This window comes from Dermacentor albipictus, chromosome 7 (assembly GCF_038994185.2).
Source record: "Dermacentor albipictus isolate Rhodes 1998 colony chromosome 7, USDA_Dalb.pri_finalv2, whole genome shotgun sequence".
NCBI lineage: Eukaryota > Metazoa > Arthropoda > Arachnida > Ixodida > Ixodidae > Dermacentor > Dermacentor albipictus.
The window spans coordinates 143,298,622-143,586,979 of NC_091827.1; the positions used below are offsets into that span (position 1 = coordinate 143,298,622).

At 46.8% G+C, this 288,358-nt stretch overlaps 1 protein-coding gene, 1 long non-coding RNA gene and 1 other non-coding gene across 3 annotated transcripts; all 3 read left to right on the forward strand.

The window, feature by feature from the left end:
- The first annotated feature begins 4,086 nt into the window (after positions 1-4,086).
- Positions 4,087-4,159, forward strand: TRNAS-CGA (transfer RNA serine (anticodon CGA)). Its single transcript has one exon. It is a non-coding gene; the product is annotated as a tRNA-Ser (tRNA).
- A 35,058-nt stretch (positions 4,160-39,217) lies between these two features.
- Positions 39,218-40,661, forward strand: LOC139047309 (uncharacterized). Its single transcript, XR_011507086.1, has 2 exons — positions 39,218-40,215; positions 40,280-40,661. It is a non-coding gene; the product is annotated as an uncharacterized lncRNA (long non-coding RNA).
- A 6,356-nt stretch (positions 40,662-47,017) lies between these two features.
- On the forward strand, positions 47,018-227,243 carry LOC139047310 (RNA pseudouridylate synthase domain-containing protein 1-like). The gene is made up of 3 exons (XM_070521139.1): positions 47,018-47,568; positions 155,743-155,988; positions 226,504-227,243. Exons 1-3 carry the CDS (start codon positions 47,239-47,241, stop codon positions 226,906-226,908), a joined length of 981 nt encoding a protein of 326 aa, XP_070377240.1. The 5' UTR covers positions 47,018-47,238; the 3' UTR covers positions 226,909-227,243.
- Positions 227,244-288,358: the final 61,115 nt, after the last annotated feature.

Genomic DNA, 288,358 nt, shown 5'->3' on the forward strand with positions numbered 1-288,358 from the left:
AACGGAAAGCGATGCACCTGTGTCAACCAAGGCTTCGATTCGGACACCTTCAACAAACACCAAAAGTACATTTGACGGGCACTCCGGAGGCGTTTCACGTTGTCCAAAAGATGCAGCTTTCCCTCCTGAAGCTGCACCATTTAGTTTTCCGGGCGGTGATAGGAGGACGAAGTAGCCGGTCGTAGAGGGGGAAGAAGAGCGCCGCATCGGTGATAGAGAGCGACGACGCGGGAAACGCGATGAACTGGCAGTGTTGAAGTCCTGTGGAGATGGGGAACGTGGTGGATAATAAACGTAGTCAGAACGCCGACGTCGTGGTACAGGGCCAGAAAACTGATCCCTTTCAAAGCCGTCATAGCCACGTCTTTCATCTTGCTGACGGCGTCGGCAAAACCTGGCAATGTGGCCACGGATGCCGCAGTAGTAACAAACCGGTCGAGGTGGGCTCCATGCGTTATAAGACGGAACAGGCGATGGTCTTGCAGTGATAGGATTCAGGGACATGTGCGGTGCAGGTGCCTGTTGTGGTGGCTGCTGGGGGGGTGGCGCTATAGAGGCAACCTGAGCGTACGTTGGCGTATGGATAGGGTGCGGGCTCGTGATTTGCGGACAGGTCACGGCAGCTAGCTCTTCCCTCACGATATGACGTAGGCCGCCACCAGGAGGCGTCAGATGGACCTCAGGAGGGTTTGACGAAGCTTGGGCGTGCAGTTCCTCACGGATGATGGAGCGAATCAAAGCACGTAGCTCGCTGTCGTTGGACGCCTTGAAATCAGATGTGTCAGGGTGTAAGCGGAGCATATGAAGGTCATCGAGACGCTGACACGTACTGATGATGTCGGCGACGGTAGTGGGATTCAGCACTACAAGAGCATTGAATGCCTCAGTCCCAATACCCTTGAGCAAGTGGCGTACACGGTCACTCTCTGCCATCGAGGTGTTCACGCGGCGGCAGAGGGCGAGGACGTCCTCTATGTACCAAGTGTAGGACTCGCCTGAGTGCTGTACACGCTCAGCAAGCTTCTTCTTAGCGATATTGGAGCGGACAGACGAGTTCGCGAAAATCTGGCGTAGCTGGTGTTTAAAGATGCTCCAGTTGACCAAATCGAGCTCATGATTGTAAAACCATGTTTTCGCAACTCCGGTTAGGTAGAAGGCGACGTGAGCAAGTTTTGCTGATTCGTTCCAGAGGTTAAAGTCACTCACGCGCTCGTATAGCTCCAACCAGTCTTCAACGTCGTCACCTGGAAGCCCAGCAAATACCGGTGGATCCTTCTGAGGGGTGGTGACTGTCCAAGAAGGGGTTCCCGCAGGAGTCGGCAAGGTGGATGTCGTGGTACTGGTCTGCTGGTATTGCGACATGGTCGAGTGCAGTTGGTAGAGGCGGCGACCCGAGTGGAGCTCCAGGGATGTAGCGTAGGTGAAGCTGGAGAGAGACCGGGAGCGAGAGGGCGAAGGGACCGGACAGCACACTCCACCACTTGTGAGACGAGGTTTAGGCAGCCAGTCTCTTCTTTATTCTCCCGAGACAGAGCCCCACCACCAGGCCCCAAAACGGTGATGATGAGTATGTACAGGTGAGAATATGAAGCGTATGAATAATGCTCACAATATATATATATGTATGTATAAACGAGAAGAAAGGCGGTTAACCGAAGGACCCGATAATTATTAGTCATATAATGAGAAGCCAACAAACACTAACACCAAGTACAACATAGGGGAAATTGCATGTGCTTAATAAATGAAATAAAGTAATGATAGTGGCTGAAAAAACAACTTGCCGCAGGTGGGAACCGAACCCACAACCTTCGCATGTCGCGTGCGATGCTCTACCAATTGAGCTACCGCGGCGGCGTTTCTCCATCCACTTTCTTGGGTATTTATGTGTACTAGTAGAACCCTGGGAGTGTTAGCCAGCGCCCCCACTCACAGACCTTGGCGGCGGACGTGGAACGTCTTTTTTGCCGCAGGCGTCACGAGAACGTGATCTTTTCGGGTGAAGGCAACTGGTCAATAAACCCACATATGCTACCTGAAGGCATCAATGTTGCCGGATTCGAGACCCTCGTTATGTAATAAACGAGAAGAAAGGCGGTTAACCGAGGGACCCGATAATTATTAGTCATATAATGAGAAGCCAACAAACACTGACACCAAGTACAACATAGGGGAAGTTGCATGTGCTTAATAAATGAAATAAAGTAATGATAAATTAATGGAAATTAAAGTGGATGAAAAAACAACTTGCCGCAGGTGGGAACCGAACCCACAACCTTCGCATGTCGCGTGCGATGCTCTACCAATTGAGCTACCGTGGCGGCGTTTCCCCATCCACTTTCTTGGGTATTTATGTGTACTAGTAGAACCCTGGGAGTGTTAGCCAGCGCCCCCACTCACAGACCTTGGCGGCGGACGTGGAACGTCTTTTTTGCCGCAGGCGTCACGAGAACGTGATCTTTTCGGGTGAAGGCAACTGGTCAATAAACCCACATATGCTACCTGAAGGCATCAATGTTGCCGGATTCGAGACCCTCGTTATGTAATAAACGAGAAGAAAGGCGGTTAACCGAGGGACCCGATAATTATTAGTCATATAATGAGAAGCCAACAAACACTGACACCAAGTACAACATAGGGGAAATTGCATGTGCTTAATAAATGAAATAAAGTAATGATAAATTAATGGAAATTAAAGTGGATGAAAAAACAACTTGCCGCAGGTGGGACTTGCCCGGTTCGGTTCCCACCTGCGGCAAGTTGTTTTTTCATCCACTTTAATTTCCATTAATTTATCATTACTTTATTTCATTTATTAAGCACATGCAATTTTCCCTATGTTGTACTTGGTGTCAGTGTTTGTTGGCTTCTCATTATATGACTAATAATTATCGGGTCCCTCGGTTAACCGCCTTTCTTCTCGTTTATTACATAACGAGGGTCTCGAATCCGGCAACATTGATGCCTTCAGGTAGCATATGTGGGTTTATTGACCAGTTACTTTCACCCGAAAAGATCACGTTCTCGTGACGCCTGCGGCAAAAAAGACGTTCCACGTCCGCCGCCAAGGTCTGTGAGTGGGGGCGCTGGCTAACACTCCCAGAGTTCTACTAGTACACGTAAATACCCAAGAAAGTGGATGGGGAAACGCCGCCGCCGTAGCTCAATTGGTAGAGCATCGCACGCGACATGCGAAGGTTGTGGGTTCGGTTCCCACCTGCGGCAAGTTGTTTTTTCATCCACTTTAATTTCCATTAATTTATCATTACTTTATTTCATTTATTAAGCACATGCAACTTCCCCTATGTTGTACTTGGTGTCAGTGTTTGTTGGCTTCTCATTATATGACTAATAATTATCGGGTCCCTCGGTTAACCGCCTTTCTTCTCGTTTATTACATAACGAGGGTCTCGAATCTGGCAACATTGATGCCTTCAGGTAGCATATGTGGGTTTATTGACCAGTTGCCTTCACCCGAAAAGATCACGTTCTCGTGACGCCTACGGCAAAAAAGACGTTCCACGTCCGCCGCCAAGGTCTGTGAGTGGGGGCGCTGGCTAACACTCCCAGGGTTCTACTAGTACACATAAATACCCAAGAAAGTGGATGGGGAAACGCCGCCGCGGTAGCTCAATTGGTAGAGCATCGCACGCGACATGCGAAGGTTGTGGGTTCGGTTCCCACCTGCGGCAAGTTGTTTTTTCATCCACTTTAATTTCCATTAATTTATCATTACTTTATTTCATTTATTAAGCACATGCAATTTCCCCTATGTTGTACTTGGTGTCAGTGTTTGTTGGCTTCTCATTATATGACTAATAATTATCGGGTCCCTCGGTTAACCGCCTTTCTTCTCGTTTATTACATAACGAGGGTCTCGAATCCGGCAACATTGATGCCTTCAGGTAGCATATGTGGGTTTATTGACCAGTTGCCTTCACCCGAAAAGATCACGTTCTTGTGACGCCTGCGGCAAAAAAGACGTTCCACGTCCGCCGCCAAGGTCTGTGAGTGGGGGCGCTGGCTAACACTCCCAGGGTTCTACTAGTACACATAAATACCCAAGAAAGTGGATGGGGAAACGCCGCCGCGGTAGCTCAATTGGTAGAGCATCGCACTCGACATGCGAAGGTTGTGGGTTCGGTTCCCACCTGCGGCAAGTTGTTTTTTCATCCACTTTAATTTCCATTAATTTATCATTACTTTATTTCATTTATTAAGCACATGCAATTTCCCCTATGTTGTACTTGGTGTCAGTGTTTGTTGGCTTCTCATCATATGACTAATAATTATCGGGTCCCTCGGTTAACCGCCTTTCTTCTCGTTTATTACATAACGAGGGTCTCGAATCCGGCAACATTGATGCCTTCAGGTAGCATATGTGGGTTTATTGACCAGTTGCCTTCACCCGAAAAGATCACGTTCTCGTGACGCCTGCGGCAAAAAAGACGTTCCACGTCCGCCGCCAAGGTCTGTGAGTGGGGGCGCTGGCTAACACTCCCAGGGTTCTACTAGTACACATAAATACCCAAGAAAGTGGATGGAGAAACGCCGCCGCGGTAGCTCAATTGGTAGAGCATCGCACGCGACATGCGAAGGTTGTGGGTTCGGTTCCCACCTGCGGCAAGTTGTTTTTTCAGCCACTATCATTACTTTATTTCATTTATTAAGCACATGCAATTTCCCCTATGTTGTACTTGGTGTCAGTGTTTGTTGGCTTCTCATTATATGACTATATGTATGTATATATATATATATATATATATATATATATATATACCAGAAAAAAAGCAGTTCTGGGTCCGGGTAAATATTCACAGTGAAGTAGACGCGCGTATGAAGCGGTTTATTGACGTTTCGACCGGGGTCCGGCCTTCATCAGAATACATTGCATGGTGTCACTACAGTTAATATACATGCGCTTATCAACCAAATGAAGATACGTTAACATCAAAAACGAATAAAATGGGCGAACAAAATACATCCGAATCGTTCAAAGGATAGCTGACACGTGTATAGACCGATGGCGATTGCAAACATATAATCTAAGATACAAAGTATAAAAACATACCGAAATGCATTGTAAGAACCAATCGCCACGTGACAACAAAACGTCGATATGCGCTCAATATGTGCTATGTTATCAAGCAAACACAGAAACAGAAAAAGGGGAATAGCGACGTACTAGTAGAAGAAGGGACAAGTGACGGGCTACAAAGACAGGCAACTCAATTTTCCTACGCATTCATTCATACCACACGCGACAGTATCAAACTTATAGATAAGGAAGGATTCGCGGGCTTCTCTGTCATAATTTGAGCGAAATCCAGATTCAAGCAACGTGACTTTCAGTTTATCAAATGAGTGGTCAGGAAGATGTACGTGTTTTGAGATGGGCAGGTTGGGCAACGTGTTAGCGTGGGATTTATGATTGTTAAAGCGGAATCTGAAAGGCCCTTCTGTTTGTCCGATGTACCGTTTTTTGCAGAGCGTACATTCAAGCATATATATTACGTTTTTTGTGTCACAATCGAAATCGCCTTTGATTTTTAAACAAAAGTTTGAAGACGTACTAGTAACCTGTTGCGATGTGGCCATGTAGGGACATACTTTACATCGCGGTTTTCGACAAGGATGGCATCCGATGGCATCAGGGCAGTCAGTCTTAGATGATGATGCTAGTATATCTCGAATATTTCTAGCTTTACGGTATACTGCTTTAGGCGGATCAGAGAATATGTTTTTGAGGCGTTCACTTTGCATTAGAATATTGTGGTGTTTCTTTAATACATGCGAAACATTTGAGACTGACGCAGTGTGGGTTAGGACAAGATTTGCCTGGGGTGAGGGAGTCGGTTTGTTCTTAATGCAAAGAAGCGTCCTTCGGTCATGCACGTCTGCGCGTTTTATTGCATCGTCAATTAATTGTGGTGGGTAATTTTGTTTGGCTAAAGCGTTTTTTAGGGTACCACAATTCTTTTGAAACTCTGATTGCTCAGAACAAATTCTTTTAAAACGTAAGGCTTGGCTATAAGGAATGCTGGTCTTGCAATGTTTAACGTGACTGCTATCGAAGTGTAAATATTGACATCTATCTGTCGGCTTTTTGTATAAGGCAGTAGATAGTTTATCATTTACCACTGAAACGCTGACGTCAAGGAAGTTAATATTAGATGCAGAATACGTGTGAGAAAATGATATAGATGGATGGGCATTGTTAAAGTCAGATATGAAAGAAAGCAGTTCCTGTTCCCCATGAGGCCAAATCAGAAAAATATCGTCAATGTAACGTTTGTAGTAAAAAGGTTTTAAGGTCCTGGTTAGCAAAAATTTATCTTCTAGCTGACCCATAAATATATTGGCGTAGTTCGGGCCAATTCGCGTACCCATAGACGTCCCACTAATTTGTACATAGTGTTGTCCTTCAAATTCGAAGTTATTTAGTTCCAAAATAAGGGCTAGCAAACTTGCCAATGTGTCGCTGTCGATGAGTTTCTCGGGTGATACACATTCGTAGCAATTGACGACTGCCATGATGCCATCAGAATGTGGAATGTTAGTATACAAAGATGCTACATCAAGTGTGACCAAAAGAGAACCTTGAGGAATAATGAGATCGATTATATCCGACAGGAAGTGGGTAGTGTCTCTTACATAAGAGGAAAACGTAGCTGGGATATTACTAATCAGGGAATCTACGTAGCTGGACAAATTTTCTGTGACTGTACCTATACCAGAAATGATGGGACGACCTGGGTTGTTTATCTTATGTATCTTAGGTAAAAGGTAGAAACGACCAGCAACAGGACTTAGTGGAATTAGAGAATGAACCGCATTGTCAGGCACCTTTTTCTTCTTGACGAGATCTAGCACTGTGCTTTTGATCAGAGATTTATATTGCTCAGTGGGGTCATGATCAAGGCGTTTATAGAACGTCGCGTCTGCTAGCTGTCTGTGGGCCTCTGCGGCGTAATCGGACTTGTTCATTATGACAACGGCACCACCTTTGTCAGCAGGCTTAATGACGATGTCTTTGCGAGAGGAAAGGGTATCTAGTGCTTTCATTTCGCTGGCGGACAAATTACGGCGGAAGGGTGCTTGTTTTTGATACAATTGCAGAACGTCTCGTTGTACTGCTTTGATATACATGTCCAAAAATCTATCGCGCTGTGTGGGAGGGACCCAGTGCTTGCCAGAGGGTAACGCCTGTTTCGAATCGCTTGAATTTGAGCGGTCATGGAAGTATTCGCGCAAGCGTAAGTTACGGGCGAAATTATCCAAATCTTTCAGTAGTTGAAATTCATTATGTCCACCTGTTGCTGGACAAAAATTAAGACCACGACGTAGAACACTGCACTCCTCAGTTGTTAGCTGAACGTCCGAAATATTAACAATATTATTTAGCTCCTGATGGGCAAACCTACTAACAGAGGATGACGAAGAAGTGCCGGAGTGTACTTCTAGAGGTTTGGTTTGAAAAGGGGCAGAGTTGAATACTTTGTTCTGGCTTCCAGAAGGGCACACAACACCGTCACGGGACAGTTTCTTGGCTTTCAATGCGTAGATTTCATTACGTTTTTTGGTTGCGAATGCCTCTAACGCGGCGGATTGGCTAGAGGACAAGTTCAAGCTCGCAGCAATTTGACTTTCTTGGTTCATGAATTTTTTACTGGAAGAACGATAGTGATCTAACACGACACGGGTGAGTTGTAGTGAAGCATTTGTTAGTATGTTATCCCATCTAGCTATATTGCGCTCAGACATGTCCGACAGAGCGGGTTTTACAACAATACGGAGACCCTTTGGTGCAATAGCCGCAGCTAGGTAGGTATTTAGCGTATCTACATGTAGAGCATTGCGAATTCTTTTTTCTGTAACCTTCCTTAGCCTTAGAAATTCATGCGAACAGAGGTACGAAATGTTGTTACCGGGAGACACAGCCTTTAGTCAATTTGCCGGTGCATCATCCACGGTTTGCGTGTGGGCTCTGCGGAACTCGTAGCGGGGACCTTTCGGGGAGGAACCTGTAGCGTCCTGTGCTGCAGGCGACTGTTCAGCTGACGGAGCTATGAAGGCTACTTCAAAGAATCGCCCAAAGAACGCCGCAGTGATAGCTCCGTCAGCTGAACAGTCGCCTGCAGCACAGGACGCTACAGGTTCCTCCCCGAAAGGTCCCCGCTACGAGTTCCGCAGAGCCCACACGCAAACCGTGGATGATGCACCGGCAAATTGACTAAAGGCTGTGTCTCCCGGTAACAACATTTCGTACCTCTGTTCGCATGAATTTCTAAGGCTAAGGAAGGTTACAGAAAAAAGAATTCGCAATGCTCTACATGTAGATACGCTAAATACCTACCTAGCTGCGGCTATTGCACCAAAGGGTCTCCGTATTGTTGTAAAACCCGCTCTGTCGGACATGTCTGAGCGCAATATAGCTAGATGGGATAACATACTAACAAATGCTTCACTACAACTCACCCGTGTCGTGTTAGATCACTATCGTTCTTCCAGTAAAAAATTCATGAACCAAGAAAGTCAAATTGCTGCGAGCTTGAACTTGTCCTCTAGCCAATCCGCCGCGTTAGAGGCATTCGCAACCAAAAAACGTAATGAAATCTACGCATTGAAAGCCAAGAAACTGTCCCGTGACGGTGTTGTGTGCCCTTCTGGAAGCCAGAACAAAGTATTCAACTCTGCCCCTTTTCAAACCAAACCTCTAGAAGTACACTCCGGCACTTCTTCGTCATCCTCTGTTAGTAGGTTTGCCCATCAGGAGCTAAATAATATTGTTAATATTTCGGACGTTCAGCTAACAACTGAGGAGTGCAGTGTTCTACGTCGTGGTCTTAATTTTTGTCCAGCAACAGGTGGACATAATGAATTTCAACTACTGAAAGATTTGGATAATTTCGCCCGTAACTTACGCTTGCGCGAATACTTCCATGACCGCTCAAATTCAAGCGATTCGAAACAGGCGTTACCCTCTGGCAAGCACTGGGTCCCTCCCACACAGCGCGATAGATTTTTGGACATGTATATCAAAGCAGTACAACGAGACGTTCTGCAATTGTATCAAAAACAAGCACCCTTCCGCCGTAATTTGTCCGCCAGCGAAATGAAAGCACTAGATACCCTTTCCTCTCGCAAAGACATCGTCATTAAGCCTGCTGACAAAGGTGGTGCCGTTGTCATAATGAACAAGTCCGATTACGCCGCAGAGGCCCACAGACAGCTAGCAGACGCGACGTTCTATAAACGCCTTGATCATGACCCCACTGAGCAATATAAATCTCTGATCAAAAGCACAGTGCTAGATCTCGTCAAGAAGAAAAAGGTGCCTGACAATGCGGTTCATTCTCTAATTCCACTAAGTCCTGTTGCTGGTCGTTTCTACCTTTTACCTAAGATACATAAGATAAACAACCCAGGTCGTCCCATCATTTCTGGTATAGGTACAGTCACAGAAAATTTGTCCAGCTACGTAGATTCCCTGATTAGTAATATCCCAGCTACGTTTTCCTCTTATGTAAGAGACACTACCCACTTCCTGTCGGATATAATCGATCTCATTATTCCTCAAGGTTCTCTTTTGGTCACACTTGATGTAGCATCTTTGTATACTAACATTCCACATTCTGATGGCATCATGGCAGTCGTCAATTGCTACGAATGTGTATCACCCGAGAAACTCATCGACAGCGACACATTGGCAAGTTTGCTAGCCCTTATTTTGGAACTAAATAACTTCGAATTTGAAGGACAACACTATGTACAAATTAGTGGGACGTCTATGGGTACGCGAATTGGCCCGAACTACGCCAATATATTTATGGGTCAGCTAGAAGATAAATTTTTGCTAACCAGGACCTTAAAACCTTTTTACTACAAACGTTACATTGACGATATTTTTCTGATTTGGCCTCATGGGGAACAGGAACTGCTTTCTTTCATATCTGACTTTAACAATGCCCATCCATCTATATCATTTTCTCACACGTATTCTGCATCTAATATTAACTTCCTTGACGTCAGCGTTTCAGTGGTAAATGATAAACTATCTACTGCCTTATACAAAAAGCCGACAGATAGATGTCAATATTTACACTTCGATAGCAGTCACGTTAAACATTGCAAGACCAGCATTCCTTATAGCCAAGCCTTACGTTTTAAAAGAATTTGTTCTGAGCAATCAGAGTTTCAAAAGAATTGTGGTACCCTAAAAAACGCTTTAGCCAAACAAAATTACCCACCACAATTAATTGACGATGCAATAAAACGCGCAGACGTGCATGACCGAAGGACGCTTCTTTGCATTAAGAACAAACCGACTCCCTCACCCCAGGCAAATCTTGTCCTAACCCACACTGCGTCAGTCTCAAATGTTTCGCATGTATTAAAGAAACACCACAATATTCTAATGCAAAGTGAACGCCTCAAAAACATATTCTCTGATCCGCCTAAAGCAGTATACCGTAAAGCTAGAAATATTCGAGATATACTAGCATCATCATCTAAGACTGACTGCCCTGATGCCATCGGATGCCATCCTTGTCGAAAACCGCGATGTAAAGTATGTCCCTACATGGCCACATCGCAACAGGTTACTAGTACGTCTTCAAACTTTTGTTTAAAAATCAAAGGCGATTTCGATTGTGACACAAAAAACGTAATATATATGCTTGAATGTACGCTCTGCAAAAAACGGTACATCGGACAAACAGAAGGGCCTTTCAGATTCCGCTTTAACAATCATAAATCCCACGCTAACACGTTGCCCAACCTGCCCATCTCAAAACACGTACATCTTCCTGACCACTCATTTGATAAACTGAAAGTCACGTTGCTTGAATCTGGATTTCGCTCAAATTATGACAGAGAAGCCCGCGAATCCTTCCTTATCTATAAGTTTGATACTGTCGCGTGTGGTATGAATGAATGCGTAGGAAAATTGAGTTGCCTGTCTTTGTAGCCCGTCACTTGTCCCTTCTTCTACTAGTACGTCGCTATTCCCCTTTTTCTGTTTCTGTGTTTGCTTGATAACATAGCACATATTGAGCGCATATCGACGTTTTGTTGTCACGTGGCGATTGGTTCTTACAATGCATTTCGGTATGTTTTTATACTTTGTATCTTAGATTATATGTTTGCAATCGCCATCGGTCTATACACGTGTCAGCTATCCTTTGAACGATTCGGATGTATTTTGTTCGCCCATTTTATTCGTTTTTGATGTTAACGTATCTTCATTTGGTTGATAAGCGCATGTATATTAACTGTAGTGACACCATGCAATGTATTCTGATGAAGGCCGGACCCCGGTCGAAACGTCAATAAACCGCTTCATACGCGCGTCTACTTCACTGTATATATATATATATATATATATATATATATATATATATGTGTGTGTGTGTGTATGTATGTATGGATCGTAAGGAACCGCTTTATTCCAGCCAAGCTTGGGCTACTACCTCGAGGATTAAACTGTGCTGCTGGTGATGATATATGCAGATGGAAAAGATGTGCAGATGATGAAGTTGAAAGTCAGGCATGTGTTTTGCCCATGCTAATTCTCTCTCGCTGTGGAAGCGGCCGCCTGGCAGCGCGTAAGTACTATAAAATGCGTCAAGTATTTGGTTTTAAGCAGGAGACATGCACTATCTCTGTGCCACAGCAACGGGAATTGGGTGGCGTTCTAACAAGCGAGACATGGTAATTGACCGGTGATGTATGCTCAATGACCGTGGAAAGTCGAATAAAACACGAGAAATTTTTTTGCATAAGCCAGGAACGCAGGCAGGAGTCCAAAGAACTTCGTCACCAGAAGAAAAAAGTCACAGCACAGTGGGTCGAGTCGTAACGAAACTTGCGAGCGTCCTGGGAGACGCCGGTGTTAAGCGGGGCGAGGCATCTGCACTGTGCGAGGCGAGACACAAGCTGTTCCAAGAAAGGAACTGATGGGGGTACAGGAGTCGAAAGGAATGATACATCAAGAATGAAACTTGGTGAACAGCCATAGATGAAGAAAAAATGTTAAAAGCCAGTAGTACGTTGCGTAGCCATGTTATAGGCGAATGTCATTAATGGCAGGATTGCATCCCCGTTCGTGTGGCCAGGGTGGATGCACAGTCGCTTGCAATATGACTTGCAACACTCTTGTTCGTGGTTGAAGGGGCTCCACGGCTGCGCAGCAGCTCTGACGTGTGAAATAGCAGTTTAATAGACACCACTAATTGAAGCTGTGTTTCGGTCTGGAACTTACCATGTGTCTGCACAGCCGTACAGCCTTGGAGCCCCTTCGACCACGGGCACCGGTGCTGCAATTCATATTGCACGTGACTGTGCATCGCAATCATGTCAGAGAGGGTATGATGAAAACACTCCGTAACCTGTTGGTCTGCGGATGGTAACTGGAAGTCGTCTTGCAAATTGTGTTAGAGGCGCACAGAACTTCGGTAAGGATAGAAGAGAGGAAGACTGCTGCGGTCACTGAGGAGAACGCGCGGAGCGCTGCGGAGTAAGATAACGTTGTGTAGACAGAAATCGGCGATTTCAGCAGCAGTCCCGGATGGTAGAGATGCTGTCTCCGCATAGCGTGTTGGATAGTCTATGGCCGTTGCAATCCAACAATTTCCATGTAAGGTCATGGGAAGAGGACCGTACAAGTCTATTCCAAGTACTTCAAAAGGCGAAGCGGGACAAGGCAGAGGTTGTAAAGAGCCAGAAGGAGCTGTTGGGTTTGCTTTGACAATGAACGCAGGGTGCAACATACTTCGCAACGGCTGAAGATGGGCCAGGCCAGGAGCAGCGACTTCATATTCCGTTGTAAGTCTTGTGGTAGCCTAGATGACCAGTCGTCGCATGATCGTGAAAGGCTTCAAGCACCTCACATTGCAGAGAACAGGGTATGACCGGGACCCTTTTGTTGCCATCGATCTGATAAATGTTGCGATGTAAAACCCCATTGTGCAGCTTGAATTGATTAAGTTGTCGACGAAGTCAGGCATTTGGAGGTGACGAAGAATCTTCCATGCGTTGGAGAATAGTTCAGCAGTATGGGTTCGATGCCTTAGTGGGACACAAGGACAGATGGGCTGTCGTGTCTTAGCCATTCGAGGGTTACAATGGGTAAAGCCGATGAAGAGGACTCAGGACGTACACAATCACGGAGAGGTTATGGTGAATCGTCATGATTCGGCAGAGGGTAGCAAGAGAGAGCATTGGTGTCTTGATGCTTCTTTGCAGCCCTGTAGGTGACATTGAAATCGTACTCCTGTAGGTGAAGCACACAGCAACCCAGGTGACCTGATAAATTCTTTAGTGATGAAAGCCAGCACAGCGTGTTATGGTCGGTAACGACTGTGAAATGGCGGCCATGAAGACATGGGTGAAATTTTTGCGCTGCCCAACAGCAAGGCACTCCTGCTTGGTTATGGTGTAGTAATTTTCTGCACTGGTTAGTGCACGACTACCATAAGTAATTACTCGTTCGCAGAATGTGTTGTCGCATTGCAGTAGAATGGCACCGAGACTGACTGCTAGCGTCAGTGTGAAACATGGTGGGCGCGGTCGGATCAAAGTGGCACAATACTGGGTCTGACGTCAGGGCATGTTGCAAAAGCAGGGAAGCATGTTCACATTCGTCGGACGAAACAAAGGGTGCATTACTGGCGAGGAGCTGACGGAGCGGGGGCGTAAGCGTAGCGAAGTTACATATGAAGTGCCGGAAGAAGCAAGTCCAAGAAAACTTTGCATGTCTTTTTGACGCAGTGGACACAAAATTCGAAGATGGCAGTAAGCTTCTCGGGGTCCGGTCGAATACCTTTTTTGCTGACTATGTGCCCAAGAACTTTGATGGCCTTGCTGGCCAAACTGCATTTGTGTGTGTGTGCGTGCGTGTGTGCGTGCACGCACGTGTGCGTGTGTTGAGCTGCAAACCAGCATTTGCAAGACAGGCAAGGACTTCATCAAGATGTTGCAAATGTTGTGAGAACATGGTTGAAAACATAATGTCGTCGAGATAGCACAGACAGGTTTTCCATTTCAAGCCACACAAGACTTATCGATCATGCGTACGAATGTGGCAGGCACATTGCAGAGTCCAAAAGGCATCGCACTGAACTTGTAGAGCCCATAAGGGGTAGCAAATGTCGTTTTTGCTTTCTCGGATTTGGACATCGGTATTTGCCAGTAGCCTGGTTTAAAGTCAAGGCTAGAAAAATATTCAGCACCGTGGAGTGAATCTAGTGCATCATTCATCCGTGACACGGGGTAAACATCTTTGCGCACGATTTTGTTCAGCGCACGGTAATAGACGCAAGAACACACTGAGCTGTCTTCGTGACAATTGCAACGACATGAGTGTCAACAGCTCAAGTGACAGTTGATCCACGAGGCAACAGTTGGGGTTTGATTTGGTTTATTGCAGTAAGCAATGCAGACCCCTCAGAGAAGCGAATAAGGCCAGGGGTAATCAGAATTGCTCGAGATAGGGTATGGTCATAGGGTAGAATGAATACGCCGCCATCTACAATGTTACAGGAGTTGACACCTATAATCTCTTCTCTAGGTGGCCAAAGAACGTAATCGGAAGAGGTGACGAGACGAATGCGTTCTTCGAGGTTAGGAAGAGAATTGCCAGTGGCATCCAGTTGTGTGAGGCGCTGACGACAAGAGATAGAAGCGAACGCCAAAGATAAGAAGTCCCACCCCAAGATGAGTTCATGGGTCTCTTACGAAATACCGCAAAAGCAATGTGGTGAAGAATTTAGTCTATGGACACACGAACAGTACACGGTGCGATTGGACGAATAATAACGTTGGCCGCTGCACAAAGAGAAAGGCCGGAGTAAGGCAATTCTTATGTTTTATAGAGTCCCGAACAGTCACATGGCAGTAATCGCCAAGCGTCGTGTAACATGGAGCCACCTCAGAATTGCACCAAACAAAGATGATGGATGCAGCCAGTCTTGCCAGATAACTACATTTTGACTATTCCGTATTGTTTTCATTTTTTTTTGCAAAAGGAATTCTCGCAGAGAGTTTTATCTTCAGTGGCCTTCGGCCTTCAGTTGACGTCATCTGCTACAACTAGCACATAAGTTAACTCCATAGCGCCACTAGGATGGAGACATTGTGTCGTGGGATGCTTCCTTAAAAGTGGACAAGAAGATTCTAAAGGAAAAGTGTGAGATGGTCACAGTAATAACCAAGGCATTTGGCATGGGAGTGACCCAGCTATGAAGGTATTATCAGATGTGGACAAGCATATAATACTAAATGGCGCCTTGCACGAGCCCCAAGTGTCAAATGTAATGAGTATTGTGCATTGAAAGGGCCAAAAATGTTTTGTACATGCAAGGGAACACTATGCGCATTTGATAGCAGTTGCTTAGATGTACTACATTAACAGGAACCAAACAAACTCCCTTAGACATAAGCATGCAGCAAATTCAAGGACTAGATGAAGCTTCAAAGAAGTAACTGCATTTCATGTAGGATAGGTGTGAATGACCTTTGTGCATGAGATCAGTGACAAAAACACTAAATGAATGCAGTACAGTCTCTGTATGATATCTTGTGCAGACCAAAGTAGCCTGGAGTTTCAGCGTTCCTTTTCAGTTCATTTAAATAGGCACTACATTGTTCAAAGTGCAATATTGTTCTACAAAACATAATATGCAAGATGTAGCATGCTAACCCTCGTGGCTCAACAACTACTGAACCGAAACCTCAATGAGCAGTGAAGCTTCCTTGTAATTTTCATCGTAACCATACTTTTGCTCTTGAAAGTGAACCTCTTTAGTGAATTTGCTTGTGTATTAATTTTTCTTTAGGCAAGTATTTTTTATACATGTTAATGTCTCAGTCCTGCTTTCTTTTTCCGGAGCTAAACAAAATGCCTCTTATTTCAATTTGATCTTTTGACCTAGGAAGCCATCATCTGGTGCTGTGTACAGCAAGCACATGCTTCGGGCAAGGAGGGAGCCAGCACCATATCTACATCAGCAAGAACCTCGGTGCTCAATATAAACATTTTCTGTGCAAACAACTGTCTTTTTATACTTCCAGCATGAATTAATAAGTTTCTTTTGCCTTCACATGCAGGAAGGTTTATAGGAATAAGTAGTGACTGTTGAATGCCCAGGAAAAGCCTTGAAGCCATTTTACTTGTACAGTGATAAAGTACATGTGTACTTGAACTTGATAGTACAGAAACGAAAGGCAAAGTAACAGGCAAATTGCTTGGGGCAGCAGTCGTATAAATGGTAGATGAACACAGCTAATTGGGCTGTCCAGTTTCATTCAGTTTGACCAAGTGTTGCAAGAATTGCCTTCAATATGAATCATTCAGTTTAGCCAGCTAAAGTCGAACTCGTACAAACTTTGGAATGTCTGCTGAGAATTTTACCATAAATGGTATCTGTGCATCCTTCAGCAGCACTACAAGCCCAATAAGGTTTTCGCGTTACTGTCGCCCCTCCCTTGGGGTTATTGCAGTGTCTACTTCAAGTGCTTGAGTGTATAATGGAGAATGACTCCAATTTGCTATAAATATGTGCAGTGTTGATGCAGAAATGAGGCTATATACATATGCAGGACAAGAGCTGGTAGGCCTGGTTATAAGCATGAATTAGAAATTTATAGACCAAAGGCAATATGAATACAATATGTTAAATTACATCCATATGTGGGAACTGCCCACATGAAAGGAAAGAAACTGCAATACTTGCAACCTACCAACAGAAACATCAGTCTAGGGAAGGATTCTGTTAGGATCCACTAAGTGGACTATTTATTTCAGCACACTGATTAGGTAGAGCTCTAAGCTGGTAGAGCAAGCGGCAATCGTCACCGTGGGCTCTTGTGCTCTATTCATTCAGCGTGTACTGGAATGGACAGTCCACTTAGTCAACACTTACAGACTATAGCCCCCTAGGGCTGTGGAAGCACGCAGTATATCCAGACTTCAGCACGCAGCTGAAGTCTGGAGTGCTACCTCCTACTTATGTGGCAAGTCCTCCTGTTTACCTGTTCCTTTCAACTGAGAGCTGAGCACCGCCTAGGTTAAGTCAGAAAAAGCAACCAGCGTCCATAGAATTCAAACTATTACCATTTGCCCTATAAAAGGGGACAGTGGAGCCTAAAATGACACTTGACTTGGGCCATATTGTCACAAGCTGTCATGAACCACGCCTGCCGCGCAAACAACCAGATGAAAGAAGGAAGAGAACGACGTGAGCCAAACTGCCGCGAGACCGCTCTTCGCATTAATTATTTCTCATTCAATAGCACCTTCCTGATTTTATTTTAGCCGGTTATTCAACCCTATTCAATGCTATTCCCATAGATAATAGAAAATTTATGCTATAAATTATGTTGGAATAATCCATACATTTCTTGGCCAATCCCCCATCGTGGGTAGGAGCCACACGTGCCACAGGCTACACCACCACCACCACCACCAACAACAACAACAACAACAACAACAACCGCGCCTATCAACCAGATTCATCTGGTTCTGCATTAAAACACCTCGTGTGTAACATTTGGTGGAGCTGTGCGGGGTAACTCCCACGACCTGCAACGGAGCCACCAGCACAAGAGCTACGCCGAAGCCGTCGCCTCGCCGGACTTTCGCCGTCGTGCTCAATCATGGCTACAGAGCAAAATACCCTCACCAGCAGTGCCTCGGCGAGCCCAGTCCCTATCCAGCACTACCGAGAGCCACGCACGTTCTCGGCGAAGGCAGAGGAAGATGTGGATGAGTGGCTAACCCATTACGAAAGGGTGAGCCAATACAATAACTGGAACGCTGCCAGTCAGCTTAGGAACGTTGTTTTCTTCTTGGACGGCACGGCGTTGGTATGGTACGACAACCACGCGGACATGCTAACTACTTGGACACGCTTCGTTGAGGAAATCAAAAAGTGTTTCGGTGACTCGGACGCAAAGAGGAAACGTGCGGAACTCACATTAGCCCAGAGAGCTCAGGCACCCGGCGAGACTTGCACTACCTACATCGAAGAAATTTTGAAGCTGTGCCGCACCGTCAACCCTCAAATGACAGAGAAAGATAAAGTGGGGCACGTGGTAAAAGGAATAGCGGAAGACGTGTACAGCTTCCTCATTGGTAAAGAGAACTTGCACACTGTATCAGAACTGATACGGCACTGCCGTACGTTCGAGGCGCTGAAGACTCGCCGAATTACACCAAAGTTTGGACGGCTGGCCAATGTAACGACTGTAGCAAGTGTTGACACACGAGTCCTCCGCTCCCATACCTTTCGTCCGCCATCCGCCAGATAGTCCGCGAGGAGCTCCAGCGACATGACGAACAGGCACGTTATGCGGCGCCACGTTGCAGCTCCTCCGTTTTCCGAGACACTCTTTGGGAACCCCGTTCGGCTACTTGGAACCGCTCGGTGAACGTCGCGGATCTTACCGGCTCCAGAGACGAACCGCATTACATTACGACCGAACCACCACGCAATGATTCGCCCCCTCAACGTTTTGATCCACGCCCACGCAACTTTCGTCCACGAAGACTCGCCGCTACCTACGACTTTCAAGGGGAAGAGTCTCGTTGCCCTCAACCGATGTCTTCGGCAGATTACTTCAATCCGCATTCTGAAGTTCGCCCTTCGCCAGTGTGTTACTGCTGCGGCATGCCTGGCCATATAGCTAGGTACTGTAGCCGACGCCGAGCATCAAACTACGGATCGTCAGCGCCGACTATGCGGTCTAGCGGTCGTACACTGCGCACTCAGTGGCCAGGAGACTCCACTTCAGGAAGCCACTTTCGAGAGGACCGATGCACCGCCCAGGAGACCTAATTTGGAGCAGAAAGCACCCGGAACCACTACCGCTCCCCTGCCTCCGACCGTACTCTGACGCCACCACCAGCCTTCCGAGCCTCCCGATCACCATCCCCTCGGCCGCGATTCACGTCACCATCGCCTCGGCGCCGTTTCGTGTCGCCCCAGCCGGGAAACTAGCCAGCGCGGCCGATGGAGGTGAGGTCGCTGGAAAATGTGTGCTGCCGACTCAACTGCCCCCAACTATTTTCATGTTAAAGAATAAGGTTCAGGTACTGATTGATGGGGTCTCCACAATGGCTTTAGTCGACACGGGAGCAACTGTCTCGGTCATGAGTGTGGGGGCCTTCTGGGACGCAAGGTTATGTTTCGTTGGGACCAGTGCACAAGTTTCCGTGGAGTCAGTGGTGAAGCATTATACCTGGTTGGTGTGTGTAACGTGGATGTGTCTTTGGGTGGGAAAGTTTTTAATGCAGAGTTTACTGTTCTTCCTCGCTCCTCGCATGACGTGATTCTGGGGATTGACTTTTTGCAGTTGTGTGGTGCGAATGTTGACTGCCGGACGGGAGAACTCAGTGTCGACACCAGTGTTTCACCTGTGCTCTTTGAAGGTGAAGCTTGCCCGGAGAGTGTGTTGTGCGTGTCTGAGGATACAGATGTGCCCGCCTTATCCGCGCCTATCAACCAGATTCATCAGGTTCTGCATTAAAACACCTCGTGTGTAACAATATTTTTCGCGATATGCCCGAGAATATTGGGATTTCCCATCAATTTTACCCATCCTACATCACATAGCGAATAACCTGAAAACTTAACACTGTTGCGCAGAGCGATGAAGGGTCAGGATTTGAGTGAGAAAACAACACACGACACCTGAGCGCAAACTATGAACTGGTTTATTTTTCAGCAAGTGAAGCGTACATAAAGCCTACACGCATGCACAGGAGTCCTCTTCCCAGTCTACCTACACCCTCTATTGTCAGCGATTATGCTAATCTCTGTATTGCCGAGTGAAATAGATGGCGGGCTGACACATGAGCCCTGTGGGTCCACCTTGAGGTTGTATGCTTCCACGACTTGTCTTTTCCTTTGGTTCCTACTTTTCAGCAGAATCATTGTCTTGTGATAATCACTAGTTGATAGTTTGTGCTCAGGTGTCTGTTGTTTTCTCGCTCAAGTCCTGTCCCTTCGTCACTCCGCACAACAGTGTTAAGTATGTTGAACCAACTAGCACACTGCACAATTTTCCTGATCTTGAAAACAATTGTAAACTAAAGTCCGTGAGAAACGAAGTGTTCTGTCATGACATTCAGATTTATGCATGATCACTTTGCTATATAAAAATACAATTTTAGCCAATGTTAACGAAGAGCTTCACTTTTGGCGTTCACTTAAATAATGTCTGTGATGAATTGTGACCGTACGAGGTTCTGGAGATGCTACTGTGGAGATATGTCAACATTGAGCCTATTCCTGTTTAATCTATGGATAGATGCCTTCACATAGAGTTGGAGAAACTGCACAATATAATGTTTTATATCACATGTAATAATTATGCTCTGATAAAGTGTACACGCTGAGCTTAATGTTTTAGAAAAGCTTAAGAAAAGGCTCCAGAATAGGTATGATGGATAGGCAACCTTTTATTTGGCTCTCTTCATAGTGAAGTCTAGACGCATCACCTCAACCATACTTGGTAAAATTTGTGGGCTCGTATTGCCCATGCCTTTACTGCACAAGTTGCCTTGGTGCTCCCAGTCTTGACAGGTAACACTTAAGCACCCTCTCATGCACATGTTTGTTCCAAAGCTACAGTTGCTAACTAAAGTAACTCCCACATGCGATTCTGTAACTCTAGACCTAACTGCAAAAACGCATGCAGTACTACGAGTTTGGCATGGAGTACACATGACATGTGCACAACTTCAAATTTCGTATAGGCAACAGATAACTGGTAACCTGTTAGAGTAACAAAATGGATGCCAAGGAAAATTCACCCAAAGCCTTAGGCAGGAAAATGAGGTGTTGTGATGAGATAAATAGCAATCACATTTGATCGACGGACTAAAAGCTGGCAGGGGTATTGCATTTGACATGATTGAAATGAGCTGCAGCATGGCATGGTAACTGTGGCAGCCTTTACAATGCTGCGCTCTCTGAATTACACTTGTGTGCACCCATATGCTGCAGCGACCAACTGTTTTTATTCAAGAAAGCCAGGTTTGTGGTTCAGCACACATCATACGCTGGCAAACTCACTGATGAGTCAACTCCCTCAGATCATCCCATGAGTCTGAGTGGGCCCAGCTGAGCAGTATTTTGGCGAGTTTGAGGCCGAGTGAGCTCGGCTGAGTAGTATATTCTTATGAGTTCAAGTGAGCAGCTAAGTATAATTCTGGCGAGTCTAAATAGTCAGTTCCGATTATTTTGCCAACATATATATGGTCCGTGTACTTTCGAAATTCAGGTACGACACTTGCGCATAGGGTGGAAATTAAGCTTCTCGCCAAGTGACTACTGCAGAAATGATCATCGAGCTCTATAGAGAAGAATGATACGCCTTAATGATGCAGCGTGCCGTGCGGGATCCATGTGTGCAGCGTGCCAGTGGATGGGTGGGTGTTTGGGAAATTAGGGGGTTTTGACCCATCCACAGATAATTTCCATAATACCTTTCTCCATAGTGTATTATTGCGATAGCAATTTTTGGACACCCCAAGCGAATTTTCGCCATTGCCCTGATGTTTGGTTTAAAGTCCAAGTGTGACAAAAATTATAGTTCCCCGTTGTATCCCACATGCTGGGGTTAATTGCGAATGAAAGGGTGCGAGGGTGAGCCGAGAAGGATGGCAGCTTTATGCGCGCTGTCCACGTCCCGTGATCAAGCGCGCGCTAGGGTCGGAGAGCGCGCGACGTCTCTTGCCCGGCCGTGCCCGTGCACATGGCTGTCCGCACGCAGCAGAGTGCATATACACGGCCCGCGCGTGCCACATTTTTAAAAAGTAATTTGCGGCCGGTGTAAAGGCGGCAAGCCGACGTGGCTGCTGGTTTCATGAGTGTTGGAAGTAGCGATATCTAAGTTTCGGACAAAACTTAGAGAACAGTGACTTCCTTAGAGGGGCCAAAATTTTGGGGCGTATGAGCGGCACGTATAGTAGAATGCAGTGTTCCATTGTAAAAAAAAAAATTGATGTAACAAAGTAGAGTGCTGAGTGTTAGGTCTTTGTTACATCAAGGTTCAACAAAAATTAATCGCTGGAAATCAGCGCTGGACGCATATGCAACTCCTTACTCCACACTGAAAACATTTAAGAAAACATTTTTTAAAAATACTTTGTACATTTGTATAAATCCCTACTTGTAAATATTCCTCTGGTTTAGCCTAATTTTGTGCTGTCTACTTAACTTACTGACACAGCATACGTATCATTGCGAAATTTATAATTTCTTGCTTTTAGAAAAACCTACGAGTTATTAATTTTTCGAACAGAAAAAAAATTGCAACTTCCAATATAGCGCGCCTCCTAGGCTATTAAATCGCTACAATGTTCAAGGAACGTACTGTTTCCATGAGCGGTTTACTCATGCAGTAAGATGTACTATACTCCTTCACCTTGTAATAAAAAGCATATGCATCGACACATAGCAGCTGATATTCTTGCTTATTTTCTCATCACAGAGGTAGATGGGGCACATGAACCTATGTGCTCACACAAATCAACGTGACCAACTACTGCGGAGACATGGCAACGAATTCTTTGTTTACCTTGTACACCAGAAGTGCGAGATTTGCGCATTAATTTGACTTCATGAAACCCTATTTATACTACAGGCTTTACGGCAATGCTTGCATGCAGTGCGGTGAAGCGCTCGACAAAACTGCACATATTATATGGTTTGTTTGATATTAACTCGAGATGCAAACGTTTGTGCAGGCAGGCATGCAATGTTTCCATTCACGCAGCCCACCAAAAGAGCGTGGTATATGCATTGATCTGGTTTCATGACATCGTACTTTTGCCACTATAGCTTTATGACAGTGCTTGTGTATAGTGCTGCGAAGCACGACGGAACTGCACATTATTATACGGTGTGCTCGAAATCCACTCGAGATGCAAACGTTTGTGCAGGCAGGAAACGAATGATTTAATTCACGTAGAACAACACGAGAGCGCGCTCTATGCAGTCCTTTGATTTAATAAAACTCTATTTCTGCCACAGGCTTCACAGCAATACTTGTGTAGAGGGCTGTGAAGCTCGACGCAGCTGTAACAACATCCCACGGTACACCCGATTTTTACCGAGTTTGTTTTAAAGGGCCCCTCACAGGCTACATAACAAATTTTGGTTATACGCTGAAAGTTGTTACGTGCCCTCTAAGAAGTGTTCTACCGCAAGCATTTTTCAAACTGGTTCATTAAGAGCAGAGAGAGAATGATTGAAGTGCCGCGAACACATGATTTCAGGAGGCGAGCGTCGCCGCCTATATAAACACTCTCTCGACTTTCCCCGTTTCGCCTGTGTAAGGAAATTTCCTTCACTGCGTTCTCCCATACCGGAGCCGAGGGGTCGCGCGGCGGGTATACCCTGCCGCCTTCTTTTCTTCACCGTCACTGGCACACTTCCGGTGACGGTGTCGCGCGAGCTCTTGCGCTTGTCTCGTTTTCTGTAGCGGACGATAATGCGCACTCTACACGAGAACACGTGATTAGCGGTATAAGTCAGTGCCCCAGCACTGAGGCAAACGCGAGAGGATGAAAGAGCATGATCGCAATGCTGGAACACAGTAGGCGATGACGTATAGTTTCGTTCTCTGCGCGCGTGCAAGCGTCGCAAAAAGGAGACGAAACGGAAATTCATCTCTCTTGCTACCGTGCGAAGTAAAACAAACTCACCCAGACATTCGGGTTGTATTTTTCATTATTTCTCTAAACTTTAATTAGTCCACTGAAGCAACAGATTCAACAAATAACTGATGCTGCCTTGAATCTAAGTCACGTGTTACTCTGAGTGCCATCACAGCACAGCCTGTGCTCCTATGCAGCAGCAAAGTTACGGGCAATCATCTGCTTGCTGCTGCGATAACATTATGACACTTAAACTCAGAGGTACGATTTTTGTTGTGTGAGGTTATAGATAGCCAGTAGACTACTTGTCTGATGTTAAATGCTATGACCCACTGGCAATCCACGATGCACTCAATGAAAACGTTTTTATGCTGTGTGCGGCGTGACTCACCGGTGACCCACACGCAAGAATTCTCGCTCTTGTGTTGCCATCTGAGGTTTGAAATTGCAACTAATGTATCTTTTTACTGCATTGGACATGGGGTGGCATGTTTGTTTCGGAGAGAGGAGTGGTGGCACATTTCTCAGTTGGGTTTCTTGCAAACTTTTCGCCGCAGTTCTTGAAATACGTGCCGTTGGAATAAGTACCTGCATTTTTCTTGCTACTCCCAAACTTTTAAGGGTGTCTCATAGATAGATCCTCATGCCCCTTATGGATGCAAAAAAAAAAAGCACAATGCAGAGGAAACAAATAAACTTCGTTTTGGGCCAGAAGGATGCACCAGCAACTTCGCAATCACCAGTGGATGAGTCAAGTGCTTCAGTGTCAGATGTTCAGCAGTGGACAGACAATGAAATCAGTGAGAAAGATAGTGTTTACGAACCATCACAGACCTCAGCCAGCATGTCGAATGGAGAGTCAGACCTGACTGATGATTCTGAGGTGAATGATTCAGGATACGATGCTATCATTTCTCTCAGCCCATCTCTAGAGAAATGGACACCGGCAACAACCACTTCGCCTAGTGTGACACAAAACTCTAGGCCGCCCACTATCATTCAGTTGCCATCTAGCCGTTATGCCCCATCTTTATGTTCACTGTTTATTACGGATGACATTTGGCAAATGATGGTCAATGAAACAAACAGGTTCACACAACAAGTGTTGAAGTCAACTACTCCTAAATCTAAATCACGGTTGAAAAATTGGACGGAAACCAATGCCAAAGAAATTAAAGCATTTATTCGAATACTGATTTGTATTGGTCTCCTTTGTCTTCCTACTCCCAAATCTAAATCAAAGCTGAAAAATTGGATGGAAGCCAATCTCCAACAAACGAAAGCATTTGTTGGAATACCAATTTGTTTTAATCTCGTCCATCTTCCGATCTCAGTCACTACTGGGCAAAAAGTAACCTGTATGGTGTGGAACTCATTCGTCAAAATATGAGCCGTGACCGCCTTTTCCCTACTTTTGAGGTTCCGGCATTTCGCGGACAATTAACTGGTTGCAGAGTTGCAGGATCATGTCTTTAAGATCCATCCTCTGGTAGAGAAATTGAACCAAAATATTTGCCACTGTGCTTGAGCCGGGAAAGGAGGTTGTGATAGATGAAACAATAGTGCCATGGCGTGGCAGGCTTTCGTTCTTACAGAGTCAGGCTGGTCAAGGCATGTACCAAAGATGGTTACAGGCTAAAGGTTGATGTATTTGCCGGAAAGTGTGACTGAACAGTTGGCATCGGACATGCCGAAGATGTATGCTTGAAACTCCTGCAAAATTACAAGGAAGTCGTGTGCCCGTTGTACGTAGACAACTTCTACATGAGCTTGCCACTCACTCTTCGCCTTCTAAAGGAAGACACTTTCATTCGTGGCACAGTTCGCTCAGTGAGGAAAGGGCTGCCAAAAGATCTCCCTGAAGTAAAGGTTGCAAATGGAAGTGTTACCGGACTTCAGTCCAAAAATGGAGTGAAGGCACCGAAGTGGATGGACAAGAGGCCTGTTCTGATACTCACATCCGTCGCCAAATATGAAGCAACTTTGGTGTACAGTGGGAAGAAAACAAGGGACGGCGCACCAATCATGAAACATCAGGCCGGTCTCGATTACAATGCAGCAAAAAAGGGCGTCGACTATAGTGACCAAATGACGTCATACCACAACTGCCTTAGAAAAGGACTCAAGTGGTACAGAAAGGTAGCTGTTGAGTTGGTTGTTGGAAGTGCCATTATAAATGCGTGGAACATTCGTGGCATGCTTGAAGGAAACTCTACGCCAAATATAAAATTTCAAGATGAACTGGCTCATTCACTGTTCGGCCCTCGTCAAGAAATCGAAGAAACTCGTGGGAGAAGTGTCCGCATGTTAAGAAAAACTGGCACATCGGCACACGACACTCAGTGGCACTGCACTGGCTGATATATGCGGCCAGCAGCAATAGCCCAAACACTATGGTGAGAGTGAGAAAAGTGACCACTTTCTGTGAATAACGCTTTGGCAAGCCATTCATCTGTTTGTTGTGCTTTAATTCTAAGCACAAGTAACCTGAGAAGCAAGCTAGCTTCAACTGTAAAATGAGTAGGATGAAAACTTCAAGACATGGCTAATGTTCATACTAAATTTTAGCCTTTCTCTAACTAACAAATATTTCTAACACAGGAACTGACTTCTTGTCTTTTCTAATGGCAAGCACTTTGTAGTTCAACATAGGTTTCTAGCATCTTGAATCCATTGAGGGGCTACAGAATGTATTAAAGAAAGATAAAAATGCATAATGTTGTGCTGAATGTGATCAAAACACATGTACAAGAAACTACAGTTATTAGTTCGATGAGGACAGTAATGTGCTTTAGCAAGTTAGAAATTTGTTACCAACTTGCACACATTCACATCTTAACAGATTTAACAATGTTTCCACTACGTGGAGAACCTTGATCTACAGTGCTTTTGTCATCCTGAAGAAGGTTGGTGTTCCTATTATAACACGTGTACTTAAGAAGCTCAATCTCTCGGGATTTCATGTTGTTTTACTTGACATAAGCTTACGAGGCTTACAGATTACGTGCTTGTATCTCAATGTAAACACTAACTTCCTTTTCAATGATTTTCACTTCTGTAAAAGCACAGTAAATTTCATCAGACGAGAAGTGCAAATGCGTTTTTTATTCTTTCATACTTGGTGCTTGCTATTATACAACTCACTTATATTACAACTTGCTTGTTTAGAAAACTCATAAAAAACACCCCCCACCCACCTTTTTTTCTTCTTTTACTTTCTATTGACTCTGACTTTCATTATGTTAATAAACTTCAGAAGAGCTTGCTCTCAGGCTAGTTTGTACACACTGCTAAGAATGAAAAAATGGAGAGAAAACGGGACAAGAAAGAAAGGCCTAGAGAATGCTGATTTGCGCGCGGCAATTTATATCAAGGATGCGGTGCTGGACCAGGGAAGCTAAGAAGCCGCCACAACAAACTAGGGGAGCTAGGTGAATGGCTTCGATGTCCACACAGAAACATAAATATAGGAATGTTATAGAATGCTGTGTTATTCAACAACCCCGTGAATGTTGAAAAGTGGGACAGTGATTAGCTGAAAAGAGTTTCAGAGAGCTCCAGAGAGTGGGGAGGTGGATACGGTAAGGGGGCTAGGGTGGTGACGCGCATTAAGGGCATCAAGAATGAAGTGAAAAATTATGGAACATAGGGGGATTGTTTCATCACTGCTCGATCGCTCAACACCAGATAGCCGTGGCCAGTTGCCTTAGCCGAGATTCACCTACCCTGTCATAGCATGTGCTGTGCTTGCTGCTCTGCAGTCTTTAGAATAGGCAGGTGTCAGGGAAGCATGCCCATAATGCCTGCAATTAAGTAATAGGCGACTTGCAAAATAGTGCCCGCTCTCTTCCATACACAGCCATGGCTGAACCACTCACTAGCAAATCTGGTAAGAAAATAACGCTGACCTCCACTGTTACTTGGGCTGCAACAAGTCTGGGCTGCAAACAAGAAGACACAAGACAGAGCGCTGTCATGTTTTTAGCACAGCTTGCTTTCCTAAGTAATGTACCAACAAGATCATAATATACATCATATAAATACATCAATTTGTAAACAAAATGTTATTTTTAATATAGTCATTTTTAAAGACAGTACAAGGATGATAGCATAATTTTAGGCGTAGTGGCTGCATGCCTTAGCAATGAAAAACTTTTGTCAGAAGTTAAGCAAAGTTGTTTTGGCAACGTAAAAATGTGCGTCCTCATTGCTAAAGCATTCCTGTCCGGGGAGTGCTAGGAGTTTGTTTTGGTGTGATGTAAAACCCTCCACACATTTATATAGTGTGAGAGAGAGAGGTGAAGGGGGGTGGTAGTGGCCAGTGGAGAATCCTTCCCTGAAATAAATTTCTGGCTACGTCACTGAATGTGTGCAATGCCTTGTAATAGCAATAGGTCTTGGATGGAAACACTATAGGTGATACCAGTGTGAACCTATTGAGCCTATTCCTGTTTAGTACCACCTGTAATAACCATGCTGTAAGAAAAAACAGAAAGGCTGAGCCTAAATGTTGTAGGAAATCTCTTAAGAGGCTCGAGGATAGGTAAAGATGACTAACTCCCGCATTCTCCACTCAACACTCCACCTGGATACAAATGCACAGCAGCCCCGCTCCTTGACAGAGGCGGTTGCTTAGCTTTAATTAAACTTCATGTCACTTACTGTGAAACACAGCAACGTCTTCAGTCTAGGGGTGGCACTGCGCTTAGCTCAGTGGAATGAAGCTTGCAGTCATAGATGGTTTCAGAATACAGTGTAAGTGACCTCACATTGCACTCTCCTCGTCGTGAAGTCTAGACACCAAAGCCTCGGTTTGAACAAGTAATGCTTTAAGTGCTCTCTCATGCATATGTTTAAGGCTTACTATTACTTACTATTTCCTGCTTCTCCCACATGTAAATGACACAAAAATATCTCAATAAAATGATTGTGATTTAAGTGGTACACACTCTCTGCAATGTGATTAAATGTTTGTAATAAAAGAAGCACTACTCATGTGCTGGTCAGCATCTGCAGCAATCTGTTCACCGAGATAGCTTTTTTGTCTCAATATATTCGATATTGTTGCAAATTTAAGAGGTTTTGCAGCTAACATGTAGCTGTTTACTTGTGTCTCGAGAACATACAGCTTTAGGTGAGAGGAGCGCTATATTGCATGAGACAAAGGAACATTTTTGGACTGCTTGTTTTATTTTTGTGCGAAAAACAATTGTGAAGGTTTTAATTGCAAAGTAATACAGTAGGTGTTGGCAACGCGAACAAGCCATGCAAAGTGTATGCATTAGAAATGAACTATCCAGATGAGGACCCCCCCCCCCCCCACTGATATATGTCAATGCTATAATATCAAATGCTGTTACATTTAACACATATGGTAACTAAAAAAAGGATAACTAAAGCAAGAGCAGCATTAATAAAAACAACATCAACTGCAAAATTTATATAATTTTTCTCAAAACTTTTATCTTCACATAAACTGTGGCCTCACACACTGTGGGCACCTTTGCTAACAACCTTCACATTTCACTAGTGCTAATTCTTGCTCCCCTCTAGCTTCTAGCTTGATTTTAGCTTCTAGCTCAACTGCAATGTTTTGAACGTCAGGGCATGTGCAAGTGAACATTAGTTTGTGATGGCCATGTGGATCTGTTTCTCTGCCTGAATAACAGCCCAAGTAACCACGGATATCCGGGCGACGTCCGACGGACGTCCTTTCTGGATATTCGGGATGTCCGTGGGATATCCATGAATGTCCGACGTACGTCCGAGGGACGTCCCTGGGAAATCCAAAGGTAATCGCTTTGGCATCCGTAGTACGTCCGACGCGGACATCCAGCATGGACATTCAGGGGACGTTCAGAATATATATATATATATATATATATATATATATATATATATATATATATATATATTCACACACACACACATATATATATATATATGTGTGTGTGTGTGTGTGTGTGTGTGTCTTCCCGGGGATATTCCAGATATACACATGCCTTGAAGCGACAATAGTGGCCGGACACATTCAAGCACCGGACCATTATATATATTACATTTGTCTAATGCTTGAATGCATTCTTGTTTTAAATACACGGGAAATGAACTTACACCAACTTCCAAATACAATTAAACGTTTATTGTCACCTTATACATATACATAAAAAGACCAATAAGCAGATATATGCGTACTGTTCAAAGAACAAATAAATACACGTATAAAGAAGAAAACTTGCAATTTCAATAGCACAACAACAAGGTAGAGAACAGCAGAACAAAAATACTTATTGCCCACCCTGCTTTGACATTTGAGTTTGCAGCATGGAATAAAAAGAAAGAGCAAAAACACATCAATTAGCATTATTAAGCAGCGAAAGCAACAGAAATGACATGAAGGAATTAATCTTGACTACATCACTTCACTAGCACTCTGCGACACGGGCACAAAAAATGACATTAACTGGCTAATGCCTTAAACTTTAATGTCATTCGCGGGGTGCCACACGGACATGCTTAATGGTATTGCAGCTTAAATGTTATTCGCGACGTAGTGCGTTCTCGTTAGTCAACTTGCCGTCAAATGCGTACTCTCGTTCCCAATGTCTCCACATTCTGACGTGGCTAAACGAACTATTAGTGAAGAACAATCAATATATTCTTCACTTTCTTTAAACAATAGCTCTTTCTCGTGGCGTAGTGCGTTCTTACAATTATTAAAACTCACTTGGCCATCGAATGCGTACTCTCGTTTACAATGTCCCCGCCGTGGCCGTAGTGACCATATTCTCACGATATTAAACAAACTTGTAGATAAAAACAACTAATATATTCTTCACTTTTTTAAAAGGAGCTTTTTATTTTCGTAGAGATCAGCAGGCGATCTTGCCGCTACTGACGGCTACAGCTCTGATCATGAGCGCATTAGCCAGGAGAAGCTGTTTGCCAGGAGAATCAAAGGGCGCCGATGAAGAGTCTGCGGTAGCTAAAGCAAACGTAGACTCCGGGGTCCTGCTTACCAGAAAACCCGCATTGACTTGTGCGTACACCTCTTCTAAGGGATCCTGTTCCGTTCTCACAGCGAAGTGAACCATCCGAAGCGTCACGTAGAGTATATCCATCAGGGAAGCAAGGCACATTGTCCTTAGTGCGCGTAGTGTCACAACCACCGTCCTGAACTTCCGATGTCGCCTCGGTGCAGCGACCAGCATCACAAGGCGCGCAAATGTTTGCAGGGACAGCCCGAACGCACATATTAATGCATGCATGCGGGGTATGCGCGCCACTGCACAGTTCTAGAGTTGCGAATTCTCGAGCTGTTGACTGCTGGCTGCCGGTGCGAGATCCGAAGTCCTCGAATATCGTCTTTGTTTCCAGCGACGCTCTTTTTCGTGCGTGCGGCTTCTCCCGCAGTCTAGGCATCCTGGCACCTGTGAAGAAAACACATTTCAATACCCAAACGAATTAAAAAAGAAATCGATGTAGCTGTCATACCTTGGTAGCTGAGTAGGAGACTTCGGCAGGCACGGAAGGTGACAGACGCTGCTCCGCTGCCCTTAAAACGATCGCAGAATGAAAAATGGCGTGGCGACGATGGCTAGAGCTTGGATTGGATTGGATGACTGCAGCGTTCTGCTTTGCCAAGGTTGTAACACTTTCACGTGCATCTACGCAAACATAAATAGGTTTTTAAAATATTCTATTATTACACAGTGAAATATTTACTTATTCTGGGAATATTCGGTATCTGATTTTCGAGTTTTTAGTTTCTGCTAAAGCTGTCGGCGCCAGAAAAACATAGCCTTTGAGATTACTGTCAATGCATGGCGGCTCTGACGCATATAGCTTTCGTAATCGCTTTCAACGCACGCAGCCACCAAAAGCGTAGCCTTTGAGATTTGTTTTTGTTACCTATAATGATATTATTGTATGCACAATTGAACACTGCAGACAACTTCCTGTTTTAAGAAACCAGCCAAAAACAGGCGCACACAGGAAACATACGAGAAGACAGGAAAGAGGCTGGAAGAGGCCTGTCTTGTGTATGTTTCCTGTGTCCGTCTTTTTTTTTTGCTGTTTTTTTCTTAATACAATGCACCAACTAGCCCAACAACGTGTTTTACTTCCTGTTTCAATGATAAACCTGAACCTAAATGTTCGGAGGTCAGGACCAAAACTCTATGATCAGGAACTTTTCATAATGAGGGATATAACTTGAGTGCTTGGCTCTAGGTCGAATAAGTGGCTTCAAATGGGCGCTTATATATTCTGCTAGTCATCCACAAGCATTTTTTTTAAAGCAAACTACAAATTGTTTGTATGACCCACCGATAGAAAAAAAATCGTATTTTAATACTGCGATGTTAAAGTGGGCAGAATTGATATCAAGTTGGAAATATATTTATTTTGCTTTGAAAAAAGAATGAACTGTGTCCGATAGAGAACAAAAATAAACAAATATAATATGAACAAACTAAAATTTCCGGCAATATATTTATGCTAGTTCATATATAACTCACTAGTGTATATCCTGGGCATGCCTATTTATGGACAGCCAGCGGACGTTCAAAATGGGATGTCCCATGGACATCCCGGTGGGATGTCCTTCGGACATCCAAACAGGATATGGACTTCTCCTGTACGTCCCACGGACGTCCATGTTGGATATCCGGATGGATGGACGTTGGGACTTATGGTGGACGTCCCACGGATATCCGTGGTTACTTGGGAGGGAGAGGAGGGTAATATAATTGCCTTGAGAACTATTAAGCAGAATTAAGCAGCGTGGTGGATGAGGAGCAGTGGCCGGGATAAAACATTTCAGGAGTTCAATGTAGTAAGGATACAGGAGTAATATGATTACCTTGCAAGAATATGAGGCCATTATAACACTAAGGGAAACAGACTGTTCCATCACAATGAATTTTCAAATATTGTAACTGATCTAGAACACCTTGTACGACTGCTGTAATTAGGAAAAAAAATAGCATTGTCTTAAAAATACAGCTTTTTTGTTTGTTTACTCTGTACACATTATTACTATTAGTTTTTTTTCTTTTGGAACAGAAAGTCACCATATGCCTGGAGGTTTTAGATCACCTTGGTGTGCTCCCGATTTATGAACAGTTCGAAAACATTAACATTGTTGCTTGGTTTATTGCCCAAGTAGACCGGCACGGAACGGCTAAGGAAGCAGGCGTGTGAATATGCACACCCTGTATCCAATCAACCCCTATATCAATCAATTTTGTACAATTAGACTTCCATATATTGAACTTTAATGTAACAAACCGTTTTACTTTGCAGAACTTATTTGGTGTGCATATAGAAATCTTGACAACGTGAAAAGCATGCCGATGCTGCTCTTTTTAGCACCCGCACATGGATTTGTGCCAAAACGCGTTTTAAGCATGCACATGCATCTTTTGGTAGACGCGGACGCAGTTTTCTGCAAAACCACACGATATGCATGCAACAATTTATTGAATTCTGTTTATTTGCAATTTCAATTTACTGAAATTATAAATTCTTCTAAAATATAAATGAGGATATCTGTTGCATTTGAACTGTAAATTCTATGGACGTACATACAAGCGCTTTTCGGGAGTAAAGCTTCACGATTTCCTTCCCAAGTTTATTCTGCAGCAAAGTTATAAAACGACTACAGGTGACAAGCAGCTGAATGCGAGGTATCTGGTACAGACCGACGGTGGAAAACTAACAAATCACAATAGCACACATTCAGGCGAGTATGTAAACAGGCGAACTAAGCAGGGAACAAGAACAACACAGCACTGCTTTCATAGGTCCCGAATAATCAGAGTTTCGTCAGAGTTGGTACAAGCACGCATCCGCAGATAAAAACGGGCTCCCACCGTGCATTGACCAATACTTCGAGAGCTGACGCCTACACAACCACCGGGGTAGGTTATAGCACTTGTTTCTGCTCTGATCGTATAGTGTTCGAATGATGTCGCGACAACGCAAGTACTTGCAATAGGGGCGACGACCTTCCACCACTCCAGAACATCACAAAAGACCGTTTGCACATGTACTAACCAGCCAAACAAACTAACCACGGCAGCGAATACCACTTAAAATACAACGCAGAAACACCTCGAAAAGGTTTCACCATAGAGAAAGGTTACACCCTGTTTCACAGACGCCCACAAGAAATTCAAGAAATGTCCAAAACGCACTACCGCCATCTTTTAAAAATCCAACGGAAGCCAAGCCAAATCAGTAACAAGTTGGCTATTTGGGTGAACGCAACGCATCCTTCGAACCACCAGGTACGCGCAACGCCGGCCAAACGCACGCCAAATCCATGTTTGGAAGTATAGTTGGTATAGTGCCTAGAATATACTGGCTAGTGTGCCGTCCGCGGCCTCTTGGGTGGCACCAAATGCAATGAATGCCGGCGGCTGCCACTATGGGCGCTGCAGTGCAGGTGGGTGCCGCGGCACCATCCGGTCTTCGTAGCCCGCCGTGTTTCCACAGCATCGGCAAGCGGGCTGCTGCGCTTTTTGTTTTAGAGCGCAGCTCTTTGGCGTCCGTTCCTGGGTTTCGCGTCGTCGTCGGCGTTGTCGTCGGCCTCGTAACCAGCTCCGCCCCCCTTTCATCCCCCCAGCGCTAGCAGCGATCGACTGATACCGCTGGATGCCGCTGACGCCGCTAGAGAGTCAAGATAACGTGACTGCATAGAACACCGTCGCCGCCATGCAGAAAGAGGAGGAAAGGGTCCCCCCCCCCTGCTCTTGTGTGGCGGATAGGGTGCTCTTCAGTTGCCGACGCGCCGGTTATTTCACGTAGGCCCCGGCACGTCGACGAATACGTGACCACCTTCCCACGGCTAGACCTGGTTCTTAGCGCTGCGGAAGCGAGGGTATCATATTGTTTGTGTCGGCATCGGCGGCGTTGTCCCTGAAACCAACTCCGCAGCTGGGGTTGACTCACTATCGGCGTCAGCGGCATCAGTCAGTCGCTGCTATCTCTTCCCTCCTCCCTTTATCGTGTTGTCCGCTTGCTGCGCGCGCTTCTGCCCCCATCGTTTGCCGCTGGGTGTACACGCCGCCCCCCTCCCCCCTCTTCCTGCGAGTCTCCGGTTGTCAAAGAGCCGGCTCGAACTTAATTCCTTTCTTCGCTCCTCCTCCAATGCAACCCCTGTGCGGTGGCAATCAGAGAGCCAGATCGGTGGCGGCGGATCTGTATATGTGCACCGCCCGAGCCGAAATTGCCGCTGCCGTTCGCCCTGTGCGGTGGCAATCAGAGAGCCAGATCGGTGGCGGCGGATCTGTATATGTGCACCGCCCGAGCCGAAATTGCCGCTGCCGTTCGCCACTGCGAAATTATCTGCCAGTTCTTTCTGAGCCATGAGCGAGACGACCGATGGAAGTCCTCCGTCTGCTGCTGCTGCTGCTGCTGCTAAACGAGCTGCCAGAGCAGAGGCCCAGCGCCGTCGCCGTCAGAATCCAGAGGTGCGTGCCGCCCGTTCCTCTCTCGTAACACATCAAGCGCCATATAAATTACATTTATATAGTGGCCATAAAACATTGCAGTTATACAATATATGAAAGAACAGTGAAATATTTTTACAATAACAATGCAAAGCACACTGCGGCAGTGAAATAAATAAATGATATACACTTGGTAATATAGACAAAAAAAGAGGAACTTACATTATTAATCATTAACAAACGCGCCCTAAAGAGGTGAGTTGAACGTGTAGCACGGAAAAGGAAATATATATTGGTACATTCCTATTTGTAATCTGTAAATAGCTGTAAGCCTTCATTAACTTTACTTCAAATTTCCCCCGCTTAAAAATAATAAGCACGTGAAGAACCGCCTAATGTTGACAAGCAGTTAAAGAAGCAAGTGAGGCGTGTAGAATCTAAGCTCCAGTATTAGTTAAGTCCCCGTGCTACTGCCGAGCGGTTCTGTGAGAAAATGCAAAAATTCGATATTATACCATGAACTACTCGTCGTGAGCAAACCTATTTTAGCGGAATAAAATCAACGTAACTGCTGTAGAAGTCATATATAGCCAGCTTTGTGACATACGTGTTGCACCACGGCAGGTATGGTATCATAACTGGATTCCTATAGGCAATGCTTTTGCGATTGTCTATCCGCGCATGAATAACCCGCAATGGGCTGGTCTGCGTCGCTTCGGCTGGCACTGTAGCGTTGCCTTCGAGAGCTGCATTGTTGTCTAAGAAATTAGCTTTTTGAATAAATGTTCGCAAAGGAAGACGTCGTAAAAATATATTTGAGACGACCACCATAAGTATACAAGCAGAGAGAACGAGGGCGAACAAACGAAAACACCGCAGAAAGCGCCTGGACAACGCCCGAACTGTAGCAGACGACAGGCGCGAGTCCGTGCCCTGACGTCACGCGAGCGGCGCTCGCAGCGCCGCCCGCGTTCGTTCTCGGGGCTAATAGGTGCGTGTTCTAAGGCATCCCGATCTCGCTTCGAAAAGTAATGAGCTTCCCTTTGAGTTATCATAAATGGTTTCTTTCCTAATTTCGTTTTTTTCCTCTTAAGTACTTACTCATGGCAGGTTTCTTTTCCATTGCCGCCACCCATGAGATTAATTCAGCCTCTCTGACTTTCCGCTTGACCTTCTTTGTTGCTGTATTGCCCACCCCACAGGCCGCATACTTGCTGGTAAGCTTCCTAGTTCTTTTCCTCCACTGTGAATCAATGTTTTGCCTGTACAGATACCTGAACCACTCCCAGCCCATTTACTTTCCTCCATATTCCTCAGCCGTTCTTCATACTCAATTTTACTGCGAGCTTCCCTCACTTCAAAACTAGTCCAGCCCATATCCCCTTGCACAGCTTCATTTGTAGTCTTCCCGTGAGCGCCCAATGCGAGGCGGCCCACTGACCTTTGGTTCCCGTCGAGTCCTGATTGTACCCCTGATTTAAAGGAAACAACCGCATTTCCAAAAGTAAGTCCTGGAACCATTACCCCTTTCCACATACCTCGGAGGACCTCGTACCTATTGTATCCCCATAGCGCTCTGTGCTTCATTATGGCTGCATTTCTCTTCCCCTTGACTGTTATGGTTTTTTCCTGTGTTTCCATATATCCGTTGCCTTCGTTTATCCATATACCAAGGTATTTATATTCTGTTACCCGAGGTATTTCTTGGCCCTGTATCTCCACTGTCTGTTCACTGTTTTCATTGAATACAATAACACCTGATTTTCTAACACTAAATTTCAAACCTAAATTGTTGCCTTCCTGTCCACAGATATTAGCCAGACGTTGCAAATCACTTTGCTTGTTTGCGAGCAACACAATGTCGTCCGCATAAAATAAACCTGGGAGTTGCTGCTCTATTACTGTACCTGCCTGTTTGTATGAGAGATTAAACCCGATATTACTTCCTTCTAGCACCCTCTCCATCCTCACCATGTACATCATAAACAGCAGCGGGGATAAAGGCCACCCCTGCCTCAGTCCCTTGTTGATATGAACTTTCTCCGCGCTCCTCATCCCTTCCCATTCAACGCAAACAGTATTTTCTAGGTAAATCTCTCTCAAAAGCTGTATACAATCGTTACCTAAGCCTTCCCCTTCCAGAATATCCCACAAAATGCTGCGGTCTACGTTGTCGTATGCTCCTGTAATGTCCAAAAAGGCCACATACAACGGTCTGCTTTCTGCTTTTGATATTTCAATACACTGAGTAAGAACAAACAAGTTATCATCCAAACGCCTACCTATTCTAAAGCCATTCTGAAGCTCTCCCAAAATGCCATTATTTTCTGCCCATGCTTGAAGCTTTAATTTGTTTGCCTGCATTGCTAGCCTGTATATTACCGATGTAATGGTCAACGGTCTATACGAGTGAATTCTGTCTTTCTCCCCCTTACCTTTATAAATTAAATTCATTCTACTTTGTCGCCAACTGTCTGGTATTCGTCTAACTTTTAAAGTTTTTTGAACTGTTTTCACGAGAGCTTCCTTAACTTTTTGGTCCCAGTTCATTTATCAGCCTAACGGGAACCTTGTCTAGCCCTGTGGCTGTGCGCTTAGGAATTTTCTCTTCCGCTTTCTTCCAGTTTAAATTTGTAAGCACTAGCTCCTTTCCCCCTTGGGTCTCTTTCATGCTCTTTTTTTCTTCAAATACAACCTCGTCCTTGCCTTGGAAAGATTCGGCTGTTACTTCTTGGATGTAATTAATTGCTGCTTCTCCTTCCAGTCTGTTTTCATCTTCGTCTAGGATATGTTGTTGTATTGTTGTTGACTTCCTGCCTAATAATTTTATGTGATTCCAAAATATTCTAGGTGCGGCCACCCGTGTGGCAGCGACCTCTGCCGGCCATCGTGGGCATTCATTGGAGGCGGCGCCACGCTCGTCCATTGAAAGAGCTGGTGCACGGTACACCATAGAGTTAGTAGAACAACTCTAGAGGAAAAGCTGGGCCGGAAAAGTGGGAACCTCTAGGGCGCCGCCCTGTTGCTACTGGTCAATGTGGCCAGCGCAATTACTATTGAAAGAGCTGAAAACAAGTACAGGTCACCTAATGCTTTGTCATCTAAAAACGCATACCTGATGGCTTTATGAAGGTGGAACGTTATATTAAATTTACAGAAAGCGATCGCTAAGTCCATGACTTATGTAAATCACGATGTACGCATTCATGCAATAAAGGATGACACGAATTTCGGTTTCGAATCTGTTTTTTGGTTGCATAGTAGTTTCGTACAGTTTAGGTTTGACATGCGATCGCGCGTCGACATCGGACGCTATGACACACTCGTTCGTGCCTTATGTGCCACCGAAGCCCCGAAGTGCTCTGGCATATACCTTCTTGAGAGTGTCACGCGAGTAGGCAGCTCTTGTGGTGCATCACAATCGTTTGAGAAGCGTCACATTAGTGCATTTTTATGCATGCGGAGCGGTGTTTTTATTTGCAGGTTTCCCTTCAGTAGGAAATTGCTGGACAGGCAGACCAGCGCACCGGAATTGTACTGGCGAAGCCACAAGCAACTCAAAGAATCTGTTTAATTGTTGCACTTTGAACAATCATGCTTCTACAAAGGCCACAGCAGAAAAACAGCCTGATGCCGAATATTTCTGTGCCACGAAGTAATCAAGAGGCGAGTGCCTATAATGCGGACGAAATCGAGTGCATCGAGACTTAGAACGACAGAAAGCTGAGCTAGTTGGTAAGGATTCATTATGCAAAACAGAGGTGAGGCGTGCAGACAGGACACAAGAGTAGAGAAGTGGGCGGCGCTTGCATGTTGTTTGCTTGTAAATACTCTACTCTCGTGTCCTGTCTGCACGCCTCACCTCCGTTTTGCATAACGAGTGCATCAACCCACATATTGATAGCGTAGGCGTTTTATTAACTGTGTAATGTTTCCAACACTTCCTTGCATGCCATTTCATGTGGAATATATTTTCTGGTCACAAATGTGTGCAGCGAATCTATTTGCATGATCGACTCCGCGCCTGTGGGACCGTTCACTTGCACTTGATGCTGAGTCTTTTACATGTATCCATAAACTGCAGATATGCACATCAGGCCCCTGCGAGCATTTTCAAAATTCAATTATTTTAGACAACAGGCACATATGCAATACTGACATAATCCCGAATACCACGTTTCCCTTTTATGCAGATATGCAATGGCAAGCCCTTCCATGTGTTCCAAAAGTAAAATTTAAGCTCTAAATTAAAGAAGATATTTCTAGTCAGAAACAAGCAAAAATGGTGACTGCAGAGTATCAGAAGCCCAAGGTACAGAAATTGTGAGAAGTGTCGAATGATTTTAAGTAAAGAGTCGTATTTGAAAATGCAAGACTCTTTAGTGGAGGTCAAGCAAGTCAATATAGGTATAATACTCTGCAAAATTATGCGAGTGAGGGGATGTCAAACAATGGGTCAGGAAATGCATTGTTTTTCTGCAAAACAAAAGCTGATTGCCATTACATAAGTCACTTTAGCATCATGATAAATTCAGAAATAAACCAAAAAACAAGACACGCAAAAATAAAAAAAAATTAATGATGCTCTCTCCACACTGGGATAAATAAAAACAAACACATCACATCTAATGTGGACATATCAGATGCCTTGTGAAACACTAAAGGAACAATTCAGTTTCGAGCTATGGCACTTGCCACATAGATGTGGGGGGGCCTTGCACCAATAGTGATAGTTACCACTGCATTTAGAAATTGAAAGCATTCGTGCAGACAAGGATGATTCTTTCTATTCTTGGCTACCACTTCAAATGCCTCCACCAAGTGTTACAATGCTGCACGCAGCCATACTAAGGATCTCGCAGCAACACCTGCAGGTAAAAAGCAGAAGCAGTCAAAGTGCTGGTGTGTTCTGGACACTATGTTTGAAAACATTTAGGCAAGAAGAGTGCAAGAAGCAGACATAACAACTGCATTTATTTCCATAATTCCCCATTTAAATGGCCTTTTCTTTTTGCTTAGACAATGCCTACGCCTAGCCACAGCAGCTCCCTCATACAGACTCCGCAAGCCAAGGGGCCGTGGAGCCAAATGCAGGTAAGAGGCAATAAGCAATAGCACTGGTATTGACATTCATCTAATTTCTTTTTATTTCGTTTAGGCAGCCAGCACACCTCGAACAGCCACCTTGACTGCGGGTGTGTCACCCTAGTCGCCAAGGAAACATTTGAGGGAAAGTGACAGGCAATGTGAACAGCCACTTCTCCATGTAAACAATACTCTTTCTCTCGGATGACTCCTACGCCTCGCCACGCCAGCACACTTGTGCACAAAGATGCCGCAGAGGCACGTGCAGGTCAGAGGCAAGAAGCAGTGGCACTGGTGTCGACTTTTACCCAATTTCTTTTTCTTACACTGAGGCAGCCAGCACACCTCGAACAGCCACCTTGACTGCGGGTGTGTCAGTAGATTCCTGTTGTACATATGCTCATAATAAACTTCAGTAAACTTGAACTTCATAATAAACTTGAAGGCAAATGGGACATTGATGCATTGTATTTTTTAACATTTATTGTACACATACAATATATGTTATACTTTGCAGTGCTACAGAGCGTATTTTGAAGCTTCCCCCTATATTTTGCACCTTTAATTACGTATGTGTTGTGTGGCCCTCAATGCAGTTCACGTTGTAGCAGCTGCTTTGTCTGTATCACACATTGGCTTAAGCTCGTGATATCCAGATACTTCTCTCACATATACAAAATAAAGTTCTATGTAGTCCTCAAGTGTTACAACAAAATATGAAAGTAAACAATCTGATCGTGGAATTGTGTTTATTACAGTGATTCCTATGACAGTTACTGACAAGTTGACAACTTGAACTGGTCAATCGGTCCATAGCCTCCTCTATTTTTCAAAAATAAAGGAGGCTATGATCCGTCATGGCAAGGAATTGTATGTATACATAAAAAAGGGGGTATGTGTGTGTGTTTGTAGTGGGGGTATAGGATTAGGGCGGTACGAAAAAATGTACCAACACCGTCCTCTAGACCGATTCCGTTAAGGTACCGTAACAAAGCGTATTATGCATAAAGTTCGTACAATGAACTCTGATATTACTACACACGCCAGGCGACGCGAGCTACATTTGTCATGAGGCATTCGCCCTCCATATTATTTTGGTTAATCTTGCTCCCTGCACCGAGGCAAAAGAAAGATCATGGGCGCGGGTGCCTTTAAAGTATCTCGACCTTGCGAGGCACTGCTGCGCGTGCCAGGGGAGCTGTCCGTGCGAACACTCCCTGGCACACACATGCCTCGGCGGCACCAACCTATGTAACGTTCTGCTTCGAGCTTTGATCCCCCCACTGTCCCTTGGGTGCCCTGCAGTTCCTGCACCGCCTGCTTTATTATAATCTCAGGCGCTCTCCTGAGACTTCCGTTTGTCGGTTACATGTGCCCTACAGCTGTGTCAGTACTTAAAATGAAAAAACCCGATCTATCGTCGCGACGATAGATCGCGAAAGCGGCTTTTGCAACATACCGCGCACGTGCGAAGAGAATTACGGAACACCAACGAGGAATCTGACCACAGCTTCGAGCTCGTAACCTCGTCGAGTGACACTCCTGCAACAGGCGTGACCGCTGAAAACCGCATACCGCCGGAAACTTCAACATGATCATCCCTCGGTTGCATAACTGCCACCTGTACGGCCAACATGGACCACACCCACACCTTCCCGCAACACAGAATAAAGAACCAACTTATAAAGCCCAAACACGGCGGCACGCACACATCACAACACCACAAGCGAGACGCCATGCTGCTATGGTTGCCGGATTAAAACTGACTACTGTCACCAAGTCTAGCAAGCGTCTCAGGAGCTGGCAACCTCGGCGCGTAGCAACATGGCGGCGCTCTTGAGGTTCCCGATTTTAATGCATGGGCCCTATGGGTAGCTTGTCCTCTAGAGTCAGTATAGTAACTCTATGCGGTACACCAACGTTCTTCGACATACTTCAGTTTCGCAGCTCCTTATGCGAGCCCATTGGCCGACGTGGCCGAAACGGGTGTCACTGAAACTACCGGCGCTGCAGTCGCGTCTTTCGTCATGCGCCGCGCGTCGTCTGCTCCTGCTGCGATGCGTCGTTTGCACCAACAGGCCTGTAGGCGCTTATCCGTCGGTAAATGTAGTTTAGATACGCAGTATAAGTTTTGTGACAAACCTGCCAGGCGTAAGTAACGGAGACTTCACGGTGTCTGTGCACTATCGGCGCTGCAGTGACATATCTCTCACGCAGCGCGCATCGTCTACTCCTACGATGTCATCTCGGCGGTGGGTCGTTTTCCCCAACTGGCCTGTGCCGTTCGCTCTTCGACGACTGTGTTTTGGCTGCCCGAACAGTATTTTATGCCAAGGACCTTTGAATGACATGTCTAGCTAGTCTTTAGAAGCTGCAACTACACCGCAAATGAGAGGTCGTGCACTTCGATTCCGCTTTTAAACCAATTTTTTCCCCTATAAAAGCGCCACGGTGCTCCCTCCAGCGGGGGCTTTGTTTTTTGCTGCTTATTCTTAATACAGTAAAAGCTCGTTAATTCGAACCGCAAGGGGAAGCCGCTTCAGTTCGAATTAACGAAAGTTCGAACTAACGAAAGTGAAGGAGAGCAACAGTACACTGCGATTTGGAAGCAGTAGGGCATGTCAGAAAGTGATGGCGTGTGCCGCGGGCACACGCCATTTTCAAGTCGAAGCTCTGGGTCCGATTGTGCCACACCACCGATGGCCACCGAAACGAACGTTAGCCGATGCTTAACACCGTCACAATGAATCGCGACGGCCGATACCTCCTAAGCTGAAAACAGAGGTGCACAACCGATGAAGACTGCCGAGACAAAGACGGTGAACATGTGAAGGTGGCGAAGGCCCTGATTCGTTGGTTCTTGATTGCAAACGCAGCTGCGACGTACTTGATTCACTGTGTTTTGGCGCTTGCCGTGCCATCTCCGCACAACATTAGCAGCTGTACAAGATTTTCAAAACCTCCGAGATTTGCAACGGGCAAGAAGTCTCGGAGGTTACGTAGAACGGAGAGGCGGCAGCCGCCGCTGCCTTCTGGCTGACCCCGCGTCGGTTAGATTTTTTTCCGATTTTGCCTTCTCTCGCCGTTCTCTCCGTTTCGGAGGCAATACAGCCTTGTGTGTAGGCAGTAGGCCGTGTGCCAGGCGAGCGTAGTTCGAATTATCCGTGAGGGAACCTTCTCGCGTTCGAATTAACGGACTTTTTTATACATAGACTTCTGTGGAGCTTGGGCGGACCAAATCGTACAGTTTGAATTATCCGTAAATTCGAATTATTGAAGTTCGAATTAACGAGCTTTCACTGTATGTGTATTCATTAAAGACGGCGAGCGCCTGTGCAGACGTAGGGACATCTTTCACTGTATGTGTATTCATTAAAGACGGCGAGCGCCTGTGCAGACGTAGGGACATTAACGCATCACGCCCAGCAGTCGCTTGAGATAACGCTGTGGTGAATTGATCCACCCCTGTCAACGCTTCTTCGCCTAATAAATTTAATTGACACATGTATTTTTTATAGTTGTCCGCGGATATTATGGGACGTGCAAATGAGTTGGAAGTGATCTGTGAGCAGTGACAAGGACGAAGTTAAATACTATGAACATATTTATGTCAAAGTTTAATTCATTTTCTTTTTGGCGAACAAAACAAACAACAAACACAGTGGCACTTTTTATTTACTTTGTGCACAAAAAGTAATTTTGAGCTACTTTTGCTCAAAGCAATTTTGCCCTCTTTCTGGCTGCTTGCACCTGCTATGTCAGCGAGTTATCGACGCCAATCAGCACAGGTTATATATGAAATAACCTACTAGCTCACCTGTCCAAATTTGTGCTTCAGCAAATGGTTGAGTACACACTTCAGGGCATGTGGCACATCACACTGGAAATGAAGGTACGCGTGCTCAGGCAGGCATGTATGTGGAATCTTGTGAGAAGGTGAGGTTACGCTGCCGCTCATTCCCATCTGCTGCCACATCGAGCGATTGTTCGCAGCTCCGTCACTGACTACGGCGATCACCACAGCACCACGTTTATGCAATTGCATTATTTCTTGCAACACCAGCTCTGCTAAAATCCCGCCAGGCGCAGCACCTTTCGTGGCAAAGCTATAGGTGGCACGTACGCGGTTGCACCCAGCTCTCCAGAAGTGGTACGAACATCAGCACGAGCGCATGATCTGCAAGTTGGTCAGTTGCTTCATTTGAAATACCATCGTAGTCCACAAAACCATCAAGTTTGGAGGTTGACTTGTTGAAATTGTACGCCTGGCGTAACTTAATTTCATCCAAAATCAGTGTTCCGAGTTTCTTCCCATCTGCTCTGTTGCCAGCTGTTTTACAATAGCTTCGCCCGTGTGCTGAGATTTAGGTGCACGTTAAAGAACCCCAGGTGGTGGAAATTTCCGGAGTCCTCCACTACGGCGTGCCTCATAATCAGAAAGTGGTTTTGGCACGTAAAACCCCATAATTTAATTTTTTCTAATAGCTTCCATACAGAGAGGATTGAAACCATACTTGCATGGTATTCCTTTCAGAATTTGTGTGACGCGGCTCATGGAGGGCAAGGGCAGCAAATTTATGTCAGATAGAAGCTTATATGCTCGAGGGCTCGCTAATATCCTCAGCATTAAACAATTAAAGGGACACTAAAGCGAAACAATAAATCAATTTAGTCTAATGAAGCATTGTTTGAGTAACCTGCCGGCAGTCATTTCAACAAAATAATTTGATTATTAGATGAGAAAATTAAGGTCCAAGTATCAGTATTTGAATTTCGCGCCAAAACCCAAGTGCCGGTACGTCAGCGTGACGTCAGGGATTCCAAAGTATGTTTTCGCATTTGGGCCGCGTTGGCTGAATAGAGGTTCCCGAAACTTGCCATGTTTAATATTTGGTTCCTTTAGAACACAATGTAGTCAATCTGTACCGCTATACATAATTATTAGACCCTAGAAGATGCCATCAAAATCCATGACGTCACAGTCCCCAGGTGCGGGAACTCAAGTAGGCGTCGCCACCAGTATTTCGTTCTTGCGCTTTTTCTGGCTTACCAAACGTCTTATCGTTGCAAGAGTGGTGTTTCTGGTGTTGTAGAACGGTAATCTACTGATGCAGAAGAAATCATTTTTCCCTTTAGTGTCCCTTTAAGAAGCCAGTCCGCATTGTACCGCGCGCCACACGGAGACTTTGCTTTCAACTGTTTAAACGATGTCATAAATGCAAGGAAGTTCGGCCAACGCTTCCTCGATTCTGTTATCGGACATTTCAGAAAGCCTTCATCAGAGCCAAGATTTCATTCTTTTGCTTTTGATGCGCAGCAGCTGGCCTAGGCAGCCTCTTCTTCGCAATGCGTAGCTTCTGATATTGCTTGAGCGTTGCGCTCGGAGCCTTAATGCTCAGTCGAAGTTTCCTCTGTAGACGGAGACAACGCGCGCAGACTGGTTGCTTTGTAAGTACATTGCACTGCTTGTGGTGCATATTATCTGATGTCACCGTGTCACGCTGGCCTGCTTCCACGCCCGCACACATGTTCAAGCTCTCTGCTTCTCTCAGGATTCTTTCCACACTTGCAATGCTAGTCGCAGCTCGAAATAGCTTCCTGTGAATTTTGCTGTAGCCGTTTATGCAGCAAGCGTACCATCCTCTTCAAGCACAACAGTTTTCATTACTCGCAGATGCCTGGCTACCAGTTGCCTCTATATAAAATATTCCGCATCGCTTAATTCTGTGTTGTGTCGTCCTCAGTACAATTTCGAACTTCCAGAGCGCAGAAGGCAGTGTCACGTTCGTGAGCTCGTTGAGCACCATGTGTGTAGCGCATATTTCTCAAGTTCCTTCTTCCAAGCCAAACAGCAGGTTAGTTGAAGCGCTGTCACTACAAGCTTCGCCCGATGTACTTGCCGGCACTTGCGCTCGTTCTTTTGGTGGACGTCGCTTTCGCTTCACATTTTTGGCTTTGAGATGTGCTCAGGCAGCCCAGAAAAGAGCCGAGTAAGAAGTGGGCCAGGAACAAGCATCCATTTCCCGCGAGGAATCAATATTTTTTTGTTACCCACAACATGCTTGTAGCGTTTCAAAATGTCGTCGTCCTCAAAGTGGAGTTCACACACTTTTGATTTGTTTGTGAGGCGTTTGTCTTTTCGGTGTAGCATGCGTTCCCAACTTTTAAACTCTCCAGCGTCTCGCGGCGGTGCGAAAAAATGGTGACCATGCGGCATCATGTCTTAGGCCGCTGGTACAGCCGGGGGCAAAACAGCACGGCATAGGGAACTTCTTGCTGTCATGAGACGCGGAAACGCTTCTTCAAGAAGCTTTTCAAGAGAGCAAATCACGACACATCACACAACACCTACAAAACGGAGAAGGATAACAGCAGACGACGCAGCGCAACCAACATGAAACCAGAAGTGAAAGCAGAAGTCATGTTTCAAGTTCATTACCAGAAACGCATTTACAATACCTAGCTCAGGTATGACAAATTTTCACAAAGAGGCTCAAAATTAAGAACTGTGAAATAAGAACTTCTCAAAATTGAAACCAGAAATCTACCAGAAATGGAGCAACTTCTATCAAAAACGAAACAAAAAACTGACAAAAGACGCGATCGCAGCGCCGCTAGTTCGCGTGACCACCACTTCGGCCATCTCCCGAGCGGAGCTGTGAAACTGAAGTATGTCTAAGAACGTTGCGGTACACTAGCCAGTATATTCTAGGCACTATAGTTGAAAGCAACATAGAGTTTCTCACTATATGTAGTGAGAAACTCTATGGAAAGCAAGCCTTAGCCACAGTCCGGTTTGAAGAGATTTTCAATCCAATCCAAATGCGCATCAAATCCACAGTGGGGATAAAAAAGCGCTGATAGGAAGCTTAGCAGGTGTACTGTGAAAGAGCACGTATTTCAATTTTATAGTTGTGTGTATGCATTCGGTGTTCGTCCGATGAAGCGAAACCAGCGCCTTCTTTAATAAAGGAGACGTTGAGCGAAACGCACCTACTACGTAAGCGTATCTTCTGTGAAGTGAGAGGTGCGATGGTTATTGTCACAGGCGATGCCAGTGGAACGGCTGTTTGTTCCGTCGAGCCGACGAATCGTGACGCGGAGGTGAACGGCGACGAGGAGATCCACGTGCTCCACCGCAGTGAGCATTTCCTGGTGGTCGACAAGCCTGCCGACCTGGTGATCAACACGCAGAAGGCGCACGAGCATCCCGTGACCGTCGAGACTCTGCTGCGGCGACAGTGCCCGGAGCTCATCGACCCCGCCGTCGAGCACGGCTTTCGGTTCTGTCACCGGCTCGACTTCGCCACCAGCGGGGTGCTCTGCCTGGCGCTCACACGCGCCGCGGCACGTGCTGCACAGGTGAGTGCAGCAGAAGGGAAAACGAAGTAAGGTTAGTTAGGTGCAGGAAACCGCCTGCTCGAAGTAGTGGCGGCACTGGAAGCGCAGACTGGTTAAGGTCCCTAAATAAAACGTAAAGGCACGGAGCAAGAAACATTGAGGAGTGGAAACTCCGCTGTTTGCGGCGACCAGAAAAGGTCACAAGCCCGCGGAGCCGTTATCGTGCTGGCGGCCTGGAAAGAAATTGGCAGCGACTCGTGTAACGCGGTGCTCCCCAGACGACTCCACACAGAATCGACTCCTGCAACGCACGGAAGTGACGTCACTTTAATAAATTAAGGCAGCGACTCGTGTAACGCGGTGCTCCCCAGACGACTCCACACAGAATCGACTCCTGCAACGCACGGAAGGGACGTCACTTTAATAAATTAAACTAAAAACAATTGAAATATATCAAATCTTACTAAACAATGCGTTTAACTTCCAAAGATATGAAAGAAAATTGTCTTATGCGTTCATTAATGTACACATTTTGATTAAAGACATCAACGCAAAATTATTTCAACTATACTGTCATGCGTTTCGCTATAATAATAGTCAGCGTTCCATATTACAAGGCAGAAAAATATTTTGCTATCTATCAGGTGCCTGCAGAGATGGAAAGCAATTTTTTTGAGCGTCTTGTGCGTCACCCGAGAGCCCGAGGAATGTGGTGGGGCCACAAGCACACGCACGCTTCTCCCCCGTTTCCTCTCTGGAGCAGCAGACGACAAGCGCTGCAAGCGTACATGCCTACGTTTACGTCGCCACACGCTGTGTTTACAGCAATCTCCGAACGCCGCAATATGGATTTATATACAGTGTGACAGATGCGTGAAACTGCAGTCTTCGCACTGTCACTCGAACGTTTCCTCAAAGGGTCGGGCCCATACGAGTTCTTGCTAGCTGTCTAGCACAAAAGTCGGTCACTACGATTCGTTTTCGAGATCGAAGCAACCAGTGAACCAGTTTTGACACCCCTTTTCCTGCAGCGCCGTGCGTCTTAATGTCATCATAGCTGCGCAAATATTACTGACTCGGATCGCGGAGAAACCGATGTGGCCGCCACAATTAATAGTGCTCGATTATAAACAGAAGCTTTCTTTTCTTGCGTTCCCGGGATTAGCCGCGTCCTCGTGCTTATCCTCGAGTAAGTTGAGCGGATCCTTGAAAGAGTAATTGTAAACTGGGCCGGTCCCTAAGACCTTGAATATGTATTCAAGATAATGTATAATGAAAGGTACGGTGACCCAGTCGTGGTTGCTTGTTGAGTTTGGAAGGCTTAAACAGAAGCAAACCCATGCTTTGCCATTGGCCAATTATCAATTAAGGGAACACATTACGAGGTCAGGCAAAGAATGCACCTGGGGAGGGTGGGAGCTTCACATTTCGGACCTATTTCCTATAGTGATGCATATTATTAAGATTCTTTTATGTGAAATTGCTGAACGAAAACAAGTAAACTTCAAATATGCTCCATATTATAGCTATTATCATTCTGAGCTTAAAGCCTCCTTAAACTTCTGTAATAAGTCTGCCCCTGGCACTTGATAGAATTATAGATAAACAAGATATTAAAACACTTGCATCCTGAAACACTAATGATTCTTTAAATTATAAAACAAAATCTGTCATTTCAGGCATCTTTGTTCTGCATAAAAAAGAAAGCCATTGTAATTCCTCTTCTCATGGAGCAAGATTAGGATCCATCTATGGCAGCTAGCAACAGGTCTGTGATACTTACTGTAGCTGTCTATGCAAATTGATAGATCGCATCATCTCCTACACTTTCTAGAAAGCTAAATAAGCCGTATCAATGCGGCTTTAGGGAGGGCAAGTTGACGATCAATGACAATCGGTATACACTGAGCCCATCAGGTTCTTTCTAACTACATATTTCCAGATATAAAAAAATCTTGTTACACAACATGGCGCTATGGAATCTTGTGAGGCTTACCTGAAATAAGCATCTGTGACATATGCTGAGCATAACAAAACTATGTGAGCCCATCTCACCCCGCTATTGATTTTTTCGTCACGTACAAGGCAGAAACGCCCATCTCACCATACTACTTGAATTGCATTGAAAGCCTCTCATGATGCCATCTAGTCCATCTAGCACCCCACATCATAATAGTGCAAGTCCCTCTCTATCACTTACGATAAAAGATTCAGTCACTTACTGCATTGAAGCAGCTCAAACAAGTTACAGTTAAGAATGCTACAAATCTGTCAATAAATTCAGACTCTACACTTCCTTACATCTCAGTATTGAGGTGCGCTGAGTACAAGGGCACAGATGGAATTAGTTCAACCATTTGGGCAGTCCAATTGGCTCAATCAACTGCCTCATTTGTGACACCTAACTGTATTCCTCCACCTAACCTAACTGTAATCCCCATGCTCTTCACCACGCACTGGAATCTTGCCTCTGGTGGGACACGTATATATGTGCCTTACTTCCCCGATAAGTCTGCTCCTTGCCTGTGACCTTACCCGGACACAGGAGATATCTCTTCAGAGATTTTGTCCTGGAGCAGCCCTTAGACAATCCATCACTTGGGCTTAGGGATCACCTAAAGCTGACTAAGAAATGTGCCCCAAGTGCTCAACTCCTGTAGCAACGGCAGTGGCATATACAGAGGGGGGGGGGCACGAAGGACACATCCCCCCTTCCCCAAGATGTCTGTATGTGGCTGGCAAAGCCCCGACCCCGCCCCACCTCCCTTCTACTCCCTCAACCTCTGCATCCCCAGTCAAGTGCGCCACTTAGTAGCCTCATGCTAACATTCACTCAGATTCTGAACACTGTTGCCACACTGTAGTATATGGCATGTCAAATACTCTGAGCTATCTACATGGCCAACATGCAGACTGCCATTCACAATGCATGTTAAGAGCATTGTTGCCAGATATTGGACAGATCGATCCTTGGAAATCGTTTAATGACCCATGCTAAGCATTTGCCACCTTAACAGTAACAATGCAAAGAGTGCGACACCTCATTCCTTAAGCTTCCAAGCATGTGCTAGGTGTGCATATATGCAACTGCAATACTTATAACTGAAATAGAAGTATACATGCTCAGAGTTCATCACTGATGCCTCAAAATCACAAGCAAGAGTATTGTTTGCAGCACTGGGACCTTCTTATATTGCATGTGAGGCTGTTAATCTGCAAACAAGCATCCTTACAAGCAAAGCACTAACAGTTATTTTCCCCATATTATAGGCACAAGCATTCATAAAGCTATATTACTACACATTGACTGCCTTAGCACAGTGAAAGTAATAAAAACATATAAAAACCACAAAAACGTGGTCCTAAGCTAATTACACAAGTATCTGTGCATGGCCTAATTGCATATGGTGCCTGCTCGCCGTGGCTTAGAATGAAATGAGCTTGGAGCACCGGCAGAGTCCGAGTCATGAGGGCCCAGGCTTCCCCTGAGAATGCTGGCATTTTAGCGCTCATAGTGTGCAGTGAGGTCCCCCTTCTCTTTTGCAAATTTTGACTTGGGCCCCCTGTAGAGGCTGCCTAGGATACATCTCTGGCTCACAGATTAGGAAGAAGCATCCATCACTTATAGAGGCCCTGAAAGTGGAGCTCACGTTTCATTCACGGACCTAAAGCTTTTCTTGCGTAAAATGTTCAGAAGCAATTTGCAAGATACATGGAATATATAAAGGCCAGTAATGAATTACACACAGTGCAGAATAACTGAAAGATGGGCAAGGGGGGGCAGATTTATAGCGATGTCTTGCTTGGCAGCACGATGTAACACAGACAAAAGAAGAGAGGTGAAGAAAGTAAAGACTTGGCACTGTATACACAAGAAAAATATTTGTTTAAGGAAAATGCTAATATATACATAGATATATATATGTCCTGAAGCAACAGTATTCACAACGAGAAAAATAAATTGCAAAAGTAGATTCACAAAGCCAGTGATAACAAAACAATGTTAGAGAATGGTAGACATGTACAAAAATAGAAACGTAACAATAATTCATTTCACTCAGGACACACATCTGGATAATTGCATTTCTTGGTCACAAGGGTCACAATTTAAGCCTGGCTAATACATTTGTCTCGTAATTTGTTGATACATAATGTTTCAATTATTTCGCTCATTAATTTGTTGCAATGATGGGAAAGCATAAGTGTGTCATTGAGCATGGGGTTACATCCACATGAGTGACGGTAACTGGCCAAATAGTAAGGCAGTCAAGACGAAGTGAATGGATGGTGGTGCTTCTGCACTCTCGTGTTACACCTCATCACAAGATAACGGGATCAGGTATACCAAGTCTAGGGAGCAGCATACACACTTGGACGCATGTTTTGTTTGGCAATCAGATTTTGCTTTTTCTGTTTTTACCTTTTTACACTTCGTGCAGCCTGATCCCAATGGAAAGACAAGCAAGGTGGCTGGAATTTGGAATGTGGAGAATAAAAACGGATGGCATGTACACATTCTTACCTTTTGATGAGCAGCCAGTCATCAACATGCAACAAGTTTGGAGGGTCCACCTGTTCTCCATGTCTTTATAGACATGTTTTATGGCTAGACTACCTTTATGGAGAACAGGTAGTCTAGCCATAAAACATGTCTATAAAATAGGCCTATCCATAAAACAGCATAACAACTATTTATTATTACATTATATTTTTTTAATTTATTTATTTGGCAAATACTATCAGCCTTGTATAGGCTGTGACATGAAGTGTGATATAATGTGCACCTGCTTACCTTTCAGTACAGCCCTTTTCCTTGGCAACAATCTACTTTTCAATAACAAAACTGTCAGGTACTTTTCTCAGTGGTGTAGATATGCTGGATATATATACAGTGTCTTTAAAGTCTTAAATCATAGCATTGCCTCCAGTTGAAGGCTTAAGCTGCAATGCTGCAGTGCACATGGAGTGCCAGCTTCCAAACCATTGTGCGTAAGGGCTCTGGAAAGGCACAGAGTGCTTGGTAAAAGACCACACCAGTTCAAATGCTTTATCTTCTCATCTCCTCATGCATTTTAGCAAAGACAAACATCACTTATGGGCTTGTAATTTTAACAGCAGATATATTTTACACTCCTATACAGCAAGTAATTTTAAGCCTGTATACAGCCAATATTAATTATTTATAGCAATCCATTTTTAAGTGTTAAATGTATCATGAAACATTCATGGCATTCTTTAGTCATTCCAGGCCCTTGTACCATTAAACATCAGACATAATCAGACAAAAAGGGACATCAGCATAAAAAGAATATGCATAAGGCTCTGACTTGCCTAAACTTGACCATGATTGCTACAGAAAGGTAGTTTTGGCAGTTTTAGGCACCTGGCAGCTGGAACTATGCGCCAGCTAACACTGCTTTAACCAGCACCATTCCCACTCCCACCACTGCATCTTAGGTTATATAACGACATTTATATAATGACCAGTGTGACATTTTTAGAGGCATTCACCTGCCGTACATTGTGTTACCTGTGCACATTCACAGAGAACTAACAGTTAATTCTAGCACGCAAAGAAATACAAACTTTCGTTAAAAATTATCTATGCCATAAGCTGCGCACATATGCTGTTAAATAAAAGAGTCACGTAAAGGTTATATTGATGCTTCTTTATTCCCAGTAAAGCGAATAATGATTGCAGTGAACGGACCTTTATGTATAGGTATTAACCATAAGGCCAAAACTGCCTTTCTGTCACAATCATAGTCAAGTTTAGGCAAGTCAGAGCCTTGTGCATGTTCTTTTTACCCCGATGTCCCTTTTTCTTAGCACACTGCTATGTTCTGGTGAAGCTTTCATTTCTACCACCTGTAGTATTGTCCTTACAAACAAAATAATGCAACTTGTTTTTAATTTACAATGTTCTTTCTTTATTTTGATTTTTTCGTCAAAACTTGACATTTGAAGTGAATTGTAAAACTGATAATTTGTGATACAAGAACAATATTGTGCAAAGTTGTTGAATAGGTTAAGGTCTCAGAGTCTACCAAATTTCAAGAGGCTCCACGGATTGGTATAGTTGATAAAAAACCGTAGATATAGCAACTTTTGAAAATTGTAGCAAATTAAGCAGTTATGCTAAAACACTTCTGTTTTGCACAGCTAGCTAGCCCTTCTTTAGGTCTATGTTTTACAGACAAAAATATATTCTTTGTAGCTGTAATATATTGTATTTCACATTGTTGCGAATTTCCAAGAATGCCTTGTGCATGAAATAGGTGCCTCCGCACTGAGGAATTTCCCAATTTTTTTTTCCTCCTAAATATTCATTTGGCATAGAAGTCATGTTTACTTTCATGCTACTGAGTGATACTATGTGCATAAAATATAAAATATTCTATCGAATCTAAAATATAAATTTTTTGACCCGTGTTGACCTCTCGTGTGATCACGCAGCATGGAGACGATGGAAACTGACACAATTTAAACATCATACGTGAGATAGGTTTTCAAAGTTGTCTGCATTCCTGCATGCTTGACTACAAAAGATGTCTAAATGTGTAAGCGTGGTGCTGCCACATCAGTACACAGCAGAGACATTAGTGATGGCCAAGGCTTTACTAGCTATCGAAATAAAGCTTTACATGTTGCCTTAGATATGATGTGCATCTTATAAGTATGCAGCACTTTCCTGTGAAAATTGATTTAAGAGAGCAAGATACCTTTTGCCAACAATTGAAGCAAAACAAGTAGCCTCAAGGCAGCTTTTGTAGGCTAAAATAGCTTCACTTGTTCAGGGAACATGCTGGTTTACCCACACAGGTACTAATGCAGCCTATACTTTCTAATAAAGCACATCTCATAGCAGCTGACATCCTTGCCTAACTTCTTTCTTTTCTCATCACAAAGCCATCACATATGAACCTCGAATATTTTCATAGTAATAAATGAGAGCACAAAAGTACACATTAGCCTGCCCGTAGTTTCCAGGCCTCAATTTTTCTTCTCTTCGATGCTGTCTAGAATCATCGCCAACTTTCCTAGATGATTTAGTGGGGCAGGATCTGATAGCATGCATAATTAGTGTCTCACAGTCTTGCAATAAGCCTTTCCTTCATGTCAATTGGACAGGTGTGTGCATATAAAAGAAAAATAATTTTTAATGCTGTAAATGGGTTGATGACGGCGATCCATCCTACGTTGCCCTGAAAATCATAGCCTGGGTAAATTGCACAGTGTCCTGTAGGCATCCTGATATCTCACGTAAGAAATAGCTGCATAATTACTTCTAAACATTATTCTTGTATTAGTGCTAATATAAGTACAGTGCCATACAGCAGGAGGTCAGAAAATGTCATTATCATGGGAGGATCTCTGTATAAATGAGAAGAGAGAGCTGCAACTAATAGAGAGATCAGTTATCGTAGCTGTCTTACATGCTTGCACAGAATGACAAGTTCCATAATTGTGCTAAGCTGGGCATGCAATTTACGCATTTGGATTGAGATAAGACTTGATTCAGTACCATTATTGCCCTCACTTCTCAGATGGTGAAATCTAGTATAGCCCACCGCTGAGCACTCGGTCAACGAAACTGTGCTTGATAGGTGATACATGGTGAAATTTAAAAAAACTTGCAAGTTGGTGTGTCACCTCAGAGTGAGCTCTACCAGCACTTGGTTGAATTCCGTATACTAAGTCCAAAGTCAAGGTCGATGACTTCCAGACTGGCCTAGGCTAGTTCGAGCCTGAACCAGAAAGATGAATTCCAAGGCTAAGGAGAGGTAGCTCATTAATTGTTAGCATGACTGATGGGTTGATTCCTACCTCAAAGTCAGTTTTGAAGACTGACCTTACTTCTCCTTATCTTAATTGTTAGTAACATGAATGCAGCAGGACTTTCTTATATATAGTTGGGGACCAACACTCTCTGCATATTCAGTGAGTATGTCAAAAGCATTTTGCAGCTGTTAAATTGCATATCAAGATTCCCATACGTTGATCAAATTGTCATGTCATCAGCATAAATAAAGAATGCAATGCTTGTGATGTCTTGAAGCCTCCATGCAGGACAAATGATGAACAGCAAGGGGGCCAGAACAGAGCCATGTGGCACACTGTGGTTTGAAGCACAGCTAGGATCCAATATGAAAACAATTTCCATGCACACTAATTCTTCTCAGACTCAAAAATATGAGTACCACTTTTGTTACCTGCTTTGGTAGACAAAAGTCTTCCATGTTTCAAAAATTACCTAAATTATGTTCTGCATTATTGCATGCATTGGTTGTATCAGTTGCCACCACCGTCCACAACTAGTGGCTGTGAGGGGAGACAAGCAGGACACCATCTGACAGGAGAGACAGGCCATCCTCTGTGCCTAAGTACAATCTGAATCCAATCTGTACTGCTGGGTACATTAATTTTTATATTCAAGCTCCCATGTTTTTCAATTGGTGCATACATGGCCATCATTAATTTCATTAACCAATTTATGTCTGCTTCAGGATTGAAAGCTTCAGTCATATCCTTGCCTTGCATTAGCTGACTCCATTCTAGGCCAGTGAGTTATGCTATCTCGAATTACACCTCCCAATCCTCTGCTGCACATTGCTGCCCTCCTTTCCTCTAGCACCAATTTTGGTACTCTTATAGATTATCAGTTAACTGTCTTGCATATTATATATGATAACTGATAATTTCTAGTATCATCTATTCCTTGTTAATATATAGGATATTATACATCACGCTGCAGATAAAATTTATATGTCCAGTAGCAAGTATTATCAGTGCAAATGTGGCAATGTATAAAAGACTGAGTGAACAGCAGCAATGCAAGGAAATTAAGTGATGGTTGATTGGCTGTGAAATTAGATGCATGCGGGGGCTAACCCAAATTTTTTTAATAGAAAATTTGCCACATGTATTGCGATTACAAGCCAATCTTGCAATTTCATAATAGGAGTGTGCATATATTCAAAATTTCGGATATGAGTCAAATAGTCTTTGCTATTCAATTCGTATTCGATTCGAGAATTCACTATGTGAAGTTGTCGAATAGTACATTTGTTTTGTTCGAACACTGTAAAAGACAACAACACTTGTTGCAGTCTACAAGGAGGAAGACTGATATAAATGAAGAATCGTTGAATGGTTATAGTGCAGGACAACTGTGATTGTTGCGCAGATGATCCAGTTTCTAAACAAAGATATGGAGGAGGTCATTTACATGCTATAGTTGAGTAAGCATGTCGTGCCTTAGGAAGACTTTGCATTTGCTCTTTTGTTTTGTCAATCTCTCCATATGCTTCGATTCCTTCAAAATGATATGCAGGGCTGCAGTATTGCCCTTAACTCCTTCACTGAGCTGTATACTCTACTATACTCTACTACATGTGTCTGGGACATGCTGTTCATTTTCTTTTTTTTGTGACATGGTCATTGTGCACCAGATATGATTGTGTTTTCCTTTGCTTCTCATTTACAAGCTTCCTAGTTGACTTGACATCTAGTTGTTAATGGCACTATACGCATCCAAAAAGGCCAGCAAGTCTGTTTTTCCTTAACAGACTCTACCGCATTTTTCATTTCGTTATTTTAGAAATTGGGAATATTCAATATTTGATTCGATATTCAGAGGTAATTTTTCCTGAATATTGCTATTGATTCAATCAGAAAATTTCGCTATCCAAGCATGCCTATTCAATATTAAAGCTGCAACAATAAAATGCTTAGGTTTCAGTGCATGAGAATAATGTCACTTATAATTGCTGAATGTTGTGGCTTACGCACTGTGTGCATAACTTCGCCGCTTATATTATAAGCAAGAAAGGCACAAAAAGATTGCTTGGAGGCAGGGTACAGCTGAAAAGTGAAGCTTGCTTGACATCATGTCATGCGTTGAGGGCCCCTAGATGATAGTGATGGCTGGCAGCCAGCTCAGGTATAAAATTGGTTTTGTCTTATTTTTTTCTCCTCAGTGGCTCTGGCGAAGTGACATAGGAGCGCTGCGCCAAGAAGGCTGCAGCAGAGAGAGCTCACAGTGCTTTGCACAAAGGGAGTGACAGACTGTGAGGAGTTGAAAGATACTTCTTAATTTTGACAGCTGATGCTATCTTGGCATACATGCTATTATCTGAAAGTTGCACATATCTACTAGGAGTTCCTTGAGATTTTCAGTTTTTTTTATACATGCTGTGATTTGTGTGCAAAAAGGCATGGAATGTTTTCGTTGATCTTATGAATAAAACCACTTTTTATTGATTCACTATTTTTGTATTTTGACTAAGCATACAAGCCGTAGAATCCTTAAGTTTTGCAGTGACATGCATAAATGTTGATATAACTAATATTGCATTGCACAGCACTTCCTTCGTTTCAAGCAGCTATGCACAGACATGCGTGCAATGACAGAATGAATGTTTGCATTTACCATCGGCGCTCAGCGTTGCCCATGTATTAATTAAGTTTACCAATACCTTAGCTACTTCTGCTGCAAGATTTATGGCAACGCTTGTGTTGTCTTGTTAAGCTTGACTGAGTTTAACGACATCACCTGGTCTGCCTGAAAAAGACACATTGAGATGCAAACTTGTGCACAGTGGCACAAAATGTTTTCACTTCACATCACGCGCAAAAGTGCCACCTGTGCTTTCATGGCATTTCATGCAGCCCTACTTCTGCCGCGGGTTTTACCGCAACGCTTGGCAGTGCGGTGATGTTCGACAAGTTTGTAATTATGTCGCACGATATGACCGAATTTCACGCTTTGAGACGGCATCTTGAGCGGAGCGGCAGCAAATGGTTACATTCATCTTAAGCACAAGCGCACTGTGGAGTTACTCGTTCGATTCCACGATATGTTTGCGTCTACCGAGGGCTTTACCTCAACGATTGGGCAGTGCGTTGAAGTTCGACAAGTTTGTTATTATGTCGCACGATATGACTGAATTTCACGCTTTGAGACGGCATCTTGAGCGGAGGGCCAGCAAATGGTTACATTCACCTCAAGCACAAGCGCACTGTGGAGTCACTCGTTCGATTCCACGATGTGTTTGCGTCTGTCGAGGGCTTTACCTCAACGCTTGGGCGGTGCGGTGAAGTTCAACAAGTTTGTTATTATGTCGCACGATATGACCGAATTTCACGCTTTGAGATGGCATCTTGAGCGGAGGGCCAGCAAATGGTTACATTCACCTCAAGCACAAGCGCACTGTGGAGTCATTCGTTCGATTCCACGATGTGTTTGCGTCTGTCGAGGGCTTTACCTCAACGCTTGGGCGGTGCGGTGAAGTTCAACAAGTTTGTCATTATGTCGCACGATATGACCGAATTTCACGCTTTGAGATGGCATCTTGAGCGGAGGGCCAGCAAATTGTTACATTCACCTCAAGCACAAGCGCACTGTGGAGTCACTCGTTCGATTCCACGATGTGTTTGCGTCTGTCGAGGGCTTTACCTCAACGCTTGTGTAGGGCTGTGAAGCTTCATAAATTCTAATAACAGCGCATGGTCTGATAGAATTTCATGCACTAAAGCGTTTAATTATGTGTGGAGAGGCAATGAAACTTCATACTGCGCTCGCAGCTTCACAGGCATAGGCTATTTTTTAGACCAATGATAATGCTGTGCAGGTTTCTTTTGATGAATGAATAAGTGCTCTTTATGTAATGAATGGTAATCATGCTGTGAAGCGTGCAGCAGCAGTCATCAGCCATAGCCGGCGCTTTTTCGAATGTTTTATTATGCTTCTGTAAACTGAGCCTGTACGTTCGAGTTTATGCTTCACATAAGACTTGAGCGTGATTCTCTCACAGGAAAAGCGTTTAGCAGGCTTGTGCGTTGAGAAGCCGTTAACAATGACTGACCGAGAGGGAACGTAACGTATTGTACGCATTGGCGCTGTGCATCGTACGTAGCTGACCGAGCATTGGATATGCAAAGCGGGTAGCCATGTCGCAGAACTTTCGCTTGACACCGCTTCTAGCAGAACCGGCGCATAATAATAAACAAATGAAATGCTGAAACTAGCGGTAACACCCACATTGTTCAGGTACGAAAGAGATCCGGGCAAGCATTGCAAGTCAATCCAATCCTCTTATGTCCTAGCGAATCGTAGTGTTCGTGAGTTCGCGTCTCTTATGCGCGTTGTTTAAATTTGAAGAGTGGGAGTCGCTTCTTAATGCTTTTCCACAATGATGAGTCTGACGGTGAGTTTTACGATGCGGTTACGAGTTTTACAATATTTGTATCTAAACAAGTGCGTCTGCTTTCGGCTTGCTATAACTGTTCCTCGTCTGGATGGACAAGTAGCGCGTTTTGCAAACAGCATTTCTAGTGCGGGATTAGGTACTGCGTCCGAGAAAATTTGCACTTATTATGTAGTAGCGAATAGTTATTGCTGCTCCTAAACAATGAGTCCACAGCACCGCCACTGCAAACTAACATCGAATTAACGCGCGTTGGGTGTTCGCACTGAAATGTGTGCCGATGTGTGGTGCAAGGGAAGTCCCTGTACTCAGTTTAGTAGGAAGCTCCATGCTCTTGCTGATGGCTGAGTTCTTTCATAGCATGGGGCATACCGCCCCAGATGGTGCAACGTGTTCAGTTCTAGTATCCGTAACTGGAGAACACCGAGGCAGCTTGCCCTAGACGCGGGTGCACTCGGCCGCTGTTTTGCTCCATCGCCATGCAACCGAGTAGTCCTTCGTTGAACCGTTTTCTTCTGTATCAAGCCACTTCCTCCTGCCCACAGTGGCACCATTTCATACAGCATGATGCAGCAACTCATTTCTCTGTCCTGCTTGCACTCAGCACCCTGTCATGTCTTTCCCAGTGAAAGCTGCAATAATTGATGCACTAGGCATGCTTGAACTCGGTTTTAGCTCTACTGAAACTTTGCTCAAGCAAAGTCGTATCGTGACTGTTCTACTACCATTCTTCCACTTCGCACCCTGCCATCCGTTCTGAAAGTGTGACACCTGATTTAGTGTGGACACATTTTGATGAAGTTTTTAATACATTGATGAATTAACAAGACCTTGCTCCACTAAGCTTGAGCAGGTGTGCCAGTTGAGTGAGCATGATTTCTTCTCTGCTCATAATGCCGACATACATGATTGGCAGACAGGTGAAAGATTGGACTTAAAAAACAGTGGTGTCACTTCTAGGTGCTTGACACATTAAGAGATAGCATGACATATTATGTGCATGACACATTAATGCATAATATAAACAGCTGCAAGGACCCACTAATGGGATTTTACTGGGACAATGTTAGTTTATTACTTTGAATGTGATATCGCTGTAGGTGAACTTCAACCGCTTTGAAGGATCTAGCAGAAAATGTAGCCTGATCCCAAAGGCAGTGCAGTCTAATACATCATCTCAAAGTACCAGCTGTCAAGAGGGAAGAATGCAAGAAACTGGCACATTTTGCACGCACCAGATGTTTCAAAGAGTGACTTTGGCACAAGAGAAGTGTATGTGCAATGATGTGTTAACGGTTAGAACACAGGAAGTAAAATATGGATAGAATTGAACATGCTCTCAGGAACGGAGGAAGCCTAAAAGCAGTGAAGAAGAAACTAGGAATTGGCAAGAATCAGATGTATGCGTTAAGAGACAAAGCCGGCAATATCATTGCTAATATGGATGAGATAGTTCAAGCGGCTGAGCAGTTCTATAGAGATTTATACAGTACCAGTGGCACCTACGACGATAATGGAAGAGAGAATAGTCTAGAGGTATTCAAAATCCCAAAGGTAACGCCGGAAAAAGTAAAGAAAGCCTTGGGAGATATGCAAAGGGGGAAGGTAGCTGGGGAGGATCATGTAACAGCAGATTTGTTGAAGGATGGTGGACAGATTGATCTAGAGAAACTGGCCACCCTGTATATTGCCTCATGACCTCGAGCGTACCGGAATCTTGAAAGAACACTAACATAATCCTAATCCATAAGAAAGGGGACGCCACAGACTTGAAAAATTATAGACCGATCAGCTTACTGTCCGTTGCCTACAAAGTATTTACTAAGGTAATCGCAAACAGAATCAGGAACACCTTAGACTTCTGTCAACCAAAGGACCAGGCAGGATTCCGTAAAGGGTACTCAACAATAGACCATATTCACACTATCAATCAGGTGATAGAGAAATGTGCGGAATCTAACCAACCCTTATATATAGCTTTCATTGATTACAAGAAAGCGTTTGATTCTGTCGAAACCTCAGCAGTCATGGAGGCATTACGGAATCAGGGTGTAGACGAGCCGTATGTGAAAATACTGAAAGATATCTATAGCGGCTCCACAGCCACCGTAGTCCTCCATAAAGAAAGCAACAAAATCCCAATAAAGAAAGGCGTCAGGCAGGGAGATACGATCTCTCCAATGCTATTCACAGTGTGTTTACAGGAGGTATTCAGAGATCTGGATTGGGAAGAATTGGGGATAAAAGTTAATGGGGAATACCTTAGTAACTTGCGATTCGCTGATGATATTGCCTTGCTTAGTAACTCAGGGGACCAATTGCAATGCATGCTCACTGACCTGGAGAGGCAAAGCAGAAGAGTGGGTCTAAAAATTAATCTGCAGAAAACTAAAGTAATGTTTAACAGTCTCGGAAGAGAACAGCAGTTTACAATAGGCAGTGAGGCACTGGAAGTCGTAAGGGAATACAGCTACTTAGGGCAGGTAGTGACGGCAGATCCGGATCATGAGACGGAAATAATCAGAAGAATAAGAATGGGCTGGGGTGCGTTTGGCAGGCATTCTCAGATCATCAACAGCAGGTTGCCATTATCCCTCAAGAGAAAAGTATATAATAGCTGTCTTACCAGTACTCACCTACGGGGCAGAAACCTGCAGGCTTACAAAAAGGGTACTACTCAAATTGAGAACGATGCAACGAGCTATGGAAAGAAGAATGATGGGTGTAACGTTAAGGGATAAGAAAAGAGCAGATTGAGTGAGGGAACAAACGCGAGTTAATGACATCTTAGTTGAAATCAAGAAAAAGAAATGGGCATGGGCAGGACACGTTATGAGGAGGGAAGATAACCGATGGTCACTAAGGGCTACGGACTGGATTCCGAGGGAAGGGAAGCGTATAAGGGGGCGGCAGAAAGTTAGGTGGGCGGATGAGATTAAGAAGTTTGCAGGGACGACATGGCCACAATTAGTACATGACCAGGGTTGTTGGAGAAGTATGGGAGAGGCCTTTGCCCTGCAGTGGGCGTAACCAGGCTGATGATGATGATGATGGCTAGAACATTGGGCCGTTTGCTAGAAGGATTCAATCCCACCAACAGTCACATACTCCTTTATAGCCTTATGGATGTACTTCACCCACTTTGGAGGTGGGTTGAGTGTGTACGATTGTGTCACAGTGTGCATGAAATCACAAGTTTGTGGGGAGGTACAAGTTATAGGAAGGTCACTTTGATAAATGAGTATGTGCAAGATTACACATGCATAGAAATGTCACAATCATCACAACCTATTGCATACTTAGACAGTTAGCAGTGCTATGTTTTAGTCTAGCTTTTTTTAATTTGCTTACGCTCAATGGCTGGAGAAACATTAGCACATACAAAGAATCCTCAAAACAGAATTCTGTGACACTCTGCACATGACCTATGGGGTTAGGCACGGGGGAAAGGGGGTGGGTCAAGTGCATAGTTTCACCGCAGCATGGTAGGATGTTTAGTGGGGCAGTCAACGAATAAATTTTTGCGCTACGTGTATGTTAAGTGTGCTCTACCAACTCTGAAATGCCAAGGAAAGAAGTGTGTAGTAACTTTCACATGATTATTTACATTTCTTTCTTGGTGCAGAGAAAAGGCACTTTAAGCCATACAGGTTCACTTTATGATGGAAGCCTTAGAGTACTTAGAACACCTACACGTGAAGTATCCAAACAGGGTGATATGAATTTCAATGTGGCAAAGCATGCTGTGTAAGTCTTAGTTTTTATTGGTTAGCTTAGCCTGCAGCGAAATAAAAAGCCATAAATTTCTAGTCGCTTAATCACGAAATGCTTGAGTTGTGCATGTTTACGTGTTTTCTCCACACCACATTTTTTTGTAGCTTTTCCTCTAGATGTTTAATACAAATGAGCTTTCACTTTGCTACTTATATAATTGAAAATTGTTGCATGCTCAACAGTGTTATTGTTTAGTGGAAGTCAGTATGTGAGCAATGAATGGGAAGGTTTATTTAGGTGAGTGCTCTACACCAAGTTATACCAATTGTTAACTTGAAATTATTTTTATCCCTCACATGTCACCTTTTCATACCCATTTCATGTAGTGAAGCAGGTTACCTTTACATAGCTCTTTTAATCAGCGCAGATTTCTCTGCTACATTAAAGTAACATTTAGATGGGCTACACTGTCATACACCATAAAAATGTGCTGTATTCTTTCAATCAAACAAACTAAGAATAACTTTGAATTATTATTGAGGCTGTTTTCAGGTAACATTCAAAATGCCCTTTTCTAGACGTTCACTGAACATCCATGTAATATGCACATGTCTTGCAGCGAAATGTCTATGGGATACCCAGAAAATGTTCTAGAAAAAAAAAATGTATGCATAGTGCACGCAAAAATGTAATTTGGATGACTGAATTGTGTTACTATTTAAAGTATGCTCAGATTAGGTACAGGGGCCCAATACTTGATCACCCATGCAACAGTGAAAGACAATCGAACAGTAAATGTGTGTTGTGCTTTTCGAGTTTATTGCAAAACAGTGTAATCTGGACTTGAGTGTTGAGTTGTTATAGAGTGCTGCCCTTTAGCATGAATTTTTTAAACGCTGTCTCTGTTCATTTGTGTTCATAACCAATAAAAATTGTAGACAAAGCTATACCTTGCCTCAATTTTGACAGTGACAAGCACTTGATCAAGGAGCAGTATTTAAAAAGACTCGCCTAGGAATTAATTGGCACATACTTAACGTAGTTAGTGCAAAAAGAAACTTGTGTGTAGGCTAGTTTGTTCTTCAACATGGAAGCCAAGTTGTGCTGCATAGCTGATCCAAAATACTACTAAATAAATGCGAAGGCACTCAAGATGGTGCACAATCATCTTCTGTGTTTCATATTAACTATGCAGTGCAAGTTGGTTTCATAGCAGGTGAGTGTTATGCATCTGCAAAAAAAAAAGTTATAGCTTATATGCTGCACTGGCCTGTTACATACACAATGCCAGCTTTGCAAGAAAATAAATATGTATATCAATCTTTTATTGGCAGAACCATTACAGCAAAATATACAAGTCTGATTTTCCACCTTAGACAATAGTGTAATATTTAGATAGAGGTACAGACGCTCCTGATGACTTGATGGTAGTGTGAATGCATGCAGCTGGTACATCAGTGGACCTGTACAAGAGGGAAAAAAACGCAGGTGAAGTACAAAGGATTAAAAAGAATCTGCAACTTGCACTCTCAGATGAACATGTCACTGTGACAACCTGAGTGCTGCTGTTGAGGATTTTCTTAGCCTGTTGGTCCGCGGGCACAAGTGCCTGTCTTGCATGAAGCTGCTTAGCGCAGCTTCCTGACAAGAGTTTTCTCTATCCGCCACCCGAGAACGCGCTCTGTAGCGGTCAGGCTCCGCCGAGAGACTTGCGGCAACGGGAAGGTAATGGGGCAATGTCAGTACAGATTTCGGTTGCTAAAGCAGTACCAGACCGATGGCAAGCAAATTTTGTAACACAGTTGAATATCCAAAATACTTGCTACTACTTAGAAGCAGATTGATCAGGTTTTCAAATTGAATAATACAAAGTGAACCTGCCCACATTAAAGCTTCAACCACAAGAAACACATTCCTGACGGATTGTTGACGCCAGCTGCCATCGTCAAGAACGATGAGATGCTGGGGTTGATGCTCTAGATGCTGAATTGTGCCCATGTCAAATCAAATAGCCGGCCAAAAATATGTTGTAAACTTGTTCCTTGTGGTTGGGCCTAAGCAATCCTGATGCCGCAGGTAACCATAAAGCAGTTGCACAGCTGCTAATGGATCTAAGTTAATGCATTGATAATGAACAAATAAACCTCTTAACAGCATCGAAGTATACAGGCATATTGCTAACGGGGCTCTGGAACAACAAAAGTTTCACATCACCGGTTTGTGTCAGTGTTTACTGGTAGATTGTAGATACACTGAAACCCGATAATAACAAACTGGCCTATGCACTAAAAATAGGTTCATTATATCAGGTAATTCTTTAAATCCAAATGCGCCTATAACGAAAGGAAAACTTTTGTATTGTGTTTGTCCTATATGAATTAGTTGTCCTCAGTGGGAAAATTAAGTCAGAGTTACCTGCATTTTTGTAAACAAAACCATGCATAGTAGACAGCAATCTTTAGCCTTAAACAGCTTGCCAGTCACTCAAAATAGAGACTCGATAGGAGCTTGCTTGAAGTACACTGCTGGTATGTTTCCAAGTATTCTAACATTTAGGCACTATTTAAAAAAAAAGTACGAAAAAAAAAGGCTTCTGTTACAAGTGAGTGTTTTGCATGAGTATCAGTCAGGAAGTTTTGTGTGTGCAATATACAGGATAATTCACTTTATGCTGGTTTGTTATAGTCAGGTTTGGCTAAAGCCGTACAAAGAAAGATGCTACGTACTACAAGTGTGAATTTTTTCCTTGGCACTAGCCAAACATAAGTTAGAGCACACAATTATTTTTTTATCCATATTATCTGGTAAAAGGTGAAGGCATTCCCTGTGAAAGGTTTTTGAACAGTATGCACAAGAAATGTCCAGTACTTTTCTGCCATACAGCGGTTGCCTGCATACACAATGCAACTCGTAAATACAATCTTTTGGCCGCACACGAGTAGTGGGGGAGCTTGTGAGTGGAAAATCTTCCATGTTGCCTGTTTGTATGCATTTCAGCAAATGTCTGCGCAGCATACTCTGACTAAGGTTTAAATTTTCTGGTTTCCTATCTGATGCTAAATAATACATATTTGCAATTGCAAACAAGCCACAGTCAAGCGTGTTGCACTGGTTTTGTGCCCCTTTAGTGCAAATGGTCAGCGTTGGTGACTGCAATTTTAGCATGTGACAGATTTGCCTGACGGCATCAGAAGGAGTACCTTGGTCAATTGAGTCATATACAAAGACTGTGTTTTCATCAGCCTCAACATTGGTTACCGTAAGCCAGTGATCGGGATTTCGGACGTGCAAGATTTGAATAAAAAGGCTTTCTACTTTAGTAAATAGTAAACGATGGCCAAGTAGCACATCTTGAAAGCCATCCCAGTGAGGAAACTTTTGATGAATCAAGTATTGTGCTACGTTAATCACGCTGTCTGATATTGAGGTGCCCTGTACTAAGGAATTTAAATCGGCATCTGAAAGAGAGTAGCGTTTGCAGACATTTAACATGTCTGCTGTCACCATTGCAAGGCTTACCATTTGCTTTTGCGATGGCAAAAACTTACGCTTAACAGCTTTGACTTTCTTTGGCCGTCCTCTTCTTGCTTTTACCAAAGGTACAACAAGTTTTGTACTATTCGAATGCCTGCAACTGCTTGTAGCGGTCGATTGGGGTAATGGAGCTGGTGTACCTTGTAAGCTAACTGTAATTTGGTTACTAGGAAAGGTGGTTAAGTTTCTGAAGAATGCCTCGCATGATGCAAGTTTTTCCATTAGCTCCTTCTCACCACAATTAGATAATACATTAGCCACAGTCTTGGACATTTCACAAAGCCTCTTGTAGGTGTAAGAATACTTTTCTTGAGCAGTGTCGAGCTTCACAGATGGCAGCAGCTGAATGCTGCTTGTCACCACTGGTGTGGCACTTGAGACCATGCAGCTGTCACTCAGGAAATGATCCTTACACCACCTGTCCGGTATGCATGCTTTGTCAAAAAGGTCTTGCTGGGCAAAATGGCGAGCTGCTATAATGTGTGCACAAGGCAAACTGTACTGATTATAAAAAGCACACATGCAACGCGTCAGGCATAATGAAACACTGTGCTCAGAACTTGCTGAAGCCACTACATAAGAATTAGCAGTGGAAGTAACCAAATAACCTACTTCTTTAAACCGTTTATACTGCTCAAGTACTTTACTTGTGGCCTCAGAAGTGCAATTACGGGCCAAGTCTAGTTGAAATGGCTCACTGACATCATTTACATTTAAGTTCAGCTTCATTTCCTTAAACTTGGAAAATTTTAGAGATAAGAAATCCTTCTCAATAGAACTTACTAATGCTTCTATGGCTTGAACCAAATGCATGCTTCAAGTGAGATAACTTTTAATCTTGATTGTGACACTCAATGCGATTATTCGTGTTATTACCAAATGTAGGAAGTTTCTGCCGATATGCATGTACCCACATTTCTTTACAGGAGTGCCAGTTCTGCATGTAATAAGAAATAAAATCTTTAGACGCCATAGCTTCGAGCTCAGCAAGCCTGTCTAAGTAGTCCTGCACAGTGAAGGAATAAACAATTTTTTTTAACAGAGGGAGTAACTGATCACGCTGCAGTCTAGCTTTCTCATTGACTTTTTGCTGAAAGCATTGCAGCACATGCCATGTACACAACAAAATTTCAGTATTAGGAAGAATCTTAGTCAAAATGCGTAGCTCGTTCATGTCTTTATCTATCATGACTACTCTGCAAGCAGATACAATGAACGGGTTAAACTCTGCAAACTTGGCAAACATAGCCTGCACAATTTCAGTCGTTTCATTCCGCAAAAAGGCATAACACACAGGTCTCCCGCGGCCTCCACCATCTTCAACCAATATAGAGTACAAGATATAGCCTTCAATGTTTACTTTATATGTTCCATCAATAAATAAAATCTCTGGGTACTTTTCCAAAATCTCACGCATGTGCGTTGTCTGAAGTAGCACAAATTGCAGGTTATTACTTTGATTCTTTTCATAGTGAATGACCCAGTTTGGATTATTTGCTAACAAGGTGTCTATTTTTTCCAAGACCATTTCTCCGTGAGCCTGCTCATTGCGAATAGGAATAGAAAACCTTTGCTTGTAATTGTTAACATCTTTTGTAGTTAATTTCTTGCCCGTTTTCTGTTCAACCAAACTTTTAAAATACTTTGGGCCAATATTACATTTGGCAAAATCAAAGAATTCTACCTTCTCTGCATCGTTTAGAAGCCTGCTTTGAGGATGCAAGTCATAATACTTCGTGGCGTGAATATGCTTAGCTTGCAGCTTGGTTATTTTGTAGTGAAGAGTAGGTGATTTGCACAGGCTTACTGAAACTGCCATTTCACAACCAATACCATTGTATGCTTGCTTGGGTCGCTTTCCTGTGACTCTTGGTTTTATAGCACGACCATGAACACAGCTATATGAAATCCTAATATACTCAAACTCTTTAGATTCTGTTGCAAATGGACTTCTATGAGACCTACTTATTGTGACTATGTGCTTGCCCTCCCTGCACCATTCATCAAAGCTTTGCCTAAAAGAAATAAAATTATCAAATGTTGCATTTAAATAAACTTTGCTGCCTCCACCATGCAATAAAGTGACAGTGTTAGGAACTCTGGTTGTGTTAGCACCAGCTCCTTCACAAACAGCCTGGGCATCAGAGCTGGCAGGCCTGCAGCTGGATGTCAAAGCAGCCTCACAACACCTACGTCGCGTGGGAGCAATGCACGCAGCTTTGTCAAGGTCACCAGCCTCTGTGCCAGGATTGCTCGTCATCCGCCCTCCATCTTGCATTGTTTCTGACCTACAGCATTTGCAGACAATGACCTCATTTGGAACACCATTTATGACAGGTCTGCACTCAGCCATAGCAACTACCAAGCAGTCTTTATTCTGCCTGCTAGCCACATGCTGCACCTTGCCTATCACAAATGGCGTCATGAGGGGCACTGGCTTGTCCTTCAAGCTTGCTACCAGAGACAGCAGAAGGAGCAGACTCAGACTTTATACTGTCAATGCATGTCTGTTTCTGGCTTACAACTGCTTTCAAAGGTGAAGCGAACTTTAAGAACTTGGCAGCTGTCACAGCAAGAACTTTGCCTTTCCTGTCTGCAGCCAGGTCACAGCTCCATTCTTGCTTGTGCAGTGCTGCAGCCTTCCGCCTCCTCCTCGATACTACCACTTTCCACTCCCCGTCGCCACAGTGGGGGACAGCCTCTGGCACAGCTGCTTCTTGAGCACTGACCTCTCCTTCCCCCACAGGTGAGCACACAACAGGAGCACTCTCATGCTTTTGTGTGGCTCTCCTAGTTTTCCAGACACAAGTGGTGCTTGCACCTCGACCAGGGATCATTGGCTCAGCAGACCTCCCCTCGGCTTTTCCCCTACTTGGTACACTTGTGCCATGGAAAGTGGGGGAAGGCAGGCTGTCCCAGGTGAACCAAGCCTTGCTTCCCTTGCAACGGACACGGACACCGCCAACAAGTGAAAATCCAGCACCTTGAAGGGTTCTGGTAGGCTGGTTGGTGCCGTGCCTCTGCAAGGGAGCAGTGCTGGCTTTCCAGGCAGGAGCTGGTGCTGTGGAAGGTCCACTTGCTGCATGCGAAGAAATTAAAGTATGCAAACCAAGCGGGGGAAAGTCAGGCTCGGAGATGGCAGGGATGCTGTCCTGCCGAGTCCAACTGGTCCATGAAGAAGGTGCCTGGGTCTCCTTGTAGGACTGCTGGATGCGGCTTCTGTCCAGATGGATGGACAGGGTGCAGGCCCCCTGGTACAGGAAGTCTGCCAGCACCTTGTTACCAAAGCGGCTCGGGTGGACACCATCTCTGCTCAGGCAACTGGGCCAGTTGTCCACGAGACCACCCAGGAATGTGTAGCCGCACTCGTGGCAGTACTGCATCAGGGCACTGTTAATCTTTTGGTAGTTACCATTCAGGTCATGCAACCATGAAGACTGAGCTTCCCATGAGCTGTACTGATTCTGCCCCCGAGGAAGAATGGCAGAAAAAGCTACATGCACCATGGGATTTCTCTCAATGATCCCCTGAGCGAGCTGGCGATACTTGTCCATGCACACGCTGACACTGTCAACAGTGTTGTTAGTGCCAACGTGCACAATGACAACATCAAAACCAGCTAGCTTGTCAGCAATCATTGACAGCAAATGCTCAATCCTTACTCCTCTATGCGCGGCAACACTGACTGACAAACTACGACGCGATGGGAAATACTGGTCCGCGTATTTCACCATCGAGTCGCCGGCAACCAAAACACGTGTCATGTTGCAAGCAGTGCAATCTAAAATGACACCTAGAAGAAAAAAAAGACTGCGAGAAAATAAATCTGAGCTTTTTCACAAACGAAAGGAGGCTACCTTCTAGTCAGCACTATATATACGTTGAATCCGGGAAATCCGCGCTAGGGTTGAACAAAGCAAGCGGTCGCGAACAAGGACAGCAAGATCGGCAAATACGCGACTAACACAATCAAAATACCATCAAAATACTTATTAGAATAGATATAAATAACGCTAGCAAACATAAAATAAACCTGCAAAGCAGCTTTCGCGCATATAAAAGGATGATGTCAAAGGCTTGCGTGAATGCAGCAGAACCAGGCCTTAGGTCCAGCACCAGCGGCAGCAGAAAAGCACGACCCGCAAGCGCGGCTGACGGGATGCGTACTGAATGTCACGTGCGAACAAATAATCAAACCGCGCGCCCTCGAAAAAACGGAAATACGCGTGCATGTGACGTTGACATTTAGTGACGTCAGTTCCGTGCGTTGCAGGAGTCGATTCTGTGTGAGGTCGTCTGGGGAGCACCGCGTTGCAGCAGTCTTTGCCAAAGAAATTACCGCCGTTAAGAGGAAGCTTTAGCTCGGGCCCAACTCCGACGCGGCCTATTCAAATACATGTAAAACGCAAAAACGTTTTTATGAGATAACTCCTCGACCGATTTTGATGAAATTTGTTGCATTTGAAAGAAAAAGTTAAATTCTAGTGACTGTTGGAAGCGGAATTTCGATTTAGGGCTTGAATTTTTTAAAATCGATTTTCAAATATTTGACCGTTTGAAAAAAAAAAAATAGAAGCACGAAGTTTACAAAGTCATCAAGACATCAAGAACTGATATCGCGGTTCTGTAAACGGCATCCATTAGATCATTCAAAGCGGATAAATTCAATATGTCATTTTACATCTTACGTGAATTTGTTATGTTGGTTACAACGGTTTTGCAAAAGTAGTATTTCCCTATGATAATTTTTTTTATATTCATGTGTAACATATCAATTTTGTCCGCTTTAGATGTACTGTTAGATGCTATTCACAGAATTGTATGATCGTTTTTAGTGGTTGAGTTACAGAGTTGTAAACTTGATAGTTTCGTTTTTCGAAAATTTTCGATTTTGCCAATTTTTAATAAAAAATTGACGACCTAACTCAAAAATTTGAAATTAACAGTCACTAGATTTTAACTTTGTCTTTTAAATGCAACAAACCTTGTCAAATTTAGTGCAGTGGTTGCCGAGAAAAACGAATTCTCCTTTTACATGTATTTAGATAGCACTGGAGCTAAAGCTTTCTCTTAAAAGCGCGCCGAAGCCGCCTGCCCCCAGGCGGCGCTGCATTTTTTTTTCGCTGCGGCTTCTATGACGCGCCGCATGGCGCTGCCACTGTATATGGCCCCGTCGGCGCATACAACAATTGTGACCTTATCTGGTCGCCCGCGCTCGCTCGCGCTGACGGGAGTTTTGCCTCCTAAATCTCTTACTCCGTTACTCCCTGCGTAAAGGTAGCGACTTCCTCTGAACTTTGCCGCTTTCTCTCTCGCCTGCCGCGCCTCCGGAGAGTCGACCCTCCTATTGGGCGAAGCGCCGTGGGCACGTAGTAGCGCGCGCTTTCTTGGTCCGTAGCAGACGCCGGCGCCATTCCTGAGTATCAAAATCGCGCTTTGGTTCGTTTGTGGCGGCGGAGTTTTGGCGGAGAGCGTTCCGCTAGCGCTGGCGTCGTTTACGTATTGCGGCGATGCCTAGGCTATTTTGTGCTTATGGATGCAACAACCGACGAAGAAAGGGGAAAAGACTGTTCGCCGTTCCATCCGGAAGAAGCAACGCGGATCGCTGAAAGATTTGGCTGCACAGGATCGGCTGGGCAGACATTGAATATGCGCAGTACCCGCACCCCTGTGAGCAAAGTGGCCGTTCATCAGAATTCGCTCGTATTTTTTCGGAAGATTTGGTGAGAAGCACGAGCGTCTGCAGCCTTTCTTCGCACTAAATAATGTTCGACATGGTTGTAGTTGGAGACGTTCACTCTCTGCTACAAAAGCCGTGCTTCTTGTTGTCTGAACCTCGCCGTTCACGCTTCTGGTTCGGCAGGCTTTATTGTGATGTCCCGCACATTGCTTGGTGCACTTGTTTCACTGTGGTGAAACCGTGGCTGGGCTCGGACACGAAAGTTGCGCTTCATATGTTAATTCGGCCACGCTGTTCACGCTGCTTGCTGTGCAGATCTATCTCTGAAGTGACACGTATTGCTAGACGTATATTTTTTTTTAGTTGGAGTGTGCTGACGAACTCTAGACTAAAACGATGGTTGTTGTCGTTTGAGGCCCCGTTGTTCGTGCTACTCGCTGTGCACTAGCTTTTATGTAGCGTGCAGTGCTGCGCGTAAATTGTATTTGCGGGGTTACCAAAGTCGGTAGTTACTGTGCCTAGGCACTGTTACGGCAGCTATATCTTCAGTATGTCATTTCTGCGCGCATATTAAATCAGAATGTAGACATCCGATAAACACACCCGAGGATGTATTGGGTTAAAAAATGTCGTGCAAATCTAAGCTGGTTGAAACATTGTTAATGCAGCAAGGCCGGGTAAAAGAAACCTTAACGAAGGGGCGCGCAACGACCAAGACCATTTTCAACGTTCGACGGTGATAAAGTTATAGCCACGCACACGGCGGGCTGGCATGTCAACAGTTCTTATTTTCGAAATTATTTGTGAAATGTCATGGTGTATATTCTCCCCTCCCCCCCCCCCCCTTACAGCCTTGTATCATTTCTGAAAAAGTTGTGCCACACGAAATCTTAGCTTATTTGTCTTAGGATCACTTCACCGAAGACCAATTGAAAGCCAAATCCTTAGGAATTATGGCATCAAGAAATTAAAAAAAGTAATGCCCGATGCATTACCCAAGCCTTTTTGTAGTACGAGCAAATGCACCTTTGTCTGATTATGGCAGTAGTACACCACCATCGGTTCTTACAGAGCCGAGACCCCACGCCTGTGTTTAAAAAAAGTAAAAGGTAAATATCCACATGCAAAGCATATTGACACGTGTACTTATCTTTATCGGGCGACCACGTTTGGCCGCCTAACAAATGTTATCGTGCAGCGCAGGACGCGCCTGAATGTAAAAGAAGTTTCTGGAATGTTATCGATGGTTCCCTCCACTGTCTTTCACCGCAACTTGTGTAATCTGATTGCATGTATGCGCGACGCGAATAGTGCAGAACTTTGTGGAAGGCACGCGGGTCCCATCGGTTAATCTGGAATATTCCACGACTGATCTATAAAAGCCGACACGCTTGACCTGCTGATCAGATTCTCGACGATCGCCGACTGTGTTCGCCGCTATCGTTGTGCTTGAAGTGTAGCCTGTTTTGTGGGCACAGGTTCGCCCAATAAAAGCTAGTTTTGTCTTTCACAGTACTGCTACTGTGTTCTTTGACGTCACGACCACGTGACATCTGGTGGAGGTGCTTGTGCGTTCATGTACTGAACGCCCCCGGAAAGCCGCGATCCAAGCCCGAAGCCCGAGGACAAAACCAACGTCGCCCAAGACCAGCGGGCTAGCCGCCGACTGCAAGGACTGCCCCCAGAGCACGGACTTCTACCTGAGACGAGCAGGAAGATTGCCACCAAGTCCACCCCAATGGCAGCCCCAGCATCCCCCGTCGTGCTGCAGCAGTCCAGGGAGCCCCCGACATTCCGCGGTTCAACATTCGAGGACCCAAAAACCTGGCTCGAGATGTATGAGAGAGTCGCTGCGTTTAACAACTGGAACAGCGACGACAAACTGCGACATGTCTTCGCATTAGAAGACGTGGCCAGGACGTGGTTCGAGAACCCAGAAGCCACCTTAACGACCTGGGAACTTTTCCGTAGCGGCTTCCTGCAGACATTCGCAAGCGTCGTACGCCGAGAACGAGCCCAAGCGCTATTAGAAACCCGGGTGCAACTACCAAATGAGACCACAGCGATTTTTACCGAAGAAATGCGCCGCCTATTCCGCCACGCCGACCCGGAAATGTCCGAGGAGAAGAAAGTTTGCCTACTGATGCGTGGTGTAAAGGAGGAACTTTTCGCCGGAATGGTACGGAGCCCACCGCAGACCGTCGAGGAGTTTCTTCGCGAGGCCACCAGCATCGAGAAGACACTCGAAATGCGGAACCGGCAATTCAACCGCCGTACAAGCTCTACCCACTACGCAGGAATTCAATCACTGGCCACGGACGATCTGCGCGAGACCATGAGGGCCATAGTGCGCGAAGAACTGCGCAAGGTCTTGCCTTCGTCGCAGCCTCAAGTGGCCTCGATCGCCGACATCGTGAAAGAAGAGGTGCACCGATTGCTTGGAGTTCCTGAGGTGCAACCAGAATCACCACAGCCCCAGCCGGAAGCGATGACCTACGCCACCGTCGCACGCCGTCAAGGCCCCCCTGCGCGACCGCGCCAGGGTCCTGCAACGCCGCAATTCCGTCGTCCGCCGCCGCCAGCATGCCCACCCGTTTCCCAGCGCACCTACGCAAGGCAGACAGACATTTGGCGAGCCCCCGACCGCCGCCCGCTCTGCTATCACTGTGGAGAAGCCGGCCATGTGTACCGCCGATGCCCATACCGCGACTTGGGACTGAGAGGGTTCGCCGTCAACGCGCCGTTTCCACAGCTTGGCGAGCGCCCACGTGACATCGCCGATTACCTCGCCGCTACTCAGTGGAGCCCTCGACAGCCGTCCCGTTCACCATCACCAGGCCGCTACCTCTCGCCGCAGCGCTGACCATACACTGGCCCAGCCCGGGGCTGGTCAGCGAGCCCATATCCGGAAAACTAAAAGCAGCAACCGATGGAGGTGCGGTTGCTGTTCGTTGAACTGACGAAGATGCTCCGCCGCCGACGAAGACGACGAAGAAACCATCTCGATGACCTAATGACGACACGCCGCCGTCCCGACGAAGTCAGGAAGCGAAGACTACACTGACGAAAGACGACTTGACGACGCAACGTTCCAGCTTTACTTCAACACGATGCAGCTGTGATCCGACGCCGAGACGTAACTGCAACGCCAGACAAAGAACCACCGACCTCGACGTGCTTCTCGACGGCCACGCAGTTACCGCCTTAGTGGACACAGGGGCTGATTACTCCGTAATGAGTGGACATATCGCCGCCCATTTGAAGAAAGTTAAAACTGCATGGGAAGGCCCTCAAATTCGAACCACTAGAGGACACCTCATTACGCCGACTGGAGTCTGCACGGCAAGAATTACCGTTCATGACCGGACTTACCCTGCCACCTTCGTTATCCTCCAACAGTGTTCACGAGACGTCATTCTCGGCATGGACTTCCTGAACCAACACGGCGCAATCATCGACCTGAAGTCGAAGTCAATAACGCTGTCGGAAGATCAAGCGATACTGCCGGAGAGCCCTCGTAGTCACCACGCCTTGAGGGTGCTCGAAGATCAAGTGAGCATCCCGCCTCGCTCCAGCATTGTCATTTCGGTCGGCACCGAAACACCCGCTGACGTAGAAGGGGTCATCGAAGGCGACCAACGTCTACTGCTCGACCGTGAACTTTGCGTCGCAAGAGGGATCGCTCGACTGCACGGAGGAAACACGAAGGTGTTGCTGACAAACTTCAGCCAGGAGTTCAAGCACATCAACAAGGGCACGACGATCGCATACATCGAGGAAATTAAGGAAACCAGCGATGCGTTTGTCCTCTCGGATTCTGTCGCATCTATCCCGACGACCGTAGTTCCCGAGCCAGACTTCAACATAAATCCAAGTCTCCCCGTGATTAAGCAGCAACAGCTCAGAAGTCTGCTTCGACAATACAAAGACTGCTTTTCGACGTCATCAAGGATTTGACAAACACCAGTCGCAGAGCATCGCATAATAACCCAAGAGTGCGCTCGACCACTACGCCAGAGCCCTTACAGAGTTTCGACTTGAGAACGCGAAGCTATAAGACACAAAGTCGACGAAAAGCTGCGCGACGACATCATCCAGCCGTCGAAAAGCCCGTGGGCCTCTCCAGTAGTTTTAGTTAAGAAAAAAGACGGAACCCTACGTTTCTGCGTCGATTATCGTCGATTGAACAAAATCACAAAGAAAGACGTATACCCCCTCCCACGGATAGACGACGCATTGGATCGGCTCTGCAATGCTAAATACTTTTCATCGATGGACCTCAAGTCTGGCTACTGGCAAATAGAGGTCGACGAAAGGGATCGCGAAAAGACCGCCTTCATCACATCAGATGGCCTCTACGAGTTCAAGGTTATGCCATTCGAACTGTGCTCGGCGCCTGCAACGTTCCAGCGCGTCATGGACACGGTATTAGCAGGATTGAAGTGGCAGACATGTCTCGTTTTCTTGGATGACGTCGTCTTCGCCGGAAATTTCGACGATCACCTCAAGCGGCTTGCGACAGTACTAGAAGCCATCAAGTCGTCAGGGCTTACTCTGAAGCCGGAAAAATGCCGCTTCGCTTACGATGAGCTTCTGTTCCTAGGCCACGTAATCAGCAAATCTGGTGTCCGTCCAGACCTGCAAAAGACAGCTGCAATCGCACAATTCCCGCAACCCATCAACAAGAAGGCAGTGCGTAGATTCCTTGGCATGTGTGCCTACTACAGGCGCTTTGTCAAGGACTTTTCACGCATCGCCGAGCCGTTGACACGTCTAACTAAATGTGATGTTGAGTTCAAGTGGGAAACGCCGCAGGCTGACGCATTTGAAGAACTCAAACGACGCATGCAGTCGCCGCCGGTACTTGCGCACTTCGCCGAGTACGCCGATACAGAAATCCATACTGACGCCAGTAGCCTATGCCTCGGTGCCGTTCTAGTCCAGAGGAGAAACGGAATCGAACAGGTGATAGCTTACACTAGCCAGTCGCTGTCAAAAGCGGAAGGCAACTATTCTACGACCGAAAAGGAATGCCTCGCCATCGTTTGGGCTACAGCTAAATTTCGCCCTTATCTTTATGGCAGGCCATTCAAAGTCGTCAGTGACCATCACGCGTTGTGTTGGCTAGCGAATATAAAGGATCCTTCAGGATGACTAGCGCGGTGGAGCCTCAGACTACAAGAATACGACATCACTGTCACCTACACGTCCGGACGAAAACACTCCGATGCCGATTGCCTATCAGGCGCCCCCATTGACCCCCCGCCGCAAGACGACGAGAATGACGACGCCTTCCTTGGAATGATAAACGCGGAAGACTTCGCTGAACAGCAACGGGCAGACGCGGAGCTAAACGGCCTCGTCGAATATTTGGATGGGCACACCGACGTTGTCCCCAGGGCATTTAAGCGCGGATTATCTTCCTTCACGCTTCAAAACAATCTACTCGTGAAGAAGAACTTTTCACCAGTCCGCGCCAACTACCTTCTTGTACCGTCAGGACTTCGTCCAGAAGTATTGCACGCCCTACATGACGATCCGACCGCTGGACACCTAGGATTTTCCCGGACACTATCGAGGATACAAGAAAAGTATTATTGGCCGCACCTGACCACCGACATCGCCCGTTATGTCAGAACATGCCGAGACTGTCAGCGACGCAAGACACCGCCGACAAGGCCAGCCGGATTACTACAGCCAATCGAGCCTTCTTGCCGACCATTCCAGCAGATCGGGATGGACTTGCTGGGTTCCTTTCCGACGTCAACAACCGGAAATAAGTGGATCGTCGTGGCGACGGACTACCTCACCCGCTTCGCTGAAGCTAAAGCATTGCCGAAAGGTAGCGCAGCCGAAGTGGCGAAATTCTTTGTCGAAAACATCCTGTTGCGACATGGCGCCCCAGAAGTCCTCATCACCGACAGAGGAACGGCCTTTACAGCGGAGCTCACTCAAGCCATTCTGAACTACAGTCAGACAAGGCACAGGAGGATAATGGCCTACCACCCGCAGACGAATGGTCTTACGGAGCGGCTGAATAAGACCCTCGCCGACATGCTAGCGATGTACTTCGACGTCGAATACAAGACGTGGGATGCCGTCCTGCCGTACGTAACATTCGCTTACAACACAGCGGTGCAAGAAACAACACAGATCACGCCGTTCAAGTTGGTTTACGGCAGGAACCCGACGACGACGCTCGACGCCATGTTGCCGCACGTCACTGACGAAGAAAATCTTGACGTCGCTACCTATCTCCAGCGCGCCGAAGAAGCCCGACAACTCGCCCCCCTACGGATCAAAAACCAGCAGCGTACCGACAGTTAAAGGAAAGACACCAGCGGAAGCGGCAGAGAATGCAGGCTACATCCTCCTCACAGACCCGGAAACTCCGACCAGAATAGGCAACAGCGTCAGTACTGACACTTGTCCGGACCTCACCTTCATCAAAGGACCATGGCAGGCGCAATGGGGAAACCTGATGGAAAATCTGGGGAGCGACCACTACATACTCCAAACCCAAGTGACTTCAGACAGACTTAAACGGCAGCTAGGAACAGTCAAAATCACTGATTGGAACGCATTTAGGAAAGCATGTGACGGACACCTCAGCGAGGGAGGAATCCAATCAATTGAAGAATGGGGAAACATACTCAAGCAGAGAGAAAGCGAGCACGCCAAAGAGGTCAAAAGAACAACGCAGACACCCGAGGTGGATGCCAGGCTTCTTAGGCTATGGGAAGCTAGACGCGGCTTAACCAAGAGGTGGAAAAGGCAGAATCACAACAGGAAGCTCAGACTTAAAATAGCAGAAATTACAACGAAAGCAGAGGAGTACGCAGCACAGTTGGCGAGAACGAACTGGCAACACTTCAGCGACTCCCTGAACGGAACCCTGAGCACAGCTAGGACGTGGCATATCCTGAAAGCGCTCATCGATCCGACTAAAACCAAGGCAGAGAATAACAAATCAATATACCGGCTAATCCACCAATTCGAGGGAACCGACGAGGAACTCTTGGACAAAGTGCGTGTCAAATGCTTCGGGGACACGAACCCGGCGGCATATACAGGGGATTACCGGGGAAGAGAAAATCCAAGCTTAGACAGACCCATCACTCGTGAAGAGGTCTATGCAGCAATCAGAAGCACAACTAGAAACACGGCAACAGGTGCGGACAAAATCAACAACGCACTCATCCGCAATCTCAGTGACGAGCTAGTCGCAGAAGTAGCCGACTTTCTCAATAAGCACTGGGCAGCGGAGACCGTCCCCGAGGATTGGAAACATGCAGAGGTAGTTATGATACCAAAACCGGGCAAAAAGCTACAAATCGAAAACCTAAGACCCATCTCCCTCACATCATGTCTTGGCAAGTTGTACGAGAGAGTGGTCACGATAAGGCTACAACATTACATAGAGGATCACGAATTATACCCCCACAGTATGTTCGGATTCAGGGCGAAGCTGTCGACCCAAGACGTACTATTACAAATCAAGGAAGAAGTCTTAAGCAACGTTCCCAGGAGTGGAGAGAACGTGATAATGGCATTGGACATTAAAGGAGCCTTTGACAACGTGAGCCATGAAGCCATCCTAGCGGGCCTGGGCGACCTAAACTGCGGCAGGAGGGTTTTCGGCTACGTCAAAGCTTTCCTGTCCAACAGAACAGCCACGATAAGGCTAGGAGAACTCCGCTCTTAGAAGTTCCATACCCCCAACAAAGGAACCCCCCAGGGATCGGTCATTTCACCAACGCTATTTAACATAGCAATGATCGGCCTTGCGAAACAACTCAAAGAGATCGAGGGCGTACACCATGCCATGTACGCCGACGACATAACCATTTGGACCAACACGGGATCACTTAAAGAAAAAGAAGAAAGACTGCAAGAGGCTGCAACCTGCCTGGAGAACTACGTGAGGGCAAGAGGGCTAGCCTGCTCCACCGAGAAATCTGAGCTGCTCAGAGTCTGGAGAGGGAAACAGAATCGCACGGTCCCGACTAGCGACGAGCTCAAGCTTGGCGTCTACCTCGAGGGAAAACTAATACCGGAGAAAACGCTCATAAGAATTGTGGGCATGTGGATACAGTCGAATCAACGCTGCTCACACATTCTCGCTCTACTCAAGACATCAACTCTTCAAGTCGCTCGCATGATAATGCGCGTCTCCCACAGACGCTCCGGCATGCGAGAGGAAGACACGCTAAAGCTGGTTAGGAGTCTGGTGATCAGCCGGGTTACCTACAGTCTCCCGTACTACAACCCAATCAAGAGCGAGGTTCAGCAGATAGACGCGATCATACGCAAATCATACAAAACCGCTCTCCACCTACCACAATGCACATCCACGGAGAAGCTCTTGGCACTAGGAATTCATAACACATTCGAAGAACTCAGAGAGGCACAACATGTTGCTCATCTGCGCAGACTTCAACGGACTCCGTCTGGCAGGGAACTTCTGCAGAAGTTGGGATGCAGCGAACAGATACAAGAAACCCAAAGAACCACGACTATCCCGGACAATATATGAAAAACAATCAAGGTGGCTCCCATTCCCAAGAACATGGACCCCAACCTACACGAGGAACGCAGGAAGGCGAGAGCCGAATACATCCAAAAGTCCCTAGCTTCCCAGGCAACAACGGTATACGTGGACGCAGCCACATACACCAGAAGGGCTAGACAGACCAACCCCAACGCAGTAGCGGTGGTGATAAACTCGAATATGCCAGAAATCGTCAGCGCATCTCTACGGCACTGCATGGTAGTCGAGGCTGAAGAAGCGGCCGTCGCTCTAGCGGCAGCGGAGGGCTATCGGACTAGGCAGTCCTTAACAATACTAACCGACTCCCAAACAGCATGCCGAAACTACATGTTCGGCAGAATAGGCCACAGAGCGCTCCGCATACTCCGCTCAGAAGATCCCCACACAAAAAACCCAGAAAAAGAACAACCAATTAGACACACGATAATGTGGACGCCGGGTCACACGGACGTGGAAGGCAACCGTGAGGTCGACAGGGTACACTGCATACTGAGCACCCTCCGCCAATGACCTCGAGGAAACCGAGCCAGTCCCCAGAGAATACTCGGCTATCCTGAATCACTATAAGGGCAGCAGGAAGAGGTACCCCTCGCCGCATAGGTCTCTCACTAGAGAGGACTCCGTAGCTTGGAGGCTGCTACAGACGGGTGCATATCCGAACTTAAACACCCTCAGCAAAATACAACCCACACAATACAGTGACAAATGCCCATGGTGCCAGGACACACCCACGCTCTACCATATAACGTGGGCCTGCCAGAAAACAAATGCGGCACCAATAATACCAAACCCGAGTGCGGAGCAATGGGAAGGAATGCTCTCCAGCGACCGTCAGGACGTCCAACTAGGGCTGATCCGACGGGCCCAGCTGGCAGCGGCATCCAGCGGAGCCCTGGACTAGGGGCAGACGGCAATTGCCAAGAAGATGGAAGACACCATCTGACTCCGCGAAATTCATAGAATTTTCTAGAGCTAAATAAATGTTTTTCCTCCTCCTCCTCAGACGACGCTTCGTCGAGTACCAGCCTGGTGACCGTGTTTGGGTATGGACCGCAATACGCCGACGAGGACTGAGTGAGAAACTACTGAGACGCTATTTCGGACCCTACAAGGTCATCCGACGTATTGGCGCACTGGACTATGAGGTCGTGCCAGACGGCATTTCGCATTCACAGCGGCGCCGCGCACGACCTGAAGTGGTCCACGTGGTGCGTCTTAAACCGTTTTACGGACGCTAACGAACTCTCTTTATTTTGTTGTTTTCTTTGCTACGAGTGCTTATTTATTACTTTCGTTTGTTTGCAGCATCGGGTCGATGCTTTTTAAGAGGGGGGTAATGACACGTGTACTTAACGTTATCGGGTGACCACGTTTGGCCGCCTAACAAATGTTATCGTGCAGCGCAGGACGCGCCTGAATGTAAAAGAAGTTTCTGGAATGTTATCGATGGTTCCCTCCACTGTCTTTCACCGCAACTTGTGTAATCTGATTGCATGTATGCGCGACGCGAATAGTGCAGAACTTTGTGGAAGGCACGCGGGTCCCATCGGTTAATCTGGAATATTCCACGACTGATCTATAAAAGCCGACACGCTTGACCTGCTGATCAGATTCTCGACGATCGCCGACTGTGTTCGCCGCTATCGTTGTGCTTGAAGTGTAGCCTGTTTTGTGGGCACAGGTTCGCCCAATAAAAGCTAGTTTTGTCTTTCACAGTACTGCTACTGTGTTCTTTGACGTCACGACCACGTGACAATATCGTCACATTCGCTTATAATTCTTCCCGGCACGACACCGCCGGATTTTCTTCCTTTTATCTGCTCTCCGGTCGCGAACCGACCTTGCCCCTTGACACGGCACTTCCTCCTGCTTCGATCTCAACAAGTGAGTATGCGCGCGACGCCATCGCCCTCGCCAACCATGCACGCCAGCTTGCCCGTGCTCGACTGACGGACTCGCAAACCACTCAGCAGCGTCAGTACAAAGCCCGCCACCGTGACGTACAGTTTTCGCCTGGTGCGCTCGTGCTCTTGTGGTCGCCCTCTCGTCTTGTCGGACTTTCACAAAAGCTCCTTTCACGATACACAGGGCCCTACCGCGTGCTGCGCCAGGTGACGCCTGTGACGTACGAAATTGCCCCTGTGAGCTCAACCTCGTCATCTACTGTGGCATCTAGTGATGTCGTGCACGTCAGTAGGCTCAAGGCCTACTACACTGCTTCCAAGTATGGCCTTTAGTCGCTCCGGGATGGCGCTTTTGCCGCCGGGGGTAGTGCTATGGAATAGTATTACCGATGACGAAGAAGCGAGCAGTCAGAAGACGACGACGACGATTGGAGGCTAGCGCGGGCTGTTGCCTCTTGGCCAAGTGCGGCGTATTACGTTGTAAATATACTTGTATATAGCTTTTAATCTGCGTCTTCTTACGTAACAATATGTTCTTCCAATTTCTTTTTGCGGTGTTGAGTTCAAATGAAGCTGATCAAAAGGCGCTGTTCGAGAAACAACACGTCAGCTCGCCTGAGCACAACTGTTGACACAGCAGTCGAAGTGATCGCAGTGGAAGGAGCTTCGATGTAACAGTGCAACGTGGATACCGGCAGCTATTGGAGTAACTCATTTATGAACCTGTCATAAACGCAGCAACCAAATCCTGAAGGCGTGCACGCAGTGGACTGCGCGCCAAAGGGGCGAAAGTTGGGAGCGTCTGCTAGCTGTACCCGGCTGAGGTGCCGCCACCATCTGTAAGACTGGTAAAGGTATGGTATATGTACAGTCGCAACTAAATAATAGGCGGTCCACGGCTCCGGGGCCACACCGTGGCGTTGCTATCTCCATCGGGCTAAAGCCCCTTAAGGGGGGATGCAGGGCTAAAATACCCATTTCGGTGAAAAAACATGTTTTTTTATTCTGAGTTGTTCTGAATTGCGTTTTTAATAAAGAATCTTCTCACCAAGTTTGGTAGTTATCTGAGCAGTAGAAAGGAAGGAAATGAATTTTTTTCACAAGTTGGTGGCGTGCATTTCTCGTCGAATGCGACTCTGATTGCTCTTTTTCCAGACGCGGCCGCATAGTGGGCAAGAAACGAAACACAAAGTGAATGCCCACATTAGGAAGTTTGTTTTTCACTCTTTTTAGAGAAATTGAGAAACTAAAGAAAACGACGAAAAGTCTAGGAGGAAAGGGGAAGCGGACAAAGTGTTGTGAGAACACTTACTGCTAACTATGCATCTGGCCTGAAGGACAATGCTCCAGGTGTAAAAAAAAAATGCAATGGGAGTATTTGGGGCGCTCTTTCATTCCTACTCAACAGTTGAAGTCCCAAGACATGACGCTTGCCCAGTTGGTGGGGACTCTTGGTGTCACTACAATCGGCACAGAGCCCAAGTTGCAGCAGAAAAGCCATGAGGGCCAAGATCTCATCATCCAGCTTTCAGCAGAGGCGTTGCCAAAGAGCTGGTGCCACCCTACAACAGGCTTAGCAAGCCAGAGCATCTTGCACGATGTTCAAGGTTGCAGACCCAGAATGCATACGAGTCCTTCAATGCTCTTGAATGGAAAAGGCGCCCAAAGACAGAATTTGCATCAGTGAGAACAGTGAAGACAGCAGCAGCCCTGGCTGTGCTAGAATTCATTGAAGGAGCACGTGGTATCAAGAGAGTTCTCGACAAGCTGGAACTTGAACATGGAGTCCAGACAAATGAGCACGTCCAGAAAGCAACGAAACAAGCCATTTCACGAGCGCAGGCAAGAGCGATGGATAGCTCTAAAGCTGAAAAAAAAAAAGGTGACGCCTTGAAGCAATTGCTGCAGAGCAGCGTCATGTTGAAGAGGAAAGCCGAACATATGCAGCAGGGCACTTTGATGAATTTTTTAAGCAACGAAACGCCAATAAAGAAAGGCGTCAGGCAGGGAGATTCAATCTCCCCAATGCTATTCACAGCGTGCTTACCGGAGGTATTCAGAGGCCTGGATTGGGAAGAACTGGGGATAAGAGCTAATGGAGAATACCTTAGTAACTTGCGATTTGCTGATGATATTGCCTTGCTTAGTAACTCAGGGGACCAAATGCAGTGCATGCTCACTGACCTGGAGAAGTATCAATCTTGAGTATAAGATTATGTACACCAGCTGAAGTATGATGATGTATAGGGATTTGTGGCGCAAGGGCCAGTCATGACCAAAAAGTGCCAAGCAGTGGTGTTATGTACTTGGTGATGAAAATAACAACAAAGGGTATGGTGGCTGTCTATGACGAGATAGTGTGTCTGTATTGAGGCATAAGACAGAAGCAAGGTATGAACATGTTAACACAATGAGCATGGCTTGTGAGGCGTGCTGTGAACATAAAAGGTATACCATGAAGGTGTAAAATACTAAAAATGTATATATGCCTGTAGCACTACTTCCTCGACGAGGTCCTTAAGTGAAAGGGCCCGGATGCAAGTGCTATACGTAGCGCTGCATTTGCAGCAGGAGCCTCTGACGAGAGGTTGTGCTACGAAACTTGTGGCTTAGTATTTGTAATGCGTCAACATCCTGTAAAAAGTTCAAAACTGTTTTGTGGTTAAAAAGCGGGTCAGCACCAAGGAACTTACGCGGGTGTAAAGGGATATGCTGTCAGTAGGCTAAAGGGAAGTGCTTTTTCCTCTGACATTCCGCTTCCCGACACTCCAGCAGGACATGGAGGACGATCAGTGTCTCGCCACGTTTACAGCAGGTTGGAGCTTTGCTACCGGTCAATAGATAAGAGTGTGTGCCATAGGTATGGCCTATCCTAAGGTGGCAGAAAGTGATCTTGGTTCGCAGTGTTTTTGTTATTGGTGCGTAATTTCCTAAGTGGGGCTTAATTAAATGGAGTTTATTGGAAGTTTCAGTGACCCATATCTGTTGCCAATGCCTTCTAATTTTCTTGCGAAAAAATAGTTTTAGCTCTGAGGGTGGGATACCTATGGAAGAGTTGCGAACTTTCGTTGTAACAGATTTGCCAATTTCATCAGCAAGCGTGTTGCCCTCGATGTCTTTGTGCTCAGGCACCCAACATACTGTGATGTGTTGATTAGACAAATATAATTTACAGATGAGTGAATATAGATTAGTGAGTATGGGGTTCTTGACGTGATTACCAGCTGAAGTGATTACCATACTAGGAAAAGGTGATGGTGAAAGAACACTGCAAAATGTGAGGGTGCGTCCATCATCGCAGGTGAACACTTATCTAAAGTAATTATTAAAGGCTTCAGTGAGGCTAAGATTATCTGAGCATGGTTGGTTGGCAATAATGAATGAAAGAGAGCTCTGACTTGGTGGTCTGATGGTTCGTCAGAACTTTGATGGTTTGTTTTTAATGAAGTATCACAAAGGGCTATTAAAATAGAAACTTTTTGCATTTGACAGCAGATTTTTTGTTTTTAAGTGTGGATAGTACTGAAGCTTTCATTGGATTGTTTGCATAGGGTTGTTTGTGGAGACGCCTGATGTGATGAATTCGGCGTATGATTTCATGCGTGTACCACGGGTGCTTGGGATCGCACTTTACCCTGCAGGGGCGTCTGCGTAAGCAGGCGTTTGGTGTGTTGCGACACCACGTGCCCGAGCACAGGAGGGTTTGACTCTCCCGCGTGTAGCCGTGCGCGGCTTAGCCGTGTCTGGGGAAAGGGGGATCCTGGAGGTTGAGCCGATGCTGGGTGTTTGGACCTTTAAGGCCCCCCGGCGGAGGCAGCACACCTCTTCGACCTCGGCTTCACATAGACGGCACCTCCAGCCTGACCCACCTGGAGGAAATCGGCAGTCGTCTTTTTCAGTCCTCCTCTCCAATCTTCGTCTTTCTCTCCCACTTTTGCATCTTTCCTGTCTTCTCCACTTCTTTTACTTCCATATTTCCTGGCAGCAAGGGTTAACCTGGTGTAATTATCCAACCTTAGGTATTTTATAGTAGGTTATAGTGGTGATGCATGGCTGGTGTCTTCAGGCTTCCAATCTTGTAGCGTCCCCTTGTTGGGCTCGGCGGTGGGTGGCCACCATCACCGCCAAATTTTCCAATTTTTTATGGCAGAAGCTTTTCCCCCATTACCTGATCACTCCCTGAAGAGGGGGCGCGCCGATGAACAATTAAACTTTTTTATGCAAGCAAAAGTGTCCTTTCCTAAATACCACGTTGTCCACAGTCAGCACGAAACGAAGACAGTCCGAATAATATCACCATTTCTTGTAGCCAAATCTATCACTGAAGCAATAGGCCCAGGTTATAAAGTAACGAAGATGGGAAGTGGCGATTTTCTACTCGAAGTTCGCGACAAGCCACAGTATGACAAATTCTCAAAACTTGTAGCATTTGGGGACATTCCCGTTTCTGTAGGCCCACACAGGTCGATGAACACAGTGCGCGGTGTCATCTCGGAAGATGACCTTCTCGAACTTACCGAAAGTGAATTATTAGAAGGATGGCAAGAGCAGAACGTCGTCAAGGTACAAAGGATAAAAATAAGGTGAGATGACAAAGAAATACCAACTAGACACACAATCATCACTTTTTGAACTAGCAACTTACCAGACTCAATAGAAACAGGATACTGCAAACTCCGTGTAAGGCCGTACATTCCTAACCCACGCCGATGCTTCAAGTGTCAGTGGTTCGGGCACGGTTCGCAAAGCTGCCAAGGGCGCACTACTTGTGCAAAATGTGCATCAAACGAGCACTCGTCCGACACTTGCAATTCCACCATCCGTTGCGCTAACTGTGAAGGGGATCACCCGGCATATTCTCGTTCTTGCCCATCCTGGAAAAAAGAAAAACAAATAATCGAAATCAAAGTAAAAATGAACCTTTCCTTCCAAGAGGCACGCAAATGCTTCTCCATCAATCAATGTAGTCCATCCTACACCGATGTGGCACGCCGGGGGGCAGCGCTACATCTTGCAGCGACCGCCAAAGTCACACGGAGTGTGATGGCGGTCACGCCATCAACCCCCCGGCTGGAACAGCCAGCGCTGTACCGGCCCCCACAAAGGAGGACCAGCAGACCCTCGGGCCTGTTGGACCCAAGGCCACTGCGCTTGCAGATAGGCCCACCACCTCTGCGAACGTGCTCGTTGTGCAGGCACTATCCACCGCGTCAGACGAGGTGATGGATACAAATACAAATCCGGCGTCTCAGACGCCGAAGGAACAGCGCAGCTCCCTCAAGCTTGTCCAGAAGATAGAGAGATTTCGTTTCACGGGGCCTGGAAAGGTCTCGTGAGATAATCTAATCTATATTTCTTAGACACACAGCACAAAACACATACATTATGGATACACAGATAATACAATGGAACGTTAGGGGTTTACTCCACAACCTAGACGACATTAAAGAATTCTTAAATAAGTACAATCCAAAGGTGTTGTGTGTCCAAGAAACGCATCTTAATCCTTCACGCACGAACTTTCTCTGGCAGTATGCCATTTATCGAAAAGACCGCAACGACGCTCTTGCCCCGTCTAGCGGTGTGGCAGTTATTGTAGATAAGGGTGTTGCTTGCCTGCAACTGCAGCTTAAAACAACTCTAGAGGCAGTTGCAGTCCGTGCGGTACTGTTTAATAAACTGATCGCAATTACCTCTGTATATATCCCCTCGAACTACCAACTTTCAAAAACAGAATTTCAAGCCTTTATCTATTAACTGCCGGAACCTTGCATTGTCAGTGGAGATTTTAATGCACACAACACCCTTTGGGGAAGCCGTCGTTGTGATGCCAGAGGACGCTTAGTGGAAAACTTCCTCTTCTCTACAGATGCTTGCTTGCTAAATGGGAAAGATCCTACATTTTACAGTGTCGCAAACAAAACATTTTCATCTATCGATTTGAGCATTGCATCGAGTTCACTCTTGCCGCATCTGGAGTGGAACGTGATTGAGAATCCGTACGGGAGTGACCATTTCCCCACCAAATCTGACCAAATCTCCCTTCAGGAGGATATTAACCGCTTGCAACAATGGTGCGATTGCTGGTTAATGACACTTAACCCAAATAAATGTAAAGTAGTGGTATTCTCCCGGCGACATAACCCACTAGCTTACCCATACACAATAAATAACGTAGACGTAGAAACTGCGCAGTCCTATAAATACCTTGGTGTTACCCTTACAAATGACTTGACTTGGAGCACACATATTACTAACGTCATCTCATCTGCTAATAAATCTCTTGGTTTCTTAAAACGAAACTTAAAACAAGCACCCACACATGTGAAATTACTAGCCTACAAGACCATAATCAGACCCAAACTCGAATATGCATGTGCTGTATGGAGCCCTCATCAAGCATATCTAATCAACGCACTTGAATCGGTGCAAAACCGTGCCATAAGGTTCATTCATTCAACGTATTCATATGATGTCAGCGTGTCATCACTGAAAAAAGAATCCGGACTGGTTACACTCGCTGATCGCCATCGCATCTCAACTCTCTCTCTTTTTCATAAGTTTTACCATACTTCACTTAATCAACAACCATACATTATTCCCGCTGCCCGTGTATCACATCGCACTCGGCACGTGTACCAAGTTGGCCGCCCTCGCACTCATGCTACCACTTTTTCAGGCTCATTCTTCTTTCGCGCAGCAACAGATTGGAACAACCTGCCCCACCAAATTGCCGCCATAACCTGTGCACCTACATTCATGCAAAGACTGACAGACCATTTTTTAGAATAAAAAATAAACAGGATATGCTATCTATGTGTTTACTAGATGGAATTATGTACTTAATTTTCGCGTGCGTTGTAACTTATGCTCTGTTATTTTTACTTATGCTCTGTTATTCTAAAAATGATGTATAATAAACATATGTATGCCCACCCCTTATGTAATGCCCCTATGGGGCTTTTAAGGTAATAAAATGAAATGAAATTGTTGTAAAACTAACAAAAGGTAGTGAGTGCTCTCCACCTGTCTCCCGGTGGGAAGTCGATTGTGCTGATTGGACATGATACAGGGAGCTGACACATTTGACTTGGAATGACATCTGTAATCTTTGTATCGAAGATGCAGTGACCTATTTTATGGCGTTTATAGTTGATGCGGCGTCAATGTGTATCCCCATAACAAATGGATCGCCCTGTAAACGACGTGTTCCATGGTGGAATGACGACTGCAAGAAAGCGCGTAGAAATCAAAATAATGCTTGGAACAACCTTCAAGACTCTCCAACTACAGAGAATTTGATCATTTTCAAGAAAACAAGGTCTGAGGGTAGAAGAACGCGGTGCCATGTCAAAAGGGAAAGCTGGCAAAAATATATTTCTAGCATCAACTCCTATACTGACAAACGAAAAGCCTGCAACAGAGTGAATAAAATCAAAGGTCAGCAAACTCATCCTCTACCATTAGTAAACACACAAGGAAATACTCTTAAGGACCAAGCTGACTCTCTAGGGGTACATCTTGAAAACATTTCTAGCTCATTGCATTACTCCAATTCATTCCTCAGATACCAGCAAGAAGCTGAGCGACTGCCTCTGGGTCGAAAAGGCAAGAGCAATGAATCCTACAACCGTCCTTTTAATATGGCGGAATTTCAGGCTGCACTACATAGTTGTAATAAATCGGCCCCTGGGACCGATCGAATAGTCTACCAGATGATTGAACACCTACACCCTGAAGCACACAAAACACTCCTCTCTCTTTTTAACGCCATATTCTCAGCCAGCTACATCCCGTCAGCCTGGAAGCAAGCAGTCATAATCCCTATCCTGAAAGAGGGCAAGGACCCGTCTTTGGCCAGCAGCTATAGGCCTATAGCCCTAACAAGCTGCCTATGTAAGTTTTTTGAGAAAATTACTAACCGTCGCCTGGTGCGTTTTCTTGAAAGGTACAAAATACTAGATTCCTTGCAGTGTGGCTTCAGGGAACATAGATCCACAACAGATCAACTTGTCAGTATCGAGAAAAATATCCAGGACGCCTTTGTGCACAAACACTTTTTCTTATCAGTATTTTTAGACATGGAGAAAGCATACGATACTACTTGGCCTTTCGGAATTCTTCGTGATCTAGCTGGGATGGGCATCCGAGGCAACTTGCTAAACGTGATTCAAAGTTATCTGTGCAACCGCACATTTCATGTTCGTATTGGTAACGTCCTATCTCATCTATTTACTCAGGAGACTGGCGTGCCATAAGGTGGAGTGCTGAGCTGCACTTTATTCCTTGTAAAAATGAATTTGCTTCATACTATCATACCACGTACAATGTTTTATTCCATATACGTGGATGATATCCAAATAGGTTACAAGCCATGTAATCTTAGTATTTGTGAGCGAAAAGTGCAGCTTGGCCTGAACAAGTTGTATAAGTGGGCAGACGAGAACGCCTTTAAACTAAACCCTGAAAAAAGTACATGCATTCTTTTCTCCAATAAGAGAGGGGTAATACCAGAGCCCGTTATTGATCTTAATGGAGAACGGCTATCAGTTAGTCATGAACATAAATTTCTAGGCCTCATTTTAGACTCCAAACTAATTTTTATCCCACACTGAAAATATTTAAACATGAAATGCTTGAGGACAATGAATCTACTGAAGCTCTTGTCCCGCACATCTTGGGGAAGTGACAGAAGATGCCTCTTGAGCTTGTACAAAAGCCTTATACGGTCACGCCTTGACTACGGAGCTATTGTGTATAACTCTGCGACGCCTAGTGCTTTGAAGATGCTCGATTGTGCCCACCACTTGGGTATCCATCTTGCTACTGGTGCGTTCAGGACTAGCCCCGTAGAAAGCCTGTATGCTGAATCTAACGAACGGTCCCTAGATCTTCAAATAACATATTTAAGTCTCTCTTATGCCCTCAAAGTGAAATCAGATTTCAATGATCCATGTCATTCTGTTATTGGTGACCTGTCTACGGCTAGGCTTTTCCGTAACCACCCAGGCACTAGACCTCCTCTGTCCCTTCTGTTGGAAGCACTGTCCGAAGAAACGGGCGCGTCGATTTTAGAGAATGTCATAATGGCAACCACGCATCTTCCATCGCCTTGGGAGTGGAAGACTATCGAATGTGACGCGTTGTTTGCAGAAATATCAAAACGAGCACCTGAGGCACACGTACGCTCACATTTTCTTGAGCTTCAGGAGAAGTATTCTTGTGCTGAATTTTACACCGATGCCTCTAAGTCTCCTTCTGGTGTTGCTTACGCAGCACTAGGACCAGCATTTTTAATATCCGGTAGATTGAACCCACATACATGCATTTCTACAGTGGAAGCATATGCAATACTCTCTGAAGTAAAGCACATCACGCAAACGAATCTGACTAGGGCTATTGTGTTCACAGACTCATTGAGTGTAGTCCTAGCCCTAATGAATGTACGCAAACAAAAAACAATGTTTTTAATCAATTGTATATATTGCTATGCTCAGCTTATAGTGCTGAACAAACAATCATCCTATGCTGGGTACCTGGCCACTGTGGCATAAAAGGCAACGAAGCTGCTGACAAGAAAGCTACTTCGGTAGCTTTTAGTGACACGGACATAAACATACCCATCCCAGCCACAGATCTTGGAGCATATTTGCGTCACAAGCTGAAAATCCACTGGCAGCAACAGTGGAATGCTCAAATATCAAATAAACTGCACTTGATAAAACCCAAATTAGGATATTGGGTATCGGAGAGAATATCACGATATAACGAAGTGCTCCTTTGCCGATTAAGAATGGGACACACTTACGGCACCCACTCTTACCTCTTGACTAGGGGGTATCCTCCGACTTGTAGTAAGTGCGGCAGAAATCTCACAGTCCTGCACATTCTTATTCAATGCCCTGCAATAGAACCACAGAGGAAAAAGTATTTCATTTCTGCATATCGTGAAAATATACCTCTTCACCCGAAATTTTTTCTTAGCAATGAACCGCTTTTTAATTCGAAACTAGTCTTAGAATTTTTAGCTGAAACAGACACTCAGAAAATTATTTGGCCAGGTAATATTTACCGCACGTATAACAGTCCCTGTACTCAAAGAAGTTCTTGAAGCTAAAGTGTCAATGTTATGTTCTATTGCATCATGTTTTTAACAAAACCCCATTGCCATAGCCCACAGTACTATTTAGTGTCATTATTTTAGCAACAATATATTTTATGCCATCCACAGCGACAGATTTTAGGCCTTTTTACAGCCATTACACATATACCATGATGAATTCATTGTCTACACCATTCACAATGCACCGTTAACATTGCATTTGTCATGGCCCTCTTTGGCCATACCTGGCTCTTGCGCCATAAAACGCCACACATCATCATGGGATAGCACTTTACACACTTGGTTGGAATGTAATCAGTTATACATTGATTGACAATTGAGCAAAAACGGTTCACTAAAACGTTAACAGAGGAATGGTTCGCGCAGCTCAAAAACTAATCAAAAGAGCATGCGAGTAACTCAGTTATGGAGTTGTCATCGGCACGCTCAAAGTTCAATACTGTCTGATGTGAAGGAAGCTTAGGCATAGTTGCTAAATTCAAATAAACAATGACCCCTTATGGCCCGACAGGCTTTCAACAATATTACAATCGTAACCATTTTGTCTAAGTTGCTCATCTATGAAAACAATCTAACATTGAGCTTTGGCGGGTTGCGGAATTCACAATTTGCGTCAGATCGAAAGAAATAGTCATGTTAATCAAGTAATCACAAATGACTTTGGGACGGCTACTTGCAGATAGCATTGCCAAACTATGCCAGGGGTGTTGAAATCACCAGCAAGTAACATTTTACAACAGTTAAGTTTGTGTTTGGTTATATAATTGGTAAGATCATAAAAGACACTAAAATCCACGTCAGGGGGTAGATAAACAGCCCCGACAGCCAAAGTGAGACCACAAGGCCTGATTTTGCACCGTACAGATTCGCAGTTAGGAATGCCAGGCAATACTGAAAACTCAATATCTTGGTTCGCAAAGAGTGCCACACCGCCACCGCGCCGGCCACTTCTATCTTTCCTGAGGACGCTGTAACCTGGTGGTAAAATTTCAGAATCTAAGATTTGTTCACCAAGCCACGTTTCAGTCACGCAAATCACAGAAGGATGATAAAATGCAACTAAGTGATGAAATTCTTGAATTTTGTTAAGAAGACTGCGGGCATTAACATTTACCAGTGAGAAATTAGCATCGGAATGCAGTCAAGTTTCATGTACTGCAAAGGTTTGCTTTTTGGTTTTAATGATTGAATCACCTGCTTCATTCAGCACATAGCGTACATTGTCTATCAGCAAGGACTCACATTGCAGACGGACCGTAGAGGTATTCTTCCTTTGATTTGGAGAATGTCTCCAAAGAGCTTTGTGTATCTTTTGAACCTGTTCAGAGAAGAGTACACATTTGGGCTGGTTGGTTCATGATTACAAGCAATAAACCTGGCAACAACAAGTGGGAGTCTTCCTGCAAAGGCTGTTGTGCCTCCTTGACATCGATGACATCGATGAACCAAAGGACCAGGCAGGATTTCATAAAGGATACTCAACAATAGACCATTTTCACATAATCAAACAGGTGATAGATAAATGTGCGGAATATAACTAACCTTATATAGAGATTTCATTGATTATGAGAAGGCGTTTGATTCAGTCGAAACCTCAGCAGTCATGGAGGCATTGCGGAATCAGGGTGTAGATGAGCCGTATGTAAAAATACTGAAAGATATCTATAGTTGCTCCACAGCCACCGTAGTGCTCCATAAAGAAAGCATCGAAATGCCAATAAAGAAAGGCGTCAGGCAGGGAGATATGATCTCTCCAATGCTATTCACAGCATGTTTACAGGAGGTATTCAAAGACCTGGATTGGGAAGAATTGGGGATAAGAGTTAATGGAGAATACCTTAGTAACTTGCGATTCGCTGATGATATTGCCTTGCTTAGTAACTCAGGGGACCAACTGCAATGCATGCTCACTGACCTGGAGAGGCAAAGCTGAAAGGTGGGTCTTAAAATTAATCTGCAGAAAACTAAAGTAATGTTTAACAGTCTCGGAAGAGAACAGAAGTTTACGATAGGTAGTGAGGCACTGAAAGAGGTAAGGGAATACAACTACTTAGGACAGGTAGTGACTGCGGATCTGGATCATGAGACTAAAATAATCAGAAAAATAAGAATGGGCTGGGGTGCGTTTGGCAAGCATTCTCAGATCATGAACAGCAGGCTGCCATTATCCCTCAAGAGAAAAGTTTATAACAGCTGTGTCTTACCAGTACTCACGTAGGGGGCAGAAACCTGGAGGCTTACGAAAAAGGTTCTACTTAAATTGAGGACGACGCAACGAGCTATGGAAAGAAGAATGGTGGGTGTAACGTTAAGGGATAAGAAAAGAGCAGATTGGGTGAGGGAACAAACGAGAGTGAATGATATCTTAGTTAAAATCCAGAAAAAGAAATTGGCATAGCCAGGACACGTAATGAGAAGGGAAGATAACCGATGGTCATTAAGAGTTACAAAATGGATTCCAAGAGAAGGGAAGCGTAGCAGAGGGCGGCAGAAAGTTAGGTGGGCGGATGAGATTAAGAAGTTTGCAGGGACAACATGGCCACAATTAGTACATGACCGGGGTAGTTGGAGAAGTATGGGAGAGGCCTTTGCCCTGCAGTGGGCGTAACCAGGCTGATGATGATGATTATGAATCCGCATAGTGCACAAGATTGCAACCAATCTCTCCTATGGAACCAACTATCATGATAAGTCAGCCAGAGGCAGTATGGAATATTTTGACATGCAACCTGTACACAGGCAATTGATCTTTGACATATTGTACAAGCATTTGTTTCACAGCTCCTTTAAAATCTGCAACATTCAATTATGGCATCTCCGTCAATCAGGAAAGTATGTCATATGTCAAAAATGCGTCGCATCTTGACCACTTATGGCAAAAGAACCCGCGCCTACTATGTTCCTTATTGCTTCAATAAAATATGAACCCTCCCGAGCATTACCGGATTAAAAGACCTTAAGAAGTTCCTTCGACCTTGGTTGAACGATAGTATAGAATGAGGTAATTTACTGTTTGCCATGTTCTTAATGTTTTTATTTCGTGTATGAAAGTGTGCACGGTGGATTTGGGATCATTTGTTCTGTTGGTTCTTGTTTGTTTGCTTGTTTGTTTGTTCTTACGTCGCACAAGCAGTTGCTGAGTATCTGGTTGATTTTATTTTCTCTTCTTTTCAACTCTGATTTACTCGCTGTTGTTTCATGTGCTTAACCTGGCTGCCCAGCTCGGGACACAAGCGGCAACGCTTATGCAGGCTGGAACACGTTGTATGAATTGAAGTGAATAAAAATATATTATTATTATTATTAATATTATCATCATTATTATTAATATTATTATTATATAGTTCTGTACCTTTAAGCTTTAAGCTTTAACCTATCATTCTTCTTTCCATAGCTCGTTGCGTCGTCCTCAATTTGAGTAGAACCCTTTTCGTAAGTCTCCAGGTTTCTGCCCCGTAGGTGAGTACTGGTAAGACACAGCTATTATATACTTTTCTCTTGAGGGATAATGGCAACCTGCTGTTCATGATCTGAGAATGCCTGCCAAACGCACCCCAGCCCATTCTTATTCTTCCGATTATTTCCGTCTCATGATCCGGATCCGCTGTCACTACCTGCCCTAAGTAGATGTATTCCCTTACGACTTCCAGTGCCTCGCTGCCTATTGTAAATTGCTGTTCTCTTCCGAGACTGTTAAGCATTACTACAGATTTCTGCAGATTAATTTTTAGACCCACTCTTCTGCTTTGCCTCTCCAGGTCAGTGAGCATGCATTGCAATTGGTCCCCTGAGTTACTAAGCAAGGCAATATCATCAGCAAATCGGAAGTTACTAAGGTATTGTCCATTAACTTTTATCCCCATTTCTTCCCAATCCAGGTCTCTGAATACCCCCTGTAAACACGCTGTGAATAGCATTGGAGATATCGTATCTCCCTGCCTGACGCCTTTCTTTATTGGGATTTCGATGCTTTCTTTATGGAGGACTATGGTGGCTGTGGAGCCGCTATAGATATCTTTCAGTATTTTTACATACGGCTCGTCTACACCCTGATTCCGTAATGCCTCCATGACTGCTGAGGTTTCGACAGAATCAAACGCTTTCTCGTAATCTGAAAGCTATATTATAAGGGATGGTTATATTCCGCACATTTCTCTATCACCTGATTGATAGTGTGAATATGATCCATTGTTGAGTAGCCTTTACGGAATCCTGCCTGGTCCTTTGCTTGACAGAAGTCTAAGGTGTTCCTGATTCTATTTGCGATTACTTTAGTAAATAGTTTGTAGTGAACGGACAGTAAGCTGATCGGTCTATAATTTTTCAAGTCTTTGGCGTCCCTTTTCTTATGGATTAGGATTATGTTAGTGTTCTTTCAAGATTCCGGTACGCTCGAGGTCATGAGGCAATATACAGGGTGGCCAGTTTCTCTAGATCAATCTGTCCACCATCCTTCAACAAATCTGCTGTTACATGATCCTCCCCAGCTACCTTCCCCCTTTGCATATCTCCCAAGGCTTTCTTTACTTTTTCCGGCGTTACCTTTGGGATTTTGAATACCTCTAGACTATTCTCTCTTCCATTATCGTCGTGGGTGCCACTGGTACTGTACAAATCTCTATAGAACTCCTCAGCCACTTGAACTATCTCATCCATATTAGTAATAATATTGCCGACTTTGTCTCTTAACGCATACATCTGATTCTTGCCAATTCCTAGTTTTTTCTTCACTGCTTTTAGGCTTCCTCCGTTCCTGAGAGCATGCTCAATTCTATCCATATTATACTTCCTTATGTCAGCTGTCTTACTCTTGTTGATTAACTTCGAAAGGTAAAGGAAAGCCAAAGGTAAAGTTATGCAGATCTAGGGCTTCAATCCAATGATGATGCGATGGTTGTATCACATCATCCGATCTGGCGGTTCGGAGTAAGGTTTTGAAGGATGGGCTTCGGGAATGTGCGCAGAGGTAGCACATTCCCGAAGGCATTTGGTGCAAGCGGCAATTTGAAAGACAGTGCAGACAAGCTTGAACCATGTGCTCATTGTGCCGCTGCAAGACCCATTGGTAACAGAGAGGTAACAGCCGGCAAAGTAAAGTTGTAATGCGGCAAATTCAAAAGAAGGGGTGTTTATTTCCTGCAGTTTTGACCGGTGGACACATTCAGACGTGGACATCTTTCATAGTGCGGTAACCCATGAACATGACAAGCAAGCTATTTCCTTCAGTGCGCATGTGCGCACTCTTTCTGTCACACCTTCCCTCTCCCCTTATCTTTTCTTTATATTTCCGAGCGTGAATAAACCCGGCGTTCTTCGGCTGGAACGACTGTCTCGTTCACTATGGGAAGGGCGTTGCCTCCACCGGTCAACCATCGCAACAGTGGCGACGAGAACCCTCACGGATACGCAACAGCGACCGGGCACCAGCCACGACACGAAGCCACCCATCAGCCCAGCCGCGACCATGGCCCTCAAGCTTCCGGATTTCATTGAGGACACAGATAAGTGGAACGCATACCTCGTAAAAGTCGACGCTTACTTTGAAGCAAACGAGGTTACAGACGACGCGAAGAAGAGAGCCTTGTTGGTTGCGGCTTTAGGATCTAGCACCGTGGAAATTCTTTGCGGTAGAGTAGCACCTTGAAAACCGAGCTCGCTAAGCTATGAAGAAGTCGTTGCAACCTTGAATGAGCACTATGATCCATCTCCTAACGAGATATCGGAAAGTTTCAAGTTCTTTCATCGAAGCCAACAAGAAGGAGAGTCTATGCAGGCGTTTACCCTAGCAATTCGTCGAATAGCCCATAACTGCAATTTCTCTTCGATGTTGCAGCGAATGCTGAGGGATCGCATCGTTTGCGGAGTGTGGTCGAAAAACTTGCAGAAACAGCTACTAGCGAAGAAGGAATTGACTCTCGCGGAAGCCGAAGCACTTGCTTTAGCAGCAGAAAGCGCAGAGCTAGGTTTGCAACAGATAAGCAGTCAAGGTGACGCCATCAATGCGCTCAACTTTCAGCGGAAAGGGGAACCCGCAATATCAAGGAATGAACCGAGTATGACAGTGCAACAATGTAGATGCTGTGGCAGACAAGGGCATCAAGCCATTGCGTGCTCGCTGCGAAGGCGCCATTGTTACAAATGCGGGCGACAAGGTCACTTGGCGAGAGTATGCTCGCGAACAGTTCCCGCCCAACGAACCTTGGCGATAACCGAATGTTCAGCTGAAACTGAAGACAGCGGCAGCAATGAATTGCAAATATGGTCAGTAAAAAGTAATGAATGTCTGGTTCCACCCATACAGAAACTTGTTGCGTGGAATGGAATTCTGCTGAAAATGATAATTGACACCGGTTCGCCTGTCTGCGTGGTGCCTAAAGCAATATACGTAGCTCATCATCATAAGTGGCCACCGTTTCGTGAGGCTGCGCTAACCCTTTCATGTTGCCTTGGAAAGCTACCAGTGCTGGGCGTTCTGCAAATGCAAGCTTCCTATCAGTCTGCGACAGTTGACTGCAATCTTGTAGTGTTGAACTGCGAAGGCCCTAGCCTTTGTGGCCGTGACTTATTGCAGAAACTCGAAATAAAAGGGGCGCCGCTTCTTCAGATCACGTCGCAGTCAACCGAAGTGAAGCTGGAGAGCCAAGGAGCAGCACCCGTGATGGAGCAGTACGCTGACCTCTTCACGGAGGGCTTGGGACTCATCAAGGGGCCACCCGCACAGCTGCATATAAAAGACGGAGCAACACAAGGTTCTGCAAGGCAAGAAATGTTCCGTTCGCTCTGTTAGACAAGGTCTCCGCCGAGTTAGACTGACTCGTGGCCGCCGGCATTATCTCGCCTGTTTCCTATGCAGAATGGGCCACCCTGGTGGTTCCCGTATTGAAAAGCGATGGGACAGTTCGCATCTGTGGAGATTTTAAAGTAACACTGAACCCAGTTTGTGAAATGGAAAGGTATCCTCTACCTGTAGTAGACGACATTTTCGCTACGCTTCGAGGGGAACAACAGTTCAACTTCTTGGATTTACGCGATGCCTACAACCAAATTCTTCTGGATGAAGATTTGCGTAAATTAGCTGTTATAAATACACACAAGGGCCTCTTCTGCTATTATTGACTGCCATTTGGAATCGCGTCTGCACCTGCGATTTTTCAAAGAACGATTGAGTACGTTCTGCAAGGTCTTCCAGGGGTTCAAGCGTACCTAGATGTTGTCTTAGTAGCAGATGCGAAGGATCAGCCAAATAAGAATCTGCAAGCAGTTCTGCAGCGTTGCAGGGAATACGGCATCAAGCTCCGGGCGGACAAGTGCCGACTAGGCGAATCGTCCGCTACGTATCTAGGACATAGAATTGATGCCGCAGGGCTGCACCCGTCAGAAAAGAACATCGAGGCAATTAAGCTGGCTCCGACTCCTCGAAACGTTACGGAGCTTCGGTCATTTTTGGGCATGCTCACTTTTTATAACAAATTCTTGCCTAATCTGTCCACTTCAATAAAACTTGGTGCTGGGCTAGTTGGTGATGCATTCTTTAAAACTGATGGTAGCGCTAAAAAGAAACGTGTGTGTCTTCGTGTGTTCGTTGTGTCGTCTTTTCTTCGTGTGTCCGTTCCTTTTTAGCGCTACCATCAGTTTTAAAGAATAATCTGTCCACGCTCCTCAGCCCCTTATACCGACTTCTAGAAAAGAAATCGAGATGGTCTTGGGAAGGGCCTGAGGATTAGGCATTCCAGAAGGCTAAAGCCGTTTTGTGTTCCGCTCCGGTGCTGACTCACTTCGACTCCACAAAAGAGCTATTTTTGGAGGCTGATGCGTCACCCTACGGCGTGGGAGCGGCTTTATTCCATCGCATTGCAGGACAGTATCAGCCCCTAGGATTCCTATCTCGGACGCTCACTGCCGCAGAAAAGAATTACTCGCAGATCGAGCGTGAGGCATTAGCTCTCGTCTACGGTGTCACGAGGTTCCGAGATTATCTGCTGGGCAGGCAATTCACACTAATAACTGACCACCAGCCATTGTTGGGTCTCCTAAGAGCGGACAGGCAAACGCCGGTTATGGCCGCTGCCCGCGTTCAGCGATGGGCAATCATACTCGGGGCCTACCGATATCGATTGCAACATAAGCCTGGAAAATTCATGTGCAATGCCGATGCTGTGAGCCGCCTGCCGCAACCGTCACAGGACGAAGCGGACCAGGAGAATGGAGGTCCTAATTGTACTGACCCTGGACCAGTGGGATCAGCCTGCCGTGCCGTTAAAGGAACTCGCTGATGAGGTACTCTCACAGGTACGCAAGTACACACGGGAAGGTTGGCCGCGCAGTTTTGACATGGAAATGCAAGAGATGGCCGAGTTCTACAAAAAACGGCATGAGCTGTCTGTTACTGAAGAAGTGCTCTACTGGGGTCATCGTCTTGTAGTGCCGACAAATGTGCGAGGGAAACTGCTAAAGCTACTACATGCAGCCCACCAAGGCGTGTCCGCTATGAAGGCAAAAGCCAGGTCTTTATTTTGGTGGCCCGGCTTAGACCACGACATCGAGCGCATTGCAGCGACCTGCCACAACTGCGTGCAAACGTTACCGATGCCTCAGGCTAAAGAACCAGTAAGTTGGCCTGATACGCGCGAAAGGTAGTCGCGCTTGCATATCGACTATGCGGGACCAATCAAAGGGAAAATGATTCTGGTAGTCGTTGACTCACACACAAAGTGGATTGAGGCGGTTCCCATGTCACAGGCTAACGCTCACAGCACCATTAATGCCCTCAGGACAATATTTAGCCGTTTCGGTATACCGCGAACGGTCGTGTCAGACAATGGGGCGCCATTCACAGCATGGGAGTTCGAGCAGTTTATGAAGTGAAATGGAATAGTACATATTCGGGCACCCCCCTATCACCCCCAGTGTAATGGCCTAGCCGAGCGAGCCGTGCGCACCGTCAAAGAAGGCTTGAAGAAGATTCGCAACTCAAATCAACATTAGGGGGCGCTGCGAAGCCTGGCCCGGTCTGGCTACACTGTGCAGTATGGCGGCTTTACGGAGGTCCCCGCGTACGCTGTCCTTGGTGAAAACATGAAGTTTGTTGCACTGCGATGTTAATTCGCGCTGTTTTGTGGGGGGAGAACGAGTAGTGGACGCCGAGCACCTCATTTTAGTCGGTACCAGTGGTACAGTGAGTAATTAAGTAGAAGTGGTCGCGCGTGTGTGCAAACCTCTGGCGTGACAGCGGACCCACACGAGATTGTGGTGAGAATCGCCGACGCATTCCGGGACCCATCGATCGTGGAGGCAAAGTGCTCGTGCACTGCTGGGTTGTCGCAAAAGTGCAAGCACATCTCGGCTGTCTCTACTGGCACCTTATCCTGGAACATTTGGTGTAGTTGTCAGTCCCTTTAATGTTTCATCTCTACATTCCGTTTCAATGCTGTTCATATTGCAAAGATCGTATAAAGTGAAATGTTCATGTGCGTGCACCATTGTAAGCGGAAGAGATCCTATTATGTGCCAAACTGCAACTTAGCTTCACCTTGTGCTGTGGCGCTTGAGGTTACCTATCACAATACATATTCTGCTATTTTTTTTTTTTTTTGCCGACATGACTGTTCGTTTCCTATGGCTCATACGTTATTGTTTCACAATTTGTGCACGAGCAACTGCGTGATATCAGTGGCGACTCAGGCAGAACTCATGAAACCAACTTTTGTTGTCTTTGTTTGTGCCCTTCTTAAAGGGGCCCTGAAACTGGCATGCTGCATAATATAGATACCACGACCACCACAAGCTCTGTTCGCAGGACGATCAGACAGCCGTGTGTATTTATTGGTCTCTGTAAGTGATGTAGCTCCAGGCGTCCATCTCGCGTTTAGAGAGTGCCACACATGCCTGAACCACAAGTAGCCATGTGTAAAAAAAAAACTTGACCAGGACCTTGCTACCTTCCCATGCACCGTGTAGCTTCCAGCACACTAGCTGAGGCGAAAGGAGAAAGCAATGCATCAATGCAACAACTACTAATTCCGCTTACAGTTCGATGATTCGAAACATTTTTGCAGCAGGCAATGTCCTTTTGTAGTGAGGTAACTATGATCAGTCGGAAGTGTTTCAGTGCCCCTTTAAGAGCTTGTTAAGTGCTTTAAGTGCATGTTAAACTTTTATGTCACTTTCCATTTATTGATATGTTGATAGTAAGGACAGCTCTATATGCTCTCTGGAGGTTAATAATTATCATTCATTGATGTTAAGTCTGCACAAGTGTCTCCCCATGTTGTATTACCAGTGGTTTAGTTATGCTTCCCAGGACAGCCATTTGCACTGTATTAAACAAATTGGGAAGAAGCATAAATTATGGTACATATACCAGCTGGGGTCATTTGAATCAAACTATTCTTTCAGGGTTCTCAACTCTGGTGGCCAAACTTTTTAAATACTCATCGTATGCAGGTTTGACACTGTTCCATGTTACTTCTCATGTTCTGTTTGGCAAGATATACCCTCATATGCTAAAAAGTGCAACAAAAATGGGCTTGAGTAAAACGTATGAGGCAAACACCTTGACATTGAGTACAGTGAACAAAATATTGAGTGCATGTGGTTTATTTTGTGAAAAAATACAAGGCAAGGGACAACAAACAGCCATTGAAGAATAACCACAACTCTATGCACACAGATCATAAGTGAACTGCAAATATCTCGGAATACCATAAGATGAAAACTTGCATCAGAATGCGTAGCGTAAATCAGCACTTCAATGAAGAATACAAGTTGCAAAAGAATGTGCATTGCTAATTTACAAAAAGTGTGTTGAAGTTGAAGTCTGCAGGTTTGGCCAATGCAAACAAGTGCAGCATGTAGATCACATGGCAACGACCGTGTCTGAAAAGTAAGAAATGGCTGAGTGGCATAAAAAACGCTGGATTTCCAAACAGAAGACCGCACTTACTCTCAAGGCCGCCACACTTTGATGGCACCAAGGTCACATGCACAAATGCCTCTATGCAATACAGGCTACTTGCAATATCGCCAGCCATGGCACATGACTTCAGGTGAATCACCTAATGCCGAATATGCAAACGTGCCACTGGAATTGTGAAGAATTTTTTTTTTAAATGCGGGGTACGACGCATTCATGTGACATGGTCTTTTCGCTTTGGTATTGGAGAAGGCAGGGAAAGAACACTTGCGCACCCTAGTCGAGGCAGAGACAAAATGTCTGCTGGTAGTAACGCTTGCCTTCCGGCAGCATGGTAACAGGACAGGTTCTTCCATTTCCCAAGATGTGGCAAATTTCCTGTTAGAAATGGCTTCATGTACTTGGCTTACAGAAACCAAGGTTGTCCAAGTGACATCGGGTGAATTAATTTGAAAATCTTCGAAAGAAAGGCTTTCTAGACGACACCTTACATATACCAGTGTATAACCAAAATTTGCAATAGGGCCTGGTGAGGGACCCTTACAAGGCCATGCACAATTAAGTTTTCCTAACAAAGAAAAATAAACTCTGGCAACGTAGCAACACATGTTAAGTTCAAATGGGCTGCAACAATACACAAGATTGTGGAGATGTAAAAAAATTCAAACAACACATTAGAACAGGCTATAGTAAGGAAGTACACAATGGAAACAAGGAATATAAAAAATTGTTGGAGGGGAATTTATGTGCCAAAATTGAACCAACAACACCATTTTAGGAGGGGCACTATAAAAGATTATTTTTCAATGAAGGAAAAGAAGTGCTTTCCTCACACTTCCCATTAGTTTAAAGGGGTTGAGACACCAAATTTTGAGGCTATAAGAAGCATACTGTAGGCTTCCTCTGTATGCAAAGACACTCAACATGAAGTGCTAGACACAGAAAAGTTTAAAGTATGTTTTCATTTTCTTCCAAAGAGTGCCTAAATGCTCGTTCTCGTGATCGAAACCCATCACTACCGCAATTGACACCGATGTCACTGTGTTGGAAGCACAACGAAAATTTTAGTGACGTCATACCGTGCAATGACGTGCAATGAGTGGTGACCCACAGCACCGGGCAAGCCTAGAGAGGCTTGAGTCTAGAGAGCAATGAGCCGCGTCAGTCGTAGAGTCATAATTGGAGCTGCTGCAGCTAGCCCAGACAACTGTCGGCGTGGTTTTGTTTGCCTGCACTGGTACAGAATGTGTGTGCGAGACCAGATGATGCAGCAATGTGCGCGTCACAGCTTGGTGGGCCCATGTGACCAAGCTTTCTAGACATTGACATCACTGTCCAACTCTGTGCCCACAAACCGAAACTGAAAATTGTTCACATAAATAATGCAATATTAACTTATTTACTGAGAATATAAGAATATTCAAGTGTGCACCATGCTTCCTGGAGCAATAAGAAACGTTTGAAACAAAGAAAGCGCAAGCCAAAACTTTGATGTCTCAACCCCATTAACGTGATTTATTTTGCCATACAGAGACTGGCTGACGTGTATCTTAGTGTTACTGGTTTTAAGATGAAGCCTGAAATTCTTGGTAAATTGTTTCAGAAATAACGTAATCAATACTCAGAGGAAGATAATACTTCTGACAGGAACAACATGCTTTTAGTTTCTAATTAGCCACGCAATTACATTACCAGAGCCAAACCACTTGATCTGTAAGAGGACAACCCAACGAAGGTCTTTTTCAAATGTAAAATAAGGGCAAGCTCTGGCTTCACCTCTGCTGGTAAGGAACATGGCGCTTCCACTCCTGTAAAGTTTTTTTTAATTTCTTGCATGGAAAGCACGAACCACTTTTACGATGCACATAATACATTTGAAAAATGTATTGATGCAGGACTCACAAAAATCGATGTGTTGCTAAAATCGGTTATGAAAGGTTTGTGATGCCTGCAGCTATTATGACAATGTCGTCAAGTAATCCCACCATGCTCCATGGGATTCTTGTTGACAACACGGAATATTTTCATTCACTGTATAGCACGCTCTACATAAGCTCTTGCTGATGCTATCTTTTGTGTCCTAAGTGAATCACCCTTTGACATCTGTTTTTGTTTTCTGAATGGAGGCCTGATTAACTCAATTAAGTTGTCCGCACAAATGTCATCAATAAGAAAGCCACAGTCTGCCATTATGGCATCTGATATCGGGTCTAGTTGCTTGACGAGGCAGCTTTGCTCAAACAGGGCCTTGTCTGAGGTGTGGCCTCCATATCCTTGGCTTATGTAGGCACTAAGACCACTTGTTGTAGCAGTCACCATATATTTAACCGTGAAACCTTTCTTACAGAAGGGGTAGGTCTGTAATGCACATCGCAAACAGTTGGGTTGGCTAATAGGAATTACGGTGCAATCTACAATGACACGCACATTACTGAAGTGTTTAGAACAGACGGGCAAATGTTCAACATCATCTTTTGGTGGCGCAGCCACAGTTACTTTTAAAATTTCACACATCAACTGAGCAGTCTCTGCAATTATGTTGCTACATGTAGTTAGAGAACAGTGAAAAAGGTGACTAAAGAATGCAGTGGAAATATTATGCTTCAATTTCACCAATGTAAATGCAATTGTTTTTAAACATAACTGGTGCCGTCCTGAGAGTGGATGAATTTTTGTGTAGCACGTCACACGAGCATTCAGGACATCGAATGATGGCACGCCTGTGAATGTATTTACGTTGCTACTATTTGTCGTGTTCACAAACTTCTGTAGAAAAGTACCCAATGTCACTTGGACAGCCTTGCTTTCTGTAAGCCTTGTCCATGAAGCCATTTCTAGTAGGAAATTCGCCACGTCTTTTTCTTCTCTTGAGTACTCTGCCATTAATGTCCGGGGGCCAGGTTGGCAAGCACATTCCTGTCACAAAACAAAAGCAAGAGTTATAATGTCTGACATATCTGACGCGAGATGCAGCTTCTTTTTGTCATTCCAATAATGCACGTCAATGTGTTAAATTCAATGTTGGAAGTAGGAAAGCCAGGCTTTTTCCATCAGTTAATTTGCACCCATCACACACCACAATCCTTTCACGAAGTTAATCCAGAAAACATGCTGCCGGCTAGGTAAAGACAGCTACCACATCACAAATATATAGAAAAAATAAATTGCCATATTTGCTATGTCGTTGTCTCTTATGGTGTTTGCAAGGCTTTGGTCCATGCTGTTAGGGGATGGGAAATCGTCCTGCAATGTCAGATAGAGTTCAGTTCAAGAAACCAGTGTTTAAGCAATGTGTGCACAAGTTGCAGTTAATGTGCACCCATCACACACCACGTGCTATAATGCTTTTACTATGTAAATCCAGAAAGCATGCCACCGTCTAGGTAAAGACAGCTACCACAACACATACATATACAAAAAGAAATCACCATATTTCCTTTGTCACTTATTCGGTCCATGCTGTTGCTGTCAGGGGATGGGAGATCGTCCTGCAATGTCAGAGTTTAATCACAAGGAATTAGTGGTGAAGCAATGTGTTGTAGGGGTTGAAGGACGGACGTCGGGATGAAGACCAAACTTGGGAGTATTTATTCTACATTATGTACAAGGAGGTGAGCGACAAGTAACAGGCGTACTGACATTACGGGCCGGCAGCAACTCGGACGCTGCGGCCCGCGGCAAGAAGTTCGAGAGAGGTGAATCAGGGAATCAGGGCATGTCCCAGCATGCTCAGGTCTCTCTGGAAGGCTTCTTATAAACCCTTCGAGCACTGTAAGTCACGTCATGTTTGACCAATGGGAGAGTCCGCTCCGATGACGCCACTTTCAGCCAATGGTAGGCGCCCGTGTCGCGGTGTCACACCTGGCGCCTCTCTGCGGTCTTGCCTCGCAGACTGGCAATGCACTTCTTCTAACGAGGAGAAGGAGGGGGGGGCGCTCATGCTCCATTGCACAAGTGCCCACCTGCTCCCGGTGGTACGGCTCCGCAGCGGTGGCAAATGCCTTCTTCAAAGCCGAAGGGGGACGATTTAGCTCCATTGTACGAGGCCCCCTTCTAATCCCGGCGGCGCACGGCCTGGGGGCCGCAAACTTGTTTGCACGTGTCTCCTCTGGAATGCGCTTTCCTGCTTCTGCATTCCTCAATTAGCTGTGCTGCAATCCGATGTGGTCTGGGGAACTCGAAGTAATCGCAGGAAACAGCTCCATATCTAACAGCTCGTCCTCGCCCCGGTTGTTCTGAATGGCCGGTGAACTCAATTCGCTGGCCATGAGGAACGCTGAAAGAAGCTGCAGGGTACTGGGGTCGAGCCTCGTTTGACAACCCTCGGGATCCTGGGCCCTGGAGATCATACGTCAAACAAACCAAACAACACAGCGCTGCACCACGCGTAAGCGCAGGCTCTTCACCCCTGACTCGCCAGGCTATTACTGAGTCAAAATCAACCCTGATCTTTTAGTTCCCCAATTTTGACAAAGCAGTACCAACCACCCTTCCAAACAGCTATCCATTTCTCCTCGATTGCCGACAAGACCAGAGTACTATTGTTGTTGCAAAACAAAAAGGTCGCCGACGATGCGAACAACAAATGAAAACAGCCGAACATAACTTAAGTGGCCTAACTACACGAACAGCATGTTTCCAATCTATCGCAGTGGCGTACTTATCGCACGTAATGGTGCCACTGAACAATCTGGTCAACCTCACAAGTACATAATCACAAGCGCACTAGCCTTGTGGTCACTAAACAAAACGCGTACTTGCGTTGTAGGCAAACTTTTCATTTACGCTTACTCACGTTTCTTCCCTGAAAGTCCTACAGGACACGTGACGTAAACGAACAATTAACTTGCGGGACTTATACACTCTGCAGAACTCTTAAAATAAAGCGTCTTTTAATAACTCGTTCCACGCATACTTATCAGAGAAGTCAGAATGCGGCTGCCCTCAACACACGAGCAACCCAGTCATAAATCTGCTTCCTTCCGTCCACACAGGACGTGCGCTAACGGAACTAAGAACGCTTCTCAGTGCAAATCATGCACTCACTGAAAATCTACGCGCTTAACCTTAGAAAATTCAAAACTTAAAAAGAAAGAAGGTTAAATAAACCACACGCGCGTTACGATAGGCCTCTCAACAGTAACCTTGACCTTCAAGTTACTCACACACACACAAAAAAGCCTATCTACTTATTAATGAGCATCTCGCGAGACTACATGTTTACTTAAAACGCATCTTTCAAATCTCGAGCTTCTCAAACGAAAACACAAACAAAGCTCATACCTTTACATATTGAAAGAAAACCTTGTCTCAAATCGCGAAAACTTTCCGATGCTCAAAAATAAAACAAAATAACACGTTTTACTTCTACGGAAGCTCTCTTGGCTTCCCGTTCCCGATTGCTTACGACTGACTCCTACTTTCAGCCTGACCCGCGGTGGGCGTGGTTTGAAAGCTACTCTGGCTGCCGAGAGACAACAAAAGGGCTGATTCACTATCAGCTCCCCCAAGACGTTACGGTCTCCTGCCAATTTGCGTCCTCGCGCCCCGCTTTCAACACGAACTCGATTGACCGCATCGCTACTCCCCACCTGGTCTCGTCCTGCCACCTTGCGTTTCTTCGAACTGCACGCTGAGCTGTGAAAAGAACTACGGAACGACGAGGAGCTTAACTGCCTCGTGCCCTTTGTCCGCGTCCGTGCAGAACATTCTTCTCGGTCCCCCTTTGACCTGTGGCTCGAACGTTTTCGGTGCGTCAACATCGTACGAGACGACCGCACCTTTCTTCTCCTCGCGCCCTGCCCATTTGGGGTTCTCGCCATCTTTGGCGGCGCTACATTAATTACCGTCTTTCGGTCTTTACCACGCTTCTTTTTACGGCGCTTTCTCTTTGCACTCGTTTTCATGTCGTCTCGTGCCTCGTGCTGGCCGGTACACATTTCGTCGGCCCGGATCGGTCTCTTACCCGCACAGTCTGAGTGATTTACATTTAAATCTACTCTCTCTCTGCCTCGACTGGCGGACAGCTCAACCGACTCTGGCACAATGCAGCAGGCTTTACTCGAGTAAGACAACTCGCACTCTTGCGAACTGCCCTCTACTACATTGCCCAGCGCACGCTGTGAATCGGCACACAGCCCGTCGGTATCGATCGCTGTCTCACGCGCACAGTCCGAATGATTAATAACGGAATCATCCCTATCTAGGCTATCTAGACTGGCGGAGAGCCGCACCGATCCCTGAACAATGCAGTTGTTCTCTCGTGGACTACGGAGCTCGCCATCCCAAGAACTACTCTCAACTGCATCGTCCAGCTCGCACTTCACTTCTGCACGCAGATCTGGCTCTACATCGGTGCTCGCTTCTGTCGGGTCAGAAGTACCCTTTTCTTCGCTAGCAACCTCGCTAACATTACCAGCGACGCACACGCTCGGTAACTGTGCCAATTTGTTCGCAGCTGGCCTAGCTGTCTCCACAGTCATCTGTTGGCACAGCACCTCGTCGCTCTCCTTGCGGCCTTTAACGGCCTCTGTTGCCACTAAGGCATCGTTAGCAGCTAGCCTTTTCCCTTCACTTAAGAATCTGCAGCCAATCTCACAGGCACTACTCTTTTCGTCGGCTTCTGGCGAAAATCTGCTAGATGCTTCCTCATTCTTTCGCTCTGTACTTCCAACAGAATTCTCAGACAGCCGTTGTCTCTGTGCCAATAACTGATCACAATACTGTATCTCTTTGATCAGTGCTGCCTTCTCTCTCTCATACTTTTCCTCTCGCTCAAGCTTACGTTGATTCTCACGTTCGCGTGCCTTCTCACGTTCGTGACGCTGACACCTAAGAGCAAATTCTTGAAGCTCCTGCTTCCGTTCATTCTCGCGTTCTTCATGCTTACTCTTACTCTTAAGTTCACGGCGCTCTCGCACACGTACACGACGCACACGCTCCCGTGGCTCCTGTATAACCTCCCAAGCAAGCTTAATGCTTTCATCATCATTGCCACTATCCTGAATTGCCTGTATGATAGCTGGCGTTTTCATCCGTTCGTCCGCCTCAACTCCCAAATCGTCGCACACCAACAACAAGTCCAACCTCGTCAACCTTCTAAGATCCATGGCAGCTGCCCCGACAGGTGGTTAAAACTGTTTTCCTTAATTAATTTGTGCAAACACACAATGCAACAAATTCCCGATTCCCAGAACTATCAAAATTGAACACACAACCTTTGAGTCTGGCGAATCATAAGGAAAAAAACCACGCGCTCACTTACGGTTGCAGCACTCTGCCATCCGGTTCATTTGTCCGCTGTTGCCGGTTCCTCCGGACTCCCTGGGTCGAAGGCTCGCTCCTTCTTCGCAACTCCCAGTTTCTTCGGACCTCTTTCGACGAAGGCTCTCTCTTCTTCGCTCTTCCCGGTTCCTTAAGGTCTCTCTCGACGAAGGTTGATCCGTAGCGCTGCCACCAGCTGATGCATTCGGAGGCGATCCTACCGCTGCCAACCAGATGTAGGGGTTGAAGGACGGACATCGGGATGAAAACCCAAACTTGGGAGGGTTTATTCTACATTATGTACAGGGAGGTGAGCGTCAATTAACAGTAGTACAGTCATTACGTGCCGGCAGCAACTCGGACGCTGCGGCCCGCGGCAAGAAGTTCGAGAGAGGTGAATCAGGGAATCAGGGCATGTCCCAGCATGCTCAGGTCTCTCTGGAAGGCTTCTTATAAACCCTTCGAGCACTGTAAGTCACGTCATGTTTGACCAATGGGAGAGTCCGCTCCGATGACGCCACTTTCAGCCAATGGTAGGCGCCCGTGTCGCGGTGTCACACCTGGCGCCTCTCTGCGGTCTTGCCTCGCAGACTGGCAATGCACTTCTTCTAACGAGGAGAAGGAGGGGGGGCGCTCATGCTCCATTGCACAAGTGCCCACCTGCTCCCGGTGGTACGGCTCCGCAGCGGTGGCAAATGCCTTCTTCAAAGCCGAAGGGGGACGATTGAGCTCCATTGTACGAGGCCCCCTTCTAATCCCGGCGGCGCACGGCCTGGGGGCCGCAAACTTGTTTGCACGTGTCTCCTCTGGAATGCGCTTTCCTGCTTCTGCATTCCTCAATTAGCTGTGCTGCAATCCGATGTGGTCTGGGGAACTCGAAGTAATCGCAGGAAACAGCTCCATATCTAACAGTGTGCACAATTGCAGGCAGCCAATTTACCATGGTGGTCGTGCTGACAGGTGCATGGGGCAACACCTTTGCTTCTAATGGGGAGGCAGCAGTTTCTTTGCTTGATTCATTCTGTAATGCATTAAAAGGTGTTGACATCTCTTGCATGCTTGTAGACATGGTGTATGTACCATAAGCATATAAGTGCTGCATCATGCAGTCAAATTAACTTACTCTGGCTGACTGATATGCACGTCGGCAAAGTCTTGCCAGTGAAAGCTCTTTCATATGAGCATCCTTGTTCTCATCATAACATGACGTCCTTGGCAGGTTTTCAGTTGGTATTGGATTTTTTTCAGCCGCTGTCTTTGACATGCTACATCTGAAAAAATAAATGAATTGTTTATGCTTTATTGTGCCTCAATATGTGCTGCACCCAGAATTTTTTTCTTTTTACCTCAGAAACAAGGCCACAATATTTATAAAAAGCATTTGCAAGGAAATGAAGCACGGTTTGAGTGTGCAAGGCTACGCAACGTTGTACACCGAATGTAGCATCTGCAAAACGTAGTTGAAAGCTGCTCATAACACAAAGTACACAGGTGCAAACACCACCACATGACCGGAGTAGTTTTGCCACTGACTTGGGGATTATTTAATAACACAGATAAAGCTAGCTAAGGTACTAATACTGCACATACATATGCGACACGTCAGTAGACGGCGGACGCCGTAAATTTTCCTCGCAACTAGCAAACGCGTGTAAAATTGACATGTGGCTGTCGCGTAAGTGGCAAACTTCTGCAATGAATGTGATAGGCTCGCCGTCGGTGCGAAATACCAGTGTCATATGGCCACACTTGAGCGCGTCGGTGATTCTCAAGTGCAAGTGGCAAATTCGTAATCAGTTGCGCTGGGAAGTGCCCGTGTGCAGTGCGCCTGTGCTGCAAGTTCATCCGCGCCATGCATGATATTTATTCTGCTTTAGCATGCCACATACGTGGCACGTTTACACTCAACACTTCCCGATCTTGCTAGTACATCGTTCGTAAACATTTGAATCTCCGACGCCCGTGTAAGTTGCGCGAGACGTGCTGGGCATCAAAAGCCTCCCGAGTTAACAGCCGGGTGTAGCCAACGAGCGCAGAGGTGACGTTCCTCGCAGAAACCGCGGTGAAGCGTCGAACATGAGCTCTAATTACAGCCAATGTGGTTAACGAGCGCAGAGGAGACGTTCCTCGGGGAAATCGCTGTGACAGGTCTCGAACCTGTGCTCGAATTTCGCGTTGCGGCTAACATATGCAGCAAATAATGCATAGCCCAATCGCCAGTGCTCGCAATGTGAAACGTGTTTACATAAGGTGACACAGCGACATGTATAATGGCCACGCACAATGATCATGCATTAGGTTCGAGTTCACAAGTTCACAATAGTGTCTCACCTGGTAAGGGGAAATTATCCCGTGCAAAACGCCGTGAGCAAACAGTCACTGTCGTCACAGCCTTGCCGATGCGGATGTTAGCGATCCACCTGGTTCTGCGGCTTCAGCCTTTCGACTCGGAGGGAAATGCGTGAACGGAAATATCGCTGTCCTTCCATCTCGCTGGCACGCACCGAGGAACACAGCATAACTGCTTGGCCGTTCGCTTTTTCTTTGCTAGCAGCTCCATTTTTCCGTCCGCGACAGCAGCCTCTACGGCACACACGGCGACTGGACCTCCGTATTATGTTTCTCCCTACTGCCGCTAGGTGTCGCATGAATTGCTGGAGTTGCGAAAGATAGGAGGCAGTTGCATCATAACGTCGTTGGCCCGGCTGTTGTGCAATTATCGAAACGCACCACACCAAGAAGGCCCTTCTCCTTCAGAGATGCTATTAGGTTACCGGTTGTGCACAAGACTGGACATGTCTTTTCCTCCCAGAGCCTGCCCTGCTAAAGCTGTGAATGACTCAAGCTGGAACTTTGCACCGGGAGACTGTGTACGTGCGAAATTATGGCATCGGCGATAAGTGGGCCCCAGGCACTGTGGAAACTACTTCCGCCGCTCGCCTCCTGGATGTCAAGACTGCGGACGAGTTTTTCCGCCGCCACTTGGATCAAGTTCGTAAGCGGACCACAGATGAGACCCCAGCAGCCGTCGACCTGTCGAGGCTTCCTACAACGGGTTCCCCGGAATAAAGGAACCAAGGACCTCTGAAACACCTGAGAAAGTACCAGAAGTGCAACCTCAGGAGCTACGTCGCTCCACACGATCAAAGAAACCTGTCGTGCGTTTTGGTTACTAAGGGTGAAGAAATGCGGTAACCCATGAACATGACAAGCAAGCTATTTCCTTCAGTGCGCATGTGCGCACTCTTTCTGTTACACCTTCCCTCTCCCCTTATCTTTTCTTTCTATTTCCAAGCGTGAATAAACCCGGCGTTCTTCGGCTGGAACGACTGTCTCGTTCACTACGGGAGGGGCGTTGCCTCCACCCGTCAACCATCGCAACACATAGCTTCGTGGTCCATTCGATTTGCTTGTACTTTCTGAACTAGTTCACGACAGGTGCTGTTTGTTTGACCAGTTCATCATAGCGCCATCTGCACGTCGCCATTCATTTCGCGCAGTGCAGGCTTCATGAAAGACAAATTCGTGCAGGAGTCTGCACTTGTCAGAGACAGTAGTGTGGTGCTCAGGAAAGTGGTGTCGTACTAGTTCCGCACGAGCCATAAGTGGCACTGAATGAGCAAGAAACTAGTTCACAAGGAGCACTGAATAAAATGGACCTCTTGAGTTGCTTTGAGACATTTAACCATTTACCAAACGTTCGTACACCCACTTGAAACCCTTAAAAACCCTTGAATTTGTAAAAACAAATTCAAGGGCTCTTAACATTCCTTGAAAGAAAGGTGCTCCTCGAATTTTTTAAAACTGCACCTGGGGGCAACTTTTGAACATTCAAAGTAGCAAACTCCGCATAGGGTCTGTGCCATGGACACTTTCTCAGAGGAGACTAGTCGAGATATTTTCTTTTGAGAGTGTTGCCACCAAACAGTGGCATTGTGTTTTTGCAGCCACCGACGAAAGGCTTGTTTAAATTAGCGTTTCTATCGTGGGGCTAGATCCGATCAGGCTAACAATTTTGTTGCGCAAGTTGGTTCACGCCTCAGCCATCACAGCTCCATGTTCAAGCCCTAAGTCCTAGAAATGCCTGGCGGTAAGTAAGTTTAAACCGTTTGGCTTTAGCGCAATGAGTATCTCAGTTTAGCTAAAGTCAGGCCCATTTCACATGCTGTGGTTTTAGACTTCATTTCTCGCACCCACAATTTCTGCAAATGCAACGTTTGCATTGCTGTTTCACATGCACTCGCGAGCACCTAGCAAAGGACTGGATTATTCTTGGTGTCACTTCGCTTCAGCTAAAACAAAGCAAAACAACTTAGAAACTATTTTCGTTGAAGTTTTTTTTGTTTGATTGCATTACTTTATCAAAACAAAAGTTAAGTAGGCAGGTCCCAGTGACGTGTGTATGATCTGTGTTTAATTGGCTTCTGTCCTTGCCACGTGTGCGTCTTCGCAGAGAAGTTCAGCACTCCGGACATTGCAAAATCATACGATCGAAGGGTCAGATCGGCCCATTTGCTACAACTGCGAATTTCCTTGCATTTTGTGTCGAAGTGAATTCGCGCCATGTGAAACAGACTTCAGACTCTACTAACCATCATGCCAGAAGAAAATTGGTGTTATTACGATGGGAAACTCAACTTAAAAAAAAAAAACGACCTGGGAGCTTGAAGTGCATGTCCGACTCAGCAGCTGCTTAGCTGTAAACATTGCAGCTAAGAAGGGAATTTCAGTATGTTTCAGTGTATGTGAATAAATAAGGTTAGTCTGCCCCTCCTTGAATTTTAGGCTTCAGCATGGTTAAAATCCTTGAATGTTGAGTCAGACATGCTGTACAAACCCTGATCCCTCAATCAACCACTCAGTAAGGTCAAAGATTGGGCGAGCTTATTTTGCATGATACAAAGTACTTTGAATCAAGCAGTCAGCTTTTCAAGTACAGCTTATCACATCACGAGCCTCTTAAATTTGATGAGAAGCTTATGAGCGCTCCACTTGCAACGCAGCAGTATCTGACGACTCCCGAGCTACACCCTTTCTAAACACACATTACATACAGTAACAAGGATAAGTCCCAATGTCGAATTGTTGGTTTTACAGCACAGTAGTTTCACAGAGATGGGAAAGACCTCTATTTGCTGTGGAAAGTGTGCATCATGCTTTTCTGGGACCAAGGAGCTGACATGGGCATCGCCAGAGGAGAGGAGACATTTTGCTGCACCAGTAAAAAACATCCCCTCTCCACGGTATGGCAGCGGCGATATTGCTTGCTAGACCATCAACCTATCACACCGCACTCACCAGCAGTATAGAAGTGGCACTGGAATCGTGGCTGAATCATGGCTGTTTGGCATTCTTGTTTGCTTCACAGTAATTGATTTTCAGTGGCACTAACAGCTGCTGACGTGTCGAAGCTCATTGAAGAAGCAGCTGTTTATTATCTCTCACTCACTACAGCAACACCACGCATGCGGTCAGCGTGTGAGAGTATAGGCTGCTAAAACTGTCTGCTAGCATTGAGAGCCCTCAATTTCCACACCACGCCTGCATAGTCCATGGGAGCGGGGGAGTGGCATGATAGATCAAAGATAGATGCTCCCCTCTTTGTTTAAGACCCGGTCCTCCATGTGAATGCCGCTTAAGGCTACCCGTAAAGGCACAAAAGGGCACTATGTGCAGCTTTTTATGCTTCTTTTTGCCTGTTTTCCTGCTGGTGCCGCTATAATACCCTACAATGACACACACTAAATCAGTTTCACACTATACACCCAGTCGGCTGAGCAAAAGGCTTCACTTTCCCTCTTCTCATTCAGCAAACCAGTGGATGAAGCTACTTGGTGCACCTACATATTGTTTCATACTTTGCATTATGCACTCAAAAACGATGGACTAATAAAGGACTGAAGCGCACACTACCAACTCTTTCTTTCCTGTTTAAGATGCATAGGTGCCACATATCTTCAGCGTACTTAAAATCAAGGCATTCATTACTTTCAAAAAGCCAATCAGAAAAGGAAATCTGGAAGGTGCTGAAGTTAGAAAAAGCGGACAGATGAACAAGTGTAACATCACTCACACGAGGGTCTCGAATCCTGCAACTTTGATGCCTTCAGGTAGCATGTGTGGGTTTATTCACCGGTTGCCTTCACCCAAAAAGATCACGTTCTCGTGACGCTTGCGGCAAAACGGATGTTCCACGTCCACTGCCAGGGTCTGTGACTGGTGGCGCTGGCTAATACTCCCAGGATTCTACTAGGAAACATAAACACCCAAGAAAATGGATGGGGAAACGGTGCAGCGGTAGCTCAATTGGTAGAGCATCGCATGCGAAATGTGAAGATTGTGGGATTGTTCTCCACCTGCGGCAAGTTTTTTCATCCACTTTCATTTCCATTCATTCATCATTTCTTTATTTCATTTATCAAGCACAAGCAATCTTCCCTATGTTGTCCTCGGTGTCAGTGTTTATTTTATTTATTTATTTAAGCATAGCGCAGGCCAATTCTTTGGCCCTAGCAGGAGGGGCATTTTCGGAATGATAATAAATAATAGCAATAATCTTGAAAACAAGCAAAAGGGGCCGTAACAACGCTAACATGATAAAAGAGCAATTTTCAACAAAACAAAACAAAAACCCAAAACAGACAGAACTAGGGTCGGAACTCGAATTTTCAGACTACCGTATAAACGGAACCGAAATTAGACTCGAAACTGCAACTTGACGTTCACGCAGAGCCCCATCGCGGTACGCATCACTGTCTCCCCCCCTTTAGGCTGTTTCACATGCTGCGACTGCAACGACGAAAATCGGTGCTGTCGCACGCGTCGCAATGCGATTTTTAGAGGGCTCATTTCACATGATTGCGATTTTAACAATGCGACTGTGCGACCAATGGGTGCGACGCCCAGGGTTGCTTACTGCCAAGTTTCGTGGCACACGCTGCATAATTCTTTTATTGTAATGAATAAAATGTTTACAGTATAATATTCTTGACTTTTCTTGATTAGAAGCAAATAATATGTACGTTTACTAATTTAAAAACATTAGTTAAGATTTGTCTTGGAGTGCACGACGGCGGTTTCGGTAGTTCAGTGCGACATGGCGCACGTAAACAGCTGTTCGCAAGTGGTTCTGCGCCGTGTGTTGTCTCATCTGCCTTCTATGACCGTTTCGTTCTGCCTGCGCTACAACAATCTCCAAGATGACCTATCGACCAGTTCATATTGCTACCCTCACCGCATATGCAGTATTCGGAATTCGGCTGCCACGAAGTCGTCGTGTCAGCCCAACAAGATCCTCGCGCTACCCATGCTCAGCGCCAGCTTCTGAAGAAATGATGCGTGTATGTTGCCCGTGATTGCGCATATGTGGTGCCTGCTATTAGCCATATTCTTGCGCCAAACGCAACAAGAAGCACCAACCCGAAAGCATGCGTGTGCCACTGAAGGAAGCCTCAAATGATCTGTGTGATTACGACGTGGAATGAAAATTGTGTTGTGAAATTCAACCTTAGCGCTATCCTGGTTCGTCCATCGCCGTGCTTGCGCTGCGAATATATATATGGGAGCCCTCTCTAAATATTTCTAAAGGCGCAAAAGCCGACGCATCAAATGTTTCGAGCAGTTACCATCACTTTTGTAGAAACTTGTACGTTGTAACATATCATTCTAAAGGACACGCTTCTCGTCCACTTTGTTGTTCTGTGTCTCGCGCTGGCAGTATACTCGGAACTTCTAACAAGAAGACCATATCAATACGCGCCATTCATAAAGCAGGATCGTAGGCCTGCGGCATTCGCACTTGCCGTAGAATTTTTCAGCTTTCTGCTCAGCCTCGCACTTCTCTCACGGTTAGCCTGTTTTGTGGAAATAAATATTATTCTTATATTATTAATGTTATTAGATATTATAGTTTCTTCACTGTAATTTATAGCAATCATCCAGATTTCTTAAGCTAGGCATGCATTTAACCTGTATTAGATAAACATTGTTACGACATGCTTATGGGAGTCATTTAAAACTAGATTGCTCAGCCAGAGAAAGTACAAATGCAAGTCTCAATGTTTATTCGAATTTGGTATTCCTAAACAGATTATATTGGCAGAATTTTATGCCTGCTTTCATTTCCTGCAATTCAATGTTCATAGCTGGAAAAACTGATTCCTTTTCTTGCTGTCGAAAGGCTGCTTCAATGTCGATAGCAAGCTATAATTATTCATTTCGAAAGTTTTAAGCAATGACTATATGTCTAAGCTTATCAATGCGTTTTTGTTCCACGAACACAATTAAGTCTTCTCTCTCCCTCTTTTGACAGCCATGGAATGAAACCGTTCACTTTCATAAGTATCAGGATGCAAACATTCTGGAGTTTGTCCTGAGCATTTGCTTGCATCCTATAGTGTGCATGTTTGTATCAAGTTCTGGTGTTACAATCGCAGTGATCTACACATATTGTTATGTTGCAACAAACAAATTTATTTAACTTTCTTTTCAAATCTACAATGTGGCCATGCAGTAACAACTACATTAATAAGCAAAAAAAACTGCGGATTCAGTGTACGTGTTGTAATCTATGCGAAGTGAAGTTTTTGTCAAGTGGTCAATTAAATGCGGTTAAAGTAACTGCGATATATACAATTTGTCTTACTTTCAACAATCCAACATGTCATCTTTTGCGAGGTTTGCTTATGCACCGCATAAGTCACAACCTTAATGTCATGTAATCTTTATGCATTACACTGTTCACAAACCATACCGAAACGCAAATGACAGTTAATGTAGATGCATGCTGTGAGACATCAACACAGTGACATTTGTTGAGCAAGGAATGGTGCGAGGTGTGTGCAGATGAAAGAATGACGTGCTTATGTACTTATTTATTTATATACCTCGCAGGCTGCAAGGTCGGAGTATTATGCAAGGAGGAATAAAGAAGTTGGTACAAAAGGAAGAAGGGCACAACATTAAGAAAAAAAGCAGTACCAATACATTGCACCAACTAGCCCAACATGTTTTACTGGCACAACATTATACAATACTTAACAAACAATAACAGAAGTTACTGCCCATGCACCCTGTACAGACGGTAAACCTGCGAAGCTGAAATGTGCGGCCCCGGTGTTTATCAATGAGTTAATTCCAGTGGTTTATTCAAGTCTTTCTATATTGCTACGGGGTAGTATTCCCAATGACGAAGAGCCGAGAAGGAAGGAGACGAAGACGACGTTTGGAAGCTAGCGCGGGCTGTTGCCTCTTGGTCAACTGCGGCGTATTGCCTTGTAAATATACTTGTAAATAGCTTTTCGTCGGTGTCTTCCTACGTAAAATATTTGATAGAGGTGGACGTTCCCTGTACCTCGTCACGGAGCTTCGCAGTGGACGGTACGTCGAGCCTACCTTCATGGCTCCCGGCGACGCCAACCCGACTCCACCGGCTCCGACACCTGCTGCCACTTCGACGACCTACATCACCCTCTCCGCTCCCCGTGATCCTGGCGTATTCTCGGCAAAAGATGGGGAAGACGTCGAGGACTGGATCAGCCTTTACGAACACGTCAGCCGCAATAACCGGTGGGACCCAACTATCATGCTCGCCAACGTCGTCTTTTACCTCCGTGGCACACCTTGAGTTTGGTATCGGACGCACGAAGATGAGCTGACCAGTTGGGATTCGCTTAAGCAAGAGCTTCAAGACTTGTTCGGCAACCCCTACGGTCACCAACTTGCCGCGCAGATGGCGCTTTCCGGTCGTGTGCAGACGTCAACGGAGCCCTACGTCACGTACATTCAGGACGTCTTGGCTCTATGCCGCAAAGTTGACGCACACATGACTGAGTCCGACAAGGTCTCCCACATCCTCAAAGGCATTGCTGATGACGCCTTCAACTTGCTCGTATTTAAGAACGTCGCGACGGTGGATGCAGTTATAAAAGAGTGCCGCCGCCTGGAATTCGCTAAAAGCCGACGTATCGACCAACAGTTTGCCCGTCTGCCCAACACCCCAGCGACATCTTCCTGTGCCGACGCTCCTCGTCCCAACAACACTGGCGATGTTACCAGGATTGTCCGGCGTGAGATCGAGGCCGCCTATCCGGCTGCGTTCGACTCCAGCCCCTCCAATGCACCTGCAGTCACTGTTTCCCCGATCCAGGCAGTTGTCCGCCAGGAGTTCGCCAACATGGGTATTCACACCATCTGCTCGGCCCATCGCCCTGATCCCCACCCGGCTTCTTCGATTCCACCCCGTCCCGCACCTTCTTACCCACCACGTTTCCGCAACCCCTCTGAATGGCGCACTGCAGACGACAAGCCAATTTGTTTTCACTGCCATCGAATTGGGCACATTTCTCGGCACTGCCGCAGTCGCTGGAGTTCCCTGAACCAGTCTACATATACTGCCTACTCTCGCCCCCCAGGTGGCCTTTCTCGTCCCTATGCTGCCCGCTCAGATAATGCCGGCACCGATTCTCCTGCGCCGAACCGCCCCTATTCTCGTTCGCCTTCGCCCCAACGACGACAATCTCGCTCTCCCCAGCCCCGTCGTTCCTATTCGCCGACTGCCTTCGGACGCCGCTCCCAGCCGGAAAACTAGACGATGCAGCGCCTCGAGGTGACGCTGCATTGCTCCCTACGCCGCCAGATCCTCTCCTGACGTTGCCGACTCATCTGAACCTTCTTGACGTGCAAGTCGACGGTGTTCCTGTATCAGCTCTCATAGACACTGGGGCGCATTTGTCGGTAGTGAGCGCGGATCTTCGTAACCGGCTGAGGAAAATAATCACGCCCGCCACGACGCCTGTTGTCCGTGTCGCCGATGGCGGGACAACCCCCGTAATTGGTATGTGTGCCGCCCGCGTCTCCTTCGCCGATCGCTCCACTACCGTGCTATTCACAGTCATCGCTCACTGTCCCCACGACATCATCCTCGGCCTCGACTTCCTCTCCGCACATTCTGCTCTCATCGATTGCTCCGCCAGTACTCTGCGCCTCGACCTGCCTGTTCTGGATCCCGTTGAACAACACCTTCCTCGCCTCAGTTCCGTCGACTTCGTTCGCTTGCCACCTTCGGCACTGACTTACGTTGACTTCGTGTCATCCTCACCAGTGCCCGACGGTCACTACATCGCGGCTCCTATGCAAGACGTCCTCCTTACACACGGGACCACACTACCTCATACTATTTTATCTATTACGGCGAATTGCGTCTGCCTGCCAGTGGTCAATTTTGCCTTGACGACACAAGTGCTGCCACGCGGGATGTCTCTGGCCCAACTTTGCTCATTCGAGGATCACTCTGTAGCATCGATTTCAGTAGACGGCAATTCAACTGATCCTCCTCTACCATCGCAGTCGGCAACTTGTACCATCGCCAACTTACAGAAAATGATTGCACCCGACATGCCGTCCGAGCACGCTCGTGCGCTCTACCGCGTTCTGATTTCCTACCAAGATATTTTTGACTTTAACGATCGTCCTTTGGCCCAAACAACAGCTGTTAAACATCGCATTAATACCGGAGATGCCCCTCCTATTCATCGCCGCCCGTATTGAGTATCACCGACTGAGCGTCAAGTGATTCACACCGAAGATCGCAAAATGCTTGCCAAGAACATTATTGAACCGTCATGTAGTCCATGGGCGTCACCGGTTGTGCTGGTAAAAAAGAAGGATGGCTCATGGCGCTTTTGCGTGGATTATTGGCACCTTAACAGGGTTACCAAAAAGGACGTGTATCCCTTACCTCGGATTGATGACGCCCTTGACTGCCTCCACGGTGCTCGCTATTTCTCCTCTATTGACCTTCGCTCCGGCTATTGGCAGATTGCCGTGGACGATCTCGACCGCCAGAAGACTGCCTTTGTAACACCCGACGGTTTTTATCAATTCAAGGTGATGCCGTTCGGCCTATGTAACGCTCCTGCCACTTTTGAACGCATGATGGACTCCCTTCTTCACGGTTTCAAATGGTCCACGTGCCTGTGCTACTTGGACGACCTTATAGTATTCTTTCCAACATTCGCTACGCACCTCGAGCGCCTCTCAGCAGTCCTGGACGTTTTTCGGCGAGCCGGTCTGCAACTCAGCGCATCGAAGTGCCAATTCGGCCGTCGCCAGATTACTGTCCTTGGACATCTCGTTGACGCGAACGGAGTGCAACCGGACCCAGGCAAGATCCATGCTGTTACGCACTTCCCTGTTCCGAAGTGTGTCAAGGATGTGCGCAGCTTCATCGGCCTTTGCTCGTACTTCTGCCGTTTCGTCAAAAATTTCGCGGCCATAGCACGACCACTAACCGAGCTTTTGAAAAAAGACTCCCCTTTCCAGTGGGGCGATAACGAGGCCTCTGCATTCTCACATCTAATCGACATTCTCACAACGCCTCCCGTTCTGGCTCATTTCGATCCTTCTGCGCCTACCGAAGGCCGTACTGATGCCAGCAGTCACGGAATCGGCGCAGTACTAGCACAACGCCAGCGTGGCCACGACCGTGTTATCGCTTACACCAGCAGGCTCCTCTCGCCCGCGGAGCGCAACTATTCCATCACTGAGCGTGAGTGTCTGGCCCTAGTTTGGGCGGTTGCGAAGTTTCGCCCATACTTATATGGCCTACCCTTTTCTGTTATCACAGACCATCACACGCTTTGTTGGTTATGCTCATTGAAAGACCCTTCAGGAAGACTTGGTCGCTGGGCCTTACGCCTCTGTTCTCTGTCACCTACAAATCTGGCCGACTACATAAGGACGCTGACTGCCTGTCTCGCTACCCGGTAGACGAGCCTGACGACGCCGACAATAGTACCGCCGACGGCATTTTCTCTGTGTCTGCCTTCGCTAACATCGCCGATGAGCAGTACCGAGACCTATCGCTGCGAGTACTCATCGAGCGTCTGCGCTCTACACCTACCGACGCATCTGTTCGCCGATATGTCCTCCAGGGCGGCATTCTGTACCGAAGGAGCTTCCTCCCTGATGGCCCTGATCTTCTTCTTGTCGTGCCAAAACATCTACGACAGACTGTGCTCTTTCAGATGCATGACGCACCCACTGCAGGACATCTTGGCGTAACCCGCATGTACAACCGCGTCCGCCGCCGCTTCTATTGACCTGGTCTTGCTCGCTCCGTCCGACGCTATGTTGCTGCCTGTGATCCCTGCCAGCGTCAGAACACGCCTCAGGTGCTACCTTCCGGTCATCTCCAGCCGATCACCGTCCCAGTGGAACCGTTTTTTCGTGTTGGATTAGACCTGCTCGGTCCCTTTCCCACGTCATCCTCTGGGAACAAATGGGTAGCCGTCGCGACTGATTACGCTACCCGATACGCTATCACTCGGGCTCTCCCTACCAGCTGCGCCACTGACGTCACGGACTTTCTTTTGCGTGACATTATCTTAGTGCATGGCGCCCCGCGACAGCTGCTTACTGACCGTAGTCGTAACTTCCTCTCGAAAGTTATCGCTGACATTGTGCGTTCCTGCTCTATTCAACACAAGCTGACTACCTCACACCATCCTCAAACCAATGGCCTGATAGAGCGCTTAAACCGTACTCTTACCGACATGCTGTCCAAGTACGTTTCGAAGGACCACCATGACGGACGTTGCCCTTCCTTACGTCACCTTTGCTTACAATTCTTCCCGGCACGACACCGCCGGATTTCCTCCATTTTATCTACTCTACGGTCGCGAACCGACCTTGCCCCTTGACACGGTACTTCCTCCTGCTGCGACCTCAACAACCGAGTATGCGTGCGACGCCATCGCCCTCGCCGATCATGCACACCAGCTTGCCCGTGCTCGACTGACGGACTCGCAAACCACGCAGCAGCGTCAGTACAATGCCCGCCACCGTGACGTACAGTTTTCGCCTGGTGCATTCGTGCTCCTGTGGTCGCCCTGTCGTCACGTTGGACTTTCCGAAAAGCTCCTTTCGCGATACACAGGGCCCTACCGCGTGCTGCGCCAGGTGACGCCTGTGACTTATGAGATTGCTCCTGTGAGCTCAACCTCGTCATCTACTCTAGCGTCTAGTGATGTCGTGCACGTCAGTAGGCTCAAGAGCTACTACACTGCTTCAGAGTCCAGCCTTTAGTCGCTCCGGGACGGCGCTTTTGCCGCCGGGGGTATTGCTACGGGGTAGTATTCCCAATGACGAAGAGCCGAGAAGGAAGGAGACGAAGACGACGTTTGGAAGCTAGCGCGGGCTGTTGCCTCTTGGTCAACTGCGGCGTATTGCCTTGTAAATATACTTGTAAATAGCTTTTCGTCGGTGTCTTCCTACGTAACAATATTCTTGGTTATGTCTGTGTTTCTTAATGAGGTTATGCACATGTTTGGCTTGGGTTTATCACATTGTTTGTTTGGAATGCCACACATTGCACTTTGCAAGATCACCATCATGGAAAGTGCAATGAGTGGTTCATTGTGTTAATCCAGCGGGTCCATCAAAGTCTTTCTGGATTATGTTACGCACTTGTGTTTTGTAATGCGTTAATCATAATGTTTATGACTCAGTTATGCACTGTAGTTACGAAGTCACACACCGGGGCTGCACATTTCATTTAATTAAATACAGGGACACATTTTCGAACCTCTTGGGAAGTCGGAGAGGGACTGCTGCACGCGCACTCTGCTGCTAGAGAGAAACGACGTCACTATCGGTCTAGCCAATGGCCCACCACACCTTCGCTGCAAGGTAATAATGCCATCATGATCTTGTCTTAACCCCATCCCTTTCTGTGTCCCTTCCCTGCAATAATACGCAGATAAATGTATGTTTGAAATGCATAAGCATTTCTATGTCTACCCAACACGAAATGTCTCCGTCCATCATGCAAGACGAATACAATGGCTCACACCTCCTTAAACAATGGCTCATACCCCTACACTAGGGTTTTTGGGATCGGACCATGAGTGTTTCGCCTAGGCATACACAGCTTCACTGTAAAAAGAATGAACACCTTTCTGCTAGAGACCAAGACAATCATGAGGTGTATTAACAAATGAAAGTTTATTGAACATGCCGAGTAAATGCTGTTCGACAAGCAATAAATCAAATTTACACAAAAAGCAGAAGCAAGATCTGATGTGTGTCCATACAGATCCCAACAGGACACGCATCCATCTCTGAAAGTGTAACAGCGACCATGCTGACAGAAGATTCTCCCAGTGTATTTGCATCTACAGCATCCATAATTTCTCTAGGCAGCCGATTTCCACAGAATGCTAGCTTCTTCCTCTACAATGCACTCTCCATATCTGAGCGTGCATTGTAGAGGAAGAAGCTAGCATTCTGTGCAGATCGGCTGCCTAGAGAAATTATGGAAGCTGTAGATCTAAAAATGCTGCGTTAATCTTGTCATCACGGCCTCCGTTAGAGTGGATGCATTTCCTGTCAGGAAACGCACATGAATTTTTGCTTCTCCTTTTTGTGTATGTTCAGTCTATTGCTTGTCAGCGAGCATTAACTCGGTGTGTACATTAAACTTTTGATTGTTAGATCATCTCGGTTTTCTTGTTTGTCCTATGTGTTCTCTGGTGCCATTTGCAGCCGGGCTATTCGTTTTTTTTTTAGACTGCAACAAGTCACTTTAATGGCCCTCATGAGACCTTATAAAATCTTTTATTTGGCCAATGTAGCAAGAACGTACAGTGTGAAGCAGTAAGACCAGGTTATGCTAACTTCTAATTAAAAGGTTTATTGTGAAAATGCAATGATCTATAAAGGTTACCACAAAGCAGTAGAACAATAAAACCTGATAAAGACTAGTGCTTGATGAAACCAAACATAAAAGCAGGAAAGGGAGAAAATACATATACATATACAAGTCCAGGGAAAAAAAAAAAAACATTGTGATCACCAAGTGTGCATGTGGCTACCTTCCAGGAAACTCATTTTTTTCCCGATGGCATGGAACTGGAAGAATGTGCTTGCATAAGCAAGCTGTCAGTCTGTCTATTGGAATAACAACAGTGTTTCTTGAAAGGTGCTGGCATGCAGGATTGGCAGTTGTAATGATTTTTTCCTGCACTTGGAATTTTTCTCTGTTTTCTTTCTGTAGCATTTTTATTTATGTTTGGCTGCATCAAGCACCAATTTTTATCTATCTTTCAAAGATGTCTTTCTTTTTCTAGGGAAAGCTCGGGGAAAGCAGGAGATGGAAATTCAAGACGATGCGCAACATGAGAACTAGGTGAAAGTAGGAGCCAACGTTTCCAAACGTGGACCTTGAAGATGACAAGTCCACTAGTCGAGACGTTGGCTCCTGCTTTCACCTTGTTCTCGTTTTGCTCGTCGTCCTTTCTTTTTCTGGTAATTTGTATAACTCGCCACATTTTTACAAATGAACCTCAGTTGAAAGTTAGTCCTCATCCATATCTATAGTCGGATACAACTTTAGAAAAAAGGGGAGGCCCCGCCCAGAGGACCGAAGCGGCGAAGTCACCGGCCGTCCGGCGCATGACGTCGGTCCAGAATGCGCGCCCATTGGTGCACCCGCCTCGTAGGAGTAAACGCCCCCTTTTTTCTAAAGTTGTATCCGACTATAGTGTCATCCTGTTGATACTGCTTCATGCTATGCACTCTTGCAACATTTGTGTGCGTGTGTGTGCACACATGTGGATTTGGATGTGAGATCGGGCCCTTGGGCAGAGGTATCATTCTTCTCTTGTGCAGCCTTATGAATTCATTAACTATAGTGCAACAGAAATGCAATGGACAGGAACGAAGTGAACACACAAAGCGCTTCGTTCTTGTCTGTTGTCTATCTGTTGCACTTTAGTTAATAATGAATACACACAAACTCTAGTTTTCAGTTATTATGTCAGGCTTATAAGCCCGCTTGTGTCCTGGAATATTTGCATGGCTATGTATCCTGTAATTTAATTTCTGGCCATGTGCTTGCAAGTCGCGTGTCAATCTCCTGATTTTCCTGACAATCTTGTGTGATGTGCAGGCCCAGACAGTTTCTGGTGAATCCATGCAGGGTGTTGTACAGGGTGTAATCTGCACTTCAAGTGCTGCTTTGATTGCTTTCAGTTCAGCTTTTCTAGGTGTAGGATGACCTGGAATGGTACTCACTTATATGGGGTTTAGTTTTATGTAGTGTCATACTACTGTTACACTTCTATTGCCAGATCAGTGTACTATATGTGCCTTATGTTTGCTTGCATCTTCATGATTAGCAACCTCCCCTGTGGTTTTGGCAGTTGCATATAGTCTCCTGGCCTAATTGTTTACCCTTATATTCCACGGTATGGGCCTGTTGTGTTTCAAGTTCAGGTACTCCCGAGGTTGTGTTTCTGAAGGGAGGGGTAGTCGTCTTTGCATCTCATATGCTAGCTGGCATAGTATCTTGGTACGAGGTTCTGAGCTCTTGAGACAAAGAATTTGTGCTGCAGGCAGCAATTCTACTCTGTCTAGGTGCTTGTTCGTTAGCTCTTTCTCATAGAGGTCTTCAAGCATGGTACAGTTGGAAAGACCTGTTATTACTACCCGATGCCTGTATTCGATGAGTTGTCTTTTTTGTTTGCTGCAGGTAATTCATACCGTACCATACCTTGGACACAAGCAAAGCATCTGCGATTTTCTATAGTATCCACTCGTCCACCCCCATTATTTCGAGATTATTCTTTTCACCAGGTGTGGAAGTTGCGTCCAGGCATTGCATAATTGTTTCACCCATGTGCTGGCTCTGCCGTCATGGGCTTACACTTGCTGAGGATTTGTGGACGTTTACTTGCGGGCATACTTGTCCAGCTATGTGGATCACAATGTGCAATCTGGGGTAGTTCTTGATTCTAGTCTTTCTTTTTTTCCGACGTCGATATGAGTTGACTTATCAGAAAGCGAGAGGCCAGACTGGCCAAGAAAGTCTGCAGTGTTGTCGAGGGCTTGTTGCATCATTCTTGATTTCTGTATAAAATAGCTTTCACATAGACTACTACGCCATAGGCTGTAGTGTTTCTTGTAGTATGCCCGTGTTGTTGGTCTGTGTGGGCCAAATGTACCTCCAACTCTGACCTGGAATTTTCTGTCTTGCAGAAAGTTACTGTTTAAGTGCTGTACCAGAAATGTTTTTGCTCATCGTTCCTCTTATTAGAGCAGCATAAGGTACTGCTGTTAAAGGCCTCTTCACTCTTTCATAAGCGGTATTACACAATGTCCTGCGATAAAGTTTCTGCTGCTTATGGCCCACTCATAACTGCCAGAAGGGACAACTCTTGAAAAAGGTTTTCTTTGTGCAATGTGTGCGACGTAGTATAAGCATTCATGCCTTGACATTTATACATGTGTAGAACCAGCTTCCTGACACAGTACTTACTATACTTGATCATGCTTATTTGTGCAGCGCTGTTGAACAATACATATTGATGCAATGAATATTTACACACTCGAATTATCACAAAAGATGGTTGTTTTACAATTCTGCCCTCTGCTTTCTATTGCTTTTTTATTGGTGTTAGATTTTGCATAAGCATGCCCCCCTATGCAATAGTATTTTGAAGTCTAAGGGTTCAATAAAAGGTGATGAACTAAATCTAAGTGCAAGAGCTTTTTTTTCTTTTTTCACCTATGACTGCAGTTAAGTTTTGATGGTCTTTTCTCCTTGAAGTCGACCAAAGTCTCTTCAAGGTGATTATCGGCGTTGATGAAGCAGGAGGCAGGTTGGAGGTAAGAAAACTTGAAGATATTGTTACGTAGGGTGACGCAGACGAAAAGCTATGTACAAATATATTTACAAGGAAAATACGCTGCGCTAGGCCAAGAGGCAACAGCCCGCGCTAGCATCTAATCGTTGTCGTCGTCTTCTTCCTGCTCAGCTCTTCGTCAGTGGGAACATACCCCGTAGCACTACCTTCGTCAGTGGGAACATACCCCGTAGCACTACCCCCGGCGGCAAAAGCGCCGTCCCGGAGCGACTAAAGGCTGGACTCTGAAGCAGTGTAGTAGCTCTTGAGCCTACTGACGTGCACGACATCACTAGACGCCAGAGTAGATGACGAGGTTGAGCTCACAGGAGCAATTTCATAAGTCACAGGCGTCACCTGGCGCAGCACGCGGTAGGGTCCTGTGTATCGCGAAAGAAGCTTTTGTGAAAGTCCGACGTGACGAGAGGGCGACCACAAGAGCACGAGCGCACCAGGCGAAAACTGTACGTCACGGTGGCGGGCGTTGTACTGACGCTGCTGAGTGGTTTGCAAGTCCGTCAGTCGTGCACGGGCAAGCTGGCGTGCATGGTCGGCGAGAGCGATGGCGTCGCGCGCATACTCGCTTGTTGAGATCGAAGTAGGAGGAAGTGCCGTGTCAAGGGGCAAGGTCGGTTCGCGACCGTAGAGCAGATAAAAGGGAGAAAAGCCGGCGGTGTCGTGCCGGGAAGAATTATAAGCGAATGTGACGTAAGGAAGGGCAATGTCCCAGTCGCGGTGATCCTTGGAAACGTACTTTGACAGCATATCGGTGAGAGTACGGTTTAACCGCTCTGTCAGGCCATTGGTTTGAGGATGGTATGAGGTAGTCAGCTTGTGTTGAGTGGAGCAGGAACGTACAATGTCGGCGATAACTTTCGAAAGGAAGTTACGACCACGGTCAGTGAGCAGCTGTCGCGGGGCGCCATGAAGTAAGATAATGTCCCGCAAGAGAAAGTCCGCGACGTCAGTGGCGCAACTGGTAGGGAGAGCCCGCGTGATAGCGTATCGGGTGGCGTAGTCAGTGGCGACGGCTACCCATTTGTTCCCAGAGGATGACGTGGGAAAGGGACCGAGGAGGTCTAATCCAACACGAAAGAACGGTTCCACAGGGACAGTGATCGGCTGGAGATGACCGGCAGGTAGCACCTGAGGTGTTTTCCGACGCTGGCAGGTATCACAGGCAGCAACATAGTGTCGGACAGAGCGAGCGAGACCAGGCCAATAGAAGCGGCGGCGGACGCGGTCGTACGTGCAGGTTACGCCAAGATGTCCTGCAGTAGGTGCGTCATGCATCTCAAAGAGCACAGTCTGTCGTAGATGTTTTGGCACGACAAGAAGAAGATCAGATCCGTCAGGGAGGAAGTTCCTTCGGTACAGAATGCCGCCCTGGAGGACATATCGGCGAACGGATGCGTCGGTAGGTGTAGAGCGCAGACGCTCGATGAGTACTCGCAGCGATAGGTCTCGGTACTGCTCATCGGCGATGTTAACGAAGGCAGACACAGAGAAAATGCCGTCGGCAGTACTACTGTCGGCGTCGTCAGGCTCGTCTACCGGGTAGCGAGACAGGCAGTCAGCGTCCTTGTGTAGTCGGCCAGATTTGTAGGTGACAGAGAACGAATATTCTTGGAGGCGTAGGGCCCAGCGACCAAGTCTTCCTGAAGGGTCTTTCAACGAGCATAACCAACAAAGCGCGTGATGGTCTGTGATAACGGAAAAGGGTCGGCCATATAAGTATGGGCGGAACTTCGCAACCGCCCAAACTAGGGCCAGACACTCACGCTCAGTGATGGAATAGTTGCGCTCCGCGGGTGAGAGGAGCCTGCTGGCGTAAGCGATAACACGGTCGTTGCCGCGCTGGCGTTGTGCCAGTACTGTGCCAATTCCGTGACCTCTGGCATCAGTACGAACTTCGGTAGGCGCAGACGGATCGAAATGGGCCAGAACGGGAGGCGTTGTGAGAACGTCGATTAGATGCGAGAATGCAGAGGCCTCGTTAACGCCCCTCTGGAAAGGGGCGTCTTTTTTCAAAAGCTCGGTTAGTGGTCGTGCTACGGCCGCGAAATTTTTCACGAAACGGCGGAAGTAGGAACAAAGGCCGATGAAGCTGCGCACATCCTTGACACACTTCGGAACAGGAAAGTGCGTAACAGCATGGATCTTGCCTGGGTCCGGTTGCACTCCGTTCGCGTCAACGAGATGCCCAAGGACGGTAATCTGGCGACGGCCGAATTGGCACTTCGATGCGTTCAGTTGCAGACCGGCGCGACGAAAAACGTCCAGGACTGCCGAGAGGCGCTCGAGGTGCGTAGCGAACGTTGGGGAGAATACTATGACGTCGTCCAAGTAGCACAGGCATGTGGACCATTTGAAACCGTGAAGAAGGGAGTCCATCATGCGTTCAAAAGTGTCAGGAGCGTTACATAGACCAAACGGCATTACTTTGAATTGATAAAGACCGTCCGGAGTTACAAAAGCAGTCTTCTCGCGGTCGAGATCGTCCACAGCAATCTGCCAGTAGCCGGAGCGGAGGTCAATAGAAGAGAAGTAGCGAGCACCATGGAGGCAGTCAAGGGCGTCATCGATCCGAGGTAGGGGATACACGTCCTTTTCGGTAACCCTGTTAAGGTGCCGATAATCCACGCAAAAGCGCCATGAACCATCCTTCTTTTTTACCAGTACAACCGGTGACGCCCATGGACTACATGAAGGTTCTATGATGTTATTGGCAAGCATTTTGCGAACTTCAGCGTGAATAACTTGACGCTCAACCGGTGACACTCGATACGGGCGGCGATGAATAGGAGGGGCATCGCCGGTATTAATGCGATGTTTAACAGTTGTAGTTTGGGCCAAAGGACGATCGTTAAAGTCAAAAATATCGTTGTAGGAAAGCAGAACGCGGTAGAGCTCACGAGCGTGCTCGGACGGCATGTCGGGCGCAATCATTTTCTGTAAGTCGGCGATGGTGCAAGTTGTCGACTGAGATGGTAGAGGAGGATCGGCTGAATTGCTGTCTACCTCAATAGATGCTATTGAGTGATCTTCGAATGAGCAAAGCTGGGCCAGAGACATCCCGCGTGGCAGCACTTGTGTCGTCAAGGCAAAATTGACCACTGGCAGGCAGACGCAATTAGCCGTAATAGATAAAACGGTATGAGGTACCGTGATCCCGTGTGTAAGGAGGACGTCTTGTATAGGAGCCGCGATATAGTGACCGTCGGGCACTGGTGGGGATGACACTAGGTCAACGTAAGTCAGTGCCGTAGGTGGCAAGCGAACAAAGTCGACGGAACTGAGGCGACTGGGGTGTGGTTCAGCGGGATCCAGAACAGGCAGGTCAAGGCGGAGAGTACTGGCGGAACAATCAATGAGAGCAGAATGTGCGGAGAGGAAGTCTAAGCCGAGGATGATGGCGTGGGGACAGTGGGCGATGACTGTGAATAGCACGACTGTTGAGCGATCGGCGAAGGAGACGCGGGTGGCACACATACCAATTACGGGGGCTGTTCCGCCATCGGCGACACGGACAACAAGCGTTGTGGCGGGCGTGATTATTTTTTTCAGGCGGGTACGAAAGTCCGCGCTCATTACCGACAAATGCGCTCCAGTGTCTATAAGAGCCGATACAGGAACACCGTCGACTTGCACGTCAAGAAGGTTCAGATGAGTGGGCAACGTCAGTGGAGGATTTGGCGGCGTAGGGAGCAATGCAGCGTCATCTCGAGGCGCTGCATCATTCAGTTTTCCGACTGGGAGCGGCGTCCGAAAGGAGTCGGCGAAAAGGAGCGACGGGGCTGGGGAGAGCGAGATTGTCGTCCTTGGGGCGAAGGGGAACGAGAATAGGGGCGGTTCGGCGCAGGAGAGTCAGTGGCGGCATTATCGGAGCGTGCGGCATAAGGACGAGAAGGGCCACCCGAGGGGCGAGAATAGGCAGTATAAGCAGACCGGGTCGGGGAAGTCCAGCGACTTCGACAGTGCCGAGAAATGTGCCCGATGCGACGGCAGTGAAAACAAATGGGCTTGTCGTCAGCAGTGCGCCAGTCAGCTGGGTTGCGGAAACGTGGTGGGTAAGACGATGCGGGACGGGGCGGAATCGAAGAAGCCGGATGGGTATCAGGGTGATGGGCCGAGCAGATGGTGTGAAGGCCCATGTTTTCGAACTCCTGGCGGACAACTGCCTGGATCAGGGAAACCGTGACTGCCGGTGCGTTGGTGGGGCTGGAGTCGAAGGCAGCCGGATAGGCGGCCTCAAGCTCACGCCGAACGATCTTGGTAATATCGCCGGTGTTGTTGGGACGAGGAGCGTCGGCACAGGAAGAAGTCGCTGGGGTGTTGGGCAGACGGGCAAACTGCTGATCGATACGTCTGCTTTTAGCGAGTTCCAGGCGGCGGCACTCTTTGATAACAGCATCCACCGTCGCGACGTTGTTGAATACGAGCAAGTTGAAGGCGTCATCGGCAATGCCTTTGAGGATGTGGGATACCTTGTCTGACTCAGGCATGTGGGCATCAACTTTGCGGCACAGAGCCAGGACGTCCTGAATGTACGTGACATAGGGCTCTGTTGACGTCTGCACACGGCCGGAAAGCGCCTTCTGCGCGGCAAGTTTGTGACCGTAGGGGTTGCCGAACAAGTCTCGGAGCCTTTGCTTGAACGAATCCCAACTGGTGAGCTCCTCTTCGTGCGTCCGAAACCAAACTCGAGGTGTGCCACCGAGGTAAAAGACTACGTTGGCGAGCATGATAGTAGGGTCCCACCGGTTATTGCGGCTGACGTGTTTATAGAGGCTGATCCAGTCATCGACGTCTTCCCCATCGTGGCCCGAGAAGACGCCAGGATCACTGGTAGCGGGGAGAGTGATGTAGGTCGTCGAAGGGGCAGCAGGTGTCGGAGCCGGCGGAGTCGGGTTGTCGTCGCCGGGAGCCATGACGGAAGGCTCGACGTACCGTCCACTGCGAAGCTCCGTGACGAGGTACAGGGAACGTCCACCTCCACCAGATATGTTACGTAGGGTGACGCAGACGAAAAGCTATGTACAAATATATTTACAAGGAAAATACGCTGCGCTAGGCCAAGAGGCAACAGCCCGCGCTAGCATCTAATCGTTGTCGTCGTCTTCTTCCTGCTCAGCTCTTCGTCAGTGGGAACATACCCCGTAGCAATATATTGCAATGGAAATATTTACACAGTCAAATACAGAGTTAGCAAAAGAACACTGATACAAAACACACAAGTAAACAGCGCCTTACTCTTCTACTTTTTCTTAAGTTAGAGCCTAGGACAACTGTCACTACATACGACCAACCGAGTCTCACTGATCTACCACTAAGTGGTTACGGCCCAGACTAGCATTGCATCGTACGGAGTCTTACTGTTCTATCAGGTTTAGTGATTACAGCCTAGACTGAGGAAGAAGCACATTGTCTCGATTGGTATAGGGGAAAGAGACAAAGAAAAAGGGCGGTAGGGTCGTTAGCCCATCCCACGGAAGCAATTGCCAATGTGAGTTGACAGTTTCTTAAGCCACAACCCAAAGGGATGGGCTTACCCTCAAAAGTAAATCTATTGGAAAACCACCCTGTTTTCCCTCTTCCCACATCTTCGTCTCCCCCTCCTATTTCCACGTGGTCAGTGACGGCCTCGGCAAACACGCCAGGCCCGCACGATTTATTGAGGCTATCTCGCACCTCAGCGGCATTTCTAGCCAGCAGGGGGCTTGGGCGCTGGTGTCCCAACACCGCGTGCCGCAGTCCCCCTCAAGGTTTTTCCTCTAGAAAAATAATGACCGCTGGCGGCATCCGGACTAGGTGTTCTTAAAACGACGTTCTCCGAACGCGGCCTCCGCATGCGCACCGCGCCCCTCTCCACGGCGCACACTGCAAGTTTTAATACGACACCAAGCGGGCTCTCCTCAGCGCTCAAAACAAGATGAACGTGGCTGCCGCCCGAATGTGTAGGGGCGTGAACCCCCCGCTCCGTACGCGCAACACGTGGTCAACATTGCTAGCAGCTGCGTCTTTAACCAGCAGGGGACTCAAGAGCCGTCGCATATACCACCGTCCCACTCGAGGTTTGTCCGTGTGGCCCTATTATGACCATCAGCGGAATGTCAACACAGCGCGCGTAAGAGCATGTTCTCCGAATCCGTTTTCCGCCTCCGAACCGCGCCCCCCCTGGCGCGTCATCCGACACCACGCGGGCCGTCCGACCCCTCAAAAACAGAAACGGTTGCTGCCCGACACGCTGGGGGGTGGACGCTTCCCCATTCACAAAACGCATGGGCAACTCGCGGCACTGCAAAAGTATATACAAAACAATCATGCAGCCCTACACCGTCCATTCTGCCTGTTCGAGAGATGAGCGGCCTAACAACTCCCATCGAAATGCGACTTCCATGGCTGGCAAATCAACCCCTCACCTTGTGTTAGCAGCAGAATGCATAGACACAGTGGCAGGTGAACAAACTGAAGAACAATATTTCTGTCTATAATTTTTTTTCTTGCCTGTATGCAAGTAAAGTTTGGAATAAATTTGTCATTGCAAAAAAAGCCCAGTTCGTGGTCCTTTATTGAATAAACCACATATTGTGTATTGTTGAAATGCAGAAATTTGTTCTAAGATCCTCGGGTGATATATGTTCTTGCAAGTAGCATGGTATTTCATTACTTATAAAGATAGTAATCGCAGCGGATATCGTTATATGGGTTTACACACTAATATATGTGATCACAAACTTATTAGAAACTTACTAGAAACATGCAAGGCATGAATGTTTCTGCACACTTGATCAGCTGTGAAGGTGCAAGAACTGCTTGTACTGGCTGACTTCACTGCACAGTTTTGATTTACTTTTCTTCAGCGTGTCGTTTTATGCTGTTTTATCCCCACAAGAACAGGCCGTTTGCCTGCTTTTTGCATTGTTGCACAAGTTCTACATGATTGTGCAGGAGGGTACGTTGTCACTGTGCCACTATAGCAAGCAATTTACTTAATCTACTAGCTGTACAGTTAATTACCTTGCAGAGCAAGTGTTCATACAGATGCAATAAGGATACAAAGTCCGCAACATAGTCGATGTTTATTGGTTTTTGTGCAAGAAAAAAAAAAAAATTCTCCAGAGAAGAGGTGCAACTTAACGTGCATGTAATATTTTATTCGAGCCACGGATTTAATGCTATCGTAGCAAATTCATTATGATAGCCTACACTTTTGCTCTGTCAAATTTGATAAGAGGCAAGATGAGCTTTCAAGATGCATCGGGAAATTGATGCTTGAAAACCGACAAGAAAATGCAACTGAACGGTACCGCGTTCAGCGCAACGTTGAAATTTCGGGTACTTTGCTGTTTTGTCATTTGCCCTTGCCGAGGTTGAAATAATTCAAGCTGCTCCGTAAGCGCGATTTTTCCATGCTACTCAACAAAACATTGTAGCGACCTCGTTGTCTGCTGGGGATCGAACATCTCTAGCTAGCACTGACAACTCGCAAAGGCGTACGAAGCAAACGTGAAAATGCACTTCATTTGCTGTGTAGCGTGCCAACAAACGCATAGAAATCGGAGAATGCAATCTGTGGTACAAGTTTTTTATTCTCCCTTCACGTACGTACCGAATTCGACGATCCACGTCTCCGCGCATTGCACTTGTCGGGCGAGACGCCACTTTCCAAAACAAACCGGCAAAATAGCTCCGTTGACAGCTCTCCGCGCAATTTCGATGGAAAATCGCAGCGATCGGTGCGACGGTGCGACCAACTGGTTGGTCGCAGCCGAAAATCGGGGGGGTCGGCACTGCGACTGCGATTTTCATCGCAAACTACGGAAATCGCACTTCCGGTGCGACGAAAATCGCATAGTGAAACAGGCTTTTCTCGCACACTGTAACCGCATCACTTGCTTTCTGTCACGGTGCGCTTGCTGTTGTTAGGCTTAAGCATTACATCCGCTGTTTAGCGTTGTCTGCGGCATTTCGTCGCGAAGTCAGCACCTGATGGCAGCGCAGAAGCGACCTCACAATGCCCTTACGTTGGAAAAGAAGATGGAGATAATCAACGACTTCGAGAGTGGTCGCTTCACAAAAACAGGGCTTGCGACGAAGCACGCCGTCCCCAAAAGCAGCCTCACGAGGATACTTCAGGACAAGGATAAGCTGCGGCAGGCTTTCAAGACGTCACGCTTTGGCCCTGAAAGAAAACGACTGCGGGTGGCCAACCACGAAGATCTGGAGAAGTGCCTGCTGGTTCGGCTGCGGAGAGCCCGCAGTGAAAACATTCCGATCAGTGGTCCACTCATTCGCGCGAAAGCAGAACTTGTTTTGAAGAAGTCGAACATGAGACTGCCGACTCTGATCCGGTGGTGACACCTGCGCAGGCGGAATAGGCAGTCCAAATGCTGAAGAGTTTCTTCCAACGAGAAGAAGGTTCTGAGCTGTTTTTGAGCAGCCTGTCTAGTATGAGTGGTGCCTTTCAAAGAAAACGGTTGCGAGAGCTCAAAGAAGCAAACATAAAGTCCTTTTTCACAAGCCAATTAATCGCAGTTCCCACTGATTTCCGTGAAATAAGTGGACTATTGAGATTTTTTTTTATTTTAGTAGTGCTCTGAAAAAAAGTTTATTGCCTGCTGCTTTTGTGCAATAAAGTTTGTGCCCACAGCGTACCGTCTTCTTTAATACCTAGATTTTGCATCTGAGATCCGCTTCAGCGGAGACTGCCAATTGCGCGCACGCCTGCCTCGTCGGGACCAAGCTGTCTGGAACGGATTGCGAAATCCTGAACCTTCTCTCTCTAAGCGAAACTCCTGATAAACGGAACATATTTTCCCGGTCCCTTGAGGTTCCGTTTAACGAGAGTCCACTGTATTTATTTTTCTGGTGACCATGCTCTTAGTTCAGTGACTTGCTGTTAGAACACCCCATGTGACTGCCTTTCATTTTCTGCGCATGCCCTTGCTTGTATATATACACACGATGCGGCAACGCAATTAAACGGACCCTGAAACGATTTTGACGATTTTCTACAAACATACTGAGTCGTTAGAGTAGGTCCTTCCGATCATTAATTGACACATCTAAGTGCTATGCGTAAAGCGTGTAATTTATTATAAGGTTTTAAGAATGCACATCGCTGCCGGTCGCAGCACGCTGCTCGGCGGAATTTTAAGCCCACATGACGGAAATCACCCATATGACGGCAGTGGGGTGAGCTATCCGATTGGCTGACCAGGGCGCGTGATTGATAATTTTTCCAACTTTATGGTAAACAAATAATGTTCGTAATAGTTGGAACGTTAGTTCATTTGTTTTTATAAAAAGAAAGTAACATAAAGAGAATGCACAAAAACAATTTTTCAGACACTTCAGCACTTCCGGCACACAGCAAGTGTCGTCTGCTTGTGTTACAACGTACTCCATTTTGACGAGAGCTCCGCGGTCAGAGTCGGTCTCAGTCTTTTCGTGAGCACTATAATTCGACTTTGTTGCCTTGTGGACTGCAAACCTAGTGACTGGCAATATGTCAAGCTGTGACATCGTGTCGCTCTGCAAGGCAGTATACAAGCGAACTGGCTGCTGCGCATCGGACTGCCGGTATCCGATCGGCGCCAGGATTTGCGCGTTTGTGGCCGTCACTTTACACCGAAAGAGTACTAACGCAATAGCGTTTCGCGAGTCCGGTATTAGGGGAAATGCAAGCGCAAGGGGAGAGGGCCTGGCCACTTGACTGTGCCGGGATGAGCCACGAGATGAGCAGAAGGGCAAATGTGAATGGTCTGCACGGTGCAGCCACCTGGTGGCACAGAGCTCAACTATACACAGTAGCAGCAATGAAATGTATTCTTTGCTGCTGGTGTGTATTTTTCACAGGAGTGTAATCATCAACACGTTGATTTATAAATGTTTAAAATGTTTTACACTTGGTTAGAGCAATATTAGCACTTTGTTTGACTGGTTAAGCGCTGCGCCAGCGAGTGTCTGGACCGTGCAGACCGATCAGGCTGCTCACGTACGTCTACGCTAAAGTTCCTTCATCAGCTTGAGTTTAAGCCTCCAGTCATTTGCCGAAATGACCAGCTTGCCTGTGGTTACTGGAACACCGGACACGTTCGGCGCTACGACAGAATGCTCGCAACGCACGCTGCTTCGATAGCTCTCGGTCGACGGCCAAGCGGCTAGTGGAGAGGTCTCGTGCGGGAGGGGGCGTGCTCCAAAACAACCGGAATTGAACGATGTGACGTCACATCGTGACGCTGAAGCAGTGAAGGCGGAGCTTAGCGCCGCTCGCTAGGCGAGCGAGTTGAGGAGGAAAAGCATAGCTAGGGAGGAGGGTAATTTCTAATCGCTTGCAGCTCCATTAATACGTAATGCTTCACTTAAATTGTGGTGCGAATGTTCTACTTAAGCTGTACCCTACGCGCCTACAAAATTTGTCCGAACCGTTTCAGGGGCCCTTTAAATGTTGTTGGAAGTCAGCGCTGTGTGCGTCGTCTTCGCCGTCCTGGTCTTTCGCGCTGTACGTTATTTTAGACAGAACTAAAACCAGCAGAAAATACGTACATTTATACATTTGCAAGTATCTATAGCTCACACAAGAAACATTAGAGTTCTCCTGAAAAGTCTTTGGCCTTGATAACACTTGGTGGCAACTCATTCCTCTCTTTCACTGTTCTATGGAAAAAAGCTGTATTTGTAGAAATTAGTTTTCGTAAAGATAAGCCTTAGTAAATGTTCCGCTGTGTGCCTTGTTTTTCTAGTAGCAGCAGGTGGAGCACAACTTGGTTGAGATAGGGTGATTTTTCCAGACAGAAAATTGTAAAGTAACAAAAATCGGTTTATTTTTCTACTTATCTCCAATGTTGTAATCTTATGTTTTTTTCAGTGACGATGGAGAATTCATCCTTCTGTATTTTCCAAATATAAACCGTACAGCCTTACTTTGCAAACCCTCAGGTTTTGTTATATGTATTTTAACATATGGGTCGCCCAGCGCGGACGCGTACTCTAACTTCGACTTAGCACATGTGTTATAAGGTAGAAGCCGAACACTTACAGCAGCATTTCTAAGTTTCCTCTGAACAAAACGCTTTTAAAAAGCTGACACAGATATCTGAAATGTACACACCCCATGACAGTTTACTGGTAAGAGTTACCTCTAGGTACTTATATTCATCAACCTCCTTTATAGTGCTGCCGTTAATGTGGTAAGTGAAGCTACTCGAACATTTTTTCCTTGTTACACGTAGAAGAACAGTTCTTTCCCTATTCAGTTCCAGGCCCCAGTTCTTGCACCAGTTGTGATTTGCTAGAACAGTTGCTTGTAAACAGGCGTGGTCATTTGCATTCGAGATTGTTTTAAAAACCACACAATCGCCAGGAAATAGTCTGAATGAGGCATCCTTTGGTACTACCTCCGTGAAATCATTTATATAAATTAAAAACAACGATGACACCAACACACTCCCCTGTGGAACCCCCGAGGTAACTGGGAGCACACTGGAAGAAAAATTCTGCACTTGCACAAACTGTTGCCTATCATCAAAGTACGCAGAAATCCACCTAACACAGAGTGGAAGCCCAGTGCTTTCTAACTTACATTATAATTTAACATGCAGTACCTTGTCGAATGCCTTGCAAAAGCCGATAAACAGTACATCTATTTGGCCAGTCATGCCCAGAACACTAAACAAATTATGCAATGTCGATACCAGCTGTGTAACTGTAGACACACCTTTTCTAAACCCATGCTGATGAACCGACAACATTTTATGTTTGGAGAAGAAGTCTTGTATGTGTTTAGCAATCACATGCTCTAACATCTTACAGCATTGACTGGTCATTGAAACGGAGATAGAAGGCAGAAGACGGCTGCCCCTTTTTGGTAATGGGAACTAAACGCGCCAGGCGCCAATAATCAGGTATGTCGCCTGTTTCCAGTGGCTTATGATATGACTAATAAAAATTGGGCCCCTTGGTTAACCCCTACTCGTTTATTGCATAATGAGGGTCTCGAATCCAGCAACATTGATGCCTTCAGGTAGCATGTGTGGGTTTATTGACTGGTTGCCTTCACCCAAAAAGATCATGTTCATGTGACGCCTGTGGCAGAAAGGCTGTTCCATGTCCACCGCCAAGGTCTGTGACGGGTGGCTCTGGCCCAGGGTTCTACTAGGAAATAAAATACCCAAGAAAGTGGATGAGGAAATGGCGCCGCGGTAGCTCAATTGGTAGAGCACTGAACGCAAAATGCGAAGGTTGTGGGATAGTTCCCCACCTGCGACAAGTTGTTTTTTCATCCACTTTCATTTCCATTGATTTATCGTTTCTTTATTTCATTTATTAAGCACAAGTAATTTCCCCATTTTCCTCGGTGTCAGTGTTTGTTGGATTCGTATGATATGACTAATAAAAATCGGGCCCCTCGGTTAACCCCCTTTCTTCTCGTTTATTACATAATGAGGGTCTTGAATCCTGCATCATTGATGCCTTCTGGTAGCATGCGTGTTTATTGACCGGTTGCCTTCACCCAAAAAGATCACGTTCTCGCAACGCCTGCGGAAGAAAGATGTGCCACGCCCGCCGCCAAGGTCTGTGAGGGGTGGCGCTGGCTAACACTCACAAGGTTCATCTTAAAATTATTGTGCGCAACAAACAGGGACGAAGAATAGAAGAAACACGTCCCTGTTTGTTGCGCACAATAATTTTAAGATGAATTTGTTCCAACTAGGCCGACTCGCAGTCTTGCTTCACAAGGTTCTACTAGAAAACATAAATACCCAAGAAAGTTGATGGGGAAACGGCGCCGGGGTAGCTCAATTGGTAGAGCATCGCACGTGAAACGCGAAGGTTGTGGGATCGTTCCCCACCTGCCGCAAGTTGTTTTTTCATCCACCTTCATTTCCATTCATTTAACGTTTCTTTATTTTATTTATTAAGCATGAGTAATTTCGCCAGTGTTGTCGTGGGTGTTAGTGTTTGTTGGCTTAATTATAATATGACTAATAAAAATCGGGCCTCTGGGTTAACCCCTTTCTTTTCGTTTACTACATAACGAGGGTCTCGAATCCAGCAACATTGATGCCTTCAGGTAGCATGTGTGGGTTTATTGACTGGTTGCCTTCACCCAAAAAGATCACATTCTCGTGACGCCTGCAGCAGAATTGATGTTGCAAGTCCACCGCCAAGGACTGTGAGGAACGGCGCTGGCTAAAACTCCTAGGGCTCTATTAGGAAACATAAATAGTCAAGAAAGTGGATGGGGAAGCGGTGCTGCTGTAGCTCAATTTGTAGAGCATCGCACGCGAAATGCGAAGGTTGTGGGATCGTTCCCCAGCGGCGGCAAGTTGTTTTTTTTTCATCCATCTTCACTTTCATTCATGTATCGTTTCCTTATTTCATTTATTAAGCACAAGTAATTTCGCCAATGTTGCCCTCGGTGTCAGTGTTTATTGGCTTGTTGTGATATGACTAATAAAAATGGGGCCCCTGGGTTAACCCCCTTCCTTCTCGTGTATTACAAAATGAGGGTCTCGAATCGAGCAACATTGATGCCTTCAGGTAGCATGTGTGGGTTTACTGATTGATCGCCTTCACCCAAAAAGATCACGTTCTCGTGACACCTGCGGCAGAAAGGATGTTTCATGTCCACCGCCAAGGTCTGTAAGGGGTGGCTCTGGCCCAGGGTTCTACTAGGAAACATAAATACCCAAGAAAGTGTATGTGGAAATGGCGCCGCGGAAGCTCAATTGGTAGAGCATCGCACGCGAAATACGAAGGTTGTGGGATTGTTCCCCACCTGCAGCAAATTGTTTTTTCATTCGCTTTCATTTCCATTCATTTGTCGTTTCTTTATCTCACTTATTAGGTGCGAGTAATTTCCCCTATGTTGTCCTCGGTGTCAGTGTTTGTTGGCTTATTATGATGTGACTAATAAAATGCTGGCCCCTTGGTTAACCCCTTGTATATGGCATGAGGGGGCACAGCTGTTGCATCGGCTGTCGAGAAGTGGGCTCAGAACGAAAGTTTTGGCAACACCAGGGAAGCCCTATCCGCGCTGTGGCTCACAGCTCATCTATCTCAAATGCTGACACAGCAGTGAGAGCTCAGGAAAAAAATGAATCAGTATTTGTTTTTTTCTTTATTTCAAGAGTCTCTGGTGAGAGGCCTTAAGCATGAGTGGATGAAGACATGAACAAGAACATATCACAAAAACAATATATTGAATATGTGGTGACGCTTGACCTTCCCTGATGTTTTCCATGCATGGCTCTTGTCTCCTGTAATTCCACTTTTCCGCGTAGCTTAGTGCCGCCGGCAGTCGGTCTGGTTGCAGCGCATTACGAGAGGTGGTGCGAGTGTCGCATTGCTAACGCCACCTGACAGTGGGGTTATTCTTGCGCGACAGGGAGTAGGCTCTTGGTCCTCTTTGGCTCGGCAGCGGCAAGCGGCTTGTGCGCCAATCCATGCTTCTGCGAGACCATCTCATGAGGCGTACACCGGAATGGATGAACAGGTCGCTCGAAAGTACCACCGTTTGCATGATCGTACATGCGCACGACGAGGCATTGATGTCCAGTAAAGAGCAAACACATTCAGTCGATATCCATTCGTGGTGAGTTGGACATTCTAGATTTGTCACCTGTCCTTTGGCATGTTCTGTGGATATATCAATTCGGCTGGCAGGCAGTAGTGTATGAAAGTGCAATAAATGCCCTTGTGATTTTTTGCACTACTGTGTTGTCGTTTCTTTGTCCCAAGAGCACATATGAAACCCACAAATACAAGGCAAGAAGGTTTAGCAGCACGAAATAGCACTAAATAATTAAACAAGCCACGTGACCTTGTCCGAATCACCTTTAAAAGAACGTCAACAGGAATTTGTCTTCAGTGGGCGCGGCGGGACCAGCGTAGGCATGTGGTCTCACAAGCTTCTCTTCTGCCTTGTGCAGGTTAGTACCGATTACTGTTCTGTTAAAAGTGATTGCCGCTGTCTTCTTTTCCTGCCGTACCCACAGCAGTTCGTTGAAATTGCCTACAATGCTTTTTGTATGTGCAAACTGCTCCTATGTGGAGACGTTGAAACTAATCCCGGTCCGGATACTAGTGAAATGCTGAAAGAATTACTTAAAGGGCAAAAAGGCCTAGCCACTGAAGTGACTGCTTTGAGAGAGCAACAGAGCAATATGGAAAAACTCATGAATGATATGAGACTAAGGTTTACAGCCCTGGAGAAGCAGACAAACAGGATTGACACTCTAGAACAAACAATATATGAACTCCATGCGAAAATAACTGATTTAGAAGACAGGAGCCGCCGCTCAAACCTTATTGTTTTTGGAGTAAAAGAGGAACCCGGGGAATCTGAGGCTGACTTGAAAAAGAAGGTTCTAACTGAAGTTTTTGCAGAAAAGCTTAATGTACCTTGCAGTTCTGTGGGCAGAACACACAGGCTGGACAAAAAGGCAACAAACCGCCCTGTAATTGTGTTCTTCCAGGACTATAACAAAAAGCAAGAACTCTTTAAAAACTGCAAGAAACTAAAAGGCAGTAATATTTGAATACAGAACGATTATTCACGAAACACACTTAGGAAGCGTAAATTACTGTAGGACAGCGCAAAAACAGAAAGGGATGAAGGGAAAAAAGTTACCTTGATAAATGACAAGCTGCGAATCGAAAAAATGCTTTACACCTGGGATGACAGCGATAACAGCAGAGTTCAACTCTGTGATAAAAACAGTTATCAAAGCAAAGACTGACTTTCACAACCTTGTGTTAAGGAATTTCGCTTACTTACTATAAATGCACGTAGTGTTGTAAATAAATCGGAGGCTTTGGAGGCTATCTTGTTGATTCACAACCCACACGCCGTAGTTATAACCGAGACTTGGCTGAGAGATGATATTGATGATGAAACTGTTTTCCCCCGCTCTTATCAAGTTTTTCGCCGTGATAGAGCAACACGTGGAGGAGGAGTTGCGGTCCTGGTGAATCAAAACACAGAGGCACACACGTTGCAGCAAATAGCTAACCATGAAAGTATGACTTTAAAACTGTCGTGCGGGGGTAGATCGTTTGTGCTTTTTGCTGTATACAGACCACCTGATTCACCACCTCAATATTTATGTGATCTGGCTGATCACATGTCTAAATTACGCCGTGATAAAATATACCTTGTCGGTGATTTTAATCTCCCAAATATTGAGTGGAATAGTCCTTTCCCTAGTACAAACAATGACATAAATGCTTCATACCAGTGGGCTTGGCAGCACCGTGCTCGGACGGATGCTCATGCATTTCTGCTTTTTCGTCCAGATTGCCCTTTTGCGGGCGGATGCCATGGCGGGACCGACGGAGGTTCTTTCATTGCAACACAGATTTGTCGCGCCTGCGCCGGAATGTCCCCTCGATGGAGCACCGTTATGGAAAGCCGCGCCTCAAGTGCTGTACCGACACGATCTCGTCAGTAGTGTGACGTCAACGGACACTTCCCAGCTCGAGCATAAAAGCCGCAGCCATCTCCAACAGCCTTTCAGTGGGCTTGGCAGCACCGTGCTCGGACGGATGCTCATGCATTTCTGCTTTTTCGTCCAGATTGCCCTTTTGCGGGCGGATGCCATGGCGGGACCGACGGAGGTTCTTTCATTGCAACACAGATTTGTCGCGCCTGCGCCGGAATGTCCCCTCGATGGAGCACCGTCATGGAAAGCTGCGCCTCAAGTGCTGTACCGACACGATCTCGTCAGTAGTGTGACGTCAACGGACACTTCCCAGCTCGAGCATAAAAGCCGCAGCCATCTCCAACAGCCTTTCAGTGGGCTTGGCAGCACCGTGCTCGGACGGATGCTCATGCATTTCTGCTTTTTCGTCCAGATTGCCCTTTTGCGGGCGGATTCCATGGCGGGACCGACGGAGGTTCTTTCATTGCAACACAGAATGGTCGCGCCTGCGCCGGAATGTCCCCTCGATGGAGCACCGTCATGGAAAGCCGCGCCTCAAGTGCTGTACCGACACGATCTCGTCAGTAGTGTGACGTCAACGGACACTTCCCAGCTCGAGCATAAAAGCCGCAGCCATCTCCAACAGCCTTTCAGTGGGCTTGGCAGCACCGTGCTCGGACGGATGCTCATGCATTTCTGCTTTTTCGTCCAGGTTGGTGACAAGTATTTTGTCTATTCTATTCGGGACGATTCACTTACATTGACAGTGCTGCCAAGCCCACAGTGCCTGCTTGTTTCTCTGTGCGATTGTTTGCATGTTATTAGACTGCTCTTGTTGACATCAGGGGATGTGGAGCCTAACCCTGGACCGTCCTCAGAGTCAGAATCCGAGGCGACTCTAAATAGCCAGCTTCTCAGGCAAATCCTAAAAGAGCAAACAAAGACTAATAAGACGCTCAACATACTCTCCGCCAACATGAAGCAACTGGAATTAACGGTAGGCAACGTTCAAGAAAGGCTATCTTCAATGGAGAAGGAGCTTGGGCGATTAGAAAAATGTGAAAAGAAGCTGGCTGAGTACGAAGTAAACTACAAAGAGACGAGTGAGCTAGTGAATGAGTTATCGAATAAGGTTGATGATCTTGAAAACCGTAGTCGAAGAAATAATGTGATAATTTATGGATTAAGTGAAGAAACAAAAGAGGATAATAAATCCTTGCAAGATAGAGTCAAACAAGATATATTTAAGGAGTTGCTTGACACCGAAGTGAATTCAATTGAGCGCATTCACAGGGTTGGTTATAAACATGCTGGGAAATGCCGACCAGTTATGCTGAGGCTCTTTGATTTTTCTGAGAAAGCTAGAATAATGTCATCATGCTATAAGCTAAAAGGAACGCAGATTTCAATATCAGAGGACTTTTCTAAACGAATTCGAGACTTGCGCGGTAGACTGTGGCGTTCTGCAACTGTGGAAAAGGCCAATGGAGCAAAGGTTTCACTTGTTTTTGATAAATTGAAAATAGATGATAAAGTTTATATCTGGGATCAGCTTCGAAACCGCCGAGTGGAAATCACACGATCTGATGCGCAGACGCAGAGTGATTCCGATCACCCTGCTTCTGCCCGTGTGACCACACGAAGTCGCGATAAAAAATGACAATCCTCAAGCAAAGTTCTCCGAGTTGTGTCGCTCAATGCGCGCAGCGTCGTAAATAAATCCGGTTCCCTCGAAGATGTAATCTCCTGTTATCATCCGCATGTCTTAGTAATTACTGAAACATGGTTACATGCTCATGTACAGGATTCGGAAGTCGTACCTTCTACTTATAGGCTTATCCGTAAAGACAGAGAGTCACGAGGTGGTGGAGTAGCTATCGCGATTAAAAATAATATTGCATTCACACTAATGGATGGGATTGATAACCATGAAAGCATATGGTGCAAACTTAAATTCCGGGGCAAAAGTATACTTCTAGGTGGTGTGTACCGACCCCCAAATGCTTCACCGGAATATGTGGAAGCCATGCACGACTACCTTGCGGATAACACGAATTCCCGGTCGAACATTATAATAACGGGAGACTTTAATCTGCCGGGAATAGACTGGTCTAATTTTTCTCACGACGGCAAAGATTCTAAAAGTGCTCATGCATTGCTCACGACTACATTCAACTTTTGTTTGCACCAACTAGTTTCCGACAATACCAGGGTCAATAATTCATCATCTTCACTCCTTGACTTAGCACTTGTTAGCAGCTCACTTCAAGGCTGTACGGTTAGTGTTGAAGACGGCATATCTGACCATAAGTTGCTTGCTCTGTCATGTCCGGTTGTGGGAGGGCGTTCTTCTACTAAGCCTTCAGATACTTTCGTCAGAGATTACACACACGCCGATGATATCGCGGTTTTAAACTATTTGGAATCACGCTTTGCTAACTTCAAGAATATCAGTGATGTTAACAAAATGTGGTCATACTTTAGAGAAACTCTTCTTTTCTGCGAGCAAGAATATGTCCCGTTAAAAAAGAAACGCACTAATAGGGAATACCCATGGTTCACACGAGAAATGATTCATTTAAAACGTAAAATTAAGCGACGACGTAAACGCGGTAATACAAAAGACCTTTCAAGCCTTATTTTTAATCTGCGGGAGCAAACAAGGTTGGCGAAAGAACGTTTTTTTTCAGTCACTTTGCAATCATTTATGAACAAAGAACCCCAGAAGTTCTGGCGCTATCTATCAAAGGATAAACGGGGTATATCAGAGATAAAAGTTTCAGGTGAAAGTATTGTTGACTCGACTGTCATTTCTAACAAATTTAATGCATTTTTCCAATCCGTGTTCACGCGTACAGTTTCGCATGCACCGTTACCATCATATGGCTATGATTGTCCTATGCCCGAGGTAGAGATAACAGAGGACGGTGTTCTGGGCCTCTTGCATAGGCTAGATGTGAAGAAGTCACCTGGTCTTGACCAACTCTCCAATACCTTTTTGAGCAGATATGCTGTATGGGTGGCCAAATATTTACATCCTATTTTCGTTATATCTTTAAGCACTGCGGTAATTCCTGATGATTGGCGCTCGGCAAAAATCATTCCGGTGCATAAATCTGGCTCTACTCTTGAAATTAACAACTACAGGCCCGTCTCTTTAACTAGCACCTGTTGTAAAATGTTCGAACACATTATCTTTAAGGCCATTGTTAATTACTTAGAAAATAACAATCTGCTTTATCCGCAACAGCATGGCTTTAGATCTGGTTTATCTACTGTAACCCAACTTGCTGAAATAACTGATGAATTAATTAGTACACTCAATATAAAAGGCCAAACGGACGCTATATTCTTGGATTTTTCAAAGGCGTTTGATGTTGTTCCTCATAAAGATTTATTAACAAAACTTAAGGCAATTGGCATTGAACAGAAAGTAGTGGCATGGATTGAATCCTACCTAAGAGATAGAAAGCAGTGTGTTGCCATAAATGGTAGTGTCTCCGAAGATTTGGATGTGTACTCTGGCGTTCCGCAGGGCTCGGTCCTCGGGCCTCTCCTTTTCTTGGTATACATTAACGATATTCATCATTGCATCGAACCACCAATCCAGATTAAACTATTTGCAGACGACTGTGTTGTATACACAGCCATAAATAACAGAGATGACCAAATTAAATTGAACAATTCTTTACACTCCATTGATGCATGGTGCGCAAGGTGGGGTTTGAGAATAAACACTTCCAAAACAGCTTACATTACGTTTAGCAACAAAAAGAAGCCCCTTGACTTTACTTACTCTTTAGGTAACGTTACCATCACAAGAACTGACAAAGTTAAATATTTAGGCATCACACTTACCAGTAACTTCAATTGGGAGCCGCATGTTGAAAATGTCTGTCGGGGTGCACTACAGAAATTGTCGTTTTTGAAAAGGAAACTGCGAAATACCCCTCCTGCAGTAAAACTAAACGCATACAAAGCGCTAATACGACCAAAACTGGAGTATGCATCGGTTATTTGGAGCCCTTGCCAACAATACTTGATTGATAAAATCGAAAGAGTACAAAATTTAGCTTTGCGGTTTATTTATTCTGTTTACTCCCGTCACTCTAGTGTCAGCAACTTACGTAATAGAGCCAACCTAGAAAAACTTGAGCAGCGCAGGATAATATCTAGATTAACATTTATTTACCAACTTTATCATGAGAACTTTAAGCTATCACGGGAACGATATCTTCAGGATCCTTTCAAACGATCAGAGCGAACGCACCACAGTAAAACTATTAGACAGCCAGTCAGCCACATCAATGTTCACAAGTTCTCTTTATTTCCTCGCGCAATTTATTATTGGAATACGTTATCTGAGGAAGCAGTGAACTCCGCTTCGCTGGAATCATTTGTTGAATCTATTAGTAATGTCAACTTTTGTTGAAATTCGAGTCCAAGTGGTGTACACACTGAGTTGATAATATTGCCTTGTCCGCGTATTCATTTGTCATCTATGTCCAGTGTATAGCCATGTTTTTTTGTTTTTTGTTTTTCACTTCTGTATGTATTATATCTTTGCAATTATGTCAAGTAATTAGTTTAAATTTACTTCTCTTGTTTGTATTCTCAGTATCCACTCCTGCATGGGCCCGAGAAGGGCCTGCAGTATCTGTAAATAAAATAAAATAAATAAATAAAATACATGTGTGATATTATGCTAATTCATAATTTGCAACAAGGAGTTAAGCACCCAATGCGCATACACGGTGAAGCTGCATCTATTCTCGACCTCGTCTTTCACAGCCAAGAAACAGAACGTTTTACTGTTTCAGTTGAAACTGGGTTATCTGATCACTGCATGGTGGTTTTTACTTGTCCCATTCAACAAAATGCCGACAGTCAACCAGCAAAAATTATTTTCGTGAAAAACTTCTCCAGAGCTAATGATGAAAGTGTGTTAGACTACTTCAGCTTACTCCTTGACATGTTTCGAGGAACTAATGTTGATGAACTCTGGAATAAATTTAAAGAAATCTGTACGTACTGCATTGATAACTACATTCCTAATAGAACAAAGAAAACGTGTAAAAAAACTCCTTGGATCACGCGAGAAATAATACATTTGAAAAGAAAAATCAAGTGACTGAAGCGTGGGGGTGCCTGTCGAAATATAGTTAAAATACATCAGGCTAACTTCACAAGCGCATTGCGCCAGGCTAAACAAAATTACTTTCAGTCATCATCATCATCATCATCATCATCAGCAGCCTAGTTGCGCCCACTGCAGGGCAAAGGCCTCTCCCATGCATCTCCAACAACCCCGGTCATGTACTAATTGTGGCCATGCCGTGCCTGCAAACTTCTTAATCTCATCCGCCCACCTAACTTTCTGCCGCCCCCTGCTACGCTTCCCTTCCCTTGGGATCCAGTCCGTAACCCTTAATGACCATCGGTTATCTTCCCTCCTCATTACATGTCCTGCCCATGCCCATTTCTTTTTCTTGATTTCAACTAAGATGTCATTAACTCGCGTTTGTTCCCTCACCCAATCTGCTCTTTTCTTATCCCTTAACGTTACACCTATCATTCTTCTTTCCATAGCTCGTTGTGTCGTCCTCAATTTGAGTAGAACCCTTTTCGTAAGCCTCCAGGTTTCTGCCCCGTAGGTGAGTACTGGTAAGACACAGCTATTATATACTTTTCTCTTGAGGGATAATGGCAACCTGCTGTTCATGATTTGGGAATGCCTGCCAAACGCACTCCAGCCCATTCTTATTCTTCTGATTATTTCCGTCTCATGATCCGGATCCGCCGTCACTACCTGCCCTAAGTAGATGTATTCTCTTACGACTTCCAGTGCCTCGCTGCCTATTGTAAATTGCTGTTCTCTCCCGAGACTGTTAAGCATTACTAGCAGTATAACCTGCCAAATTTTCTTCGTGACTCACCAGATAAGTTCTGGAAATTTTTATCGAAAAAGAAAAAAACAATTACGCACATTTCATGTCAAGGTGTCAGCTTGCTGATAAATCGCAAATCTCGGAGGCATTCAATAAGTATTTTCAGAGTGTGTTTTCCCATCATGGTTTATTTGTTCAACCCAGTACCATGTCTCCCAACTCGACCCCCGACATTGTTTCTTCATCTGGCGTATTCTCCATGCTACTCAACCTCAAAACTAAAGCGTCCGCTGGACCTGACGGGATACCAAATATTTTTTTGTGCCGTTATGCAGAAGCCATCACAGAGTTCCTGGTTGTTATTTTCCGCAAATCATTTGAAACAGGAAACATTCCTTCCGACTGGAGGAAAGCGCGAATTGTGCCCGTGCTGAAAAAGGGTGATCCTTCCTTGATTGCTAATTATCGTCCAATATCAATAACTTTCACATGTTGCAAACTTGCTGAGCATATCATAGCTAACTACATAACTACATTTCTAAACGATAACAAGGGACTTACCCCCCATCAGCACGGGTTTCGAAAAGGCTTTTCCACTGTCACTCAGCTAACTTCTGTCATTCATACTTTTGCAAGTGTACTAAATAGCACTGGTCAAATGGATGTTATTTTTTTAGACTTCAGCAAAGCCTTTGATGTTATTTCTCATGCCAAACTAATTTACAGGCTTGAAGTTATTGGTCTTCCTAATTTAATAATTCGTTGGATTTCCTCATACCTTTCTCACCGCACACAATTTGTTTGTATTGATGATTGCTAGTCAAACCACCTGCCGGTCACTTCAGGCGTCCCACAGGGAAGCGTCCTCGGACCTCTCCTCTTTTTGATATATATCAATGACATTACTAACGTTATAACTACCCCTGTTCAAATTAGATTATTTGCAGATGACTGCATTTTATTTCACCAAATTACTTGCCAAGATGATCAAGTTTTACTAAACTCCAATCTTCAGAACATACATACATGGTGTTATAAATGGGACATGAAACTAAATTTAGAGAAAACAGTATACATGACGATAACTAACAAAAAGGCTTCCTTCTCATTTCCTTACAAAATTTCATCTCACCTTCTGACCGAAGTCAGCGAGTACAAATATCTAGGAGTTACAATAACGAAAAACCTTAGCTGGAATAAACATATATCAAACGTATGCTCCTCAGCCTTTCGTAAACTTTGCTTTCTTAGACATAAACTAAAACTTGCCCCACCTGAACTTAAAAAATTAACCTATTTTTCAATAATAAGGCCATCACTAGAATATGCGTGCACCGTCTGGGATCCCTACACTAAACGTAACATCGACGCCCTTGAAATGATTCAACGCAAAGCCGTCCGTTTTATTTTTTCAAAGTATCGTGTAACTGACTCACCAACGACCCTCATGCGAACTCACGGTATTGGAACATTACAGCTGCGCCCGAAAATTCAAAGACTGAAACTACTTTTCTTACTAAAAAACCATAAACTGTCTATGAATGCAGACCCCTTCCTTAAACCTAACACTACGCGCCAAACACGAAATCATCATGCACAATCATTAACCCCTTACAGTGCTAGGATTAACACCTTTAAATACTCATTTTTTCCACGCACCATTGAGGAGTGGAACAGGTGTCCGCCAGATCTTTTAACCAGAGCTGATTCTTTTGACTCAATGTTTTCTTCACAGCATTTAATTTGAGAGCCATTTATTTCTACATTTACTTTTTGTATTTTGCATCTGAGCCTTGTATTTATTGCTGTATTTTGTGTTACAACTTGTATTTAACATTTTTCAATTTTGCTAATCCTGTTCTTTTTGCATATATTATGTATTCGCCCCTCCTGCTTGGGCCTACTGTAGGCCTGCAGTATGTTCTATATAAAATAATAAAAAATGAAAAGCACGTCATTTGCGAAAGCGCAACATTTAGTGCTAACAGTGTGAAAGCATCACAAAAAAGTTAGAAAGCTGCTCTTGGCGCTGGGTTGGCAAACATTAAGAGAATAGCAGAAGAATATATGCATACAATGCGTGGCACATTGTTTTACAACGTATCATTCTGTCAGACCAGCAAAGTGAAATTGGGTGTGTATAAATGCTTAGCAGAGGCAGAAGCATCATAGAAAACATGCTTGTGAGCACTCGTAAGGACAGCTTGAAATAAGAAAAATAATGGGGGGGGGGAGGGGGTTGATGTACCTCGCACATTTATATAATTTCTTTAAGCACTTTTAATAATGAATCCACGCTGTCACTTGGCGCGCATGTCGGCTGCATGTCTTCAGCACTCCATAGTTGCCACCCATGATCACGTTGATACCAACTGCGGTTTCGTCCGCAGCGGTTGCGGCAAACAATAGTTTCGCTTTGACTCAATGCGCATGTTGGTGGCACACCTTCAACATTGCATAGTCGCCACCCATGATCTCGTCGATAGCAACCACGATTTCATCCGCAGTGGTTGCGGGAAACAGTTAGTTTCGTTTTGACGCGGTGTGCACGTCGGCCGCATGCCTTGAGTACTGCATAATCGCCATCCATGATCACGGCAATAGCAACCGCGGTTTTGTCCGAAGCGGTTGCGGCAAACTGTAGTTTCGTTTTGACTCGCTGTGTACGTCGGCCGCGTGCCTTCAGCACTGCATAGCTGCCACCCATGGTCACGTAGATAGCAACCGCAGTTTCGTCCGCAGCGGTTACGGCAAACTGTAGTTTAGTTTTGACTCGGTGCGTACGTCGACCGCGCGCCTTCAGCACTGCATAGTCACCGTGCATGATCGTGTCAACAGCGACTGCAATTTCGTTCGCAACAGTTGCGGCAAACAGTACTGTTTTTTCTCAGTGCGAAGCTGTTGAGGTTGAAAAGCACCGTCTGCATCGCGATGGACGGTGACCTGGCAGCCCTGCCGAAATATAATCAGAATGTGCACTCGGTAGTGTAAGGCGTCTGAGATGAAGATGCGCGCCACATCGCTTTGTGAAAGAAGTCGCGAGGCCTTTGCTGCTGTGAGCACTAATCAGTCATGTGATGAGAACTGTAGCATCGACACTGCTTTTGTGCAAAATAGAAACGGGATTTGCCGATTCATTCAGTAAATAAATGCGTGTTGACGTATTATGCATTTTTTTAATTGTTTTTGTAGTACCCTAGATAATTTGAGATTAAAGTAAATCGGGAGATTATTTTTCGGTGCCGTGAAACCCGAATCAACCTGTTTTTACTTTATTCCTATAAATGAGGCTTTCTCTGTGCAGGCAGCATTTGGACCTCCACTGAGGACAGCGCGCAAGTGCTATGCAGCCTTGCTGGACGGACATGTGGCTGTGCCTGCAGGCTGGTGTGGCATAGAGATTGATCTGGCTGTTGGCAACGACAGGAGAGAAGGCCATCAGCACAAAATGTGCACAGCCAACGTTGAATACTGTGTTAATGCCCGAGGTGCTGTGACTCGGTTGCTCGTGTTGGGTTGGGGGCTGTTCCATGGTCGGGCAACCACACAGGTAGGTTTACTGCTACAAGAAGCAATTACAGAGCTGTTGAAAATCTTTGTAACACATTTATTTATTTATTTCGAATACTGTCAGGTTAAGATACCTTACAGAGTGGAGAGGCATACATAGTAAAGTGAACACGAAAAATAATAACAAGAAGCCAAGCACCATACGGAACATTTATACAAAGCATTATACAGCATATACGAAGCATTATACAGAATAATTACATGATGCCATCGATTAATCTTCACACGAGAAAGTAATGTACGGTACATAAGTTTGATAGGGCCCTTTTAAAGGCAGTTGAATCAGCTGTTCTCTTTATGAAGGCAGGCAAGTGTATAGTTACATGCACAAACAGTTGCTATAAGCACAAAAATTCAGACCAAAACAAAAATGGCTAGAGCCTGGACAGAGTGCTGTCTTGCTACTGGTAATGACACATGCACAATATTGTCACGTAGTAGTGACGTTAAGGAACACAGTAGCAGTACTGTGAAAGACAAAACTAGCTTTTATTGGGCGAACCTGTGCCCACAAAACAGGCTACACTTAAAGCACAACGATAGCGGCGAACACAGTCGGCAATCGTCGAAAATCTGATCAGCGGGTCAAGCGCGTCGGCTTTTATACAGTAGTCATCGAATTTTCCAGACTAATCGTCGGGACCCGCATGCCTTCCACAAAGTTCTACACCATGCGTGTCAGGCGAATAACACAAGGTTCGGCGACAACAGACTGCGAATAGAAGCATCGATAACTTTCCAGAAACTTCGGATACATGCAAGCGCGTCCCGTGCTGTGCGATAAGATTTGTTAGGCGGCGAAACGTGGTCGCCCGATAAATATAAGTACACGTGTCAATACCCCCCTCTTAAAAAGCATCGTCCCGATGCTACAAAGAGAGCGAAACACAAAAGGACATAAGTAACAAAACAACGAAAAGAAACAAAGTCCAAAGGTATGTTACGTGAAGCCCCAAAGTTCTTTAACGCTGGTAGTACGGCTTGAGTCGCACAACGTGGACTATTTCAGGTCGTGAGCGGCGCCGCTGTGACAGCGAAATGCCGTCTGGCACGACCTCATAGTCCAGTGCGCCAATACGTCGGATGATCCTGTACGGTCCGAAATAGCGACGCAAAAGCTTCTCGCTCAGTCCTCGTCGGCGTCATCATCATCATCATCATCATCATCAGCCTGGTTACGCCCACTGCAGGGCAAAAGCCTCTCCCATATTTCTCCAACAACCCCGGTCATGTACTAATAGTGGCCACGCCGTCCCTGCAAACTTCTTAATCTCATCCGCCCACCTAACTTTCTGCCGCCCCTGCTACGCTTCCCTTCCTTTGGGATCCAGTCCGTAACCCTTAATGACCATCGGTTATCTTCCCTCCTCATTACATGCCCTGCCCATGCCCATTTCTTTTTCTTGATTTCAACTAACATGTCATTAACTCGCGTTTGTTCCCTGACCCAATCTGCGCTTTTCTTATCCCTTAACGTTACACCTATCATTCTTCTTTCCATAGCTCGTTGCGTCGTCCTCAATTTGAGTAGAACTCTTTTCGTAAGCCTCCAGGTTTCTGCCCCGTAGGTGAGTACAGGTAAGACGCAGCTATTATATACTTTTCTTTTGAGGGATAAGGGCAACCTGCTGTTCATGATCTGAGAATGCCTGCCAAACGCACCCCAGCCCATTCTTATTCTCCTAATTATTTCCGTCTCATGATCCGGATCCGCTGTCACTACCTGCCCCAAGTAGGTGTATTCCCTTACGACTTCCAGTGCCTCGCTGCCTATTGTAAATTGCTGTTCTCTTCCGAGACTGTTAAACATTACTTTAGTTTTCTGCAGATTAATTTTTAGACCCACTCTTTTGCTTTGCCTCTCCAGGTCAGTGAGCATGCATTGCAATTGGTCCCCTGAGTTACTAAGCAAGGCAATATCATCAACGAATCGCAAGTTACTAAGGTACTCTCCATTAACTTTTATCCCCAATTCTTCCCAATCCAGGTCTCTGAATACCTCCTGTAAACATGCTGTGAATAGCATTGGAGAGATCGTATCTCCCTGCCTGACGCCTTTCTTAATTGGGATTTTGTTGCTTGCTTTATGGAGGACTACGGTGGCTGTGGAGGCGCTATAGATATCTTTCAGTATTTTTACATATTCTCGTCGGCGTATAGAGGTCCAAACCCAAACACTGTCACCGGGCTGGTACTCGACAAAGCGTCGTCGGAGGTTGTAGTATCGGCTGTCGGTCCTCTGTTGGTTCTTGATCCGTAGGCGGGCGAGTTGTCGGGCATCTTCAGCGCGCTTGAGATAGGTAGCGACGTCAAGATTCTCTTCGTCAGTGACGTGCTGCAACACGGCGTCAAGCGTCATCATCGGGTTCCTGCCGTGAACCAACTTGAACGGCGTGATCTGTGTTGTTTCTTGCACCGCCGTGTTGTAAGTGAATGTTACGTACGGCAGGACGGCATCCCACGTCTTGTGTTCGACGTCGACGTACATCGCTAGCATGTCGGCGAGGGTCTTATTCAGCCGCTCCGTAAGACCATTCGTCTGCGGGTGGTAGGCCGTTGTCCTCCTGTGCCTTGTCTGACTAGTTCAGAATGGCTTGAGTGAGCTCCGCTGTAAAGGCCGTTCCTCTGTCGGTGATGAGGACTTCTGGGGCGCCATGTCGCAGCAGGATGTTTTCGACAAAGAATTTCGCCACTTCGGCTGCGCTACCTTTCGGCAGTGCTTTAGTTTCAGCGAAGCGGGTGAGGTAGTCCGTCGCCACGACAATCCACTTATTTCCGGTTGTTGACGTCGGAAAGGGTCCCAGCAAGTCCATCCCGATCTGCTGAAATGGTCGGCAAGGAGGCTCGATTGGCTGTAGTAATCCGGCTGGCCTTGTCGGCGGTGTCTTGCGTCGCTGACAGTCTCGGCATGTTCTGACATAACGGGCGATGTCGGCGGTCAGGTGCGGCCAATAATACTTTTCTTGTATCCTCGATAGTGTCCGGGAAAATCCTAGGTGTCCAGCGGTCGGATCGTCATGTAGGGCGTGCAATACTTCTGGACGAAGTCCTGACGGGACAACAAGAGGATAGTTGGCGCGGACTGGTGAAAAGTTCTTCACGAGTAGATTGTTTTGAAGCGCGATGGAAGATAATCCGCGCTTAAATGCCCTGGGGACAACGTCGGTGTGCCCTTCCAAATATTCGACGAGGCATTTTAGCTCCGCGTCTGCCCGTTGCTGTGCAGCGAAGTCTTCCGCGCTTATCATTCCAAGGAAGGCGTCGTCATTCTCGTCGTCTTGCGGTGGCGGGTCAATGGGGGCGCGTGATAGGCAATCGGCATCGGAGTGTTTTCGTCCGGACTTGTAGGTGACAGTGATGTATTGTAGTCTGAGGCTCCACCGAGCTAGTCGTCCTGAAGGATCCTTTATATTCGCTAGCCAACACAACGCGTGATGGTCACTGACGACTTTGAATGGCCTGCCATAAAGATAAGGGCGAAATTTAGCTGTAGCCCAAACGATGGCGAGGCATTCCTTTTCGGTCGTAGAATGGTTGCCTTCCGCTTTTGACAGCGACCGGCTAGCATAAGCTATCGCATGTTCGACTCCGTTTCTCCTCTGGACTAGAACGGCACCGAGGCCTAGGCTTCTGGCGTCAGTATGGATTTCTGTATCGGCGTACTCGTCGAAGTGCGCAAGTACCGGCGGCGACTGCATGCGTCGTTTGAGTTCTTCAAATGCGTCGGCCTGCGGCGTTTCCCACTTGAACTCAACATCACATTTAGTTAGACGTGTCAATGGCTCGGCGATGCGTGAAAAGTCCTTGACAAAGCACCTGTAGTAGGCACACATGCCTAAACAGGCATGTGTGCCTGTAGTAGGCACAGTATAGTAGTAGGCACAGTAGTAGGCACAGTAGGTACAGTGCCTGTAGTAGGCAAAGTATGAAAAGACCCTGCGCCTTGGACCTAAGTTCTGCCTCGACCCGGGTCTGAGAACCGTTGAAAAGTTGGCCTTCGCCCATAATGTGTCATCTAAGGCTCAGCCCGAGGACAGAACTAGGTGTGTATCGGAGTGTGCTGACGCTGTGGCTATTAGTAGCAGCGCTAAAGTGCACAGCAATAGATTTCGATTGCTGGTGGATTACTTGGTTGATAACCGTTTGCGCGTCGTACAATCTGACAAAGAAGGTTACTTTGTTGTACTTTCTGAGGATCAGTTTTCAAACAAGGCGCTTGAGGCAATAGGCAAACATTTTAAAGTGGCTAATAAGGAACTGGTAAAGAATAAGAAGGAAGCCGTTTCGTTATTGAAAGGCATGGGGCTTCTAAGTTTGGCAAATAAAGTTAAAGAATCAGAGCGCTCTTTGCTTGAAATTTTCTTTTCGGCAAAAACGCATAAGCCCAGCATTCCTTTTCGAGCGATAATCTCTGAACGCCAAACTTGGCAATTGGTGGTATCATCTTACCTCAATAAGCATTTGTCAGCACTTTCCGTGACTGACCCGTTTGTTGTGCCTAACTCGGAGGCAGTTGTAAAGTTTCTCTTGAAGGACAACCCGGCTTCGAGCTTTGGTTTTAGCATAGACGTGGTTGATTTATTCTATTCACTTCCCCATAATCAACTTCTGCAATGTGTGCAGAATTGCATCTCAAACCAAAATGATGAGTGCGCTTTCCAAAATAATTGTGGCATTTCGAGTGGGTCTTTTATGGAACTTTTATCCTTTTATTTAGAGAATACCTATGTAATGTGAGAAGATAAAGTATTCAAGCAAAAGTCGGGGGTGTGTATTGGTGCCAAAATTGCCCCAATACTTAGTAACATTTTTCTAAGTTATGTTGACATGAAAGTAGAGAATGACTTAAATGGAAGGTTTATTCGAATTTTTCGATACGTGGACGACTTCCTAATTTTAGTTAAAGGGCCCCTGAAATGGTTCGGACAAATTTTGTAGGTGCATAGGGTACAGCTTAAGTAGAACATTCGCACCACAATTTAAGTGAAGCGTTACGTATTAATGGAGTTACAAGCGATTAGAAGTTGCCCTCCTCCCTAGCCATGCCTTTCCTCCTGAACTCGCTCGCCGAGCGAGCGGCGCTAAGCTCCGCCTTCACTGGTCCTGCGTCACGATGCGACGTCACATTGTCCACTTCCGGTTGTTGGAGCACGCCTCCTCCCTCGCGAGACCTGTCCGCTGGCCGCTTGGCCGTCGACCGAGAGCCATCAAAGCAGCGTGCGTTGCGAGCATTCTGTCGTAGCGCCGAAGGTGGACGGTATTCCGGTAACCACAGGCAAGCTGGTCATTTCGGCAAATGACTGGAGGCATAAACTCAAGCTGATGAAGGAACTTCAGAGTAGACGTACGTGAGCAGCCTGATTGGTCTGCACGGTCCAGACACTTGTTGGCGCAGCGCTTAACCAGTCAAACGAAGCGCTAATATTGCTCTAACCAAGTGTAAAACATTTTAAACATTTATAAGAACAACGTGTTGATGATTACACTCCTGCGAAAAATACACACCAGCAGCAAAGAAGAATGCACTTCGTTGCTGCTACTGTGTATGGTTGAGCTCTGTGCCACCAGGTGGCTGCACCGTGCAGACCATTCATATTTACCTTTCTGCTCATCTCATGGCTCATCCCGGCACAGTCAAGCGGCCAGACCCTGTCCCCTTGCGCTTGTGTTTGCCCTAATACCGGACTTGCGAAACGCTATTGCGTTAGTAATCTTCCGCTGTAAAGTGACAGCCACAAACGCGCAAATCCTGGCGCCTATCGGATAGCCGCAGTCCGATGCGCAGCAGTCAGTTCGCTCGTATGCTGCCTTGCAGAGGGACACGATTTCGCAACTTCACATCTTTCCAGTCGCTACGTCTGCAGCCCACAACGCAACAAGGGTGATTCATCGTGCTCACGAAAAGACTGATCGACACTCACGGCGGAGCTCTCGTCGAAGGCTGCGCACGTTGTAACACAAGCAGACGACACTTGCTGTGTGCCGGAAGTGCTCAAGTGTACTAAAAAACTATTCTTGTGTATTCTCTTTAAGTTATTTTCTTTTTACAAAAACAAAGTAACTAACATTCCAACTATTACGAGCATCATTTGTTCACCATAAAGTTGGAAAAATTATCGACCACGCGCCCTGGTCAGCCAATCAGATAGCTCGCCCATGTGACGTCATATGGGTTATTTGCATCATATGGGTAGGGGCGGCTTAAAATTCCGCCGAGCAGTGCGCTGCGATCGACAGCGATGTGCATTTTTAAAACCTTATAATAAATGACACGCTTTACGCAGAGCACTTAGATGTGTCAATTAATGATCAGAAGGACCTACTCTAACGACTCAGTACGTTTGTAGAAAATCGCCAAAATCGTTTCAGGGTCCCTTTAAGTCTAAGGGTGCTGAATGTGTGCCTGGCTTACTTGATGTTTATTCTAAGCATGGGTCTGGACTGAGCTTCACACATGAGATCCCACAGAGCAACGTCGTGCAGTTCTTGGATCTTAGTTTGACTTTTCTGTCTAACCATGTATGCTGGAGATACGCTCCCAGGAGTGAAAAACCTCTTGTAAACTACGCGTCTTGTCACTCTAAGCTTGTTAAATTCGGAATTGTAACAGGATGTATTGGTATGGCTGTTAAGAAATCGTGTACTCATCAAATGTCCAGTAGCCTGATGGTCCAAGCCCAGAGATGCAGAGAGGCCGGTTTTCCAGATTGTGTAATTGTGGCTGGTGCTAATAAGATTACAAAAACGCTGAAATATTCGGAACAGCCCAAAGAAAATGTTGCGGGGAAAAAGGTTGTTGTCATGCCTTATGAGCACGCTTTGTCACATCGTTTTAAGAGAGTAGGTGCCAAATATGGTGCGAGGGTCGTTTTTTCTGCTCCGATGAAGCTGGGAAAGTTAGGGGCAGCAGTTCAGAGGAAGCAGAAAGGCGGTAAACGGAATACTGCTGGCAACGTAAATTATGTCAACAAGTACATCAGTTGTAAGAAGGGTGCTGTCTTCCAAATTCCTTTATCTTGTGGCCAAACTTACATAGGCCAGACAGGCCGTTGCATCAATATTAGACTAATGGAGCATGCCAATTCATTAGACAAAAAAGACACTAACCTGGCAAAGCATTGCAGTATTTGTAAATGCGTACCTTTCTTTGACGATACAAAATTGGTATTTTTTCATAGTGACAAGACTACCAGAGAAGTCGCTGAAGCATTTCATATCATCAGAAAATCTAATAGTTGCGTTAGCAAAACATCTTTAATCTTGTCATTGAAAGAAATGGCATTGCTGCATAAAGGGTAGATTGCAAGGCAGGTACAACGCGTGCGAATGTTTGCTGTCCGGAGTTTGTATCTGATCATTGATGTATGACCGGGCGCATGCGTGCCCAGTTTTCTACGCATAAATGTTTGACTTCCTACTTCAAATAAATCAGTTGTAAGTTCAGCGTCGTGTTTCTCTCCTCCTCATTCTGGTCCCGTCATTTATGCGCTGTTTGAATTTTTATTGTTACCACACATGCCAAGGAATCTACGCACTGCCTTCTTGTTGACGGGTTGAGGGAACTGTGCGATTGCAGCTGTCTTTTGCGGGTCTGGACGGACACCAGATTTGCTGAGTACGTGGCCTAGGAACAGAAGCTCATCGTAAGCGAAGCGGCATTTTTCAGGCTTCAAAGTCAGCCCTGACGACTTGATGGCTTCTAGTACTGTCGCAAGCCGCTTGAGGTGATCGTCGAAATTTCCGGCGAAGACGACGTCATCCAAGTAAACGAGACAGGTCTGCCACTTCAATCCTGCTAATACCGTGTCCATGACGCGCTGGAACGTCGCAGGCGCCGAGCACAGTCCGAATGGCATAACCTTGAACTCGTAGAGGCCGCCTGGCGTGATGAAGGCAGTCTTTTCGCGATCCCTTTCGTCGACTTCTATTTGCCAGTAGTAGCCAGACTTGAGGTCCATCGATGAGAAGTATTTAGCATTGCAGAGCCGATCCAATGCATCGTCTATCCGTGGGAGGGGGTATACGTCTTTCTTCGTGATTTTGTTCAATCGACGATAATCGACGCAGAAACGTAAGGTGCCATCCTTTTTCTTCACCAAGACAACAGGGTATGCCCACGGGCTTTTCGACGGCTGGATGATGTCGTCGCGCAGCATTTCGTCGACTTGTTGTCTTATAGCTTCAAGTTCTCGCGGCGAAACTCGGTAAGGGCTCTGGCGGAGTGGTCGAGCGCTTTCCTCGGTTATTATGCGATGCTTGGCGACTGGTGTTTGTCAAATCCTCGAAGACATCGAAAAGCAGCCTTTGTATCTTTGGAGCAGACTTTTGAGCTGCTGTTGCTTAATCACGGAGAGACTTGGGTTAATGTCGTAGTCTGGTTCGGGAACCATGGTTGTCGGGGTACATGCGGCGGAATCCGAGAGCACAAACGCATTACTGGTTTCCAGAATTTCTTCGATGTACGCGATTGTCGTGCCCTTGTTAATGTGCTTGAACTCCTGGCTGAAGTTTGTCAGAAACACTTCAGTTTTCCCTCCATGCAGTCGAGCGATCCCTCTTGCGACGCAAATTTCACGGTCTAGCAGTAGACGTTGGTCACCCTCGATGACGCCTTCTACGTCGGCAGGCGTTTTGGTGCCTACGGAAATGACAATGCTCGAAAGTCATTCGCAATCATTGACTTCAGGTCAATGATTGCGCCGTGTTGGTTCAGGAAGTCCATGTCGAGAATGACGTCTCGCGAACACTGTTGCAGGATAACGAAGGTGGCAGGGTAAGTCCGGTCATGAACGGTAATTCTTGCCATGCAGATTCCAGTTGGCGTAATGAGGTGTCCTCCAGCGGTCCGAATTTGGGGACCCTCCCATGCAGTCTTAACCTTCTTTGACTGGGCGGCGATGTGTCCACTCATTACAGAGTAATCGGGCCAGGTGTCGACTAAGGCAGTGACTGCGTGGCCGTCGAGAAGCACGTCGAGGTCGGTGGTTCTTTGTCTGGCGTTGCAGTTGGGTCTTGGCGTCGGATGACGGCTGCGTCGTGTTGAACTGAAGCTGGAACGTTGCGTCGTCAAGTCGTCTTTCGTCGGTGTAGTCTTGGCTTCGCGACTTCATTGGGACGGCAGTGTGTCGTCATTAGGTCGTCGAGATGGTTTCTTCATCGTGTTCGTCGACGGCGGAGGATCTTCGTCAGTTTGACGAACAGCAACTGCACCTCCATCGGTTGCTGCTTTTAGTTTTCCGGACATGGGCTCGCAGAGTGGCCCCGGGCTGGGCCGGTGTATGGTCGGCGCTGCGGCGACAGGTAGCGGCCTGGTGACGGCGAACCGGGCGGTCGTCGAGGGCTCCATTGAGTAGCGGCGAGGTAGTCGGCGATGTCACGTGGGCGCTCTCCAAGCTGTGGACGCGGCGCCTTGACGGCGAACCCTCTCAGTCCCAAGTCGCGGTAGGGGCATCGGCGATACACATGGCCGGCTTCTCCGCAGTGATAGCAGACCGGCCGGTGGTCGGGGGCTCGCCAAATGTCTGTCTTTCTCGGGTAGCTGCGCTGGGCGACGGGTGGGCGTGATGGCGACGGCGGCGGTGGTCGGCGGAATTGCGGCGTTGCAGGGCCCTGGCGCGGTCGTGGAGGGGGGCCTTGACGGCGTGCGACGGCGGCGTAGGTCATCGCTTCCGGCTGGGGCTGTGGCGATTCTGGTTGCACCTCAGGAACTCCAAGCAATCGGTGCACCTCTTCTTTCACGATGTCGGCGATCGAGGCCACTTGAGGCTGCGATGACAGGAACAGCTTTTGCAGCTCCTCCCGCACGACCGCTCGGATAGTCTCGCGCAGGTCGTCGGTGGCCAATGACTGAACTCCGGCGTAGTTTGTCGAGTTAGAGTGGCGGCTGAATTGCCGGTTCCGCATTTCCAGTGTCTTCTCGATGCTGGTGGCTTCGCGAAGAAACTCCTCGACGGTCTGCGGTGGGCTCCGTACCATTCCGGCGAAAAGTTCCTCCTTTACACCACGCATCAGTAGGCGGACTTTCTTCTCCTCGGACATTTCCGGGTCGGCGTGGCGGAATAGGCGGCTCATTTCTTCGGTAAAAATCGCTGTGGTCTCATTTGGTAGTTGCACCCGGGTTTCTAATAGCGCTTGGGCTCGTTCTCGACGTACGACGCTTGCGAATGTCTGCAAGAAGCCGCTTTGGAACAGCTCCCAGGTCGTTAAGGTGGCTTCTCGGTTCTCGAACCACGTCCTGGCAGCGTCTTCCAATGCGAAGAAGACATGTCGCAGTTTGTCGTCGCTGTTCCAGTTGTTAAAAGCAGCGACCCTCTCCTATGTCTAAAGCCAGCTTTCCGGGTCCTCGAACGTTGAACCACGGAACGTCGGAGGCTCCCTGGGCTGCTGCAGCACGATGGGGGATGCTGGGGCTGCCATTGGGGTGGACTTTGTGGCGATCTTCCTGGTCGTCTCAGGCAAAAGTCCGTGCTCCGGGGGCAGCTGTTGAAGACGGCGGCTTGCTCGATGGTCCGGGACTACGTTGGTGTTGTCTTTGTGTTCTGGGCTTGGATCTCGGCTTGTCAGGGGCGTCCGGTACATGAACGAAAAGCACCTCCACCAGATGTCACGTGGTAGTGACGTTAAGAAACACAGTAGCAGTACTGTGAAAGACAAAAGTAGCTTTTATTGGGTGAACCTGTGCCCACAAAACAGGCTACACTTAAAGCACAACGATAGCGGCGAACACAGTCGGCGATCGTCGAAAATCTGATCAGCGGGTCAAGCGCGTCGGCTTTTATACAGTAGTCATCGAATTTTCCAGACTAATCGTCGGGACCCGCATGCCTTCCACAAAGTTCTACACCATGCGCGTCAGGCGAATAACACAAGGTTCGGCGACAACAGACTGCGAATAGAAGTATCGATAACTTTCCAGAAACTTCGGATACATGCAAGCGCGTCCCGTGCTGTGCGATAAGATTTGTTAGGCGGCGAAACGTGGTCGCCCGATAAATATAAGTACACCTTTCAATATTGACATGCATACACATCCTTTTTCTGGCGACTGCATTTCACCCGCTAACTTAAGGTTATCGCTCAGCGCAAGATGCACCTGCATGACTTGCATCTTACTCAAACATTATTGTTGATACTATCTGTTTATGTTTTCGCGGAACTTTGTGTTATGAAATTGTTTGCGTGACACGAATTATGTTCTACTTTCTGTAAGGAATGCGAGCACCGGTCATTACGCTGGCAAGTTGAGGGAGCCATGTGAAATAGCTGAGGCGCGTGACCTGCAGGTCAAATTTCGCCGATCACTGACTGTGCTAACTGCTATCGTTGTGCTTGTTTTGCTTGGCACAGGTTCGCCCAATAATGAGTTAACGTTTTGAAGTCACACTTTTGAGAGTACACCATCACAAAAACGTAACAATATACAAATATAGGTTGTCTTATTTGGACAAGAGAGAGAGAGCAGCCGAAAAATAACATAAAATTGTAATGCTTGCCATAGAACACGACTAGGACCAAAAGCACATGCCCCATTCCTCGCAAGACTGTGGCAGAAATGCCAGCCTTTATCTGACAACTGCATCCCCACCATACACAACTATCACATAGGCATGCAATCTGTTCTCCTTCCAAGGTTTCCGGAGTTGTTTGGTCAGCAGTTTCTCCTAAAACGGCACAGTTGTGAAACCTAGAATTACACCTACAATATTGTACGTATTGTACATGCATACACAATATTGTACATATTATCTCTCGGAGGCACTCACTGAGGCAGTGCTCGGTTCGGCCAACATACCTGCTACCGCATGTCAAAAGGATTTACATATACAATACTTCTCACACCGCCCACAAACTGTTTCTTGTATCTGACTGAGCACACTTTTCTGAGAAGTGTCAGCACTCTGTCTGTGTTCCAGTTGTTCTTGTTCTTGGGTGAATTTCTGCTCTGATTATGGATTCACAATCCTAGCTCACACAGATCAAGATTTCATTGACTCATGCAGCCTGTCTAAAACACCTCAGAGTAGGTGCAAATAAAGACATCCTGAGAGATGGGTAATTACGTACTTCTGAACGTTTTACAAACACTGAATATGGCAAATCTGTTCTGGGGAATCCTGCAAAGTGGAAAAAGCTTCATGAAAAGGAAGAATTTGATCCACCTGGCTGTAGCACGAAACTACAAAGGAAGCCTTCACGGGTTTCTCAGAGGATTGTGTGGGCTTCCTTTGTAGCTTCATGCTACAGCCGGGTGGATGACAATTTTCCCCTTCACTTTATCAATACCATTTACTCGCACAACCTCCCCTTTATTATTTGCGGATGTTATAACTGCAGTTGAAAACAACTATGTTCATGCTTCAATCATTTGTGATGTATTCTGGTCTTGTTGTTTTACACTGTGCATGTGTGCTTGGTAGTCAATTTCATTTTACTTTTCTGTGAAGTTCCTTTCTTAGTTTTGTCAAGCTGTGCAATATATTGAACTACTTTTGCTGTTCTGTGTAATTGCTCAGCGTTCAAACTGCTGTGAACTTCTTTTTACATTGTTACATTCTATCTTGTGGCGAACAAAACTATGTGGGCACCTAGGAATTCTTATGATGTGTAAATGTGACAGCATTACTTGTCGCTGGGTCTGTCACAGAGCTCTGTCGCTGAGTTTAGTGTTGGGCTGAAATGTTGCCGAGTTTAGGGCTCCTGTGTTATGCTTCTGGCTGTAATTTCGCTGCTTATGAGGTTGTAACAATGCAAGACAGCAAACTGGCCATATTGCGATCTCTCAGCTGAGTTTGATTTTGTGGACCTCTCACTAATATTTCATGCACATTCGTTGAGTGTTCTTTCTCGATGACGCCACTTTTGAGCACGATGACAGTACTTTGCTAAGCGATGACAGTACTTTTCTGAGCGGCACCATTGTGTCGACACTAGAGTTATTCATCGGACTCGTAGGCAAATTCCATCTCATACTCTGGGTCATCGTCCGATGGGCACCTGAAGTGCGTTGCATTTTATTCGTCATCATCGTCTAATGGCTCTGGGGGCTGCGTCTCAGCACCCGCGACGACGCAAAAGGCAGAGCGAGTAGCTAGCTGCATTTCACCATGCTCACTCTGCACCCGCTAAGTCCCACTTGCTGTGCCATCTAGTGAATTGCCCGCCATGTAGAGCCCAATCACATGTATTCCATGCAGAGCCCAACTACATGTGCCATAAGGTATTCATCACTGTCGCATTTTGTAACAGTGGGGCAATCCAATGGTGGTGTGTGGTTAGCGCTCTCGGCTACAGAGCAGTATTAGTGGTGCGGGGCAGTGGATCGAATTCTCACCGTGGCCACTTTTTTTAGATAGTTGAAGATGACGTAACTTGTGCGCTGTTTTTCTGCCACAGCTTTCAGATGATAGCAGGGTTGCACAATGATCCAAGTAATGATCTTGCATTAATATGCTAAGCTGTCTGATTCTGTTTTTTCTATTGTCATATTTTTGGCAGTTTCAGCATTCATGTGCTTTTAGTTTTGGTTATCTGCACTGTTGTAACTGTGCACACTCTGTTTACTTTGCTATTGTCTTGTAAGGTCCTTTGGGAAACATCAAGCTCCTTGTTCTATTTTTCCACATATACCTCATCCTTAATTACAAAACACTAGAAAGAAAAAGATTTTGTTAGGTTAGTTATAGCGAGCTTGATGGGTTAATGACATTAGTCAGCTTTGTTTCTTTACCTACGTTAGGTGACAAAATAATTTTTTTAGGCACTTGGAGTGTGTTTTCAGCTAAATCATTTGGTATAGCATAGATTAGGCATTGGAGATGCTGAAACAAATGATTTCCGGAAATCTATTTCTTTCACTATTTTCAATTTTTTAAGACCTGCATCCCCCCTTTAGCTTAATAATAAATTAATTAGCCTACTTTTTAGTTAGGTAATTATTTCAGTTAGTGTTAGTACAGTGGACTCTTTAAATGGAACCTCAAGGCAGCAGGGGAATTGATTTGTTTTATCAGGATTTCCATTTACTGAGAGACAAAGCTGAATGCAATTACATTAATATAAAACCAACCATTCATGAAGATGGCGTTCCATTTAAGAGGCAGTTCTGCTTGAGCTATTTCCGTTTATTGAGATTACACTGTATCGTTGAGTTTTTATTACTTATTTTAATTAGGTTCAGTATTAGCTTAGTTGGTTATCTTAGTTCGTTACTAGTAAGGGAACTAATTTATTTAATACTAAGGTTAGTCTTAATTAATTAGTATAGTTAGCTTAGGTAGTTATTAGATTTCCTAGCAAGATAAGTGCCCTTGCAACTGGACTGACACGCAGGTACACAACAAATGTTAGGCATTGCTGCTATCATGAATCATGCTATCATCACACGAACACAGATGTACAGTGCGAAAACTGAAATGCAAGCAGATAAAAAGAGGAACACAGGCGTTCGATGCATAGTTACATAAAAGTATGTTATTCAATCGCTTTGTAGCATGTTTGTAACAATGAAGTAGCCCAAAGTGTACTTTTTGAATTCTGAATAATGCCTCTATTAAAATGCAGGTGAACCTGAAGATGGCATAATGTGTTGTGGTTGTTTACAAATTGTTCGCATTAAATTTTTTTAGCACTGTACAAAAAGAGGGCGGCGATTTACACTTTGTGCCGACAATCTTCACATGCCAATAATGGCAGTCGACACTTTTGCAATAATCGGCGTATGCACAGAACGCCTGTGGCATCCGTGCAATGTCTGCTTCGATGCCCTTCTACTTGTGCATCACCTCGGTGCATGCACTGCAGACACTATACGAAATGCTCTTGTAGCCTTATGTGGGAGTTTTGTGACCAGAACAGAAGTATCGGCGGACTGTGGTTTTATTATTGAAGGTATACCTATATCCATGGGTTCGTCTCAGCTTTGAAGACCATGGTACCTTCAGTAATGAAGACAAACTGACGGAAGAGTCTCTGCCCTGAGTTGCAAAGGTTACAAATGGGGATTATACATACATACAGAGGGAGGTCCCATAGTCAACCGACTGTACAGGGGACCTCCCATTACAAGTGAGTAGGACATATATATACAAAGCAGCTATATGCAAACACAGAAGACACCATATTAAGTTAGTCACTAGCTTACGCTGTAAAATATTTAACGATACAAAGCACTTATAATGATAACGATCAAACTGTTATATTGAGTGCAAAAATTTACGAAGGTTTGATTTGAATGTGTAAAATTAGACAATATCTTAATGTGACACGGTAATGAGTTCCAAAGAAGTGTGGCTGAAAAATTAGTAGTAAATTTACCAGAATTAGTTGTAGGTTTTGGTAGTAAATAGCTGTTGGTAGAAGCAAAACGAGTAGACGTGGAATATGGATAATGGCTGGCAGTAATTATAGGGAACGGGAGCTTTCCGTTAAGAAATTTATAAACAAGTATTCCAAGTGAGTATTTATTTAGTTTCTGTAATGATAAAATGCCGTTAAATCTGAGCAATGGAGATGCTTCCGATTTGTAGCCGCTACGTGTAATGATGCGAATTGCTTGATTTTGGGTATGCTGTAGTGGAGATAAATGTGTGGGATACGTGTTTCCCCATGAATATACATAATTAATATGTGTGTGAATAAAAGCGTAGTAGAGGGAGATGAGTGTCTTCATATTAAAGAAATTGCGAACTTTAATTAATATTCTAATTCCATATGCTGCCTTCTTTGTTGAGGATAAAACATGCTTGTCAAATTTTAGGTGTTTATCTAATATGACGCCAAGAAACAGTGCACTATCAGTAGGATAAAGTACACTGGAAGCAAAGGTTAGTGATGGATACACTGAGATGTGTTTTTGTTTAGCTGAGAAGATGACAAAGTTAGATTTCGCAGTATTAATGTGTAGTCTGTTTAGTTGGCACCAGGTTACAATATTTGCCACGTCGTGATTAAGCTTACACATTAATGAATCAAGACGTTTGTCTGAGGAGAAGATGGTAGTGTCGTCAGCGTAAAGGATACAGTCAGAGGACTTTAGGTACTTTGGGAGGTCATTAATGTATATTAAAAACAAGAGAGGCCCTAATATACATCCTTATGGTACACCAATGTTAGTTGGTTTAGGGCGCGAGCAAGTGCTGGAGATTGTTACAGTGTATTCTCTATCTTTCAAATAGTTACGTAGTAATTGCAGTGCCGGGCCAGGTATACCAATAGAGTCTAATTTAGCAAAAAGGATGTTATGAACAAGTGGATCGAATGCTTTAGAAAGGTCAATAAATAATGTGCCAGCGAAATTTCCAGTGTCAGTTGCCTGCCGAATCTTGTCTGTAAGAAATATTAATGCCAAATCAGTTGAGTAACCTTCCCGAAACCGAAATTGATTTGGTGATAGGATGCAAAATTTTGATAAATAGCTTGATAAGCATGTTACGATTAGTTTTTCGATAATTTTACTGAAGAATGAAAGTATAGCTATAGGGCGGTAGTTAGATGTTAGACGCTTATCTCCCTTCTTGAAAACAGGGATTATTTTGGCTTTGTTCAAAGAACTTGGATAAAAAATTAAATTATGGGGTTTTACGTGCCAAAACCACTTTCTGATTATGAGGCACGCTGTAGTGGAGGACTCCGGAAATTTTGACCACCTGGGGTTCTTTAACGTGCACCTAAATCTAAGCACACGGGTGTTTTCGCATTTCGCCCCCATCGAAATGCGGCCGCCGTGGCCGGGATTCGATCCCGCGACCTCGTGCTCAGCAGCCCGACACCATAGCCACTGAGCAACCACGGCGGGTAGAACTTGGATAGATTCCTGTTTTAAAGGTAAGGTTCACTATGTGACAGAATATTTCAGATATTAGGCAAGCTATCATTTTTATGAGAGATGGGCTGAAGTTATCGAGACCAGGTCCAGTATTTTTTAGACTGGAAATGACTGTGACTATGTCTTCAGGTGTTGCGGGATGAAGGAAAAGCTATGGGGCACACGGGGGTAAGTCTCGGTCAATGAATCTTCGCACTCTTCATTATCTGCACAGAAGGAATTAATGAAGGAGTTTGCAATGTCCTAGGGATTATCTAGGAGAAGATCCCCCGATTGTATCATAGTTATTTCGGAATTGTGATTCGACCGACCTAAAAAAGAGTTTAATACTTTCCAATGCTTTCTGACATCATTACGTGCGGACTTAATTTCATTTTCATAATATGTCATTTTAGCCTGTTTGAGTAGTTTTCCTAGTAAGTTAGAATATTTATTATACCTTTCGTGGAGTGCTGTGTTAAATGGCTGTTTTTTTGTGTTTCTGTATAGGTTATCTTTTTTCCTTAAGCAATTTAGCAAACTGGTGGATAACCATCGGTTACGAGGAGCTGAAAATGTTTTTTTTTACAATTCATTAGTACCGTGGAATCTGAAATAGCTTTAGAAATTATTTGTGAGAATGTATTATAGGCAGTTTCAGGGTTATCACATACCATTACTGGGGACCAGTCTGAAGCGGCAATTAGTTCAATAAAAATTTACGAATTAAACTTCGTTCTGGTGAAGCTTGCATCGGTAATGCGAGCAGTAGAAGTTAAGCGCACGAATGTTGGGTAATGATCGGTTATTGAAGCTTCGACAACACCACAGTCAGGATTAGTAAGAAGATTTGATACTGTGTGGTCGATAAGAGTGCCCTGTTGATCCATGGGACAACGAGTTGGAAGAGTAATTAGGTTTTCATATCCGAACCCATTGAGGCAGCTAACGTCATCATTAAGTAGTGTGTTGGATGTATCTAAAAGGTTAATATTAATATCGCCCATGATAATGACATTTTTCTGTTCGAATGTTAAATTATGTAGCAAATGACCTAGGGCTAAGCGAAACGCGCTTCCAGATGATGAGGGTGAACGATAAATGCGGCCAAGTATTAGGTTTTTCTTATCTTGTGAAAAGAATGTATCATCAAATTCGACCCAGACAGATTCACAGTTCGCCACGTTGAGTGTCAAGTCAGATCGCCTGTGAAAACTCAACTCTGAGGACAGAAAAATAGCAGCACCACCATGATTACTGTTATCACGGTGGCAGTATTCGGCTGAGTACGAAGGAAAGCAATACAAGTTATTGTGGGATGCGGAGAGCCAGGTTTCACTAACGCAAATAGCAGAAAAATTGTGACAGGTAGATGATAAAAAATTTGTGATGCCATCCATGTTTTTTGGCAGACTTCGCGCATTGAAATGGATTAGTGAACGGCAGGGCGATGAAAAATAAGCCTCAAGTTCTTCAGGTAAAAAGTACGTAGCCATTCGAGAGAATTTAAAAATTGAAAGTTGGAGGGCTTATGCAAAGTTAGGTAATGATAGATAGATCAGAATCAGAAGCAATGCGAAATACCCTACTATCCGGAAATTTCCGCACTTTGATTGGACAATTTTCTGTCCAGATGAACTGCCAACCCTTTTCCTTCTTTAAGGCAAGCGTCCTGGAGAACAAACGCTTATTGTCTGGCGATAGATGCTCATTGATGAATATCGCCTGCGAGTGCTCTCCTGAAAACCCTATACTTCGGGTATTCAGTCAGGCCTTTCGCGCCTTCTTCATGAATTCAGTTTTTTTTGATAGAGAGCAAAACTGCATGATTATATTCTTTTGGCCAGACTTTGCTGGTACGCGATGAACTGTGTCAACATCTGTGGCTGAGACTGTGCAGTTGATTTTGTCGACGATGGCAGTCAGGATTGTGGTACAATCCTCCCCCTGGGTACAGGGCACCCCCTTTATTTCTAGGTTATTTAATCTTGAGTATTGCTCAAGGTCAGCGACTTTCCTTTGAAGGGCCTCGTTTTCTGCTTTCAGAATGCGGTTTGCCGCAGATAACTCAAGCTGTTGAGATTGGGTTGACTCGACTACTTCGTTTAGAAGCTTTAGGTTGTCATTTATGCGACCAACTTCAGTTCTCATCGCACCGACGTCTAATCCTGTGTCCTGAAGCTTAGTTTGTATGCTAATAACAAGCCGGTCGACTAATTCATTCAACCGATGTTTGAATATAGCTTTGAGCTCGTCCATTCGCTTACAAAGTTCAGCATTTGTCGGCATTACGAGGATGGCTAAACAGTGAACACTATGTGAGCACAGAAGCAGAGAAAAGCGATAGCAGCAACAACAGTAGCAGCAGCAGTTGCAGGACTTGAGAAATTCTAAAAAAAATATTGAGAGTAATAAAAGCAACCAACCTGTAAAACCAAGGAAGTTTGCTTAGATGCGTGCTTGAGAATGCAACTGCTGCTGCTACAACAGTGATGCTCTCGTCGGGACGGCTTTTATGGCAGGAATCCGGACTGCGTAGAGTGCAGCTTGGGGTTGGTTTCAGCGGAGTGCGCGCCGAGATCAGCAGGGTAGTCAGCGCCGCGCAGGCACGTGTACGATGCAAGGATGACCAGCCAGGTAGTCACCGCAGCTATCCAAGGGACAGCCGATGCAGCTAGCCTGTGAAACCCAGGAAGTTTGCTTAGATGCGTGCTTGAGAATGCAACTGCTGCTACTACAACAGTGATGCTCTCGTCGGGACGGCTTTTATGGCAGGAATCCAGACTGCGTAGAGTGTAGCTTGGGGGTGGTTTCAGCGGAGTGCGCGCCGAGATCAGCAGGGTAGTCAGCGCCGCGCAGGCACGTGTACGATGCAAGGATGACCAGCCAGGTAGTCACCGCAGCTATCCAAGGGACAGCCGATGCAGCTAGCCTGTGAAACCTGTGAAGTGTTGCGTTTCGCCTACAACGCGCGGTATAGCCGGCGCGGATGCAACGGTCGCCGGGGCTTCATTCAAAGCGGCGGACATTTTGGCTCGTTCAGCGCTGCCGTAATGCTTCCTGCCAAGCGCGTCCAGGCATGTTTCAATGCCACGTGTTTGTGTGTGAGTGTGTGTGCATGTTGGTGCCCATGCTTGTCAAAGCACGGCAGCCAGGGAGAGGAGCTCCCAACTGTGAAGCGAGGAGGTCTGACTGGCGCCGGCCCGGCGGATGCGTCACTTCTTGTCTCAACGTGTCTCTCAGGGTGTCCGTGCCCCGCCGTCACGGGCGCCTCTCGCAAGCCGTTCCTTCTTGCCCTCGGCTCCGAGAGTATAAAAGCAGCTGCCCCGGACGCCGAAGGAGGCTCCAATTTCTTCCGTCGAGTAACGTGCTCTCCCGTCTCTCCACTTCGGTCGACCTGAACGGCCGCTCTTCTGCGATGCTAGAATAAACAAGTTGTTCTGTTAATAGTCGACTCATGCTTTGCCAGGACCTTCGGATGCTTCCAGTTGTGCCCCAGGCCGCCAGGCCAACGCTACCCATGGGGCTTGCGACCCAGATGCAACTGTTTGCCAGCGGTGAGATCGCGACAACGGAGGCCAGCAGCGAAGATATGCAGTTGACTGTATGCTGAGCAGCACAAAGACCATCCGGGAGCAGTGCAACGAGCCCTGTGTGATGACTGGTTGCCTGCAGCGGAACGACTGCGCTGAATTCTTTGCTGCGAGGTTTGGTGAGTGCGGGACTTTCTTCTGAGTTTTGCCAGGCTTTTGTTAGTGTCAGAAACAGAGCTGGTAATTGTGGTTGTCGTTGCTGCCGGGTTAGTTTGCGGCAAGACGATAGTAGGCAGTAGAGAAAGCAGCATTCAGAGCAGCCATGGATTTGAAGTCGTTGCACAAGCCGAAATTGCTGTTGCTTGCAAGAGAGTTGGGTCTGGATGTCTCAGACAAACTCAGAAAACCAGAACTGCTAAGGGCTATTCTTGAGTTAGAAGCTGAGGATGACGAGCTGCCGGAACGCCTTGAGACCATTGAGGAGAGGGCAAAAAGACAGGAACGCGAACTCAGAGAGCAAAAAGAGAAACAGGAGCGCGAACCTAAAGAGCAAGAGAAAGATGAGCGCGAATGAAAAGAGCAGAAAGAAAAAGAAGAGCGCGACCACGCTTTGGAAATGAAGCTTCTCGTGGTAGAGATGGAACGCGCTCGTAATAGAAGTCAGGAACACGGTGCAGGAGAACGAGTATGGTTCAGAATGACTGACTTGATGCGGCCGTTTAAGCTTGGAGATGACATTGGTTTGTTCCTGGTTAAGTTTGAGCAAACGTGCGAGAAGCAGGGGTTCTCTCGGGAAACGTGGCCACAGCGCTTGCTCACTTTGTTACCCGGCGAGGCGGCCGACGTAGTCGCTCGCTTGAATAGAGAGGAGGCAGAGGATTTCGACCAAGTGAAATCGAGTCTGCTAAAAAAAGTACAGGCTGTCAGCGGAGGCGTTCCGTTGGAAGTTTCGGGAAAATGAGAAAGGCAGAAGTGAGTCATATACAGAGTTTGCCTACAGGCTTATGTCAAACATGCAGGAGTGGCTCAAAGAAGAGAAAGCATTTGGTGACCATGAGAAAGTTCTGCAGTGTTTCGGGCTGGAACAGTTTTATAGTCGGTTACCTGAAAACGTGCAGTACTGGGTCTTGGATAGGCCAGACGTTAGTACGGTGGCTTGAGCCGCTGAGCTAGCCGAAGAGTTTGTGACGCGTTGGGCTCGCATAGCTAAGGACGGTCAAAAGGGTGTTGGCTTCAAGTTTGAGAGGCTGAAGTTCACGCCCATGAGAGCAAGGGGGGACACACGTACTGCGGATGCGAGTAAAGCAGTCCGACCGAACGTAAGGAGACGGCGGCAACCGAAGCCGAACGCAGAAAGCGGTTCGAGACGAGGCAAGTGCGCGCGTGTTATACGTGCCAGAAGCCGGGTCACTTTTTGGCGCAGTGTCCAGAAACAAAAACAAAAGTCGTGTTTTTGTCATTATGCAGCACTGACGAGAACATGAAGCTTCTCGAGCCTTACATGCGAGACCTCCTCGTGAACGGGAAAGAGTGCCGAGTGCTTCGCGATTCCGCAGCTACGATGGATGTAGTTCACCCCTCCTACGTAGAACCTGATATGTTTACGGGCAAGTGCGCATGGATCAAGCAAGCCGTGGTAGCTCATAGCGTGTGTCTGCCCGTAGCAAAAGTGCTTATTGAAGGACCTTTCGGAGCACTTGAGACGGAGGCCGCAGTGTCATCTATGCTGCCCCCCCCCAGTACCCGTACCTATTTTCGAACAGGTCCGATCACCTTCTGCGCGAGAAGGGGCTTTTGTTTGGTGAGGCTAGTGTTCAGGCCTTAACCAGATCGAGAGTTCGGGAGCTCGCTGCAAAGGCGATAGTTGCGGGGCCGACGTTGTAGAACAATGAGAAAGGGTCGGAGGCACAGCAAGCTGATATTCTGAGCACGTCCGAACTGAATACAATTGAGCCTGTAGCGTTGAAGGCTCCAGATACTGGAGAGGAAATGCCCGACACGGGAAAGTTAGAAGAGCTATCTGCAGATTTGCTCATCGCGCCTACGTCAGATGGACTCAATAGGTTGCTAAAAGTCAGCCGGTCGGCTTTGATAGCCGAGCAAAAAAAGGATGACAGCCTAGAAAACATGCGCTGCATGTCAAGGAAAGTATTGCCAAGAAAAATGCTCGTTTTGTGGAAAGAGGTGGGGTCCTGTACCGGAAGTATCTAGACCGCAGGGGAGTGGAATTCGATCAGCTGATCGTGCCTCAGTGCTACCGTCAGGATCTGTTGCGCTTGTCGCATTGAGGTTCGTGGTCCGGACACCTAGGAGTTAAGAAGACTAAGGACCGTCTCTTGTAAGAGTACTATTGGCCAGGGTGTTTTCGTGATGCAGAACACTTTGTGAGGACATGTGACACCTGTCAGCGGGTGGGCAAACCAGGGGACAAATCGAGGGTGCCGTTGAAGTTGGTACCTATCATTACGGAGCCTTTTAGACGGCTCGTTATTGATACAGTGGGACCTCTGCCGGTAACAGCCACGGGGTACAGACACATTTTGACTGTGATCTGCCCAGCGACAATGTTCCCTGAAGCAGTGCCGCTTAATGAACTCAGCTCAGTTGAGATAGTCAATGCACTACTGTCCATATTTGCGCGAGTTGGTTTTCCTGCGGAAATCCAGTCAGATCAGGGCACAGTGTTTACTAGTGCTTTGACGACAGCCATTCTCGAAAGGTGCGGGGTAAAGCTGTTACACAGCTCAGTGTACCACCCACTGTCGAATTCCGTTGAGAAGCTCCACTCCGTCATGAAGCGCGTGTTGAGAGCATTGTGGTTTGAACAAATAACTGACTGGGAGCTGTGTCTGCCTGGGGTAATGTTTGCATTGAGGACCGCGCCGCATGCGGCTACAGGGTTTTCGCCAGCTGAGCTAGTGTACGGTCGCTCACTGCGATCTCCGCTTCGCATGCTTCGAGACGGATCACTGCCCTCTCCAATGGCTGCAGACCATCTCTTCCACAAATGGCCGCCTCCTGCGCTGGAGCCTCGCTTTGCAACAATATTCTTTTGAGGTGCGTTACAAAAAGGGGAGTCTCAACGGTAACGCCGATGGCTTGAGTCCCCTAACGTAGGAATCAGCCTCAAAGTTATTTGTTACTGATGTTTTTCTTCCTGAGGGAGGATTTTTAGTGTTTAGTGTTTCAAAGGCATGATGTGCTTTCTAGTGCAATTTTCCAGTTTGTGGACGCGTTCTGAGTGCTGCTAGACTGTAAGGAACTAGGCAGTAGTATAAAAGGGGAAAGAGCCTGGCAGGGCTTAGTGAGGATTGTGTCGGGCTTGCTGACTGAGCGGTTAAGTTTCGGCGTAGTTCTAACGCTTGCTGGGAATGAGAACAAAAATGGCAACTCTCCCGAAGTCACTTTGCAGTGTCCTGTGTGAACCTGAACCTGAGAACGAGGCCTTCTTTGTGCGCTGCACTCAAGAAACGCCGAAGGACGACCGACTTCGGTTATGAGCATCATCGAGCGACATCCCTCCGGACAGCGGATGTAGTCTCCTGACCATCGGGATCTCCTTCTCCCGGCGGGGCGGTCTGTTACGTTTCGCCTACGACGCGCGGTATAGCCAGCGCGGATGCAACGGACGCCGGGGCTTCATTCAAAGCGGCGGACATTTTGGCCCGTTCAGCGCTGCCGTAACGCTTCCTGCCAAGCGTGTCCAGGCATGTTTCAATGCCACGTGTCTTTGTGTGTGTGTGTGAGTGTGTGTGCATGTTGGTGCCCACGCTTGTCAAAGTGCGGCAGCCGGGGAGAGGAGCTCCCCAACTGTGAAGCGAGGAGGTCTGACCGGCGCCGGCCCGGCGGATGCGTCACTTCTTGTCTCAACGTGTGTCTCAGCGTGTCCGTGCCCCGCCGTCACGGGCGCCTCTCGCAAGCCGTTCCTTCTTGCCCTCGGCTCCGAGAGTATAAAAGCAGCTGCCCCGGACGCCGAGGGAGGCTCCGATTTCTTCCGTCGAGTAACGTGCTCTCCCGCCTCTCCACTTCAGTCGACCTGAACGCCGCTCTTTTGCGATGCTAGAATAAACAAGTTGTTCTGTTAGCAGTCGACTCATGCTTTGCCAGGGCCTTCGGATGCTTTCAGTTGTGCCCCTTGCCGCCCGGCCAACGCTACCCTTGGGGCTTGCGACCCAGATGCAACAGAAGCCTGTGAAGCCTGTGTTGCAGCACATTCAGGTCACTGCTGCGGCAGTGAACTTGCCATTGAGAACTTTTCCACCCGCCTACATGCAGGAGTATTCGATAGTATGATTGCCTTAAAAGCTCGAGGCAGAAGACAATGCAAGAAAAATTCAAAGGGCAAGCAGTGTCACTGAGGCTTAGGAAGCACCACAGCTCCCTCAAGGGGGTGCCTTGTTCGCACTCTACTCTTCACTCCCATGAATGGAGATGCAAAGCACTCCTGTCGCGCACCTTAGTGCATTTAAACACCGATACAGATCAACTCAGAAAGTAGTTGAGACTCATCAATAACCTTATGAATCAGCGAACTGGAATTCCACAGAAAGAGTCTGTAGTATCAACTTGACATTTTTCATGCCTTTGTTGCTGATGCATGAGCTGTGGCACGTTTTTATGCGAAGCATATTACTAGAGCTCAACCCAGCTCCTCGGGCGCGGCGGTGTCGCCGTCAAGGCTGACCACGTGACACCGTGACGTCACGACAGGGGAGAAACGGGGCTCCAACTCGCACCGTCGCTCGCGGTGTCGCGGCGGTATATAAGCAGCTGCGCTTGCCTCTGCTAGACACTCACGAGGTGAGATGCCTCCTGGAGACAGAGCTGCTCGTTGGAATGAGAAGCGAAGGTTGCGGCGTGTTACAGAGACTGTTTCTACGTGGCTTTGCTACGGCGCAGCGACTACGCGCCCCGCATCGGACGCTGTGAGCGTCGAGCAACGCAGCGTTCGGCGCGACAACGAAATGTGCGCCTGAGCAAGCGCCGCACGCCTGAGCTGACGCCGACGACACCGGCTTTTCTGTGACACGAGCTCCTTAACGCTGTCGCGTTAAAATAAAGGCTAGTATGGTTCGCATCCTGGGCTTAACCTTAGCTAAGCCACAGCCATTTTTTCTTACACATAATGGATCTTTTTGTTTGTTTGTTTTTCTTAGGGTGCAGGGGTATGATAGATAATGTTTAGATTCTTGGTATTCTCAGAGCACACATAATAATGCAATAGCAATAATGGCCCTATGTCACAGAAAATCTGGTGTCAGTGTAGGCGCTGGCGTCCGTGGCCGGGAAAATCATCCCGAACCACACATTCTGTACGACATTCAATGTATTGTTCTATCACTAAAATTTTTGATGCCATGTCTTCGTTCTTTACAAAGTTATTCATCGGAGGTTTGAGAATGGCAGCCCATAAAAAAATGCCATAGAACAATACACTGACAGTCCGTGCTTTTTATGTTACATCTTCTCAGACTGAAATATCAAAAGTGTGAAACAATAACAAAAGTTTGGTCCAAGGAAGAGGCCGCATTTCTGCCAGAGAGTTCACCTTCATGTATAGTTTTCGCCGCCATCATTTCATGGTAAATATTGTGGTTACGTATAAGCTGCAGTGGCCCGTCGTCAGCATGAGAAGCAGCCAGGAATCTTTGAATGGTATTATGTTTCACTCCTAAAAGCGGAAGCTTAAGCGTCCTCGAAAATGTATTGTTACACGAAGAAAGAAGCGTACGTCTATTCACAAATGGCTTTTAATGGTGGAGCCAACATGCATAGCACCGCCAAAAATCTAAACAATTCTTCGTCGTCTCCAAGGCCACCATCAGTGTCCTCTTCTTCCCATATTACAGACTGTGACATCACCCCCAGCAGAAAAAAGCACCTTATTGGTGTGGCTCATTGGACCGAGAAAGATATGGTTTAAAGCGGCTGACGTGGATGATGTCAGAGAGAAGTGAAGGCATGGTGGCATCCATTGGAAGACGCTTCATATGTGACAGGGGTCACCTGGCAGAGGACACAGTAAGGGGCGCAGTATTGCGAGCAGAGTTTTTCCGAAAGACCAGCACGCCGAGTTGGAGACCAAACTATCACAAGAGCACCTGGTTCGTATTCTACATCGTGATGGCGCTGATTTAACGGCACTTCTGGCCTGTCTGGGAAGCAGAAAGACGAATGCGAGCAATCTGGCCTGCTTAGGTCGCCGTTGCGATGACATCCTGAGTGTACTCTGTTGGCCAGTAGTAGTGTGGTGGAAAGGAGAGTCTGAAAAGGCAAAGTCAGCTCACGGCTGAATAGGAGATAGAAGGGTGAGTAGCCAGCTGTGTCTTGGCGTGAGGAATTGTAAGCAAACGTGACAAATGGTGGAGCAGTGTCCCAGTCGTGATGATCGAAGGAAACATACATTGCTAGCATGTCAGTTAATGTGCGGTTCAGGCATTCGGTAAGACCGTTAGTTTGGGGATGGCAAGCGGTAGTAAGCTTGTGTTTAGTAGCACATGATCGAAGTCATCGATGAATTTGGCAAAAATTTATCTACTGAGATCGGTGAGAAGTCGACCAGGTGCACCGTGGTGTAAGATAACGTCGCGAAGCAAGAACTCAGTGACTTCTGTAGCGCAACTGGTCGGTAGGGCTCTAGTAATGGCATAGCGGGTTGTATAGCCTGTAGCAACGGCAGTCCACCTATTTCCGTCATTTGATATAGGGAGTGGTCCGAGAAGATCACCGCCAATGATCGAAAAAGGGTCGATCGGTACTTTGAAAGGCTGCGGCAGGCCAGCAGGATGAAGAGCTAGTCTTTTCCGGCGTTGACACTACTCAGACGGGGCAACATAGCACCCGACGGAGCGGTTGAGACTGGGCCAGAAAAACGTCACCGAATTTGGTCATAGGTCCGAAAGATGCCAAGGTGTCCAGCGTTGGGAACGGGGTGCAGTTGCTCTAGTACAGTCTGTCGAAGATAAGACGAAATGACGGTTAGGAGCTTGGGCCTGTCAGGGTGCAAGTTGTGGCAATACAGGGTGTCATTCTGTAGCACGAACATGTGAAGGAATGGGTCAGATGGATCAGAGAGCAGGTGTTCAATAAGCTACCGTAACCATTCATTGCGTCGCTGTTCAGCACCTATGTCTTTCAAGGCATTTAATTTCATTTCATTTATTGAAGCCTTAAAGGCCCGGAGGCAAGCAAATGTAAATAAGGCGGAAGCAAACAAAGTATAAAGAACTCTTCATCATGCAAAAGAAGGAGCGAAAGGAGGAAGAAAAGATAGACAAAGAATAGAAAAGGAAACGCACAGGAAGGAAGTGAGCAAGCAGCACTATCATCGAAATCACTGTCTGAAAAATACATACTATGCATGAAAATGAATTGCTAACAATTAATTACTTAACAGGGGTCAAGTAGCAAGCGCATCTTTAACAAAACATTCTAGGTGAGGTAGATTGTTAGTTTCTCACGGCACCCGCCGTGGTTGCTCAGTGGCTATGGTGTTGGGCTGCTGAGCACGAGGTCGCGGGATCGAATCCCGGCCACGGCGGCCGCATTTCGATGGGGGCGAAATGCGAAAACACCCGTGTGCTTAGATTTAGGTGCACGTTAAAGAACCCCAGGTGGTCAAAATTTCCGGAGTCCTCCACTACGGCGTGCCTCATAATCAGAAAGTGGTTTTGGCACGTAAAACCCCAATTATTATTATTATTAAGTTTCTCACGGAAAGCTGTGTGGTCAGCGGAAGAAATAATACAGTTGGGAATAGTGTTCCGCAGCACTTAGAACGACAGAAAGCTAAGCTGTTAAGGATTCATTATGCAAAAAAGAAGTGAGGCCTGCAGACAGGACACGAAAGTAGAAAAGTGGACAACGCGAACGCCGACTATCAACTGAAGGGAGCACTGAGGCGAAAAAAGAAAGAAGACACAAAACTCATCTGCGCATGCTCAGGAATGGTAACACCAAGTGTCAGTAGAGTACATGTGCCGGTCTACGTGAGAGATAACTGTTAAGGCACTTAATCTCTTCCTTATGTAAGGTAATCGAAGGCTGACTCACGCGCGCACTTCCACCTTTGTACATATGCCATGCCTCTACCATAAGATGCGTATCTTCATTCCTATGCCTGTACAATATCGCGCATTCATCTAACTCTAGCATGCAGTTACAATCTTGGCAATGCAGGGAAAGATTAGAAGGCGATCCACTGGTTAATGACCTTTTATGCTCTATTAGCCTTTGATTGATACACTGCCCCGTTTGCCCTACGTACAACTGGCCACAGCTAAGGGGAATTTTATAAACCACACCCATACGACAGTCAGTAAACCTGTTGTTCTTATTGTGCTTCACTGGACAAATATCTGTTCTTTTTTTGCCTTTTACCTGCTCCTTTTTCTTCTGCATGGCAGTGCATATCTTACCTAGCTTATTGGGAGCACTGAAAGCAACATTACCATCATATCTACTTGCAAATTTTTTAAGCCTGTGCGACACTGAATGAATGAATGGAATAGCCAGTACTCTTCTTTTGCTATTACTGCTTTCTGTAATCACGTCCGTCCCGCTCGAAACCGACTTCTTTAGGCGCTCAGCCACAGTGGCCACTGCTACACTAGGATAACCTGCTTCTAATAGGCGCCGGACCTGCGCATTAAAACTGGCGCTCATTTTGTGCATGCAGGATCTGGTGAGAGAAGATTTAAGGGACGACATGGCAATTCTGTTTTTTAGTACTTTGGAATGACTGGATTGAAAGTTTAGCAACGGCTTTGAAGATCTTGGGGAGTACTGGCAACAAACGTAAATGTGGGGTGACGGCGAGCGGCTAGCCACAGTAACTTGATCGTTGTCAGGTGCGTCTTCAACCTCAGTGGAAAGTGCAGGTGGGTGAGGATTCAGTGTGTAGCGGCGTTAGACGGAAAGATTGATCATGAGTTGACTGGCCAGGAACTTTGGCAGTGGCGAGAGATGTGGCCTATATGTCGCAGATGACTGTGTCATTTATTGCAAAATAACTAACCACACTGATTCTGATAAACGTCAAGACATATGACAAGCATATCCCACTGGTGCGATAAGTGGTTCATACGACTAAACATTAATAAATGTAGAACAGTGCATGTATCGCAGCACACAAACAACACTGACAACATATGTACTTACTTCACGATGCTTTTCTTGAATCAGTCAACTCGTACAGATATCTAGGCGTTCATATTTCACGTAACTTATCATGGCATACGCATATCGAACATGTCACAAATAATGCTCACTGGGTTCTTGGACACTTGCGTCAAAACTTCTCTGATGTGCCTCTGCTGATAAAGCTAACCCTCTACAAAACAGTACGGCCAAAGCTAGAATATACTTCCACGGTATGGGATCCATATCAAATCACAGATAAACACCCTGGAATCTATCCAAAATCGCACAGCACGTTTGATCTTATCCAACTAATCCCGTTATGCCAGCATTACTTCCATGAAAAACACACTTACCTTACCGGACCTTTCATTGCGCTGTAAATGTTTCAGACTGTGCCTTTTCCACAAAATATATCACCATAACCCACTAAAGGATCGTCTTATCGCTCGCCCTTCATACATCTCATTCCACTTCGATCACATGTTTAAAGTTGGTGTTCCATTTTTTAGAACCATAATTTGTCATGAGTCTTTTATTACCAAGACCAGTGCCGACTGGAACGACCTTCCCTCCTCTATCGCTGCCATTTCTGACATTGACAAGTTCAAGAATACTCTATTTTCGGCTGCTTCTTAAAACCTGTTATTGTATAAGTTTGTACTTCTTTTTTGTGCATACCACTCCTTTCTATAATGCCTTCGGGCTGGAAAAGTATTCGAAATAAATAAATAAATAAATAAATAAATAAGTCCACAATAAAAGCAAATGGGTCTATCGTCATGTGTGCGCCGTTCGGCCGGGTTGCGATTGCTCGGGTAGGGGTCGTATTGGCTCCGGTGAATAGGGGCAGAGGCAGCAGATGAAGCGAAGTCAGGATTGTTGGCGGAGCAGATGCACGGAAGAGCCGCATTATTAACAGTGCCAAAAAACACACGGACAATGAAGAGCGCAGGACCAGTGCTGTAATGGGTGCACATGAGCATGTCCATCAAAAGAAAGAAGAAAAGAACCCTAAGCTTCTGTTTGCTCTGATCCCAACTTGTAATCCCTTCTTTGCGCATCTCGAACCAGACCCGTGCTGTTTTTATTAGGTAGAATGTTATATTAGCCAACATAAGTGTGTTTTCTAATCTGTTGTGTGTGCTGACTTATTCGTAATTCTGCAACCAGTCAACGTTGTCAATCCCGGAAAACATGCCATGGTCGCGAGGCTGAGCCAGGATGACCGTCGGTGGTGACGACGGGGCGGTGGTTGAAGACTCTCCTTCGGATGACATGCCAGCCAGGTTATATCTGCTGCGGAGCTCCGTCTTGCCCAAGGGCTTCTCCTGCATCTCCATCAATGATGTTACAGGAAGGAAGAAGCATGCATATTGACACGTGTACTTGTCTTTATCGGGCGACAAGTTTTGCCACCGAACAAATGTTATCGCACAGCGCGGGACGCGCCTGCATGTATCCGAGAGAGAGAGAGAGAGAGAGAAACTTTATTGTGATTGTAAAGATTTGAAGGAGGGGTGGTCGGAGCCTCTCAGTCCAGGGCCCCACTGGCCTCTGCCGCCTGCCTGACCTGGCTAATTAAGGACTTTTGTCCTGCCAGATCGGAGCGGGCGAGCTGTGCCTCCCACTGCTCCATTGTCCTACTGGTGTTTGGCCTATGAGGGTGGTTAGTGCACTCCCAGGTTATGTGCATTAGGGTAGGTATGCCACCGCACCAAGGACAGTTGGCCCTATAACGAGTGGGATACATGGCGTTTAGCAATTTTAAATGGGGGAACACCCCGGTCTGTATTTTACGCCAATCGGCGGCCTCTTCCCCGTTAAGTTGTGGGTGAGGCGGCGGGTATTTTCTTCGGACTCCACGCTGATGAGCAAGGATGTCTTTGGCATTTAAATTGGTGGAATTTTGTGATGGGTAGTGCGGGTGGTTGGGGTTAGAAGAGGACGCCGTCGCTCGGTTAGTGAACCCTCGAGCTAACGCGTTAGCCTTTTCGTTCCCCTGTACCCCCGCGTGGCCCGGGCACCAGAGTAGGCGATGATGGTGGTTGAAGGATTTCGGGATTATCGCGAGGCTAGCCGCAGTCACGTGCCCCTTGAGAAACATGCGACATGTCTCCTGGGAGGCCGTGACCACGACCGAGTCCCTTTGCGAACGCTCCGCGTGAGCGAGTGCGATCGCCACTGCTAATATTTCAGCCGAGGTTGGGGATCCCGCCGTGGCCGACGCGGTAATTTGCTGTTGGCTGACAGCGTTCACGACTGCCAGGGCGTACCTCCTTTGGTAGCGCTGCCCAGTCGTCTCTGCATACAGAGCTGCGTCCGTGTAGTACGTGTTGTTACGTTTCGCCTACGACGCGCGGTGTAGCCTGCGCGGATGCAACGGACGCCGGGGCTTCGTTCAAAGCGGCGGACATTTTGGCCCGTTCGGAGCGGCCGCGACGCATCCCCGCCGAGCGCGTCCCGGCATGTTCAGTGCCACGTGTCTTTGTGTGTGCGTGTGTGTGTGTGTGCCCACGCTTGTCAAAGCGCGGCAGCCGGGGAGAGGAGCTCCGCAAGTGTGAAGCGAGGAGGTCTGACCGGCGCCGGCCCGGCTGATGCGTCACTACACTCGTCTCTACATGTCTCTCAGTCCGTCCGTAGCCCGCCGTCACGTGGTGTCATCCCGTGACCTTCCTTGCCCGCGACGCCAAGAGTATAAGAGCAGCTGCCCCCGGACGCCAGGAGAGAGGCTCCGATTTCTTCTGTTGAGTAACGTACTCTCCCGTCTCTCCACTTCGGTCGACCTGACCGCCCGCTTTTTGCGATGCTAGAATAAACAAGCTGTTTTGTTAGCAGTCGACTCATGCTTTGCCGGGACCTTCGGATGCTTCCAGTGTGCCCCAGGCCGCCAGGCCAACGCTACCCTTGGGGCTTGCGACCCATTTGCAACAACGGGCGCCAGCGGTCCGATTGCAATAACGGGTGTCAGCACTGAGGATCCAACAGCTGGTGGCAGCGCTGAGATTCCAACAGCCGGTGCCATCGGTGGGATTCAAACAGTGTTGTACCTATGGTTGTTAGAGTAGGCTGACTGAATGTGTTGTGCACGTGCTTTGCGCCTTTCTGCGCTCTGCTATCACTGCGGAGAGGCCGGCCATGTGTACCGCCGGTGCCCATACCGCGACATGGGACTGAGAGGGTTCGCCGTCAACACGCCGCGTCCACAGCTTGGGGAGCGCCCACGTGACATTGCCGATTACCTAGCCGCCACTCAGTGGAACTCTCGACGACCGTCCCGTTCGCCGTCACCAGGCCGCTACCTGTCGCCGCAGCGCCGTCCATACACTGGCCCAGCCCGGGGCCGCTCTGCGAGCCCATACCCGGAAAACTAAAAGCAGCAACCGATGGAGGTGTGGTTGCTGTTCGTCGAACTGACGAGGATCCTCCGCCGCCGACGAAGATGACGAAGAGACCATCTCGACGACATAACGACACGCCGCCGTCCCGACGAAGTCTGGAAGCCAAAACTACACCGACGAAAGACGACTTGACGACGCGACGTTCCAACCTCACTTCAACACGACACAGCCGTGATCGAATGCCAAGACCTAACTGCAATGCCAGACAAAGAACAACCGACCTCGACGTGCTTCTCGACGGCCACGCAGTCACTGCCTTAGTCGACACAGGGGCCGATTACTCCGTCATGAGTGGACACATCGCCGCCCAGTTGAAGAAAGTTAAGACCGCATGGGAAGGCCCTCAAATTCGTACCGCCGGAGGACACCTCATAACGCCGACTGGGATCTGCACGGCAAGAATAACCATTCATGACCGGACTTGCCCTGCCACCTTCGTTATCCTCCAACAGTGTTCACGAGACATCATTCTCGGTATAGACTTCCTGGACCAACACGGCGCAATCATCAACCTGAAGTCGAAGTCAGTAACGCTGTCGGAAGATAAAGCAATGCCGCCGGAGAGCCCTCGTAGTCACCACGCCTTGAGTGTGCTCGAAGATCAAGTGAGCGTCCCGCCTCGCTGCAGTATCGTTATTTCGGTCAGCACCGAAACACCCGCTGACGTAGAAGGCGTCATCGAAGGCGACCAACGTCTACTGCTAGACCGTGGAATTTGCGTCGCAAGAGGGATCGCTCGACTGCATGGAGAGAAAACTGAAGTGTTGCTGACCAACTTCAACCAGGAGTTCAAGCACATCAACAAGGGCACGACGATCGCGTACATCGAGGAAATTCTGGAAACAAGTAATGCATTTGTCCTCTCGGATTCCGCCGCATCTACCCCGACGACCATGGTTCCCGAACCAGACTGCGACATCAATCCAAATCTCCCTATGATTAAGCAACAGCAGCTCAGAAGTCTGCTCCGACGATACAAAGGCTGATTTTCGACGTCATCGAGGATTCGACAAACACCAGTCGCCAAGCATCGCATAATCACCGAGGAATGCGCTCGCCCACTCTGTCAGAGCCCTTACCGAGTTTCGGCGCGAGAACGTGAAGCTATAAGAGAACAAGTCGACGAAATGCTGCGCGACGACATCATCCAGCCATCGAAAAGCCCGTGGGTATCCCCAATTGTTCTGGTAAAGAAAAAGGACGGAACCCTACGTTTCTGCGTCGATTATCGTCGTCTGAACAAGATCACGAAGAAGGACGTATACCCCCTCCCACGGATAGACGACGCATTGGATCGGCTCTGCAACGCTAAATACTTCTCGTCCATGGACCTAAAGTCTGGCTATTGGCAAATAGAAGTCGACGAAAGAGATCGCGAAAAGACCGCCTTCATCACCCCAGACGGCCTCTATGAGTTCAAGGTTATGCCATTCGTTCTGTGCTCGGCGCCTGCAACGTTCCAGCGCGTGATGGACACGGTTTTAGCAGGATTGAAGTGGCAGACCTGTCTCGTATACTTGGATGACGTCGTCGTCCTCGCCGGAAATTTCGACGTTCACCTTAAGCGGCTGGCAACAGTACTAGAGGCCATCAGGTTATCAGGACTTACTCTGAAGCCGGAAAAGTGCCGCTCCGCTTACGAGGAGCTTCTATTTTTAGGCCACGTCATCAGCAAATCTGGAGTCCGCCCCGACCCGCAGAAGACAGCTGCCATAGCAAAGTTCCCACAGCCCATCGACAAGAAGGCAGTGCGTAGATTTCTTGGCATGTGTGCCTACTACAGGCGATTTGTCAAGAACTTTTCACGCATCGCTGAGCCACTGACGCAGTTAACTAAATGTGACGTCGAGTTCAAGTGGGAAACGCCGCAGGCCGAGGCATTTCAAGAACTCAAAGGACGCATGCAGTCGCCGCCCGTACTTGCGCACTTCGACGAGCGCGCCGATACCGAAATCCACACTGACGCCAGTAGCCTAGGCCTGGGCGCCGTCCTGGTCCAGAGAAAAGATGGACATGAACACGTGATAGCTTACGCTAGCCGGTCGTTGTCAAAAGCGGAAGGCAATTATTCTACAACCGAAAAGGAATGCCTCGCCATCGTTTGGGCTACAGCGAAATTTCGCCCTTACCTATATGGCAGGCCATTCAAAGTCGTCAGCGACCATCACGCCTTGTGTTGGCTAGCGAATTTAAAGGATCCCTCAGGACGGCTGGCACGGTGGAGCCTCAGACTACAAGAATACGGCATCACTGCAACATACAAGTCCGGACGAAAACACTCAGACGCCGATTGCCTATCACGCGCCCCCATTGACCCGCCGCCGCAAGATGACGATGATGACGACGCCTTCCTTGGAATAATAAGCGCGGAAGACTCCGCTGAACAACAACGAGCGGACCCGGAACTTAAAGGCCTTGTCGATAATTTGGAAGGGCACACCGACGTTGTCCCCAGGGCATTTAAGCGCGGATTATCTTCCTTCACGCTTCAAGACAGTCTACTCGTGAAGAAGAACTTCTCGCCAGTCCGCGCCAATTACCTTCTTGTTCCGTCAGGACTTCGTCCAGAAGTATTGCATGCCCTACATGACGATCCGACCGCTGGACACCTCGGATTTTCCCGGACACTATCGAGGATACAAGAAAAGTATTATTGGCCGCGCCTGACCGCCGACGTCACCCGTTATGTCAGAACATGCCGAGACTGTCAGCGACGCAAGACACCGCCGACAAGGCCAGCCGGATTACTACAGCCAATCGAGCCTCCTTGCCGACCATTCCAGCAGATCGGGATGGACTTGCTGGGACCCTTTGCGACGTCAATAACCGGAAATAAGTGGATCGTCGTGGCGACGGACTACCTCACCCGCTTCGCTGAAACAAAAGCACTGCCGAAAGGTAGCGCAGCCGAAGTTGCGAAATTCTTTGTCGAAAACATCCTGCTGCGACATGGCGCCCCAGAAGTCCTCATCACCGACCGAGGAACGGCCTTTACAGCGGATCTCACCCAAGCCATTCTGAAATACAGTCAGACAAGGCACAGGAGGACAACGGCTTACCACCCGCAGAGGAATGGTGTTACGGAGCTGCTGAATAAGACCCTCGCCGACATGCTAGCGATGTACGTCGACGTCGAACACAAGACCTGGGATGCCGTCCTGCCGTACGTAACATTCGCTTATAACACGGCGGTGCAAGAAACAACACAGATCACGCCGTTCAAGTTGGTTTACGGCAGTAACCAGACGACGACGCTCGACGCCATGCTGCCGCACGTAACGGACGAAGAGAGTCTTGACGTCGCTACCTATCTCCAGCGCGCCGAAGAAGCCCGACAGCTTGCCCGCCTGCGAATCACGAACCAGCAGAGGACCGACAGCCGACACTACAATCTCCGACGACGCTTCGTCGAGTACCAGCCCGGCGACCGTGTTTGGGTATGGACGCCGATACGCCGACGGGGACTGAGTGAGAAACTATTGCGACGCTATTTCGGACCCTGCAAGGTCATCCGACATATTAGCGCACTGGACTATGAGGTCGTGCCAGACGGCATTTCGCATTCACAGCGACGTCGCGCACGACCTGAAGTGGTCCACGTGGTGCGTCTGAAACCATTTTACGGACGCTAACGAACTTTCCTTATTTTACTTTTTTCTTTGCTATGAGTGCTTACTTATTACTTTGATTTGTTTGCAGCATCGGGTCGATGTTTTTTAAGAGGGGGGTATTGACACGTGTACTTGTATTTACCGGGCGACAAGTTTTGCCGCCGAACAAATGTTAGCGCACAGCGCGGGACGCGCATGCATGTATCCGAAGTTTCTGGAAAGTTATCGATGCTTCTACCCGCTGTCTGTTGTCGCCGAACGTTGTGTTATCTGATTTCATCGCTTGACACGAATGGTGTAGAACATTTTAGAAGGCATGCGGGTCCCAATGTTTAATCTGGAACATTCGATGATCGCTGTATAAAAGCCGACGCGCTTGACCCGCTGATCTGATTTTCGACGATCGCCGACTGTGTTCGCCGCTTTCGTTGTGCTATAAGTGTAGCCTGTTTTGTGGGCACAGGTTCGCCCAATAAAAGCTAGTTTTGTATTCCACCGTACTGCTTCTTTCTTCGCCGTCACTACCACGTGACAATATATTCACAGATGGCTTTTAATGGCGGAGCCAACATGCATAGAGCGGTGAAAAACCTACTCTTCGTCGTCGTCTCCAAGGCCACCAACAGTGTCTTCTTCCCACATTACAGACTGACAATATTTATAATTTCGCTTGCTTTTATGTTTATGTGATGGCACTTAAAAAGGGCTTTTTGTTGAAAATAAGGTTTAGTTAGAAGTAATAACACTTGTGCTGTTTCTCTTGCGTTGTCGCCTGCTTGTTTTAAGGCAACCATGCACATATACAAATATGCGCACAAGGTTGTCACCCGTAAAACTGCCTACAAGGACTGCACGGTGGATCTATAAAAAGCTGCTGCAGCTTTGCAAACTCGCATCCACTAATTAAGAAGGGTGTAGGATTCAGGTTGTTGGTAAAACATGCTTTAAAGTTTGAATAACCACGCAAGGACAGTAGAGGGGACAGAAAAGAGAACAGAGCGCTCCGTTCTCTTCTGTCCCCTCTGCTGTCCTTGCACGGTTATTCAGACTTTAAAGCATCCGGTAAACTCTGATCTATTGAACTCGAAGCTCACATCAGTTGGTTGGCGTTTGTGTAATAGGTTGCTTGATAGTAACACGTTGTTACCTTGATGAATTCAAGTAACCTAGTTGAAACATTGGCTCCAGTGACATCCCTCGTTCAATCACTGTGGATTACTCATGGCAGGAAACGCAAACTGACTGCACTTGAGAAGAGCAGACTAGGCCAGCACAGATATTCTTCGGAGAGAAGGCTAATTATATGATTAGCAAAGTGATAATCTACAGCAGAGAGAGAGAAACTTTATTAACGCGATAGCTTAAAGGAGCCCGTGTTGCAGAAAATCTGGCGCAAGTGTCCGGTGTCGTTGTCAGACAGACGTGGATTTGGCGAAAATATTTTTGAACCACCTGTACCCAGGTCTTCCTTGTGATGCAAGAAATTTACTGAACTAATTGAATTTCGCAAGGTAAAATGCGTGGAAAAAATTGTAAACTATGACTTGCACGCATCTACAGACGTGAGCTTTATGATTGTAATTTGACTATACTAGAAAACATAATTCTGCTATGCGAAAACTCAAAGAAAGCCATTTTCCAGCATTTCTACCATTCACATACCGGTCGCAGTGTCCTCCATTTGCGCGCGCTGGCGCGAGAGTGTCTTGGAGGCCATGGAGCAGTGAGCCCAGTTTCTTGCAATGCCTCCAGCTGGCACTTGCCTCTGTTGCATCGTGGCCCACGCAAGAGGCCGCATTGCTACCACAAAGCCCACCTTTGGGCATAGCGTTCGCGGCCAGTGTTTCCTGGTAAATATTACGGTCACATACGCTCCAGTTGCCGGGAAGCATGAGAAGCAGTCAGGGATCTTTTAGTGCGGTTGCATTCCAATCTTAAAGGCGAAGCTTAAGCATCTTCCAAGTTTTTTTCGACAGCTCCTAGTCTGATTTATCAGAATCTGTAGCAGAGTTTCCCAAGCTTTCTGGCCTTGGAGAACCCTACATGCCTTTCTACAGTTTCATGGAGCGTCCCCTACCCCACTTGTTTTTCTCACCGATGTACTTATCCAGCGATGAAGTAGCACAGCTGCAATGGTTTTTCTTGTGAAGACTTCTAAAGTGTGGGTGATGTGGTTTTAATGGTAAAATTCAAACTGCAATGTAAAAATTCACCAAAGGTGGGGTGGGGTTGGACTTGTTTTGTCGCTTGTGGAATCTTCAAATGCTGTTCGCGAAAACCAATTTGGGAACTCATGACCTACAGAAAACACCAAAGAAGCAACAAACATTAAATAATTGGCAGTTTCATCCCAGAGGTGGAACATTGAAAGGGATAGCATTGTGAAGAATCTTCTAGGACAGTGTTAAGTAGTAGTATGCGGGGTGACATGTTGGCTCGACGCAGAAAACGAGGCAAGTACTGCTATGCAGCAGAAACTTGTGCTCTGGCAGCTACCATGTGTCTCGCAGGCTGGCAGAATGAGCATTGCCAGAGGCATTGCAGGCGTCGCACCTCAATGGTGCACGAGAGAGACCAAAGGAAAATCATGGCCATTTTTTGCTGGAAGTTTATAGTCCATTCTCCACAGGTCAGTTATGTGGAGTGCACTTGGCTGCTTAGTAGGAACTTGTGTTTGTGCACAGGACACTCATGCCAGCAGAGGGAGGCTGTACTACCCTGACTCCACTGCAGAGCCTATTGAGTGGAGCGTGATAGTGAATACTCTTCACTTCATTGTTTTGGTAGCCAAATGTAGCGATGTTGCTCGCATCTCTGGAGACCCTCAAACACACTAGATGTTGGTAGCGCATACAACCTCAATACCGTGACAGCACGATGGTGGCGACGCCATTGGTATGAACGAGCTTCGAGTTTCAGTACAGTTGACTTTTGTTAAAGGGCCCCTGAAACGTTTCGGACAAATTTTGTAGATATGTAGGGTACAGCTACAGTAAATCATTCGCACCACAGTTTGTGTGAAGCGTCTCATATTAGACAACTACGGAGTTACCTACAAGTTACCCTCTTCCACAGCCATGCATTTTCTCCTCAACCCGTTCGCTGGCTAAGCTCTGCCTTCACTGGTTCTGCGTGTGTGATGGGACATTGTGTTGTCTGCTTTGCACTGTCTTGGAGCCAGAGCTTGAAGCCTCTCCACCAGCCACCTGGCAGTTGATCCCAAGCGAGAGCTATCGAAGCAACGTGCATTACGCGTCTTCTGTTGCAGTGCCGGGTGTGTCCGATACTCCGGTAACCAAAGAGAGGAGCTGAGCAGTTCGACGAATGGGTGGAAGTGTGAACTAAAGCCCCCCCCCCCCATACTTCTATTGCTGTGATGAAGGACTTTAGTGAGCTGAGTGTTGGGTGGAAGCGTAAACTAAAGCCCCTCCATACTACTATTGCTGTGATGAAGGACCTTTAGCGTAGACATACGGGTGTGACCTGATCAGTTTAAAGTTTCTGGAGCTTTAGGTCGGTCTGCACGGTCCAGCCATCTGGTGGGGCAGAGCTTAACCAGCCAAACAAAGAGCTGATACTCCTCTCACCGAGTGTAACACATTTTAAGTATTTAGAAAAAACGTGTTCACTATTATGGCCCTGCCAAAAATTTACACCAGCAGCAAAGTAGAATACACTTCAGTACTGCTACATTAGTTCTGTGTTTGGTCGAACTCTGCACCTTCAAGTGGCTGCAGTGTGCAGACCATTCACGTTTACGTCTCTGTTCATCTCGTGAAACGCCCGGGCCCAGTCCGCTTGCGCTTGCGTTTACCCGAGTGCCGGACAGGTGAAACACTATTGCGGTAGTAGTCCTCCGGCATAAAGTCACGGCCGTAAACACACCAATCCTGGCATCGATCGTATACCAACAGTCCAATGTGCTGCAGCCACTCCGCTTGTCTGCTGCTTTGCAGAGGCACACAATGTCACAGCTTGACATATTGCCAGTCGCTATGTTTGCAACCTTTAATGTAACAAGGGCGAGCCATCGTGCTCACAAAAAAAAAAAAATATCGAGACCAACACTGAGTGTGGAGTTCTCGTCAGCACAGAGCACGTTGTAACTAAGGCACTCGGCACTTCCTGTGTGCCGGAAGTTTTGAGTATAGTGTCACGTGGTGGTGACGTGAAGAACACAGTAGCAATACTGTGATAGACAAAACTAACTTTTATTGGGCGAACCTGTGCCCACAAAACAGGCTACACTTATAGCACAACGATAGCGGCGAACACGGTCGGCGATCGTCGAAAAATCTGATCAGCGGTTCAAGCGCGTCGGCTTTTATGCTCCAGACTAATCGTTGGGACCCGCGTGCCTTCCATAATGTTCTACATCTTTCGCGTCAGGCGAATAAATCAGATAACACAAGGTTCGGCAACAACAGACTGCGGATAGAAGCATCGATAAATTTCCAGAAACTTCGGATACATGCAAGCGCGTCCCGCGCTGTGCGATAAGATTTGTTAGGCGGTGAAACCTGGTCGCCCGATAAGTATAAATACACGTGTCAATACCCCCCTCTTAAAAAGCATCGTCCCGATGCTACAAAGAGAGCGAAACACAAAGGGACACTTATTAAACATAAGTAACAAAACAACGAAAAGAAATAAAGTCCAAAGGTCAGTTACGCGAAGTCCAGAAGTTCGTCAACGCTGGTGGTACGGCTTGAGCCGCACAACGTGGACAATTTCAGGTCGTGAGCGGCGCCGCTGTGACAGCGAAATGCCCTCTGGCACAACCTCGTATGTCCAGTGCACCAATACGTCGGATGATCTTGTACGGTCCAAAATAGCGACGCAAAAGCTTCTCGCTCAGTCCTCGTCGGCGTATAGGGGTCCAAACCCAAACACGGTCACCGGGCTGGTACTCGACAAAGCGTCGTCGGAGGTTGTAGTGTCGGCTGTCGGTCCTCTGCTGGTTCTTGATCCGCAGGCGGGCGAGCTGTCGGGCTTCTTCGGCGCGCTGGAGATAGCTAGCGACGTCGAGATTTTCCTCGTCAGTGACGTGGGGCAGCATGGCGTCGAGCGTCGTCGTCGGATTCCTGCCGTAAACCAGCTTAAACGGCGTGATCTGTGTTGTTTCTTGCGCCGCCGTGTTGTAAGCAAATGTTACGTATGGCAGGGCGGCATCCCACGTCTTGTGTTCGACGTCGACGTACATCGCTAGCATGTCGGCGATGGTCTTATTCAGCCGCTCCGTGAGACCATTCGTCTGCGGGTGGTAGGCCGTTGTCCTCCTGTGCCTTGTCTGACTGTAGTTCAGAATGGCTTGAGTGAGCTCCGCTGTAAAGGCCGTTCCTCCGTCGGTGATGAGGACTTCTGGGGCGCCATGTCGCAGCAGGATGTTTTCGACAAAGAATTTCGCCACTTCGGCTGCGCTACCTTTCGGCAGTGCTTTAGTTTCAGCGAAGCGGGTGAGGTAGTCTGTCGCCACGACGATCCACTTATTTCCGGTTGTTGACGTCGGAAAGGGTCCCAGCAAGTCCATCCCGATCTGCTGGAATGGTCGGCAAGGAGGCTTGATTGGCTGTAGTAATCCGGCTGGCCTTGTCGGCGGTGTCTTGCGTCGCTGACAGTCGCGGCATGTCTTGACGTAACGGGCGACATCGGCGGTTAGGCGCGGCCAGTAATACCTTTCTTGTATCCTCGATAGCGTCCGGGAGAAACCGAGGTGCCCAGCGGTCGGATCGTCATGTAGGGCGTGCAGTACTTCTGGACGTAGCGCCGACGGAACAACAAGAAGGTAGTTGGCGCGGACTGGTGAGAAGTTCTTCTTCACGAGTAGGTTGTTTTGAAGCGTGAACGAAGATAATCCACGCTTAAATGCCCTTGGGACAACGTCGGTGTGCCCTTCCAAATGCTCGATTAGGGCTTTTAGCTCCGAGTCACCTCGTTGCTGTTCGGCGAAGTCTTCCGCGCTTATTATTCCAAGGAAGGCGTCGTCATCCTCGTCATCTTGCGGCGGCGGGTCAATGGGGGCGCGGGATAGGCAATCGGCATCTGAGTGTTTTCTTCCGGACTTGTAGGTTACAGTGATGTCGTATTCTTGTAGCCTGAGGCTCCACCGTGCCAGCCGTCCTGAAGGGTCTTTTAGGTTGGCTAGCCAACACAACGCGTGATGATCGCTGACCACCTTGAATGGCCTGCCATATAGGTAAGGGCGAAATTTCGCTGTGGCCCAAACGATGGCGAGGCATTCCTTTTCGGTTGTAGAATAATTGCCTTCTGCTTTTGACAATGATCGGCTAGCGTAAGCTATCACGTGTTCATGTCCATCTTTTCTCTGAACTAGGACGGCACCGAGGCCTAGGCTACTGGCGTCAGTGTGTATTTCGGTATCGGCGTGCTCGTCGAAGTGCGCAAGTACGGGCGGCGACTGCATGCGTCCTTTGAGTTCTTTAAATGCGTCGGCCTGTGGCGTTTCCCACTTGAACTCGACGTCACATTTAGTTAGCTGTGTCAGCGGCTCAGCGATGCGTGAAAAATCCTTGACAAATCGCCTGTAGTAGGCACACATGCCAAGAAATCTACGCACTGCCTTCTTGTCGGTGGGCTGCGGGAACTTTGCAATGGCAGCCATTTTCTGCGGGTTGGTGCGTACTCCGGATTTGCTGATGACGTGGCCTAGGAATAGAAGCTCATCGTAAGCGAAGCGGCATTTTTCTGGCTTCAGAGTGAGCCCTGATGACTTGATGGCCTCTAGTACTGTGGCAAGCCGCCTAAGGTGATCGTCAAAACTTTCGGCGAATACAACGACGTCATCCAAGTAAACGAGACAGGTCTGCCACTTCAATCCTGCTAAAACCGTGTCCATCACGCGCTGGAACGTTGCAACCGCCGAGCACAGTCCAAATGGCATAACCTTGAACTCGTAGAGGCCATCTGGGGTGATGAAGGCGGTCTTTTCACGATCTCTTTCGTCGACTTCTATTTGCCAATAGCCAGACTTGAGGTCCATCGAGGAGAAGTATTTAGCGTTGCAGAGCCGATCCAATGCGTCGTCTATCCGTGGGAGAGGGTATACGTCCTTCTTCGTGATCTTGTTCAGACGACGATAGTCGACGCAGAAACGAAGGGTTCCGTCCTTTTTCTTCACCAGCACAACAGGAGATGCCCACGGGCTTTTTGACGGCTGGATGATGTCGTCGCGCAGCATTTCATCAACTTGTTCTCTTATAGCTTCACGTTCTCGCGGGGAAACTCGGTAAGGGCTCTGGCGAAGTGGTCGAGCGTACTCCTCGGTGATTATGCGATGCTTGGCGACTGGTGTTTGTCGAATCCTCGATGACGTCGAAAAGCAGCCTTTGTATCGCCGGAGCAGACTTCTGAGCTGCTGTTGCTTAATCACGGGGAGACTTGGATTAATGTCGTAGTCTGGTTCGGCAACCATGGTCGTCGGGGTAGATGCGGCGGATTCCGAGAGGACAAACGCATTGCTGTTTTCCAGAATTTCCTCGATGTATGCGATCGTCGTGCCCTTGTTGATGTGCTTGAACTCCTGGCTGAAGTTTGTCAGCAACACTTTCGTGTTTCCTCCGTGCAGTCGAGCGATCCCTCTTGCGACGCAAATTTCACGGTCTAGCAGTAGACGTTGGTCGCCTTCGATGACACCTTCTACGTCAGCGGGTGTTTCGGTGCCGACCGAAATAACAATGCTGGAGCGAGGCGGGATGCTCACTTGATCTTCGAGCACACTCAAGGCGTGGTGAGTACGAGGGTTCTCCGACGGTATCGCATGGTCTTCCGACAGAGTTATTGACTTCGACTTCAGGTCGATGACTGCGCCGTGTTGGTTGAGGAAGTCCATGCCGAGAATGACGTCTCGTGAACACTGTTGGAGGATAACGAAGGTGACAGGGTAAGTCCGGTCGTGAATGGTAATTCTTGCCGTGCACAGTCCAGTGGGCGTTATGAGGTGTCCTCCGGCGGTACGAATTTGAGGGCCTTCCCACGTAGTCTTAACTTTCTTCAACTGGGCGGCGATGTGTCCACTCATGACGGAGTAATCAGCCCCTGTGTCGACTAAGGCAGTGACTGCGTGGCCGTCGAGAAGCACGTCGAGGTCGGTGGCTCTTTGTCTTGCATTACAGTTCGGTCTTGGCGTGGGATCACGACTGCGTCGCGTTGACTTGTGGCTGGTATGTGACGTCGTCAGGTCGTCTTTCGTCGTCGCATTCTTTCCTTCCAGACTTCGTCGGGACGGCGGCGTGTAGTTATGTCGTCGAGGTAGTTTCTTCGGCGTCTTCGTCGGCGGCGGAGGATCTCCGACAGTTCGACGGACAGCAAACGCACCTCCATCGGTTGCTGCTTTTAGTTTTCCGGATATGGGCTCGCTGACCGGCCCCGAGCTGGGCCAGTGTATGGTCGGCGCTGCGGCGACAGGTAGCGGCCTGGTGATGGTGAACGCGACGGTCGTCGAGAGCTCCACTGAGTAGCCGCGAGGTAGTCAGCGATATCGCGAGGGCGGCGAAACCTCGCAGTCCCATTTCCCGGTATGGACATCGTCGGTAGACGTGACCCGCTTCCCCGCAGTGGTAGCAGAGCGGGCGGTGGTCAGGAGCGCGCCAAACGTCGGTCTTCCTCGGGTAGCTCCGCTGGGCGACGGGTGGGCGCGCTGTCGGCGGCGGCGGCGGTGGTCGACGGAATTGCGGCGTTACAGGGCCCTGGCGCGGTCGCTGAGGAGGGCCTTGACGGCGTACGACGGCGGCGTAGGTCATCGCTTCGGGTTGGGGTTGCGGTAATTGAGGTTGCACCTCCGGAACTCCAAGCGACCGCTGAACCTCATCTTTGACGATGTCAGCGATCGAGGCCACTTGAGGCTGCGACGAAGGGACGATCTTCTGAAGCTCCTCTCGTACTACTGCCCTGATAGCCTCGCGCAGGTCTTCGGAGGCCAGTGATTGAACTCCGGCATAGTTTGTAGCGTTCGTGCGGCGGTCGAATTGCCGGTTTCGCATCTCGAGTGTCTTCTCGATGCTTGTGGCCTCGCGAAAAAACTCGTCGACAGTCTTCGGTGGGTTTCGTACCATACCGGCGAAAAGTTCCTCCTTAACACCACGCATTAGTAGCCGGACTTTCTTTGCCTCGGACATTTCCGGGTCGGCATGGCGGAATAGGCGGCGCATTTCTTCTGTAAAAATCGTGGTGGTCTCGTTGGGCAGCTGCACTCGGGTTTCCAGTAGTGCTTGGGCTCGTTCTCGTCGTACGACGCTTGTGAATGTCTTCAGGAAGCCGCTTCGGAAAAGGTCCCAGGTCGTTAACGTGGCTTCTCTGTTCTCGAACCACGTCCTGGCAGCGTCTTCCAATGCGAAGAAGACATGTCGCAGTTTGTCGTCGCTGTTCCAGCTGTTAAATGCAGCGACCCTCTCGTACGTCTCGAGCCAGGTTTCCGGGTCCTCGAATGTTGAACCGCGGAACGTGGGGGGCTCCCTGGGCTGCTGCAGCACGACGGGGGATGCTGGCGCTGCCATTGGGGTGGACTTGGTGACAATCTTTCTGGTCGTCTCGGGCAAAAGTCCGTGCTCCGGGGGCAGTTGTTGAAGACGGCGGCTTGCTCGATGGTCCGGGACTGCGTTGGCGTTGTCTTTGCGTTCCGGGCTTGGATCACGGCTTGTCGGGGGCGTCCGGTACATGGACCAAAAGCACCTCCACCAGATGTAGCAACACAGTAGCAATACTGTGATAGATAAAACTAACTTTTATTGGGCGAACCTGTGCCCACAAAACAGGCTACACTTATAGCACAACGATAGCGGCGAACACGGTCGGCGATCGTCGAAAAATCTGATCAGCGGTTCAAGCGCGTCGGCTTTTATACACAATCGTCGAATGTTGCAGACTAATCGTTGGGACCCGCGTGCCTTCCATAATGTTCTACATCTTTCGCGTCAGGCGAATAAATCAGATAACACAAGGTTCGGCAACAACAGACTGCGGATAGAAGCATCGATAAATTTCCAGAAACTTCGGATACATGCAAGCGCGTCCCGCGCTGTGCGAAAAGATTTGTTAGGCGGTGAAACCTGGTCGCCCGATAAGTATAAATACACGTGTCAATAGTGATAAATTGTGCTTGTTCATTCTCTTTCTGGTACTGTTTCTTATAGAACAAATTAACTAACTTTCTAACTTTATTTCGAATAAGATTTGTTTGCCATAAAGTTGAAAAACTTATCGATATGCGCCCTGGGCAGTCATTCAGATAGCTCCCCCTACTGGCGTCACCTGGTCAGGAGCGGCTGAAAAATCAGCTGAGTGGCGTGCTGCAATCGGTAGCGATGTACATCTTTAGATTATAATAAGTTGCAGGCTTTACGTGGTGCACCTAGATGTGTAAATTAATGATCAGAAGGACCTACCCTAATCACTTGATACGTTTGTACAAAATCATCAAGATTGTTTAAAGGTCCCCTTAATTCAATCCTGAAGGGACTGACGAAACTGATCGAAGTAACCAGTGGGTCGAATTAAACTAGATGGAGAAAAAAAAGTCGCAGTTTCACCTGAAAGGCGAAGCATCGATTGCGATAGAAAATTAGTGGACAACTATGCGAGCTTAGGATAGTAGTTTCATCGGCCGTATGAACTTGTAAACATAGGCGTACTAAATTAACAAGCATGGCATCGGTGTGCATGAGCAAGCATGAACACATCTCACTCAACCACTTTGAGATCTCGTCAAATCGTTGGAGCGAAGAAGCGCAGCAGCAGCAGCGAGGGAATTGACCTGCTTGCTACCTCTAGCATTAACGCGAACTGAGCCACAAAAAGAGCAAATTTACTCAGGGTTGGGTAAATACCATAATCAGGCATTGTGAGCTACCGTTATTGCTTAAAAGATCTTCCTAGGGCAGGCCTGAAATAGACGTTTTTACCAAAGATTATGCGTGTTCAACACATTCACTGTCTGCAGCTTTTCTGCAATACAGCCAAGTCATACGGCAAGGCATACAGACCTCGTGTACGCGGTTATCGGCTCAATTTATTGGGGGAGGGAGAGGGAGGATTGGATTGTGTAAATACCGTAACCAGGCATAGTGAGCTACCCTTATTGCTTAAAGTTCTCCTAGGAACTACTGAGACAGCTTCAGACCGGATCGCTACCGCGCCCCGGACTGATGCATCGCATGTACCCCGAGGCATATCCCACCCATAAGTGCAGAGTCTGCCGGAGGGAGACGGCAGAATACACGCACATCTTGTGGGACTGCGTTAAAAATCCAGAAGAATCAAAATCAAGAACAATCCCACCATGGCTCGAGGCATCCGCGAAGAGCTGTGACCAAGACGAACAGCTCTGGGCCGTCCAGCAGGTCCTCGGGGCGCTCGAAATGTGGGGACCCAGCGAGCCGCCAACGGCGAGCGGAGACCCGCGCTGAGTAACTGCGACTTCATAGGTGACACAGGCCCTCATTGGGGCGGCGCATGAGCACCCAACTGCTGGCACAAATAAAGTTGGCTCCAATCCAATCCAATCCTAGAGCAGGCCCGAAATAGACGTTTTTGACGGGAGATTATGTGTGTTCGCATTCACCGTCGCCTAAGCTCTGCCGAAACAGACGACGCCACTAAAGGGGTTGCTGTCAGGGTCAATGTAGGGGTCAGGCGTGTGCATGCTGAGTGGTGAAGTTCAAATTATCCGTCAAAGGCCAATTTCAGGATCGAAATAATGCAAGTTTGGGCCCATAGAAATGCACGGGTGCCGGCTGGGACCTTCGGACGGTAGCGAATGAAGAGAAAAAAATCGATATAACCGGAGCCAAATTACAGAAGTCACGATCCGCCCCGGATTCGTGAACGAGGCGGGGGGGCTCGAGGCTCCCTCCGTCAGAGTGACTCTCCGCAGCGTGGTGGTGATGAACGATGACTTAATGCCGAGCATCTGTGCTTGTCGGTGTTTATTTGGGACGGTGACCAATGTTTACCATAGAGCCTGGCTGGCCACCGAGCCTGGCGGACTAGCGAAGATTATGCCCAAGGGGGTGTCACATGCTTGTTACACCTGTTGCCCCCAGTTTGTTTTTTCGATACAAACAAAATACATCGAGGCTCAACGTAAAATAAGATCCCGTCTGGTCGAGGCTCTGCCACAAGGTCGATGGCGCCTGTTAGCCAGGCGAGTATTGATCCGGTGGCCTCCGCGCTCGAGTACTTTGCCTGGTCACCGGTGTTGACGGGCCGGGTGAGGCAATGGTGAACGCTGCCTGAGCCAGCCTTGCTCCGTTCGGGGGGTCCACAGTGGTCCACTTGACACCGGCCCAACGGGCGCCGCACCACTGACAACGCTTGCCGCCTCCGAGGTGGGTGGTGCTTCGCTGGAAGCGACCGATGTTGCCGCTGGTCCTCCTGCGGGCTGGACTTCTAAAGCGGCAGTTGAGGCTGCTAGCCAGGTTTCGAGGTGAAGCCTAACATGGTCGGCGTGCCGGTGTCACGTGGTCCAGGCCTGCATGCCGACGAGCAGCGATGAGGCGCTGGCAGGAGACACCACCTGTACGGCAGACCAGGGTGGGCCAAGACGGAAGGTCCTGGCGAAGACTGGAGCTCCCGACTCCGGCAAAGGCCTGGGACGGCATCCTTGGTAAGCAGGCAGCTTCTGCTGCAGCTGCTTCAGGAGCGCTGCGGATTGGAGGTCCGGATGCAGGACATCCAAGGGTGTCTTGACCATCCGGCCTAGCAGGACCTCACAGGCAGCATGGCCAGTAACATTGTGGGGCGTGGTCCGGTACTGGAGCAGTATCCGGGCAACTTGTGTCTGGAAATCTCTAGCCTGGCTCTTCTTGAGCTTGTCCTTGATGGTCTGCACCACCCGCTTGGCTGCATCGTTTGAAGCAGGGTAGTATGGTGGAACCATCTTCCGGCGGATTCCATTCTTCGTTAGCCAGTTCAGATACTCTGTGCTAGGGAAAGCAGGACCATTGTCGGACACGATGACGTCTGGGAATCTCTGGGCGGCGAACGTCTGACGCAGGGCAACAATAGTCGAGCCTGCTGATGGATCAGTCACAGGCTGAACCTGCACCCACTTCTAAAGGGCGTCTGCCACCACCAAGAAGGGTCCTGAAAGGGCCCCCAAAATCCACATGCACGGGGGGCTAGGGTTTCTGTGGGAACGGCCAGGGGTGACTTCCACATGACGAGGCCTTTTGATGCTCCTGGCAGTTTTGGCAGCTCTGCACCATGTGAGCAATCTCCTGGTCCAAGCCAGGTTACCAAACGTGGAACCGCGCTACCATCATCATCATCAGCCTGGTTGCACCCACTGCAGGGTAAAGGCCTCACCCATACTTCTCAAACTACCCCGGTCATGTACTAATTGTGGCCATGTTGTCCCTGCAAACTTCTTAATCTCATCCGCCCCCCTAACTTTCTGCCGCCCTCTGCTGCGCTTCCCTTCCCTTGGAATCCATTCCGTAACTCTTAATGACCATCGGTTATCTCTCCTTCTCATTACGTGTCCTGCCCATGCCCATTTTTTTTCTTGATTTCCACTAAGATATCATTAACTCGCGTTTGTTCTTTTCTGCTCATTCTGCTCTTTTCTTATCCCTTAACGTTACACCTACCATTCTTTTTTCCACAGCTCGTTGCGTCGTCCTCAATTTAAGTAGAACCCTTTTCGTAAGCCTCCAGGTTTCTGCCCCCTACGTGAGTACTGGTAAGACACAGCTGTTATAAACTTTTCTCTTGAGGGATAATGGCAGCCTGCTGTTCATGATCTGAGAATGCTTGCCAAACGCACCCCAGCCCATTCTTATTCTGATTATTTCAGTATCATGATCCGGATCCGCAGTCACTACCTGTCCTAAGTAGATGTATTCCCTTACCACTTCCAGTGCCTCGCTACCTATTGTAAACTGCTGTTCTCTTCCGAGACTGTTAAACATTAGTTTTCTCCAGATTAATTTTTAGACCCACCCTTCGGCTTTGCCTCTCCAGGTCAGTGAGCATACGTTGCAGTTGGTCCCCTGAGTTACTAAGCAAAGCAATATTGACACGTATACTTACCTTTATCGGGCAACCACGTTTCGCAGCCTAACAAATGTAATCGCAAGGCGTGGGACGCGCCTGTATGTATCCGAAGTTTCTGGAACGTTATCGATGCTTCTATCCGCTGTCTGTTGGTCGCCGAACGTTATGTTATCTGATTTCATCACCTGACGCGAATGGTGTAGAACTTTGTGGAAGGCACGCGGGTGCGAACGATTAGTCTGGAACATTCGATGACTGCTCTATAAAAGCCGACGCGCTTGACCCGCTGATCAGATTTTCGACGATCGCCGACTGTGTTCGCCGCTATCGTTGTGCTTTAAGTGTAGCCTGTTTTGTGGGCACAGGTTCGCCCAATAAAAGCTAGTTTTGTCTTTCACAGTACTGCTACTGTGTTCTTTCTTCACCGTCAATACCACGTGACATCTGGTGGAGGTGCTAGTGCGTTCATGTACCGAACGCCCCCGCAAAGCCGCGATCGAAGCCCGAAGCCCGAGGACAAAACTAACATCGTCGTAGACCAGCGTGCTAGCCGCAGACTGCAAGGACTGCCTCCAGAGCACGGACTTCTACCCGAGTCGACAAAGAAGATCGTGGTCAAAACAACCCCACTGGCTGCCCCAGCGTCCCCCGTTATCCTACAACTACCTCGGGACCCACCGACCTTCCATGGAGCAGCGACTGAAGACCCACAATCCTGGCTGGAGACCTACGAACGAATCGCGACTTTTAACAACTGGGACTCCGACGACAAGCTGCGGCATGTATACTTTGCCTTAGAAGATGCCGCCAGAACGTGGTTGGAGAACCGGGAGTCGACTTTGACGACATGGGAACTCTTGCGCACCGGCTTCCTGCGCACCTTTACGAGCGTCGTGCGCAAGGAAAGGGCCGAAGCCATGCTGGACGCCCGAGTGCAGCTGCCTAATGAGAACGTTGCCATCTTCACGGAAGAAATGAAACGTCTGTTCCGCCATGCCGACCCGGATATGCCCGAGGAGAACAAAGTCCGCCTTCTCATGCGTGGTGTGAAGGAAGAACTTCTCGGCGCAATGATACGAAGCCCACCGAAGACCGTAGAAGAGTTCCTTCGCGAGGCCACCAGCATCGAAAAGACACTCGAAATGCGGAACCGGCAATTCAACCGCCGTACAAGCTCTACCTACTACGCAGGAATTCAATCACTGGCCACGGACGATCTGCGCCAGACCATCAGGGCCATAGTGCGCGAAGAACTGCGCAAGGTCTTGCCTTCGTCGCAGCCTCAAGTGGCCTCGATCGCCGACATCGTGAAAGAAGAGGTGCACCGATCGCTTGGAGTCCCTGAGGTGCAACCAGAATCACCACAGCCCCAGCCGGAAGCGATGACCTACGCCGCCGTCGCACGCCGTCAAGGACCCCCTCTGCGACTGCGCCAGGGCCCTGTGACGCTGCAATTCCGTCGTCCGCCGCCGCCGCCGCCAGCACGCCCACCCGTCGCTCAGCGCACCTACGCGAGGAAGACGGATATTTGGCGAGCCCCCGACCACCGCCCGCTCTGCTATCACTGCGGAGAAGCCGGCCATGTGTACCGCCGATGCCCATACCGCGACTTGGGACTGAGAGGGTTCGCCGTCAACGCGCCGCGTCCACAGCTTGGAGAGCGCCCACGTGACATCGCCGACTACCTCGCCGCTACTCAATGGAGCCCTCGACGACCGCCCCGTTCGCCGTCACCAGGCCGCTACCTGTCGCCGCAGCGCCGACCATACACCGGCCCAGCCCGGGGCCGCTCTGCGAGCCCATATCCGGAAAACTAAAAGCAGCAACCGATGGAGGTGCGGTTGCTGTTCGTCAAACTGACGAAGATCCTCCGCCGTCGACGAACACGATGAAGAAACCATCTCGACGACCTAATGACGACACGCCGCCGTCCCAAAGAAGTCGCGAAGCCAAGACTACACCGACGAAAGACGACTTGACGACGCAACGTTCCAGCTTCAGTTCAACACGACGCAGCCGTGATCCGACGCCAAGACCCAACTGCAACGCCAGACAAAGAACCACCGACCTCGATGTGCTTCTCAACGGCCACGCAGTTACCGCCTTAGTGGACACAGGGGCTGATTACTCCGTCGTGAGTGGACGCATCGCCGCCCAGTTGAAGAAGGTTAAGACTGCATGGGAAGGCCCTCAAATTCGCACCGCTGGAGGACACCTGATTACGCCGACTGGAATCTGCACGGCAAGGATAACCATTCATGACCGGACTTACCCTGCCACCTTCGTTATCCTCCAACAGTGTTTTCGAGACGTCATTCTCGGTATGGACTTCCTGAACCAACACGGCGCAGTCATCGACCTGAAGTCGAAGTCAATAACGCTCTCGGAAGATAAAGCGATACCGCCGGAGAGCCCTCGTAGTCACCACGCCTTGAGTGTGCTCGAAGACCAAGTGAGCATCCCGCCCCGCTCCAGCATTGTTATTTCGGTCGGCACCGAAATACCCGCTGACGTAGAAGGTGTCATCGAAGGCGACCAACGTCTCCTGCTAGACCGTGAAATTTGCGTCGCAAGAGGGATCGCTCGACTGCATGGAGGGAAAACTGAAGTGTTGCTGACAAACTTCAGCCAGGAGTTCAAGCACATCAACAAGGGCACGACGATCGCGTACATCGAGGAAATTGTGGAAACCTGTAATGCGTTTGTCCTCTCGGATTCCGCCGCATCTACCCCGACGACCATGGTTCCCGAACCAGACTACGATATTAATCCAAATCTCCCAGTGATTAAGCAACAGCAGCTCAGAAGTCTGCTCCGACGATACAAAGGCTGCTTTTCGATGACATCGAGGATTCGACAAACACCAGTCGCCAAGCATCGCATAATCACCGAGGAGTACGTTCAACCACACCGCCAAAGCCCTTACCGAGTTTCGCCGCGAGAACGCGAAACTATAAGAGAACAAGTCGACGAAATGCTGCGCGACGACATCATCCAGCCGTCGAAAAGCCCGTGGGCATCCCCTGTTGTCTTGGTGAAGCAAAAGGACGGAACCCTACGTTTCTGCGTCGATTATCGTCGTCTGAACAAGATCACGAAGAAGGACGTATACCCCCTTTCACGGATAGACGACGCATTGGATCGGCTCTGCAACGCTAAGTACTTCTCCTTGATGGACCTCAAGTCTGGCTATTGGCAAATAGAAGTCGACGAATGAGATCGCGAAAAGACCGCCTTCATCACCCCAGACGGCCTCTACGAGTTCAAGGTTATGCCATTTGGACTGTGCTCGGCGCCTGCAGCGTTCCAGCGCGTGATGGACACGGTTTTAGCGTTATTGAAATGGCAGACCTGTCTCGTTTACTTGAATGACGTCGTTGTATTCGCCGGAAATTTCGACGATCACCTTAGGCGGCTTGCCACAGTACTAGAGGCCATCAAGTCATCAGGGCTCACTCTGAAGCCAGAAAAATGCCGCTTCGCTTACGACGAGCTTCTGTTCCTAGGCCACGTCATCAGTAAATCCGGAGTACGCCCCGACCCCCAGAAAACAGCTGACATCGCAATGTTCCCGCAGCCCACCGACAAGAAGGCAGTGCGTAGATTCCTTGGCATGTGTGCCTACTACAGGCGCTTTGTCAAGGACTTTTCACGCATCGCCGAGCCCTTGACACGTCTAACTAAATGTGATGTTGAGTTCAAGTGGGAAACGCCGCAGGCCGACGCATTTGAAGAACTCAAACGACGCATGCAGTCGCCGCCGGTACTTGCGCACTTAGACGAGGACGCCGACACAGAAATCCATACTGACGCCAGTGGCCTAGGCCTCGGTGCCGTTCTAGTCCAGAGGAAAAACGGAGTCGAACAGGTGATATCTTACGCTAACCGGTCGCTGTCAAAAGCGGAACGCAACTATTCTACGACCGAAAAGGAATGCCTCGCCATCGTTTGGGCTACAGCTAAATTTCGCCCTTATCTTTATGGCAGGCCATTCAAAGTCGTCAGTGACCATCACGCGTTGTGTTGGCTAGTGAGTATAAAGGATCCTTCAGGACGACTGGCGCGGTGGAGCCTCAGACTACAAGAATACGACATCACTGTAACCTACAAGACCGGACGAAAACACTCCGATGCCGATTGCCTATCACGCGCCCCCATTGACCCGCCGCCGAAAGATGACGAAGATGACGACGCCTTCCTTGGCATGATAAGCGCGGAAGACTTCGCTGAACAGCAACGGGCAGACCCAGAGCTAAAAGGCCTAGTGGAATATTTGGAAGGGCACACCGACGTTGTCCCCAGGGCATTTAAGCGCGGATTATCTTCCTTCACGCTTCAAAACAATCTCCTCGTGAAGAAGGACTTTTCACCAGTCCGCGCCAACTACCTTCTTGTTGTCCCCTCAGGACTTCGTCCAGAAGTATTGCACGCCCTACATGACGATCCGACCGCTGGACACCTCGGTTTTTGCCGGACACTATCGAGGATACAAGAAAAGTATTATTGGCCGCGCCTGACCGCCGACGTCGCCCGTTATGTCAGAACATGCCGAGACTGACAGCGACGCAAGACACCGCCGACAAGGCCAGCCGGATTACTACAGCCAATCGAGCCTCCTTGCCGACCATTCCAGCAGATCGGGATGGACTTGCTGGGACCCTTTCCGATGTCAACAACCGGAAATAAGTGGATCGTCGTGGCGACAGACTACCTCACCCGCTTCGCTGAAACTAAAGCACTGCCGAAAGGTAGCGCCGCCGAAGTGGCGAAATTGTTTGTCGAAAACATCCTGCTTCGACATGGCGCCCCAGAAGTCCTCATCACCGACAGAGGAACGGCCTTTACAGCGGAGCTCACCCCAAGCCATTCTGAAATACAGTCAGACAAGGCACAGGAGGACCACGGCCTACCACCCGCAGACGAATGGTCTTACGGAGCGGCTGAATAAGACCCTCGCTGACATGCTAGCGATGTACGTCGACGTCGAACACAAGACGTGGGATGCCGTCCTGCCGTACGTAACATTCGCTTACAACACGGCGGTGCAAAAAACAACACAGATCACGCCGTTTAAGCTGGTTTACGGCAGGAACCCGACGTCGACGCTCGACGCCATGCTGCTCCACGTCACTGACGAAGAGAATGTTGACATCGCTAGCTATCTCCAGCGCGCCGAAGAAGTCCGACAGCTCGCCTGCCTACGGATCAAGAACCAACAGAGGAACGACAGCCGACACTACAACCTCCGACGACGCTTCGTCGAGTACCAGCCCGGCGACCGTGTTTGGGTATGGACCCCTATACGCCGACGAGGACTGAGCGAGAAGCTTTTGCGTCGCTATTTCGGACCGTACAAGATCATCCGACGTATTGGCGCGCTCGACTATGAGGTCGTGCCTGACGGCATTTCGCTATCTCAGCGGCGCCGCTCACGACCTGAAATAGTCCACGTCGTGCGACTCAAGCCGTAATACCAGCGTTAATGAACTTTGGAGCTACGCGTCACTAACCTTTGGACTTTGTTTCTTTTCGTTGTTTTGTTACTTATGTTCAATAAGTGTCCTTTTGTGTTTCGCTCTCTTATGTTTGTAGCATCGGGACGATGCTTTTTAAGAGGGGGGTATTGACACGTATACTTACCTTTATCGGGCAACCACGTTTCGCAGCCTAACAAATGTAATCGCAAGGCGTGGGACGCGCCTGTATGTATCCGAAGTTTCTGGAACGTTATCGATGCTTCTATCCGCTGTCTGTTGGTCGCCGAACGTTATGTTATCTGATTTCATCACCTGACGCGAATGGTGTAGAACTTTGAGGAAGGTACGCGGGTCCGAAAGATTAGTCTGGAACATTCGATGACTGCTCTATAAAAGCCGACGCGCTTGACCCGCTGATCAAATTTTCGACGATCGTCGACTGTGTTCGCCGCTATCGTTGTGCTTTAAGTGTAGCCTGTTTTGTGGGCACAGGTTCGCCCAATAAAAGCTAGTTTTGTCTTTCACAGTACTGCTACTGTGTTCTTTCTTCACCGTCACTGCCACGTGACAATATCATCAGGGAATCGCAAGTTACTGAGGTATTCTCCATTAACTCTTATCCCCAATTCTTGCCAATCCAGGTCTATGAATACCCCCTGTAAACACGCTGTGAATAGCATTGTAGAGATGGTATCTCCCTGCCTGACGCCTTTCTTTATAAGGATTTTGTTGCTTTCTTTATGGAGGACTACAGTGGCTGTGGAGCCGCTATAGATATCATTCAGTATTTTTATATATGGCTCGTCTACACCCTGATTCCGCAATGCCTCCGTGACTGCTGTGGTTTCGACTGAATCTAACTCTTTCTCGTAATCAATGAAAGCTATACATAAAGGTTGGTTATATTCCGCACATTTTTCTATCACCTGATTAATAGTGTGAATGTGGTCTATTGTTGAGTAGCCTTTATGGCATCCTGCTTGGTCCTTTGACTGACGGAAGTCTAAGGTGTTCCTGATTCTATTTGCGGTGCAGCAGGATGGCTCCCACGCCTTACGGCGAAGCACCCCCAGCCAAGATGACAGGCTTGGCCGGATAAAAGCGTACCTGCACTGGAGCATTGCTGATTAGCTCCTTGCTACGCTGGAAGGCCATGTCCTGCTCCTTCTTCCAGATCTACTGCTGTCCATCTTGAAGCAGGAGAAGGGGCGGTTGTAGATGCGCTGACAGGTTTGGCAGGAAACTCCTGTAGAAGTTGATGAGGCCAATGTAAGCTCCTTCTTGTTCTGAGGGTTAAGCGCCTTGAGCACAGCATCAACCTTGTGGTGTCCATGGCTAGGCTGCCTGGGCAATGACATGTCCGAGCTACTCAACACTGGGGGCCAGGAAAACACACTTTTCCAGCTTGAGCTTGAGACTGATGTCGTGCAGTCGTGCATGATGTTGTGCAGGTTCTGCAGGTGGTCCCTCCATCGTTAGCAGTAACCAGGATGTCGTGCAAGTACACCGCCACGTGCCTCATGTCCCTGAAGAGGTTGTCCATCTCGCTCAGAAAAATGGATGGGGCTAAGGCCACGACTTACGGGAAGTGTGCTTGCTAGAAGAGCCAGAGTTTTCGATATTGAGACATACTTCTGGGCGGCATCCTCAAGCACCAGCTGCTGATAAGCGTCTCGGAGGTCGAGCTTCGTAAACTTTGGTCCCCCAGACAATGCTCACAAGAGATCTTCTATCTGGGACAGTGTTGTGCCCGATGGCCATTAAGAAGGGGGGGGGAGGGGGAATGCCACCCCTGCGACATGCAGTTGTCACTGGCAACACTGTACGGCAACACTGTACGGCAACACTTTACGCTACGATTCTTCACACCTGTCAGCAGCCAATCTAGCCTGTCCACACTGGAGTGAAGGTCCGTACAAGGCTATGCTTCTTGTCGCCTGTAAGCCGCACAAACTGGCATTACCACGTCAGGATCGGAGTCGGCGTGCGTTCTCCCTACTTTTGACTGTTTGTGTTCAGTAATGTGCGTGCGTTTCCAACTTGGCTCACCGAAAAGGGCACCAGCTCACCGATACCATCAGCTCATCGGCGCTGGGAATTGTATCCTGACGCCGGATTGGTGGAAACCGTGAACAATGACGACGCAGGCATAAAAAGCGGATCTAGGCGGCTCGTGTTGGAGTCACACTTTTTTGCAAAAAGTGTGACTCGGACATGCTAAGAAGCTACCATAGTGTGCTCCAATAATTGGAACCATTTTGCAATCTCAACCATGTACGTTTTTGAATATATTCCTTCTTCATTCTCTTAAACGTTGCACGGAACCCTTTTTCCCGGTACCTGGCACGGTATCATCGATGGAAACTTCGTTGGCCACACGGACCCTCGACTTCGCAACAGTGGTAGTCAGCTGTCAGATTGACCTCACGGAACTTGCGACGTGTTGACCATCGCAACAGTGTGTACTTGTCGACGGTAGCGACGGTGTTGATAGTAACCTTGAAATCCCCACAGATTCTGACACTGCTGTCTCGCTTGAGAACTGGTATAATGGAAGCGGCCCATTCAGACGTCTTAATGCGCACCAGGATGCCTTGTCACTGTAACCGTTGCAGCTCCTGGGTGACCCCGTCCTTCAGGGCGAATAGCAGCAGACGAGGCTTCAAAAAACGAGGGCGGGCTCCCTCAGGTACATAGATGCCAGCCGTCGTGCTGGTGAATTCGCCCACCCCTGGCTGGAACAGGGACTTGAACTCGGTCAGGAAGCTTCCAACATCTTTCACCATATGCAGGACGGCTTCTTGATACTCCGGCAGTGAACATCCAGTGCATGAATCCAGTTTCGGCCCAGCAGCATCGGCAATTACCCCTTGGTTATGTAAACGGGAAGGATTGCCTCCCTGTCACCAAAGCGAACGCTGACCTGGGCCTGACCCTGGACCTGGGAGAGTTGTGCGGAGTAACTGCGCTGCCCGATGCCGGAAGCCTCGACGGACACGCATGTACCGCGGCGCAGACAACAGAATAAGGCCTATGAGCCAAAATCGTGTCCAAATCGGTGTCCAAATCGGTGGCCAAAACCGTGTCCAAAATCGGTGGGTCCTCCGCCATGGTGGGGAGCGTGGCCACTGGGGAACTCGAGCCTGCTACCGCGCGTCTCCACCGCGTGCCCTTACGACGGCCAGGGTAGCCGTCGTAAGTGCTTGTGTAGAACCTAGGCTTGAACCAGGCTGCTGCTGCTGGTGTCCGCTGTTCGTCCTCCCCCTTTGGCATACCCGTGCCAGGTGACCAGTTTTCCCGCACGTGAAGCATTGTGCTTGAGACAACTGGCACTGTGAGGATGAGCGAGCACCAGCCCAACGACTGCAGGTACTGTCCTTTGTCGCCAACTTGTCTACCGCCGCTTCCGCGGACAGTGAGCCGGTTGCACGTGCAATCTCACCGGCGTCCTTGGCCACAACTTCCATCACCAGCGCTGCCTTCACAGCGTCGTCCAGCGAGTGGTCGAGTAGCTCTAGAAATCACGTCTGCATAGCGTGGTTGTTTATGCCGCAGACGAGTGTCACGGAGCAGCGAGTCCAGCTGGTCCCCGAAGGCGCAGGCACTCGCTAATCCTCATAATGCCGCAACGAACTGGCCAAGAGTTATCTCCTTCATGGCGGCTCCAGTTATTGAAGCGGAAACGCTTCATTAGTGTGGACGGTGCCGCGGTGAAATGCGAGTGCAGTATGGTGAGCAGCTCACTCAGCGTCTTAACATGCGATGTGGCTGGCTTGGGGAGGTCGAACAGGAGACTGAGGACGCGGGTCCTGCAGATGACCAGGAAAATGTCCCGCTGTTTGGCCTCGGGTTTGTCGTTTGTTCGAAAGAACACGTGGACATGCTCCTGGTAGACTGGTCGGGCGGACCCATCTCCCTCGAACGGCTCGAGCCTTCCGTACAGTGGCATGGTGGCAAGAATGTGAGGAGGTGTTATGCTGCTCGCGGCGGCGTGGGTCGATACGTGGTCACTCACCGCCACTGTCACGATCCACTCCAGTTTCGTGAATGAGTGTGGTTCGAGGCTCTCTACGTTAGAGTTACGCTCCGCAGCGTGGTGGTGATGAACCATGGCTGACCGCCAAGCAGCTGTGCTGGTCGGTGTTTATTTGGTGTGGTGACCAATGTTGTCCACCCAGCCTGGCAGGCCACCGAGCCTGGCGGGCCACCGAGCCTGGCGGGCTAACGAAGATTATGCTCGAGGAGGTGTGAGATGCTCGTTATAGAAGTCTACTGTATAATTGTTATTGCAAGTAAAATTTTTGCATCTGTCAGCCGATTATCCGAGTGGCTGTATTTCCTTTTTCTAAACATAAGCGAGTTTTATAGTAAACGGTGGCAGATAAAACGTAAATTAGGATTGGTTGACAGGCCTGTTTAGAATGATCAACAACATTGGTCGGCTGTGAATCTCCTCCATTGTTAGACTGTAGACCGGCTTTTCTCGATACCTGATCTGCTCTTCTTTTGTGCATGTGTACTATGGTGTTGATTGTTGTTGTCGCTCCTGGTGCTTTTTGCAATTTAATGCACCTGAATGTTTTCTGTTCATTGGCTCATTTCCAGATAAAAGTTTGCGCCAGGCCTTTTAGCTGCCCTTCTGCTGTTGCATGTCACTTCGCGCTCTGCGCCATGAAGTTTTGACAAGTAAACCACTTTTACGCTTAGGTCGAACCTGCCAACATTTACGAGTTTATCATGAAATGACAGGTTGTTAGAAGTTCTTTACAATTGTAGTATTGGCACGAATAATTTTACTGTTCATTTCTGTTATCCAGTTTAGGGGAAAATTAATTTCAGTTTTGGGTGCACTCGTTTACAAAAATGCAAGTATAGACGCTGACCAATTTTTAAAGCCACATTTTTTGACTGCAGCAGCCCCAGACACTAACAGAGTTAATGTATAATGGCAACCAAAATCTCAGTTGCTGTTGCATGAATGTTTCTTGAATAAACATTATGAACATTTGTATTTGTCTGTGGTACAGATTATTCATGTTGCTATCTTGTTCACAACATTCGTACAGAAGAAGATCTGCAAATTTTGATGCACTTAGCATTCGTTGTCTACTTTGGGCACTTTCAGTCTACCTAACATCCATGTCTTTTTTTGCGCCTTTTTAATTTTACTTTATATTTAGATACTTGCTCTATGACGATGTTTTCGTGGTTGTTTCTTTCTAAAGGATGTTCTTTTTGACAAAATAGATATTCTATAAAAAGGCAGTGAGCACAGTGAACGGGGCTATTTTGCAGGCGAGTTCCTATTAATGTGGACATACTTTTCCGCTAATATATTACAAGTTTCAAAAGAATAATTAACAAAATTAATAACTTTTTGATAAGTAGTTTGGGGGCAGTTGTCTAAGTGGCATATTTGGAGCCAGTGACATTTTCATGCACACCCATCTTTTAAAACTCTTGAAAATTGCGCCTACATTGAGATATTCATAACCAAATTCCAAAGTTCAATCGAGGCATTATCGAGACTGAGCGTGTCCCACTGCACGTCAGACTGCAACGCTCCGTAAAGAAAGAGCGTAGGTTTAGGCATGTTGGCATTCCATAACGTTTAGGTTTTTAGCTCACGAAAAGGGACGAAAGACAGAGGTACGACGCGGACACAGTGCTAAACTTCCAACAATTGTTTTATTCTACGAAGTGGTAGACATATATATATATATATATATATATATATATATATATATATATATATATATATATATAGGTAACAGACAAAGGTGTACACATGCACATACTATGTACTGGTTTCTAATCAAATGAGACAGCAACAAGAGATGTGTAATGAAAAGTTAAGATGATATCGAAGATGAAAAAGTGACCATGCATACCAAATTTTTTTTTGTAATTGCACGATTAAAATGCTATCTCCATCAAGCCACCTTCTGTGTCACGTTTAAAAAATCGAATTCTTTTTTGAAAGATCGCTAGTTTGGGGAACGCTTGTGTTAGCGCGCCTTCGATCGGAAGAGGAAGAGAATTCAGAGGATTCCACAAACAGATGGCTCGTGGCAAAGCTGACTGATTATATGCATCTGTGTTTCTGTAGACGCGAGTGAAACTTAACTAATTATTCAGTGATTGCGATATACAACTTGCATGTTACAGAAGCGAATACGATGACTTCATTTGATGAACATATTTGTGGAGCAACGACAGCAATGCCAGGTCACGACTACTACTTAGTGCAGGAAGTGAAAGGTCAAATTTGATTTGAGTTATGCTTGACTGTCCATCGTAATTGCAAGAAATGAATTGACTAGCTTGGTTTTGGCTGGCTTCTAACATACAGAATGAATATTCATGATGATCCGCGAACTCAAGCTAAGGGCGGACGAAAGTCAGGAACGTTAATTTGCGGATGTTAGACGGGAATTTACGTAGGTTGCGACAAATGTATCCTAGTGTTTTTGAAGCATTGGCGTATATGGTTCTTATATGAGAGTCCCAGGAAAGATCTGGGGCGAGATTAACGCGTAGATATTTGTAGAGTGAAGCTTCCGTTATTGGATCCATATTTATGTAATAAGAAAAACTATTTAATGTGCTTGCGTGTGAAAGTCATTACTTTGCATTTAGATGAATTAAGTGTCATTTGCCTGGTGTTGCACCAGTCACTAATGCGTTGAAGGTTGTGGGGACTTGGGTAATTCGACGCGGCATTGCGCGGGCGCATTTACCGGTTCTGCCGTCCCTACGCCTCACTCCCTCCTCACTAGTTGTCAGCGGTGGCGCTCCGCTCGCGTTGGATCACGTTGAGGGCAGGGCTAAGACGTCACGACGGTGGCCCAGGCGGCGACTCTTGTGGCACCAGCGTGTCTTTTCTCCCTTGGGACTGCGTCGGGTACGTATGTGCATGCTTCCTCTTGTCCGCCGACACCTTTGTGACTAGGACTAAGCTCACGCACAGTGCCTTTGTGCGGGGAGCGCGTACCTCGTGTTGATCCTGTCCCGATGCTAAGCTGAAGAACGGGTGTCTAGTGCTCGCGTGAGGTGTTACCACGCCGAGCCGCGCTTATCAGAAGCCCAAGCCGAAGAAGATTGCCCAAGCTCTCGCGAGTTGGCCCATTGGTTGTGGCGAGAGGAAGTAGCATAGCCGCCGGGACTTTTTCTAGCGGCGTGTCCCAGCTTGAGCCTATGCTCTCGCAGCGACGTGCTATAGGCACCCCTGACTGTATTTTCTGCCCTTGGTGTAGGACTACTTCAGTTTTCCGCCGCCCCGGGCCTGGGCGTTTGTGCAGTGTCCAGTGTCGCCGGATACAATGAACGGAATCAGTTAACTCAGCGCAATACTGTGTTCTTGCATGCTTGGCTTGGTAGACCCTTGTGGCCTAGTGCTCGCGCAGCAGCACTAGAGGCGACGACGGACGTGGACCTGTGGCTCGCTAAGCTCGAACCCATGGTGGTCGGTACTCCTGCGAGAATGCAAGACCCCACAAGGTCAAATGATGAATAAGATGGTAACTGCTGGTAATTGGTCCCTATATTATACAGTCATCGGAAAAAATTCGTGTGCAAGAAGACATATTGTCAGCCAGATCGTTGATGTAGATTAGAAGAAGCAGTGGTCCTAATACATTGCCCTGCAGTAGACTGGAAGTTTCGAGGTGAGCAGTGATGTAAAATCGTTTGCAATGGTAAATTGCCGACGATTAGGTCGAAAGTAATGGATCCAAGATAGCGTTAAACAGCAAAATATGAGAGCAGTTAATTTGGAAATTAAATGGCAGTGAGCCACACGGTCGAAAGCCTTAGAAAAGTCGAGAAAGATACAATCTGTTGGAAGGTTATGGTCCATGTAGGAATGTATGTTAGTAATGAACTCTAATAAATGTGTCTCGCACGATAAACCTTTCCTGAAGCCATGCTGGTTAGTAAAGAAAAAGATATTCGATTCAAGATGTTATATATGAGATGCTATAATATGCTCGAGCATTTTGCAACATATGAGCGTTAACGAAATTAGACAGTAGCTTTCAGCGAAATTTCTGCTGCCACTTTTGTACACGGGTACCACTTCAGCAATTTTCCAATCAGAAGGGAGCTGGCCGGATGGTAATGACTGACAAATCACCAATGGTAGCACAATTAAATCTGAATACAGCAATGTTGGTAAAATCTGCAATTTGCTTCATTATATTGAAATTTCATTGTATTGAAATTCTATCTTTTATCCAAATAGTCGCCGATCGAATTTTCTTACGGAATGGGGCCGCAACATTTATTTATATTCGTTATTTAGTAATATATTATTATAATGTCAGTATTATATATTATTATTTATTCATAAAATTAATTTTTATTTATTATTGGGCAGTCAAAATAAGCAGATTTGAATAAAACATTATTTTGTTGAATTTGAGAGCCAGCGACGAAACGTACAGTTCTGTGCCGTGACACCGATACCTTCACATCTCCGGCATGAAGTGAGGAGCCGTACTTTCGCGTCTACTCTGCCACCGTGGCTGATATTGGCACCCGCAGTGGGATGACGCTATCATGAAAAGTGCTGGCAATAGGAAGCGAATGCATCTGCCTCTTGCCTAATGCGTCTCAGAAACTCAAGATTCCCAGCACTAAACGCGCGAGAGGCAGTGCACGATGCCGTGCTATCTCAGCTTGCCCAATCTTTGCAGATGCGGCAGACTATCTCTAAACATGGGGCACGGGCTCCGTATGCACTTAGCCACACTGAAGGGCATGTGCAGCCACAGCTTCACTAGAAAAAAAGGACGCATGCCAATCTGCCCCCACTCCCACCCTCTCCCACACTTGAACGCGTTACCGTGACCTCACTGACTTTCCCCTTGCTTGCGCGGGGAGATGGTGCCCATTGGGCCACCATCCTTTTCGGCTCACCATCACACGTTTTCACTCTCACACAAAGCGCACAGCGCGCGAGGCACGATATCTTATCGCACTTGACACAGCTCTGGTTTGGCGATTGCTCTTGGTCGTGTGATTTGAGACGAGCGTTCGCAAGCAGCCGCACGTTATTAAATCATTTGACCATCTGTTGCATTGACAGAATTTTTCATTGTCTTGGTATTCTGCCACGGTGGCAGTAAAACTTAGTTATAGGGAAATCGTGTATAAATATATTTTGTTATATTGAGGTTCAACGTACATATAGTATTTTGAAAAGAAGTTAAAAAAAGGTAAATACTTCGTTATATAGAGTACTTAGTTCTGTTCTGGTTCGTTATATCGAGGTTTAACTTACAATGTGTCACTGCATTGCTTCATAGATAATGTGTTTCTGTGTTGGCCAAATGGTGTGTCGGTACATTGTGTTACGTTTCGCCTATGACGCGCGGTGTAGCCGTCGCGAATTCAACGGACGCCGGGGCTTCATTCAAAGCGGCGGACATTTTGGCCCGTTCGGAGCGGCCGCGACGCATCCCCGCCGAGCGCGTCCCGGCATGTTCAGTGCCACGTGTCTTCGTGTGTGCGTGTGTGTGTGTGTGCCCACGCTTGTCAAAGCGCGGCAGCTGGGGAGAGGAGCTCCCCCAGTGTGAAGCGAGGAGGTCTGACCGGCGCCGGCCCGTCTGATGCGTCACCTCCTTGTTCCAACGTGTCTCTCAGTCCGTCCGTCGCCGCTGTCACGTGACGTAGTCCCGTGACCTTCCCTCTTGCTCTCAACTCCGAGAGTATAAGAGCAGCTGCCCCCGGACGCCAAGAGAGAGGCTCCGATTTCTACTGTTGAGTAACGTGCTCTCCCGTCTCTCTACTTCGGTCGACCTGACCGCCCGCTCTTTGCGATGCTAGAATAAACAAGTTGTTCTGTTAGCAGTCGCCTCATGCTTTGCTGGGACCTTCGGATGCTTCCAGTGTGCCCCAGGCCGCCAGGCCAACGCTACCCTTGGGGCTTGCGACCCATTTGCAACAACGGGTGTCAGCACTGAGGTTCCAACAGCTGGTGGCCGCGCTGAGATTCCAACAGCCGGTGCCATCGGTGCGGATCAAACATCTGGTTGCCAGCGGTGGGATCGCGACAACGGAGGCCAGCAGCGAAGATATGCGGATTACTGTATGCTGAGCAGCACAACGACCATCCGGGAGCAGTGCAATGAGCCCTGTGTGATGACTGGTTGCCTGCAGCGGAACGACTGCGCTGAATACTTGGCTGCGAGGTTTGGTGAGTGCGGGACTTTCTTCTTCTGAGTTTTGCCAGGCTTTTGTTAGTGTCAGAAACAGAGCTGGTAATTGTGGTTGTCGTTGCTGCCGGGTTAGTTGCGGCAAGACAATAGTAGGCAGTAGAGAAAGCAGCATTCAGAGCAGCCATGGATTTGAAGTCGTTGCGCAAACCGAAATTGTTGGAGCTTGCAAGAGAGTTGGGTCTGGATGTCTCAGACAAACTCAGAAAACCAGAACTGCTGAGGGCTATTCTTGAGTTGGAAGCTGAGGATGACGAGCTGTCGGAATGCCTTGAGACCATTGAGGAAAGGGCAAAAAGAGAGGAGCGCGAACTTAAAGAACAGAAAGAGCGAGAGCAACAAGAGAAACAGATAGAACGAGAGCAACAAGAGAAACAGATAGAACGAGAGCAACAAGAGAAAGAAAAAGAGCGTGACCGTCAACACGCTTTGGAAATGAAGCGTCTCGAGGTAGAGATGGAACGCGCTCGTAATGAAAATCAGGCACACGGTGCAGGAGAACGAGTATTGTTCAAAATGACTGACCTGATGCGTCCGTTTAAGCTTGGAGAGGACATTGGTTTGTTCCTGGTTAACTTTGAGCGAACGTGCGAGAAGCAGGGGTTCTCTCGGGAAACGTGGCCACAGCGCTTGCTCACTTTGTTACCCGGCGAGGCGGCCGACGTAGTCGCTCGCTTGGATAGAGAGGAGGCAGAGGATTTCGACAAAGTGAAATCGAGTCTGCTAAAAAAGTACAGGCTGTCCGCGGAGGCGTTCCGTCGGAAGTTTAGAGAAAATGAGAAAGGCAAAAGTGAGTCATATACAGAGTTTGCCTACAGGCTAATGTCAAACATGCAGGAGTGGCTCAAAGAAGAGAAAGCGTTTGGTGACCACGAGAAAGTTCTGCAGTGTTTCGGGCTAGAACAGTTTTATAGTCGGTTACCTGAGAACGTGCGGTACTGGGTCTTGGACAGGCCAGACGTTAGTACGGTGGCTAGAGCTGCTGAGCTAGCCGAAGAGTTTGTGACGCGTCGGGCTCGCGGAGTATAAGGACGGTCAAAAGGGTGAATTTGGCTCCAAGTTTGAGAGGCCGAAGTTCACGCCCATGAGAGCAAAGGGGGACACACGTAGTGCGGATGCGAGTGAAAGCAGTCCGACCGAACGTAAGGAGACGGCGGCAACCGAAGCCGAACGCAGAAAGCGGTTCGAGACGACGCAAGCGCGCGTTTGTTATACGTGTAAGAAGCCGGGTCATTTTTCGGCGCAGTGTCCAGAAACAAAAACAAAAGTCGTGTTTTTGTCGTTATGCAGCACTGACGAGAACATGAAGCTTCTCGAGCCTTACATGCGAGACCTCCTCGTGAACGGGAAAGAGTGCCGAGTGCTTCGCGATTCCGCAGCTACGATGGATGTAGTTCACCCCTCTTACGTAGAACCCGATATGTTCACGGGCGAGTGCGCATGGATCAAGCAAGCCGTGGAAGCTCACAGCGTGTGTCTGCCCGTAGCAAAAGTGCTTATTGAAGGACCTTTCGGAGCACTTGAGACGGAGGCGGCAGTGTCATCTATGCTGCCCCCCCAGTACCCGTACCTATTTTCGAACAGGTCCGATCACCTCCTGCGCGAGAAGGGGCTTTTGTTTGGTGAGGCTAGCGTTCAGGCCTTAACCAGATCGAAGGTTCGGGAGCTCGCTGCAAAGGCGGTAGTTGCGGGGCCGACGTTGTCGAACGATGAGAAAGGGTCAGAGGCGCAGCAAGCTGATATTCAGAGCACGCCCGAACTGAATAAAATTGAGCCTGTAGCGTTAAAGGCACCAGATACCGGAGAGGAAATGCCCGACACGGGAAAGTTAGAAGAGCTATCTGAAGATTTGCTCATCGCGCCTACATCAGACGGACTTAATAGGTTGCTAAAAGTCAGCCGGTCGGCTTTGATAGCCGAGCAAAAGAAGGATGGCAGCCTAGAAAACATACGCTGCATTGTCAAGGAAGGTATCGCCAAGAAAAATGCTCGCTTTGTGGAAAGAGGTGGGGTCCTGTACCGGAAGTATGTAGACCGCAGGGGAGTGGAGTTCGATCAGCTGATCGTGCCTCAGTGCTATCGTCAGGATCTGTTGCGCTTGTCGCATGGGGGTTCGTGGTCCGGACACCTAGGAGTTAAGAAAACTAAGGACCGTCTCTTGCAAGAGTACTATTGGCCAGGGTGTTTTCGGGACGCAGACCACTTTGTGAAGACATGCGACACCTGTCAGCGTGTGGGCAAACCAGGGGACAAATCGAGGGCGCCGTTGAAGTTGGTACCTATCATTACGGAGCCTTTTAGACGGCTCGTTATTGATACAGTGGGACCTCTGCCGGTAACAGCCACGGGGTACAGACACATTTTGACTGTGATCTGCCCAGCGACAAAGTTCCCTGAAGCAGTGCCGCTTAAAGAACTCAGCTCAGTTGAGATAGTCAATGCACTACTGTCCATATTTGCGTGAGTTGGTTTTCCTGCGGAAATCGAATCAGATCAGGGCACAGTGTTAACTAGCGCTTTGACGACAGCCTTTCTCGAAAGGTGCGGGGTAAGGCTGTTACACAGCTCAGTGCACCACCCCCAGTCGAATTCCGTTGAGAAGCTCCACTCCGTCATGAAGCGCGTGTGGAGAGCATTGTGGTTTGAACAGCAAACTGACTGGGAGCTGTTTCTGCCTGGGGTGATATTTGCATTAAGGACCGCGCCGCATGCCGCTACGGGGTGTTCGCCAGCTGAGCTCGTGTACGGTCGCTCGCTGCGATCTCCGCTTCGCATGCTTCGAAACGGATCACTGCCCTCTCCAATGGCTGCAGACTATCTCTTCCACAAATGGCCGCCTCCTGCGCTGGAGCCTTGCTTTGCAATAACATTCCTTTGAGGTGCGTTACAAAAAGGGGAGTCTCAAAGGTAACGCCGATGGCTTAAGTCGAAGCCCCTAACGTGGGAATCAGCCTCAAAATTGTTTGTTATTGATGTTTTTCTTCCTGAGGCAGGATTTTTAACATATTGCTTTTGTGTAGTGTTTCAAAGTGATGATGTGCTTTGTAGTGCAATTTTCCGATTTGTGGACGCGTTTTGAGTGCTGCTAGACTACTGTAATGAACTAGGCAGTAGTAAAAAAAGGGGAAAGAGCCTGGCATGGCTTAGTGAGGGTTGTGCCGTGCTTGCTGACTGAGCGGCTGAGTTTCGGCGTAGTTCTAACGCTTGCTGGGAACGAGAAAAAAATGAGAACTCTCCCGAAGTCACTTTGCAGTGTCCTCTGTGAACCTGAACGTGAGAACGAGGCCTTCTCGGTGCGCTGCGCTCAAGAAACGCCGAGGGACGACCGACTTCGGTTATGAGCATCATCGAGCGACATCCCTCCGGACAGCGGATGCAGTCCCCTGACCATCGGGATCTCCTTCCCCCGGCGGGGCGGTCTGTTACGTTTCGCCTATGACGCGCGGTGTAGCCGTCGCGAATTCAACGGACGCCGGGGCTTCATTCAAAGCGGCGGACATTTTGGCCCGTTCGGAGCGGCCGCGACGCATCCCCGCCGAGCGCGTCCCGGCATGTTCAGTGCCACGTGTCTTCGTGTGTGCGTGTGTGTGTGTGTGCCCACGCTTGTCAAAGCGCGGCAGCTGGGGAGAGGAGCTCCCCCAGTGTGAAGCGAGGAGGTCTGACCGGCGCCGGCCCGTCTGATGCGTCACCTCCTTGTTCCAACGTGTCTCTCAGTCCGTCCGTCGCCGCTGTCACGTGACGTAGTCCCGTGACCTTCCCTCTTGCTCTCAACTCCGAGAGTATAAGAGCAGCTGCCCCCGGACGCCAAGAGAGAGGCTCCGATTTCTACTGTTGAGTAACGTGCTCTCCCGTCTCTCTACTTCGGTCGACCTGACCGCCCGCTCTTTGCGATGCTAGAATAAACAAGTTGTTCTGTTAGCAGTCGCCTCATGCTTTGCTGGGACCTTCGGATGCTTCCAGTGTGCCCCAGGCCGCCAGGCCAACGCTACCCTTGGGGCTTGCGACCCATTTGCAACAACGGGTGTCAGCACTGAGGTTCCAACAGCTGGTGGCCGCGCTGAGATTCCAACAGCCGGTGCCATCGGTGCGGATCAAACAATTGCTTCAATCTAAATCGCATTAATAGCAACCGTGATTGTGAGGTGGGCCCTGCCGATTTCTTTTTTCGAATGGTGAACATTTTAATAATGAAACAATTAATAATTTTTAGTCTTTTGGCGTTTCCTGGCTCCAAGCGTAGTATTTTTCGAAATCTAAGATTAGCAGGTCTCCTTTATGCACAAATATTTCATCTCTGTCCCTTGCAGGTGGTGCTGAAGCCAGTGACAGGTCGGCGACATCAACTGCGATTGCACTGTGCTGCAGTGGGCCACCCTGTGGTGGGCGACACCACCTATGGTGATGCAAGGGCTGCTGGGCACAGTCGCATGTACCTGCACGCATGGCGGCTCCAGCTGCCCACTCCGTTAGCTGTGATTGATGTCAGCACTGGCAGCAAACACCCGTTTTGCCAGCACCAGGCATGGCAGGATCTGCCCTCTCGAGACGGTGACCTCGGCGGCAGGGAATGCAACATGACGGTCTGCGTCAACGATGCTTTTGATAAGCTCGAGTGCTCGGAGCTGTTTATTGCCTGGAGTACGCAGTCGCCATGGTGTTGTATTAATGAGCCCTGCCAGCCTGAGCTCTCATCCAAAGAAGGGAATAGCTGATCGATAAGAGTAACAAAATGAAAAAAAAAACTGATTTCAACTAGAAGTAGCTAAAACTTAATGTTTTCAATGCATTGGTGTGACATATGTATAACGGTGCCCATGCATCGGAACCAAATCAACGGACCAAGCCAGAAATTGTGTCTGCTTTGATCTTCATTTCCAATTGAACCCTTCTTCAGTGATTAAGGTGGTCATGTGAAATGCAACGATAGTCGTTTTCTTATTTGAGTCATTTCGAAACCCAGCACCAAAGAGGTAGACTGGGGAGAATTTGGTAAAACACTGCGACATGCAATAGAATGCCGCTGCAATAAAATTGATGACGATTGTTGCAGTGGTGTCACTAGAGTCAGCAACACCCGGGCCTGTGGCCCGCCGCGACACCCTCCCACCGTTTTCTTTCAAGCAACAAAACACAATGTTGTCACCCCTTGCTTCAGCGTGGAGTTTGTTCTGCAGCTAACAACTAAATATTTTTATTTCCTTTGGAGAACTCCAATGTAATGAGTGCACCACACAACTACCAGTTCATTTTAATTAACACTGTTGCACAAAGTGAAAAAGGGAGACGACTTAAGCGAGGAAACAAAACATCTCACCTGAGCACAAACTATCAATTTTGATAGTGCGTGCTCAGGTGTCGTTTTGCGCAGCAGTGTTATGTTCAACCAAGTAGCCCACTGTGGAACTTTCCTTAATGCCAATTCAGCACATCGAAAGTGCATACTGACGTGTCTATTTTGTATTACAGGCAGAAAAACAGGAATGTGCAATTTTTATTATTTGAAAAAAGAACACTTCTGAAAGATAAGCAGTGCAAATAGTTTTTGCCAGATGAATGTCCTGATTAACCATGTAAATATAGGCATGCACATAAACCACAAGACATGCAAGCTTTGGGCATGTAGAAAAGACCTGTAGCGATATGTCTATGCATGTGTATGCACAGTTTATCCATAGCCACATGTTATGAACATTACATGCAGGGCCGCGTAGACATATATACAAGAATACATTATCCACATATTTAAGTGAATTTGCAAGAAGCACCTCGACAGGAGGAAACTTGAGAGGAGAGGAAAATGAAGCCAAGCCAGAAATGGCGGGTGACTAGACGAAAAACAATAGTATCAGTAGAATGTGTGGTATATTAAAAGAGTTTTAGCAAGAAAATGAAAGAAAAAAATCATGCTTATCTCGCAATATCCCTAGCATTCTTGGCTCCTATGGGGAAGTATTTCTACAGCACTTACAAGCATTAGCGGGTGTATGTGCGAAACATTTCGTGTACGTGACGTCTTGATGTATGTTTCAGTTTAACTCCACGTTCTACAGCACCCTAAGTCATTAAGCATTGCTGAGGCTGCCCACCTACAAATTTTCTTTTCTGTAGTCAGCGCATAGTGTCCCTGTTCCGCTAAGCAAAAGGCGCCAAGTGCCTTTTCGCTTCTTTCACAAATAGTTCTTATCCATTTCACGCCTCCCTCCTCACTGCCCAGCTTTATCCCCTGGAGCACTACTCCCAAAATTATGCCCTCCCCTTCCCCCCCCCCCCTCTGGCTCCATATTGACACCTATGGTTGCTGGTAGTAAGTTTTGTTGCGGAACTTCCTATACTATGAGAAAGTCCCAAATATCCATGAAATGTGTGGTTTCGTGGCACAGAAAGAAAGACTTTATTGTAAAAGTCTAATCTTGGTTTGTTTGCACTTTTTGTCAAGCACCGATGTTACACGTGCAATGAAGAAGTGCGTCGTGCAGAACACCGCAGCCGGATCACCATCACTTCGCAAGCGGGGCTCAGGCTAAACGTTGTTCCTGGTTTGACTGGCTAAGCCTACGCTGTTACGTCTTTCAGTCGGCGTCATTCATGTCGTCCACATCCGTGTTGGACTTCTTTGTTATAATTGCTGGAGGTTTGCTTGGTCTCCTGTAATCCTGGAATTGCGCAGCCAGACTCTCCATGCTATCATGACTCCCATGGGCACCACGAGCTCACCACCACCACCACCACCACCTACCTGCGGTCCAGTCCCCCGTATGTCCCGGCGCAATCTGGCAGTGAGACCCTCCCACCTTCAGTGGCACTGACGACCACAGTGTTGATCACTGGCTCTCATCGTATGAATGCAGCTTTGTGAACAACAAATGGGACAACATAAAATTAACGACCATTCCTTTTTACCTCACCAGAATTTATTTTTTTTTATTTATTAATACCTCAAGGGTATTAATAAATACATTACATGAGGGGTGAACACGTAAATGGCGGGATTGATGATGAGGAAATTAGAAAGATTAGTCGGAACACTCGATTGCAGATCTAAAGCGCGCTGTATCCCGGATGAGTGCAGTTTGTCTGGGAAGGCCATTCCAGTCTCTGGTAGTTCGGACGAAGAATGACTGCAGGAACGTAATGGTGCAGGCTTGTGGTGGGATTACCGAGTTCGGATGGCCTGTTCGACGAACACGATGAGCCAGCTGGACGATGGCTCATCGTCACGAGGTATGGAATAGAAAAACCTGTGATAGAGGCATAGGCGAGAGATGCGACGACGAGAGGCAAGAGGCGGTAGGTCTAGTTTAGATTTTAGTGATTAAAAGCTAGTGTGATACGAGTAATCTGAAAGAACAAATCTAGCAGCACAGTTCTGAACACTTTCAAGGGCTTTAGTGAGATTAGTTTGGTAAGGGTCAAAGATAGCACATGTATATTCAAGTTTCGGTCGCCCAAGCATTTCATAGACAACTGATTTCACGGGTGGTTGTGCCATGATGAGATTACGGCGAAGAGAACCAAGAATATTGTTAACTGAATTATGTGGCTTACATGATTTGTCCAAGATAAATGTTTAGAGAGGTGAATTCCTAAGTACTTGAAGAAGTTGGTAGTAGATATAGTACAGTTAATCTTGTAGGCAAAGGGGATGTAGTTAGGTCGACGATGGAAGGAAATTGGTACAGTTTTACTAACGTTTAGGGTCATGAGCCATGTAGCATACCAGTCCAATATGAAAGTGGTCCTCCTGAAGGGAAGAGACGTCAGCGATGGTATTGATAGGGCGGTATAGGACACAATCAGAAAAAATATGTGTTACAGAGGTTACAGTGAGTGGCAGGTCATTACTGTAGATTAAAAATAGGAATGGCCCAAGAACAGTGCCCCGAGGTACACCAGATAGAAAGGAGGAAATGGAAGATGTTAGATTGTTAGCATATACAAACTGTTTTCGGTTAGTTAAAAGCGCTGGATCTAGTTAAGAACAAGTGGGTGGATGTTTAGGCCTGATAATTTTAGCAAAAGACGAGAATGTGGAACCTTATTGAAAGCCTTTTCCAAATGTAAAAACAGGGCCCAGTTGGATTGTTACTGATTGATGTCGCTGTTGAAGGTGTCTCTGTGCTTTTTCTTATTGGCACAAGTGCCGCCATATCTGTAATCCACCTCTCTCATGTTCCTGTGCTGCCCTCTGACGCACGCCGCTGGAAACGTTTTGGAAGGGTGTCGGAGATTTCGCCGGTTGATTTGTGTACCTGCGCCAATGTTGAGTGTACGTCGGTTGTGCGGTTTGTGGATCACAAGTAATTATTAATGGTTTCTCTGGGGCAGCGTGTCGTTCATCCATCGAGTATAGTGGGTGAACAGGCCCCAGCGCGCTGTTGTGGTAACAGCGTGGCGGATAAAGGCATGCTGAGCTCCGTCAGCCGACGCGGCTGCCTTGAGTTCGTTGTCGCTGATGTCTGCGATTGCACATCGGTTTTTGTATTGGCCTCGAGCTCCACCACTGGAAAAGCTGGCGCGACCGTCGGCGTGACATGCTATTAGGGATCACGTGGACATAGCGGCCGCGTCGGCTGCTTCGGGAGCGCCTAAGCGAGCTGAATACGAGAGTTTAAATTCCCTCGTACCCTGCGGTCCTCATTTAGTGGCGAGATTTTCCCGCTTCGAGTGTCTCCTTTACAACGCTTGAAAGTACTTCAGTAGGTAGTGGCTGCCTTTGAAGGCGCGCAACATGGTAGGCTACTGCTCGGTGCCGCAGTGCCGGACTTACGCAACGGAGCCCGGTGTCAGCCTTATTCACACGTAGCCGCAGGACAAGAAGCTGCGTGAAGCTTGGCTCGCGAAACATAAAACTGGCAAACGGTCATTGGCTACAACTCGTGTATGCAGCAAGCACAGACGCGAGAAAGATTTCTGCTACGCCGCCGGGTATGCGATGTTCGGAAAACGCGCACTGAGGCGCTCGCCCGAGTCCGCTGCCCGACTAATGTCATGACGGTTTGGTGTATGAACTTGTCGATGCTATAGATACTGGCAAGTTCACTGGAGTGGAAAGGGAGTGGTAAGAAGCACATTAAAAAAGCATGGCATATGGTCATGTTTGTGTTATGGATTAATGCACTGGATTACCAAAAAAGAAGCAGTGGGAAATCGCACGCTGAGAACGCCGATAAACATACAGTGCGGCGCAACTAAATAAAATAAATAAACTCGAGAAGTAATATTGAAGCGTCCAAGAATTTAGAAGAAAAAAACATCGAATCGTCGCGACGGCACATCACAGCCTCTACAATGAAATTATTTTTGAATAGCTCTGATAGCCCCCACGCAACAATGGTTGCTTGTAAACTGTCAAAATTAATGCTCATATTCTGCGCCCTAAAGCTCATGGCACGGTGCGAAAACGCGCACGCGGTGAAAGCGAAACAGTACGCGGACAAGCATGCAGACGCGCAGTCGGTCGCTGCGAATCTGTGCGATCGCTGCATTGAGGCTTCATTCTAACAGGCTCCATTTAGTTATACAAACACTATAAGGACATATTTCACATACTCTGCTCTCAGCGTTTGCCTACCTTTCACGCAAGAAGCCGGTTCGGGAGACTCCATCTAGGCGACCGTGCTCAGTGGCGTTCACTGTACGTATTCGATAAAGAGACATAGCGTCTGTAAACGATTCTGTGCTTTCAGTTTGCCCAAGATTATTATTTAGACAGTAAAAAACTTCTCTCATCGTTTCAAAAGTACTTACAGAAATATCCGGGGAGCTCGCGCGTGGTGTTTTCAGTGAGCGCTGACAGCAAAACCTATGAGAAGCGCGCCACGTGATCCCTCATACTACGCCAGCGAGGAGCTTCCGATAGATGGCGACTCCGTAACTCCTCGCTGCCAATTCCTTTTACACACTCACTAACCATCTCGCATATTCAAGAGGCCTTTGAGCGCAGTCTTCCACGTGGGATTTGCCAAAGCGGTGCATGTGTTTACCTCTACAGCTTCAGATCGCTGTAAGCTTCGGTTATTGTAGAAACGCTGCATCGCTGATGTGAAATAATCTCGGAACGTAGCAAAACATGCAGACGAGTCAGTATGAGCGGCCGAGTCCCTTAAACAACTGCAACTGTGATCCAGACATATATTGTGGGCTGCTACTACTGATTCTTGCTTTTGTTCAACTTCATCATACTTACAGTGAGCGCGTGCTATAAAGTATTGTTAGAGACAACTGTGCTCGGCATAAGTCCCTACTTATATGCCACGCAGTTCTCTCGCAAAAAGGCGGATGCTATCGCTGACACCGTTGGCAACTGAGCGAGATTATGCTGCTGTATCAAATGCACTGTCTCTCCTTTCCTGTTTGACGCAGAGGTAAACAATGCTTCTTTGGAATTAAGAAATGTCAGCAACACACACAGACCCACCATCTACGGGAATGCGACCGGCAGCGTTCGGGCACCATTACCAAAGTACAAGATGTTGGCACAGCGCTGTGTCGCTGCATGCCGCTTATTGTGTACGTGCCGTGCGAAGTGAAGAGTAGTTATCAAATCGCTATAGGGCCGCAACCTAACTATAAGAGCGGTTTCCTTCGTCCCAACTGCTTATTTTTAAGGTTCAGCTCCATCGGTATTAGGTGCATGAACTCGACGGGGTCAGGCCTAACGCAAACTTCGCTAAACAGGATCAACATTGGCTCAAACTTCACGTGCACGGCTCGAGAGGACTGAAGCTCGTGCATTTCAACTTCGAAGGCATGTCGACGTATTTTGAGCGCTACAAGTTACAAGTGAATGAGCTGCGGCTATCACGTAGTCGGTTCGACGGCCGATCACGTAGATTTCGGTCAAGCTATCACGGTCGTCACGCTGATTTTGTCGGTGCTGTCGACACGAAAGCCCGTCGCGCTATTATGACAACTCGCACCCGTCGGTTACGTCGTTGTCGGCCTATTACGATGAAGTGGTCTCAATGACACAGAGCTGAATAGTCGGCCAATCGTCGGCGTCAGCGTCTTCTCGGTCTAGCATAGACCAATTGTTACCACGCCTTAGACAGTACATGAAGTCAGGCACGCGCTTCCACCACCAGCAACAGTGGGCCGCCGACGCTGCAAGAAGACTGCGTCAGCAATGTGTTTTTGAAGTGTCGCCCAAGTGTAACACAGGGGTTTATCGATAAGTTTGACAGCCGTCAATGCAAGGCGGCAACTACGTGGTTCACGGTGCAGTCCGGATGGAGCCCTGGCACTTCTCTGTTTCAAAGGTGAGTTGCAGTCTTGCGCACGTTTTCCGCACCGACGTCGAAGTACTAGTAGAGTTTCAATGCGGTACATGGCACGAGCGTTTGCAACAGCGTGCATGTAAGAGCTTTTATTTTTTTTCGGGGCACTTTCCCCCGATATCTAGCCACGCGAGCGCGTCCCTTACAAAACGTTTCGCGACTAATCCGCTAGGGCAAGGAGCATGCGCTGTCGCGCGGTGAGAGACGGATTGCTGAAAAACTATGCCGCTCAATGGGAAAAGTCACGATGCCTTTCTTCCGTCTATTACTCCGCACGCTCACAGCACAGAACGTCCAAGCTGTGGCTACGTGTGTGGCCAGACGTGAAATTCAAGGAGTGCTCTACTTAGTCGAATTCGTTGTTCTCCCCCACTGTTCTCTTCGCTTGACAATGCCGTATCTAACGTTTCGCTTTCCTGCGCCAAGTTGTCCCGCACTGCCGACATCCAGATACCTTTGCATACATCCGTTCTGGCACGTGTATCCTGTTCCGTTGCCTCTGACTCTACCATAACCGTCACACCTTCTACTGCTTTCATTCATCGCCACCTCTCACCACTCCCAACTGCGCTGTTTGGCTTTCAAGCTGGTGCGACTCACATTCCTGTATCCAACCACTTCCCATATCCGATTACGTTGCTTCGTGGTGAATCTCTCGGCACTGTGGAGCCTTACGACACTCTTACCACATTAAAACTTCGTTGGATTGTCAGAGCAGGGTGTCTACCAACCGGGAAAACCGGGAATTCTCAGGGATTTTGAGTAGTCAGGGAAAACTCAGGGAAATTGTGCTTCTATCAGGGAAAATTAGCTGTAATTTTTTTAGAGGGTCAAAAGTCGCGGTAATGCTGGCTCGAAAAACAGACAGGACTCGTAACGAATCGTCGTCGGCTGGAGGAGTTGCCAGTGTACAGTCAACGACCGACTTTCCGGATTCCCGATAACTCGGACGGCTTCGCGGCACCACCACGTACCGCAAAGAGTCAATGCATCATAACGTCTGAAAATTCAGACGCAAGAACTCTTCGCCGTCCGATTTTCTAAACGTTTTGCGTGATCGCAGGTCCGACACGGCATTAATGAAAACCACCACCGCTGCTATTTTGATTACCTCGCCGCCTTGAACCGGTGCTCTCGCACGCAGATGCGCTGGCAGCCATGGCCACCACTGCGGCAACGGTAGGCCTAGCTGCTTCGACGTTCGCTGTTAAGCTTCTTGTCGTTCGGTGCCGTGTTTCTTCATTTCTCCGCTGACAGCGATAATTTTGTCTTCGAAGCTCGGAAAGCACGGCGCATTGCATAATGCTCTTTCCCGAAAGTCTGCTTCGCCTCATTACAGTCGTGTCACGCGGTGAAGCGTACAAGCGTAGGAAGGGGCAATTGTCGCGGGACACTGTATGTATTTCTTAATTTTACACGTGTGCACTCGCCCTCACCTGTCACAGTAGGAGCACCGATATACCTAATAAGTGCACTGACAGGCATTCAGAGCTTTTTCAGACGTACATATGTCGCTTTTCGCCCTTAAGGGCAGTAAAAGACATGAATTTATTTTTTCGGACTGCCTGATTTTTCGGAAGTTTTCGCGGCCCCTAGGGGGTCTGAAAAATTGGACGTTGACTGTAAATTGACCAAGAGTATTCTTCAAACGGTCCGTAGGACGAACGCGCGGCGAAAGGAGGACGAGAACAGAAAGGATCGACGCACTGAGGAATGAACGACCACTTCTTTGAAGGAGCCTGCGCTCAAAAAACAAACTGTTGGCTGATGCTGAGATGCAGGTGTCCCTCATCCAAACCAATATAAACTCTTTAAAGCAGTGAAACACAACAGTGAGGCGTCTTGTGCGAGCTGAGAGTATGTCAGGACAGTTGCATGACACTGAGCATGCTATCAGTTCATAGAAATAGCTCATATTCGAAAATGTTTGCTTCTGGAAAACGACGAAGAAGAAGCGCTCGTTCCTAGCCAGAGATCGGCTCCGTGATTTCTAGCTAATTACGCAGTGCTATTTACCTCGAACGTAAGTTTTGCTTGCACCAATGTGTCCGTGAAGGCCAGCGGCATCGACCGATCCCAGCTGACCCCAGAGAGTTTCGCCTTGGAAGGGAACGGACGTGTCGTCGGCGCGCTCCCCAACCACGAAGACGACGCCATCTTCACCGACCGCCCTCGGCCGGGCCGCTTTCGCCGGAAGCCATATGGGAAGCGGCTTTCTTGCCGTTTCCCACCGACCGCTCGATGGCTCTTGCAAATCAACCGCCTGACGCACCTGCGCGTCCCGGACCCTCGCGGGTGACGGACACGCGCCGCCAGGACCTTGACAGCATGGATTTTTAAGACTCCGCTGCTCACAACCTCACGACACCAAAAGGACTCAGCGACCAGAACGCCGGGACAGAGAGCCAAAGTCAAACAGATGGGGATTGGCAGACGGTCCTCACCCTTCGGCAGAAAAAGAAGGATGCGAAAGAGAAGAAGATCAGAGCACTGGAATATTCGGGGACCTTGAAGAATCAGCAAGTTTCCACTGGTCAAGCAACTGGTAAATCTAAACACAAACCAGCATACAGGCGGTTACCCCCCCTGCCAAAGGATGATTTTAAGATAGTGGTGCGACCGCATCAAGGGCTACCGGTCAAGAACCTGACTAGTCCACTACTGGCGGATGCCGTGATTGCTGCATGCAACGGCAAAATATCAGGTGAGCAATTTCTGCTCAGAATCAAGCCGGGCTCCAACATCTTTATCGTGTCCACGCCACACCAGACAGTGGCGGACTACGTTAGACGTATTAAAATGCTCAACATCAACGGCCGGCCTCACTCGGTCAACGCCTACGTAGCGACAAGTGACGGGACAACCAAGGGTGTCATTCACGGCTTGGACCCGCACACGACACCTGAAATGCTAAAAGCGAATCTACGCATACGCACGCAAGGGGTTGAAATTCTCCAAGCGCGCATGTTCCGTAACACTAAAACGGCCGTTATCACCTTTTTTGGAGGTATTACGCCGCGGTACGTCTACTACAACGGCGGAGAACTTGCTTGCTATCCCTACAAGATTACCACTCAGGTGTGCAAAGTGTGTCACCAAATTGGTCACCGATCGGACGTCTGTCCCCAGCCGGACATTCCAGTGTGCCGTATATGTGGACAACGGGACCCTGTAGCCGGACATGAGTGTGCTCCCAAGTGTGCAGCCTGTGGGGAGGGTCACATGACAGGAGACCGAAGTTGTAAAAAGCGTCTCAAACCCCAAAGCAAAAGAACGCCGAGAACTGGCGTTCAACGGACTACCCGGAAGGACAGCTCAACGAAGCCACCTCAACGCCTACGTTGGTTCAGTTCCGATGATGGAGAATCCGCATCCGATTCCTCGCCGGAGGTATCAGAGACTCGCCGTCAATCCAGGTCAAGATCGCGGACCCGAAAGAACTCCAATCCCAAAAACGCACCTCATTACCAATCACCAAAACCACCTAAATCGGGGGCTTTCGGCACTGTGACCAAGCAAGTGCCACAAGATAACACGGTAAGCTGGGCACGAGTCGTTTCTCCTACTGCTCCTATAACAGAAAATCCCGAATATCGGAAGATCGTTAAATAGAACAAGCTCCTCCGCGAGAGCTTGGCAGAAATTAAGCGAGAGTTGGCCTACCTCAAAGCTAGTCGCTGTACCGAAACGAACAAAGCAACGCATACTAAAGCAGCAGGCATGCCTCTCGAGGTTATAACCACGCCGAATTCTGTGGAAGTTACACTCCAACAAGTTGTGCATCAATTACAAACTCTGCAAAATTTTCAGCAGCAGATGTACGCAGAATTTCAAAGCCTAAAAACTTACGTCGATGAATCTGTGGCCAGTGCAAAGAGCGCGGCTCGTAAGCGAGCCAGCATTAGCCCCAGCGCTCAATCTAACCGCCGTCCGCGACCCATATCGACCTCGGACAGCGAAAGCACTATTCATGGCGAGTAGAACGCGAGTACATCACGAATATCTCGAAATTTGGCAATGGAACTGCCGCACCTTCCACAAATGGGCGGCAGCTCTACAACAATATATTAACACGGTGCCAGTCAAACCTGATGTTATTTGTTTGCAAGAGATCGGTAACAAGCCAGTCAGATTGACTGGCTACTACACGATAACCCACCCAGACTACCCTAAGGTCGCGACGATGGTGTTCAAGGACATAGCAATCAGTATAGATTATCTGGCGACTAGCAGCATCAGTCATCAAATTGTAACAATACTACCGCAGAAGCGTAGCAAGGCAAAAACAATAATCACGAACGTGTATAGCCCCCCTAAAGAAAGGAGGGCCGATTTCGAGGCCATCATTCGGTACGTCATGTGTCACTCCGGCACCCAGGATAGACTTCTTGGGGACTTCAATGCTCCTCACACCAGCTGGGGTTACCGAACAGACACCTCCAAAGCCCGAGAGCTCGAGCGAGCGACCGAAGCATATGATCTCCAACTCATAATTCTCCCTCAAAACCCGACAAGATTAGGTAACAGCGTCAGTGCAGACACCTTTCCAGATCTCACATTCACAAATAATGTCAACGAGGTATTCTGGACCAATCTAGGAGAGCATCTAGGCAGCGACCATTTCATTATCAGTGTGTCGGTAGGCTCCCCGAAAATTCGGCGACCCTGTGGCCAGGTGGTAATCACGAACTGGGTAAATTATCGCAAAATCCCCATGCCTGAGATATCACCTGAGAACGCTGCAGAGTGAGCAAAACACATTCGAGACGCTCATAAAGCAACATCTAAGCGGCTAGCGCTCACAGCGGAAACGCCGGTAGTTGACAACCATCTGCTACATATGTGGGAAGCCAGAAGGGGGCTAACTAAACGATGGAAAAAACAGCGACTTAATCGCAAACTGCGCCACAGAATTGCTGAAATATCAGAGCGGGCAAACGCTTACGCACAGCAGTTAGAGACAGCGAGTTGGGCGAGCTTTTGCGACTCACTTCGCGAAACGTTACACACCTCCAAGACATGGGCGATACTTCGCAGCATAATGGAACCAGGAAAAACAAAAACGGCCAATAACCGCACTCTTCAAAAACTTGCCGGAGAATTTTCAGGAACAGATCAGGCCCTCCTCACTAAGCTTAAAGAGAAGTACGTAGGAGCAGTAATCACTCCCCCATGCACCTTGCCATACCAAGGGCAAGAAAACGCGGTGCTAGACGCTCCGATAACTAAGGCAGAACTCTTCGCGGCAGCGCAAGCTGCGAAGCGAAAGACTGCTCCAGGACCAGATCAGCTCACAAATGCTATGATCCGGAACCTGAGCGACGACCACCTAGAACAGCTTACCCGGTATTTTAATGAACAGATATGGGAGAGGGGCATAGTTCCACAACAGTGGAAGGAGGCCACAATCGGGCTTATTCCGAAAGCAGGAAAACCTCATGATCTACAAAATCTCAGGGCGATATCACTAACCTCCTGTCTTGGCAAATTATTTGAGAAGGTGATCCACACACGTCTCACGTCTTACATTGAAGACCGCAACCTATTTCCCACTAACATATTCGGCTTTCGCCAGCATCTGTCGACACAAGATGTTTTCCTGCTACTTCGCGAAGAAGTTCTATGCAACACCACGGTTGGTGCGGAACATCTCGTCCTGGCTCTTGATTTAAAAAGCGCATTTGACACTATTTCACATGAACTTATCTTATCTGAGCTAAGTGACATCGGTTGTGGACAAAGAATCTTTGATTACGCCCGCTCTTTCCTGACCTCTCGCATCGCGACAATAGGCATTGGCACTACGCGCTCAGACCCTTTTCCCATGCCCAATAGAGGTACACCGCAAGGGGCGATACTCTCCCCCTTCTTTTCAATATCGGTATGAGACGCTTAGCCAAAACACTCGACGTCATACCTGGGCTAGGGTACACGATATATGCAGACGATATTACCCTATGGGCAACCAGCGGCTCGTTAGGACAAAAAGAAGAAATCCTGCAAGAAGCAGCGACCGTTGTTGAAACCTTCGCTCGCAGCAGTGGAATGAGCTGCGCTCCCGATAAATCAGAATTTATCAGGATACGAGGGCGAGGCCGTCAAACTCACGAGCCGGTGAACCTCTTTCTAGGAGACAGCCAGATAAAGGAAGTCCAAAAAATGCGAATCCTCGGACTGTGGCTGCAAAGCAACAAACGAGTAGACCACACCATTAAAACCCTTAGGACTACGGTGAAACAGATCTCTCGTATGATCCGTAGAGTAACTTATCACCGAAAAGGTTTCAAGGAAACAGAGACGATCCGGCTCGTTCAGGCTTTTGTGCTAAGTCGTCTCACATATAGCCTCCCTTTCCAGGACCCCACGAAAACAGAACTAAAGGCCCTAGATGCGTTGATTAGAACGTCGTACAAAGCGGCTCTCGGCCTACCACAGGGAACCTCTACTGAACGCCTGCTGGCCCTCGGGATTCACAATAACTACGAGGAGCTACGGGCAGCGACGCTCATATCTCAACGGGAGCGGCTTAGCTTAACCACCTCTGGCAGAAAATTACTTTGCCGCGTGGGTTACCCTACTCATCCACAGTATGCGGGAGAAGAACTCGAATCTCTGACCAGAGTCCTTCGTGAAAGGATCATAGTAGCCCCAATCCCTAAGAACATGAGTCCAAAATACCACCAGGGACGTAGAAATGCTCGAGCTCGAAAGTTAATGCAGCAATTCGATGGAAACCCGGATACAGTCTACACAGATGTCGCTCGATGTGGTGCTGACAAATACGCCCTCGCAGTGGTAGGAGCGGCCGCAAATCAAGGGCTTGTGACTTGTGCCACGGCTAGAGTTGCATCTGCGAATACCGCAGAAGCTTCAGCCATCGCGCTAGCTATTAAAACTAGGGACGCTCTGGGACAATCGTCGATAACTCTTACAGATTCTCAAGTCGCATGTAGACTATTCCTCACCGGGAGGCTACCACACAGCACCACTCACCTATTAGGATCCAACCTAACGCAGAAACACATGATCATCTGGTGCCCGGGTCACGCAGGACTCGAGGGCAATGAGAGAGCGGATGGCGCAGCTCGTGCTTCTGCCAACCGAGCGGCCGACCACTCTGACGAAAACCCCTTTTTACCACGAGACATCCTTGAGCACCAGCGGCGCGAGCGAAGAAAGTACAGTCCACCTCACCATGACCTATCCAGGCAGGACTCTTATGACTGGCGCCGAATACAGACGCACACATTTCCAAACCTTTATTTGAAAAATGCCATTCACCCAACGCTGTACAGCGCTCGCTGTCCTTGGTGCGGAGGCCGGCCAACTCTCGCCCACATTACGTGGGACTGCCAGAACAGGCCACCCAAAATTAATACACCAAAAATAGCCGGCAAACTTTCCGGAAGGGAGCAGTGGGAGACTTGGCTCGCCAGCGAGGATCGGGAGATGCAACTAGCGCTTCTCGACCAAGCACGGCGGACCGCTCAAGCCAGTGGGGCCCTGGAATAGGGGCTCCACCCACTCGCTTTCTGCATTTTTTTTACATAAACGTTTTGATATATATATATTGCTCCTGTATGCATCTCCTTTTTATTTGTGCTAGAGAATGTCCAACTCGATTTGAAAATTTTTTCGAAGACATTTTATTTGCTGTGCATTTTAATAACCCCTCCCTTATATTTTTTTGAATAACATAAACACTACTCGGCGGCAGCGGCAGCACGAAAGACCATCGCTTGAACACCGCTCTGCTTTTTCGCAGTTTCGTCTCCACTGCGGCTTGGTTGCCCACGCTGAACCTGACGAAGGAACCCGACTGCGCAAGTGCGGCAGATCTACCTCGATCTGCTAACTGCCTGGAACCACCCGCGGCGCGACAAGCGACCTTCTCTGAAGATATAAGACGGACTGCTCGGATCTACCAGCACTCGGCGGCAGCGGCAGCACGAAAGACCATCGCTTGAACACCGCTCTGCTTTTTCGCAGTTTCGTCTCCACTGCGGCTTGGTTGCCCACGCTGAACCTGACGAAGGAACCCGACTGCGCAAGTGCGGCAGATCTACCTCGATCTGCTAACTGCCTGGAACCACCCGCGGCGCGACAAGTGACCTTCTCTGAAGATATAAGACGGACTGCTCGGATCTACCAGCACTCGGCGGCAGCAGCAGCACGAAAGACCATCGCTCGAACACCGCTCTGCTTTTTCGCAGGTTGGTGTCGTTACTTGTGATTGATTTAAAGAATATGTGCTGCTTGCTGCCACTGCCGCCGCCCTAGTATTCTGCTATTGTCGTTTTTTTTTGTTGTTGTTCTTGTTTTGCTTGAAGCTACTGTCTCGAACGCACGATGTCGACAGATTTTTGTTCCTCATGCAATAACAAGTTTACGCCCGAGGAAATTTCTGCCAAATGTACTGTATGCAACAAATTGTACCATCTCGGAACCTGTGCTGGGCTTACCGTAAAGCAGTACAAAAGTAAATCGGAGTCAGCCAAGCAGAAATGGGCATGCCCCACATGCAAAAATGGAAGCGGCAAAGGAGACAACCAAGGGGAAAAGCTGTCTGATGACGAGATAGCCGACATTAAAACCCTACTCGTTACTATAAATGGAAAATTAGACGAGCTGATGCCGCTTAAAGACACTGTAGCTAGCATTGAAACAGCTGTAGAGCTAATGTCGGAAAAGTATGATGAAGTCCTAGAAAGGCTAACTACCCAGGAAAAAGAGACAAAAGATATTCAAAAGAGATTGGAAAGTTTGGAGAGAAAGGTCGGAAAAAAAGAAGAAAATGGAACGTTGCGAAGTGACGTCAATGATCATGAATGGAGGAGCAGAAAGCTGAACCTTGAACTCCATGGAATTCAGTCCACCGAACCTGAAAATCTGCTAGATAAAGTAAACGCTGTGGCTGACATGATAGGAGTTTCAAGGCTTTCGAGCGCAGACGTCGATGCAATTCATCGGCTACCTGCAAAGCACGATAGGATCCCAGGAATAATAGTTAGATACACCAGGCAAGCTGTCAGAGATAAGTGGCTCGAGAAAAAGAATAAACTGAGGGACGAAAAAAGCAACATTGCCATTATGAAAAATATGACTAGTCATAACCGACATCTGTTGCGACTGACGAAGGACTGGGCAAAACAAAATGCATATCAGTATGTCTGGCACAGGAATGGGAAGATCTTCATGTGCAAAACAGATGGCCAGTCGGCAATCGTAGTGCGTAGTGTGCGTGACCTTCCGTCATAGCACATTTCAGTATGTCCAACAAATGGGTATAAAATGTGTTGTCGGAGTTTGAAATGGCTAATGACAATTACCTTCTTCCAAAGGATGTAAACGCAGTTGCAACGAACCAGCACAAAAATTCACTAAATTGCCTCCATTTAAACGTTCGCTCACTTTACAACAAGGAAGCAGAACTGGATTGTTTTATCTCTAGTTTTTCTTTTTTGTTCGACGCGGTCATGTTAACCGAAACTTGGTGTAAAGACGACCATGATAACTTTCAGTTTTCATGTTATCAATCCTTCTGCTTAAATCGAAAAAATCGTCGTGGTGGTGGACTCATGCTATTGATGAAGCCGAATGTAAAGTGCGAATTGCTACCTTCTTTTTCTCTGCTATGCGATGACTTTGAAATATTGTCAGTTCGTGTAAATAAGCATGTGTTTTCTGTTTGTTACCGGCCCCCACATGGAAATGTGTCAAGCTTCTTTTTATTTTACGGGCAGTTTCTCGATTTTGTTTCTGCAAATGGTTACTCTGTCATGCAGCCGGCGACTTTAATATAGATATGTTAGCAAACACTAACGAACAAAGAAACAAGAAAATGCTTATTACATCAAATGGTTGCGATAATGCAATCACACTACCGACCCGAATTACGAAAGACAATAAAACACTGCTAGACCTTTTTGTGACAAATTTTGATAATACAGACATCACAGCAGGAGCTATATCATGTGGTCTTAGCGACCATCTTCCGATATTTGTTATGGTAAAGAAGCAGAATTTAGAAGGATGCAAAAGCCGACCACCCATTTTTTTTCAATCTATTACTCCGTCAAATTTAGACAGCTTCAGGACTGAGCTACTTAAGTCAGATTTTACATGGGTAATGAAGATAAAAAATGCCGACGAAGGGTATGAAAAATTTATCAACCAGTTCCTGCAGGTTTACAAGCGACATTTTCCAATGAAAACTTTTAAGCTAGGTAAAAAAATCCGCAAACCTTGGATAACTCCAGAATTGCGCCGAAAAATCAATGAGAAAAATATGCTTTACCATCAGTTTATTAAAACAAAAGATCCTGATACCTTAAAGCAATTCAAGGCGTGCCGAAATAAATCAAACAAGGAGGTTAAAAAAAGCAGATCTAGTTACATTTACTCTGAATTCCATAGCTGCCTAAAGAAAAGTGACCTCGTATGGAAAAAGTTGAACACCGTTTTTAAACGCACGAAACTTTCACCTAGAATCGAGAAGCTGTCAATAAATGACTGTGAAGTGTCTGGCTGCGCCCTTGCAGATTCCTTTAATCAGTATTTACTTTATTATTCTGATCAAGGTATACTTGTAGATTTTCACAATTTTATGCCCGCTAGAAATAATTTAGCTGCTTTTCTAAGCCCTGTAACAGAAGATCAAGTTACCTCAGTTTTTTCTTCTTTAAATAATAGTTCAAGTTGCGACGCTGAAGGAATTCAGACACGTCCGGTGAAATATGTGTTGGATATCTTATGTCCACATTTAACTCATATTTTTAACCTTTGCCTAACAAGTGCATGCTTTCCAAAGCGAATGCAAATCGCTAAAGTAACTATGCTCTTCAAAAAGGGTGATCCTAATGATATGAATAATTACCGACCCATCTCTGTATTACCCATATTTTCCAAAGGCCTGGAGAAGCTTATCCATTATCAGCTTTGCTCGCTCTTTGATTTACACAAACTTATTTCAGATTCTCAATATGGATTTAGGAAGAACAAATCGACCGAATTAGCTTTGCTGGAACAGATGGAATTTATTTTGTCCGAATTTGGAAAAAAGAACTTTGTGCTAGGTATTTATGTCGACTTTTCTAAAGCATTTGATTGTATTCATCACTTAACTTTGCTGAAGAAACTGGAAATTTATGGAATCCGAGGTCATTATCTTGAACTTATTAGATCATATCTCAGTTTTCGACAGCAGTTCGTTCAAATTGAAACGTATCGTTATGATTTAAAATCCATAGTTAAAGGTGTTCCTCGGGGCAGCATTCTTGGTCCGCTCTCTTTAACATTTACATAAATGATCTCACTAACCTCTCTACTAATCCTAAATATGTTTTGTATGCCGACGACGCTAGTGTATTTCTATCTGCTCCAGACTGTCATATCTTACACAACGATGCGAATTCTCTCCTTACTAAGCTTAAAACGTGGTCAGTAGTAAACCATCTGAACATAAACGTTAATAAGACGAAAGCTGTAATATTTAGACCTAAATTGAGGCAGCTAAATTCTCATGTAAGCTTAAGTTATGGTGGCGCACCAATAGAAATCACAAATAATATTAAAATTCTGGGTGTTACATTTTCTCAGAACATGTTATGGGATAGTCACATTGATGCTGTTCTAAGTTAGCTCGAGCAGTAGGCATTATTTCCCATTACAGATCATATCTCCCGTATCAAGTAAAGATCCTGCTTTATAATTCCCTATTTTACTCTCATCTTAATTACTGTTTCTTGGTCTGGGGCACAACCACGTATACAAATTTGCAAAGGATCTTTATACTTCAAAAAAAGTTTATCAGAGTACTTTTTAATATACCATATAACAGTCACTCGCAAGGTCTTTTCTCCAAAGCATGCATAATACCAGTATTCAATCTTTACAATTATAAGCTAGCACTTGCATTCCAGCGCGAACTAAAAAATCATCTTAAATATCTGCATGAGTTGTCATTACTGAAAAAGAGCACTGTGTTTTACACTACCCGTCATAAAGAGGAGTGGATTGTACCAACTCCTAGAACCAATTACACAATGGAAAAATTATCCTTCACACTTCCAACTCTATTAAACAACTGCAAAAAATCCGGGACTGACCTACTTAAACTATCTAAACGTGAATTACGACAGATTCACTGCACATATTCTTAGTTATTTCTTGTTATTATTTCTTGCGGATAAGTGAAACTGCATTTATGTTATTTCTTTTGTGACTACCTCGTAGTTGACTGTGATGTTTTATTGTATGAGTGAACTTGCAATTTGTATTTCTATCTTGCCTTATTTTTTTGTGTACGTTACATTGTACGCTCGGAATGTGTAATTTCAATTGTGACAATGTATTATGTCTTTTTTGTCGTTTGTAACTGCCCCTTGTATGGGGGACCTACGGCTCTGTCAAGCTGTCATTCATGACAGCTTTTACTGCAGGTCTCCCGTGTCGTGTACTGTTACGGGACACAAATAAAGACATTATTATTATTATTATTATTATTATTATTATTATTATTATTATTATTATTATTATTACTCCTTATTATTCAAATTGGATTATGTCGGTTTTTTTTCAAATTTTTTTCATATGCTTACTAGAGAGTGACAGCATAGGGCGATATGGTTTCAGCGCGTCTTGACATAAAACATAGTTCTGCATCACTCAGGGAATTTTGCAAAAGCACTCAGGGAAAGCCTGGAAAACTCGGGGAAGTTGGAAATGTCAACTTGGTAGGCACCCTGCAGAGGTCAACACCCTCTACTCTAGTCCCGTAACTGACACATTGCCTGATGATGTTTCAGCCACGTCATTGACAACACCTTAAACCAGAAGCAACGTCATGGCCTTCTCCATCCCCTCAACAAATTTCGCCCTGTTTTTGACAGCCATAGCACTTCTCTGGGCCGAACGACGACTGTGTCTCAACGTATTGACACTGGTGCTCACTCACCAGTACGGCAGCGACCATACCGTGTATCATTGACAGAATGCCGCGTCACTGAGGAACAAGTAGGTGAAATGCTAAAGCGTGGCGACATTGAACCATCCGACAGCTTAGGGGCATCGCCAGTTGTTTTAGTTAAAAAGAAGGATAGCTCGATCCGCTTTTGCGTGGATTGCCTTCGTCTAAACAAAATAACCCGAAAGGATGGTTACCCGTTGCCGCTGATCGACGACGCCCCAGATTGCTTAGAAGGTGCACCGTTGTTTTGCTCCCTTGATCTACGCCGTGGTTATTGGCAAGTGCCTATGACTGCAGACGATAAGCCAGAAACTGCTTTCTTTAGAACTGAGGTGAAACAGCGCGAAAAAGACGAGGACACAAGGAAACAAATACCACAGATAAGCGCTGACTGCCAACTGGAAGTTTATTTGAAAATTACCGGACATTTATACCTTCATCAGCATAGGCATGCGCACATCATTCGCAAAAACATCTGCAAATCATCATTTTAATCTTTCTTCCAAAAATGTTATTTCTTTTCCCGACAAGGCAAGAGAGGGAGTGCTTACACATTTATCGCCTTCCTTTCTTATTTGATAGGCCTCTACTATTTCCCTTTCCTTCTTACTCTTTCATTTCCCTATGAATTTAGTCTTTTCAAATATGAGGGTGCATTGACATTTGTTACAGTGACCAGCTAAATGACTCCCATAGCCATTCTTTAGGTTAGTGCTGTGCTGACGAGCTCTTTCATTGAAGCACTGTCCCGTTTGACCTATGTAAGATTTACCACAGCTTAGCGGTATTTGATAGATGACATTGCGCCTGCACTCAGTGAAACGAGTTTTATGATTAGTGGTGCACAGGTGCCTTTCGCGCTTGTTCATGCGATTGCATATCGAGGACAACTTACACGGGACACTGAAAACCAAATTAATATTATGTCTATTGGAAACTTTCTTCAGATTGTGAGACAGCTTGTGTAGGTATGGCACCACGTGCGCTAGTCCTTTGTCTTTGTTTTCTTCTTGGGAAGCATCGGAACTTCTTTTCTCTTTCTGCAAAATGTCTTCGCATACTGAAGCGATCACAGAACTGGGAAAGCCTGCGTTGGGGTTGCGGTAATTGAGGTTGCACCTCCGGAACTCCAAGCGACCGCTGAACCTCATCTTTGACGATGTCAGCGATCGAGGCCACTTGAGGCTGCGACAAAGGGAAGATCTTCTGAAGCTCTTCTCGTACGACTTCCCTGATAGCCTCGCGCAGGTCTTCGGAGGCCAGTGATTGAACTCCGGCATAGTTTGTAGCGTTGGTGCGGCGGTCGAATTGCCGGTTTCGCATCTCGAGTGTCTTCTCGATGCTAGTGGCCTCGCGAAGAAACTCGTCGACAGTCTTTGGTGGGTTTCGTACCATACCGGCGAAAAGTTCCTCCTTAACACCACGCATTAGTAGCCGGACTTTCTTTTCCTCGGACATTTCCGGGTCGGCGTGGCGGAATAGGCGGCGCATTTCTTCTGTAAAAATCGTGGTGGTCTCGTTGGGCAGCTGCACTCGGGTTTCCAGTAGTGCTTGGGCTCGTTCTCGTCGTACGACGCTTGTGAATGTCTGCAGGAAGCCGCTTCGGAAAAGGTCCCAGGTCGTTAACGTGGCTTCTCTGTTCTCGAACCACGTCCTGGCAGCGTCTTCCAATGCGAAGAAGACATGTCGCAGTTTGTCGTCGCTGTTCCAGCTGTTAAATGCAGCGACCCTCTCGTACGTCTCGAGCTAGGTTTCCGGGTCCTCGAATGTTGAACCGCGGAACGTGGGGGGCTCCCTGGGCTGCTGCAGCACGACGGGGGATGCTGGGGCTGCCATTGGGGTGGACTTGGTGGCAATCTTTCTGGTCGTCTCGGGCAAAAGTCCGTGCTCCGGGGGCAGTTGTTGAAGACGGCGGCTTGCTCGATGGTCCGGGACTGCGTTGGTGTTGTCTTTGCGTTCCGGGCTTGGATCACGGCTTGTCGGGGGCGTCCGGTACATGGACCAAAAGCACCTCCACCAGATGTCACGCGGTGGTGACGTGAAGAACACAGTAGCAATACTGTGATAGACAAAACTAACTTTTATTGGGCGAACCTGTGCCCACAAAACAGGCTACACTTATAGCACAACGATAGCGGCGAACACGGTCGGCGATCGTCGAAAAATCTGATCAGCGGTTCAAGCGCGTCGGCTTTTATACACAATCGTCGAATGTTCCAGACTAATCGTTGGGACCCGCGTGCCTTCCATAAAGTTCTACATCTTTCGCGTCAGGCGAATAAATCAGATAGCACAAGGTTCGGCAACAACAAACTGCGGATAGAAGCATCGATAACTTTCCAGAAACTTCGGATACATGCAAGCGCGTCCCGCGCTGTGCGATAAGATTTGTTAGGCGGTGAAACCTGGTCGCCCGATAAATATAAATACACGTGTCAATATAATAGAAAGGGAGAAAAGCCCGTCGTCGCCTGGGGTACCATATTGTAGGCATATGTGACATAGGGAAGGACGAGGCCCAAGCTTGTGTGGTTGGAGGCGGCATACAGCGAAAGCACGTCACCGAGAGTTCGGTTAGAGTGCTCTGCCAAGCCGTTTGTTTGCGGGTGATATGCGGTAATAACGGGGGAATAACGCGGCATTCAGTGAGAAGTTTGAATGACATAAGCGAGAAAGACGCGGCCTCGGTCGCTCAGGAGTCCGCGGGGAACGCCGTGACGTAGAACGAAGCGTTGAAGTAGGAAGGAGGCAACATTACGAGTCATCGCGGCTGGCAGAGCGGCCGTTTCTGCAATCCTGTTGTGGTGGTTTATAACCACAATAGCCCAGCGATTGCCAGGAGCTGTGTAACTCGGTAAAAGGGTCGCGAAGGGCACGGCAAAGGTTGCAATGATCCAGAAGAGCGGCAAGGCTTGCGGCGTTGGCATTCTGTGCAAGAGCGAACGTACTTTTGCACAAAGCTGTACATACAGCGCCAATAAAACCTAGTATTTAACCTGGTGTAGGTCCTGAAGATGTCAGCATGTGCGAACTGAGGATCCGCGTGGAAAGCGGCGCATACATCAGTGCGGAGATGCCGGGCCATGACTCGCAGCCTTTTGCAGCCACCAGAAGGCTAGTTACGGCGATAGACGATTCCGTCGCGGATGGCGAAATGCAAAGCTTGTCGGCGAAGTGCTCGGTATGGTGGGCGTGCAGGAGTGTCAGGAGAAAGTGTCGGTATGGTGGGCGTGAGGAGTGATGCAGGAGAGAGGTAATCTATCAAAGATGAAGTTAGGGAGAGCCTGCGCTGCTCCAAATCCATCTCGACAGAAGAATGAGGTGGCCAAGTAAAACTCTTGCTTGGGCTAGTTGATCATGCTTGAAATAGTAAAGGCCAGGCGCAGAAGACCAGGACTCAAGAAGAACACAAACGACAGGACCGCCGCCCGTCCTGTCGTTTGTGTTCTTCTACTTGAGTCCTGGTCTTCTGCGCCTTGCCTTTACTACTTCAATAATGAAGTGGGTCATCTAGGACGGAGACACTGAATGTCGGCATGGGGAACCGAGCGCAAAAGAGCATCGGTATATGGCGTGCTTCTCGCCTGGGCGGTAGACAACCTGGATGTTCTACTCTTGGAGCCTCAGTGCCCGCCGGGCTAGGCAGCCGCAGGGAACTTTGAGGCACAACCAGCTAAGTGTGTGGTGATCAGCAACGATAGTGTAGGACCGGCCGCGCAGGTAAGGACGAAATTTTGTTATGGTCCAGATGGCCGCTAGACATTCTTTATGCGTGACTGAATAATTCGCTTCAGCTTTCTTGAGAGTGCGACTCGAGTAAGCAACATATTGTTAGGGTGCATTTGGACAGGACCGGGCGCGCAAGAGGAAGAGGAGGAGGAAGTAGTAGACTGTGTCCAGGAGCTCTGATCTTAGTACCGGCCTGCGCGATAACCAACTTTTTCCCATCTAAACAGTTGTAAATAGTTGCATCGGGATTCTTCGTAATATTTGGGAGGTACGGGGTGATGACTCAGAACGGAGCTTCGAAGTGGCCGCCGCTTCGGCTCTTTCACCGATGTCGCAGAGACGGTGCCTAGTTCGGCAAAGCCTGCGTCGACTGTCGTACTCACGCATCCGTGTGATCCAAGAACCTTCTACGGCACTGATGGCGCCGACATCGACGACTGGCTGGAGATGTACGAGCGTGTGAGCAGCCACAACAAATGGGATCCCACAGTGATGCTTACGAACATAATTTTTTTTACTTAGAAGCAACTGCGCAAGTGTGGTTTCGAAACCACGAAGAACTTCGTGACTGGGACACCTGCAAGCAGAAGCTGCGAGATCTCTTCGGAAAACCACTGGGTCAGAAGTTCGCCGCGAAGAAAGAGTTGGCATCACGAGTTCAGATGTCTACCCACGGCTACGTCACCTATATGATATTGATATTGCACAGGAATTGCCAGTTAAAATAAAATTGTTTGCTGACGATTGCGTTTTATATAAAGAAATCCGTTGTCCCGCTGACCAATCCCTGTTAAATACCTCGCTGTCTACAGCGCAATCATGGTGCAGCACATGGCAAATGAAAATCAATGCGAAAAAAACTGTAGCGATGACCGTGACGCGGAAACGACACCCTTTAAACAACCAGTATTCGATCGATGGGCATATTTTAGACCGCGTGAAAAGCTATAAATATTTGGGTGTAGTTATCAGCTCGGATTTAAAGTGGAATGAGCACGTGTCATACATAGAAAAGAAAGCCATGCAGAAGCTTTGTTACTTGAGGCGTTGCTTAAAAAATTCACCCCATGAGATAAAACTACTAGCTTACAAAACTTTCGTCCGCCCGATTCTTGAGTATGGGTCCGTCGTCTGGGATCCACATAGTGATATTAACATAAAAAAGGTAGAAAAAATTCAGAGAAAGGCGATACGATTTGTATTCAATTCCTTCAGCCGTTATGCATCACCAAGCGCTATGCTCGAAACAGCAGAACTGGTTACCCTGCAAAAACGGCGATTTAAAGAACGATTAAAGTACATGTATCTGCTCTTTCATGGATAATTCGGCATCGACAAGGACACGTATACCGAGCCTCTAGCTCGTCGATCAACTCGGTCTAGCCGCGCTAAGCAGCTTAAAGATTACTACTGCAAAACAGAAGCGTTTAGAAATTCATATTTTCCCCGAACCATTAGGGAATGGAATGTACTTCCTGCTGCGGTGGTTGCCTGCGACACCATCGAATCATTCTTAAAGCTGCTTAAAGAAATTGTGTAAATGACCAAGGTACATCCCTGCCCTCCTTTTCTTTTTCTTTTCTTTTCGGCTTGTCCTTCCACATAACTGAACACACGTGTTTTCTGATGCTTCTGCCACTGCTACACATTTTTACACACTACCACATTATATTTGTCTGACAGGATGTATGTTCTGTAATCGTTTGGTTTGGTATGGTTTGGTTCTGTAATCGTTTGGCACGCGTGGTATACATATATTTTTCTAGTTTAGTTTTTCTGTCTTCTAAGTGTTTGTCAACTTGCCGCTAAGAGCATTTTACATTTTCTTCTGGAATAATTTCACATTGTTAGCGCTAATTGCTACGTTCTCGCAAATGACGCGCTGCTTATATTTTCAAATTCAGTGCTATTTCATTTTGCTCACGCTTCACACCTTGTACTCAGTCTTACTCGTCATGTATGTAACCACTCCTGCTTAAGGCCTCTAACCAGAGGCTGGCAGTAATATTGAAATAAAATAAAATAAATATACAAGAGGTGCTGGCACTCTGCCACAAGGCCGACGCTAAAATGCCGGAGTCTGAAAGAGTATCGCCGATGCCTTCAATTTATTCATTTGTAAGAACGTACTGTACTTCGGTTAATGACATTATCACGAAGTTCAAGTGTTTCGAGCAGGTGAAAAGTCGTCTTTATCAGTCATTTGCATATTTCTCAATACGGCTGCAAGATCGTTTTGTGAAGACCGACAGGACTCTCCTTCGCGGCAGCAGTAGCCGTCAGAGCAACTAACGAAGATCGTGCGCCGTGAGCTGGAAGCCATGTGTCCCGCGGCTCTGTACCCACCTGTCAACCATACATGCGCTTCTATGGTTCCCCTTTGTTCAGGCAATTGTGCGCCAAGAGCTCGCCAATGTCGACCTGGAGTCAGCACTGTGGCCAGTTCTCGGCCAACCAAACGTCCCTTGCTCGTGCAATTTCAAAATCAATGGATCCTTCCAGGTTCTCGCCACATGGCGGAGTGGCGAATACCGGATGATCGACCTATTTGCTTCAGTTGTCGCCGCGTTGGTCATGTCGCCCGATACTGTCGCAACCGCTGGTCTTCGATGCCGCTCTCCATGGAGGAAGGAAACTGAGGAGGCCCTAGCCCCCCCTCCCCCCCCCCCCGCGCGCTAGGAGAAAAGTGTGGAGGAAATGACGAAGTAGGTTCTTGTTTGTTTTGCTGGTTTTTTTTTATTTCTTTGCTGTAGTGGCCCCGCCTTTCGGGCCACAATGGCGGCTTTGTTATTGTTCTGTGCGCTCACACGTGTTGCTCCGTAGGTTTCGCAACGTGGCAAAGGCGCCGTGCAGGCAAGTTTGGTCGCCGTGTTTTGTTGCGTTGCGTTATCTGGACCGTGCTCTACGGGATGTTGCTGTGGCCAGGTGGAACAGGAGCAACTAAAGTTCGTGAAATGAACGCGCATGCAATGCTGTACGCAATGTACCGCGCCACGGCAATGGCAACGGCGAGGGAATATCCGCGGGAAATATTGCCCTCTTTGGCGGAATCATGCTAACGTGCCAACGATTGTTTAGTACTGCTGCGGAGTGCGGGCGTCCGAGCACCACGGTTGCGCGCAGCGCGGCGTGGTTTCGGGAGAAATGTAAACAAGAGAGGAGAGCTCGCCCGATAGGCGAAGCAACGCCATGAGCAACGCCAACTTCCGGCTTCACTTTAGGATCACAAACAGTGACGTCAGGGCCTCTCCTGAGTTTCCTTCCTCCGTGCCGCTCTCGAACTGCCCTCGTCCGGACGGCGGTTTTCGCCATGTCGAGCAGCAAGCCGAACCGAACCTGCACGCCACTGACGGCACGACCGCATGAAGCCGTCAATCAGTCGCCAAGCAGTCACCAGACCCGTTCACGGCAAAGTCGTCGCCCATCGTCCAGGTCACCCCAGTCGCGTCGCATCACCCCAGTCCCGTCATTCTGACCTGGGCGCATACCTTCGGAAAACTAAGACGGAGGTGACGCTGCATTGTCGACGTCTCCGCCAAAGCCTCTCACCCTGCCGACCAGACGCAGTATAGTCGATTTATAAGTTGACGGTGTATTTGTCACTGCGCTTGTTGATACTGGAGCCCGTATCCCTGATGAGCAACCGTCTTCGTTGCCGCTAGAAAAAAGTCCTTACACCTGCCGCATGTGCTTTCCGGGTCGCTGATGGAGCGACCCGTAACAATATTCTTGGTAGCCGGGCTTTCGCTGGGAAAGCACAGCTCCAAGACCAACACCGCTAGCATCCGTATGGATTTCCGTGGCAGCAGCTGGATCTAAATCGCGCAATATCCGTGGTGTTGTGAAGAGGCGACGTAGCGTCGCAAAGACATCATCGCAAGCCGGGCACAACGCGGTAAGATTGGGGTCTCCCCGAAAAAGCTCTGTGAGCGGTGCCCTAACCGAAGTGAAATTTCGAATGAAGCGGCGCAAGTATGAACAGAGGTCAATGAAACTGTGCAATTCTTTTAGAGACGTGGGCCTCGAGAATTCTTCAACAGCACGTAGCTTAGTGGCATCATCAAGAACGCCGTCCTTTGAGATTGTCCTTTGTCCGAGATTGGTCAGCTTGCGTGCCCCAAAGTGAAATTTTTTTCAAGTTTAGTTGGAGGTCAGTGTCACTGATACAGCGCGAAACCTATTCTAAGCGATGAAAGTGAGCAGGAAAATCTGATGCAAAGACAACTACATGTCATCCAAAAAACAAAAACAAGTGTTCTATTTGAGGCCTCGGAGAATGACATCTGTAGCACGGCTGAATCTGCAGTCGTCATTGCGCACCCGTAATCCCGTGATCTGTTACGTCACGTTGGCTGCTCTGTAACCGCAATAAACTCGTTGTTCGCCCAACTGCTGGCTTGGCTACATAGTGGCAGCGGAACCCAGCCGATGTGTCGATAACGTCCGCGCTACTACCGCCCCCGAAGCATATGGATGCATCGTACGACCCTTGGATTGCCTGGAAAACTTGGAAAAGTGAGTTTCTGCTGTTTTCCACTGCTGCGCAATTGAACAAGCAGCCACGTTGCTAGTTACCATAGGCGAAGAGGCTCGGAAGTCGTACAGTACCATCAAGTTCGAGGAAGCGGAAGACAGAAATGACGTTGAAGTTTTGATTAAGAAATTTGAGGAGCATTACAAGCCCGCAACGAACTTAACATTCCAAGAATTTCGTTTAGGTTCAAGGACCAAAAAAATGGCTGTGGCTTAGGTTAAGCCCAGGATGCGAAGCATACTAGCCTTTATTTTAGTTGTTGAACCCCTGTTTAGCCTGGTGAACTGCTGTTGCTTGGCTATATTTGGTTCGGCTAGACGAAGAAACAACTCATGCGTAAGCTGGAACCGCATGGCGTGCTTTTCGCGAGCGAAAAACGCGACGGGCGGCAAACGCCCGCGTTGCCGCCGACGCGCGAGCACCCGTCGAAAAAAAGGAGCGGCGCTTTCGCGCCGCGTTTTCCGGGTGGCCAGACAACATAACTCTCAACTACATGTACTGTCTCTGTTACCGCATATATAATATGCCCTTAAACTTACAGAACACTACAATAAAAATAATCTGAGTGCAATTAGACAGCGACATTTCTTTCCAAAGTGCATTTATCAAGCTGAATTTCAAGCAGCAATATTGTGTGGCTAGTATGCTTCGCATAAAAAGAAGGCGAGACGAGTGGCTAACAGAGCTGAGTGTGTTAGCGAAAAACTGTGAATTTGGGGACCTTGAAGACCGCATGCTGCGTAGCCGAATCATTTTGGGCACTCAGGATAAGAGCCCACAGCAAAGACTGATCGCGGAAAACCCGACGAACCAAAAGACGGTCGACATTTGCCGCGCGCAAGAACAAGGCAAAGAGCACTTTCGTGAGGTAAGTGAAGCTACGGGCGCCAGCGAAGGCGTCATAGTAAACGCGGTAGCAACAAGAAAAAAACGTTTGCTACAAATGTGGGGGGTCAAACGCACCGCAGTGACATGTGCCCAGAAAAAGGAAAAACATGCCGGAAGTGCGGAAGGCTGAACCATTTCTCTCGAGCATGCAAGTTGTCCATGTTTCCGCGCAGTGCCAACCAACAAATGCTCGAGTTACGAGCCGAAGACGACGATTTTTTTTTGTTTTCAAGCGTTGACTATCGCTGCGATAACCACCGATCACTGGAGCGCAACGGTCTACATTGAGGGTCATCACATCATGTGCAAGCTAGGCACAGGCGCCAATTGTTGTGTCATTTCAAGAAGCGAAGTTGCAAAGCTGCCAGAAAAGCCTCAACAAGCCTGCAATGTCAAGCTCGCAGCATTTTTTGGCCACACAACAGCCGCGCATGCGAAAATACCTCTACTACAACGACATCCCAAAGCTGCCCTGGGAATTAGTTGGCATGGACCTGTTCTTCCATGAGGGTTGTGAATTTGCCGTAATTGTGGACTTTTATTCTTTATTTTTTGAGATCCGCGAACTCCGTCAGAGCACTGCTAGCGCTCTGACATCATGGTGCGCAGGGCTGTTCTCCACACATGGTTTACCGCTTAAGCTCTTAAGTGCTAACGGCCCACCGTTCAGCAGCCGGCTTTTCAGATTTCCTGTAGCAACTAGGCATCGCCCATGTTACGTCAAGTCCGTATCATCCCCGCTCTAATGGTATTACGGAAAGAGCAGTACGAGAGGCCAGAAAGCTTCTAAAGAAATGTTCACGTAACTGAGTTGACTTTTATATGGCGTTGCTCGAATGGCGCAACACCCCCATAGATGATATTCTAAAGTCCCCTGTGCAGACACTCATGGGACAGCAAACCAGGACCTTGCTGCCTGTGCCCCCCAGCCAGCTAGTACCAGAGGCAGTATCAGGCAAAGCCGTTCACAGCCGGCTCCAGGAGATCCGTCAAAGCCAGAAGGTCTACTATAACCGCAGAACGTGACACCTACCAGCCCTCTCTCCAGGTCAGCCAGTCACTACATATAACACCCTCCAGCGAACCTGGTCGCCTGCTATTCTTTTGAGGCCAGCCAACACTTAGTGAGCCTGGGAACGGAAGATGGTCGAGAAATCAGACGCACAAGAGAAGACCTGCGGGACTTCCCGATCCATCGCGAAGGTAGTCCAGCAAAGGCTCCCAAAGAAGGCTCCAGAGAAGACCTCTCGTCTCAAGAGCTACGCAGAAGCACGAGGACTCGCCACAAGCGTTGACTGTCAACACAGTCAGCGCTTGTGTCTCGTCCTTGTTACTTTGTGGTTGCATGTGTTTGCGCTGTTACAATTTTTATGTCAAGTATGCACCAACTCGCCCAGAAAGAAGTTTTAAAGAAAGCATTAGTAAGATCTTGATGAGGGCTAGTTGGTTCATACTTAGAACTGAGGTGAAATAGCGCGAAAAAGACGAGGACACAAGGAAACAAATACCACAGACAAGCGCTGACTGCCAACTGACGCCGCAATTCCGTCGACCACCGCCGCCGCCGCCGACAGCGCGCCCACCCGTCGCCCAGCGGAGCTACCCGAGGAAGACCGACGTTTGGCGCGCTCGTGATCACCGCCCGCTCTGCTACCACTGCGGGGAAGCGGGTCACGTCTACCGACGATGTCCATACCGGGAAATGGGACTGCGAGGTTTCGCCGTCAACGCTCCGCGCCCGCAGCAAGGTGAACGCCCTCGCGATATCGCTGACTACCTCGCGGCTACTCAGTGGAGCTCTCGACGACCGTCGCGTTCACCATCACCAGGCCGCTATCTGTCGCCGCAGCGCCGACCATACACTGGCCCAGCTCGGGGCCGGTCAGCGAGCCCATACCCGGAAAACTAAAAGCAGCAACCGATGGAGGTGCGGTTGCTGTCCGTCGAACTGTCGAAGATCCTCCGCCGCCGACGAAGACGCCGAAGAAACTACCTCGACGACATAACGACACGCCACCGTCCCGACGAAGTCTGGAAGGAAAGAATGCGACGACGAAAGACGACCTGACGACGTCACATACCAGCCACAAGTCAACGCGACGCAGTCGTGATCCGACGCCAAGACCGAACTGTAATGCAAGACAAAGAGCCACCGACCTCGACGTGCTTCTCGACGGCCACGCAGTCACTGCCTTAGTCGACACAGGGGCTGATTACTCCGTCATGAGTGGACACATCGCCGCCCAGTTGAAGAAAGTTAAGACTACGTGGGAAGGCCCTCAAATTCGTACCGCCGGAGGACACCTCATAACGCCCACTGGACTGTGCACGGCAAGAATTACCATTCACGACCGGACTTACCCTGTCACCTTCGTTATCCTCCAACAGTGTTCACGAGACGTCATTCTCGGCATGGACTTCCTCAACCAACACGGCGCAGTCATCGACCTGAAGTCGAAGTCAATAACTCTGTCGGAAGACCATGCGATACCGTCGGAGAACCCTCGTACTCACCACGCCTTGAGTGTGCTCGAAGATCAAGTGAGCATCCCGCCTCGCTCCAGCATTGTTATTTCGGTCGGCACCGAAACACCCGCTGACGTAGAAGGTGTCATTGAAGGCGACCAACGTCTGCTGCTAGACCGTGAAATTTGCGTCGCAAGAGGGATTGCTCGACTGCACGGAGGAATCACGAAAGTGTTGCTGACAAACTTCAGCCAGGAGTTCAAGCACATCAACAAGGGCACGACGATCGCATACATTGAGGAAATTCTGGAAAACAGCAATGCGTTTGTCCTCTCGGAATCCGCCGCATCTACCCCGACGACCATGGTTGCCGAACCAGACTACGACATTAATCCAAGTCTCCCCGTGATTAAGCAACAGCAGCTCAGAAGTCTGCTCCGGCGATACAAAGGCTGCTTTTCGACGTCATCGAGGATTCGACAAACACCAGTCGCCAAGCATCGCATAATCACCGAGGAGTACGCTCGACCACTTCGCCAGAGCCCTTACCGAGTTTCCCCGCGAGAACGTGAAGCTATAAGAGAACAAGCCGATGAAATGCTGCGCGACGACATCATCCAGCCGCCGAAAAGCCCGTGGGCATCTCCTGTTGTGCTGGTGAAGAAAAAGGACGGAACCCTTCGTTTCTGCGTCGATTATCGTCGTCTGAACAAGATCACGAAGAAGGACGTATACCCTCTCCCACGGATAGACGACGCATTGGATCGGCTCTGCAACGCTAAATACTTCTCCTCGATGGACCTCAAGTCTGGCTATTGGCAAATAGAAGTCGACGAAAGAGATCGTGAAAATACCGCCTTCATCACCCCAGACGGCCTCTACGAGTTCAAGGTTATGCCATTTGGACTGTGCTCGGCGCCTGCAATGTTCCAGCGCGTGATGGACACGGTTTTAGCAGGATTGAAGTGGCAGACCTGTCTCGTTTACTTGGATGACGTCGTTGTATTCGCCGAAAGTTTTGACGATCACCTTAGGCGCCTTGCCACAGTGCTAGAGGCCATCAAGTCATCAGGGCTCACTCTGAAGCCAGAAAAATGCCGCTTCGCTTACGATGAGCTTCTATTCCTAGGCCACGTCATCAGCAAATCCGGAGTATGCCCCGACCCGCAGAAAACAGCTGCCATTGCAAAGTTCCCGCAGCCCACCGACAAGAAGGCAGTGCGTAGATTTCTTGGCATGTGTGCCTACTACAGGCGATTTGTCAAGGATTTTTCACGCATCGCTGAGCCGCTGACACAGCTAACTAAATGTGACGTCGAGTTCAATTGGGAAACGCCACAGGCCGACGCATTTAAAGAACTCAAACGACGCATGCAGTCGCCGCCCGTACTTACGCACTTCGACGAGCACGCCGATACCGAAATACACACTGACGCCAGTAGCCTAGGCCTCGGTGCCGTCCTAGTCCAGAGAAAAGATGGACATGAACACGTGATAGCTTACGCTAGCCGATCATTGTCAAAAGCAGAAGGCAATTATTCTACAACCGAAAAGGAATGCCTCGCCATCGTTTGGGCCACAGCGAAATTTCGCCCTTACCTATATGGCAGGCCATTCAAGGTGGTCAGCGATCATCACGCGTTGTGTTGGCTACCCAACCTAAAAGACCCTTCAGGACGGCTGGCACGGTGGAGCCTCAGGCTACAAGAATACGACATCACTGTAACCTACAAGTCCGGAAGAAAACACTGAGATGCCGATTGCCTATCCCGCGCCCCCATTGACCCGCCGCCGCAAGATGACGAGGATGACGACGCCTTCCTTGGAATAATAAGCGCGGAAGACTTCGCCGAACAGCAACGAGGTGACTCGGAGCTAAAAGCCCTAATCGAGCATTTGGTAGGGCACACCGACTTTGTCCCAAGGGCATTTAAGCGTGGATTATCTACGTTCACGCTTCAAAACAACCTACTCGTGATGAAGAACTTCTCACCAGTCCGCGCCAACTACCTTCTTGTTGTTCCGTCGGCGCTACGTCCAGAAGTACTGCACGCCCTACATGACGATCCGACCGCTGGGCACCTCGGTTTCTCCCGGACGCTATGGAGGATACAAGAAAGGTATTACTGGCCGCGCCTAACCGCCGATGTCGCCCGTTACGTCAAGACATGCCGCGACTGTCAGCGACGCAAGACACCGCCGACAAGGCCAGCCGGATTACTACAGCCAATCAAGCCTCCTTGCCGACCATTCCAGGAGATCGGGATGGACTTGCTGGGACCCTTTCCGACGTCAACAACCGGAAATAAGTGGATCGTCGTGGCGACGGACTACCTCACCTGCTTCGCTGAAACTAAAGCACTGCCGAAAGGTAGCGCAGCCGAAGTGGCGAAATTCTTTGTCGAAAACATCCTGCTGCGATATGGCGCCCCAGAAGTCCTCATCACCGACAGAGGAACGGCCTTTACAGCGGAGCTCACTCAAGCCATTCTGAACTACAGTCAGACAAGGCACAGGAGGACAACGGCCTACCACCCGCAGACGAATGGTCTTACGGAGCGGCTGAATAAGACCCTCGCCGACATGCTAGCGATGTACGTCGACGTCGAACACAAGACGTGGGATGCCGTCCTGCCATACGTAACATTCGCTTACAACACGGCGGTGCAAGAAACAACACAGATCACGCCGTTTAAGCTGGTTTACGGCAGGAATCCGACGACGACGGTCGACGCCATGCTGCCCCACGTCACTGACGAGGAAAATCTCGACGTCGCTAGCTATCTCCAGCGCGCCGAACAAGCCCGACAGCTCGCCCGCCTGCGGATCAAGAACCAGCAGAGGACCGACAGCCGACACTACAACCTCCGACGACGCTTTGTCGAGTACCAGCCCGGTGACCGTGTTTGGGTTTGGACCCTTATACGCCGACGAGGACTGAGCGAGAAGCTTTTGCGTCGCTATTTTGGACCGTTCAAGATCATCCGACGTATTGGTGCACTGGACTACGAGGTCGTGCCAGACGGCATTTCGCTGTCACAGCGGCGCCGCTCACGACCTGAAATTGTCCACGTTGTGCGGCTCAAGCCATACCACCAGCGTTGATGAACTTTGGGACTTCGCGTAACTGACCTTTGGACTTTATTTCTTTTCGTTGTTTTGTTACTTATGTTTAATAAGTGTCCCTTTGTGTTTCGCTCTCTTTGTAACATCGGGACGATGCTTTTTAAGAGGGGGGTATTGACACGTGTATTTATATTTATCGGGCGACCGGGTTTCACCGCCTAACAAATCTTATCGCACAGCGCGGGACGCGCTTGCATGTATCCGAAGTTTCTGGAAAGTTATCGATGCTTCTATCCGCAGTTTGTTGTTGCCGAACCTTGTGCTATCTGATTTATTCGCCTGACGCGAAAGATGTAGAACTTTATGGAAGGCACGCGGGTCCCAACGATTAGTCTGGAACATTCGACGATTGTGTATAAAAGCCGACGCGCTTGAACCGCTGATCACATTTTTCGACGATCGCCGACCGTGTTCGCCGCTATCGTTGTGCTATAAGTGTAGCCTGTTTTGTGGGCACAGGTTCGCCCAATAAAAGTTAGTTTTGTCTATCACAGTATTGCTACTGTGTTCTTCACGTCACCACCGCGTGACAATATGGCCTAGAACTGACTTGGCTGACTGAAATGGCTGACTTTTGCATGAACAAACCTGTCTTTAAGGTTTCTATTGCGGCGATTAGTAACCCTTGGTACATCCGGGAACCCGCTTGAACAACACCCGCTCATACGGAAGCCCACAACCACCCGCGAAGATTTCACGCAAACAGCTACATACACTAATAAGCAGGCAGATACACAGATAAGCATCGGTGCATGGCCTCGACAAGAAAATGAAGTGTAAGAAGACACCACTTAAAGGTGTTTGGCCCCAGAGGTATGCCCGAACCAAATAGAAATGACTACCGCGCACTACGGATAGCAGACGCAACAGCAAATCTAGCCCTTTCCTCCAATCTCGCAATGTTGTCGCCAAACAATTTACAGATTTCACCTAAAAACTTACACTAGCTGCAATAAACAGGGGAAAATCCCAAAAGATCTGAGAATTAAGGTTAGGTGTGCCCTCGGTTCTTTACCCTCCAGGCTATTATTGAAGTGGAATGCTGTCCTAGAAAATGCATCTCTCTCTTTATTTGTTATTTTCGAAGAACACTGCAAGGGACAACATACGATAATTACTGATTAGCTCGACAGCATAAATTTTTCTGCACTAAAAAGACAGAACTTGAACAATTTGTCGATACTAGGGAGGAAAAGCTACGAGATAAATACCAGCACAAAATTATATTAGAGCTGCAGATCCACCTAATGTAAAACTAATGTAATACCTACAACACATAGCTCCACCGATAATGCCACAAGCGAGCATTCAGAGCACTACTGTAACGTAGTAGACATATCCCAGAGTCAGCCCCGGTCAAGTTGATCTGAAACATGATCTAACGGTCTGCCTTATGAACAACACAGTAAACGAATACGAACTCCACGATGTTATAGCAGAGCTTTCAAGACTTATGGGCATCAAGGAGCTTTTTTCGATAGGCCAGACGTAGGAAACCCGGCTAGAGGCTCTCTTACACCACCTAGCACGTGGAAACCGAAAGGCGAACGGTGCTCAGACCTTGCTTTATACATAAAGCTAATCTCAAAGTAAATTCTAAAGTCAGCGCGGCATTGCCGGAAACGCAAAAATTTGTCCCCCGCTCAACACCAAATCCTCCAAGAACTTGCGGAAAGAGGTGACATTGTTGCGGAGCAACCAAGAGGGGGCGCCAGTCAGAAGTCGGCGATTTGACGTGTAGAGGTAGAAACGGTCTCGACAGCCATCTTGGTTATGCATCGTTGCCTCCTTTGTAAATATTGTAAATACATCTTTATTTGTGACTTCTGCAACATAACAAATTGGTGAGAGTGGCGGAGTACCTGTGCGAAACAATGGAGCTCCGCAGTGGTTGTCAGCTCGGACGCGAGTGCACGAAGGACGAAAGAAGAACCGACATGGCGCGGCCCACACCAACGCCTATAACCCCGGCGGTTGACCAACTGAGCTAGTTGGTCCACTCTTCGAGGATTGTAGTAGCAGACCTTATGGAACACGGACACAGAAGGGACGACTAGACGTGGACGCAACTCGGACATGGGCTAGACACTGATGCAATGAGACTCCGCTGAGAGAGGAGTCTCATTGCAGTACACTCCTGATCGATAAGACATTTCGTTGGTGGCAATACGCTGTAGCACCATATTCCTTCAATTCTAAGCGTATTACCGACGACAGACAGTGTGACATGGCTTCTGCTGAATTTGCCGTATCGTCAAACGTAATATATGCAAAAATACAAATGCAACAACAACAAAAAAATAAAATGGCAATAGTGACACGTGTAGTTACTTATCTCGTTTCCTGGGACTGATTCCGTCCGCTAACTTAAAGTTGTCGCTCAGCACAAGACGCGCCTGCATGATTTGGAGCTTACTCGAATGGTGTCGTTGATTATATCTGTTTATATCGGTTGTCGTTGATTATATCTGTATCTTGGCTTGCAGCCTCACAGCTTGCAATGTTCAGCCAGAAAGCCACCAGTCTTATGTACATTAAGATTATGCTTCCTGGCCCGTTCATTGAAACATCTCCCCGTTTGGCCTATATACCGGCGAGCGCAACGCAAAGGAATTTCATAGGCCGTGTCTGCTGTGCGCGGGGCACAGCAGACGAAAGGTGCTCGAAATTTCTACGTTCACCCATGACGTCACGTCCGCTATAACCCATGATGTCACATTCGCTCATTTCCATGGCGTCTGTCTTACGGAGCCGGCTGCGCTGCGAAGTGGTTCGTATTCCGTGCCCACTGAGAGCGTGAGTAATTCATCTTTGGACGCTATATGCGTGTAATAAAGGATTGGGGCTGTGAGCTGTTTGATGCGTCACCATTAGGTACCTTGTGCGCATATTTTGCCTCATGGCCGCGTCAATTTGCAGCCAGCATGTGGAATGGGCCGTGACATCTTATATGGAGCTGCTCATGTGAGTGCTATTGCCTCCGTCAGGATCGTCAGTGCGTGCACAGAACCATTCAGTAGTCTGATTCAGGGGAGGGTGCGCGTAAGAACGAGGACGTAAGAAAACACTGGCATGACGAGCTGTTCCGTCAGATCGCGTTCAGCGCGTTTTTTCTAAGACCATCTCGCTCGAGCGAGAGGATCTTAGAACAGCATTACTACTGCTTTTTTACAGCTTTGCTGCGGCTCATTTAATCATCACCTGCATTCTTTTAATAATACAAATGGCATCGCTGCGCGGAAGAGCGTCTCTTAAAGTTTCCAAACAAGAGCCAATGCCGCCGTGCCTGTTGCATACACGCTTACTTTTCCTAACGTAGCTAAGACGCTGAACTAGCTCTGCTACTGCGTGATACAGGGTCACTGTGATAATAAAATTAAAAAAGAACAAACGAAATTAATGCAGAAAATGTCAAACGCTGCCAAGCGTGATAAACGGACCTGCCTCGCTAGATGAGTTGAAGAAATCGGCGTCCTGAAGTCAGCTTCGCCGCAGTAGACTAGTGTTACGCGGTGAAGCATGTCAGAACTGAAGAGTGGCCGCTTTCACCGACATATATGTGTTCCTTAATGATGTACTTGTGGAGCTGCCGTCTCCTATTACATTACGCGCGCCGAGGCGCCTAAGTGTACAGGCCGGCCTTCAGCGCTATTTCGGACGTGGCTGTGATGCTTTGAACCGTTGGTTTGTCGACCTCGTAAGCCAGTTAATGTTTACACGGCCATTTTTTTCTGAACTGTTGATTTCTTCCATAATAGCTACGTAACTTCGTAGTTTCCTGTTCAACTGCTTTGGTCATATGCGAGTCAAGGTGTTCTCTTTAGTCGATCGCAGTTTTTTAAAGCGAAACGATACTTTTGCATCACCATATAGTGCCGTCGCCCATTTACAACACAATCAATGTCATTTTGTATGTCACTGGGAAACTGCCGAACGCAGGTAACTCACTCGCATGCGGGGAACTGCATAACTAGCCACTGGATTAGCGGGCCTCTTGGGAAGCTGCTTTGCATCAAAGGCCAGGTACCCTTGCTATGATTCACCGCAAAAAATGTATGTCTAACTGCTTAACATATTTGTATTGCGGTGAAGCTAACCTTACGGAACCGAATTTCGCAACGCCTTTTAGACTCCTGCATCTCTACCAGCCTCTACCAAACGCTTGTCGGTACGTTTCTTGGCGAAGGTCCAGCTAAATCTCCCCTGTTGGGAGTGGGGGGCTCACGTATATGAAAACTGCCAAGGAAGGCAGTTGCCCTGATGAAGGCACGCTCCCCTGTCGAAACATTTGCACCAGCCTGTTCGACCACTGTTATCACCGCAACATATTTGTGTGTTGCGGTGAAGCATGCCAATATTGGGAAAGATTTACGTGAATCTGGAATGTATGGTTTCTGTCAGCGACGAACCTAGTGTTCTACTCTCAACAAAGCAGATTTTTGCGGCAGGATGCATGATGTCTTCAGAACTTTTGTTGGCTAAAGCCATACATGTAAGGTTAGCTCTTGTCACAATAATACGCTTTACCGCAATACACAAGAGGCCTCGCTGCAGGACACGCCTGCCGTAGTTAGCCAAAACCTTGCGTGACCGTTCACTGCAAAACACCTCCTGTATTGCGGTGAATCGTAATAAAGCACATTTGTCAGTTCAGAATGTAAAGACCCTTGCCCTTCGCTTTTGTAATATTATGACTCAGTTTAATGAGAACGTGTATTCACTGCTAAAAACATCCACATTGAAATAGAGATATGAACACTGATGGCAGCCTGTGTGATGTTTTATCCCTTTACTTTTTTGTGTACCTGTCACGCTGCCATTATTAAATTTTCATGTACTTTGTAAGGTGCGGACGTATACATAACATTACACCACAAGGAGCCACTGTGTAATTAGTGTTCAAGGACCAGTGTGATGGCTTTTCTCAAGAAAGGTTTGGGTTATGTTGTTGTGAAGGTTTTTTTTAGAGAGGTAGCTTTCTGAGAAGAAATCAGATGTCAGGAAATAGACCTCAGTGGCACAATAATCTTGGCTGCCTTTCGCTCAAACATGCCCTAGACATAATTGAGTGATTTGCACTTGCAACTGGACAGCAGCCTTAGCTTGGGAGACCAGTGATGTGGTATATTTTATCAAACTAGGTGACACATAGCATTACCTGTCTGAATAGAGACCTGTTTAAATGTTTGTCACCTTTAACACCTAGATTTTCGACCATGAATACAGAAAAATGTGTAGGACATTTAGAACCTAGATTTTAAATGCTGTATAAGTTGGCTTCTTGTTCAATGCAGCTGTGCTCGGCTTCTATCCAAACGGGAGTGCACTTCTGCACAGCTTATTAGGGAACATTCTTATTTACATACCTTCTTTTTATTTATCTCGCCTACAATCACAATCAAATGTTTATAGCACGTGAATGTGCTGTGCATGAATCTTAACGTACAATGCCATGTTCCACAGCACAGTGCATGTAGCTTGTGTTGGTCCATTCAAGCTAAGCATTGCTACACCGTTTAACTGTAGGTATCATGGTATGAGAGCAGAGAAATGGATATGCAAAGACAGTTGGGCACATTGAGACAACATCTTTGTTGTGTGTGAAAAGGTGACAGATACACACTATGGGGAGAACGCATGTACTTTCATATTTTCTCGCGCTCAAAAAAAGCCGGAGGAATAAGGTTTCCTCACTGTGCCATAGAAACTATGTGTTTGCTCTCAAAGATAATTCTGATTCATTGGATATGTTCCTGTGCTGTGTTTATTTTCTTGAGTGTGCTTTAGTTTTTGCACGTTAATGTTTTAAACTCGTTTTTATTTTCACAGACTGAACTTCCCTCGTCTTGGTTTGATTTCTGGTACAGGATACTTGCATTTAGCATAGAGTGATGAAGCCGAGCAGTGTACTTTTGTTAAATGTGCAGATTTTAGCAGTATAACAGCCGTTCAATAAAAAAACGTGTGCTGAAAATAAAGTGCACTTACCCACATTCCTCGTTGTCTATTTATTTATTTGTTTATTAATACTGTCAAGCCTCATAGAGGGTCATAACAGAGAGGACAATACAATTACATAAATCAAATATGGACAATGTCAATGTACGTAAAGTTGCTTAACACTTGTCAATTCACAGTGAATAAGATGTTCACTTGAATGCTGTTCAGCACACTTCTGACATTTATCAAAATACGTACAATGAAAATGAAGTCGCACATATCACTTGGCACTTCAGAACTAAATCGAAAACTCCCATAAATATGCCTCAGCAGCATTTTCAAAGTCGGTGACATCTTTTAGGCTAACAATAGCGTTTGGGAATTGGTTCTACATTTCTATCGCATCCAGGAAAAATGCGTATCGATATGTATCACTGTTGGTATGGTCCGGCTTTATGACGTAGTCGTGGTTAGTTCGCGGGCATCTTTTGCCTGGAGCATGTAGATATTTGAGCTTATCAATCTAAAGTTGATCCTGCATTATTTGATAAAGCACCTTCAGCCTACATTTTTTCCTACGTACCTCAAAAAGATAGAAGTTGCAACGCTGTAACATAAGCGTGACCGATTCCTTCCTTCGGTATGTCGAACAAATAAAACATGTCGCCAGACTCTGTATCCTTTCCAACTTCCTCTTAAGCGTCACTTGATGGGGACTCCAAACAACGGCTGAATATTCTAGTATCACCCTAATGAAGGTGGTGTATGCAATAAGTTTTACATTACATGATGCATGTTCCAGTTTTTTTCTCAGAAAATATACCTTCAAGAGAAAAGTATATAACAGCTGTGTCTTACCAGTACTCACCTACGGGGCAGAAACCTGGAGGCTTACGAAAAGAGTTCTACTCAAATTGAGGACGACGCAACGAGCTATGGAAAGAAGAATGATAGGTTTAACGTTAAGGGATAAGAAAGGAGCAGATTGGGTAAGGGAACGCGAGTTAATGACATCTTAGTTGAAATCAAGAAAAAGAAATGGGCATGGGCAGGACATGTAATGAGGAGGGAAGATGACCGATGGTCATTAAGGGTTACGGACTGGATTCCAAGGGAAGGGAAGCGTAGCAGGGGGCGGCAGAAAGTTAGGTGGGCGGATGAGATTAAGAAGTTTGCAGGGATGGCATGGCCACAATTAGTACATGACCGGGATCGTTGGAGAAATATGGGAGAGGCCTTTGCCCTGCAGTGGGCGTAACCAGGCTGATGATGATGATGATAACTTTTGATAGGCAGTCATGCAGACGTTATCTATATGTTGGTTCCATGTCAATTTCGCTCGTATTCCTGTATTCTCATCAGCAAAACCACTTATATGGGGAACTGATCATGATAAGGGCTCATGAGCATTTTATAGAACAGCCTTGAACCCTACTCATGCACTGGTAAAATGTATATATGCAGTGAAATTGAAACAGAAGGCAAAATAGCAAACATGATGCAGTATTTGTCAGACAATTATGTCAGCAATTTTTGCATAAAACAATTTACGTAGAGCATACTAGCACTACAACGTACCCATCTTTCTTGTTAGGCATACATTACCACAGGTGCTTTAAATGTGGTAACAAGAGAGACGCTGGCTTTAATGAGGGACTATAGAGGTTAAAGGCAGCTATGAAAACGTATTAAGAAATAATGCAATGCATAGCATTTACTCAGTCCAGAGAGCTTCCAAAGTTGCCATAAGGCCTTGATAGCTGTGGATGAGGGAACAGTTGTAGTCCAATTGGAGTATGAGAAATGAACATTAAGATCGAAAGAAGTACCAACTCGTAATTCAATTAAAAAATCTTGCTATACCTTCAAAGACACAGTGAAATGAAATTAGTGTGACAATTTCCTTTTCCTTTCACTTCATTTAGGTTCAACATACTTATTTTAGTTACACAAAAAAGCAGAGGCGTGAAGCACATAAGAAAGATGCTAGTCTGTGTTTATATTCTGCCTTCTCTAAATTCAAAGTTCAGTAATGTTAACTTAGAAAGCTAGAGTAAAGCCATTGCGGATGCCTGTATGGTGCATAACAGCAGCATTCGCCAGCCTAACAGCTTGGGTTTACAGTGCCTTATTTGTATTGTATACCTTTTAAGTGCTGATGTTGGAAGATTGATTAAGGTGGCCAACATGCCTAACCAGTAGTATACTGAGTAAAATACATGGAGAAGGGTGGAAAGATAGGACAGAGCACAGGGGATGTATTCCGTGTCCACCTGGTGGAAATGTCCATTTCATCCGCTGCTGAAGTTCTGATTGGCTGGGCTGGGGTATGCATGAGAAGGAGTGATGCTCCCCCAGCTAATTCAGCAGAAGAGGATATGGAAATGTCCACAAGATCAATACTTACAAAGCTATTTAATAAAATACCTCTGTAACCAACATGCCTGCTATGCAATCCTTGCTTTCAATGTCTGTCTTAGTAAAAGTGTGAAAGAACCAGGTTTGTGCATGAAAAGTCTTCCTGAGGGTGTGGGCCTTGAAGCCCGTAGTGGTAATCACAGGAAACGGGGGTGGATCCAGAGTAGCACCAAAGGGCAAGCCTTCATCGAAACAAATATGGAGGGAAGTGACTGCATGCTCAAACTTGTCAGCTCACAAGTTTGCCAAGACCAAGTGATGTCAGAAGCTGATGAAGCCTACATGGTTAATGTATAACCGCTTAGGCCAAAGTTATTTAGATACTTTTTATGAGGACTACGTATTTACGGGAAATCTCAAAATAGTTAGTGCAGAATACCTTCCACTAGGTGTTACGTCCTTGAAAGAATGAAAATGTTTGAGTTGTACTAGTGTGGTGCATGAAGTTACTTGAAAAAAACTCAGCAATGGAAACAAAATGCAAAGAGTAGTATTCGTAGTATATTCGAAATAAATTGCCACCTCTTTAGGGCTAGATGAATTCAAATAATAATAATAATAAGCGAATGAAAATCGGGCATACAAGATAGATGCTCCGGCTCCCACTTGGAAGCCTTGTTCGCAAAGATTGTGAACAAAGCTCCAGTTGAACCAGTTCTTATTTTTCGTCTTTATGGTTAGCATCTAATTTTAAACTACTTACCGTGCCTCTTTTAACCAAACCAGACAGGCTGCCATCAAACTCTTCACTACTTCAATGCAAATAATTGGAGGTTGGCAAATACATTTTTCTAATAGGAGTAGTAGGTAACGAATAGTCAAACACTGATGCATACAGTTACAGCAGGCATATTTATCTTGGAATTAAGCACCATGCTTATATTGTCTAGTAAAAAAAGGACAGCTATCAAGGAAGATTAGGATTATTTTTAAGCAAAAGCAATTATACCTCATATACTTGAAGCAGATGTAGTGCTTTTCAAGAATCACGTCCAAACTGCACACACTAAAACATTAAGCTGGGATATTCAAAAAGACAGGTACATGTTTCGCTCGCCAAGTGACTTTTAATGTGCTCAATTATGTAAAGTGTGCTATTATATGACTAATGTAATTTGCTAATGTAAAGAAAGAACAATCCAAGATCTTTTGCTTCATATATATGCGCTGAATCAAGAAAGTAATTAAGGAAGAAGAACACCAGAAATAAACACAAATATTTGTGTGCTTTCTGGCATAAAATAATTCTCATGTGAGCCACATACCATGCTTTCCAAAGCATCCCCTACCTTAATTTACAGCTGCATCACATGAAGGCACCTTCTAAGAACACACATGCTTCATGATCATTCACTGTGTTAGTGACTCCCACTGATGTAGACTGAGAACATATCTGGGCATTACATTCAATAGCTGATGTAAAGTGAAATGACTGCTGCTTGTAGGTATGAATAAACCAAGCGAATAAGAAACATAAGTTCTCAAACTTCTAGTAGTAAGTGTGGCAGCACTTAAGAAGAACATATTGCAACTAAAAATTGCAGCACATAATGAAATAACTGAAATAGCTAGGGAGAGTTTAATAGACCAATAAACAGGAAACTGCAAATTCCCAATATTTCTGAATACTTTTCTTCCCATGTACTCACCTCATAAGTATGACTTCCCTTAATGCTCGAACATCTGCCTTAACTTCATTATTTCAATTTCAATTTTCAATTTTCATTTCAATTTCAATTCCCCATTCTCGCTGCTTAGCTCATGCTGATTGACATCTAGCTCAAAGGTTGGCAAAAGTAGCTGAGCATGTGCATGTGTTGTGAGGCAAGCTGCCCACATCTGGTAGCCGCATGCCAATTTCTCAAGAGTAGATGAAAGGGAAGCCTTGAGGGTAAACCATAGAGAAGGCGGATACCTTGGTTCAATGATTACTGAAAACACCAACATGGAAAATTTGGACAGCCCACAGAATCAGCAGAATTGACATAGTTTGGAAAAACTGAAAAGATGCATTATGATATTTATGTTACACAGGTTCCAGTCAAGTTGAAGATTTTCACTGTCTAATAAACTTATAAGACAATACATGACCAGCAATACTGCATGGAACCTAAACAATTTTAATAAAGTCACCTAGAAGTCAGTATGGAGAAGTGACTGAATCGAGGATGCTAAAATGGATGAGGTGGAGGCAGATTGTGAAGACAGGTCTTAAAAAATTAACATTCAACACACACTTAAGTTGGCAAAGATTGGACTCAATGTTCAAGAAGAAATTGACTAAGATAATTGATTGGTATACATACATGAGAGAGCAGCAACAATACAGCAGAGATAGCTGTCATACAAGAGGATAGGATGTCAGTCTAAAAATTAACATTTGATCAGAAGAATGGTTATGCATGGGCTCAGGCTAACGTACAATTCTGTATGGTACGCATGATGTCAGAGCTGCATCGCATAAGGAACTGTGGCCTTACATGCCTCGATTATGAAATTATGTGGGCCAAGAGTGGAACAAGGATAGCATCAAGAGGGGGCCTCCTCCAAAAGGAGAACGGTAGGGAAACGGGGCGAGAGAGATTTTCTACGCAACAGATACAGAGTCATATGAGTCATAGTCATAGAAACCATGACCCAAGGAGCTGCACAACAACGTATATAAATTCAAATCTCTATACAGTTAAGCCTCAGTATAACGAAATTATCGATATAGCGATGTATTTAACTTTTCATAACCTCTTCTCCATAGAACACCATGCATTTAGAGCCTAAATATAAAGAAGTGTGTTTGTGTGCAATTTCAATATAATGAAATTTCGCTTCTGCCGCAGAGGAGTCCCAAGACAATCAATGGTAACTTCCGCGGACGCAGATAGTCATATGATTGAATTGCAAGCGGCTGCTTGCAAACGCACCTCTCAAACTGCGTGCAGCGCGACAAGAACAACAGCTTGGAGCCGCATCATGTTCCGTATAAATTAAGTCCGCGATCGATCAGATCCCATCGCGCCCCGCGCACTTGTGCTTTAGGTGCGAGTGAAAGAGTGCGAGGGTGAGACAAGAAAGATGGTGGCTTCGTAAGTGCGGCCTTCCCACGCGAGCAATGGCAAAGTGTTGAAGGAAAGCGAGCTCGCGGTAACGCGATCAAGCGCGCGTGAGGGGGCAGAGGGGGGGGGGGGGTAAGTTGGCACGCGTCTCGGCCAAGACTGCGCGTGGCTGTAAACGAGGCTGAGCACATATGCAGCCGCGCACCCTACTCTAGAGGTAATCTGCTGCGTGTGGAAAGAGCGGGCAGGCCAAGACGGCGTGGCATCATGTAAGCTGTTTTCCTGCACGTTTAGTATTGAAGGTTGCGCAATCTCGAGTTTTGATGACCCGTTGGAACGAGAAGCAGATGAAGCATTCGCTCCCAGCTGCCGGCGCTTTTCATGATAGCGTCGTCGCAGTGCGACTGGGCGACGCTTTGGGGGCGGAGTGCACGCGAAAGCATATAGGCTGTTTCACATGCTGCGACTGCAACGATGAAAATCGGTGCTGTCGCACGCGTCGCAATGCGATTTTTAGAGGACTCATTTTACATGATTGCGATTTCAACGATGCGACTGGTGCGACGCCCAGGGTTGCTTACTGCCAGGTTTCGTGGCACACGCGGCATAATTCTTTTATTGTAGTGAATAAAACGTTCACACTATAATAATATTGACTTCTCTTGATTAGAAGCAAATAATATGTACGTTTACTAATTTAAAAACGTTAGTTAAGATTTGTCTTGGGGTGCGTGACGGCGGTTTCTGTAGTTCAGTGCGACATCGCGCACGTAAACAGCTGTTCGCAGGTGGTTCGGCAGTTCTTTATTCTATGGTTCAGCGCTGTGTGTTGTCTTATCTACCTTCTATGACCGTTTCGTTCTGCCTGCGCTACAACAATCTACAAGATGACCTATCGACAAGTTCATATAGCTACCCTCACCGTATATGCAGTATTCGGAATTCGGCTGCCATGAAGTTTTGTCAGCCCAACAAGATCCTCGCGCTACCCGTGCTCGGCGTCAGCTTCTGGAGAAATGATGCTTGTATATTGCCCGTCATTACGCATATGTGGTGCCTGCTCCTAGCCATATTCTTACGCCAAACGCAACAAGAAGCATCAACTCGAACGCCCGCGTGTACCCCTGAACGAAGCCTCAAACGATCTGTGTGATTACGACGTGGAATGAAAATTGTGTTGGGAAATTCAACTTTAGCGCTAGCCTGGTTGATCCATCGCCGTGCCTGCGCTGCGAATATATATATGGGAGCCCTCTCTAAATATTTCTAAAGGCGCAAAAGCCGACGCATCAAATGTTTCGAGCAGTTAGCGTCGCTTTTGTAGAAACCTGTACGTTGTAACATAGCATTCTAAAAGACACGGTTCTCGTCCACTTTGTTGTCCCGTGTCTCGCGCTGGTAGTATACTCGGAACTTCTAACAAGAAGACCATATCAATACGCGCTATTCATAATGCAGGATCGTAGGCCCACGGCAGGCGCACTTGCCCTAGAATTTTTCAGCTTTCTGCTCAGCCTCGCACGCCTCTGACGGTTAGCCTGTTTTGTGGAAATAAATATTATTGTTATATTATTAATGTTATTAGGTATTATAGTTTCTTCACTGTAATTTATAGCAATCATCCAGATTTCTTAAGCTAGTCATGCATTTAACCTGTATTAGATCAACATTGTTACGACATGCTTATGGGAGTCATTTCAAACTAGATTCCTCAGCCAGAGAAAGTACAAATGCAAGCCTCAATGTTTAATCCAATTTGTTATTCCTAAACAGATTATATTGGCAGAAATTTATGCCTGCTTGCATTTCCTGCAATTCAATGTTCAGAGCTGGAAAACCTGATTCCTTTTCTTGCTGTCAAATGGCTGCTTCAATGTCGATAGCAAGCTATAATTATTCATTTCGAAAGTGTTAAGCAATGACTATATGTCTAAGCTTACGAATGCGTTTTTGTTCCACGTACAGAATTAAGTTTTCTCTCTCCCTCTCATTGACAGCCATAGAATGAAACCGTTCACTTTCATAAGTATCAGGATGCAAACATTCTGGAGTTTGTCCTGAGCATTTGTCTGCATTCTATAGTGTGCATGGTTGTATCAAGTTCTCGTGTTGCAATCGCAGTGATCTACACATATTGTTATATTACAACAAACAAATTTAGTTCACTTTGTTTTCAAATCTACAATGTGGCCATGCAGTAACGACTGCATTAATAAGCAAAAAAGAAAACTGCTGAGTCAGTGTACGTGTTGGAATCTATGGGAAGTGAAGTTTTTGTCAAGTGGTCAATTAAACGCTGTTAAAGTAACTGCAATATATACAATTTCTCTTATTTGCAACAATCCAACATGTCATCTTTTGCAAAATTTGCTTATGCACCGCACAGGTCACAACCTTAATGTCATGTAATCTTTATGCATTACACTGTTCACAAACCATACCGAAACGGAAACGGCAGTTAATGTAGATGCACGCTGCGAGACATCAATGCAGTGACGTTTGTTGAGCAAGGTATGGTGCGAGGTGTATGCAGATGAATGAATGACGTGCTTATGTACATATTTATTTATATACCTCGCAGGCTGCAAGGTTGGAGTATTATGCAAGGGGGAATAAAAAAGTTGTTACAAAAGGAAGAAGGACACAACATTAAAAAAAACAGCAAAAAAGCAGTACCAATACATTGCACCAACTAGCCCAACGTGTTTTACTGGCACAACATTACACAATACTTAATAACAGAAAAAGTTACTGCCCATGCACCCTGTACAGACGGTAAACCAGCGAAGCTGAAATGTGCAGCCCCGGTGTTTATCACTGGGTTAATTCCAATGGTTTATTCAAGTCTTTCTATATTATTGGTTATATCTGTGTTTCTTAATGAGGTTATGCACATGTTTGGCTTGGGTTTATCACATTGTTTATTTGGAATGCCACACATTGCACTTTGCAAGATCACCATTATGGAAAGTGCAATGAGTGGTTCATTGTGTTAATCCAGTGGGTCCATCGAAGTTTTTCTGAATTATGTTATGCACTTGTGTTTTGTAATGCCTTAATCATAATGTTTATGACTCAGTTATGCACTGTAGTTATGAAGTGACACACCGGGGCTGCACATTTCATTTAATTAAATACAGGGACACATTTTCGAACCTATTGGGAAGTCGGAGAGAGATTGCTGCACACGCGCTCTGCTGCTAGAGAGAAACGACGTCACTATCGGTCTAGCCAATGGCCCACCACGCCTTTGCTGTGAGGTAATAATGACATCATGATCTTGTCTTAACCCCATACCCCTCTGTGTCCCTTCCCTGCAATAATACGTAAATAAATGTATGTTTGAAATGCATAAGCATTTCTATGTCTACCCAACAAGAAATGTCTCCGTCCATCATGCAAGATGAATGCAATGGTTCACACCCCCTTAAACAATGGCTCATATCCCCACACTAGGGTTTTTGGGATCGGACCATGAGTGTTTCGCCTAGGCATATATAACTTCACTATTAAAAGAATGAACACCTTTCTGCTAGAGATCAAGATAATCATGAGGTGTATTAACAAATGAAAGTTTATTGAACATGCCGAGTAAATGCTGTTCGACAAGCAATGAATTGAATTTACACAAAAAGCAGAAGCAAGATCTGATGTGTGTCCATACAGATCTCAACAGGAAACGCATCCACCTGTGAAAGTGTAACAGCGGCCATGCTGACACAAGATTCTCCCAGTATATTTGCATCTACAGCATTCATAATTTCTCTAGGCAGCCGATCTCCACAGAATGCTAGCTTCTTCCTCTACAATGCACTCTCCACATCTGAGCGTGCATTGTAGAGGAAGAAGCTAGCATTCTTTGCAGATCGGCTGCCTAGAGAAATTATGGAAGCTGTAGATCTAAAAATGCTGGGTTAATCTTGTCAGCACGGCCTCCGTTAGAAATGGATGCATTTCCTGTCAGGAAACGCACATGAATTTTTGCTTCTCTTTTTTGTGTATGTTCAGTATATTGCTTGTCAGCGACCATTTACTCGGTATGTACCATAAACTTTTGGTTGTTAGATCATCTTGGTTTTCTTGTTTGTCTTATGTGTTCTCTGGTGCCATTTGCAGCCAGGCTATTCGTTTTTTTAGACTGCAACAAGTCACTTTAGTGGCCCTCATGATACCTTATAAAATCTTTTATTTGGCCAATGTAGCAAGAATGTACAGTGTGAAGCAGTAAGTACAGGGTATGCTAACTTCTAATTAAAAGGTTTATTGTAAAAATGCAGTGACCTATAAAGGTTACCACAAAGTAGTACAGCAATAAAACCTGATAAAGACTAGTGCTTGATGAAACCAAACATAAAAGCAGGAAAGGGAGAAAATACATATAGATATACAAGTCCAGGAAAAAAAACGTTGTGATCACCAAGTGTGCATGTGGCTACCTTCGAGGAAACTCATTTCTTTCCCAATGGCATGGAACCGGAAGAATGTGCTTGCATAAGCAAGCTGTCAGTCTGTCTATTGGAATAACAACAGTGTTTCTTGAAAGGTGCTGGCATGCAGAATTGGCAATTGTAATGATTTTTTCCTGCACTTGGCATTTTTCTCTATTTTCTTTCTGTAGCATTTTTATTTATGTTTGGCTGCATCAAGCACCAATTTTGGTCTATCCTTCAAAGATGTCTTTCTTTTTCTGGGGAAAACTCGGGGCAGGCAGGAGATGGAAATTCAAGATGATGAGCAACAGGAGAACAAGGTGAAAGTAGGAGCCAACGTTTCCACATGTAGACCTTTAAGAAGACAAGTCCACTTGTCGAAACGTTGGCTCCTGCTTTCACCTTGTTCTAGTTTTGCTCATTGTCCTTTTTTTTCTGGTAATTTACACAACTCGCCACATTTTTACAAATGAACCTCAGTTGAAAGTTAGTCGTCATCCATATCTAGTGTCATCCTGTTGATACTGCTTCATGCTATGCACTCTTGCAACATTTGTGTGTGTGTGTGTGTGTGTGTGTGTGTGTGTGTGTACACGTGTGGATTTGGATGTGAGATCGGGCCCTTGGGCAGAGGTATGATTCTTCCCCTGTGCAACCTTATGAATTCATTAACTATAGTGCAACAGAAATGCGATGGACAGGAACGAAGTGAACACACAGAGCGCTTCGTTCTTGTCTGTTGTCTATCTGTTGCACTTTAGTTAATAATGAATACACATAAACTCATCTAGTTTTCAGTCATTATGTCGGGCTTATAAGCCCGCTTGTGTACTGGAATATCTGCACGGCTATATATCCTGTAATTTAATTTCTGGCCATGTGCTTGCAAGTCGCGTGTCAATCTCCTGATTTTCCTGACAATCTTGTGTGATGTGCAGGCCCAGACAGTTTCTGGTGAATCCATGCAGGGTGTTGTGCAGGGTGTAATCTGCACTACAAGTGCTGCTTTGATTGCTTTGTGTTCAGATTTTCTATGTGGAGAATGACCTGGAATGGTACTCACCTATATGGGGTTTAGTTTTATGTAGTGTCATACTACTGTTGCACTGCTATTGCCAGATCAGTGTACTGTAGGTGCCTTATCTTTGCTTGCATATTCATGATTAGCAACCTCCTCTGTGTGTTTGGCAGCTGCATATAGTCTCCTGGCCTAATTGTTTGCCCCCATATTCCATGGTGTGGGCCTGTTGTGTTTCAAGTTCAGGTACTCCCGAGGTTGTGTTTCTGAAGGGAGGGGTAGTCGTCTTTGCATCTCATATGCTAGCTGGCATAGTATCTTGGTACGAGGTTCTGAGCTCTTGAGACAAAGAATTTGTGCTGCAGGCTGCAACTCTACTCTGTCTAGGTGCTTGTTCGTTAACTCTTTCTCATAGAGGTCTTCGAGCATGGTACAGTTGGAAAGACCTGTTATTACTACCCGATGCCTGTATTCAATGAGTTGTCTTTTTTGTGTGCTGCTGGTAATTCATACCGGACCATACCTTGGACACAAGCACAGCATCTGCGATTTTCTATAGTATCCACTCGTCCACCCTCACTATTTCGAGATTATTCTTATCACCAGGTGTGGAAGTTGCGTCCAGGCATTGCATAATTGTTTCACCCATGTGCTGGCTCTGCCTTCATGGGCTTACACTAGCAGAGGATTTGTGGATGTTGACTTGCGGGCATATTTGTCCAGCTATGTGGATCACAATGTGCAATCTGGGGTAGTTCTTGATTCTAGTCTTTCTTTTCCGACGTCGATATGAGCTGACTTATCAGAAAGCGAGAGGCCAGACTGGCCAAGAAAGTCTGCAGTGTTGTCGAGGGCATGTTGCATCATTCTTGATTTCTGTATAAGATAGCTTTCCCATAGACTGTAATACGCCATAGGCTGTAGTGCTTCTTGTAATATGCCCGTGGTGTTGGTGTGTGCGGGCCAAATGTAGCTCCAACTCTCACCTGGAATTTTCTGTCTTTCAGAAAGTTACTGTTTAAGTGCTCTACCAGAAATGTTTTTGCTCATCGTTCCTCTTATTAGAGCAGCATGAGGTACTGCTGTTAAAAGCCTATTCACTCACTTCATTCTTTCATAAGCGGTATTACACAATGTCCTGTAATAAAGTTTCTGCTGCTTATGGCCCACTCATATCTGCCAGAAGGGACAACTCTTGCAAAAGGTTTTCTTTGTGCTAAGCGTGTGATTTAGTATGAGCATTCATGTCTTGACATTTTACGTCTGTAGAACCAGCTTCCTGACAGAGTACTTGCTATACCTGGTCATGCTTGCTTCTGCAGCGCTGTTGAACAACACATATTGATGCAATAAATATTTACACACTCGAATTATCACGAAAGATAGTTGTTTTACAATTCTGCCCTTTGCTTTCTATTGGTGTTAGATTTCCCATAAGCATGCCCCCCTATGCAACAGTATTTTGAAGTGTAAGGGTTCAATAAAAGGTGATGAACTAAATCTAAGTGCAAGAGCTTTTTTTCTCACCTCTGACTCCCATCTAAATGCGACTTCCATGGCTGGCAAATCAACCCCTCGCCTTGTGTTTGCAGCAGAATGCTATAGCCACAGTGGCAGGTGAACAAATTGAAGAACAATATTTCTGTCTATAACTTTTTTCTCGCCTGTATGTAAGTAAAGTTTGGAATAAGTTTGTCATTGCAAAAAAGCCCAGTTTGTGGTCTTTTATTGAATAAACCACATAATATGTATAGTTGAAATGCAGAAATTTGTTCTAAAATCCTCAGGTGATATATGTTCTTGCAGGTGGCATGGTATTTCATTAATTATAAAGATAGTAATCGCAGCGGATATTGTTATATGGGTTTACACACTAATATATGTGATCACAAACTTATTAGAAACTTACTAGAAACATGTAAGGCATATGAATGTTTCTGCACACTTGATCAGCTGTGAACGTGCAAGAACTGCTTGTACTGGCTGACTTCACTGAACAGTTTTGATTTACTTTTCTTCAGCATGTCGTTTTATACTGTTTTATCCCCACAAGAACAGGCCGTTTGCCTGCTTTTCGCATTGTTGCACGAGTTCTACATAATTGTGCAGGAGGGTACGTTGTCACTGTGCCACTATAGAAAGCAATTTACTTAATCTACTAGCTGTATAGTTAATTACCTTGCAGAGCAAGTGTTCATACAGATGCAGTAAGGATACAAAGTCCGCAACACGGATACAAAGTCCGCAACATAGTCAATGTTTATAGGTTTCTGTGCAAGAAAAAAAAAATTCTCTAGAGAAGAGGTGCAACTTAACGTGCATGTAATATTTTATTCAAGCCACGGATTTAATGCTATCGTAGCAAATTCATTACGATAGCCTACACTTTTGCTCTGTCAAATTTAATAAGAGGCAAGATAAGCTTTCAAGATGCATCGGGAAATTCATGCTTGAAAACCGACAAGAAAATGCAACTGAACGGTAGCGCGTTCAGCGCAACGTTGAAACTTCGGGTACTTTGCTGTCTTGTCATTTGCCCTTGCCGAGGTTGAAATAATTCAAGTGGCTCCGTAAGCACGATTTTTGCATGCTACTCAACAAAAGAAAATTGTGACGACCTCGTCGTCTGCGACGGATCGAACACCTCCTAGCACTGACAACTCGCAAAGGCGTACGAAGCAAACGTGAAAATGCACTTCATTTGCTGTGTAGCGTGCCAACAAACGCATTGCAATCGGAGAATGCAATCTGCGGTACAAGTTTTTTATTCTCCCTTCGCGTACGTACCGAATTCGACGATCCATGTCTCCGCGCATTGCACTTGTCGTTCGAGACGCCATTTTCCAAAACAAACCGGCGAAATAGCTCCGTTGACAGCTCTCCGCGCAATTTCGACGGAAAATCGCAGCAATCGGTGCGACGGTGCGACTGTGCGACCAACCGGTTGGTCGCAGCCGAAAATCGGGGCTCGGCACTGCGACTGCGATTTTCATCGCAAACGATGGAAATCGCACTTCCGGTGCGACGAAAATCGCATCATGTGAAACAGGCTTATGGCGTCACTTAATTCGTACGTACCGCTGATGTGAAGATATCAACGTGGTATGAAACCGTATCATTCATCGCTGACTCCTATATTCGTCAAAATAAAGTGTTTTCTCATTCAAACTTGCTTTTTTTATTGCCCAATAATTCAGAAAATTGCATGGCCCCTTTCCGTGCAACAAAAATCGATCGGCGACTGTACTCATTCACATAACAGATCGAATTTCAATAGAAGGAAATTTCTATATAACGAAGCGAATTGCCGATTTTACCTACTTTGTTATAGCAAAGTTTAAGTTTATAACGAAATTTCCTGTTCTCTACATGGGGGCGGCAATGTGGGCTTGTTCGTTGATCATCATGGAACAGCATGTAATGTAGCGCAGCAAAAACAAGAACGCAAGAAGAAATGAAACACAGACACAAGCGCCTAATTATGTCTGTGTTTTGCTTTTTCTTGTGTCCTTGTTTTCGTTGCATTACACTACATGACATTCAATACTTTCACTGTCACATTCATGAGCACTGAAAACCTAGAATCAACTAATATCTTGCCTGATTTGCCATAATTAAAAAGAAAAATGTGGGTGTAGTAGGTCTAATTGAGTTCTGGTGATTTTAGTATCACGGACATATAGCTTTTAAGAATGTTTAATCGTTTCTTCTGTTAAGGCAGAGTGCATGCTCAATTGCTACAAGAAGTGTGAACGTAGGCGAGAACGACATTTTTGGCTCTTGCATCAATTTTATGGCATGTTGCGTCATCTAATCAAGTGGTTTCAATTTGACGAAGTTCTCGATTCAACAAAATAAAACCTCACATTCCAATGAAATTTATTAACTAGACTTACTGTACTTTATAACCAAAGTACTGTATAACTATAAGCAGCTACAGCCGCCATGAGTGGCGAGCAGAATTGAAATGAAATTGCTTTAGTCGAAACACGCCGAGCGCTGCTGCTAAAGTACGCGCCACATGCATTGGGCGACTGCGGGAACCGCGGTACCACACACAGTTATTCAAAGCAGCACATAAAAGTGCCGCGGACTCAAATTGGTTAGTAAATGCATTCGGAACCAGTCTTTCGATTACTCAATTGATATATCAGCCACGCACTCGCATAGCACGGCCACGTGGCAAACGCGGCCATGCGGACGCTTCACTATGCACGGATCGGCTGGTTGCAATATTGGGGCACTCTATGGGTGCATGTTTAAAGCACAGCGTGTTTTGCCTATCGCGTGATCGTTGCGGGTGCTCCATGGCTGAGTGTATTGCATGGTACAGAATTGGCCCCAGTCCCAAAAGTACACAGGTAGGGTGGTCTGTGTAGATGAAGCGTGAACGTGAGCTCAACATAACCACGTCGTCATTATTCTGTAGAGATTATTTATGCGAATGCGTCAAATGGCCGATTGAGCAAAAAAGCCGGCGTCTGTCGTCTCAGCGAAACAGCACCTCAAATCCCATTAGCTGCGACCACGTCACGAGCGCACCTCGACGAAAGAGAGTGGGTGAAAGGGTACACCTGCTGTCGCTATAGTGCACCAGGTGTTGCGTGAGGGGAGAGGGCGTCGCCGCGACGCCACGTCATCCTTGCTCTCGCAAGCCGCCGCCCGGTCCGTATCTCCCCCCTCCACTGGGCTTAACTGCTGCGCGTGCCTGCCGGCCTTGGTGGCCACTGCTGTTTTCTGGTCTCTGGTCATGCAGCACGTCGGTGGCATGCGGTGTTGGCACCGCAGGCTGCTGCTGCTGTCTAGCTCGGGCCCAATGTAGCTCTAGGGTGCATCACTTGCAGCGTAAAACTCGAAGGACTGCTCAGCGGCGTTCAATTGGGCATTAATGCTGTCGCAATCACAACTCAGATAAGACATGCTTAGGTGTCCTCATATGTTTTTCTTTAGTTGCCAAGTGGACGCATCATTGTTCACCATTCACAGTCTTCAATCTGTCGTCATCATTGCATTGTTATTTCAAATTAGTTGTAATATCACGCCGTCGGATGCTCCCGCCTTCACGCTGTGTAGTAAATACGCAGTCGTTGCCATACATGCACTCATCATCCCAAAGTCGTTATGCCTCAATGGTGATGACTCTAGAATTGTCATCCCATCGTTGATCATGCCATCGTTGTCACCGCATCGGCATCATACTGTTGTCGGCATTCGACAGATGCATTACACAGATTAGCATTACCTTTTCAGCTTCTAGAACAGAATACACGTGGTGATCGATCTACTGCAGTAATATTATGAGAGACACTTGGGCGGAACAAGTGCTGGCCTCAATTGCCAAGCCTCCCTGTAACATCATTTATTTCAATCTCCATAATAATCCTAAATTGTGTCACAAAACTGCTACAACAAATGTCAACATGGTTTCCATAAGACCTTGTCTCTCATGAAAAACACAACTATATTGTCATGTTCACTAACTTGATCCCCTCCATTGAACTTAGTTCTTGCGTTGAATTGATGCTTCTAGCGTTTTAAATTCTGCTACTTTGTGCCACTGCCTCCTTCTCCTGAATAAGCTAACTTAATATTGATCAACATGCAATTACTAAAATTCACTGAATGCGTTCTTCATGACTAAACACAATTTTTATGTTAACAACTCCAATTCACAAATCTGTCTTTTGTCACTTCTGGCATGCCACAATGCTGAGTGTTTAGGCCCTTGATTTTTCTCATTTTAGATCTCGCAAAGAACTTAACGTAAAAAACTAAACTTTCTGTTGATGACTGTGTGTTTTGTTGTGAAACAACCAAACTCTGGCAGGTCCGTTTCTGCTCAAAGAGACTAAACAAATGGCCCACTGAGTAAAAAAGGCAGCGTCTGTCGTCTCAGCGAAATGGAACCTCGAATCCCATTGGTTGTGACCACATTGCGAGCGTGCCTCTACAGAGCAGAGTGGGTGAAAGGGAACATCTGCCGTCGCTCTAGCGTGCCAGGTTTTGCGTGAAGGGAGAGGGCGCCGCCGCAATGCCACGTCATCCTTGCTCTCGCTAGCGGGCGGAAAGTCCATATTTCCCCCCTCCCCCCCCACTGGGCTTAGCTGCTGCATGTGCCCAGTGGGGCGATGTCTTCACTAATGTCTCTCCGGAGTGCCATCACTAGTTAAAAACCTAACATCAGTACCCTACAAAAAAAAAACTGTTATAAATTTCTATAGTCTCTTAGGAATATGTATAGGTTGTACGGGTCCTTCTAAGAGTGATATATATTCCTACCTGACCCATAGAACTCTTTACCAGACTGGCAGGCAGCAGATAGATCTCACTGTGCTCCCTACAAGCCCAAATAGCATGATGTACGTATCAGTCTTTTAAACCCAGATAGAGATCATCATATGACATACAGAAATCTGATTGAGGCACAGATAAAGCATGTTAGAAACAGCACGCATGCCGGTGCCCACACGCCTGAAGAGACGTTTTTAACATAAACTGAATATACAACCCTGAATGCAATGCCTGCCATGGGAACAGATTAACAAACACAGTTGGGATATTGGAGTATCAAATAAAGATGAAGTGTGTAAACTGTGCAATTATCAAAACTTTTTACAGCTTGTATGCAGATATATTATCCTAAATATGTTTCAACATAAATTAAAGCACACGTTTTCAAAGCACAGCAGCGTTACTTAGCCTTTGAAACTACATTGGGGAAGTTGCATGAGAAAAGTATCAGTCCATCTTTGTAGCAGGTGTGCTCCAGTTCTTTTAATACAAAATTACATTTACAAGTTTTGCGAGACGAGTGTGCAACATTTGATGCATATCCAAAACAGGATTACTGTCATCATCATCATCATCATCATTATATTTATGTCCACTGCAGGACGAAAGCCTCTCCCTGCAATCTCTAATTACCCCTGTCCTGCGCCAACCGATTCCAACTAGCACCCGCAAATTTCCTCATTTTGGCGCACCACCTAGTCTTCTGCCATCCTCTACTGCACTTCCCTTCTCTCGGTACCCATTCTGTCACCCTAATGGTCCAACGGTTATCTAATCTGCGCATTACATGACCTGCCCAGCGCCATTTTTTTCTCTTAATGTCTATTAGAATATAATCTATACCCGTTTGCTCTCTTGTCCAAACTGCTCTCTTTCTGTGTCTTAAAGTTGTACTTAGCGTTCTTCGTTCCATCCCTCTTTGCACGGCCCTTGTTCTCAAGCTTCCTTGTCAGTCTCCAAATCTCTGCGCCATATGTCAGCACCCATAAAATGCACTGATTGTATACTTTCCTTTTCAATGATAATGGTAAGCTCCAAGTCAGGAGCTCACAATGTCTGCCGTATGCGATCCAGCCCATTTTTATTCTTCTGTGAATTTCCTTCTCATGGTCAGGGTTTCCTGTGATTAGTTGACCTGGGTAGACGTACACCTTCATAGACTCTAGAGGCTGACTAGCGATCTTGACCTCTTGCTCCTTTGCCCGGTTATTTATCATTATCCTTGTCTTTTGCATATTAATCTTCAGCCCCACTCTTACACTCTCCCTGTTAAGGTCCTTAATAATTTGTTGTAACTCGTCCGCAGTGTTCCTGAATAGAACAATGTCATCCGCCAACCGAATGTTGCTGAGGTGTTCTCCGTCGATCCCTACTCCTAAACCTGCCGAGTTTAATAGCTTGAATACTTCTTCCATGCACACAGTGAATAGCACTGCAGAGATCGTGTCTACTTGTCTGACTCCTTTCTTCATAGGTATCTTCCTACTGTTCTAATAAAGTTTATTTACAAAAGCAAAACAAAGCACTTTCAAGACTGTGGATACTAACTGTGGCTCTAACATGTCCAGCTGAGTTTGTGAATGCCATAAATTAGACACTACCAACGTGATTTCATTGAAGCTACTTTCTGGGCTAGTTTGTGCATACTTGATTTGAAAATTATAACAACGCTAATGCATCCATCAACAAAATAACAAGGACAAGACACAAGCAACATGACTACAAACATGACTAGGGTTTATTTTGCACTCCACTATCTCAAGAATAAGCAAGCAACTTTAGCCACATTTAAACAAACACATAAGAGGAAGAACACAGACTGAAGTACCAACTTGACCATGCCCATTTGTGCTCACAGATGCTGTATAGAACACCAGGTCTAATTGGCATATGCTTTTATAATATTGGAACTTCATATGCAGCTATTTTCTCTAAGCTATGCATTTTTGCATTCATCCCAAAAGTGTTGTGATATGTGACAGAACACAAGTGAGCTTGTGCAAAAAGAACAAACTGGCATGGCACACTGACAGGAAGCAAGGAAGCAGGACAAGCATCGCTATTGGTATAAGATCTACAGCACTATATCAGAACATGACAATGCAGCAATATTATTTAAGCAAAAGGGAGTACAGATCTGAGAACTTATTCAAGTAAGAACATGGATTTACCATTTTTAAAACCACATAATTATGAACAAAAACAGATAAACATCAGTGCACATATTGCAAAATCAGAAGACACAATTCTTCACTGGGTGCTAGTTCAACCACCGCACGGCGAAATGTGTAAAAGTAGTTTAACCTGTGTAGCCTTCAGCATGCGAAAGCAAAGAAGACTATCAGAACAGGCTTCATATATATTGTTTGGAGTCTTTGATTCAAACCGTAATACACTTGGTTACCAAATGTACCACTCAATGTTCTTTTTTGCTGTCACGTTTGTTTCCGCTCGCACGGTATATATTTATCGATGCGTGCGAAAATAAAATATATAGTTGAAAGTGAAGCGCTGTGTCTGTGTATCTGTTTCTTTCTTTGTCCTCGTCCAGTCGCGCTTATACACTCTACCACGTAATACACTGTTAAAATAAAATTTCAAATTTGCTTGTTTCATTCAGAAAAAAGATAGCGTCTTAGTCATGCTGCCACAGTTAACGGATAAACTTGCACCAGCCACATTGCGTCAAAGGAGTAAATAAAGTGAGGCGGACAGATGCATGATGTGAAAATGATGCTGTTGTATCAAGTAGCATAACTGCTGACTTAATATTCACCTGCTTTCCATGCCTCTGCATACAGACTGAGAAGCTTTACCTCTTCACCACCTGCTAGTGAAGCACTGTTTGTTCACTGTGATTACCCACTCAAGGCAGTCACACGGTTAAGTAGGGCCCTTCGCTACATGTAACGACACCGACCCGAAACTGTGCATAAGTCCTGTAAAATATTGTCATTTTTGGCTACTGCAGCTGTTCATCAGCAGCTGCATCACTACTGCCAACATGCAGACCATGCAATTCCCCAAGCACTTGAATCAACAAGAGTACAATAATGACAAGTGGCAAATTGGGCTAGCTGGTTCATTAGGAAAACAAGAAGCTAACACAAGAAAAAAATAAACACTCTAAAATTTTGATGGCTTTGGCTTGGTTAATATATTCAAACATCAAAAAGTTGATTATTACAGAATGCCATAAAGTGTGGTGCACGGTTACCAATTGTTTTTTTAAAGCTATAGCCTGTTATTACCAGACATTCATGTACCATGGCTGAAGAAATACTGTTCATCGTTGCCATGTCTTGAGCATGGGAATCAGTCTCTTTCAAAAAGGTTTCGTATTGTCCATTCAAAAATATTGTTGTCTATTTCTATAAACATATAAAGGCGCATAACTTCGCTGGGTGTTACGTAAACTAGTGGCTCCTCTCTTCTGACGCAGACTGAAAGGTGCCTTGCATGGAGAATTTCAACACGAAATAGTTTCTTGCATTACAGAATTATACAAGAATTTGCTCCAGTACGAATTCTACAAATGAGAGAAAACGCACCTGAGAAGCTGAGAAATGCACTGTTTTTAGTCTTTATAGTTCAAGTGTACTGGAGAGAGTGGAATGTTTGTTGGTTGATGACCATTCCCTAATATTCAGTGACACTTGTTGAGTCACAGCCACGGTTGTGGACTACAGCCTGTTTTTCACTTTCATCCAAGTTCAGGCACAGCTTTCCAGTGCCTAACAAAACTGTCTGCTGACCAGCTCTCCTCTCCTCTACACCACAAAAACTCACTGCTTCTGGTGAAAGATTTAAAATAGCTTTAGCTGCCTGTAACTTTCGAGAAAGTACTTAACATTCCAATATTTGTAAAGGAACATCATTACCTCCGCTGACCAATTTCACAAGAAGTTCATTTCCGCCTTCAAATACAAATGAAGAATGCGACCAATGAGGTCCTAGTTTAGCCGCACATTTAGGAAGATGCAGGATTTGGTGTACATTGTATGTCATTGCACCCAATCCAAACATAGA

Bases quoted from the DNA above. Each gene is read 5' to 3' on its own strand.
- LOC139047310 (XM_070521139.1), top strand. From the start codon at position 47,239: ATGGTTATTGTCACAGGCGATGCCAGTGGAACGGCTGTTTGTTCCGTC. The intron at 47,569-155,742 runs GTGAGTGCAGCA...TTCTCTGTGCAG, and splicing joins CCGCGGCACGTGCTGCACAG to GCAGCATTTGGACCTCCACT. The intron at 155,989-226,503 runs GTAGGTTTACTG...TGTCCCTTGCAG, and splicing joins ATGGTCGGGCAACCACACAG to GTGGTGCTGAAGCCAGTGAC.